Source organism: Molothrus ater, chromosome Z, assembly GCF_012460135.2.
Source record: "Molothrus ater isolate BHLD 08-10-18 breed brown headed cowbird chromosome Z, BPBGC_Mater_1.1, whole genome shotgun sequence".
Classification (NCBI taxonomy): Eukaryota; Metazoa; Chordata; class Aves; order Passeriformes; family Icteridae; genus Molothrus; species Molothrus ater.
Window position 1 is genome coordinate 57524977 of NC_050511.2, and position 288358 is coordinate 57813334.

At 38.7% G+C, this 288358-nt stretch overlaps 6 protein-coding genes across 8 annotated transcripts; 2 read left to right on the forward strand and 4 right to left on the reverse strand.

Moving 5' to 3' along the window:
• Positions 1-2018: 2018 nt before the first annotated feature.
• COMMD10 (COMM domain containing 10) lies at positions 2019-110637 on the reverse strand. Of its 2 annotated transcripts, none has more exons than XM_036403475.2 (7): positions 110567-110636; positions 110298-110388; positions 107398-107508; positions 105451-105606; positions 89553-89663; positions 7296-7355; positions 2019-6668 (listed from the first exon to the last, which is right to left on the reverse strand). In XM_036403475.2, the coding sequence occupies exons 1-7, from the start codon at positions 110596-110598 to the stop codon at positions 6630-6632; spliced, it is 600 nt and encodes a 199-aa protein (XP_036259368.1). In that variant the 5' UTR covers positions 110599-110636; the 3' UTR covers positions 2019-6629. The 2 variants fall into 2 exon arrangements, with proteins under 2 accessions (XP_036259368.1, XP_036259367.1); XM_036403474.2 differs by lacking the exons at positions 2019-6668; positions 7296-7355 and adding exons at positions 87796-88034; positions 88623-88678 and having other exon boundaries at positions 110567-110637.
• Positions 110638-121646: 11009 nt separating this feature from the next.
• ARL14EPL (ADP ribosylation factor like GTPase 14 effector protein like) lies at positions 121647-123855 on the reverse strand. Its single transcript, XM_036403981.1, has 3 exons — positions 123745-123855; positions 122222-122361; positions 121647-121869 (listed from the first exon to the last, which is right to left on the reverse strand). Exons 1-3 carry the CDS (start codon positions 123853-123855, stop codon positions 121647-121649), a joined length of 474 nt encoding a protein of 157 aa, XP_036259874.1.
• Positions 123856-136570: 12715 nt separating this feature from the next.
• LVRN (laeverin) lies at positions 136571-171368 on the reverse strand. The gene is made up of 20 exons (XM_036402565.1): positions 170776-171368; positions 165216-165358; positions 163849-163988; positions 161614-161740; positions 159321-159475; positions 157831-157944; positions 155568-155708; positions 155197-155262; positions 154998-155063; positions 153376-153545; positions 151903-151979; positions 149931-150070; positions 147770-147825; positions 145849-146002; positions 144884-144978; positions 144006-144113; positions 140137-140307; positions 138480-138620; positions 137487-137562; positions 136571-136813 (listed from the first exon to the last, which is right to left on the reverse strand). The coding sequence occupies exons 1-20, from the start codon at positions 171366-171368 to the stop codon at positions 136667-136669; spliced, it is 2880 nt and encodes a 959-aa protein (XP_036258458.1). The 3' UTR covers positions 136571-136666.
• A 34315-nt stretch (positions 171369-205683) lies between these two features.
• On the reverse strand, positions 205684-233041 carry AP3S1 (adaptor related protein complex 3 subunit sigma 1). 2 transcript variants are annotated; one of them, XM_036403348.2, is made up of 7 exons: positions 232827-233041; positions 230713-230804; positions 228023-228134; positions 219701-219772; positions 215472-215579; positions 212511-212552; positions 206215-206328 (listed from the first exon to the last, which is right to left on the reverse strand). In XM_036403348.2, the coding sequence occupies exons 1-6, from the start codon at positions 232893-232895 to the stop codon at positions 212517-212519; spliced, it is 489 nt and encodes a 162-aa protein (XP_036259241.1). In that variant the 5' UTR covers positions 232896-233041; the 3' UTR covers positions 206215-206328; positions 212511-212516. The 2 variants fall into 2 exon arrangements, with proteins under 2 accessions (XP_036259240.1, XP_036259241.1); XM_036403347.2 differs by lacking the exon at positions 212511-212552 and having other exon boundaries at positions 205684-206328; positions 232827-233038.
• Positions 233042-233168: 127 nt separating this feature from the next.
• Positions 233169-237662, forward strand: ATG12 (autophagy related 12). The gene is made up of 4 exons (XM_036402878.2): positions 233169-233348; positions 233491-233627; positions 235114-235176; positions 235533-237662. Exons 1-4 carry the CDS (start codon positions 233177-233179, stop codon positions 235590-235592), a joined length of 432 nt encoding a protein of 143 aa, XP_036258771.1. The 5' UTR covers positions 233169-233176; the 3' UTR covers positions 235593-237662.
• A 5291-nt stretch (positions 237663-242953) lies between these two features.
• CDO1 (cysteine dioxygenase type 1) lies at positions 242954-254008 on the forward strand. Its single transcript, XM_036402877.2, has 5 exons — positions 242954-244187; positions 246340-246417; positions 248336-248493; positions 250899-251068; positions 253250-254008. Exons 1-5 carry the CDS (start codon positions 244006-244008, stop codon positions 253277-253279), a joined length of 618 nt encoding a protein of 205 aa, XP_036258770.1. The 5' UTR covers positions 242954-244005; the 3' UTR covers positions 253280-254008.
• Positions 254009-288358: the final 34350 nt, after the last annotated feature.

The window sequence follows — 288358 nt, forward strand, 5'->3', positions numbered from 1 at the left end:
GCATCCTCAGTGACATACTATGTTCTCCTGCTTAAAGGAGACTCTGCTTTGCTTGTTTGTGTCCTTTTTGCCTCTTTATATCTATTTTAACTAGGCCAGCTTTTTTATTATATCTAGTATCAGATTACCTAAGAAATTGGGATCACTGCCATTCATCCTGTCAGACAGTGAGTGAACACAGCTCCGAAGGTATCAGTTCACACTTATATATTTTTTTCTACATTTATCTGATGCACTTCACTTCTGTTGCCCTAAATCCGATTCCAAGGATATTTTAGCTTGCTGTGATTCATAAGGATGATGTGGGGAAACAACAGTAATTTTATTCAAGTAGGCAGTTTGGCTGCAAAGAAAAAATTTTATCATCGATTAGTTGAACATAGATTTTGTTCCAGAAATGGCCAAATAGTGAATAATACCCCTGAAATGGAATATCCTGAAAGGCTGGTCTTGTTTGACTTCTCTTTTCAAACAGATCTTTTCTGGACCTTTCTCAAAGTGAGTTTCAAATTTGGGGTGATGATAAAACCTCAACAAAAGCTTGTAGGTAGGATACTACCTGGAACTGTACTGAACACTAGCCTGAGAGAGGAGTAGGGATCCTCTTGGGAGGAGAGATGAAGCAAGAGAAAGATCCTCTTCTGTTCTTGAGGCCTGTGGTGCCTCTCTCCAGGCTGTTTATGAGCTAGAAGTAGCAAGAATTTGCTAGGAATTAGAAGAGAAGAAGATGGTGGAGATCTACCATCACAAGGCATAGCTCCTGACAGAGGTATCAGGGAATCATCTTATGTGCAAAGCAGTACTCCTCCCTTACAGGGAAGAGACCTGGGCAGAACTGCAGCTTGCATGAAGAAAACATTCTCATCCCTTTCAAAATAAAGAGCTAAGCTAACAACACGTACTCTGACTTAAGTTTTTTTCCAATGCAGTCAGCATCTCTGACCTTTTCCTGATGCACTATTATCCAGGAAAGAGGTAGCAACCACTCAACTAACAGGCAATTTGAGGTGAAAACAAAGGAAAAGCCTGAACTGCCCCACAGGGATCAACATGGAGGAATACAACGAACAGGAGACATGGTCCTTTCCTCAGTCCCTGGGCTTCACTGACCTCACTGAGATTCATTCTCTGCTGCCAGCAAGGATACTGGCTATGACAAACACTTTGAATTAGAAACAAAAACAAGAAAGCAGTATTTAAAATGCTACTACATAATTAACTGCATAATTTCTTAAATCAGACTGGTTTTTTTCTTTTTTAACAAAGAAACATTTCTTAACCCTGGAAGCAGAAAAACAGAAAAGTGCATGACAGAAAAAGCACAGTGTTCTCATGCTGTCCATGAAATACACTTTATTGAAGAGCTGAAACCATGGATGGGAACTAAATGAAAAAAAGGTGGCTCACCTGTATGTGGAGCTCTTCATATTAACCCTGGTGGGATGATCCTTCCAACACAGTGAGGAATCTTGTTAGCACCGTCCAGGGAGTGCTGCTTCCTCCTCCCTTCTCTTATCCTGAATCGCCAGAGGGTGAATTCCAAAACAGCTCATCTGCCACTTCAGTGTGTCCAGTGCCAGAACTAGTACTCCACAGCTCCCTGTGCCGGCCTCTGTGGATCTGCACAGCCATCTCAGAGGCAGGTGCTACATGCATTCACATTTTCTTGAATGTATGTCTTCTATTACCATAAAGGGGCAATTAATGTTTAATACTGATGACAAGAAGTTAAAAGTGCTCTAAAAATGTAATAATCTTATTAGAACAGCTGGTCAAGACAGTTATGCTTCCAGCATGTGTAGGACTACAAATTGCCTTCCTATGATTTCAATAATCAGAGAAAAACATTGGACAACCATGAAATATATTTTGACCTCAATAGAAAAAAAGACTACTCCTCTAAGTGAGAGGGGCAAGTGCTTCCTGGATGCATAGCTGAACACAGATGAACACTATCTGATTTGTAACAGACCAGTAGTTTTTATCTCTTGAGAAACAAAATAATGAGGGGATGAAGGGATGGTCTAAACACTTTATTTCAGTTAAAATCACAGCATATAATTTGGTCTGATCAATAATTAAGGAGGCCAAGGGAAGATCCAACAAAACTGATTAATTTCTATGGAAATTAGAAATCAACTTATGCAATTGCAGATAAAAATATCTTACTAGTTTATCTTAATGAGACACCATCAATAGCGTACCAGTCAGCAGCAATGTGGTTCACACACCTACTCAAAATCACTGTTATTCATATCTACTCCATAGAAAAGGAACTTCCACACAGTAGTTCAAAATGTTACTCATTTTCATTGGTCAAATAAGCTACTAAAGCTTATAACACAAAGTGCTATGATACTTATTCACTGGTCAGCAGACATTACTAAGCTTTGTCATTATTTTACCATAATGTATTATGGAAAAGAGAGAATTCATAATCTTTGAAGATATGATATGCCAGTGAAGCCAAGCAATGAAATGTTACTGATGATGCTGGAATCAAGAATATGAGAATATGAACAAGTGTGAAGGGGAGCTTATGCTATTTTATAACAATAACCACTTTTCTTCCTTTGACCATGGTTAAGAATTTTAGCATGTCCGTAAATTCTTCATGCTCTGAAAGAACAAGACTTCACAGCCCTTAAAATCAGACTGTAGAAATGAAGCTGCAGGTCATTACTCAAAATTTATGGGTCAGCAAACCCAGAAATTAAAGGAGAATTTGAAAGCCTCCTCTGGAGTGCCAAAATAGGTTTCGCAGTTAGTCAAAATTTGAGACAGCAAAGGTATATTTGTCTAACTATGTATTTTACATCAACAAAAATAAATGCAAAAATTTACAGACATTTTGTATTTGCTTAAAAAACAGAATTACATCTCCGAGCTTGAACTGGACAAAGATAATCTAATGCATTTGTACTCAACAAGCATTAACATGCTGTTAGTGTTGGTTCTTCTCAGTGATGTACAGGTGGTTGCTCTTTACCAGTAATTTGGTGCTTTTGAGGCAGTTTGAGAACTGGCTTTCTCTTAGGTCCAGAACTCCAAATCTTCACGTCAAAATATTATTGATGCTTGTTACACCTGAATCAAAAGATTTCCTTCTTTTGCCAACAGTCCATTTGAGGCAGATTTTGACATTATAGTTTTGGAAGAAGCACAGTCACAGAAAATACTGTCTTTAATGTCTGAACAAAGATGAATCAAATGTTTTTTAAATGCACTGGAAGATCTGAAATAAGATTTAGTAATTCTTACTCATTCCAATTTCCAGTTTTAGAGTTCAATAAATCTCTGCAAATATCTTCTTCAACACTATGTGAAGCCTTGGTAATTTCAAATCTGGATCATGTCCAAGAGATATTACAGGCCAGTATGCTAGGATCCTGAAAATGGAAAAAGCATCCCTTTTGTTTTCTGCAATAAAAAATTTCAAAATTCTTCTCGGGGCTATTCAAAATAGCCCTGAGATTCAAATGTTCTGTTTTTCACCAGTACCCATAACCACAGCTTGAACACCTCCAGAATGCACACTTCTGTCTAGGCTCTCACACCAGCCTGGTGGGGTCATTCTGTGTAGTCTACATGCCACCTTCTTCCCAGAAGTGTTTTTCTTTCTGCCACCCCTAAGGCACTGGTTGAGTCCCTGCTTCAGGCAGATCTACCCACGCATGACCCCGTCTGGGCCAGTGCTTGTGTTTCCTCTTGTTCACTGACACCTGTGTGACACCAGGACTCTATACAAACCAAGCAGAGACAGCTTCTCTCAGGAGAAGAATAACCTTCCCCTCTCCAGGTTCACTCACACCCAGGCAGAAGCAACCAGGATAACAGCCTTCTTTTCTGCAAGACCTAACAAAACCCCCAAAGTCTTCTGCTCTTTCTCAGTTAGCCAATTTTCTCTCCTTAGTCAGTAGCACTTACATTTAAGTGGCAACGTTCTTCTCTAAGATGGTACAGGTTATGTCCTCGGTCCGCAACAATATACAACCCCAAAGCTTCCCATTTTATACAGAAAAGTCTTTTTAAACTAAATGTTTATTTCTCAGCAGTTCCTGACTAAAGGTAACCACTGTACTTCTTACAATAAAGCTTTTGACACCAAGAATTCAGTACAGTTAGTAAAAAATAAAAGGCGGACACTGTAAAGAAATTGTAAATCTTTTCAATCATCTGCAAACAAGGAAAAACATTAAATGTATTTTACAAAATTATTGCAGTCATAGGCTTTTTCATCCCTTTCAACATAGTTTTATAATTTTTTTAAATATTTACTATTAAAGCTAGATTTCAAATCTGTATTTCATTATCCCATACTTTGATCTTGGTCAGCTTTGCACCAAGGTTGGCACTTCTGGGTTAGTTTGAAATACTAGATGCAGTTATACAACTGGCTAATTTCTATAGCTAATTCTGGTTTACTCTGATTCCCCTACTCTCACTCTACTATAAGGTTATTTCCCCCTCTGCTTAATATTTTCCTTTGTATATATACTTCTGTCATCTTTTCCAATGTTTCTGCTCTCTTCCTGGTATTTTCCAACCCCCAAATTCCATCCTTGGGAATATCCATTTCTCTACTTTCTCCTTCATTTCTCTTGTGCCCCATTTCTTCTGACCCTGACTTCTTTTTCTAAGATATGCCTGCTGATTTGTCCACGGCTCTTGCTCTCCAAACTAGTCCAGCCTTCACATCCTCCTCCAGGATTCATCAAACACTGCCTACATTCACAAAGATAACTTAAACCCCTCACACAACTGCCTTAGTATGTCCTGTCTCCACACAGGAAGGTCTGAACTTGCTTTAGACCTGATTTCCAGAACATAAGCTCTGAAAACTCAGTGAAAAGGCTCAAGAGCAGTGTTCTTGCACAAAGCATACTGTGCCACAGGACTGGTAGAGAAGATACGTCATGCAGAAAGGGGTTCCCTCAGCTGCACTAACTACAAAGTACTGCTACTGTCAGCAAGCAGCAGGAATGGTGGGGATGTGTCCAGCTGCAGACATGCACCAGTCTATGCATGGGTGAGATGAGTAAGCTGCCAAGCTCTTGTTGAACAACCAGACCTAGGAGGTGACGTCTGAATCTCCAGACAATATGGCACGTGTACCAGGGGCTTATGACAAGACATGATTTTGGCAGCCAGCCTCACAAGCTATAGTGGATAGCTGAGGGTATTCTGTTGGGCAGTGGTGACTCGCTTCTTCCAGGTGACTTTCTTCCTTTTCTACAGTAACAGTGTTACTGTACCAGAGGAGTAAAGTATCATTTGGCACTTCCTTAAAGAGCTAAGGACCATGGTAAGTGTGTGTTTTCTTTCCAGTACCCTTTACTCACACATAGGCTGTTATCATCTGAATCTAATAATTTTCAGCTCAGACAGCTTGTGCAAACCTCACAGTATTCTAGAGTTGACAGCACAATCCCTAACAACAAAGCAACAAAAAGGCACAAAAAAGCAACAAAGCAGGAAATCTGGAACAGGAGGACCGAAACTATTCAGGAGAAACCAGCTATTCAAAACATACATTTTGGTTATAATTATACCTACAGTCATGAGTAAAGAAGGAAACTGTCTGGTTGGGTATTAACCATCCCTGATGTAGGGAAGAAAAAAAATTTAAATTTCTGAACAGGCAAATTTCCTCTCACCTTCTATAAGCCCAGACCCCAGAGTCATATACAAACTGTCAACAAACAAGAACTAAGATGACTTTCACCTTTCTCCTGCTGCTCATGAATCATCTGGAACTAATAGGTGAAAGTATGACTAAGTCGGCCTTTAATCACCATCCTTCAATTTTTCCTGTTCAATGTAAAAATACTGGTGGTAAAAAGAGCATGAGGAAGGATCAACATAGCTTTCAGAAATCTGTCAGATCATTTCAGTATTTTTTTGTTTTATACTCTGAGATTTCTCCTCTCAGTTATACATCACACTTCTTAGATTCGTTAGTGGGCATGCAGTGCTAAGAAGCCATGTTTATTTTCAGTGCCAAGAGTAAACACTGAAATCAGAGATATTGTTGATTATTTCAAAGGAAAAAAAACCCACCAAAGTAAAATAGAATAAAGATAGTGAAATGAAATTTGACTAGCCCCAAAATAAACTTTCAAAATTCTGAATTTATTTTGACAAATCTGCAAGAAGCATTATCAATTGTGTGAATATTATTTAAAAAGGATAGAGATTGTATCAGCTGTGTACTTTCTTATAACTTCTACATTTATGTCTACAAAAAAGGGTTTTTTTCCTGGTCTCTCACTAACATGCAAATTTCTACCAGAATCAAGTAACACACAGAATGAAAAAAGTATTTCTGAAGCAGGGTAGCATTCTTTGGGGAGGTGGGGGGGGGGAGGGTCTGGACAAGGTGTTTTCCCACTGTAAGTAAAGAAGGCATTTTCCACAGCTGCTAAGCAAATAAGAGAAAGTCCATTAGAATCTTCAGACCCTTGACAAAGACTCTTGGCTTATGGTACTGGTCTGAAAAGCAGATAAGCCATATCATTTTATTAGAAGCAACCTGCTGAACCCTTCAGGAAATGCAGCTTGGCAATCTATCTTCAATTCAAAATAATGAGGTGGCAGGAGCATGATGGAGAAATAAGTCTTCAAAAACATCACGTAAGGGAATCCAGCTGTGCTTGTATAGTTTCCAGCTATTTAAAGGAAAGAAAAAGAGAGGAAAAAACCTCCACTCATAAAGGGTTGTTTAGAAACATGCAAACAGAAATAACCAATATCTTCAACTATGCATACCAAATATATTTGCATACCAATATAAAAATCCTGTACTCATGAATATTTGTTTTTACATGAAGCTATTAGAATTCATTGCTGCAGTTTAAATATTCAAATTTTAAAGAAACAGTTGACTAAATACTACCTCTTTAGCATGCACAGATGTTTTCCTCTGAATTTCCAATGCATAATAACAAGGCAAAAAAATAGAGTTCATTTTGACTGGATTACGAGCCTAGCATCTTGACTGAAGATGTAACATGAAGATGCTGTTTCCAGAGAGATCCCCACTGTCAATCATCAGCTACTGCTCCTGAACTAACCGCCAGGTATGCTTACAGTGACCCAAGCCCTGCCTATTCCAAAGGTGAATGCACAGGCTCTTCTTGAAAATGGTTTATGTGATCAAAGGAATTCAACAGCCTTAATTTAAAGTTGGATCCCTTCTTTCCAGTTTTATTCTATTTAATTCATATAGGCAACACTTCCTGCTGAGCAGCATAAGGTGTTTACAAAGAAACTATAATATTGTAAAATCTACAGACCTTGTTGTAGAACTCAAATAGCTCCTGATGGCTAAATTCTACAAACACCTTCTTCAGGTTCTGTAAAGAAGAAAGAAAAAACAAATATAAAAAAATTAAGGATTAAGCATACTTCTTTTCTCTCTTTTCTTTTCTCTTTTCTTTTATCTTTTCTTTTCTCTTTTATTTTTTCTTTTCTTTCTCTTTTCTCTTTTCAACATTAACTCTAGTAAATGAGAATATGAGATTAAGCTATATGAAAGATAACCGTTAGTTTCCTTCTATTCACTACAATGTTCCTCATACATGTATATTTCATTTAAGCAAAGAATTCAAATCTATCGGTATATCTATTCTTCTTCTGTGAAGAACAGTAACAAAATAATCTATGTAAAGAATTTAATTACCTTATTTTTAAGTCAGACTAAAATGAAAGATTACATTCATCTTTCTCAGCAGTCCATCTAAGATCTGGTAAATACCTTTCAGAGTGACAAAGTCAGTAGTGTATTTGATTGAACTGGCACAGCTATTAACGTACTGCACAGGCACAGAGCTGATACTTCCATTCATTAATCTAATAGTTCCAATCTTAGCATGCTGACACTGCTATAGGCATCCATGCAGATTCAGCCAAAGTTAACAATTAACACAATGGCTTCAAAGCAGTGCTTAAGCACTTAAAAAACCCACAAAATAACACAACTGATGAAAACTGCTGTAGATAAAACAGATGGTGGTAATAATCCTCTGCATGAATGTGCTGATGTCTGTGAAGATGGGGGTTAAATTAAAACTTCTGTCCTGCTTAACTTGCTTGGAGCCTGATACCTTCAATCACACTGCAGATCCATCCACACAGTTCCTAGCCTTATTCCTTCTACTTCACTCTGTGACTTTATTTATTTAAAAGTAAATTTCTATTTCTGCAGATTCTCTTTGTTTTTCTTTTCTTTCTTTTCAAGGGTTAGAGGCATTCCTGAGGATAAAAGCTGCACTACCATGAACAATAATGAGGCTCTGTGAAAGCTGAATCTCTGGATTCACAAAATACTCACAAAATATTATCAGCTGAAATAATGTATACACACCACATTTCTTTAACTGGTAGCAACTTCATGTACCACTTGGGTCAATAGAAAAACACTTGCTTATCCACTCAGCTTAAATGAGCAAGGACACTTTTGCATACAGACAAGGAGGAGGGCCAGATTCTGTGTACTCAAAGCAATGTAAGTCTCAAGTTATGCCAAATAATGTCACTGAATTTGGCGCACCAAATGCACAAGACCAGTAGAAGCCCTGGGAACACAGTATAGGTACTGCCTGTTGCCTGCTCCTCAAAAGGAGCTGTAAGAGACACAGGAAAGAGATAAAATAACTGGGGCCAGCCTGTCTGGTGCAATTCCTCCTTCTCACTCCGCAGAAAGAAAGATCCCTTCCAACAATTTCAGGACGGCTACAAAAGCCTAGAAAAGGACCAGTAATTTGCATGAGAGACCAATCTTCCCCCTCTGGGAAGGAACAATGCAATACTGTGAATCGTATGGTGAATACAAAATAAAACTACCAGGACAGCAGTTTTCTTTGCCATGACTCCAGCTGATCCTCCCTCCAAAGAGCATAATGCCATGACAGGGGAAGTAAAAGCATTTTTAAAGGCTTTCTAACAGCTAAGAAACAAAAAAAAGAAAGCAAACAAGGGTTTTTTCAGAAGAGAAAGCGGGTAGAGGAAAGAAGAAAGATACATTAATAGCAAAGGCATCCACCATTTCAGCTGGGATGTTTGCTTGCTGTTTGCCTTCCTAGAAGGATTTTGGCGACTGAATGGAAGAAATCAGAACTGCAAAGATGAGGTTCAGCAAAAGGAAGATATTTTGTATATTTTAAGTTTACCAGTCACAATTAATAGCTAGGATCATTTCTTGAATGATTTCTGGAAGTCTGCTGCATTTTGATGTCATAGTTTTGCAATGCCACCAGAGAGGGGCAGAGAAAGACTTCTGACCATTAGATCTCATTTCTCCAATCTCCATGTCTCATTCAAGATGGGCATCTTCTGGTACTTCTTCAGATCAGCAAGCACAATCAATTCTTCTCTCTCTCACTGCTTGTCTTTCATATTTTCTACCTACATTAGTTACTGTTAGTTAGAAGATAAAGTATGCAAGTGAAAAAAAGTGCAGACCTTTTAATTCAGATACTCTTTACACTTTACTAAAAAAACCCACTCTGCTTTATGAAAAGGATGAGATCTCTCTTCCCATAATTATTTAATAGTCATACTCTGATAACTAGGACAAAATGTATGTTGGATTGTGTTAGGCAAATGTCTGTGGAGATCTAAAAGAAAGCATGCTACGCCAGGCATGTTTCTGATCTGGGGTGGGAGCAGGAGTGTCAACGGGAGAGAGGTGTAACAATCTTGTATGAAATATGTTGTTTATCTGTACTTAATCATCTGCTAAAACACATTTGTTTGTATGTGTAAAAACCTGGCACATCTACTACACCACTTCAACAGAGAGTGGTGTACAGAAAAACCATGCAGATGTATGGCACCAGTTAAAAATGTTATATTACTATATCAAATTTTTCACTAGCACGAGTCCGCTAAGGATGGTGACAAATTATCATTATGTCGTCAGGAGTTGCTATACAAATTACAAAAATGTTGTATCATAACTAGATCCCTACAAAAAACCCCTACCCAGGTGCCTGATGGCCACCCATTTTTAGCTGAGATATCCATTATTTACTTATTTGCTTTATTCTGTGTGAATATAAACAAGTGCAATTAAAACTGTGCACCACAAGACTAGGTTACCACCCAGTTCTTCAATTACTCAGTAAAATTGTCTTAAAAATTACTGTATAGATAGATTATTGCTAAACCCCCCAGAACAGGCAAATTCCTAATATACTTAATGGAATTTTACTCAGATAAGCATACAAAATTACAAACCCCAATAATATTTCAACTGTAGTTAAAACACAGGATGAAAAAAATCGCTTTCAGCTTACCTACTTAATTAAATGTCACTGTGTGCAGACAAAGCCTCGACCTATTTATGAAAAGTACAGCTAAGCTGACTTCTTTTATCTGCACATACAAGTTTTCAGATGCTGCCTCTGATCTAGTATGCTTTTCCCAGATGTAAATAAGAAAACAGCAATTTGCTGGATGTCTAACTTCTTCTTTTTATCAAGTGTATCATTCTTTCTTCCTCTTTCCCTATAAATATCTTCCCATCCTTCACCTTCACACTACTCTCCCCCTCTTTTCTGGCATCTCATTTTCTCTTTCTTTTTATCATCTTCATGTGAAAGAAAACTATTTTGAGCAACCAGAAAACCAAACTGAATTTATTCCCATTGTCACACCTTGTCAATCCAACAGTTTTTCTAATTACATCCCAAATTTTTCTGCTGTGCCAGTGTTAACTCCTAGCTCCTGCTTTTAAGAATTTTAGGCTTGAGTGTGACAGTTTCATAGCATCAGATAAACATGGCTGAACATGATATTCTTATGACGACAAAGAAATCTCTAAAGTACCAAACATTCATTCTTTGGGCTGCTTTGAAAACAAGGAGATAGGCTTTTTGTCTGACACAATATCCATGAAGGGTGGCAGGGACTGCACTGGAGCAGTATGTTCAGTAAGTGTAGCTAAAGAGTATGTGCAGCACATTAGCTAAATAAAGTTGCTCTTCAGTGTGTTCATCTACTGTAAAACATGACAAAGCACTGCATTTACTACTGGAAAGGTATGTGTGAATTGCAAGTGTCACCAAGAAAAATCTTTACATCATTCTGAATTCACTGCAAGGAATATGGTAATAAGCTTTCTGAAATGTGTGGTTTAACATGTTTGGACATAAATCACTAGTGAATGTATTTTAAGTGTAAAAATTAGATTTTAGTGCCATTTTGCCTTCATATATCTAGATGAAATCTGATTTAATTCCACCTCTTCTGTCACCCCGGGGTTGTATCAATTTACAACTCAGAGCCTCCTGAGAACCGTGAAATTCTAATAAGCTTAACTGATTAGGGTTGTTTTCTCCCCTTAAGTATCTTCTCACTTACTGTCTGCTATTATTTAAAAAACATAATGTCTTCATCAGTCTCTAAAACCAAATTTCCTTTGCAGGTGGAAGGGGGGCAAGAAAGAGAAAAGAGAAATGAGAGGAAAATTAAGATAAAACCTTTGTATTCCCAGTGAATATTAATATGTTATTCTAACCAAAACAGCCATTCTGAATGTCTGGCTAATTCTACAAAAGAGCCACAGTCTTTAAATATATACTTAGCTTACAACCACCACCAAACAGGCAATTTTTTAGCTGAACATGATCATCAGCATAAAATGATGAAGATACAAATATACAGGAAATGTAAGAGTCTCCAACTTCCCATTATCTTGGCTAACTATTTTAATCATTAATACCTTCTTGCTGCAAAACATTTCTGTGGAAACCAAGCAAAAACTGTCTCCTTAAAATACTTCAGAAAGCAGAGGCAAATTTCAGTTTATAAAAAAAGGATTGGGTTTTGCTTTTAGGGGATTAGCTAGTTTTTTGGTTGGTTGTTTGGTTTTACAGTGGGGATGTTTATGTGTTTGTAGTGGTTTGTTGGGTGTTTTTAATACAGTCATCTAGATATTCATAATGTGCTACTGAAAAAAGCCTTTTTACTAATGATAGAGTTTTGCAACCTTACATACTACACAGTGATTCCACACTTTTAAGTCCCCAGCCCCATGTGTAAGCATAAAATAGTGCACTAGAAGCTATAAATTAAAGCTAAACCTCTGGTTTAAAGCTATCTTGAATACAAAAACACTGATATTACTGTTCTCAACTGCAAAGCTACAACTACTTCAATGGTGTTGAAAAATAAATGCCAAGTATTTTGAAGCAAATGGAGAGATAAGCTGAATTATATAATATATTTATAAACTAAATGTCTGCTGATAATGATAATGTTATGTGGCTGAGCACGTGTAGAAAATAGAGTATATTCAGCAAAGCTTTTTAATAGCAACCAAGTGAAATAACATACATCCCAGTCTTCATATTCTAATATTATCTTTAATACTATCTTGAGCCACATCTCCATTAGGTTTGAGAGAAGAATATATTCACATTTGCTATCCATTCTCCAATTTATTCCTATTAGAGATCCTTAAAATCTGAGATATAACAGAATTATATGGATAACTAAGCTAATCAGTGCATGGACAAATTAAGACTCATTCCTAAACAGACCCCAGTTGATTCTTAGTAGCCTGCATTTCCCTCTGGACCTATCAATTTTTGTGCTACATTAATTCACACTTCCTTTAAACTTGCTTGGATCCCGGAGAACTGTGCATTCACCTAGGCACTTAGAACTTTTTCTACTTATATCTCACAGAATTTATCAAAATGTTTCTGCGGCTTAGTCAGGAAGATCGATTTTAAGAAGAGCATATGTATTAAAACAGATCAGCATTTCTTAGAAGCACACCTGTTTGTTAACTCTCTGCATATAAGAGACAGTAATTAAAACTTCTTCATATTCTTACAGCTGTATATGAATGTAATTCAGCTCAGGGATTCAGCAAAACACTGGGAGTTAGATACAGACTAATACATTCCTAATTAAACTTCTTTCACATCATCAAAAATGTAACCTTCAAACTTCATTCTTTTTCAAAGCTTATCTCCATTTGCAATACCAAATCACTATTTTTGTAGAGAAAAAAATCATGTTTTATTACCGAATTACATGCATTTCAAGTTCAGTGTGTAACCGTTATAAAATGTAAGATACTAACCCACGCTTCCTGACCAACATAGTAACATCTAGTTCATAAATATACTGCATTTTACCTTTCTAAGTTGCATTTCTTTTTCATATAAGCTTAAGAAACTCAAATTCCCTGTGGATTCAGGGAGCTCAAGACCTGCATCATACTAAAGATGTCTTTCCCTCTCTCTGCAACCTATATGCAAGCATCCTAACAAAATCCTGTGTTGATTCCTGAGATCTAACCAATGTGTTACTGGAATTTATGGAGATACATACAGATAAATCTTGAATCTTACTCCAGCAGATTCAGGATCATTTAAGCATGCTTGCATGGAAGATGGCAAGAATGAATTTATTGTCCAATCTGGTAATAAAGCAACAGATTCTGCAGGCATTTGAAGACCTACAGAAGACCTGACATATTCCCAAACTGCAGTAAGAATTGTCAGTCACTACCATTTTCATTACTCCTGTTCCTCTCCATCCTTACAAAAATACCCATTGCTGGCTGAATGAACTGATGCAAAACTATAGACAGGAAATGGGACAGAACTCCTAAAAAGACCACACAGGCTGGGAGGATCACAGATCATTAGAGGCAGACAGGTCCCTTTTTCACAACAGGTAAGAAAAATGCTTTTAAAACTGAGATAATTATCTGAGAAAAAAACCCCAAAACTACAGTTTTCACCTCAGTGCATTGTATCAGAGTAAATACCATCCTGCTAAAGAAAAGACAGATTGAAAAGCCTTTTTATCCAATAACTGTATCCAAGCAAAATGTTCCTAGGAATTTACATTCCTGTAAGTACCATCATTATATTGGTTGGCCTTTCAATAATACTTTTGCATGGAAAACTTTTAAAAACCAGAAATCTAGAGATGAGGGTTGACACTTCTCTGCAGATTATGTTAAATACACTTTCAGAAAAACATCACAGTAAGCAAACATGCTTTTTGGAGAAATGGGTGGTAGATGTGTATCAGTGTATGCCTATCACTTAAAAGCATGCCTTTTATATTGATACTTCCCTGTATGTTGCAGGTATGGAAAATGGCTCATAGAAGATCTATTGAAAGGCTGACTTGCTTTATGTCAGTTCTTTATTTGTATTTACCTTCACATGCCCTTTCCTTCTTTGAAGATAACTATACACACTGCACAAGCTCCTGACTGATTCCTCACTAGACTCCATATGGATTCAGTCACTATGAGCAACAAGCCTCCATCCACATGAATGTTGCTATATTTTCAGGATTCAATAGCAAAGCATGCATAATTTCCAAAAACAGTACATCCAACAAAACATGCATTTAAAAATTGGTTCATTCACTGAAAGGCTGCCACAATTACTAAGAATGTCACAGATTAATCTGAGGAACACAGGTTCCAATAATTATTATCTTCCTGTTTCATCTTTCATCTAATTTTGCAAATTCTACTGTACTCCAAATACTACAGAAAGCCCTCTGAAGAAGCAATCTTACTAAAAATTTAAAAAGGAAACCCAAAAAAAAAAAAAAACCCAAAAAAAACAAAACCCCAACCCAACTCTAAAACCCACCCAAACAGACCTTCTCCCTTTTAAATTTCACTGTATAAAATTTGGAAAAAAGGAAAAAAGAGTTCACAAGAAATCATATACACCCTAATTGTTGTATACTGCTTATACTGTCTGTAACTGTCAAATTACAACTTTCTTCTTTAATCAGAGCTATACTGTGATAAGTGGTTTTATTCCTCAGAAGAAATTAAATTCTTATCTTTCCCATTTTGGTACACTTCACTTGTCACAGAACTTACGACATTTAAAAAATTAAGTTCAGGAACTCTGCAAGGAAAACCAGGCAGTTGTGATTCTGTGTTTCTTTTATTTCCACTTGGGCTAGCATGTATAAGTCTTCAAAGCCATGAAGACCAGTGAGTTCACACTTCCATTCTAAAGAGACCTCACATCAAAACTGACACAACAGTCTTACATTCACCTCAAATGATAAGGAATTCACTTTTCTTCTTATTACTGTATTCACAGATAACCTCTGCTGAAGAAATGGAAAGCATCATGCTGGCACCAGAAATGCTTTCAAGCTTTTCTGACCTCACATGTTCACCAGATTTGATCACAGCTGATGCCATTTTGATTTGACGCCACATTAAAAAGATGTCACGTAGTTATAGCTGGGAAATATTTTCATTATTGTGATCGGACAATGATCAAATTCTAGGAAACTAACAGAACTGAGTATAAATATTAAGTGCCTAGTATTGTCATCCACCAAGATTATGAGGCCTAAATGGCAAACAATGCACCTTGGCTATCTTAGAACAGCAAAGCTCAACTTACAGCAGCAAAGGCAGACTTAAAACTCTTTGCATCTTGATATACAATGGTCAAAACCCTCTATTAGCAAGAAGAGCAGCTCAACACCATGCACTGAGTGTTTTAAAGAGCTTTTCACACAGCTTGCTTGCAGCTGATGTAATTAACCTGGAGTTACAAACACTTTACGTTCTAATCAGTTACACATCTAATCCTGGGTCTGAAGCTGGATTTAGAGAAAACTCAAACTGTCATCCAAACCACCCCTTTGCTCTTGTCAAAAAGCCAGATCAAACCTCCTCTGTCCAGAGAAGAAACCTGGGTTGTTATCATCTGCGTCCACATCTAGAGCTACAGATCTGACAGAAATATTATATGGTGATATCCTGCAGATGATTAACACTTTAAGAAGGATTTATACCTCCATTTAGGAATGGAGGAAGCCAGCATCTTTTTGAATTATGACCTTCTGAGCCTACCTGATTCAGTAAGAAACTGCAATGCTGTATTGTTTTACCACAAAGAACCTTCATCGCTGGAATATCTGAAAGTATCTATTGTTTCTACTGAGGCACAAGAAAAGTGGCTGGATAAAAGATGCCAGCAGTGAGGGGAAAGATCTAAGGAAGCTCAGACCCACATGAAATCAATGTAACTGATGTGAAAACACCTTTCAAAATCTGTTTAAATATTCACAAAATGTTGAGATTAGATAATCTGTAAATCAGGTTTTTTTGTTTGAAATGGGTCACTCAAAGTATCACAAATTTGGATTTTGTTAGGCAGATCAGCAAAGATAAAATGTTTGGGGCTGGTTTTTTCTGTGCTAAAGTGATGCTAGTGGCTGTCAGTAAGTATGTTTTTGATCTCCAGCAGGCAAATAGTTCCAGCAGCTAGCAGCTGGGGACTTGCACACAAATCTCAGCTGCTGAAAGACAGGGAAGTCATGTAGGAATGAGGGATGTTAACTAGCAGACTAGTCCCTAGCAGAATCAAAGGCAAAACGCCTAGGGAATAAGGTTGTTTGTAAAGTAATACATATTTTATCTTTTTAAAAATTTACTTAATTTTATGAGGAAGTCACCTACTTACTATTTCTACTGTATTCTAAGGGTTGTAATATATCTGCAGCTTTTGCTACAATGCTCATAATCTATAAATAAGTGCTGGTATCTCTTCCTTGCCATAAGCAACCCAGCAAAGCCTTGAACCAGAGCTACCTGTGTGTATCAAGGACACACTGATGTCTGATGTCTCACTGATGAGAACAAAACTACCTTGCACCACTAGCCTGACCAAGTAAACACCAACATTTCTCAGACAACAGACCACAGTGCAAAACTGGAAGAGTTTATTAAAACCAAAGTTTCCCAAATGAGACAAAAAAGCTTTGCCTTTTTACAAGAATTACTAATAGATTATGTGGTCTTCTCATTATGACTCCACAAAATCAATAAGAATGTGGAAACTACCACTATACTACAAAGCAATCAAGCAACAACTTTCTCATTTGTCACTGAAGGTTACACACATTCTAATGACACAAAATTAGCTATTTTGGATTTCAGACAATGGAATTTCAGTGACTTTACTGCTTTTGCTGACAAATTATTTAAAGCTTGATGCAGTGGAGTGGTGTGAATTCTCACTGCTTACTGAAAACTGAACAACGTGCTAAGGACTGAAAGGACAAGTTCTGTGTGTTTTCACATACACCAAAGATGAAATAAGATCTCTCACCCCTAATTTTCTTCAAAGCCAGACCATGAACATAAGTGTGTAAGTAATATCCTCTCAGGCAAGAAAACAATTTTTGGATAAGCTAAGCAATTTGAAAGAAGGTATCAAAGCCTTTTTTATTTTCTTCAAGTCTGTGTGCTATTGAATTACAATTCATAGAAGTTGCCAGGTTGCTTTAAAAGACAGTAATTAATATGAAGGAATATAGTACTACATTCAGATTATTTTACAGATAGCAGGAGCACAATCCAGTACTCAGGTTGGCTGCAATGGTTTCAGTAAGTATCAAAACCAAGACACTTTTTATGCTTCTCTCTCAAAATGAACCCATTTAGCTCCCAATTAATTACATTTTTCTCTTTCAAGACAACACTGCATGACGCAAAACTAAAATGGTAGAGCAAGCAATAAAAAGTATATGTGGCGTAATCTTTTCACAAAGATAGACATGAAATTAATATTTAAACTAAACTTAATGTCTTTTTTTGTCCTTTTAACATAGGAGTTCTTCAAAAAGAAAAACGGAATAGCAAGATGTTACAGATCAGTTTGCAAATACTAATTTCTCAGAATCACACATCATTAAGGTTGGAAAAAACCTTCCAAGATCATTGAGCCTAACCAGTCTTTGACGAACCACCATGCCAACTAAACCACAGCACTAAATGCCACATCCAGTCATTTCTTGAACATTTTCTCTACCACCTTCCTTGGCAGTCTATTCCAACAATCCCTTCCAGGAAGAATTTCTTCCTGATGTCCAACATCAGGATCAACAATCCCCGCAAGAACAGCTCAAGGCCATTTCCTCTTGTCCTGCTGCTAGTTCCCTACCTTTCCACAACCTCCTTTGAGGTAGCTATTAGTACCAAAGCAGCATCCAGTTGCATTCAAGGTGCAAAACTGGTCTCTGAGCAGCAGAAAAATGAACTAGAAGAATGAAAGGGTGACAGCAGTCTTTATAAAAGAGCATAATAACAGTATCTGTGCTTTCTTAATGGTGTGACAAAATTAACAGTTGAACACACACTAAAGGGAGATGCCACTGGATTCCAGGCATGAGAAATGTTTTTTATCTGTTGAAGAAAGTAATTCCAAAACCCTACACAGAAGATTGAATGGCCCAAATTGCAAACCAGTTTCTTTAATGAGAACGACAGTCTAACATACTTGGGAACATTATTTTTAAAGGATTAAAACACTATTGTGAATGAGAAGTAATGCTATTTGGACTGTTTTGTTTATTTACAAGTTGATTGGTTTACAACCATAAACTAGGCAGGACTCCATGGTCAGCCAATGGCTATTTGGGATTAGAGGCTACCTAAGGAATACATAGGTCTAACAGCTGATTTGCCAGTTGGCAATCTACTTCTCAAAATGATAAACACAGTACTCGGGGTTTTGAGGCATTGGTGATCCCATCTAAATCCTTCTATATAATATCCTTCTAAAGCTGAAGCCTACAGAGATATGAAATTCTAGACTGCAGTAACAAAGCTGATATTACAAGAGAAAGGACCAAATGAATAAATTGCATGTCTGTATCAGCAAGAACTTTGATAAATACTCAAAATGAGGTTTTGTATTTGAACTAAAATGTTCCTCCAAAAGTTGCTCATATTTTCTGTGTGTTGAAATGTGAAAATAAACATATGAGAGGTCAAAAAGCTACAAGCCATTTAACAATAGGCATCCTTGGTACAACAGTGAATGAAGATCTAGAATACTGAAGATCCAGAAAGACTTTCCATTCCTCTTTTTTTCTGGGAACTAAAAATTTACTTTCTGAAATACACCCTTCACATTAATACATGAATGACAAGAAATCCTTCTCTTAAAGCATATTCCATTGTAAGAAGAAGGTAAGAGATTGTTTATCTCCACTAGCAAAAACTAGTGTCTCAGATGAAACCATTAGCCTTCATCTGAGACACTGCTTCCAGTCCTGCACAGCCCCAGTACAGGATAGATGTTTGGAAACTAGGGGGAGTTGATAACTGAAGGGTTATCATCCAGATATACCAGATGTGAAGAGATACTAGAAGTATCTCTTCACACCTGGTGTATCCAGATATACTGGTTTTGTAAGAGGGTTAAGAATAGGGAATTTACCTGCAGTCCTATTGTCCTGACATAATCCTTAATGTTATTGTATTCCATATCTACCTGTGCACAAAAATTCTCACTGTATCTTGAAGATCCTACAAATGAGAACCCTGGTGGGGAGTGTGCTATCACAGGGAGTGATCACCTCTTGCATGCAGTTTCCTGGTTCTTGCCACATGGTATTTGCTTCACTGGCTCTTTGGTCTTCGCTTAAGCAGAGAATTTCTCCATTTTGGGTTCTCTTTTCATTTTTTTTTCTTTTTCCTCATCTCAGAGGGGCTGCAGCAGGAGTTTTGGGCTGCCCTGGGGAGGATTCCGCAGGTGCCTGTCCGCAGCCGAGGCTCTGCCCGCAGTGGCAGCGCTCCGGCCGGGGACAGAGAGCACCGAGTGTCCCAGGAGAGAGGGGACAGAGAGCACCGAGTGCCCTGGGACAGCGGGGACAGAGAGCACCGAGTGTCCCAGGATAGAGGGGACAGAGAGCACCGAGTGTCCTGGGACAGCAGGGACAGAGAGCACCGAGTGTCCCAGGATAGAGGGGACAGAGAGCACCGAGTGTCCTGGGACAGCGGGGACAGAGAGCACCGAGTGCCCTGGGACAGTGGGGACAGGGAACACCGAGTGCCCTGGGACAGCAGGGACAGGGAACACCAAGTCTCCCAGGATAGAGGGGACAGAGAGCACTGAGTGCCCTGGGACAGCAGGGACAGGGAACAGCGAGTGGCTGGGGACAGAGGGGACAGGGAACACCGAGTGTCCCAGGATAGAGGGGACAGGGAACACCGAGTGTCCCAGGATAGAGGGGACAGGGAACACTGAGTGACCCGGGACAGAGGGGACAGGGAACACCGAGTGACCCGGGCCAGAGGGGACAGAGAACACCAAGTGACCCGGGCCAGAGGGGACAGGGAACACTGAGTGACCCAGGACAGTGGGAACAGGGAACACCGAGTGCCCTGGGACAGCAGGGACAGGGAACATCGAGTGACCCGGGACAGCACAGGGAACACCGAGTGACCCGGGCCAGAGGGGACAGGGAACACCGAGTGCCCCCCACCCTGCTGGGCCTCTGGGGGAGGGTGCCGGCCCTGGGGAGCCATCAGGTCTCCATGTGCTGCTGCACCTGCCCTGAGAGCTCTGCCTTCTGGCACGGATCTGTTGCTGCCATCTCGTCCCTCAGTCCTACAAGCCCGAGGCCGTCCCTGCTGGGCATGGTATCAGGAAGGGCATTTCCAGCTGATCGTGACTTTGCAGCAGTTGGCTATCTAGCCGTTATTTACTGTTACCTTTTTTATTCTTGCCTGTTGCCACTTTGTTACTAAACTCTTATTTTTCACTTACATCCTTTGGTTATTTCATTCATTACTGGTGGGAAGGGATTAGTTGGAATCAAGAAGAAAGTTACCCATTTCAGACTGCCTATCTCTTTAAATTGTCTCAAAATTATACACCTATTTGTAACAATGGTAGCATTAAAATGTATCTCTGTGACAGGAGATGTTAGTTTATTCTGTTAAGTACTAGAGATCTTAGCTGCTTAGGGAGTTCACCTCATAAAAAAGAACCATGTTTGGCAACAAATAATAACCATCCCTAACCTGATGAATTTACAAGGAATACAATTTCAATCCATTCATGACTTCAATTTCTCCAAATAATTCTCAGAGGGAGCTGATCCAAACAAAATCCCTAAAAGCTGGCAACTACATCTTTTAGATGGCCACTGTTCTTCACTCTAAAAAGATGTAGATGTGGATGCACAAGTAATTTCAATAGATACTGACTGATAAGCAGTGAGAGTAGCCAGAAAGATGATCTAGATAACTCAGTAGGAGGCCAATGAAGTTCACAAGAGACAAGGCTGTTGAATAGTCAAGTCTTGGGATCTGAAGACTTACTGACCTCCTGTTTGTTTATCACCAGCTGTTTGAAAGTGCTGCAACTGGAGTCTCATTAAAGTATTCCAGCACAAACTTCAATAACTCTGAAACTTTAAAGAGAGAGTAAAATATCCATAAAGAGCAAGTATAAGAGTGAATACCCAAAAGATCCAGAGCTCTTGAATAAAAAATTGCTGCTATTAGTCAGCTACACCTCTCTAGACACTACCATTCAGAGCACCACTGGGCCTTAGGGCTCTTGGTGTAGAGGTAAAATGCTATGGTCAGATAATACAAGGAGCTAGATTACCTCCAACCACTAAAATGTGCTTAATAGAAAGTCAATATGTTAATTTTGCATTAGTGGTTGCATAGCCCATTCTCTCAGAATCTAAGACAGCATAAAAACACAAGGCTGGCATAAACTCTGTATTAGCTGCATATATTCCAGTTAATGTGACAGAATGGCTATCTTGTACCCGACATTACAATTCTACTGTGAGCAATCCAGCCATGCAGAGATACAGTATTAATGATTGTCAAATCATGCCTTAACTCCGTGGCGCTAACCTAATTGTGAAATTAGACTTTGTTTATTTCACGGCTGGGTACTGACTGGCTATGAATTGAACTGAAAATGCTATTTACAGGCCAGTATGTGGCAATACTTCAAGCAAACAAGAGACTGAAGACGTGAAGATGGGTATCAAAATGGGGCTGTAAATTAACTTGCTGGATGCTCTTACTCAAAAGTTGCCTGGAATATTTCACTACTCTGAAGCCATACAAGAACGAATCTCACAGGCCATTATTCAAATGATAATAATAACAACGGCTACTAGAAAATGCTGTATTTTCTACACCACTCTCTAATGCAGCATGGCATCATCTCCCTAGTGTTGCAGTTTCCAGTATGTTTTTCTAAATACATGTTTTATGGAAACCAAGAAATACTGACAGAGACTCACAATCAAAACCTACACAAATTAGTGAAAAGTTAAGGTAATTTACTTCAGTTACTTCATATAATCCCAGCAGCCCACTGCTTCTAGTTGCTGACTACAAAAAAGCTCCAAAATCTTCTCTAGTTGAACAGCTACAGTTGAAAGTACGAAATAATGCAAAAATTTTACAACTAAATATAACTTTGTCACAAATAATGTTTTCCACCCTGACCACGGGTGGAAGCTATTTTAATAGCTTCACAATCAAGAAAATGTGTGAAACCAGTTGTGACTGGGGATTACAAAGAAAATAATTAGTTCATGGACATCGATCTACAAATCAACACAGACCTTGGAAAAGACAGACCTCAGGATCAAGACTCTCCAAAAAGTGGCTTCTGTCGAGCCCTGTCATCACTCTGTGTTCTAGCAGTGAAGAGGGAAAGACTCCTTCTTTTGCCATCCCTGTAACACCCAGTTAGAAGATACCTGGGCTTCAGTAACAGTCTGTCCCTGTATTTCCAGGGCAAAAAGCAATTTTGAGGGACCACAGTTACAGAGTAACACTAAGTCCACCTATTAAAAAAATGTACCTATCAACTTGTTCCTATTGAATAAGGATTTGACTAGAGTGCTTCACTAGGAACGGAGAAAAATTTTTGTAAATATATTTTTTTAAAAGTCAAGTAAAATTCTTAAGTTTTGCAGTGATAAAAACTTTCTGCTCTATCAGTACAATAATTTTTTAACACCTTTAATTAAACAAATTTTAAGAATCTTTAATTCACTTGATGTTAAAGTCTCAAAGTATGTCCAGTATTTTTGTCAGTATAGCTACTTCTCAGTAAACTGTAGTAAATACTTTATTACTTAATTTGTTTGGGTGGGGTTTTTTGTTTTCTTATAGCTGCTTTCCAGTGAACTATAGTGAACATGTAATTTGGGCCTTTTAATTTTTTTTTGGGGCCCCCTATCATAAAGCCTATCCATGCTAGATCAGAAATAGTTCCTTCTGCACTACCCTTATTCTAGTCTAAAAATCTTGCCCTAAAACCTGTGGGAAAATATTAGGTGCATACACCCTGCATTCATTACTTAAAATCTTGTATTCTGTCCTTTAAAACATTTTTTTTTTACTTCAAGCTTTTTTGAATAACAGGGAGAGAAAATGCACCTGAAATAAATAAACTCATTTTACAGATAATTTCTAACAAAAATGAAATATGCTCAAGGGCATCCACATCTTACATAAATGCTTAGCATGAAATCATTTTATTATAGTTAAGATAAATATCAGTGGACAAAAGGGGCAAATGGAACAGGGTAAAAGTACCAGTTTTATTGTGTTCAATGAATTAATACTACACCAGTGTAGAATAAAAGAACTGCAATGGTGTACACAAGTGTATAAAAAATGTACACAAGTGAGCTCTCCAGCATTCCCAAGAACTTACCAAAGATATACTACATTTGTACACAGGTTTGAGTGTGATCTGCAGCACAGCATGAGATTAGACTGACTATACAGTCTAATGCTTTCTTGATAAGTTTACCTAGCCATAGCTTTGATGTTCAGTTCTCGCTTTTGCAGAAAGATGAAATGACTTGCTAACACTTCTGCTGACTTCATTTTCTTCTTGATCCTCAACACTAACAGCTGAAGTTTCAAAAGTGGCACTTCTGAAAAAGCTTAGGAGACTCTAAGAATGGTAACTTGTTTCATACATCATTTTCTACTAGCAGTTTATATTTTTTACTAAGAGTAAAGTGCAGACCTGTATAAATCAATAAATTCAGTTTCATCATGTTGTAATGAAGAGCGGTAACACCTTGACTCTTGAGTTATTTTTATTTATTTTCAATCCAGGTTTGGACATCTTTTGCATGAGTGATGATCTGAACTACTATCCTACCTAGATTCTACTTTCACAATCCAATAGAAGATGTTACATCACACAATGTACTTCTTAAAAAAATCCTCATGCCTACAATATGAAAAAGTCACTATCAAAAAAATGAGACTCAAACCTAATTTGAAAATTACTTATTTTTCAAAAAATCCAATTAATTAACAAGCAGGTTTTAGGCAAAACCATCTGTCCATTTCAAAAGACAATTAATATCTTTGCCCAGATCATTAAGTCTTACATGGCCATAGAAATAACAATACTTAATTTAATACTGTACCATCTTGCTAGAGGGAAAATGTAGAATGGCTCTTTTGTAAACTCTGTTAAAAATGTATGAGATATTTTTTGTTTTGGAGAATTTAATTTTTTTAATTCATAACCCTTAAATGTCACACACACTGAAAACCCTCATGCATTCTAAGCAGAGCAGATCAGAAGCAGGCAGCATATATTAATAACAATGGGCCTATTAGCATGGAATCAGAATGCCAGTCTTCACATGAGCAGGTCACATGTCTGTATAGCAAGGAGACTGACAATACAAATTTTCTCAATATGCAAACCTTTTGTCCCAAACTCCTTTTTTGAAAGTTGTGACACATGCATTTTATACAGTGAGGATAAACCAAGTGTCATTATTTTTAAAACGCATAGTTGCATTTGTTTTTGCTCAAGTAGAACTGGCAGAGGACAGAAGAAATAAATGAGGAAAAATTACCATTAAACAAAACTAAGACAGAAAATGCATTTTTTCCTGTGTTGGAAATTATTTCAGCAAGAGACTTTGAAGCATGTTACAGGAATATCTAGTAATACCATGGAAGCCAGAGACTCCATCTTGGAGAAGCAAGCAATTTTCATTGTAGAATCACAGACTGGCTTGTGTTGGAAGGGGCCTTCACTAGATCAGGTTGCTCAGGAATCCATCCAACCTGGCCTTGAACACTTCCAGGCATGCAAAGTGCAACAGATTTTATTTTGCAATATCAGAAAATCAAAGAATTCTGAAAATCAAAGGCATATTTGATGCTTGACACCATTCCTAATCCATGTTGATCCTAAAGCCCTCTACAAACTTTTCAAACTTGAAATCAATTTAATGGTCCAGAAAGAAACACATTCTGTCACACTCTGCTAACCAGAACTGCAACACCATTTAAATTCCACCAATTTCAGTTGGTAAATTCTCTTCAGACTGTCTTCTCCCTTCATGCATTTGCAGAGTAAATATTTCAAACACTTTGGTATTGCTGCCAAAGCTTCTTGAAACTACCTCTTGAAACAACGTGTCTGGCCTTCAAAAGTCATAAAATGTTAATTTATTTTCCACAGTCTACTTATACTATCAAAATAATCCTTCTGTGCATGTGTTTAATTAACAAAATTAACTTGAAAATACTCTTGGTCATTAAAATTTTTATTTCGTGTTACAGAATCAGACCAAATAGCACTTCAATTTAATTTTACCTCAGAACACAAAACCTAACAAATTCCTAGCAAGTCACCCCATAGACCAAAATGCCAGAAATTATGGAACAAAGATTTGAAGTGAAAAAGATAAAGGAAATGTGCAGGCAGAGCTTCCCTTAAAAGATTATCAGCTCTCCAGATTAAAAAATCTATAATATTTTCAGGTTTCTTTTGTTTCACTGTGCACACTTTGAAACCAATGGCTTTAAAGGCAATATCCATGCATTCCCACTAGACACTCTTTCAGAATTCAGCTGGGTTTCTTCAGTTTCATGTGAATTTATTTGTCTAATAACCTTCAACCTCTATTCGAAGACTTGTTCTGTCCTTCCTGAAACTCACATAAAAAGTTTGCCAGCACATTTTTGAGCACAGCTTTCCAAAGGATTATTACTTCCGTGACCGTACCAACACTCTCACTTTAATTAAAAACACTTCCTGATGTATCAGCCCAGTTTATAAAGTTAGTATGAGTCAATGACAGTTGTATTGCTAATCTCAGTAAATGCCTTCCCTTCAGCTGTTAATTGTCATGCCATTGTCAAATTGAGAAGAATATATTAAGTCGCTGCTTAAAGGTTATACTGCATTTTATCCACTCAGTTTTAGAAAGATACATTTTATAATGCAATAAGAAGGAATTTGCTTTAACTCCCAAAGCACCTTAACTCTCTGTTCCATTTTTTTCCACCTTTATATCAGTTTCTCTTTCCTGAAAATCTAGTTTTCTCTCTATAAGAACTCACAGTTTGTGAAGTCTTCACTTCCTTTCAGGAAAAAAACCCCATGCTTAACTCCAGGAATAGGCCAAATTCTTTGAAATATGACTTTGAAATATGAATGAACTTCAGAAAAACATGATGTCCTGCTTTCAGTTCTATTTTTAAAAGTAAGAATCCATGTGGATACTGAAAATTTATTATTATCATTATTATTATTGGTAATGAAACAGAATTATTGCTCACCATCAACTCTCTTGCAAACATGCATTTTTTTCACAGTATATTTTTCAATACCTGGATAATTCCTTCAATTTTGCATTCCCATTCCCAAAGACACCTTTTTTATAAAATGGTTGTTGCCCTTGAGAATTAGGAATACCAGAATATAATATTATTTTTTTAAGTAAATACAAAGTACAGTAATTGATTTAATTGTTGCTTCTGCAGATTTCGTATATATTGTTTCCTCTACACTCACACTTTTCAAATTTGAGAACCCAATGAGCCCTCTTTCTATCGAATATTGGATAAAAATATTAACTATTAGTGAACATTAGTGAAAATATTAACTATTAGTGAACATTAGTATACATTAAATTTACAGAAAAAATACTAAGAAACTTATACAGACTACAAAATTATGTAATTAATTTTTTTCCTGCCAAAGGATCTACTGCTTCTTTAGATGGTAAAATATTTTTCGTTCCTTGTGCAATGCCCCTATGCAAGGCTATCACTTCAATTCATCTACTCACTCCCTTTATTTCTTTAAAATGTAGTCTGCTACTCTACTGCAGAAATTCCTAGCCTGCTGCTAAACACTAGACTATGCCTAAACATGTCTAAATATGCTTCAAGATTTCATACAGCTTTACGTGACAGCACATTAATGTAAAAAAGGATTTCCACCCAGACAAATCTGATAATGACTTGCTATAGTTGTCAACTGTTTATCAGCTTATGTTAAAAGACAGCTGATTTCTATGCAAATGCAGCTGGTTAAAGCAGCACAGTTCAGGAGAGTTCAGCTGACATACTTTTATACATAAGGAGCAAACTGAGTAATGTGAGTCAACTTTTCAAATCCACAAGGACTTTTAGGCAGAAGATGGAAGTTACATTCCCATAATAGCTTAGCCACTTCAAGACATTGCAAAGCTGGTATGCAGCCGCCTGGTAAGAAGCAAGAGCCACCCCAAAACAACGTGCAGCACATTTCCCCTCTTCTACAAAGATTTCAGAGGGTCTCAATAGTAAAGCAACAACTTGTCTGAATTTAGTAAGTAAAAGAATTCATATTTCTTGAAAAGTATTTAATCCCAAATACCCTTTATAGCATAGGAAATACTTTTTAGAGCATTAGTACCCATTACATTTCTTTGTGTTTTTACAGCAATCAAGAACACTTTATTACTACTGGATTGGGGGTTTTTTGTTTGTTATTGGGGTTCCTTTTGTTTGTTTGTTTGATTCTTTGTTTTAGGACCTAAGCAGCTAAAATTTTATCTAAAGGACATATGGGTAGACCCTTCAAATTTCTTAGTCTTAGCTGGAGTTTACTGTAAACTAAATAAGAATAAAATTGTAGCATTCACATATGTCAACATTTAAACAATTTATTTACTTTCTAAGGTTGTAGCTTTTTCTCCACCATAAGAGTGTGATGTCTTTCAGCAAGGCTTCTGCTTAAAACTTCTAATAAGAAGAAAGAAATATTTTCATCACCTTTAACAGAATTCTGTGATTTTTGTAGGCAATTGTATTAACATAACTCTAATTAACACTAAGGTTTTTAATATACACATATGCTCACTGCTTTTTTACAGAAGTAAAGAATAAGCAAGCTTATTATTCTCATAATACAAGGGGAAAAAAAGACAAGAACACTGTAAAGCCATAATTTACTGTAATGATTTGATGAATCTTGAGTCATAAAATAACACTCAATGTTTAGTGTTCTGCAGGAAAGCAGAGATATTAAACATAAAGGAGAAAATAAAGTCTACAAGATATGTACTCTACAAATAGGGAAATATTTAAAGATGCTGAATGTGATTTTCTCTCTCATAGTATGTGTCACAGCATTTTTCAGGAACAGTATCTACACCTAAGCAATTGTTAAGATTAGCCTAACAGTTATTTAAATTAATTTCTGATCAAGCCTGTTATGCTTATAAAATTCAGCACAACAGCAGTACAATTCTAGCCAAAGATCTTGCTGTGTCTCGTCAGCTCCCTTTGTAACAATCTCAAATACAGGCTGATGAGACCATCTCTGTTCTTCATTTAGCCAGTTTTCCCTGCTGACAACATGGTTTTTTGATCTTTGTCTTTACAGCAATGAAGAAAACAAAGAACTTGTTGAATGCACATTAGTGCCTCGGTCCTTCTGTACAGAAGTAGTTTAGTATTCGACAACTCTGTAAATTTACTGGCACTTGTGCAACAAAAAGCAGCTCCACATTTGGACAGCTTATGATTTCACAGTGCATCTGCAGAGGTCATACATAATATATACTTTTCTGAGGTCCATCCAAATAAAAGGAGCTGAACAAAAGCAATCTGTGCTGATGACACTGACATAATCATAGCTGGAAAATAAAATGCTGCACAGAATATCACATCAAAATTATTATTGCAAGAGCTAGTTTGAATATTTAGAAAGTTTACCAAATCTAGCGCCAATATATGCAGGAAATAATATACATAGTATTCTACATCATCAAGTATGAAGTGTACAGGACATCTAGAAAGAGAAAGGGAACACAGATCCTAAGGGGTACTGAAAACTTTGCATTTAAAACCATGTCAGTGGTATAATGCTACGCCACTAAATGCAGAGAAGAGTGACCAGTATAAAGGCAGGAAGAAAATTAGAAGTAATTAATTATTGAGATGCTTGAAGAGAATTTACCTCAGCTCCCTCAAATTCTTTCACAATATAGGATTCCTTACGTTTATTACAGGGCATAAATACAACAGAGAGAAAGAAGAGGGTAAAAGAACATTGGAATGAAAACAAATGAACATAAATTAGGCAAATATTCACTTCAAATTGAAATGAAGTTTCCCAAACACTGTGACCGATAAGCCTGGAAGAGTCTTGCCATTAAAGTAATGGGGAAAAAATCTGAATTAATTTTATAATAAAGATCAGAGAACTTACAAAGGTGCTACATGACAGAAAAATCTAACAAAAGCAGTGAAACAATAGCAGATTTTTAGCTCCAGATTCTTAAATTCTCATCTAAAGAGTAATGCACCCTACTTAGAAGGTATCTATACCACTAAATATATTACCACAAAGTAAATTCAGCGGTATTACAGAATATTAGTTTCTCAAAGTCTGCTAAATATGAAGCCACATTAAAATTAAACCAAAAATCCACTGGATATTGACAGCTAAGATCAGCCAGTGCCACAAGCCTCCAATGAACCTTAAATCATGAAGCTCAAAACAAAGCAGCCACCCACTTAGTCTCTGCCCATTGATTGCAATGCTGTTGCTAATATGACCCAACATGACATAAAGCTTTCAGTTCTACAAACAACACGTCATCAACAGCAACATGTACCTTAACTTTGTCACATCTACAAAATCTCAGAAGCACGCTTTCTACCATTGTGAAGTGACAGCATAGCATATCAGAATGTCAGTCCATTTGTTTATTTTGTTTCAGTATATGTGACAGCTAGTAAAATAAAAGTCCACTCTGCCCAGACCCTCCGTTTTGTGTACCATCCCCAAGATACTGGGTACTCTAACCAGCATCTCTCCCACGCCCTAATTTTCCATCAAACATCCTAAACCACGTTAGACTCAGTGATGTCAGAAATAGCCTCAGGGAATATTGTATATTGTCACTGTGAAACAGGCACAGCAGGTTACTTCAGAGAATAATCTCTTTCATTAAAATTTTAAGAAGCGAAATATCATTAGATGATTCATTCCCTGCAATCTGTATTGTTTTGTAAAATAATTGCAAAAGGAGTTAATTGATCCATGTTTTACTTCTTTCTCCTTTTAATTCTCTTGGGTACAGAGGAAAGAAAGTCTTCAAAACTCTCAGAATCAGTTTGTTTTACTCCTGCATTTGAGATAAGTCCCGAAAGGGCCAATCTGTAGCTAAATGAACACATGCAGAATATTTAATTTTGCTACTATCATAGAACTGATTTCCACACAACAGAAAGAAAACATTCTGAGTCAGTCTTGTCCAAATTGAAAATCTACAATCTTCCTGTTTCCATATCATCTCATCTCCTACAGCCAATTGCTTCTGCACCAAAATACCCTGAAGCTTTTTTTATTCAAATTTGTCGTTAAATGCAGTCTTCTGATGCTTTTTTCAGATACACAACAGAAACTAATTTTAATTTTCTTCTTGTGCATTCATTCAGCTAATGGATATAAAAAGAACATTTAAACTACAAAGCTGAATTTCGGAGATTTTGTAGAAGGATCCTGTCACGTTTCAATAATTGTATATAACTAAGCAATCTGCACTTGAGTGAAAACAAGTTTAATGTTTTTAATGAAAGTTCCTTCAAATAGTAAGAAAAGTTTCCCATTCCTCAAAAATTGCTTTGAAAAATGAGGATATGTGTGAGGCACATTCTGATTTCTAAAAGCAAATTTGTAAAAAAAGTAACATGTATTGGTATCTTTTGCATCATTAGGGGTTTTTTATTTAGAAGAAAGAGGAGCTATAAACAAAACAAGGACAAAGCAAGCAAATTCCTTGTCAAGCATACACCTGTATGGACAAATGCAGAGTAAATAGTAAATTCACACATCAGAGACCACGAGAACTAAGAAAAATTTAATCAAAGACGATGCAAATTCAAGCTACATGGTTCATAGAAGCCATAGTGTAGGATCAGGTCTGAATAACTTATTTTATGATGGTGAAAAAGAAAATGGAGATGACGCTTTTTATTAGAAATATTTGAAAAAGAGCTTTGTTTCTCAGCACAAGTCAATAGCTACCACAATATAAAGCCACTAAACACAATGCCTATCTTTACATGCTACTTTCAAGGATCTCTGTGTTAAGAACAGGAGATAAAAAAGAGGCAATATGTGTAAAATATACATTATAGATTTGATACAGAACTAAGGAGCTGTTCCAGCATGTAAGAACACCACAAAGTTTAAAAAATCTGAACATGTCTTGAAAGGGTCAGTTTTTACAAGCAGTTGGTGGTGAAAGATTTACAAAATTTTATTCTGTTATTATTTTTACTTTTTCTATAACTGACATTTCAACATTGTCCTTCATTCTAAATTAAAATTTACTCTACTGCTAAATGTGGATGTTGCATAACTACCATAATCTCAGGACAATGGATGATGTAGTATTACAGTCTTAGTAATAAAGTGCTGCATTTGCACAGAGACACACAAGAATGAAGCACAAAAGGGGCTTCTGGCAACCCGCTTTTCCTGCCTCCTCTCAGCTATCTTTCCTTCTCTAAATGATAAATCCACTCTGCCACATTAACAGCAGTAACTTTTCAAAACATCCACTTTAAGATCTAGCATTTCCAAATAGAAATATCAATTCTAGGCAGACAAGGGAAGCAAAAGAAAAGAAGATAATCTAATGAGAGTAGCAATCCACCTGGGTTTTTATTTGTTCACTCTTGATGTGCTTTGGGATATATTGTTTAATTAATATTACACAAAGATAACAATTGTGCTCAAGGTAATCTTTGTAAAAATTCAGTCAGGAACATGCATTGATCATGCTCTGATTGCTAGCAAGTCTCATCAAGGTTTAAAATGTATTTGGAAACAGGACAAACTGTTCTCCCTTTCTCTGGTATGCTAGTAATTAAAATAAAAATATTTAATTGAGATCAAATGTTTGCTATTAAGCTCTGTAGTTTTAAAAAACTAAACCAGGAGCTTAGAAGTTGAACAAATACTCAAGAATAGGAATACAAGCACAAAAATGTTTTGAGGTTTTAACTATTAAATATAGGGGAACTTGGGTGGCACACTGCCTTGCAAACTGTTGATTGTGATCTGTTACAGGGTAAATCAGAATTAAAGTGCGAGAAGAATTAAAAATTATTTACAACCTCTTTCTTATGCCCAATATATTTTTCCTCCCTCCAATTTTAAAAAAATTTCTAAATTAACTGCAGAACATTTTATACTGTTTCAAGCTCCTTCATGGAAAACATACAAATCCATCTCTCTTCTGGATATTTTAGTTTTCTGCCCTGACTTCAATAAACAGTATTATTGTAGACACACATATGCAACATATCACCAACTTCCAACATCCTAATTTTTTTCTTTTTCAGGCTGAAAGAATTTAAGGTTTCAATACAGCCAGTTAAGAAAGTTTCAGTATAGTAACTTTCAGATAGAAAATGCTGAATTTGACATATCCCTGACAAAAAAATCAAATTCTAACAAAACAATAGCTAGAAACATGCCTGCTCTTCTGTCTCCTTCTCTGCCTGCTTCCCTGGGCCTGAAGACTGGGAAGGACACAAGGTTCCCATCTTTTCTACCAATCTGTCCAGAGGACTGCTGCAGAGCAAAGAATACTGAGACAGCCAAAGGCTGGGATTTCCAGACCAGCGCCAGCCCTGGCTTGTGGACAATGAAGACACTGGGGTTTCTGAGCTCCGGGACCTGCTGGAAGCTCTGGCCAATAGGCTGTCTGGTAGACAGCTGGATCCTCAAGACTACCAGTTCTTCTCGGTGGTAGCTGGCCAAACACCTGCTAGTCTGTCACACTGGGTAGCCTACAAAGTCATCAGGGTTATCTTGGCAACTGATAAGTTCCTTTGTAAGAAACCAAGATCCCTATCTGTATAGGACTTTCTCACACCTACTGTTATGTGTGGGAAGGCTTTGTAGTTATTACAGCCTTGGCCTGCTTGATAAAGGCAATGCTTTTTGTTACAAAGGACAAAAAGCACTAAGTATCTGGTTTTCATTTGTGTGGCTGGTGGGGTTTCAAATAATATAAAAACAACATAAAAGAAAATGCAACTAATTAATATTTTCTTTACCTTGCCCCTTCACTGGGACTTCATTTTGTACTCTGTAAGGCTACTGATTTAACCACATTTGTGGTATCATCCAAGAGAACCAGTCTGCCCCTTAAAATTTGGATTTGGACACAGGCTGTTTTCACTCATATTTCAGCTAAAACATTTGAATAGCAAAGACTACATATACAATGACATCTTGGATCCAGAAAACCTGACCCATTCTGTATGAAATATCTACCAACCAAATCTGAATGGTAAAATCCAATAAACAACTGTTCATTAAATAACAGATTACTTTACACATTATCATATAAACTGGTCCAAATAAGCATGAAAAAACCTTACAGTCAAGCATTGTATCTGTTGCAATACTACTCTTAAAAAGAGTAGGAAAATCATAAGTTTCTGAGCAAAGCCAGTAAATCAGGAAAAATAGAGTGGTTTCTTGAGTAAAATAAGCTTTGAAATGAAGTAGAAGTACACTGTGCTGAAAATGGATGAGAAGCTGGTGAGGTGTCCAGTAATGATGCATTTAAATAAGCAATTTGGCTAGAATTTGCAGTCATCTGTGAATAATTTATCAAATGGAGCAAAGCAGCTATATACAAAAGAGTACACTGGCTAAAAACTGCTGAATATTTTTGCAGTGATAAAATTCAAAGTCTCCCTCAGTTTCAGTTCCTTTACTTCTAAATCCATAAAATCTGTGAGAACATTTCAGTACACTGCCTAGGTGACAGCTGATCAGAGACTGTATTTTCCCTCAAAATATTCCTGAATAAAGACTGTAAAAATGGTGAACGACTTTTTTCTTTCTCTGAGAAAACACAACAAACACAAACCACAACTACTAAAGCATCACACATGTTCACATTGAGACAGTGAATGCGAAGTACACACATGCTGCGAAGTACAATCAGGGCCTGAGATCAGGCACACTTGCTTATCCCACAAGTCATACATTCTGTCATCAATAGCCTAGGCACAGCCTGCATCATAGCACAGTCTTCATGTATTAACCATCCAGAATTAAAAAAAACAACCAAGCAGCAGTGGTCCCTTCCTTTGTTCTCCCACCCTACACTCTACAGATGCTGAAAAGGGATTTCCAGGCTTCTTTTGGATCGAATTTATTGTTATAAATGATCAAATCGGCAGCCAAATTTATAAGAAAATTTAACAATGATTTATCAGATTCTTAACAAAAATAGAATTTTGAAAAACCACCCCAGCCAAGGCAGCATCAACCCCAGGAGCTGGCGCTGGGTGAACCGAGATCCGACCAACACACGTCTCCCCAGTGGTTCACCCCGACTGCTTCAAGCTGCTAGCTAATATACAGTTTATTCTGCCTGAGGCAGAGATGACCGAAGGGTCCTTTGTGTCTCTTCAAATGCAGAACTGGGGCCATACATGTGCAGAAATAGACAAAGGTAAATCCAGGTGTCCAGACGGATGTCTGAGCACTTCGGCAGAGCCTGCATTCGCATGTAGCAGAGTGGCGCCGGTGCTTGAGTATGGTAGATGCAATCTTCCCAGGCGCAGGTCCTCGTGAGTGGCTCAAGCATTCCAAGGAAGTCAGCACTCATGGTCCGGGAAGGTTTCTTTCATACGTTAACAGACCGGGAACTACTTGAATAAACATAAGACTCTGCTCCCAGCCAGGGTGGTCAAAGACATACTTTGGGTTCTACAATATTTTATACATATATAGCATGAATTATCTCTACCATATACTACATTTATATACTGTAATCAGACTGGTTGGGTTTGGTTTTAAAATATTTTCAATTCTAGCCTTACTGATGAGAAGAAATCATAGAATTATGAAATGGTTTGTGCTGGAAGGGAATTTTAAGCATCATCTAGTCCAAGCCCCTGCAAATTAGCACAGACATCTCCAACTAGATCAGGTTACTCAGAGACCCATTCAGTGCTGCAGAAGAACAATAAATTCTAGCTAGTTATAAAAGAACTTGCTCTGTAAGGAAAGTGTGAGCAGCTTTTACACCTTACCACTGTCCTGTGATCAGGAAAAGCACATTTATGGCTACTAACTGTAGAGTCCAAAGCCCCTGCTGCATCTCTAATTACAACAAAGCACTTTCATTTACACCGCAGGGGTTATTGTCCTTAGCAAGCATGCTTACCTGGAACATGATGGTGAAAAGTAACTTATTTCAAGCATTTCAAAAGTGGGTCCCTTCTTTTCAATCTGCAGCCTAGCCCTCATAATATACTTTCACTCAAATATAAAAAACCTCCAACTTCTGGCACCCTTTCTTTAACATGACGCAACCTTTCGCTATCCTTTAGTAATGCAGCTCACCAGAAAAATCTTATTCCCCCATTCCCAACATAAGCAGTCTTGGCTCAAATTTATAAAGCTCCCATCTTTCCACTAGATTTCTCAAATGCAGCTTCCAGAAAGGGAATACTACCATCCTTTTACTGTACATCCCGCTCATGTAAAAATTCATTTAAAAAAACTCCAAAATTTAACCCTTGAGATTAAACCATTCCAAATGCTTAAATCAAAATCTTGATGTCCTACCAGGCATGGAAGAGTCTGAAAAAAACTGTCTCTACTTTGTAAAGTCCACGTATGCCTTAGTTGCTGAACCTCTCAAAATATAGATCAAGGAGAACAAAGCACATACTCACATGTTCAAAATATTTAGTTTAACAAAGCCAAATTACTCCACACAAGAAAGTTCTAGAATACTTCACATATCAGTAGAACAAAATGGCATTGCTCAGTATGTCACGGATAAAATAGGTTGTAAGATAAAGACAAAATTAATTTTCTTTATTAGAAAACCCCAATCAAAACCTTCCACTTTACAGCTCTGAGGACAGAATACTGAAAAGGCCCTAAAGACTATTAATTAAAAGACTTTTGATTTCTTTTGAAGAAAGCATTTAGATTTAGCTGAATCCATGTAAAACTGATAAAAGAATACTGACGTTAGTGAGACAGAACTCACATTTGCACCAAGAAATAGTTTCCTGATCCAGAAAAAATATATTATGTTTTACTTTTAATTACTTTTTCTTCCCAGACCAAATTTGAAAAAACTTTTACTGACTTAACCTGGTTTGACAGTAATGAACATTGCAATGCTTTAAAAGGAAAGCAAAAATATATGAGTCTATATGAAAATATGCATTCTGAAACACATATATGCTACTATAGATTTTCAGACACTATTTCAAATAAAGTAAGTTCTACTAATGCAACCTATATTGCAGCATATATGCACGATAAAAGAAGAGAAGTGTGATGTAGGACCACTCAACAACTAATTTTTAAAAGTTGTATTCGAAATACAGCAAACAGAAGAAGTGGAAATTAATACAATCTTAATGCATCATCAACAGATCATGAGTTGATTCTATTAAAATGTGACTACTATTGTGTCAAAATGAACAAACTTCCTTCATCATTCTGATTAAGTAAATTAAACTTTTCTTGATACATTCTCACTTGAGGCTCAAGAATCCACTACAAATGTCTAACATATGTCTTGTGGCTTTTTCATATTATCATTTTAATTTTAAAAATATCTCAAGTGGTAAAAATGCAGTGAAGATGAAAGTATTTCTATTAAAAGAAAAAAGAAAGAAACCCTGCACAATTTAATTAGCTGAGAAACCAGAGCTTTGTTAAAAGTTGTAAATATAATAAAGATTATCGCTCAGCCACAGAAAAAAAAATCTCCCAGCATGCCTTTGAAGAAGGATATTTAAATTCACCAAAAGATCAATTACTGTTTGCAAGGATAACTATGAAAGTTAATAGAGAGCATTGGCAAGCGTTATTCTCATAATAAGCCAGCAAAGTATCACAGATAAATTAATACAAAGTGTTAAGGCTTTAGAGACTATGGCTCTCCCAGAACACAGCTCAATCACATACAGAAAATTAACAGAGGAAGAGCATAGCCAAGACTTTAAGAAAACACAGTCCAGAAGTTAATATGCAAACCCTTGTTACTCTTTGGTGTTAGTGAGTACTCAAAACTCAAGTTCAACAAAAGTATTTTTTCTCAGCTGGCTCCTCTTAAGATCTCCCCTTAAGGCAACTCATGTGCTAACTCCTCTTCATATGAATTACAGCCTGTGTGGACTAGCTGAGCCATGTACACAGGAGAACTTCAGCAATCTTAAACCTGGCCTAAAAGATTTATTGTGTTTTAAGAGGCCTAGTGCTCTCATCCACATTTTCATATGAAAAGTTAAGATGCTAAGAAATATGACAAAAAACATTCTTTAACTCTGCATGTTTTGAATTTTCACCAACATAGTTACTGCAGTTCAAATGTGCCACTGGTGCCTCAGATGCTTTTAGACTGTGCCTTAGGCCATGAAAAATAATGTACTTATCACCTCAGCAAGGGGATCTTGGTTACAAAGTCAGGGAGCTGCCAACAGTCTCTTGGAATGGCTCAGTGACAAGTGTCCATGGATAGGAAAACCTCTGCAATTAGTAGAGGTTGTCCATCTTTTAATTTCTTTGGAGCGCGAGGATGAACTTCTGAAGAAAGCTAATGTCTGAGAAATCCATACAGAAAGGATAGCCAAGGGGCCAGTCTAGATGATGGTTCTCAGGGGCCTGAAAATTGCGACAAGATACATGAATAGAAATGTGAATGAACTCGAACAATGTGTTATTGTTTATGCTGTATTCACACATTTACATTCCAGCACATATTTGCAAACACTCCAGCTGCATTCACTATGTTAACACTCAGTGTGGCAACCAGTGGAGTTGTTAGTGAGAGCAGCCCGGAGGAGCTGCATCTTGTGATTTGAAAAGAGTATATATTTATCCCAAGGAATCAAGAATGCCTCTTTTCAGGGCTGAACTGAATTGATTGTGTGGGAAAAGTTCCCTAGAGATGAACAAAAATGCCTCCGTGTCATGGAATTACTAATAGCCTACTGGCATATATGACAATGAATCCTGAAAGTTTAGCAATGGGTAAATGAAAGGAGCATCTCAGAATGAAACCCCAGGCAAGTCGGGTATAATTTGTGAAGAGTAATCTCAGTGCTGGGAAAAGCCCCTACTTACCATACCTATTTAAAAATCAAAATTTTGCCAGGCAAAGAACCTAGGTGTTCTGTGCCCAGAGCTGTTAGAGCACCTGCAGAGGCTGTGTAGAGCATGTAAAGATACAGCAAGGCATGATTCCAGAAATTCAGAATTAAAATCCTGTAGTGGAAGCTGAACACATTAAATCATGCACTTTCTGGTTTCTAGAGTCTTTGTATTAGCTATTCTCTACATCCTCAAAAACTACAGAGCACCAATGAATAATCTTAACCCCATGTTAGTGAAGCTTTTATTCATTTATTTCCTTGGTCTTCAAAGCAACAGATTTCCTGGCAGACCCTTAATTCAGAGGCCTAATCCTTCTTTCCATTTATGTGAATTCTTTGAGGAGATACTTCTGAATACAGAATGCTCTAATTACCCTTTTCTTTGCCTTTACATCATCCTCCCATTTCTCTGCTGTTCAGCACAGCCTGGTTCACACTCTTGAGGTATTCTCCCAGAAAGAGAGATCTTAGTAAAGGTATGGAGAAGTGAAAAGCAGAGGATATAAGAATAGCAAAGGACCAGCTTGCAAAAAAGCTGTATTTAAATGATTGTAAAAGAGCAGGGATCAGCAGTACAAGAGGAAGATGGATAAAGGCAAGGCTTATGCCTTATGAAATTGGGACTTGATATTCTGCTCTTACAAGTTCATTATGCACTTTGGGGCAAAATGCTTAAAACTTACCCATGCTCAAAATTATCCTGTAATTTTTCTCTGTTTAAGCTGCTATTGTTACAGTTCACAAGCAGCTACAGAAATAACCCAGTCACCTCCTCAAGCTTTGGAGAAGGTCCAAACTACCCTGCACTCCTCAGATTTGGGAAGCCTTTATATTGACAAATGTAACATTATCACTGATATCTTCCTTCTTTAAACCAAGAATTCCATCAGTAATAATAAAGGCTATCTTATGTGGGACCTAAGCTTATAACAGGCAATGACTTCAGATGCTCTTCTTCAGATGCAACAGATGTGTCTAGCCACACGTGACTCAGTGTATGAATTGTATGTGGAAACCAGAGGCTGAGTGCACAGTTTAAAATGCTGTTAGCCAAAACACTTAGCATCACATGGGAACCCACCTTTCCCTCCCACTATGGGGATCATGCCACAGCAAAAGGCAAGCTTTCTGTGTTCCAGGAGGAAGGTGCACATTGATGGTGATGGCTTCAGGCTCTGGTATTTGTCCCTGCCCTTCAGAGAAATCACAAGCATGCATGAGGGGAAAAAAATGAATCAAGTCTCTTAAGAGCACAAAAATAAATCCTACCGGATGATTTCCACCAGACTTGTTAATGTCTGTGCAGGAAATCTGGCAGACTGTTGATCACTCATAGGACATGACCAGCTATGTGGAACCATCAAATCCCAGAACTTAAAGCCTCCTGAGAGGAACCAAGCAGGTGCTCTAGGGATTTTCTTCTGCCTGAAAAAAGGGGAAGTATTTGGTACCCATATATATTAGAAGCCAAAAACACTAACACTGTTCCTGCATTTTGCAGCTTACTTTAGAAGTAAAAATACTGCAAGCATTCTCACTAAAACAAAACAAAACCAAACCAAACCCACATGTAAATGTGAACTGCCAACACTATTTCACAAATGAAATCCTATTCAGGTTGTGTACTTTAGAATATTCAGGGTAAGGGAAACAAAAATTACCCTCATTACAGCAAGTTGGTGTTCCACAATATTAATTATTATAATGACATTCAAATAAATAGATCAAACAGTGATAACACAGACACAGGGAAAATTATTATTTCATCAGTAATTTGGTATTGTTAGACTTCCCCACTTCTGACCTGCAAAATTGCGTGTTCCTACATTTAGAAAAGACATTAAAAGAAAGTATATCCCTTACTTTTCTTCCACAGCAGATAATGCTTCCACTTGAACAATAACAAGAAACAGCTGGAATGAGTTCAAGCAGTAGCTTGGGTTGCAAACAAAGAAAATGCAGGTTCTTGTTACATTGAGCAATTCCTGTTGCAATTTTAATAAATACTTTAATTAGGGGAAAAAAACACCAGCATCTCAGTTGCTGTATGAGGCTATTACATTCTTCCTGTTTTGTACACTATAAAAGTATTTTGAAATCAATATGACTCAAGCAGCACACAAAGTACTGAAAATAGAAACACCAGTGGCTTAGCAGGATACAGCATCCTTGAACTTTCAAATGAGCATACTTAAGAAAGAATAATTCCTGTAAAATATGGCACTTTCATCCAAATGATAACTTCTTTTATACAGTTTCCAGAAAACTTTAATAATTACCATTATATAGCATTAGGGAAGGCAGTGCTCCACTTGGTCAGCCTAAGGGGCACAATTCTAGAAAAAGATTACACACAATGGCACCCACCAAACCTCACCTCTTGTGAAGATCTGTCCTTTTGTTAGTCACATGAGACACATTATAGAAATGCAAAACCTTCCATCAAAATGCAATTTATTAAGGAAATGTTCATTAGTTTTCTCACTGCCTTATTCTTTCACTCAGTATGGAGAAATTTTTCTGCTCCCACAAACTTTTGTTTTACTTCACAATAGCAACTCCTTAAGTAAAGTTGTCTTTTTAGGACCATCCCTACTGTCCTGGCTACATTTCTGTATTACTCAGTTTTACCCAATTCTCAGACTTGGTCACTACATTTCAGCATGTCAGTAGCAGTCTAAAATTCACCTTTATTAAAAAGCTTCCATCAAGAAGATCCTGACTTTACTCAGTGGAGGCTTGAGAGCTGCTGGGCGGCTAAGAAAGGGTAAAGAATCTCACAGAAGGGGACACTCAGGCTTGCTGGGGCAGGAGCAGCACCATATTTATTAAATACTGCTCCTACTGCTTTATCCCATGAACTTGGATGCCTTCCTTGGCAGACAGATTGCAGCCAAAGGCTGTTGCCATCAGCCATGCACCTCTCCAGCTACTTGGGGGAATCACAGTGGGGACTCCAAAGGAATTCAGAAACAGAATTTTGTTTCACACTTAGGCAAGGGACACTAAAAGTAGCATTTCATGGCTCTCCATTTTCAATTTATCACATTACTTGTAGCACTTCTCATAAAACATTCTTAGAAGGGTGGTCCACAGAAAAGTTAAATGATAACAGACAACAATCATTCATTCCACACAGGTAAGTTTCTTTGGATTTGCACCCTGTTGTATCTTTTATCTTCAAAACTAAAGAGGCATCCTTTTCAAGAACAAGTAGCAATAGTACTTCATCTTCTCAGTCTGCTTCAGCTTATTTAAGATTACCCCATAAAGTTAAATTATACTTTTGCCCTCTAGCCTCTGCTCAGACTTAAATAAAACAAAAACGTCATGAGAATCATGGGACCTACAGCATGTTGAAGTGCATAGTGAAAGCTAATTTAAGTGCTAGAAATTAGGTGAAAAAGTGATCTTGAGTTTTATGGATATTAAAAAAAGGCTTCATTTCGGAACATAACAGCTTCAAAAAGGTAAATTTTTGTTTCTTAACAATCCAGCTCTTAGTATCCATAATATCATGTCAATATACAAACTGCCAAGAATAAAGAGTACAAAGAAATGCTAAGAATAAAAGAAGTAAACAATTCAGAGGACATTGGATATATTTTTAAAACTAAAATAACTGGGCTATTTTTGTTGTCCAATTTCCTCTCAGTAAGATGGTAGAGCAGATCTGAAACACTGATTGTACACTTATGCTTAAGCATTCCCTAAACATTATTATATCCATGATATACATATTTGCTAACATGTCTTTATCTTCTAAGAGAAGTTCTTGTAACACTTGTTCACAAATGTCACTTCTGTAAAATTGCCAGCCTCACATACATCCTGTTTTCCTGAGACCAAAACCAACTTCTTTTGTCTATACTTGAAGTAATGAGTTTCAATCACATTTCAGTTAAATAGCTTGACTTCTTTATTTAGACTGCTTTTTCAATATATTTCAAGTGGACTTTACATACTGATCCATTTACTACAGATGAAAAAAACCCTAAACAACAACAGTCACCTATTATTGTTCACTTAATCAGTGATTTCAGAGAGAAGAACTGAGTTTCTGTATGTCTCCAACGAGTCAATATAGGCTCACACACAATTAGAATTTTATCAAGAGAGATGTTACTCCAAGACAATTTTTTCTGAAAATACAACACATCCATAGTTTCAGAAAAACATTTTAAAAGGTGACAAAATGTGCAAGAACTCAACAGATGCAGTTTCTGTTGCTGCAGTATTGTCGTATTTTGACTACACATTTCAATACTCCAACACTTCCACTTTTATCAAAGTATGTATCTATTTAATATTGTCATTTGTTTAAACTAACCATTCAGGTGACCCTAGAGTGCTCTGAAGCATATTTAGCATCCAAGACTACCTTGCTTTCAGGAATGGAAGTAATCTCACCATCCAACACAACATACCAACAAGAGTACAAAAAAAAAAACAAAAAAAAAACCCCACAACCAAACCCCCCCCCCACAAAAAAAAAAAAAAAAAAAAAACCAAAAAAAACAACCAACAAATCAAAAGAAAACCACAAGCAAAACAAAACTCAACAACCCAGAAAGCATATGTCATTTTTCTCAGTACTCAACTGAAGTGATGAATGGATCAGCCTTGTTTAAGAAAATACAAACATAAATCCCCCATGCAATTTTGAGGCAGATGCAGTAATCCTTATCTTCTCACCCCAGTTGCTCCAACGCAACAGAATATATAAATCTGATAATTTCCAAACATCTGAGTAGTCCCATGAAAGGAAAAGAAGCATCACAGGTGCAACTTTTACCACATGGAAATGGTCTGTTGGATTAGAGCTCCCACACAATAACATGTAAGAACAACAGTGAAATCTTGTTGAATAGTTCAGGAGTTGAAAGGCAAGACCTTGGCATTTTTTTAAAACATACCAGGAAAACAACCAAAAAATCTGAGAACTTGTATGGCAATGAAAGGAAACAGATCTTACATATTGCTGGGTATGTAATTAAGTAAAGAAAACAAAACAAAACTTGGAAAGCTAACAAACTGATAACAATTAAGTGTGGTCCTTAATAGGCTATGCACCTATGTGCACGCACACTTGTGTGGTCCACGTAAGATGAGGCATTTATGACTTCTCTTTCTTGCATGGGCTCTCTTTGCCAGATGGTATGTAAACTTATTCTGTAGCTTTTCATGTAGTCAAGGGTTTACAGAACACTCTACATCCTGCTCTCAACATTAGCAGGGAAGAAACTATGTTTGATACCTCTGCCCTTTTTTCCAAAGTTGGAAGGAAAAAAATAAGAGGTTCAGATTGCTAGGGGATGAGAACACAAACACTGACTGCAGACATGACACAAGGTTTACTGTCTTGTAGAGTACAGGACAAGAACAGGAACCCAGCCATTAAATTGTTGGAAAACTTTGGAAATCACAGCACAGGCTACCAGTAAGACCTCATCAGAACTGAGACAGGCAAATCTGGTGATCCATTTACAAAAAATATGATTCAAGTTGGCAGAAGAACAGGAAAAGGATGCTAGGAATTTCTGAGAATGGAAAGCTTATTTACACTAGCAACAAAAGTAGCCTGGCTTGCATAGGATTGCAATACAATGGCAATTAAGGAATAAAATTGCTCTTTAAATGTCAGAGGAAGCATTGCAGAAAACTGTTAGGATAAAAGATAATTCTTACACACAAAAATAAGGAGGGAAGACTTTGAAAAGAGACCAAATAAAAAAAAGCTCATTGTTCTCAGAGCATAGATACTGGTCAAAAACTTAGCTGCAACAGCAAAAGTAAAACACCCAAGTACAATAAAACTGCATATAAGAATCACACAGCTCCAGATGTCTTTCAGTTTCATTCTACACCTATTAAATTTTCCCCTTAGATGACACTTTGTTTTCAATATCAAATCCTAAAATGGTACGGCTTGGAAGGGACCCTGAGGATCATCTAGTTCCACATCCCCTGCCATGGGAAGGAACCCCCCCACTAGCCCAGGCGGCTCAAAGCCCCACCCAACCTGACCCTGAAACATCTCCAGAGATGGGCATCCACCTGTGCTAGTGCCCCATCACCCTCACAGTACAGAATGTCTTGATAATATCTTACATAAATCTATTCTCATTCCATTTAAAACCATTCCCCACTTGTCCCATCACTACATGCCTTTGTCAAAAGTCCTTCTCTGGCCTTCTGATAGGCCCTGTTTGGGTATTGGAAGGCTACAATAAAGTCTTCCTGGAGCCTGCTCTTTTCCAGGCTGAACAACCCCAGCTTTCCCAGCCTTTCTTCATAGGAGAGCTGCTCCAGCCCTATGACAATTTTTGTGACTCTCCTCTGCACTTGTTCCAACAGTTCCCTGTCCTTCCTGTACTGGGGACCCCAGAGCTGGATGCAGCACTGGATGCAGGTGGGGTCTCACCAGAGCAGAGCAGAGCAGAGCAACAGTATCCCCTCTCTTGCCCTGCTGACCACACTGATTTTGATGCAGCTCAGGACACAGTTGGTTTTCTGGACTGCATCCAGATTCTCATCCACTAGCACTCCCAAATCCTTCATCTCTGGTCTGCTTTCAACCCATCCTCTGCCCAGCCTGTATTTGTGCTTAAGTATTTATATGACAAAGTATTTATCTGCAAAAATAGATTCATGCAATCAGCATAAATATTCAAACACATAGCCATACCAATTGCAGCAGTAAATACACTAAAGTACCATGGCCTTAATTATTAGAGTATATTATTTTACTATGAAAACAATTAAATGCTATGCTAGTATCCCCTAAGATGAAAAGATCTTATTTCACTATATGATTTAGTAACTCTTCAATCTGATTACAAAAGCAGCATAACAGTAACAAAAATTACAGGTCTTGAATAACTGGAGGCAGGAGGGAAAAACCTGACTTTGGTAATGAATCTTAAAATAAGAGCTTTTAATATTTTAAACATAGAAAATGGGAAAAGGTTAGAGAGGTCTACTCAGTAACCCCTATATATATGCCAAAGACTCGAGAAGATTCCCTTTCAGACTAGGTGTCAGGACAGGTATCCATTAGCAATGAGAAGTGCTGTTCCAACTATTTTAGATCTAATTAATCAGCAGGAGAAATACATACGGTGTTGATATACCAGCCAAAACTTTTCCTCTAGGAATGGCACCATTCATACAAAAAGCTGAACAACTCCTTAAATATCCAATGTTGAGTAAAACTTGCAGAACTAAAGTATAAAGTATTGTCCAAAATAGCAAGACTTCACAAAATGAAACCACAAGTGTAGCAGCTGTCATGATAGAAATTCATATGAAATCTCTCTGTTGTCAGTTTCTGAAGAAATACAAACTTTCAAGACCAAGATTTGGATAATAACCTTGTGGACTCTCTCAGCCATTCCTGTCTCTCCAATTCCTGTGTATATTTCCCTGCTCTGTAATAATCATATTACTCTTTCACACTTGTGCCCACAGTAGCTGGTAATGCAAATAATTTCCAGAAACCAAAGGTTTGAGCTGCCACATGAATCATTCAATTATTGGGACTATCATATACATTCTGAATTATAAAATTCAGCAATTCTAAAAAGAAGCATATTTCAACTTGCTTCTGAAAGAGGTAAAAAAATCTTTGCAACATAATTACTAATAAACAACAGAATTCTATGCAGCTTCTGCGGGGGTTTATTACCAGTAGAGTATTTAACCTACATGCTGCTAAAGGAAGAGACACAAGGGATCGTGACAGCAACCTCTGTAGATGAGAGGAAGCATTCCTGCTTGCCAGCAGCAGCCAACTCCTACCTGTCCTGCAGCAGCATTCAGCTGGCTGGCCTCGGCACAATAAACAGCAAGGTCATGATAACCCCCGTGCCGGCAGCAACAGGCAGCAGCATCGGGTGTGACAGTCCCTCCCGAGGCACAGGCTGTGCTTTACTGATTTACTACAGGAGTTCTGTGTTCTCAGAAACAGCAGTAAAAGCTCTTGTGACAGCAGAATCACAATTTAAGATGTGACAATGGACTCAAGTTGAAAAAGAGGAATTCAGAACAATGCTGTTCTTCAGTTATTTTGAAGACAAACGCGTAGAATCCAAAGAATCATGGAAAACAGAAAAAGAAACCTCCCTAAACAATGGAGCACTGATTACTCCAAAAGTGGAAATTCTAGTCTGTTTCAGAATTAGCCTACACTGTTGAGTAAGATCAGTCCATAAATATTTACCATTAAATATTCTTAAGTAAAGAAAGATAGTATTTGTCTTCAGCTTTGTCAGGGAAGTGTTTAACTCCATCCTGATGGGATGTCCAACAGCAATGCATAATAAAAGAGAGTCAAGAATTAAAAAGACAGAGATCTGATTTTTAAAACAGATACTGCTCTGAGAGACAGACTAGTGAGACTCCATTGTGCAAATTAAACATGCAGAATAATAGCATGCGGATATGTGTCTTCATCACTGTTTTCAATGTTTCATATGGTCTTTCAGGCCAGTGTTTTCATTGCCTTTAATGAAAGAACATGAAGATTGTAGAGAATAACACCTCTTATTAACCTTCCAAAAACCACAATTGCACTATTCATGGCATTCAGGGCTTATGAAAATTCAGAACCTAGCACCTGTTACAAATGATAAATTATAAGTTATAAACCAGTGTACCTAGATATTTTCTGGGAAAGAAAGTGTATTCAATCTCAAATTTCAGAAGTCATTTGAAACTAAAAGTGGGCCAGAGGCATATGTCAGTTTGTTTGCTTGCTTTGTATTTTAATTCATTTACTTACTTAAAATCTGTTTTGCATGTCAACAAAAGCTTGAGGGGTGGAGGAAGAATTTCCAGTAACTGAGTTTATTTTTGCAATTAATACCATCCTTATTCTTAATACAATTTTACTCATATAACAATGCCATTGTTTTTTTATCCTCCCCTCAATAATAGTTTCTAAAGTGATTATAGCTAGATAATGAGCTTTAAAGGATAGGAAATTCAAAGAATTTGTAAAAGGGGAAAAAAATAAGGCTATTTAATTTTTCAGTAAAAGGATAGTATTGAGGGATTTTTTTCCAGTAAAAAAAAATGAGCAACTCTATATCCTCACACAATCCTGTGTGAGGCCACAGACAAGGCAACACGATAACTATCAGGCAATGTAGCATCCTATTGTAATTGTAACTAAAACTCCAAACACAATCACATTTTGGTTTTATCCAGACTAAGTTAACCTGTACTTAACAGTGCGCCTTACCCACCTACAAAGGATGCTGAAGTGATTTTTTTCAACAAAAGTTTCTGAAGAGGACTCAGAATAATATTTACACTGACATGTCTCAGACATTTGACTGGTACAAACATGAGCGGCTAAAAGTGACACGTGTCTTGTAGCCACAGTTCCATGAATATCACTTCTCCATGGAAAAAATCTTGTAAAGTTAATACAGTGCCACACACTAGTGAAATCAATTGCATATTAATTTTACTGTGACTAACAAATGTGTATCACTGTTTTTGCTTTAGACTTACAGTATATTTGAAGTGCAATCCAGACAAGATAATTACACAAACAATTTCCACCCTCCCTGCTTTTTCCCTCCTTCATGCAGTATCCATAAAACCTGCAAACATTTCATCACTTTTATTTTTTTCTGCCATAGAGCATCATGTAGTCACAGTGGACAAGACCTGCACAGGATGCAGAAAATACTAGATGCTCTGGAAATTGTTGGGTTGACTCTGCTTATTTTTTTAAATTATGATTTAGAATGGTAGAGTTACATGTAGATATATTCATTCTTCTTCATATGTTTCTTTGGGAAATGGAATATGAAATAAAACCCAAGGAATAGATTCAAATATTCCTAGGAAAAAAAAAAAAAAAAGCTGTATTCTTCTCCATAAGCTCTGGCCCCAAGAGTAAAGAGCCGTGCTTGCTCCCATCAAAATGAATGAAGAATTCTCTGATCTTCCTAAGCCAGCTTTTGTTCTTTTCAGAGACTTTCCAATGGAAAGATTTGCATGACGGCCTTCTTTCCTGAAACTTTTTCATTTTCTCCTTGGGAAAAAAAAAAAAAAGGTCTTAGATTGTTTTCTCTATAGAAGAGTGACCTCTGCAGTCAGACTCTGCAGAGTCTTTAATGCTCTTCTTTAATCTCTTTTTCAGTGTGACAGATTTTGGGAGGTAGGGGTAAGGGGGATGGAGAAGAGTGGAAACAGGAAGAAAAACGTAAAAAAAGCAATCAACCTCTCAAAACTCTGATAATCAAGTATTTCAAATGCAGATATCTCCCCTTCCTTTTCTTTTACTACAGAATGAAAAATGGTTCCAGATTTGGAGAAAACATAAAACAAAGCCATTGCCAACAAAGGAACCATGCCACCATTACTGAAAGAAATTTAATGCTGAAATGTTCAGAGGTGACCCCTTTCTGTAGAAAAGGATCCTGAACCTACTTCAGAACACAAACTGAATCAACTGTGGGAGGATGCTGCCCTCTCTAGTGCTTTAAGAGAACTGCTGCATACAAGACACAGAGGTTTTTTGTTTAGGGATTTTTCTTTGTAGAAGAAAAAGCATGAGCTGTGTCCGATTTCAGTTACTTCACATCAAATGTGCACAAACTGAAATGAATTCAGGGAAAAGCACCAGCATGAAGTAACATTCAGAGAACACGATGAACTAAAACAATGAAAAATAATCTGTTCATAACAAAAGAATTTATGAAGAGCATATATTTCAGAATTTGATACATTCGGAAGACTCTTACAAGAGAGATCTGTGCTCCATGGTCCTTTTCATGGCAAAACTAATAAACAGGCCAAACTGCAGTCAGAGAGATTTAATGTTAATATCCATAGAGCTAGAAAGAAAATTTGCCCCAGTAGAATGTATAGAAGAAGCCTAAGAATCTCTGCCATTGGGATATGCAAACAAAAGTTAAGAATTATTTATCGAAAAAGGCTTAAACACAAATTCCCATGAATTTGCTTTTGTTCTCCAGCAATTACTTCCTACCTGCCACTTTCTCCATTTCACTGAGAGAAGAGTGCAAATGTAAGGTAGCTTCTAGAACAACTTGGGGAATTAACATTAGTACTTTTAAATGCAGCCCAAAGACCATGTCTTGTTGCTTTGCACTTCAGGTCAGATCACTAAATGTGGCACTCAAAACATGTGCAGCCAGCTACTCCTGTATCTGGAGAAACAGCAAACTTTCTGCAATAAGGAAGAATTAATGCAAATCCAGCAACATTGAGCAGGATCCTGTTTTGCATCTCCACCCTTACACTTTTCCATCTATGCAGGCAATTCAAGAAGCCTTTTCAGATTCAGAGAGTGGGTGAAGATGAAAGGGATTTTGGAGAACATACAGTTCAAACTTCCTGCTCAAGGTTTCACACTGTCAAAAACAGCTTGATCTGTGTGTTCAACAAGTTTGGTCACTCCCAACCTCACTCAAAATCTGGATCTGCCATAAGGGAACAGTAAATAAAAGTTTGCTGAATAAATTAAAGATTCAGTTAATAAATTAGAAATTATTTATTAATATGCCTTATGAAGAATTGAGTCATTATGAGAAATCGATCTTCCCCAAATCAGTATACATTTTCATATGTATCATAATTTCAGGCTGCATTTGATTAAATGAATGACCAGTAGCTAAAAGAAAGAAGAATAAGCTATACTGTTGTAACTACATAGTGAAAGAAAACAATTGAACAATACATTTCTTTTACATTCCAACAAAACGCAGTGAAAAAGCAGCACCACAAACAGTTGTCTTCACAGACTGTTTTTTAACATCAAGATCATTCCAACACCATAATAACCATCTCAGCTTATCAAGCAGCCCATCTTGCAAGTATAGGAAGGTGCAATGAATGAACTGATCATAAAATAAACATGCTAACCAGGCATTTGTTCATGATTGTGTTTCCCGCACATTATACACAGGCCACAAAAAAAAAAAACCAAAAAAACTACAGAATTAAAATTAAAAAAAAATATTTAAAGTCTTTTCTAGTTGTAACTGAGTGGAAGTTGAAGAGCTGTCTTGCACTTTCACTATTTCTTGAACAGCAAGTGTTGTGTCTTTCTGGTATACAGCATTTTGTCCTAAGCAAAGTAATCTCTGCTCCTAGAAAGAAAAATCCTGGTTTTGCAATTACTGGTTATAACTGTATAATGAAGGAAGTCTAAAGATAATGTTTTGTAAATCTACCCAGCACCAAGATACTGTAAGCGCAATGGACTGCATAAATCAGAACTTAGAGATAAAAAATATAACTTGGATTTCTATCAAATCACCATACAATTTGCAATCCAGCTGAGCTACTTCTTCATTCACTTAGCTTCTATTTTTTGCTCTCCTGTAATACTCCTCTACCTAGGCACGTCCCTACATGTTTTGCTCTCTCTCCTATAACATGTCTTTCTACATCCCACTGTCTAGCTGCTGAAATTGTTAAATTTTTAGTCTACATTACCATCCAATTTACACATTCTGTTGTAAGTGATTTAAACATCTAAACAGTGCCTCTAGACATGTAAGAGCTGTCCACTCACATCAATGAGACCACAGCAGTCAGGCATCACTAGAAATTCCATTAGACAGTTAAGAAAGTCTGGGTTTTTTTAATCCAACAGTAAAAACTTGTATTGTGTTTAGTCAGCCAACTTATATTTTAGGTACCTCTGTCAGTGCAATATAATTGCAAAATTATTATAATAATGTCATGCAATTTAACTGTAAGCACTAGTCTCAAATCCTAAATAAAGACAGGGCAATGTCAGAAAATGGTAATGCACACATTATAAAGGAGTCACTAATTCTGTTCTGTATAAACGCTAGCTGTAATTTATTTGGGGTTTCAATTCTGGAGGGAGAGACTTTCACTTTTTATTAAATTTAGTATTTTTTAAAACAATGTAACAAATGGTGCAGTCAAAAAAGTATTTCAAAATGCATGTTACAAGAACAAAGATTAAATTATCTTAAAATGTGCAGAGAGAGTTTTAGAGGAAGATTTGACTTCAGTGATAAACTTTTTGCAATTTATTGTCACATAAAAGCCATAAAAATGAATGATGCAATAGTTATGAAATAAAAAATGAAAGGCAACTATATTTATAGGTGCATATCTGTTAAGAAGTGTCTATTAAGAAGTGCTTTAATAACAGGCAGTATTTTATCACTCTCAGCTTCAAATCCATTCTAGACTTGTATATAAAATGCTTAGTCCACAATTACCACATTAAAATCCCAGATCCCATAAATCACAAGGCAAATTAAAATCTCTTGTCTACTAAGTCAAGTTTACGAAACTTGTGACCCTGTTTAGTGCTTAGCACTCTTTTTGTGTAGGCAAAAAAAAAATCCAATTAGACTTTTTAAAAGTCCTTCCTTTTCAAAAATAAGATAAAATAAAACATGACCCCAGTTTCTAACTATCTGGTGCCTTTTAAAAAAACATGTCTGGAGTAATAAAAATAGCATGTAAATATTTCTGAAACTTTTTGTGAACAAATTTAGAAGTGCCTTAAATTTAGTCACTAGCTACAAGCAACCAAATCTCAGCAGAATACGCTGTATTGTCTCCAACAAGTAACAGCTGCTCTCTCTAAACTGCTTATTTTGTCAAATCACAGTAAGTCTTGGAGAAGTATCCAAAAAGTTCTGCAAGAAAGCTTTTGCCTTCTGGTGTACACAGATCAGCGTCAGTTAAGGGACAGGAAGCTTGCTGAGTTTGCATTGAGAACAGAGAAAGTTCATTTAATTTTTCATATTTCCCTGCCTTTGTCCCTAGGGTTTGGTGATTCAAAAAACTGATTTATTGTCTAGAAATTATATTCATTGTTAGACTGCAGATTTTATTTTACTGGTAAATTTTGAAAATGGTATAAATAAAAAACAATAAAAAAGGATAGTTTCCAAAAAGACAGCTATACTTAAAAGTCAGCTATATATGTTTTAGATAGAGAGAGAGATTTGTTTTGATTTTCAGATAAAATCAACCACTTACTGCCATCTATGCAAAGGTAATTCCTTTAGTAGATATATTAAGATATTAACTCGCACAAAAATGGTCAAAGTAACACAGAGTAAACTTAGGAGAAGTGGACCAACATCTAAGACATTTTCATTTTAATTAAGATTTAAGGCCTTATACACAACTTAAAATAAATTTCCAAGGTATGAGGAATTAATTAAAAATTATTACAGATGTACTGACCTTTGAAAGAAACAAGTCAACTCTCTTTAAGACTATGCACATACATTCAAGCTATCTAATATCTTCATGTACACTACACTACTTCATCCAATCTCAGTTTGCATAAGAATATACATAGGATTTTGGGGTTTTTCAAGGAGAGTTTTCGCAACATTGCCGATACAATTCTTGGGCTAAAATTTTCTATGGAGTTGTCTGCCTCAGACTGTGCTTTTAAATTCACTTAACTAATTTTTGGCAATCACTCATTTAGCTTTTCCAAGAATTCTCAAGGAATATCCCAATTTCTTTATCTTACAACTGCTATTGTTCGTCCTGATACCTTTGTCTACACATCATTATATACCTTCTACAAAAGAGAGAAATGCTATGAAAAAACAGCACATTGTCCTATAGTCAAAGAAAGTTACACAGATGTACTCTCTAACATCTGTGCCTGAACCTGTAGCCTTAAACTCCACAGCGCTGTACAAGTAATTAACTCAGGATCATTTATGAAACATGCATCGATTCTACAGACTGCTCCCCCATCAATCCACAATTAGATATTCAATGAAATGACAGCTCAATCTTCCTTCTCACAAACAGCAACACTTCAAACAAGTGCACTGACTCTCAAGGCTGAGCATCTGTGGCGAAAAAACTGCAGTCAGTGTTATTTGCAGCAGTTTTTCATATATGTGCATCTTGCGTGTGGCATTTTACTTTGTCATTTGTTTTGGTGACATTTATGGAAGATCAAATTAACATGGTGAGAAAGGACTTTGAGTTTCGTAAGTGATTTTGGCCAAGCATAATGTCTGGTTCCTACTGGTTTGCAAATAATGATGAATCTGGATTATAACAGACTGAGCTTTACTTCCTATGTATATGTGTTGTATATGTGGATGAAGGTATAGCAGCAAAGAAATCCAATACTGCAAAACTAAAAGTTGATTTTTCTGAACTGAAAACTGGTAAGAGTGAGCCTGAACACCACAGATCAGGTTACTGAAAATTTGCTATCATGCTATAAAAAATATACAAAGTGCTGTGACAAATGTCACAGACAAAATCACAAAATGCAGCAAAAATTACTGTCTGGTAAAAATCGTAAGTCTCTTTCACCATTAGACCATTCACACCTTCTGCTGATAGTCAGTCTACTATCCTTCAACCTTCACTCCATTTTGGCTGTACATCAATTCATCTAGAGATGTACTTAAGAATGGAAGGCTGCTGGTCCTCTCTAAGAGATAGTTTGCCAATATTTTTGTACTGAGAAGTGAAAAAAAGGGAAAGAGAAATAAATTATAACCATAAAAAATCCCCACCGTTTCTCTTATTCCAGTGTCAAATACAGGCAATGGACAAAGTTATTTAGCTTATTCATGAATAACGTAGAGACAACTTAAAATTTAGAAGCAGTTTTTAAAGGCTTGAAGGTTTAAAGCAAATCCTTAATATTGATTTTTAAAAGGAATACTTAAAAAAGCTAGGAAGCAAGAAGTATCGGAGCAGGGTTGGGTGACACAAGCTTCATGAAGAAGCCACATCAGTGTGGTCAGATTCAAGTAACTAACACAGAAACTTTCAATTTACTGCGGTAAAATAAACTGTTAGAACGTAGGTATTTTCCTGCAATCAAACCAGGAGCTCTTTTCAACCATACTGAGAAAAACCCCCCCTCAATTTAGGTAAGTAGTTGCATCCGATTCCACAACACAAAGATGAAATTACACAACTGCTAGCAGCTCCAACCTAATGGCAGGCAATAATCATGACATGTACTTTACAGTACAATGCAGGATCAGCAAGTAGCACATAGCTAGATTAATGTCAATAATTTAGAGAGCAACTTGGAAGCTAGTCTTTTTGGGGGTTTTTTCCATCTACATTCCTACATGTTTATATAGGAATGTTTAACAGTGCCTACAAGTACCAAGTGTTTAAATATATAAAATACTAACGAATACTTTAACCATATGGTCAGTCCAGAATGCATATGCAAGTATACCTGTAACACTTATCTGAAAAAGAATACATTGCCACTAGACTGATTAAATATTCTGTATAAGGACTTCTTTTATCTGCATATTAGATTTACAATGAATTACATTTAGATTTAGCCAAAACCACATAAGCCTCCAATTAGAACCTATTTTTACATCTCAACTCTAAATGCTATATTTCCACAACTTCACTATTGGTAACTAGAATATTTCTGAAAAGAATATCCTAAATATCAACTGCAAGGATGACTGGACACCAATACCAAGGAAAATACTGATCCTGGGACCTGCCAAAAGAGGAATAAAAATCTAAGTATGTGCTGTACCACTTTTTTAAGTGCATTTTACAAATAGAGTTATGATGGTCAATAGTTTAATTGCTGTACTCTGTTATGTGTATAGGATTAGACAGAAACATACTCCTATCTTCCCTAGATACATGAAGACTGACAACACTTCAACCAGCCCTTCAACCAGAGTTTCCAACCAGCCCTTCATTTCACAGACAAATAAAACTGGCCTGTTCTGAGCTACAACAGTCTCACAACATTAACTCTAGTACATTAGTTGTATTCTATAATTAGAAGATTTTGGGAAATTAAAATACTTTTCACATTTCTTAGATGTCCACACTAACTTCCTGAATTTTGCAGGCTACCCCCTTTGAGTTAGTTTCCAAAGCACAGGGGGTTTTAGAATCAAATGCTGGAGTTCTGGCACACCTATTTCCTTCCTACTCATCAGACTTATCCTCTACACATCCACCTCTTTTATTCCTGACCTCTCTTTTTGTAATTTCCTTTTTCTTCACTATGTTTGATTCTCAACAAGTTTCATTTTATGACCTAGGTGTAATGTAGAAGGATTCAAGATGCTTCTGTATTAAAAAAGGGACATACAGCCACTTCTGATTTTAACTGCGAACAGCAGTAACTGCAAAATGGGATGAACTAAGCTCTTTTTGGTCAAGCATACCTGAATAATAACAGTGATAATTATTCATTTTAAAAATAATAGTCTTCAAGTACATCACAGAAGAAAGACTTTGTGAAAAAGATCTTTGAAAGAAATCTTTGAAAAATTACATTAAATATTACTTTTTTTTTTTCCACCTGAAAAAAAAAGTACAGGGACAATGTTTAAGTTTCACATTTTAAGAAAAATCCCAAGCCCAGATAAATAAACAAACAAACAGAAGCCCATATTTATCTTTGTGCACCAACTTCCTATGCCTTCTGAAATCCTTTAAAAAAAAAAGTCCTCTAGTTTATACAAGACAGAGGCAACTTACTGCTAATAGAAGTGAGTTTCAAGAAATTCTCTTTTTTATTTTGTGTTCCTGACAACACAGGGATATTTCTGTAGGGCAAGACTGCCTTATTACTTAAATGTCTATGACAGTCTGAAACCTAGGTATACTAGGGCTTAAATAAGGTATATCTTAAACTAGGTATACCTAGGGCTTAAATACATCACTTTCAAAAGGGTATTAAGCTACGGCATCTGCAAAAATTTATCAGACTAAATATTTTCAGTCACATTATAGTTCTGCATTTTTTCTCTTAGATGAAGTTTCAGGTTGAGTAAGTTTCCAAATTAATCTATTACCATTCAATTCCAGTACCTAAACCAAACTTGCCTGAAGAGAAAGTTGGCCATGCTCCCTCCTTGTTCCACTTGGGAGTATTTTCACATAAACAGGGTTACTAGAGGAAATAAATTGAGCTTGAATGCTCCAGAAGTTTGTTTGGCATCACTGTAATGCCTCTTCCATTGTGCCCTGGGTCCTATCTCCCATGAGAAAATGCACCAAGTTCTCTTCTTTTATCTTCTCCCTCTTTGGCCTACATTTCATAATTGTCAACACAGCACTGAAGGATCACAACCTGCCCCTGGGTAGGATAATTTTCAACACAGAGATGTAGCAATACACAGCTACTTAAAGGCCCTCTGTTGGCAAAAGAAGAAAGCATATTTGGTTGAAGGAGGGGATGAATATCTATCGATTGTATTTCTACATATAGCCTGAAGTGACACATTCACATTTTCTTAGTGTTTCTTTCTCATAACTGTCTCATTTTTAAACACTGTCCCCCACATTCCCTGAGCTGCACAAAATCCCCAGACTCACTCTAGTACATCTGAACTCATCTGATGCTATTAAAGGGGAAACATGTATTTTTAAACATCTTCAGTTACCAAAAAGACAAAACCCTGAATTACATTATTGCAATATAGAGAACTCAAAATACACTAATGAGGTTTATCTGTAAATTTATCTGTTTTTTCTCTTTGTTCATATGATACTACTCACATTAAAGAGGGCTCTTCTTGCAAAGTTATGGAATCATAAAAAACATTAATTACATCAAGTAATTACAATAATGTTGACTACAGCCGGAGAGTAATGACAAGTGTCATTTCCAGAGTTAAAATAATTTTGAGGAATCCTGAAAGAACTAAGCACACATTTTGTTTTCTTTGGATAGGATCTATACAGTATAGGGAAGAAAGAGATATTTTCATGCTCCTAAGGAAGTTCTATTCCTTTTCCTTTGAACAGTATTCAGTCCAAACACTGCCTCTTTACCTGGCACAAAACCTATCCTATCAATTTCTGTTGTATAACCACTGAAACAGTTTTTCGTATAGATGCATGTACAGCAATGTTCTCTTTGCTGCTGCTTAGCATCACACATTGTTGATGGCGTCAGCGCTACTAAACACTAAGATAAAAACAGGAGAAAGACCACTCACAGTCATCGATAGACAGTAACTTTTCATTCCATCAATGCCCATGATAGATAAAAAACAAACTGTTCCACATATACCTGACCTCCGCCTTGAATTATTTAAATCATTGTGGTGAGAAAACACTGCGAGCACATTAACAGAAACACAGTTCACACATAAATGAGTTTAGAAAGCCTACATGACAGGAAGGTGAGCACCCACTGCCCTGGTGCAGCTTTTGCTGTGCCCTGAGCACAGCCTTAAGCATCTCCCAGTGTTTCTTACTGCACCAGCTGCTGAAAGGCTGGTTTCCCTCTCCATTCCCTGCTCCATCAGCACAACAGCCTTAATCTTCCACACCAGCACAACTGACAACAATAGAAAGCACTGAAATTGAAGACTTTCATGTGACTGTGACAAAAGACAAGAAGGCAGCAATTGCTCGTGGGAGAACAATGCATCCTAACCACATGCAGAATGGAGCCTCAACCCTTCAATTTAGCTTTTCCCTCAAGTGTCTCACACCTTCAACTATGAACTAATCAAGCTAAAAAGGCAGAGGGAGAGAGACTGTCATTTCTATTTTTAAATACAAAGGAGACAGTCAGGTACTATCAAGATGAAGGCTAGCAAGATTGACACAGATAGGATCTAGCAATCATGTCTAACAGTCATGTTGGTTAAGGCAGGCATACACTAATACAGGCCTTTTTCAGCAGATTTGCATAGTATGTTTCCATTCAAGAAAGACAGGCTTGAATAGTGTATTAAAGTGTTCTGTAATATTGTGGCTGGCCTGCCAGTGGAATATTCACGATTTTTTTTTAATATCTTTGGTATTCCTTTTCATCATAAAAAAGAAAACTTAGTATCTTACAAAAATTTTTGTCAAATGCTCTGCCTCTTTCTCACAGCATGAAGCAAGCAGGAACTCAATGTACTTCTAAGCCTACATTAATTTTATAATCCAAAAATGAAGTGTCACCAGGGTTCCCAGTTACCTAAGACACTTTTGAAAAGTATGCCTAGACCATCTTACAACTAAAGGTCTCATAAAAAGGCATAGACAAGCTTATAAATAATCACATTTTACATTCAGAAAACTTCATAAGAAATTCAGAGAGACTGCTAAGAGTCACTAATGGTTCTTCTGACACTGAAGAACCTAATTTTCTTCATTTAGGATTTTCATAAACTTCATATTGCATTTTAATGAACAGATTCTCACCCAAACAAAAATGGCTGGACTTAGTTATGTTCACACACAGAAGCACAATAGCCCAAGGTAACTGATTGTGGTGATAACTAATATTTTAGACTACTGAAATCAATGTGTCTTACAAAAACAGGTAGTTCACTAAATCTTAAAATACCATATTGTAGGCACACTAGTAAGTAAGATGCAGAAAACCCAACTGAATGCAAAACAACAAGGATTTTACTAGAAAAAATAAGACTACAATGTGGAAGGAAACCATTGAACTAAAAGTGAGATTAAGAGTGGAGCTCCTACAAACCATTGTGAGAAATGACCTTGTAGCAAAAAGAAAGAAAAAGCCCTGGATCATAAATATAATACTTGATGATGGTGTAAAAAAATAACAAAATTGGAACTAGTATCAATACAGAGTAAAATCAGAACATCATAGTGCAAGAACTGAATAGCCTTCAAGGATCAAAGTGATAGTAATGACAAAATACAATAGCACAAAGATAAGGTCAAGCATTCTGGGAACAGGACAAATTTCTGCTGTAATTTTACTAGGGAATCATCAAGTCAAAATAATAAAGCAGGAGAATGACTTAGATGTATTAATCAATTGGGATGAATACAACCTGTTAAAGAGCTACAGCTGTCAAAAAGACATATACAATCTGGCTATATCAAGGGACAAATTTTCAGTAGAGATGGGGATGTTTTACAAGAAACTGGTAAGATCTCATCTGGAGCTCTGTGAGTAGTTCTGGTCACCTGTCTTAGAAAATTCATGATTTAAGCTCCAGCATGCTATAGGGGAAAGCTACAAGAACAACCACAGAAGCAAAGAGAGGACAGTATAAAGAGTATACCAATGGAAGCTTGTTTAATTGGTGTTTGTAAAATGAAAGCTGAGAGGCAATTAGTACTCTCTGTAAACAAACCAGGGATGTAAGAAAAGGGAAGGAGAAAAACTCTTAAGCTATAGGCAACACTGGCACACAAGAAGTGGGTATTAACAAGTGGTGCTGGGAACTGGAAGCCTTCATCACCAGGTGAACAATACGCTGAATAGTTTTTGCTAGTAGTAGTCAAGGCAAGGAACATCCCAGGAGCAAGATGCTTTTTGGTTTGGTTATAAACAGTACTACTGCTGCTGAAAGCCAGAAGATCTCAGAAGTCCTTTTTTCTATAGGCCTGTGCCTTACTCATATTCCAAGCTCATATACCATGAGTATATGACTTTCTGACTGCAATTTCTTTCAAATGTTATCTTTTCATACATACAGTGTGAAAAACCATTTGCACACACTTGCCTACAAAACCTTCTTACTCTGAGGTATTCCTCAGCCTGAAGACTCTAGGTGAAAGACCAAAATACCAACCTTTTCTGACCTAACCACTAGTGCACCTAAAGGTGCAGAGGTGGTTTTGTCAGCTTCTCCTGTAAATAAAAACTTAAGGTATTTTTGATGTCTGCAAGACATCCCAATGCAGCAGCACCAGACAACAACTTTATAGCTCATGCTGTTTTACATAATTAACCAATTTGCCAATTCCAGCTTCTTCTCCCCATCCTTATATTGTAATCCCATAGAGAGCTGGTAATAAACTAACAGCTGCTCTGTACTGCAATGTAGAACAAAAAACTAAATCAACAAGCCAAGCACTCTAACCACACTATTTAATATAAGCAAACTCCTGGCATTGTGAGCACCTTATGTAAGGATTTCAATCTTTCAAGAAATGTAACTTTGTCATGCAATGTACTGTTACATACAAAGACCGTATCATACTGATAATAAATTTCATTATTTAAATGCTAAAAAGATAATGCATTTTAAAAATAAGGTCCCAATTAAAAGATAAAAAATAAATGAGGGTGCACAAAAGTTGTAACACATGAAAAGACTGTACTAGCTGTTTAGTAGCTTTACATAATTAGGAGTAGCTGACATCATGCAACCCAACAAATACAGGGACCTGACAAAAGCTTGAAATGTGCTTTTGCCATCTGTACTCATGCCTAAGTATGTTCAATTTAGTCCATATGCTAAATCTGTAATACTTATTTGAAGCTACACATAGCAACCTAGCAGGGCACCTATTTTTTTCAAACAGGGGGCAGCATACTTTAAAAACACTCTTATCTACCCAAAAGTTGCACATTATCCTAATGAAGAGTATTCTGCTATGAAAAGACACATGTCCAGAAATCCAAGCAGACTAGCAATTGTCTTCCTCTAATATTACCTTGATTCATCTAGCACATTAGTTATTTGCATTAGTCTGGCTAGTTTATGAATGTGCATCCAGCAAGGCAGATGCATAGGCAAATCCAAAATCCCTGGTGTTCAGACCCTTCAAAATTCTCTACTCAGTCAGCTGTAAAAAAGCAATATATTCTAGAACCATGCATACACAGGTGGAAGACTATGCTACTTAAACCTGTGCAGATTGTACCATCAAACTAGCTTTTTTTTTGCCTTTTAAAAGTGGATAGTAATAGAATTGAACATAACTAAACACACAAGTGTATGCTTAGTTACAAATGGGAACTATAAGAACCGCTGATACAAACACAATCCTCTTTATGCGCTGCCCACAGCAGGAAAGGTGACATGCTCTTTACCTAGCCATGGGGAGGTATTTTTATTCAGTATGAAAATATGATAAATTATTTAATGTCTAATTCTGTATTAGGCCTAAACATCACTTAAATGGTGCAACTTGGTAGCCCAATTCCCACCACTGTTATATTACTGTTGTATTACTCAGTTACTTTTCCTTGCAGTTTGCTAGAGCCTTGTGCTTGCAGATAGCGTGCTAACACACTAATCTTAATTACAGCTGTTATTGAAAGCTAACTGCCAGTTTCTGTAGGCATTTGAAGACAAATTTAACTTGGGCAACTATGGTTTCTGTACATTATTTCGTTGCTAGCTTAGTTTACTCCCTTTCAGCGAAATTCAGTCTCTGCGTCACCCTACTCTTCCTTCTAATGAAAAAATCCTAACCAGGGTATACATCATTCATTTTTAATAAAGCATAACTGTCTCCATCTAATATGTGGTTCAGCTTGATGCATGCATACAATAAAAAGAAAACCACATTAAGGAAGGAAGCATGGTGATCAGGGAGGGAAAATCAAATGTAAATACCAAATCAGCACAACCAAGCAGGTAACTTGGAAGGGAAGATCTTCCTTGCTGCTTCAAGTGCTAGATTCCTGGGGAAAAATAGCAAGCTGCTGCTCTTTCAGGATCAGGTATATGCTTAGAAGTCTCTCTGCATGCATGATATTGATTTGGAGGCATTCCTTATGTAATGGCCATCTGTAATGTTATAATTAGACTGAGCAGCATACATGCTGGATTCCTTTTCCACTCTGCTAGCATGCAGCCCTTCACCTATAACCAGAATATTAGGTATCTTTGGCAATAATCTTTCTCTGTGAGATTCGTCCTTTCAGGCAAAACAGCATTCTCTGCTTAAACATATTTAGTCTTATTTGGAAGTATACAATAATCTCAGTAGACACCAGCATTTCCACTGGTTCTGTAAAAATCACTCATTTGACAAGAAATATTTGATGACTGAAGTCACATGATTCACTAACATTATGAAGGATTCCATGATAACAAACAAAGAAGATATAATAGTAATAATTTAAATGAAAATGTTTTCCTTAGAAATTGTCACTTAAAAGTTACCTTTCAAAAGTAACACCATCACTAATTTTTTGTTGCATCGTCATTTTTCCTTCTGCTGCTAATTTGAGGAAGACATTCCTGGTAGTGTAAGAGCTACAAAAAGACAACGTGTGACTTTCCTATTTATGGTTTGTCCATCAGTTTTGAAACAGATCAAGAAGAGGGATTTTATTTTAATGGTACAGTCTTTGAAAAGAGATGATGATTCAGGAAAATGGCTGAAAAAATATAACAAACTTCTAAATCTAATGTGACATTGAAAATCTAATCATTCTTTGTGTAGCTCTTACCCTATATTCCTAAAGCATATCCTGCATCTGTGGGTAGAAAACATGAAAATACCAATACAAGAGAATACAACTAAAAAATTAGTATTTACACAGGATGAAAACCACAAGGTTAAATATACAGGCTATACATGTGCTCTGCCCTATGGTTAATCCAACTACAGTTGCACTTACAATTATTTAAATCATAGTATGGATCTGTAGGTTATCAGGAGCTGTGATATTCACCCTTTGGTGGTTTCTTCCATGTACTTCAATTTCTCAGTGACATAAAAACTGTGTAATACAACCGCAAGACAGCTTTATCTGATCACAGCATCTGTTAAAACTGTTCATGTTATTAATATCCACTACCTACTGGTGGCTATATACAGGACAATCTCAGACCAGCGGCCTAAAAATATGTATCTGCACCCCAAGATGACAGCCTTACAACAGACTGCTTTTTTTGTTCTGTTTTCTAAGTGCAATTTGTTCTGTCCAAAACTCATATTTGAAACACCCCAGCAAAATATTCTGAGAAACTGGCTACATCTCCACTGCAATTTTCAAGTCTCAGTGCTTTTCTCAAGGTACCTGAGTACATACTACCTTATGTATACCACTTCAATACTCAGCCTAAATAAAATATATTACTTTTAGATGAAGTTATGGGACAGGCAAAATGACAATTTGTTACAAACAACAGAAACATGCAGCAAAGTGTCCTGGTCTACTGCTATTCTACCCAAAGCAATTGTTCAATAACTTAGCACAAGCCCATGACCAGAAAAAATTCATAATGTCCTTCTTCTGCAAGACCAACATCACTACCTGTGGAAGAGTTCAACTTGCAATTACTACATAGATCATGGCTCAATATTTAGCCTGAAGTAAAACATATATTAATTCCACTCTTCCTTTGCAATACTCCTTTTCCTCAAGCTGGAATATAAAAGGACAAAATCTCATCTCAGGAAAGTTACTCCAAACAGCACTGGCTTAAAGCACAGAAAACCACTAGGCAGAGTAGGTCCCCAAGACACCACCTGGAAGCACAGGAGGCACCAGTACACCTCCCTCACTGGGATGAGGCCGTGGCCTAGACAGCGTGATGCCTCCTACAGTGACTGACTAGGACTATCCCTCTGAGGTAAAGACTGGTGTGATACTTTTGAGATAGCAGAGAATGGAGATGAACAGTATGTTGCTAACATACACCAGTAACCTTAAATCACAGTCCCTGATGGAGGTTACTGCCATGTGATAACAAATGCCAAAACAAAGGTATACTGCACAATACAAAACAAGTGAATTCAATACCCTCTGCTTTCTGGAGGCTACTAAGAAAGGCTTCCCTCCTAGGATTCTTCCTTTTGAAAACATAAGCATCATAATGATCTTTCCTCCCTACATTTCACATGAAATTTAACTTGGAAGCCATGAAATTTGACTAGGAGCACCAAACTGATCCTTAGAGAGAAAGAAAAACTAACTAAACAAAAAAACCCTCTAAAACCAAAACCATGTGCCATGGTATTAAATTCCAAGAAACATATCATTAATAAGAAGATAGGCTAGAATAAGATGCATGATAAAAACACTATATAATTACAATCAGTATTGTATTGAACATTGGATGTCCCTGCTGTATTTCAGAAATCTATTTAATAGTTTATTACACATTCTTAATAACACTGTTAATAACAGAATTGTGGAAGTTACAGCTATAATTCTAAAATGTACACATGAAAGTAAAAAAAAAACAGAAAAAAATCCTTTTTTCTATGATTATTAAGCTTATGAACTATTTTTAATATTTTATTCTTGTTGTAAAATTTCATGAAGTATTTCCTTTCCCACTTTTTATAGACACTGTGAAAACTTCAAAGAAATATGAAAGCTTCAATGGACATGAAATACAGCTGTGTTCTTTCAAACAGAGTTCTGAAACTAATTAAACTGAAATACTGTAAAAAATGCTACAATAGGAAAAAGCTGATGCACCTATAACTGCATTTCACCTGGGTTTGCTGTGGGTAATTTTTTTTTCCCACACAGCAGCCACTGCTTGCAGGCATTTAGAAATTTGTTAAAATAATTGGAAGAATTAAGTAGGCCACTGTATGCATTTGTGAAAGGCAGACACCAAGATAAGAAGCTTAGGTGTGTGTTGCTAAACCTGCCTGAAAGTAGCATTGCTTCGTATACTGCTGCTTTGCTTCTGGAGTCAGTTCAGACACTGAAACCTTACACTTTGATAAGAAACCAAATTTTAATTCTGCTTTACATATCTTAAATAGAAGCATTTTAAATGCATAATTCTCTCTCTTTCCTATATTTAGTGGTTCTAGATGATAAAAGTTCACTTTCTACTGCTTTATCACCTGTGGGGTAGTGACAGCAATGGCTGAAACAAGAAGGAAAAACATTTGTCTGAAACAGGCATTGATGAAACAGCAGGCAGTTCTTCACTGCACAGAGGTGAAAGCATGAATACCAGTCTTCCAGACTAAAACTACCTTTTTTATCTGCAAATAATTAGGTGCACTAAAGTAAATGGGTTGTACATGTAGCTTTCTGTATGTATTGTTCAGTACTTCCCATGTGCAGTTCAAAATTATAGTATGTAAGAAATCCCTCATACCTAAACCAGTTTTACACTTCATAACGTTAAACCAAATTAAATGTAAATACAAGAAAGCAGAAGAAACCACACAATAGATGTTTGTTAGATTTATGATGGCCACATGTGCCACAAATTCCCACTTTGATTAGCATTGTTTAAGATGTGTTCTCACTTTTTAAAAAATGGTAATACTGAGTGATTTATTACTTATTTTTCAAGGAAGGTGGCTGGGATCTATTTTCTCAATACTGTCATGACACATTACTATAAATTTATTTATTTAAAAAGGCTACATTATTCCACAGGAACAGATTTTTACCTGTAGATTATTTGCACTTTAAATATCATCACTTCAAATAGTAAATAAAAAATAAAGAATGGTTGCATAGCTATCCAGCTATGTTTCGGTATTTTATCCAACTTCCAGACATTACAATGCTCAATTGATCAAATATTTTTTAACAGATGTTATAAACATGTTATTTCTTTCTTGAACTGACTCAGAGACAACATGCAAATAGAATCTCTGATCTGAAAGTTTCAACCTTTTAAAAAGCTAGAATAAATCCTCATCTCAATTTTACCACTTTTTACCCACCATTCTCTTCATAAAAGAAAAGATTCTGTATTTTGCAGCAAATAATTACTCCTTATGAGTAATCCAGTTATAGCTATGTGGATGTCAACATTAAAAGAAACACTGCAAACAAGTATGCAGGTGGTCATCTTTATGTCAGGCAACCATGGTAAAAGCTTTCCTTTTGAACAAGAAAAGGCACTTAGGTTTCAGTTCAAAAAGAGCTCACCCCTTTTCAGATGAAATGTAATCTAAGATTCTCACATGAAACCTGTGAGGATAAAGGCAAATTGAAAAATTCATGTTAAAAACACCAAAGCTTACAGCACTATAAGCACTTAAAGCAAGTATTGCATGGTCTCCCAAAATCATGTCTTCTCATGTCTTCTCAGTTTTTATGTCGCTTGAGCTGTATTGTGCAAGCACTGAACAAACATCAAATTAGGGCAGAACATTCCAAGATTCTCAGATATTGTGTTTCTCAGAAACATTTCCAACCCCAAATGTAGCAAAAGGAAGTAAAACACCAGTGATGCAAATGTTACTTTAGCCCTCAATGTCCAGTCACCTTTCATAGGGTTGGGGTTTTTTTAAAAAAAGTTCTTAAATAATGCAATATCCCAGCAAATGTGGGGGAAAAAAACCCCACTTTTACCTTGTAAAAGCATGTAGTACTTCAAGCTCAGCACAACAAATTCATAAGAAAGACCAGGTCTGAGCATGAAGACCCTTACTGCCATCATTTTTAGGCTTTGCTTTATAACCATTCTAGGAGTTTATACTTATACTCTGAGTGCTAAAGCAAGCTTTAGCACTCAGAGAAAAACTTGGCAACTGTGAGGAACTACTTGTATACTTGTTCCTCTTACCTTACAGCTCTTTCCCTACAGGCAGAGTTAATCAAAGCCAAGACACTTCTAACACGCACAATGCATACACTTGGACTTTACAGCAAAGGAAACTGACTGGTAGTGCGTTCATAGTATCCTATGAGCTACTAAGTTTGTCTTTAATAATGAATGGGGTTCTACAACTTGTCCTTGGTGCTTCCAGATTTGTCAACCACCACAGTAACCACTAATAAGGTATCAGCTCATACTTTTTCTTTAAGAACTCTAGTGGTAATTAAAACTCCTGATTTACAGTCTAATTAAGAAGATAATGGGATATTAAAAGTTCTATTTAAAAAGCTTAACATTTTCAGTCTGATCTCTCTGTTACTTAACAGACTGCACCACTAACCATTATTATTACTGGCTCTTGCATACTTGTTTCTATAGGTTCCTTTCCTGGTGCAGAAGAGCTGATTTTCTTTAACCTCCTGAAGCAAGAAAATAAAAATAAACTGGAAACTCAGTGGTAGGTCTGGTTCTGGTTTGGCATCTTTTAGTTTTCTTAAGCATGACTGAGTATTTTGCAGTGGATTAAGACATACAGTAGGTAAACAACACCCAGTATTTTAACAGGAGAAATTCTGTACGTCATCTGTCCAAAAAACTTACTGCCTTTTGCTCTCCATTGCTTTTGTCATCTTCTACTCTATCCACCACAGCTCTGGGACACTGCATGAGTACTCCAAGGTATCACTGTGTCAGTCAGCACACATTGTAGACTTGTATAGACCTGTATGCTTTATGGAGTATCATCCTAATTAGGAGTTGGCATCTGTAATGCCTTTATTATAGTAACAGAAATGAGTTTTTGCACTTCCACATTTTCTTAAAACTCACATCAAAAAATCTCCTGGTTTTGCTTGTTGCAGCAGGAGAATATAATCAGCCTCTTTGCAGTTTCATTAGTTTAAATGCAGAAGGAGAATTTATGTCTACTCAACTAATTACATTAACCCATTACTCAACAAAGTGATCTCTCTGGACTCCTTACAGAAAATCATGCAGGGAAAATCCTAAAATATAGCAGAAGAGAATTCCCAGTGGTTTCCTCTACAATCAATTCAATGCAGAATTAGCAAAATTGATTACTTATCAAGTCATGGCTTACCTTGCTGCACAAAGCTCAATTTCTACATTTTCAATTCAAATAATTCAGTATTTTCATCATTTCAGGTTTGTGTTGGAAAAATAAGCTGAAATGGCCAGAGGATCAGGGTAAAATTTTTGAAGCCAGAAAAAGTAACAGAATCTCAGACAATGAAACATCATATTTTCAGAGGTAAAATTATTTTATCAAAATAACTGAATCTGAAAGACTAGACACTACTTTAGAAATCATAACCTAAATTTAAAGTGATAAGCAGGCTAAAATAACAAACACAAATAAAGAAATACTGGAAATTTGGGACAACAATTCAAAATTGCTTTCTGTAAGAGTCAATTCTCCTATTTTGTCTTTGTCCTGCTTTGTCTGAAGGGCAGAAACAATCAGAACTGTAGAGTTCTAATTTTCAAGTGCAAGATTAATTCAGTGTGTTCTATCCTACAGCAGTGTGTACTGGAATATTTTCAGATAGTATTATCTAAGTAATCTGCATGCTACTGATTTAACTCTGAAATCAGCTGACAGGAGGTTCCATCAATATGTAAATTGAATAGTAACACAAGTTTTCAACCAATGAAAAATTACAAGGACATGGCTCCAGAACCTACTCTCCTTACAGGACACAAGACCAGAAAAAACCCCAAAAAACCTCACAATAATATATTTATCCTCTGCTGTAACAATCTATCTATTCTCAATGCAATGTAAAAACAGTAAACAATAGCAGGCTATCTTCCAGCCCTCCCCAAGTGCTGTCCCCAATTTGTCACACTGTAAGCTCATCAAAGTGTCAATTTTTCTTCTGCAAATGCATCATCATAATGATTGCCCAGTTTCCAGTGAAATCTGAACTGACAAGCAAAGTAAGTCCTCAGCAGGACACAACCTCAGTTAACACCACCACCACAGTCCTGCCATTAACTGTGATCTATGCCCACCTACAACAGAAAAAACACTTTTGAAACACATATATGTACTAAGGATTTGCTATCACATTCTGCGGAGATCAAATTATATTCTAACTGACTTGCAGGCTTCTCCCAAGGCCACAGTCATGTTTCAAATGGATACAGTAGTCTGCACACAGAGCACTTTTTTACTCTTCCACTCTTCATCTTCTCTTCTTGAACATTTTGTCTGATCTGCTGCTTCAAGGAAAAAAACACTGAAGGCAGGCTAACACAAGCACTGAGTCTATTTGCCTTTTAACAAACAAAACACCTTGTGCCAAAACCACTATTATAGATGAATGGGGGGCCAATTTTTTGTTGTTGGAGAGAAGACAGAGAGAAAGAAGGAAATATGTTTTCTTTCTTTTTAATTTCAGCTCTTGAAAACCAAAATACACATATGAAATCACAAACTCCATAACCACAAGTAAACAATTCATATTGCAAGCCATTTTGGTACTGAAGAGGATTATCAGACTACTGTTGCCCTACCCTCAGAGCATCACAGATGCAGGTTGGTCAGACAGCTACTAAAGAACTTTTGATACAGTCATGTTCTTTGCAAAATAGTACACAGATTATTTTAAGTGTCACTACAGTTCAAATGTTACCACTAGGGAAAGCAGAAACATTTAGCTCCGTTTTGTTCCTTCAGTGTGGTTTTGCTGAAAAAAAAGTTTCAATTTTATCTCTAATATAATATACTATGATAAGCATAGCTTAACCTTTACTCACCATTTTCAACTCATGCTTCACTCATCTGAAAAAGCTCAATTTTCTTAACCTGGATCTCTGCACTTTTTCACCCATTAGACCTATTTGGAATTGTGAAGATGTCCATCTCCCATTTAAGCCTTTTATTTTACGGTACTGTTCTATTTCTAAGACTCAAATGTTTCAGTCAACATGAGGCATTATGGTAGAAAATAATTGTTGTGATCTGTTCCTCTGTGTTGCTTAATGAAGTAAAAAGGAAAGTTGCATAGCAGTTTGGCAGCCTTGCTGGCTGTGAAATGTCATTAAGTAGGAGACGGCAAGTTTTATCCACGCACCTCTGACTACTAAATTCACAAAACAAACAGAAGGTTTACCATGGGAGGTAGAGAGAAACCAGGCAATATCCTCAAGTTGCTTTTCCAGTTAAACAGCGCGTGGTTACTAAAATTGCTATGGGAACATGGGAGTTCATCAGAAACACAATTTTAGATGTAAAATGTTCCTCAACCTTTTACATTACCACTACTACTACAAAAAAAAGAAAACAAAACCAAGGTGTAGAGTCTTACACAGCAGAAAAAGCTAAAATGTAAGTCTGAAACAATGTAATGATAAAATCTTTTATGCGACCTTGGGTAGCATAAACTATGCTAAGCTGTAGTATCTGATTTAGGAAAGGAAGTCTCCACATGTGCCCTACGTGATACACTTCACTTGATTTTAACACACTCTCTAATTGCTACTGAAAAAAAGAGGCCACAGCAAAAAGATGAACAAGAGACAACTGTTTTCTTTTGAGTCAGTGCTGCATGCAATAATTCTGCTCAATGGACTACTCCTATGATTTTGATGACAGCAGTAACATTATATTTAGGTATCTCCATAGTCCACAACAATTCTGCTCCAACTTCCATCCATGTTTTATGATTCATTGATTATCAAATTGTATTATTTAAAAATTTGTATTATTATTGTATTTAGGCAAAAATACCCACTAGATCAGAATTTATATTAGTGCCTGCCGCATTATTCACAGTTCCACTAAATCACAATGTCCTGTTTACAAATACTGAAATTTAGGAAACAAGGGCTTATTCCTTTTAAATGCCAATTTAAAAGTATCTTTCAGGACAAAGTCATACAGTATTCCTCAACAGACAGCTATAAAACCACCTCCACAAATATATTTAGATTGTGTACCATGTTCATAGTAACTGTTGCACTGAGTTCTCTGATTCCTGCAAAGAGGCTGAATTGTGGTCCAGAAATGAACATAAATGTCAAGTATTAAAACCGACATTCCAAATGCAGAATTCAGGTTACTCAGGTTACTTGGATTATAAAAACCTGGGCTCTCAAAATACAAATTAGGTATTCCAACCTAAATATAGAAGCAAGAAAGAAAAACGTGCTTTTTTTCCATGTAGCATGTTTCTTTCTGCTTGCTGCCATTTTCCCTATTAGGATTGTCCTTTAAAGTGACATGGGCAAACAGGAGAGGTCATTTGAAATTTTTATGGCTTTCCCAAGGTCATAGGTATCATGGACATAATGTAATAAAATAGATCAGTTGGACTGATAAAGCATAGGGAATTAATTAATCCCTTGCTCATAAAAAAAATTAATCAAGAAAAAGTAAATAACATGCTTTTTACTTTCAACAAGCAATCTATCCATCAAATTATGATGTCCAAAAAATTACTAGAATAATACATAACATATCCTGATAAGAGTGTCTGTAATAAATTATTCAAATAATAATGAATATGTCAACAAGTCAAGGACCTGAAAGACAGAACTATTAGGTTAAATCTAGTCTAAAATTATGCCTAGTTTTCACTTTTGTCACAAGTTACCACAACTCACATGCCACAAGAAGCTGTAAATAAGCTCTTCCTCTGAGGTAGGCACAAATGGCCACTATAAATGCAAATCTTAAAGAAAGCAAGGCAACACACCCCAGGGATTTCAAGATTTCTTCAGATTATCCACTTACATAAAGCCTTACTTAAAACAGATAGCCCCAGTGAGATGCAAATCTAAAGTTTCATTCAGACTGTTTTAATTGTGCCATAAACATCATGACTGTCAAAATCCACTCCTCTACTCCCCCACCACATTGCTCTGCATGTCGTATTTGTACTGCTAAAAGTAAAACAAAGGAGCAAGCTGCAATAACACAGTCCAGACCTACAAAATGGTTACAGCACAGAACTAAAGACAATAAAAGCATGTGTGAATTTCTTATTTTATGTGGCTATGCCTCAGACATGCTTATTACTTCTGAGAATCTGACTGTGTAAGAATAGCTCAGAGTCCATCAACTGTTACAAAACACATCACAAATATCCTTCTTCCCCTCTGTTCACAAGAAGTAGAATTAAGACACCTTGCTTCCAAGGAGAAAGTACTTGGGCTCTATTCCTGAGCTTACCACCAAAACACAGCATGACCTTTTGCTAATATTTTATCTCTGTTAGTCTGTTTCAGATTACAGAATTCAGGTTGGTTGTTCTGGTTTGGGATTTTTTTTTTTTTTTTTTTTTTTTTTTTTACTTTTAACCACTTACAAATAGGAATAATATAGAAAATTTAACGTTAGAATCTATGACTTCATGTGAAAATACATTCTCAGAAAAAAGTGTTTCCATTACTAATTCACAAGAGCATTAAGAGAGGAAAAAAAAATACCTCAACTCCTCCTTCACTGCAAAGTTTGTTTCATATAATAAAGAAAGGATAGATTAATTTTGCATTTCCAAAACTTTTCAAAAGTCTGATTTTTGAATTTAATCAACAAAATAAAGAAGATCCAAAGGGATGTAGGGCACATATTTCAGTGTGTGATTCTTTTTTACTTTAAATAAAAAAATAATTTTTATTAGGATAAATAAGTGAGGAAGGCAACAGCATTACTATTGCCACTATGTATTGTAACAAGCACAAACATACCTTTACCACCAGCAAGCACTGCATGTTAGGATGAGCACCTTCCACTGGCAGATTACTACGGTTAAAGAAAAAAAAACCAAGCAAAATCCTGCTTCCAAGTTTAGCCTAATAATAATCAATATTTTTTGTTTTATAATACACTTTCTAAAAACTTTTTTTATTTATTAACTATAGCAATGTAACATTTTACTACCATCTTTCTGTTCCTTACACTTTCCAAAAACTAAATGTGAATTCAGTCCAACAACTGGCTTGTACTTTTTTTGTTTTACAAACTCCTTCTGTAGGTTTATAAAGTGATCCTACATACACCACTCAGCAATGCCACAGAGATGCAGCCATGCATTATTCCACATTCCCCAGCAAGCTGTCCAGCCTCTCTGCCCTCACTCACCAACCTCAAGCTGGTAGTGTTTGCAGCAGACTGAAAGAAGTGACATGTTTTGGCTGCACCCCTAAGGGAAGCCCCATCAGCACACTCCTGACACCCGAGATGCTTGTGGAGGCACTGTGGAGGCAGGGGTGTAGTGCCAGGTGCCAGGGGATGCTCTGGGACTGCAACCCCACTGATGGCTCCAGCAGCCAGCCATGTTTGCCGAGCAGCCCTGAGCCGGCGGCACAGCACAGGCGCGTGTGCGCCCATGGCACACACCAGCTCGGGCACAGGTGTTAACTGGGTGCGCAGCTTGTCACACTGAAGTACAGACAAGATGCAATTTTAGCAGCCAGTGGATTAAAATAAGGAACGCTGCTGCTTGTTACTTGTGAAAAAGAGAGGCAAAGCTACACAGAATCCAAAACTTCTACAGCATTTCCACAATTTTTCTAGAGAGCACTAGCATCATATTAAAATTAGCATCTAAAGAACGAAGAGAATTCAAGGTGTAACAGTAAACAGGTAAGAACACTGATATGAGGAAATATGAAAGTGCTGGACTAAAATCAATAACTGCCTTTAGCAGTAGTCTGAAGAACATTTTCCAGTTGTGGCAAAAATCTGCTATTTTTAAGTACAACAAAAATGGATCATCGCTGCAAGGAATTTACAAATGCTAATCTTATTTACACACAAAGGAACAAGTTAAAACAAATCTACCACTAATTTCAGACCTTCCAAGAGAAATTAATCATATAAGTTACCAATTACAAAAATGTATTTTCTCCAGAACACTGCAGAGTTTAGAAAGGAATATGCAGCAAAAATTAAGGTCAACATTACAAATGTTGAAGATTTTCAGGGATAAAAAATTTATTAATTTTAATATTTAACCTTCATGCCTCAATCACTGTAAAATGCAGAATCAGATTACAGTCTCATAGAAGAAACAGAAAAAAGTTTCCATGAAATGCTACTCTATTTATTGGTACTAAACAAACTTAAATCCCGAGCATTACTCTAGTAAAAATAAACTAAATCCATAATCATAAAGAGTCACAAGGGATCGGAATCCAGGTCTCAAGCTGTTTGTTTTTTAAACTAAAAGCCATGCCCAGAGTAACTGGAACCATAAACATATACCCAAATACTATTTTCACATTAAATATGGAATACCACAGAATTTGCACTCTAGGCACAGAACAAGCATTGTCTTCGGTCCTTTATCCTGTAAACAGCTTTTACCTCATTTTGGTGCTCATTCTTGTCAAACTGCTCCTTATTGTGCATGTTTCACATAATTACTATAATGCCAGGCTATGCTAACTATCATACTACTGATTAATGTTTGACATAGGTCCCAAGTCTGCCAGGTTATGTGCTACTTGTTATTCTCCATTATCTAACAGAGACTGAGTGATTTTTTAATGAGAATCAATTCCATTGAAGAACCCATCTGCAATGCTATAGGTTGTTTTGCTTTTTTTACATCTCCCATTAAGCAGCATTTCTAATGAAAATTCAGTTGGACACCTTAACATGAAACTCAAAAAATGTGACCAACTGACTAGCACAGCATGGTTTTTAGAAAGAGTCAAAACAAATTAGGCACCTTGCACAAAAGGTTCATCTTTGGAACCCACGCACTCTATCTCACTATTCTTGTTTAAGCAAAACAGGGCAGATTAAATACAAAATTAACATTAATCTCTTCAGCCTCTTTTCCAAGGTTCTTTAGAAGGTGGAAAAGAACCACCTTCTAAAGTGGTTTTCATAAATGAAATCTCTGCATAACTGCAGAAAAATTTATCTTGAAAATAGGCCTCAGGAAGCCATCTGGCCCAACCATCCCCAGATTCCCTGCTTAAAGCAGGGATACCTCTGCAAGTCCAAGTACTTTGCTTTACAGAGAATTTTCAACATATACCCCACAAATGTCTACTTCTCACATCTTGGTTGAGGACAGCACTTTCCCATGTGAAATGTGAAAATTTCAAATTTCAAACTTTTCAAAGTTTGAAACCCTTTCTTCCAAACCATATTTAGCCATTTCCAGTGATGTTCTCAGTTTTTTCCCCTCCTTGAAAATGTTACTTAAAATACTAAAGGAATACATTGAAATCCTTTTGATAATAATCACCATAATCATAGAAAAGAATCTCTTCATTTCAGTTGCCCTGATCACTGCAACAATTTTTTAGCTTTTCTTGGGCAATTTCATAATTTCTTTTTATTTTTTCTTTTAATCACTGGATATATTACAAGGAATATCCCTCTCATCCATTATTTCCTCAGCTCCCTTAGATACACACCAATTATTAGCTGCGAAAACAAAGTGGTAGGCTAATTCCTGCAGCTCAAAGAGGAGTTTGATTCCCAGACATTCATTTCCTGCCTTGATTAATTTCATACATTTCATGTCACTCTTAATCCTTTAACCCAAAGTATTTTGGCTTCATTCTATCTTATCTATTACTAATTTGCCCAATATTTACTCTAAATGTGGTCCACATTGACACTTCCTTAATTCCCATTCTTCTTCCTTTGCTGTTTTCTCTTTCATAATGCATGCTGTTTACAACCACATAAGCCTTTCTTTCGTATCATTGCTATTTTACACCTGTACCTTTTAGTTCTATATACTTCACTTACATATCAAATTCTTCTTATTGTATACTTTGGTTTACATTTGGACACAATGGAAAATTATTTTAAAACAGGTATTATTTTAAAGCAGTACAAAATATGCTCATCTCTAAAACTTTATACAGACAGCTCTTTTAAAGCGAATTATTTGGGGTAAAAATTATGTAATTTTAAGGTTGAGCGTATGAACAACACTACTAATAGTAGAAAAACAATCTAATCAAATAGCACATCAGATAAACAAGGACAAACATGATTACAAAAAAAAGGTGCTAAGCAATTTCCTGCTTTTTTAATTTGTGGGACTTTTTAAAATATTTAGTTTTCTCTCCTTCTAACTGATTTCATTAAAAAGAAATGCCAATGCATCAACTTTAACAAATTCCATGGAAGTAATTTATCTTTCCTGCCTCTGAAAAGAATAAGTTTTAATCATCCTATCTTTGCATTAGTAGCAATACTAAACGGACAAACATACATATTTAAGTGCCTCACTTTTATCTACATCTGTAAAGCAGAATGACAGTCTTTAAATGCCTACTAAAATAAGGGAAATGACTGCTATTTTGTGAAAAAGAAGTGTTAACAGTTAAAAACAGGGCACAGCTTAAAGCTGTGTTTTCTTTGCTATGTCGCACTCCTCTCCATGCTAACAACTCACAACCACCTGCAAATCAGTCTATTCCTTTGAGTGCCAGTACAATTTTTCTGTAGATCCCACCAGAAACATAAGGTGTCATAATTTCTAAAAACCTTCAGGCCATCAGTTTTGTTTCATTTTCTAATTCATTTCAGGGCTCCATTTTGCAGCACCACTTTACAAACATACCAGCGCAACTATAAGAATGTGAACTTCATTCACCCTCTACAGGAAAAAAACCACACACTTGGGGGTTTGATATATTTAGAGGGAGAATCAACACAATTCTCAACTGCCAGAAGGAGAAAGGGGTTTGGATTTGTTTTTATTTCCAAGGTTTCTATCTACAATCATAGTTTGTTCTACTGCTTTTGTGCTAGCCTTGAAGGATACTTGACAATTGCTGACAAGGTATCTACTTTCAATGCAAAAAATACCACGTAAGTTAAGCATCATTAAGGATTAAAAACATCCCCAACATTCTAATAAGAATAGTCAAGGAAACTGAACCCCCCACAATAGGCTATTGTCCTTGATGCCTGTTCCAGAGGTAATCTCCTCCTTGGTCTAGAATTTCCTGCCCCATTTTGAACTAGTTTCCAGGGGCCATGCAGGCCACAGACAGAGGAAGAGAATTGAGAGCAACACAGAGGTTGCTGTCACTAGCACATATACAGTCCCTTACTACTTTCATGTATATATATGATTTTTTTTTTGTTAAGAAATTATTTTATTATAATCAAAAATTACAGGGAGAATCCTTTTGGTCACCTCATCTATCTTTCTGCTAGTATGGCTGTGTCCTATTTTATATATAGTATATTTTATACTCCCTGGAAATGTTGGGATTTTTTGTAGAGCATTCCCCCACATTTCCACCTGTGGGAATATCAGCCATCGTCTTCTACATTATTTTATTTGCCAACTTCAGAAAGCAGAGCGAAGGCAGCTGATTCCCTGTACTAAGATTCAAGGCAGGAAGGAAGCAGCACCAAGCCTTCTTCTGCTCCACGGCGCATTATCTCCAGCACTTAGACTACTTACTCCCCACAGTGCCCAAGATTGTGGTGCTTAATGACACTAAAGCCTGACCTTAACTCAGAATGCTCATAAGGACTTAGTGTTTGGGTAAAAATCCAGGAGTTTTATGAGAAACCATTGGCAGAAATGGAATGGTAGTTTTTATACAGTTTAGGTCAATTAAACTTGAAAGTCATTTTGTGGCACAAACTACAAGACACCTTACTAGCCCAAAGGCTTTCTTCTCCACACTTTTACATTCAGTAAAGTCACTAGTACTCTTTAACAAAAAAACCCAAACATAAAACCCAAACTCCCCCCACAAAAAAAGTTCTAAAAAACAAACAAAACACCAAAAAAACCACTCACACAAGAAACCTCAAACCTATAACTGAAGAGAGTATTCTGTTGGAAGCTTAGGAATTAGATGCAAATAAGGAAACAGTGATTCCATGTAAACAGGTACTTTTCTTAAAAAAGCTTTGCCTCCACAAAGCCAAAGAATAATTTAATTTTTCAAGCTCTGAGGTAATATGAAGATATTAACACAGGTACAAATACAATGGCAGATTACTTTTGCACTTGTTCCAAACCTGTTGCTAGAACAGCACACTACTGGATGTTGTTTCCAGTGGTAACAATGTGCAGTCTTCCTGACACTCAAACTTGCCCTAGTCCTGCAACCTTTTTTGACAGAATTCCACACATATGAATTTCACATAAGCCTGCAAATGGGACGTGCTTATCTGCATATAAAGACACATACTAAAATAATAGCTCTTTGGTTTTGACATGCAAAGCTATTTTTGCAGTTTTATAGGCTGATCCATGTTTGGTCTACAATTTTTATTTCCATATCCACTACAAAAAAAAAAAAAAAGGGAAAAGGAAAAAGGAGGCTAATGATGAAAGCATATTACTGAACTGCTTCATAAAACAGTGGGAAGAACAGAATTCCATTTTTTTATTTATTTTTCCAGCATCTAAAGCCACATCACTGTAAAAAGTGAGCAGTCTGTCAACTGGGATTAGAATATTTTGAAAACAAATTATTTTATTGCAAAGAAGGAAAGAAGGAATTTAGAACAAGTATCCACAATCTGATGCCTCACTGCAGTGCTTAAGTTACAGCACTGCACATCACATGCTCTGCATTGACAAATATATTTCATCTGTCTATCCAAAAAGAACAGACATATTAGATGCCTTTTTGGTAATTTGGGGAGTTTTTTGGAGTCATATCCTTCTTCTGCCTTACTATTTCCACACTTCCTCAAAAGATCTGCTGTTGGTCTGTGGCTCACCCTTGGAATGCAGTCCCTCAGAGAAAAATGTTCTTCTCTTCTCAAAGTAGCAAACACAACTTACTTATACATCATCCTAGACAAGCATCAAAGGCCTCAATGTCAAAGTCAAGGATAGTTCCAAGTGCTTTGTTACTTCCTGAAGGCCACAAAAGCATACAATTGCAGTTTGAAACAGTAATGTGAATTCTAAAGCAATTTCACTAAGAAAGTAAAATCAAATTACAATTGAGTTGAATTTTCAAGAGCTTTTCAGAATGATTGTTCAGTGCTTGAAAAAAAAGCACTGCCATAACCCTTCTCAGAGGTTTCCCCCATGATTTTCCTCCATAATTTTCCTCCATGATAATCACCTTCAGTTTTACTCCAAAAAACTTCTTCAGGCTCAACTCAATTTCAGATAGCTCTCAATGAACACTACCTTCTTGCATTTCTGTGCTCTTCACTGCCCATACTGCCTCCATCTCCCCGTATCTGTTTCATGCACTTCTGCTCTGTTTTACCATTTCCAAACATCACTGTGCCAGTTCACCTGAATCTGCCTGGCGACAGCACCCTTGGTAAATTAATGCACTCCAACATAGCAGCTCCTAGCTGCTACAGCAAAGTAGCTTTCCTGAAAAGGTTTACCTTTTCCTCCTGTATGGTGTCTCAAATATATTCGCACAAATATATCCCAATATATTGGAAAGAAATCAAAGAAATAAATTTCAATACTATAACCTGGCTTTTCTTCATTTCATCTATATTATTACCAACCCCATTTTGGTCCTCACAAGAAAGACCTTCATTTCCACTAAACAGGATACAAATTCAGAAAGACGAAACTAAAATGTTCACTCAAGAAACTGGAGTCAAAAATACAGACAGGAATATACTGCCATTCAGGAACACTGAAGCTGTGTAAAAACTGCCTAAACATCTTGGGTTTATATAACACTGTGCTTTACATCCTTTTGGAGCAAAAGATACCCCACGGCATAAGGGCTCTAAGGCCTCAACAACAAAGGAAGCCGATCTAATAAAGCATTGTAATGATAACGCTTTATTAGATATGTGACAGATTGTGTACTTAATCAATCATTGTTCAACAATAAAAGAAACAGAAACGACCATTAAAAAAAAAGTTACTAGTTATATGTGGCAGCCCTTGAGAGCTTGCATAGAATTTATTAGATATAGCATCAAACTGAGGAATTCTGTCCCACTTGAATGGCAACTCTGATGTTTGAGGAATTTCAAAAATGTTTTGGAATCTGTTGCATTTCTTTGATAGGAGAATAATGCATCTGTTCCTATGAAGATGAGATGACAAAAAAGAAGAAGGAATGGGAATGTGAAGAGAAATAACAACCAGGAAGAAAACAGCTCAGGAATTGTTTTTCGGTAGTCAAAAGGACCTTCCGTAATCTACAGGTTTTCTTCCTGCCTCTGACTGCATCTTCAAATAAACCTTCTCTTCCTGACTATTCTTAAGATCTTCTAACAAAAGGCACATACTTTCTAGTAGTAAGTTCAGGTATTTTCAGGCAGTATTTGCCTGAAAATGTACTTGGTTCCTGAACAAAATATCTATTTGCTTTCACATGTGTAGATTTTGAAATTCCTTTATTTAGGATTCAGAATAGAGGAGTAAAGATGACATGAATTTGAAATTCTCTGTGCAGTTACTGAATCCTGTACTCAGTTCCAGCCTGCAAAACTTGCAGAACTACTGGGTATGACGGCACATCTAAATTGCCTGTTGGCAGCCCCTAAGGTACTGTGTCCATCCCCCAGAAAGCTTAAGCCTGTGGCTCTTCCTAAAGATATCAGGAAAAATTTCTTCACTGACATGATCAGGCATCAGAATGGGCTGCCTACAGAAACAGTGGAATCACCACTCCCAAAATGTTCAAACAGCATGTGGATGTGGCATTGGGGATATGGGTTAGAAATGCTAAGTCACTGGTTAGATTTGATGATCTTGAAGGTCTTCTCCTGCCTTAAGGATTCTATGATTCTTTAATACATTACACCATGTCATGAAGCAGACAAGTGAAGCCTTTAGTGCTGAAGTACCTAATCAAAGAATTGTACACCAACAGAAGTAGTAGTAGTAGTAGAGCTCCACAGTAATCTAGATATTGGCAAGTTGTTTTGCTGTCAAATTCCCAGTCTCATAACATGACTTATTTCAAAGCATAGGTATCTCCCAACTTCTTGTTTCTGTTGACATTGCAAAAGATGACAGAGAAATAATCTAGTATTTTTAACTTTCTTAAAAGTCTGCTGCCTGCCTCTATACACCAGAGGTAATACAAAAAGCTGCAAATCAGGCATTGCTAAAAAAGAGAGACAAGCATTTTCAGTAGCTTTGGATCTCTCTCGCCTTTTGTATTATCTATTCATTACTGCGAGGCTTCCAAATATATTCTTAGTAACAGGATCTGTCCAATACGGAAAAAATGTTTTTCCTCTCTCCCTTGAAATCTTTCTCTTACTGTCTTGCCACTGAGCATGCACTTCTAGAAATATGTTTTATTTCATTAGTAGTAATTTTATACAATCATACTGAACAAGATTTTTTCAGAGGCTGTAGGCCATGCTGTGGTTTATGGTTTTCCTATGAAAGAGATCATATTTAATGTATTTCAACCAGTGAAAAAGGTCACTTGTCATAGCAGCTTTTAAAGTTTGTTAAACATTCATACAAAGCCAAGTGGCACAAACTGAGATGCCACACAGTTTCAGATACCAGACTCCTGTCATAGGTAAACGACAGGAAACAAGACAAGTGAAAATTGTCTCCTCTGCATATGATTGAGGTGATGACCTACCTTCTTCCACCTGAAGAGGGACTGGAAAGGGTGTCACAACATTGTTAGACACCTGTTCGATGTCAAATGCTTGGCCTTGATACTGTTTGACAGCTTGTACTGCATATTTACTGCCATGAGCAGGACAGATGTTAGCAACACAGGAGATACTAACTTTCTACTCTTTCAAGAACAGACGTACTATTTCTCCAGAAAGCCAGATTTGGCAATTACATTAGTTTCAAACTGACAAAAAAAATAGCAAAAGTAACAGGAATGCAAGTCCAGCAATTTGACAAAGTGGGCGATAAAACTGCTTTTAAATTCAAAACCATGCTATTAACCCCCAAAGATGCTTGGTTTGAAACTCATCACCACAAGATTACTTTTCCTTGACAGTACCTACCATTTTGTACCAAAACTCACAAAACTATTAATTTAAAGAACTGACAAAGAAAAAGTAAAACACAGGAGATAATTACAATGGTGAACAGAAATGTAAACTGAATGCAAATAAAGAAGTGTGGGCTCTTGCTACACTGCTCTGAGCAGACCTGGTGAGATGTCTGTCACATAAAACACCTAATTAGTTTGTAATAGTCTAAGCAAGACAGAACTGCTGGCAAGGTATGAACCAACAGAGTAACTGGAAATGGTCCTCCTCACCATAATCTTTTTTAAAGGTACACGACACAAAAGCAAGGTGCGATCTGCATGGTACTGAATTGGTTTGGCAGCTGCTCCTTGTCACCCATTCAACTGTTTTCACAGCCTCTTCTGATACAAATATTGACATTATCAGGAAGAAAAGACAAGCACATATCTTTCCATAAGACACGTGACAGATTGTGTACGGAGGAGGAAACATGACTAGGTACAGGATGCACGGCCCCAGCGTGGTCCCAAAGTAAGCTGTGGAGCCTGACCCTGCCAAGATGCAAATGCTCTGACACGGATCAGTTTTTCTGCTTTGGGCTGCACAGTATTTTTACTTTACTTATTTTAAACCAGTAATAGAATTTGTAATTTCTTAAACCAAATTAAGCAGTTTCATATGCAATGTGAACTACCCTTTAAGTGAATGCATTTTTCCTAGTATCCAGTCTAAACCTCCCCTGATGCAAACTGAGATAATTTCTTTTTGTCCTATCTTGCCTGGAAGAAGAGACTGACCCCCACCTGGCTATGACCTTTCAGGCAGTTGTAGAGAGCCATCAAGTCTCCCTTGACTTCCTTTTCTCCAGGTTGAACATCCCCAGATCCCCCAGCCCTTCTCATCAGACTCCAGACCCTTCATAGCTCTGTTGCTCTTCTTTTTGTTATACTTTGTCTACTTCTGCCTCCAATTGACTCAATTCTCAAAGGCAGCAGTCAAAATCAGTGTGACAAAGGAAAAGGCAGAAGAGCAATATTAGTAACATTGGATTTTCTGTTAGAGCAAGTCCAACTTTCACATTCATCTCTCCCTAACCTCACCCATTTCTTAGACTACTGCATCTTTCTACCATAGAGCTGGTAAGAAACAGACATGGGAGAGATGGTGGTTTTTTACATATTTGCGAAGGTACCACAGAGCTTATTGTCTCAGTAAAAGCAGAGGGAAAAATAATGTCCAGAAGTTCTGCAAAAGCACTGAACAAATAGGGTTATCTTCCATTGCTACATACAAATAAAAGCAACAGTTCATCTGTTAAGGCACTCCATAGCTTCTGTGACTAACAGGCAAGAAAATATATAAGTGCCTGAGAATTTGCCATGAATCCCAGGGATTTGTCTTCTTCATCTGAAAAGACTGAAGTACCAGACTACAAAACCAGTTTGGGGCAAACAGGAGACAAGTTTTCTAAGAAAAAATATGTTATGAACAAATGCATAAAATAAGAAAAGCTCACCATATCTTTCTGTTTTTTAAACTCCCTCAAGGCCCTGAAGTTTAACTCTGCCTGGCAATGAAATGGTCACCAAGTTTAAACTTCAGTATTTGAACTACTTTTCTGCTGCTTATTGAGACTTACAACAGTACAGCTACATATTAGACACAATTAAATTTACTCCTGCACAAAAGATTCATTTCTAACTGTAGGCCAAGGTTGCCCAAGGCTGCAACCAACTACAGTCAACTGGCACCATCTTCTTTAGTTCCAAGACACAAAGAGACAGGGAGAAAGTCTAAGAATGTTCTGCCATGAGCAGAGCATGTGTAGAGGCTGTAACCAGTTACAGGGTTTGTAAATTTATGTGATATAGTCTGTATTCATAAATTTTGCATACAGCCAGATGAAAGAAATGTAAGTATACTGAAAAGAGATCCTTACTATAAGCTGGATAATGAAATAATGTAAAATCACACATGAAGTCAGATAATTAAGTACACACTTCAGTAGAATTGCCAGTGGTGAGTGCATACTCCTGGAGCCACACCCTGTGACAAATAGTTACTAAGAAAAATGTCAAACTACTCCAAACTTACAGAACATAGGTTACACGGGCATCCATTTCTATGCCAGTAAGAAAAAAAAAAACCCTCTCAGCATTTTAAAAATTCCGGACCACAGATTAATTTTTTCCTCTATTTAAATGGATTTAATCAGAAGTAATAGCTATGATAGATCAAAACCAAACAGTCTAATGCAGGATTTGCTCTTCATCGTTAGGTGCTGAATTTCCGTCACTCGTGGAGCAATTAAATTTCTGTCATCTGTCCGTAGCAATTTGACTGCTGGAATCAAGTTATAAATTTCAGGCTCATTTTTCTGTGTTTTTCCCGCACTCAAGATTATACTGTCTTTCTTACTACCACTCCTACAAATATGAGGACCTTTCTCATATTCTGAAACCTCCTCTTAGGGAACTTTCTTCTTTCCTAACAGCAGCACTATTTATTAGGGTTTAATACTCGGAACAAAACTCATTTAATGATGTACACCTTGCCAAAAGCAGCAACACTGCCTTTTCAGAAGCACAGAAAAACCTGCACAGGACTGTGCTGTCTGAGGCTATCCAGGTCGCCAATTAACTCCTCCAAATAGGAATGAAGAAACCCTTTTCTCTCAATCTAATCCTTAAATATTTTTGCATTCACACAAGGCCTGTCCTACTTTCTTTTTGCAATTGTTAGAGACTTACAAATAATCTTGATGAGAAAACTGAGCTCAGCTCCAGAGTGTACATACAAGGCTGTTTGTGCTCTGAGAAGGAAAAGGGTGATGTTCTCATCAGAAAAGAAAGTGGTTGAGAGGGAGCTGATGAATGTTGGAAGCAATTTACAATTGTTTCATCTTTGGACCACATCATAGTTCTTTCAGCATTATTACTTTAAAGTGTCCTCTTTTTTGAAGGCCCTACAGATAAAAATTACTCTTCTATTTCGAAAAAAAAAAAAAGGCCACATAAATGCATCATCCCCAAAGGCAAGGACTGACATGACAAATGAAAGGAGAACATGCTCAACTCTGCCACCTCCTACATCTCAGAAGTGGGATCATATTACTAGCATCCACCAACTCCCACTGTTGTGCCACTCCACAAACACAAATTCTTTTCAGAGAAAAACAAAGGGCTAAACTGAGGTGGAAAGGGAAGTACCACCATATTTTCTTACACATTGATCAATGTGCAGGTCTTGCCTGCATGCCATACAGGCTGCAGAGAACGTATAGTGTGATTTAAGTAACTGATGTAGCTCTGATAGAAGATTTCTCATTTACTTTGCTTTGTTGGTTTTTTTTGTAACAGATGGGAAAAGTAATCACAATGGCAAACCCAGAAAGTAGAATGGTGTACTTATTGAAGTAAACAGAGCAAAAAGGTAAAAATTTTGTTCACTGCCCAGAAATATATAAAAAATCTGTAAAAAACAGGAGAAAAAAAAAAGCCCAACACATATGCTATTATCTTAACAAGTAAAAGATAATAATTCCAGATTTCTAGATTTCTACTTACTCAGTGAAATCATGAATATGTAGTATCACCTCAGTTTCAAATATAATCAGACTACTGTTTGATTTTCATAGAATCATAGAATATCCTGAGCTGGAAGTGACCCACAAGGATTATCAATGTCCAGCTCCAACTCCTGGCCCTTCAGAGCCCCAGGAGTCAGACCACGTGCCCGAGAACATTGTCCAAAAGCTTCTTCAGCTCTGTCAGGCTTGGTGCTGTGACCACTTCCCTGGGCAGACTGTTCCAGGGCCCAACCACCCCTTGGGTGAACAACCTTTTACTAATATCCAGCAAAATCTCCCTTGAAACAGCCTCACAATGTTCACTCAGGTTCTGTCACTGCCGCCACAGAGAAGACACCAGTGTCTGCCCCTCCTCTCCCCTCACAAGGAAGCTCTGGACTGTTATGAGATGTCTCCTCACTCTCCCCTTCTCCAGGCTGAACAGAGCAAGCAACCTCATCTGAAGCTCGTATCACTTCACCTCTAGACCCTTTACCATCTTTGCTGCACTCCCACAGCCATTCTCTAATAAATCTATTTCATATGGTGGCACTCAAAACTCCCTCCAGCACTCAGGTGAGGCTGCCCCAGAGCAGAGCAGACTGGGACAATCTCCTCCCTTGCCCAGCTGGCCATGCTGTCCCTGATGCTCTCCAGGACACGCTTGGACCTCCTGGCTGCCAGGGCACTGCTGGCTCAGATTCAACTTCCATCAACCCCCACATCACTTTTCACAGAGCTGCTGTTCAGCATCTCATTCTCCAGTCTGTCCACATACCCAGGGTTGCCCCAGCCCAGGTGCAGAATCTGGCATTTGTCCTGATTAAAATACATTTGGTTAGTGATTGCCCATCTCTCTTAATTTGTTGCAGTCTCTCATGTGTTACATTCCCCTGTTAAAGCATCATGATGTTAGGGGAAATTATTTAAAAGGAAATAAAAGTAAATCAGGATAATATTATCTGTCTTTTGCCAAAAGTATTACACTACCAGGTTCAACAAACCAGCACAATTATCAGTTACTTTTTGTGAGGCAAAATCCTGTAAAAATTCTTCATATACATCTATAAAGAAGGAACAAAAGAAGCAAAATATTGATTTTTCACAAGGAATATCTACATAGTATTTATACTGAAAAATAGAGCTCCCCCAAGAAGTTCTTTATGGTTAAGAATAAATTCACAGATTAAATAAGGAGAAGGAAAACAAGAAAAGAGCAAAGCCTTCCATAGGACAAATTGCAATTAGATAACTGAATCTAATAAAATCTGTGGAGTGGATTTACAGAAGAAAATTGGATAACTATCGAGAGACAACACTGGGCAAGAATAATTTATTTATCCTAACGATTTTCAAGCATAAATGGTAACTACAGATCATGTGTGAAAATACACAGTAACAAATACCTTATATAGTAATGTGCCTTACTGTATCTTGTTAATGATGAGTAATAGCAACAACTCTAAGAACACACTCCTACTTCCCATATTTCTCTGTGAAGATATTCAGCACCAATTGTGTGACATTTCCGAAGCCCTTCAATCTTTCTACACAATTCGATACTATTTATTTATTTATTTATGTGGCTTCTCCTACAGTTATAGAAATTTATCACAGTTGTTTAAAAAAGTCTGGACTAGATAGCCTAAGGACTTACTGCTATTAACAGTGGGAAGGAATGTGAGAGTGTGTGTCTATGTGAATAGTTACCAAACAGATTACTGAAGGAAAGAAATACTAAAAAAAAACACAGCACTTTTTGGCATCAGCCTTTGTTTGCAAACCAAAAAATCTAAATTAACAACAATCTAAATTGTCAGGATTGTTAATTTGTGCTCCTTCTAGTGGTCAATTGAACTTATAGCCATAAAAATAATGATACCCTGTACAGAATCTCCAGACTGTCACGTTGCTATCAACAGTCCAAAAATCTGAAACCAAATTTATGATTAAAAAAAACCCTTATACACAGCTGCTAAGTTACACATTAGTTCTCAAATGCCACCTAAACTCATCAAAATGTCATAAGGGAAGCAAAGGGATCTTGCAAATCAAAAATATGCTTCCTATTATACCAGTTTGTTTCATGTGTCTAGTTCATTGACATTTCACTTCTCTCAGATTCTGAGATTAATTATACATTTGAAAAAATTAATCATTATAATAAAACACTGTTAATTGGATTTTTAATTGGAAGTTCCTTTTTTCTCTTTCTCATACAAAACATCAGCAGCAACCAAAGCAGCCTAGATCACAGGACAACTTGGGCTGGAAGGCTGTGTCTGGCAGCCCACATTATCCACCCGCCTGCTCGCACTGGGGCTAACACAAGCATAATTCCATGCCTGAATATAAAAGCAAACAGCAAATCTGTAACAAAACCCAGTAAAAACAGATTAACAAAAATCATGAGCTCTGATCACAACTCTTGCTAGTCACAAGCAGTTTATTTCCTGGGAAATGCAAATGTCACTAGCAGCTTGAACCACCTGAAAGAAATAAAGAATACCCTACTTTTGCACTACGATGGATTTATTCCTCTGGGACTCTGCATTTCATCTGAAGCTGACAAAATGTACTCTATAAATATTTATACAGCATATACCAGATGTTTTTTTAATTTCTCAACACACAAGTAACATCCATATAGCCACAGGTTTTATGATTACCTTTCCTGAAGAGATAATTTAAATACTAATTTTAAATGTCTTCTTGTGAATAAGAACAGTTAAATTGTTCTTTAAGTAGTGTGATTTGTAGTAAACACAAATGTATTGATATAATTAATTTTAGTTAGCAAAAGTGAAAATAATAGCCCATTTCATCTGCCTTGCTCAGTATGGTTTTTTTATTAATAGGCTTTATTTTTTTCTATACACAAGAGAAATTTCTATTGTCATATACAGATTAGAAATGTAAACACTTAAACACTTCCCACAATGACTGACTTCAGAATTGAGTCTGAGTATTATCTCAAAAAGAGCAAAGAACCAGGGTGACAAAGAGCACTACTGCCCCCTAATGAGCCAGACCATAAAAGCTCCTCTGTTACAGCATTTTGTGTCTTTCCTGAAAAAAAAATCAAGTCATTATATCCATGAATTATGAAAAGAAGTGAAAAAATAATCCAATCATTAAGAATATACATTTTAAATTTAAACCACACTTCTGCACAAAAGGCACACACAATTTCATAGAGGAAAAGAAGAGGTATCCAGCAGCTACAATTTTCAGATACAATACTTAATGCACCAAGGATCACAAAGATGCAAGATATAGCAGAAAAATTACCAGCACTAAGCAAATATTAGTCAATCTTAGGTACTAGGAAGTAATCCCATAGTGATCTTCACACCAACCCAGATTTTTAAATTTTAATGTCTCTACTGTGAGAGCATCAGTTTTCTTGTTGCATTGTTTCATCTAAATGCCCACCATAGTTTATTCTAGGCTTGTAATTATCTCAAAGTAATTCTGATCTTGATATCCAAACATATCCACAAAAAGAAGTAAGTGAGGAAACAGCAGAAAAAGTCCACTACATGAATTCTGTTTGTACAAGAAACAGAACTTTCTGTCTTACATGAAAGTGACATTTTTCTGTCTGTATTTTTTAATAGTTTTGCCATAAGAACTGAATCTGTATTCAATGCTCACCAATGTAGCTTGGGCATAAAATTTTGTCCCGTTCCTGTATCTGCAGCAATGAACTGCTGAAAAAAATACAACTGCTGCAAGTCTTAGTGAGAAGCACAAACTTAAGCTATGTATTCTCATTTTATTTCACCATAAATCAGAAATTCCACTCACATTAGTAAAATTACTGAATTAAATGCAATGCTAAAGCAGCACTGAGTTCTGATTTCTCCCCTCAAACTCCTTATTCTGAATTTTTCATAGGTAAACGTTCTGACATAGGTAAACATTCTGACAGACACCACAGAAATAAATTTCAATTTCCGTTAGCAAGATAAGGTTAAAAGCAAATCATGTGTCTAATTTGAAACATGCCGGCTAACCAAAGAGACAGATTTTACGAATAAAAAATTATGTTCTTTAGTGAGTTTGGATTCTGATATGCCACCAACTCACTAAAATCATTGAACTTAAGACTCCACCTTAAAACCTCCAAATACTGGGTTTCTGTGGCCTCACATAGTGTCATCATTCACATATATTTATCAATAGCATATGATGATTATTGCAAATGATGAGCAATGTCTTGCATAACTACACACATGGTAGAAGGCTGCAACCTACTATGTATTAAAAGCATAAGAATTACAGTCACATGCTATGTGATAAAAATATATTATCTACAAAAACTTTAGAGACCTAAAATAACCATATTCCCTATTTCTCCTATTACAGCCCAGAGAGCTGGTAACACAGCTCTCAGTCTGCTGAATATTTATGCTATTATATCAGTATTTCACAATTCCAAGAGTTTACTATAACTTATATGAAATACAAAACAAAAATAATGACAAGAATAAGAACAATTAAGAGTTCCAATGGATGCCTTTAACAGAACTTCAACATAAGATCACCATGACAACTCGTTCCAGCTCTGCTAATATTTCTTACCTTTGAATCTTCATTGCTCACTCCCAGCTCTAGCACAGCCTGAGGAGACTTCAGCTTTGCTTGCATGGACTCCGCCATTTGAAGATTAAGCTGCCATCCAACTGTTTCAAGCTACAAAACACAAGTTTAGATGACAATCAGATGGTACAGAAGCACTGATGTCAACCCTCAGGCCTGCCAGTGGTCTGTCAGTGAACAGAGGGTCACATTCTACAAATGTTAAATTTTTGCTTACAATGCATAATATTTGTACACAATTTCCCTCAAATTACCTTGGACTCCAGGACAGATGTGCTTTCCTCTTATCTAAATTACCATTCAAACTACCACTCAAATAGAGCAACTTCCTGTGTCTCAGATCTGATGGACCCAATCCATAGAACACAACTACAGATCCAGAATACAGGAGCTTCCTCTTCTTGTGGAAGTTTATCAGCAAAGTTGCAGATTCAATTTCATATTTATTTTACTTTCAGGAAAAAGAAAAAAACCTAGTAAATACTAAACAACTTAAAAATAGTGATTTCTTAATCCACAGATCTACTCATGTGTGTTGTACTATATTCAGATCTTAATGACAAAAATAATTTTGCTTTTTGAATTATTAATGCTGAAAGAACAAAACCCAGGTAAGCATGTGAGCAATAGAATTTTTAATAGAATTTTTTTTAAATACAGTGAAAATTCTTTTTTCATATGAAGTTAAATTCAAGCATTATTAAGGTACAGCTCATGCACAAATGAAGTACACAACAACAGAACCACAAGACTTCCACAAAATGATCCTCCTGGCCTTAGCGAATAATAAGAAATGGAAATACAAAGCCTTACCATCTGCCAAGATAATTTACACACAAATTCTTTTTAATCTAGGGTCTCCCCTCTTCTAGTAAATATTGCAGCTGATTTGGAAAAGTGAAATAGTGCCACATCTTCATTAATCTCTTACCAATCTAATAGCTAAATTCAGCTAAAATCATTAACAGAATAAAGCCATGCCAAAGGCCTTGTGAACAGCAATACACGCCCTGCATCCTACAGTGACAGTAATCTCTAGATGAAAGATAGGAAAGGGTGGCAAAAGCTCCTCCTGTGGACACAGCTCAAGGATAGAACTCCGAAAATTTCTTGCAGCTATATGATTTACACTTACAAACTAATGTACTTTATACTGCATTTATCTGTACGCAGGATGAATAGCAGAACTATGTAACAAACACTTACCACCACATATCTACGCATACCAGAAGGAAAACTATGTATCATGATATATCTTAACCACCAAGGCCAGTACAAGATGGTTAGGGAGCTTAGTCAAGACCACAGCTAAGGGAAAGACACCACCTCAGACTGACTCTGTGCACAGCTATAAGAACAGGGCAGCAGGAAGAACTTCAGCAGGTCAGTCTGCAGTCTGGCAGCTGCTTTGCAATCAATGCACCATTCAAACTTCAATTTGTCATAAAAATAAGGAAGTTTACATTTAGTAAAATCCATGAAAGCGTGCAGACCACATAAAGGGACTCAGTGAAGATGTTCCAAGTCCAGCCCACTTCATTTTGAGCATAGCTTTAATAACAGTAGGCCCACAGCTTATGAATGAGAAGATGTTTTAAAGAAAAGTTACATAACTTATAAAAGCAGATGAATTTTTAACCATAATTCTGCTTTGATTTTGATTTTCTCTAACTTGATTACATCTTGGATAGTGAAAATAATAGTGCATAACCCATCCCACCCAAAAGTACAGAACAATCTAGAGTGGATTCTGTGTAAATGCTCAAGTCAATCACACCAATGGACAACTCTGCTAAGTCCCTCTGCTAGCCCCTATTTTCCAGGAAATTATACCACAATGACACAACTAGAAAACATTTTTCTCTCCACAAACTTCAATGAAATTAAGAAACTAACTCTATTTCAGGAGTATAAAGATAGTACCTTAAAAATAAAAAAACAAACTAAATAACTTTTGAGTTTTCATCAAGAAAAAAAAAAAGTATAGCTCAGTTAAGAAAATTGATAATGGTCAACAGAAAAGGACTCAGATCCTAAGTTACAGGTTACAGGGGTGGAAGGAGGCCACAGCAGGCAACTGGTAACATAAACAATGTATTGATAGAACAGCTAATCACTAAGGACAAAACCAGAGACATCGAGCTCTGGAATGTGACAGCTCTTCATACTACAGTCACTGTGGTTCAAGCACTCTGCTCCTCATGTTAGAAAGGACTTTCTATCAGCTACTTAAACAGTTTATTACTGTAGTACAGAAACCAAGCCTTAGACAGGATAGCAGCTTACCCAGGATCATAAGACAATGCCACTAGAGACAAAAACAATATACAAAGAAGTCTGACTTTTAAGACTTTGCTGAAGCTGCTAAATACTGTATACTCTGTGTAGACTGAAGAACAAACCACCAAAAATAAAAAAAATTAAGTTTGTGTTTTCTATTTCACTTCTAATACACATCTATCCCAGAATACCGTAGAGAGCTTAGAACAAATACAATACATGCGGAAGCAGACCAGCCTGAGTTTATAGCTGAGGAGCACTTGTAATTCTTGTTTTATATTGCTTCACCTTAAAAATTACATTGTTTTCCAGTATGAGTCATGATTGTTTTCTGTTTTAAATATACTTGTATGAGAATAAATTTTAATTAATAAATAGCATGCTGCCTGAGGCATCAAAATGGTCCATTTTCTTGAAAGAAAAATGCAACTTGTATCTGGCAATGGTTGTGTTGGTTTACTTAGAAGACATTCAACATCTTGCAATGTTAATTAACCTTTTGAGAGTAGTGACACATTTCTGCATGGCATTTGTGTCAAGGCAAAGTATTTGTTAGTCACAAGGTGGTACATACTTTAGGGCAATTTTTTTCAAATATGAAGGGACTATAAAATTATTTTTACTTCTGGTATAAAACTTGTTACAGAAAAAAGAATGATGGAAGAACAGTGCCAGAATCTGTGATATACTAACTGAAAAGCACTTACTGGGGCAGAGGAGAAGTATTTCTCCATGCCTAGCATGAAAACAAAGCCATGTTTTTAGCTAGTGTAGACCTCCTTCTCACAATTTCTTATCAGCAGGTTAGAAATATGCAAGCTACCTTGTCACTGCAACACTAAACACTGTTGAAAATATACTGTTTATTGCTGTAAATTCCCACTGATCTCTCTGGCACTTATTTAACTTCAAGGATATGTTTAGGAAAAAAACACAACAAAAAGTAAACAGGTGCAAGCTGGAAAAAAGAAAGGGAAATAAACATAAGTACTAAGCCAAACCAATAGTAAGAACATATGAAAAAGTTTCAGATCTGTTTTATGAACGCTCTGGCAAATAAGTCAGGGCAATAAAGATATGAGGAAACTTTCAACAATCCCTGTAAATCCTCAGTTGTTCTGTCCATTTTGTTTCATTCAGGCTTCTGAAGAGATTACCATGGCACTAGGGACTCACAGACACGGGAGAACTGAAGCACCTCTCCCTTCCAGCACTCACTCTGTACCGGCTGTAGAAGAGGTAAGGTGTCATTGCATGTTGAACTAGCTCTGTACTCCCTCACCCACAGCACTTCTCAGGGCCACCCACAGCTGTCCCAGGGCAGATCCACACCAGAAAGCAGCTAGTTCCCCTCCTATAAGAAGATCTGACTCTTCAACTGAAGATGAGCAGCACCTTTACAGGTACATAAAAACATCACCTGGTCTGTCCATGATGGCCACAGTAATTTTCTTCCAGTGTAAAACACTGGATTTTCCAACTCAAGCCCTATCCAGCAGACATGCTAAATAGTAGAGCATAGCATTTTACACAATAAGACAAGACCATCACCAATCTAACATAACTATGGCAAAACATTTGTGTGAAAGTCACTCTCTTGAAAAAGCCCAGTGCATTAAATGTCAAGGCAGCCTTTACAGGTGATATAAACCTCAAGCACAATCTCCAGCTAAATCAAGGTTCACACAGTCAAAATTAACACCCATAGAATCCACCATTTCTCTTACAACCTATTGTGTTTTGGCATACTCTATTGTCTCTTTCCAGTATATCTTCACCACAGTTCCTTACTTCCACTTTTTGCTGCCCATAAATATTATTACGAATTAAATCTGAACTGAGAAAAAATTCAAGAAGTCTGTCAAATAGGACAAGTTTCTATATTAGTTGTCAAAAATACTTCTCTCAACTACACAGATATATTTTACACTCTTCAACAAGAAATCAAATAAATGTTCTTTGGCAAGAAAGTTCAGTCTAATCATCTCAACTATACAAGAATGAGGCTGCCAGACTCAAAATGAAGGACTACAACTTTGAAATGGAAAGCAGAACAAATATCAATAATGGGCATGGTGCAGGACTTCAACCTGAAAGAGCAAGAACAGAGCCCAAGTGAACAAGAAACTGACACTAAAAATGGCTGGCAAGGGCCTAATTTGAAGGAACAAAATAAGGGGAAGTATTGTGAAACAGGGACAACGAAGTAGAACAGAATTTCAGAAAACGTGTATTCACCTAAAATTTCTTACCTAATACCTCCAACTTCAGCCAAACTTCTGGAGCAGGGTCCAGTATTTTTAAAGGACAAGACAAAAAAGGGCCTTAAATACTCAGCTAGTACCAGAGGAGGAAAAGAGGATATTTTTCCATTGGTCTTGGCTGATAAACTGAGATTACACCTCCTGTCTGTCTCTACACTCATAAAGACTGGAAGTTTGCTTTAATTTTAAAGAAGAAAACTTCAATTTTCATGTAAATTACCTGTGGAAACCCAGGGCACCAGGAATATTTCTCTGTCTGCTCTGCAGTGTCCTGACCCCCAGGGGAGCACTGAGTTTGACCCACATTTGTGGAGAAAGTTTCCTAGACTTTAAGATAGACTAGAATCCACAGAAGTGTGAAATAGATATAGAGAGTAGTGTAGGTGTATCACTTGGTGAGAAATTTAGGTTTGGGGATTTTTTAGTATGTTATGGATGGAAGCAAGATGGAGGGCACAGGGTGCTGTCCAGGGTTTCTTCTTCATGCTTCTTCTTCCTTCTTCTTGGGTTTGGGTGGCTGGGCAGAAAAGTCTGCAGTGGGGGCTCTTTGAGATCAGTCATTGGGTTAAAAGGGAAAATAATCTAGGTGTCAATTCTTAATTGGATAGTTTAGTCTTAAAAGACCTTGTAACAAGAGACCGTTAGCCATTTTGTGCCTTCTAATGAAAAGCTGCCGAACACATGGTTGTGAGACTGTTTTACTGATAGGGAATAATAAACACCTGAATCAGAACATGAACTACTGTCTCAAGTGCCTTCAATCCAGACCCAGAGAAACAGGTAATTATCTGATTCTAGAAGGGCTGTAACATTTCATTACAGAAACTACAGAAAACCAGTATTTTATATGGCGCTCTGCCACTCAGATGTAGCAGCTTACTTCTTACCACAGCGCCAGCAGGATGCCCTAATACCATGCAAACCACTGTTTCTCATCCATGATTTGGCACCTGCTTGTCCCTTAGAAAGTGCTTTACGCACAGACTCATGGAAAGTAAGAGCAACGATGAGTTACTCAACACTGCAATGAACCTGCAAGAACCACACTAGAGAAATACTGCTTGGACACACAAATTCAACAGCACTGAGATTTTTATAACCACCAGGCATTTAGACAGTTATGAAACAGCCAATTACTTTACAGACCAAATTTAACCTGTTATGAAGATCTAATTTTTTTGTTCAAGTTCTTGCTCACCCTTTTCTTGGCAAGATTTGCTGCTTTCAGAACACCTAACTTTCACGAAATAGAATAAAAATGTTATATTCAGAAAACATACTCGATTCAAAATATGTGGACAATTATTCAGTGCTACAGGTTAAATGTTACTTAACAATCCACTACAGATAACCTGACTACAGAAAAATGGTATAAAGGTCCTGTCATATCCAGTATTAGCCTTTCTGGCAAGCAAATGATCAGGAGCATTTCTACCGGCAGAGCGATAAATGCTGATTAGCAGTTAGCAAAGAGAAAGAAGAATGCTCAAAAACAGTGTTTCATCTTAAAACCTAAAAAGGGAGAAAATCACAATTCCATGCTGAACTGCTTAACAAGCCTGGTGGGGAGAGAATGCAGAAGCAACTCTAAACTGGCAGCAAGTGTCCTGTGGTTTTATGCTTATGAAGCAAAAAAGGTTATGAAAGCCCCGGATGGAAAAGGAACATATAGCATAGGCAAACTAACATATCCAATTTGTAGAAGTCTACTACTAGTACCACCACAAATGTTTTCAGTATAGCCTAAAGGTAATTGGTCAATAAAAGTGGTAACATTACCATATAGTAGTAATCTTTGAAGACCAGCTGTATAATGCAGTTTTTCAACAGTATTATTTCAATTCAGTATCTCTTCCACTGTCACTGGGCTATAGTTTAGTTCGTCTGCTTGAACTTTTTTAAAGCAAAAAACTGCCCAACATGTGCCTTTTTAGGTAGCGAAAGATTTTCATTACCACAAAGTTGCTAAGGAACTGCTTAAAGCCGTCTAACATGACTGAAGAGAATTTTAAAGCAAACTGAGCTTATAGCCCACAGTCAGAATTATAAGCCAGTAACATGAGCACAAATGAAAATAAATCCTACCATTCCTTCTGCAAATTCAAATCTTGGCAGAAAGCTAAGTGCTTCTAATCATAGAATGGTTTGTGTTGGAAGGAATCTTAAAAATCATCTAGTTCCAACTCCCTTCTCCTCCATGCACATGGACACCTTCCACTAGACCAAGTTATGCAGAGCCAAATCCAGCCTGGCCTCAAACACTTCCAGAGATGGGGCTTCCACAGCTCCTCTGGGCCACATGTTCCTGTGCCTCACCACCCTCACAGTAAAGAATTTCTTCCTAACATCTAAACTAAACCTGTCCTTTTCCTCAGTTTTTAGCCACTTCCCTTCACTCTATCACTACATGCCTGTGTAAAAAGTTCTTCTCCAGCTCTCCTCTAGGCTCTTCTTGTGGGGTCATCCCCTCCTGGTATTGGTGGGGCTGAAAGACTTGATTAACATGAACACCCCTGTTCTTGGTTGCCAGCAGCTTTTTATGGCACAGAATGCTTCTGTAGACTTGCATAGCCAGGAATTAATATCCAGGTCTCCTGACTTTATATCCATACTCAAAGACTGACTTCAGGGTAGTTTAAGTGCATCTATAGTTACTTCCATTCTCAGGCAGTCTGATTAATTTGAGTAAATGCCAAAGTAGTGAAACCGACTTCATTTTTTTCTGAGGTTTTTAAAAACTGCATAAAGGAAACAGAATGCCAATAACTTCTTACTGGCTCATTTTTTTACAGGTACTACAGAAAACAGTCTCCCATTAGGCTCAAGCCTAACGAACTACTGCAGACAAAGGAGGTCAGTTATAGCAATACAGAAATTAGTGTCATGCTCCACTGGTATATAGATTCACCCATTTATTTACAAATAATTTAATCCTTATTTTGAAAGACCATTTAGTTCAAAATGATTTGGTATTTGTAATAACTTCAGTGTTACTGAACATCAGATTAAGCTTTTCATAGCCTGAGAAAGAAATTGACACGCTTGAAGCTCTTTCTATTAAAAACACCATAATAATGCACAAGTGCACAGCACTATTTTTCAAAGTGACACTCTCGTCATCTATTTCTACTAAATGTGGTGTATCTTCAGTTTACACACAGCAGCTACTCTGGAGGTAAGTTCAGCTTCACTACATCAAGGCTCCCTACTTAATAGGCTACCTTAACTCATAGTTAAAAGTAAATATTGACATATTAAGATTGCAAAGTCTAAACGCCTATTTTAGTGTTAAGAATGAGTAACTAACAGTGTCAAAGACTGCATGAAAGGGGGATGAAAATCCAACCTTCAGCCTATTCTTGAGGAAGTAGATTTCTCACAGCAGAAGAAAAAAGGAACTATCCTTGAATAGCCCCAGTGTGAGCAAAAACTATACCTTAAAAATGAAACCTGACAAACTGAAAAAGTGCACTACATAATTTTGCTGCTTGCAGTAATGGGGAAAATGAACAACTCAATGTCTCTGCCATATGTACCTTAGCAAGGGACTATAATGTCCCAAAAACAATTACAATAGGAGAGAAATTACATCTTATTTTAACAAATGAAATCAGAATTTCATAATTTTATCTCAGATATCAACTCATTCACTTCAGTTATTTTTCCCCCTAACTTCAGAGGAATAGTCCAACTTGAAAAATGAAACATTTCCTAGAATAATTGGAAGAGGTATTATGAAATTTAAGCCAACGATACAATTCTAATTGGAACTATTATGAACAGTGAAGAAACAATGGGATATGAAAGACATCTTCAGAAAATCTTTTTCTCATATTATTACAGTAGTATGTATCACACTGACAACAAAACACTTTAAAATGTTTTCCACTCAACAAAATATTTTGAGGAAATAAATACTCCACAACATAAGAAATTTTCTAATGCAGTTCTTTCACTTATATTTTTTTGGTTGTTCTAAGCAAATAACCTAGAAGAAAATTAGTATGGCCATCCTTTCACTCAGTTTAATTCTTGAAAGAGTAACTGCCATGCTTAGTTCCTACAATGAAGACAAAATATTCCTCAATTAATTTTAAAAAACTAAAATCAAAATACTCATGTTTAAAGCTTGAGGATCTCTTCCCCTCATCTTTCAATAATCAACTAGACAAAATACACTAAGTAATAGTTAAATAAATGAGTAATTTTCACTTAAATAAATTATTGCAACATGTATGTATAGTTTTAATATATTAAGTATCAGTTTTGTATGATGGGAGAGGACAAAATGTTTATTATATATTTAAAAAAAAATTGGTCCACAACGCATTACTCTAACTTCATACCTGTCTAATCACACCAGCCTACAACCAGAGGAAACCATTAATTCTTCTCTCTAAAATTTGCAGCTGGAGGTGCAAATTCCACTTTTCATCAGCAAACAGCACTCCAGAATCAAAAATCAAAATAAGACATGAAAATATCAATTTTGCCTTCTGTGGTGATAGAAATAATTTAGGAATGATTTAAGGGTGACAAAACATGCCTGACTATTAACTCCTTCAAAAACTCTCTCCATCTCAAGAAAAGAATATTACTGCAGAGGAGACAGCAGCAGGATGTAGCCAAAAGTGTACTCAATATAACAAATGAATATTAAAACAGAAAAAAGGGGCAAATTTTTAAGAGAAGGCAATGATTGACAGGCAAAATTTGCCAGACACCACAGGTAGGGTCTTCATCACAGAAATAATCTGTAATCAGGAAGAAAGTGTTTCCTTAAAGATAACTCCCATATCAAACACCAATTTTCTCCTGATGGGAAACCTGGAGCATTGTGAGTGTGGGAGATAACTGCACAAACACACTGATTTCTATTCTCCATTGTTGCTACTGACATCAGTTGAACTCAGATGGCATGAATATCTTTGAAGAAGTTCTGGATGCTGCACCTTCTTTTCAGCAGGTCTCTCTGTAACAATTGCTCCACAGGTGCCAATTCTACAGTGAAAACAGCCGGATTTTCATATGGTTGCATGAAATTTCTGACTGCAGTCCTTTACCACATTTTTAACAGCCATAGAAAAAGACTTCTATTTTTTAATAGAAAATAAAGTATACAGTAGTTAAAAAACTGTCCCTCTACTGGACAAACATATTCAACCTCAATAAAATTCAGCATCCCCATTGCATAAATAGGTTACTGAGGCATTTTGTAGTTTCAGTGATAAGTTTCTCTTTCATGGCAGGTTTAAAATTTGTAACATTCATATTTTACCTGTATATATGAATTACAAAATGAGTGACTAGCATCTTCAGCTGACAGTATTACACAAATCTTCAAAATAAACACAAGAGCAGTCCCCATAAAAATGGTATGTATCTGTCAACAAAACCATGGGTACAACTACTCAGCCACATAACAGATTCACTACAATAGGTTGAAGCTTTTTATGAACTACAAGTCTGTAGTTACAGTCAGTCATAACACATATGCACAGCCAGGTTAAGCCGAAGTGGCATAGTAAACTACAGTGACTCATACTACATTTTTAAGACTGGACTTTGAAACTTTAATGATATTCTTGCAATGTTTTTCAGTCATGAAGGCAAAAGGAAGTAAGAATCACTGGATGGATCCTATCTACCTAGACACAATACCTGCATGCAATGTTAAACCAGATTCTGCCCTAATCTTGTCAATGTTGTGAGACCATGAGCAAACAAGCAAACAACAAAAAAAAAAAAAGGAGGAACTATACTTTTCACCAGTAGACAAGAATAACTAGAAATTAAAGTACCTGTAGTATAAAGGCAAGGAAAGAGTTGGATTGGGCTAGGCAGATAGAGAGTGAATTTACAGAATCATGTAAATATTGATCAAATGGAGCACAGTTCCCAGGGGGGAAGAAAAGTATCTTGGCCTCAAAGGAAGGCAGTGTTATGATCAAGAGACTGAACACAATTTAGGTCAAAGACTGTCAAGTGATTAAACCAAGCAAGTGAGATAGAGGCACTGAATGTGAAGAATTGTCACTAATGTGAACAAACACATAATGTTTGCCGTGCAACTCTTGAACCCCTCAGCATAACTTTGCCAAAGAACATCAGTAACTTAAGAAGGCAGCAAAAAAAAAATTAAAATGAAGAGCAGTAAGCTTTTTAGCTCTGTAAACTCTCAATTTCAGCTTGTAATTAATGTTAGAAAAAGCAACAGGAGCAGAACAAAGAGCCAGTACCTCACTTACCTCTCAGAGAAGACATTAAGAGCATATTAAAAATAGAAGAGACTAGGATTTAACTCTAAAAATAAAATATGCACAAATTATGCACCTAAATTCACCTTATTAGCAAATATTTAAGTTTAGCTAGATTACTTATCCGAGACTAACTGGAGATTTCTTTCTTCTGATTTCGCGTTTTTGTCTTCAAGGATAAATTATTTTTTTCTTCAGCAAATATTACTTAGCATGTATACGAAGAAAAGTGGCATTTTCAGACTTCTTTGTTCAATATTTATCTCAATCTCCCTCACCTCTTTAACCTAGGAAATCTGAAAAAAGACACATTCCAAAAAAGAACCAGTATCCTTCAAAAGGAAGGATATAAGAGAAATAATATGACATGACATTGGTAGAGTAAAACTAGTGCTAAGCTGCAACAACTTTAAAAGACTTTCCCCTACTTGAAGTTACTGCAAGTTTTCATCTTTCACTGATTTTTACTGATAAACAGCTAGCTTGAAAGCAAACAGAAAGAGACTCTATGACAAACATTAGAAACAGCATTCCAATTTCAAAAACCGTAGCATTTAGTGTAAAAGGTAAACGTGCTGCTGTGTTCCGTCTATGGCAAATTTGTGGGCACAGTTGCAGTAAAAATGTACACCAGTCTATGACCATTTCTATTAAGTCATGGCTGACTGGTGTTTTTACCCAGCAGAAAATATAACAAGATCCAATGGATGAAAGATTAAGTTGGACAGTTTTTAATTAGAGATAAGGCAAACATTTTTAGTAACCATTAAAAAACCTTCAGAAGTTACCTGTCATTTCAAGCTTTGAAATCACAACCAGACTCCTGTCCCAAAAGCTCTTTTATATATTGAGGAAAAATTATGATTTGTATTACACAGGAAGTTCCACAAGACAAGGACAGTACTCATTTTATAACCTCTTAAAATGCTATTTTTCATGTAAGAACAGAACAAAACTTACAGATCTTCCTAAACATTCTCAAAACGTACATTCTTCCAACCTTCTTAATTTACACTTTCTTGGCAGAAGAGGGCAAGGATTGGAAGCAACTCATTAAAAAAACCTTAAGAAGTAGTATCAAAAAACTGTAAACAATTAAAATTCCTACTAACAAAGCTGAGTGAGTGAAACACTAAGACTCACTTGTGCTGTAGCCGGTGATTAAAATAATCTCATTAGGTATAAAATTGTGGTTTTACTTTGTATTTCATCATTTGCAGTCTCTTTGCAAGTGCATTGGCATCACATAATGCAAGCTGGTTCACAATTCACTGTGACAACACCCGTAGGTACAACACTGTTTTTGTGACCTCAGTTTGTCACTGCAAGAACAATTAGTTAATCAGATACCAACAAGAAACTGTAAAATTATTTCTTATCGTTTGAGCTGTATTTCTCCTTATTTTGCATTCTTCTGGTATCAGAAAAAGAATTTCGGCCACGACATACACACACAGAGCACACCAATTCTCTTCTTTTTTTTTTGGCATAACCACAGTATGCATGTGTTTCAGAGTATTTCTGTAGATGTGCCAGCATTTAGCAGAGGGAATTTAGCACATTAGCATTACATATACACCCATTAGCAAGAAGGCCAGTTTCTGAGAAAATTTCTTTCAGAGTTTTCCCCATATGGCTTCAAATAGGCACTCAAGATACAGAACTGACAGCTCTGTCAAGAATTTTAGGTACATAATTTCACTAGTTGCATTCCCACGCATCATTATATTAAGCAATGCTGTCTGAAGGCTATAAAAAACTCCTCTTGCTTGGCAACATAGGACTTTTATCTTTTTCTTTATAGATACTTTAACAATACCCTGAATAGTTTTCCAAAACTAGAAAGATATGAAGCACTCAGCTTGATCTGCCTTTAAAACAAAGATTTTCACAGAATACCAAAACACATACAGAGAACAGAATATTAGGGGGAGAAGAAGTGGAGAAAAGCAACAAAACTGATGTAAAACTGCCATGAGAATTCATCATAAACCCCATCAAAAATCCAGCTCTTCTTTGCAGGGAGGAAAAAAACACATTTTCATCTGATCAGTGTGCCCTCATTTGTAAACTTGTACATTACCAAGAAAAGACTTATAAAGTGGATCAGATTAATATCAAACTATTATTACCAGCCTATCATTTTAAAGGCCAGATTAAGAATGCATTCAAAGAAAAACATGATACAAATACCATGATTTTAATTGACTAGGATTGTATTATCATCAGCAGAAATCATATAATAAAGGCACTGCCATATGAGTAAGGACCAAAGAACCAATTAACACAACAGCAGAATATACATAATTAATAATTTTGTGCAGTTGAAGATTGCCAATAATTCAGCAAAGAAAAATGAAAAGATGAAGTGAGAAGCAGTATTAAACAGTACAGCTTTATTTTAACTCCACAGTTTTTTTAATTCCTCAAGTCAATAACATCCCTATCTACTAAACAGTCTGCACAAAAAATTTCAAAAACCTCTGCTCAAAAAGAATGTTTTTTTCTCAAACTATTAGAAATAGTGTTTAATATGCCACAGAAAACTTCACCTAATCAATATTCTAGGAAATACTTGTTCTGCTGCTCTAATAAATACAATTTGATTTGTCATCGTAAAGAAGGTATCAACCAGCACATCACCACCTACACCTCTTGCTCAGAACTAACAGACCTAGAACTCAGAATACTACTTTTTAACAACTTGTAGTTTGCAGGCAAGAAAACAATCTGATTTAAGAGAAATAGCACATCAATAAGAAATAGCACATCAATAAAGAAAAAGTATGAAATTATTTCTCATAATAACTAGTGGTTTTGAGTCCAAACCTGAACACTTCTACAACACTTCTACAAAAGATGCACTGGCCTACTCTCAAAAATGTCAGAAGTCAAATTTTTTGCTCTATTATGAAACAACAAACTTGGACACTCAGTTATCCACTAGTTTTTGACCATAAGCTAATGAATCACACAGGTTCCAATGTTCTCTTAATATGTAAACCATACCCCTAATAAAAAAAAAAAAATTAAACTGTCTGCCATTTTTTATTGTTTTGAAACAGAAATGGATTACAGCCCAGTCCTTCTTGTGTACATGACAGAAAATACTGTACTGTCAGCGTTTCAATACTACTGAAACAGACAACCTCTAAGTACCAAGTGTCAGGTAAGACTTAGAATTATTTTGCCACACAGATTTTAGTAAAACACAATAAAAAATTCCAAACAGATCTTAGTTATTTCACAAACTCTGTCCTGTGAATGTGTTCAGGGACACTGTGACAATGTGTTGGAAGAGAGTTATCGAGACTTCAGTAATGTTAACCATGACCCTGATTCTGCACTTGGATCCACACAAGCAAACCCTTTTACACACCCACTAAAGCTTCAAATAAAGAAAATTCAGAGTTACTAATGTGGAGGAAGCAGATGGTAAGCAAAAGTACAAAAGAATCACATGTGAACTAAATTCTGAATTCATATGTAGTGCTGCACGCCACCTAAACAGGTCAGCAATAGTCCGTACCAAATATGTAATGATAACCAAAAAGCTGGTATGTATTTTTAAAAGAACATGAAAGAGGAAAGAAAAACCAACCAACCACTAGCATTCATAAACTCATAGAATGGTTTGGATTGGAACAGACCTCTGAAAATCATCTAGTCCAACTTCTCCGCCATGGGCTGGGAACATGTTGATCACTAGATCATGTTGATCAATGCCCCATCCAATCTTCTGAACACTGCAATGACAGGGCATCCACAATCTCTCTGGGCAACCTGTTCCAGTGTCTCATCACCCTCATCAAGAATTTCTTCCTTAAATCCAGTCTAAATCCATAATCGTTCAATTTAAAACCATTGCCCCTTGTTCTGCCACTACAAGCCCTGGTCAAACGTCTCTCTCCATCTTTCTTGTAAGCCCCCTTTAAGTACTGAATAGCTACAAGAATGTTTCTCTGGAGCCTTCTCTTCTGCAGGCTGGACAACTGTCTCAGTCTGCCTTCACAGCAAAGGTCTTCTTGCCCTTGAATCACTTCAATGGCCCTATGGACCCATTTCAACAGATCTGAGTTTGTCTTGTGCTGGGGGCCCCTCAGCCAGCCCCTCATGTAGTATTCCAGGTGAGGTCTGAGAAGAGCTGAGAGGAGTGGTTGGTACACCAAAGGGTTGTGTTGCTATCCAAAGGGACTTGGGCAGGCTGGACATATGGTTTGACAGGAACCTCATGACGTTCAACAAGAGGAAGTGAAATGTCCTGCACTGGAGGGGACAAGCACCAGTACAAGCTGGATGATGTCCAGCTGGAAGAAAGCCTTGTGAAAAAGAACCTGAGCCTCCTGGTGGACACCAAGTCAATCGTGAGCCATCCTGGGCTACTCCAGGAGAAGTACTGCCCACAGGCTGAGGAAAATGATCCTTCCCCTGTATGCAACAATGGTGAGGCCTCACGTGGAGTAGCATAATCAGTGCTGGGCTCCACAGTATAAGAGTCATATAGGTACTGTAAAGAGTACAGCAAAGGCCACCAAGATGATGAAAGGATAGGAAGGGCAGGGAAGGGCACCTCACATATGAGAGCAAGCCACAAGAGAGCTTTTTAATTATATTACTTTTCTGTACCTTGAGAAATACTGGGCAAAATATTCTCCTACTAAATAAAAAAACACCACAAAATTATAATAAGTATCTTGCAAAATTCACTACACAACCAGCTTACAAAATTAAAGATGGCAGGAGCTCAGATACAAGCTCAGAGAATGACCAACCTGATGAGCTCAATCACCACAAATGCTCACGAACACACTGTCCCCTGGGCATGTTGTAAGGTCTGCTCACAAACAGCATGCAGGTTTCTAATACTGCATATATAGCTGGGTTCCAGCAGTTACAGCAGCTCAGCTAACATGCAACATCTCCTTAAGACAACAGAATTTAACTGTCTCAATCAAATTTATCTAGTACCTGTAAGTGACCTGGCTTGTCACAAACTTTGCACCTTAGTTTAAAACTCTTTGCTTTAAACTGAACTAATACAACTTTAGTCTCTCTCAGAAGAAAAGCCACGCACATTACCTTCTGAGGGGTCAAAATCCTCTGCCTGAACTTTTCAATCGTCTCTTGACCTGCAGCTGCCCATGCACTAGCAAATGCTTCGGCTTTATCTTGATCCAGGTGAATGCTTTGTAGCTGCTGTTGCAGTGAAGCAGGCTTCAAATTGTGGTAGACTGCCTGTTAAAGGAAAAATAACTGCTGTTGCCAGGTGCTGTTCTACAGGTCGTAGCAGATACATTCTAGCACAAATGGCCACCGTGTTCACTCAAGATTTTTACTAGCAACTCCGCTAGGGGAACTATCTGCATCCTTTTCATCTTAACCCTCTTACTTGGTAGATGGAAAACTGTAACTATCTCAAAATGCAGTGTAACAAATTATTCTTCTCAAGATAGACACACTACAAAAAAAAATGTAGACACAAGTAAGATCTGAGTATATGTACAGATTTCCACTGTACATAATCACAAAGCAGCTATCAATGAAAAACAGATGGGCTTTGAAGCCAATTGTGACCATCAAGAAAGGAGAACTTTTCCAAATTCACACTATTCAAGCAAAATTAAACTACAAGGCAATATTCTGAAAAACCAAGAAGTTTGCCTAAACTGAATGGGTTAGATATTACCTCCCTACTAGGGTCCATTTTTTTGGGAATGGTTCTTCACTTTCAAAACAGGATTGTGTCACCACCAAGTCAGATTAAAAAAAGAAGCAACATACATGGCAAAAACTGTATAGCAGTCTTTTTATCTATAATACCTCCACAGACCAAAGTGCTGTTAAAACAGTTATTATCTGACAGAACAAGCAGCTGCTCCAAGAAGCACAGCTATCAGCAGGAAAACAAAGAATTCTCATCCAACATGTAGTCCATCTTGGACTCTTTTTTGGGAAGATATTAATATTCTTCCCTCTTTTTTTTTTTAATGCATAAGAATCATGAAGAGAATTAACTGCTTTTTCTGCTCATCTTCAGTAATTATAATATAAATTAAGCAGTCTGAGGAAATCAGGACAAGGTAATTCTGCTGTTTTGCTGAGATGAAAATAAAAAAATTCCAGTCTGGAGGTGACCTCAGGTTTTATTTTGATTTTTGGTGGATGGGAGTCATGAGGAGAACTGTTTGTTTTATTTCTAATACAGTGGAATGTGTTAATTAAGTAAACTGATCATAAATTGACATGTGTAAGAAAGGAACGGGTTTAAACCCACCAAAAGACCATCATTATGCACACCCTCTGTACAAGACTCCACTTTCTATATTTACATTAAATGGGTAGATAACAGCATTTTTAAAACAGTTATTTTTATATAACTGTTTATATACATTAAACATTTTTATATGTTTATATAAAAAACATAATTTTTAAAACAGTTACCATATTTACTGGGTAATACAACAGCTTCCCAGCTTTAGTAGAGGTAGACCACAGAATCAGAAAACCTTCTCTGTTTACAAGGTTACTGCACCGGGCTGCACCATGCAGTCATCCACTCCTCCAAATTCTTGAGCTACATTAGTTGTGCCTGTCCACCTCAGTACAGCCTGCTTCTGTGCATGAAAATTTTCCATAACTGACTCCTAACGTAAGTTAAGCTGTGCTCAGTAATGTTATCTAAAATTTTCCTCACAAGAACTTAAAAAATGCATGGCTGGCTTGATACGATGAATAAGAGAGAATACTAATCTCATAATTTTCAAGAGTTCCCTTGGAGTATTGCAGACCTCACTAATATTATTTATATTTACATTAGCTGAAAAACCACTGCACAAAGGCACCTAGTCCCATCCAAATCAGAAAGGCCTGAAACAAAAAGCAGTTAAATCATAACCCCAAAACATACAAAATATACTACAGATATATTTTCACTAATTCCTTTTTAACTTCATTATCCTATTTTTGAAATCTATAGCTGGATAAAAAAAATACATTTATTAATGCCTAATAGTGAAAACAAAATACCTGCTCCAAAATGAATGATATAGTTTCAAGAACCAGATGAAGATCCTGTTTTTCCAATGAAAAAGCTATTTGAAGTTTTTCTTCCTCCTCTTCACTGAAGGTACTTTCAGCCTGAAGCACAAAAATGGTTAGTCCTGACATTTCATTTAAGGACAAATAATACAGTTATCAAAATAAAAACTTTCTCCTCATCTTTATGAACACAGTGGCTATGCAGTTGTTTCTAAACAGAAATCACAAAGCAGGTACAATTCCTCTCACTGAAAATAAAAACTAAAAGCCCACACAGTACCACAGGATTATCTGACATACATCAGAAGAAAAAGCTTTCTCTTTGTACCTCATAGACACTATGGAAATATTATTCTTTCAATTATCAGATCATCTCCAACAAACTTTTATAAACAAAAATAAGGCAAATACAAACTGCGTTAGTTAAATCACACCCCAGAAAACAGAAGGCAAAACTATAGTTAAGTTAGTTATGTATGTGTCTTCCATTCTGGATACCCTTCTAAAAATCACCCATGCTGCTGCAAAGGAAATAAAGGCCTAATGCATATTTATTTTGAAAGTCAAATTTGAATCTATAGCCTACTGAGTTACTGAAGACAATTGAGAATCTGCTGTACTTTTAAAATACAGCAGTTGTATTTACTATACTACAGCAAATTAAATAGTAATTTAAAATCCAGATATTGCCTTCTTTTAAAATCCAATTACTAACAAACACCACATTTAGACCACTTAGCAATCCGAAATTGCAAAGCTAGACAAGCAAAACAATTTAGCTGTCCAAATAAAAAAATGAGGCAATTACACAAAACTTTCAATGATCACAACGTTTATAACAAGAGTATCAAAGTGGAAACATTATTTGAATCATTAGTTGTTAAAAGGAAACACAGAGTTCCCAGTGTCTGCTTTGCTAAGGCAATGAAGTTCATTTCAAGCTTCCAGCAATTTAACTAGTTACTTAGGTACTTTAGAAAGTAAAACTATTCATGAGATTGAGTGGGCTGAATTACAATAACCACTTCAGCTCATGTAAATGCCAATTAAAACTGTGAAGAGCTACTAAAATGCTATGGAGTAGTGAAAAAGAATAAACCAAACAAACAAAAAGCTGGTGATGCATTCCTGTTACCTAGCAGTTAATATCCATGCAAAACAGAGAAAACTCTCTGCAATAACAGTGGCATCCAAGCTAGTGATGTTAATAGAAAAAAAAACCAAACAAACAAACCAGCAACTGAATCAAATGAATCCTTACAGTCCCACACTTACAATCCTTAATATATTTGCATTTTTTCCATGCTGCTCCTGTAATATTTTACCATTTAGCCTATATGCATAAGTGTATAGAAAACAAATTCTGTGTTTCTTTTTATACTTTTTCTAAACACAAAGCAACAGAATAAACAAAATCTGACACCGTAAGACAATGAAACTAACAAAATAATTTCTGGTGTAAGATTCATTTTTCAGTCTCCCCAGCAATATTTAGTACAAAGTTTAGAGTTAGCCTGCATTTGACATTTGAGCACTGTGAAAAACTGACTAGTGATTTGCTTTCTCTTTTTTTATTTATTTCTTTTGATTCTGCAATCAATAATTGTCTTATGCAAAGACTAAAAGCTCTGGATTTAATTTTTATCCTCAATTCCAGAGGTGTTTTCAGTTGATGGACATCCACAAATTCAGAAAAATACACAAAACATCTATTTAGTGTTTCCTTTGTGTTGTAAAACACAGAACATGTAACATTTTCTTAAGAAAGGATGTTCTTTGGTGGTTAATCTTTGCATACTTTCAAGCCTAATCAAGAAGAAAGATTAATTAACCCATGAAACACAGAGCAGCAGCGAACAAGCTCTGAGTGATGTGCAAGATTTAGAAAGACAAAACACTTGATGGAAGAGTTGCCTTGTTAAAGTTTAAGGCCTGACATGCATCAGTGACCTCAGACCTAGGGGAAGGGTAACAAAACCTGGGAAGAAGGATGTACCACCAACAGTGAACACAAATAATGCAGAATTTATGGGCCTCAAGGACATTCGGCAGAACTCCCAAGATAAGGGAGAAACTGATAAAGCCAATTCAGCAATTGTGCTGAAATTAGCTCTGACTGGGTGAAAGGTAATTCCTGCAGAGGAATCTGCAACCACCGGCTCACAGACCACAAACCCAAGAAGCCCACTGACTCAAAAGAAAAAAAAGAAAGAGTAGGCAGACTAATTAGCATGGGAAGCGAGAGAATCATTAACCAGTAGAAGACAGAATATTAACTAAAAAGAACTATGTAACTTATTGCCAATGAAAACTAAAGCCTCTGTTTGCTAAGATGCATAAACGGTAAAAAGTTTTGATGCTTGGGGTGCTTGCCTTGGGGAATGCCACTGAAAATCGAACCTGCACAATTCTGAAATAAATAATCAATGTCTCGCTCGAGTGTGTAATTACTGGCTTTTTGCAAACCAGGTAACACATCCGATTTTTTTTTTGGACAACATTCGTGAGGGCAGAGGACGAGTTTCTGCAAAAGGCCAAGCAACTCGCGGGTCCTCTGACAGCGCTCTCGGAGGCAGCAGCACCTGGAGGAGGCGGGCTACAACAAGCATCACTCGTTCGCATGCCATTCACCTTCTCAGGCTATTCGTTACCGGCTTTTACTTCATCCTCCCGAAATCAGTTCTGAAGAACTAGTGATGAATGGAATCAAGATCTAAAATCCTTACGAAGGAACGGAGGGGGCGGGGGTTGTGTTCAGGCTCCGTAGGCGCGCTTCCCAAGCTCCGGCCGGGCCCGGCCCCGCGTCCTCCCAGCACCGCCGCGCCCCCGCTCCCGCCCCGCCCCACCCCACCCAGCGTCACACGACCCCCAGCCGGCTCCCCACCAACCTTCAGGTGCAGCTTCTGAAGAAGGCGGGAGAGGAGACGCGGAAACCGGCCGGGGTCCACGCCGTTGAGCAGCGACACGGCCCTGCGGATGCTGGGAGGAGGGAGAGAGGGGTGTCAGAGGGGCCCTGGCCCCGCTGCGCCCCAGCATCTTGGCGGTACCTGCTCATTTCCATCCCGTCCCGCCCCGCCCCGCCCCGTACGGCCCAGCTCGGCCCGGCCCGCCGGGGCAGCGGGGCCCGGCGGGAGCAGCGCCGCCGGAGCGCCGGTACCTGTCGCTCTCCGGCACGACGGGCGCCGCCATGGCTGTGGCACGGGCCCGCCCCCTACGGCGGCCTGGCGGGGCCAAGCGCTTCCTCGCCGCTCTCAGCGAGGGCAGCGCGGACCCAGAGGATCACGGAATGAATTTGGTGGAGAAAGACGTCTGGGATCGTCCTGTTCCAGCCCATCATCGGACACCACCATGTCAGCCAGACTACAGCACTGGAGTGTCACGTCCAGTTTTTCCTTAAATACCCCCAGGGACGGTGACTCTACCACCTCCCCGGGCAATCCATTCTAATGTTTAATTACAATTTCCGTGAAGAAATTCCTTCTTAGATCCAGCCTTAACCACGCCGGGCGCAGCCTGAGGCTGTGTCCTCTCTCTTCGTCGCCGGTAGCCTGGGCGAAGGTGCCGAGCCTCGCCGGGCGCCCCCTGAGGGCGCTCCCCGCGGGCTCCGCAGCGGCGGCGGCCGCAGGGCTGCGGCGGAACCCCGGCGGGGACGGCTCCGAGCCGCCCTGTTGCCCACCAGCAGGCAGCGGGGACCAGTGCTCATCCTTGAGTATCATCCCTGAGCCCTCACTGTTCTGCCTCTCAGGAACCACAGGGATATTTGTTCCCATGGGGGAGTGCACCGTCAGCCCTAAAATACCTGTCATCACCATCCTTGTTTGTAGGCCATGAACTTGTCAAAGCAAGCTGCCGCCCTTACAGCAACAGCGAGTTGTTCTGGAGGCCATGGAATCTACAGTTTCTGCCTTCCCCAAACAACCTGTGCCCAGATAATGCTCCCAAAGTCCCACCCCATCCCACGCCATTGAACTCCCCTGCACAAGACACAGAGCACACCATGCCTTGTTTCAGGCCGAGTACAAGGTTCTCAAGCTACATGAACAGAACCATTAACTTTTAAGCATTGGATTGAGTGTTTCTACTTCACTTGAATGTGTGAAAAATGTGTATTTTATGATTGGCTTTTTGCAACTATTAAAATGAATATTACAGATGTTGTGCTAGAAAGTAATCTGTATTAATTCTCTTAAGTAGTGTGGTAAATATAGTTTTAGGTTATAACAAAATGTTAAAAATAGAAACTATGCTATGTAGGATACATTTTTTCTCTAAAGAAAGGACTCGCACTGAGATAGCAGTCACAGGACACCTAAATCATTCAGAGAAAGGGAATTTATTGATCCATTATCAGGAGAAACAAACTTCTTCCCACCTAGCACAGCCAGGATGACACTGTTAGGCTTATGAGGAAGAAGTTGACACTGACTAGACAGAATCCTGTATTTGAATGGAATTTATGCATCATGTATGAGGTGTATGAATATTTTTTAGGGTTATTTTAGCTTTTAATGGTTAAGCCTTTGTTAACAGGTGTCCTTTTTTGGGCTTGTGCTGCCCAGAAAAAGGTACCCAGATGTCCATAACTCTTGGTTTCTATTGTCTCATATTGTCCTAATTCAAATTGTCCAAATTATTATTTCTCTAATTGTATTACTATTTTTATAACCATTTTATTACTATTAAACTTTTAAAATTTTAAAAACAAGTGATTGGCATTTTTTACAAATGGATCTAATGTCTGTGAGACCTTTATTTTCCATCAGGTTTGGCTGAAATTGAAAAACAGGATCAAAGACAATGGGATGAGCAAACCGAGGAACAGGCAGCATAACTGCATAAGCCTTGTTTTCCTAGGAAGCCAACTAAAAATATTAAGTCTTTTGAAGACTTCTTCAGAATGTGGCTGCAAAGATTTATAATATGTGTCACGAATGTAATAAATGGTAATCAATTATGGTAACCTGAAGAGACAGGTGGGAAAAGGTTGGAAATTTTTGAGAGTACTGTGAAGAAATGTTTTATAAACATATACGCTGAAATCTTGCCTCTATTAACTAAAGGGAATTTAGTCAGTAGGGTCAACTTCAATATGGTCACCATTGCAGCCAGAACATCTGAAAAGATAATTTCTGACTAAATAGACTTGGCCTTAAAAAGCAACTTTAGCAGAAAAAAAGCCCTGTGAGAGACATGGCCATATTCCAACAGGAGTTTTAAAGCAGAGAATTCCTGCCTGAGACTTAAAACTCGTTTGTACTATACTCTGTCCTGGGTAACCCAAAATGTTATTGGATTCCATATCTATCTGTGCCCAAAATAGTTACTGACACTTTAAGGCCCAGCGCCACAGCCAGAAGCAGAACTGCATGGCAGGTGGGGGTGGTGCCAATCCCTTTAAAATGTTGGAGCACCCAGGCCAAGTGCTCTTTACCCTGGTGGCATTTGCTCAAGGTAGATGTTGTTTCAGGTGGGTTTTTCTGGGCTAACAACAGTAGCAATCCAAAAAGCTGCATTTTACAATAAGAACCCGTTTCAGAGTGAATTTCACAACACCTGTCAACTGTGCAAAGCTGGAGCCAGCCAGGGTTGGGTCGCCACACGTCAGTGCTGAGAGACTGTTTCTTCCCTGCTGCTCCCTCCCAACACACCAGTGGCTCAGGAACAGTAGCATGAATGCCAGCGGAGTTCAGTGGATGATAGCGAGACAGCAGCACCAACACCCAAGGAACCAGAGCCTGACTCTGCGGGGCCAGAGTCACACCCAGCAATGCCCGTGATTTCTGTCTGCCACCAGAACTCCTTTGTAAGCTCCTACCTTCCCAGGACAGGTTTGCCACCAGCTTCCCTTCGTTTTTCAAACCACATTGCCAGCTGTGGGGGCCACCATCCTGGAGGGGCGGTCACTCCACCATTTTTCAGTTTCGCTTTTTTCCGGGCGGGCCAATGAGATTTCGCAATTTTGTATCTAAGGATGATTCACTGTTATTTTTTGCCAGTTGCTGTTTCGCATGTTAGAAAAACGTTAATTTTTTCACTTACAACTACTCATATTCATTTCTCCTTATGGTGGGAATAGACTGGTTAAAACTATAAGGGGAGGTAATTAATTTCCGATTGTACACTTTTTAAATTGTCTTAAACTGAGACAAACTTATACCAGAAAGTGGACCCACAGTCACTGTTATGAATGGCCATTACGTTTTTCAAGCTATTGTTCTGGGATGAAATACAGTAATATTCAACTATTCATCTGGTTTTCTGCGCTCTTATAAAACACACACACAAAAAAAAAGCAATATTCTTGCAAGAAATTTACTTGGCTAGAAAAGAAAAATGACTGTTTTGCTCCACACTGAAAAAAACTCAACAAATCTTTTTGTTCTAGGAAATCTCCCCTGAGAGCAGAATTTTATAAAGTTTGTTCAGGCAAAATGAGCAAGGGCAGCTGGAAGTCTAAACAATTGCTTATTATTTCACAAAGTTACAGTTGATACAGGTATTGGATGTGCTGCTCAGGTGTGCTGCCAATTCTGGGTATTACAAACTGGACCTATTTTAAGGTGTTTTCTTTCACAGTTTGCTGCATCAAAAGAATATTTAAAATGAATAATCAGGAGAATGAACATTAAGAATTCAACTGGCCAACCTGCTCCACCTGGACTTGCTTGACACAGGAGGTTTGACTTGGAGGCTTCTTCTACCCTGTATGTTTCTGTGTTCAGACCCTCACTGAAGAAACACAGGAAAGAGAGATTAGAAACAATAAATAATGAAGCTAACTTGACAAGGTGCTGTCAAGTGCACTATTATATAACTTTTTATCCTAATACTTTTCTGATACTAAGTAAGAATTCTAAAAAGTTGTGATTTCTCACACATCCATTCATCTGTTATTGGTTTGCACTTGTACCCATGTCATGAATGAGTGTTTTAAAATTGTTTAAAGAATCACTGGCAAAAGTATCAGTAAAAACAGGTTTAATATAATAGATTCTATAGGCCCTCTCTACTACTTACCAGATGGCCAAGGCGCACTGAGGATAGAAAGGGGAAGGATAAAGGGGAATACAGCCCAAAGGCCCAACAGCACCTAATTTAATAGCATTTAGAACTTCAATTCAATTGAAACTAGTACTTCAACAGCATTTAACTTAACTTATAACTTAAGTTAAACAATTTAAGCAGTTAAAAATCTAGGAGAGCAGCATTTCTCCTACATTTGGTATAGCACGTGCACACTTGTATGCACACAGAAAAAAAGAGTGTGCGCTCTCTAGCAGGTCAGCCCCCAGCCTGTGCGGGTTCTTGGGGTTCTTCCTCCCCACGTGCAGAACTCTACACTTGCCCCCTTTGAACCCTGTTAGGTTTCTCTCTGCCCAGCTCTCCAGCCCATCAAGGTTGCACTGAAGGTTAGCACAGCCTTCAGGTGGATCAGCCACTCCCCCCAGTTTTGTATCATCACCAAACTTGCTGTGGGTGCATTCGGTCCCTTCATCCAGGTCATGGACAAACAGGCTGAGTAAGACTGTACCCAGTATTGATCCCTAAGGAATGCCACTGACTACAGGCCTCTACCTGGATTCTGCTCTGCTGGTCATGATCCTCTGAGCTCTGACATTCAGCTAGTTCTTGATCCATCTCACTGTCCAGACATTTAACCCACATTTCCTGAGCTTAACTACAAGGATGCTGTGGGACACAATGTCTACCTCAGCTTCAGCTGAGGTAGACAACATCCACTGCTCTCCCCTCATCACCCCATCCTGCCGTGCCGACTCAAAAGAGCTGTAGCAACTGTAATGCATTTGGTGCAAATATGTATTTAAGTATATTTGAATATTTATTCAGAAAGCATTGGTCTATATTTCTTTAGTTCATCTCTTTTGGTTTTTTGCCCTAAAGTGAGTCAAATCTGTATTCTACCAGAGTATGGGATGGATATAGACAAAGTTCAATCCTGCTCTTATAGGAGGTCTTTAAAAGAATAATGAAAATAGTCTCGAAAAGAATTCAAAAATGTATCTTTCTTTTTTCTGTTCTCTCTCTCTTTCTTTCTTTTTTTTTCTGCCTGTTGTTTTACAGTGCTATGATCTATTGTACTCCTAGTCTGTGTTTTCAGAAGTGCTATTTTATACAAATTTTCACTGTGGAACATTGCATGAAGGATTTGCAAATACCAAGCAAGGGAAAAATCAACATTGTGTGTCCCTTCTCGTAGCAGAGAAATAGAGGTAGACAAGAGAAAGGTGGTCCTGCTACAGCTGGCTAGCTAGCCCAGCCTTGTGCCCCTGCACAGCTTTTGGCTTCCATATTCCAAACTTCTATCTCTTAACTCACCCAATAAAGCCTCCAATGTTCATGGTCTTCCGCATACTTTCAGATCTTAAAAGTCATAATATTTAATGGCTCTTCCTTTGCCTCTCCTAAGCCACATGCTAATAATTCTATTAATACTTCCTTTTAATTGGCCTTTGTTGTAGAAGCAGTTGTAGGTATCCAATACAATATGAAAGGACAACTATTGTGGTTTTTTCCTCAGTGACAACTTCAGATGTAGAGAAATAGACACATTGTCAAATAGAGTGTCCTTAGTGGATGGATTCCTTGCTTGTTGTCTAACTCAGTGCAATGAAGGCAAACAAGATGCTGTGCATAGGTTTATTTTATTTTCTGAATTTTCAAGTTTATAAAAGGCAGGAGATGCACAGTGTAATCTTTGGAATTAAAACAACTCCAATAAGACAATGCCCAAGCACATAGGAGCTTAGAAGGGAAAGAAGCATCCTTATGCAAAAATCATATGGGAACACAATGTTCATTTCCCTGAGATTGGCTTCTTTGTAGTAACAACATCTAATAAAGCAGAGGGTGAATATCTCCTCCCAGATAGATAATGATTGTAAGCAAGGGAAATACAGTGGAAGACACAATAATTTCAAATTAAACAAGCTGAATCAATTTTTAGGCACAGAATTGAGAGATTGAGAGATGGTATCTTAGTTTAGGGTATAGTTCAATATGTATCTATCTATACTCTCCCCTTTCCTTAAGCCACAATGGGATCACTTGAAGCCATGAGCAAAGCAGCCACATGGAGCAGGAAAAGACAGGAAAATGATTTACAGAGTCACTACTTGTTTCAAGTGCATAATCTGTGGGGGAGGGGAGGAATTGGAAGAGAGAGAAGGACACACAGACCTTAAGGAAGAGGTCATTGATCTGTTTTCCCTTAACCAGTTTTGTAGAGCAAACTTATTGCATAGGGAAGATCATATTCTGTTTAGACTGATTTATAAGGTGTAAGATGATCTGATGTCATCTGGAGCAAAACCAATCTCTCAAGAGACTATAAAATGTTCTCTGCCATTTCTCTCAAGGGATTTAAAACCATAATGTCATGCAGTATGGTGGTATGTAATTTCCTAAGAAAACTGTCAAATATGGGCACTGTGTTGCTATTTGTATCTACCACTAACTTTCACAATCCATATAAAAATAGGTATAACATGTTTTTTTCTTCCCCATGTACATCTGCCCTAATAGAATTATACTTGTTCACTCCGAATTGCTCATTTGGAATTTGGGGAAAAGTTAGCAGGATCATTGCAATAGTAGAGTTATTTTCAAACCACAGCAGAACTGCCTCTGCCCTGTTATTTCTTTATCTTGGCTTTCACCTTTCTTTTATTTTCAGGTTTTGTGCTCTATTTCCAAGGTTGCAATAAGTGTGCTTGTGTGGAGTTGACTGGGTCACAGTCCATTTTAAAAACCACAGAGTAACACAAATTAATTCAACAATGGTATTTCCACCAATCTGGCATTAATCACATTACTCAGAAAATGTAACATGTAGCCTTACCACAGGAATCCATGTGATAAACTATTTAGGGTTTTGCCTTAAAATAAAAAGAAATAGATGATAATTCAAACCTGTCCATTTCAGATCTTGAAGTTATGTCAAAGGCTGCCATCTTCCTGTCAACTTAAATCAACTTCATCTTCTTGAAGAGCTGCTTGTTCTATCAAATCTAGAATGAGTCTATGGCACATCTGGAACAAGAAACAATTCCTAACTCCTGACTTATGAGCAGTATTTCCACCTACCTTAAGAAATTATGTGAGCTATTTGGACTCCTGGCAGAAGTCAAAGGATACTTGGGGACCAGTAAAGTATATGAGAGAACATCACCAGATCCAATTACCAAACAGAGTGTTTTAACCACCACAGGAGACATTCCTATGATAGTTTTTGGTTTGGTTTTTTTTTTTTTGGTAGTGAGTGTTTTTATAGAATCACAGAATTGTTTAGGTTGGAAAAGATCTTTAAGATCATTGAGTCCAACCACTAAACCATGTCTTAAAGTGCCACATCCACATGCCTTTTGAGTGCTTTCATGGATGGTGATTCCACCACTTCCCTGGCCAGCCTATTCCAATGCCTGACTATGCTTTCAGTGAAGAAGTTTTTCCTAAAATCCAACCTAAAAGTCCCCTGGCGCAAACGGAGACCATTTCCTTTCATCCTATTACTTGTTACCCAGGAGAAGAGACCAACCCTCACCTGTCTACAATCTCATTTTAGAGAGTTGTAGAGAGACATAAGGTCTCCTCTTAGCCTCCTTTTCACCAAGATAAACACTCCCAGCTTCTTCAGTTTTTCCTAATGCAACTTGTGCTCCAGATCCTTCAACAACTCCACTGCCCTTCTCTGGACTTACTCCAGAATGTGGACATGCTCCAGAGTCAAGGTCTGTCTTGTAGTGAGGAACCCAAAACTGGGCACAGCACTCAAAACTGGACACAGCACTCATTGTCCCCCTGTACCACCTTTGCCTGGTACAGGGGGACAATCTCTGCCCTGGTACTCATGGCTACACCACCAGCCAATGGCCCTTTTGGCCATCTGCACACACACTGTCTTATGTTCAGCTGCTGATGACCAGCACCCCCTGGTCCTTTTCCTCTACGCAGCTCTCCAGCCACTCTTCTCCAACTCCTGCATGAGGCTGTTGTGGCCCAAGGACCCAGCACCTCACCTTGTTGAATCTCACCCAGCTGACCTTGGCCTATCAATCCAGATCCCTCTGCAGAACCTTCCTACCCTCCAGCAAATCAGCACTCCCATCCAACTTAGTGTCATCTCTGAACTGACTGAGGGAACACTCAAACCACTTGTTTAGCAGGACTGGCCGCAACACTGAGCCATGGGGAGCACCACTTCTGACTAGCCTCCAGCTGGACGTAGTTCCATTCACCTTCACTCCCTGGCCATCCAGCCAGTTTTTAACCAGGGCAGACTGCCCCTGTCCAAGCCATGAGCAGTCAGTTTCTCCAGAAGAATGCTGTGGGGAACAGTGTCAAAGGCTTTACCGAAGTCCAGATAGACATCCACAGTCTGTTCCTTATCCATTAGGCAGGGTCATCCTGTCACAAAAGAAGATCAAGTTAGTCAATAAGGACCAGCCTTTCCTAAACCTAAACTGTCTGTGCCTGATCCCCTGGTTGCCCCATACATGCCAAGTGAAGGCATGTGCTTCATGACCCTCTCTGGCATCGAGGTCAAACTGACCGGCCTATGGTTCCCTGAATGTTCCTTCCAACCTTTCCTGTAGATTGGCATAATATTTGCCAACCTTTTGTCATCTGTCACCTCATTAGTTATCCTGGACTGCTGGTACATGACAGAAAGCGGCTTGGTGAGCTTTGCTGACATCTCCCTCAGTAACTTTCAGTGAATCCCATCCAGCCCCATGGACTTGGGTATGATATAACGGGTCAGTGGTCATGGCCCCTTTAATATGCAGGTTTCATTCTGATCCCCATCCCTGTCTTCCAGTTCATGAGGCTGGGGACCCAAAGAACAACCTGTCTTGTTTTAAAAACAGAGGCAAAGATGGCACTAAGTACCACTGCCTTTTCCTCATCCTTTGTCATGTTGCATCTACCCACATCTATGAGGGTAATGAGATCCTCCTTAACCTTCCTTTTTTTTTGTGGTCACCTAATCACAGAATATGCTGAGTCAGAAGGGACTTTTAGTCTTGCACATCCCAAGAGCTATACCATGTGCTTGAGAATACTGTCCAACACTTCTCTATGTATTTATGAAAACGTTTGGTGTATTCATAAAAACATTTATGTTGTCTTTCGCAGCAGTAGCCAGATTAATTTCTGGGCCTTGTCCCTTCTATTTCTTTTCCCTGCATAACCTCACAACATCCTCCTAGTTCTCCTAAGTTGCCTTCCCCTTCCTCCAAAGGTGATATATTCTCTTTTTTACCCAGAATTCCAGCCAAAGCTCTCTGTTCAGCTAGGATACCCTTCTTCCACATCAGCTTGTCTTTTGGCACATGACAATAGCCGGCACCCTAAAGATTTTCTTCTTTAAAAACCTGGACTTGTTTGCCATTCAGGACGGCCTCCTAAGGGACTTTGACAACCAGGCCCCTTGACAGATCTTCCTAAATCTAAGATGGCAGTTATACTGACCCCCTTCATTTTTTTCTCTGAGAACTGAAAATTCTATCATTTCATAATCACTGTACCCAAGATTGCCTCAGACCATCATATCACCCTCTAGTTAATTTCTGTTCACAAACAACAGGTCCAACAGGTGCCTTCTCTTTGCTGACTTGCTGTGTCAGAAAATAGTCTTACACATACTCCAGGAACTTCCTGGATTGTTTTCCCTCTCTGCTATATTGTATTGACAGTAGGCATCTGGAAAGCTGAAGTTCCCCTAGAGAGGAAGAGCAAGCAATTGTGAGACTGCTTATAGAATATTTGATCTGCCCCTCCCTTCTGTTTGGTGGTCTATAACAGATTCCTACCAGGATATCTGCCTTGTTATCATTCCCTCTGATTCTTGCCCAGAAACACTCAACCCCATTGTCATAATCATTGAGCTTGAGACAACCAAAACTCTTCCTAACCTACATGGCTACCTTCCCACCTCTCCTTCCTCACCCATTCCTTTTGAAAAGTTTGCAGCCATCTATCACAGCACTCCAGTTGTGTAAATTGTCCCAGCATGTTTCATTGATGGTAACTGTGTCACAGCATTCCCACTGCACAATGGCTTCCAGCTCCTCCAGCTTGTTGCCCATGCTGCCTGCATTATATAGCTGAAAGGAACAAAAAAAATTTTCCAAGATAGCAAATCAGAAGGAAATTTTGATGTTAAGACATTCTTGGGATCTGTTCCCAAGTTCCATGTCTTGGAAGGTATCTTTGTCTTGGAGCAGATGGTCTTTGTAACAGAGAATGGCCTGTGGTAAGGGAGAAAAGTGGTGCCATGTTCAAAGTTGGGAGAACCTCCTCAAAAAGAAACAAGCACTAGGCCCAAGGAATGATTCCCCCACTAGCAGCATGCTCCTGGAAATCACCTGCAACCATCTGCAGCCTTCTTGCCTTCAAGGTCTAGAGGGACCCTCACTCCTCAAAAAGAGGGCGAATGCCTATCATGAATGAGAATACCTACCTCATAAGAAGACTGGGTGTAAGTTATTGTATTTAAAATCTGTCATGTCTTACCTGAAGAGGAAACTTAAGGAACTAAAGACACTTTTCTGTCCAGAAGGAAAAATATCCACTCTGTTTAGCCATGTAATTAATGACCAGTGGACATTTAACGTGCCACATGCTGTAAAAAATTAGCGCAGACTGTACATATTGGTTTCGGTTTTTCAACCTGGACAGCAAGAAGCAAGAAAGAATTGCTGAGAGAGAGTTGTTTCCACTCTCCTTCACTTAATATACAGACAAACACGGAAAGTAGTGACCTAGTTTCAAAGAACAGTGTTATCTCAAATGCCTCCTGTTTCACCTATACAAGGAACGAATGCAGCAGGATGAGAAGGCTCTTGGACAAGCCTACACAAAACAAAGAGCTGTGTCACACATCTGAGTAATTAAACCAGCAGAGAAATCAGCAAAAAACCCTCATTACAAGTAAAGCAGTTCAGCTTCCCAGGGTAAGAAAATTATCTTCCCATAACAGTTCAGATACCTTCAATTTTAGAAAGTCAAGATTTAGAAAGAATTGACTAGGTGCCTCAGCAAAGCTTACAAGGATGAGGAAGAATGAAATACACACTTTTACTTGATGGGGAATGCTAAAACTTGCTAGGTAGGCAGCAATAAAAAAAGCACAAGCACCTCTGCCAGGTGGTGATTTACTTTAATAAAACATGAATTTAAAAGAACAATATTCAGGCACAAAGCCTAACAGAACATAATCAGTCAGGGACAAAAAATGGTAGCTCACTGATCACATCCCCAGCTTCAGTCTCAATTGTATCATAAACCCATTTCCTATTGCAGCGACATTCTGCCCCACATTTGTTCGAGTTGCATTTGGGGCAAGGATAGAAGCAACCCAGGCAGTCCATTTCCAGGCAATCACATAAATCTATGTCATTACAGAGCAGCCTGCCATGTTTGTCATATTTCTTTGTAAATCTGTGAAAGAGAACAAAAATTATTTTCAGACAATGCTTCAATGCATTCAGACACTAAATCAAACACATGGAAAACATCTGTACAACAAGTATTTAGTCTTCAACAAACTCACAGCAAAATGAAATACAAGCATTATATCCTAATTGCAACAGCCATTGGTACTAAAAAATGAATCCATGCCATACTATATCAAAATTCCCTTAAAGTCACACAGAAAAATCTTGTTTTCCCAACATGGCTTTCAAGAAATCATTCTGCAAAATACAATGCTTTTATTAATTTTGTTTAGGTTCAGTGAACAGTCTACCAGACATTTTTTAAAGTAAATCAGGTAATAAATTAGAGGTCTTACTTGGACTCATAAAAAAAATTTTGTTTCATCTGTGACATGCATGCTTTCTTTTTCTGCTGTCTAGTTTCAGGATTGAAGTCAGCTACCTGAGGTCCTGGATTTTGAAAGGCTAAGCATTTTAATTGTTTCTCGAGTTTTTGCTATAAATGAACAACAGAAAGTTTGTAATTAGTACAATTGGAAAATATATTTATCAGCTGCCAAGTGTCCTCACTGGCTTCTGAATGACATTAAAATTAATATTCCTGATAATTTATAAGATCATATTGATTGTTTAAAATGTTTGCTTGTCTGACTATTAATCAAGTATTCCTTTTACCGACTGTGCATCCTGACTGGGGATGGAACAATCATGACTCTGAACTCATGACTCTGGTACAGCAGCATGGAGTTTGCAAGTTGCCATGTGAAAGGCAGAATTATGTGTTTTGTTCTTCATCTTCATCTAAAATGTAAAAACAAGTACTATGATTATAAGCATCTTGAATGGATTCACTCTTATTTTCACTGTTCCCTCAGATGCCTAGAAACTATCTATGTCCAAACAATCTGAGGGCAATAAAAATGTCTGAAGGAGCAACTACTAGAGTAAGAAAATATTTGCACAAGTGAGAAGTATGAGAAAAAAAACTCCAACACACAGGCAAAAACAAAGAAGCTCAACTGAGCACAGTTTTCTGAGAAATAGGAAGATGCATTTTTCTGCCAATTTTATGGAATTCATGTTTACAATTAGTTAAAACTGCTGAGTACTTTTGGAAACTAAAATATTATCTTTGTGTATTACCATTCCATATAGTCCACATATGTTGACAGATACTTCTAAAGTCACTGCAAACATAAGCATCATGTCAAACAATTTCCCTTTGGACAATGACTGTAAGCTTTGACACCTATCATTCATTATGTAAAGGCACAAAAATACATAAAAATTTATATTTTTCTCCTGTTATATAAATGGAGCTGCCTTGCCATCTCTTAGCTTCCCTGGAGGGTGTCATTCCCATCAGAGTTCACAGTGATTTTCCACAAACAATTGAGCACTTTCACTATTTCTCAGGGGAAAGCAGTGGCCATTCAGCCCAATCTGCTGATACAGTGATTCAGGAATGTCCATGCACTTGAGTGCACTTTTTCCCAAGGTGGTGATGCTGTGCATCTTCAGCTGCATTCTCCTGAAAACATACAGGGCAATCTCATGTACCTTATTCAGACATGTCTGCTTTGGATTCTGGGGTAGATTTTTCAGCATCATCACCATTCATGATCAGAAATAATGCAATTTTAAGTTGCAAAAGAAAAATAAGGTATGGTGATATTCCTTCCTCTAAGACTACTCTTCTGTTTCCCTACTTAGCATTGCTCTTAGCCCTTTAAATCACTGCATTACAAACTTGATGCATTTCACTGTTCTTGTTACTGATATTTCCCTCTTGACTCCAGCTCTTTGTTTTTGTAATGACTGAAAATCTGAAGGCAATTTTAAGTATCTTGATAATAAAATAGTACTGGAGAAGTCATACCACATTTTTGTGTCTTATTGAGCAGTCCTCAGCAGGAGACATATTTTTTTCTGCAGATGTTTCCTGGGAAGAATAGCTTTTCTTGCAGTTTTCTTCCACGAGATCACTCATTTGACCACTCTTGTGAAATAAGCACATATTTGTTAAACATATACTACCGTATAAACAACTTTTAATTTAACACTTTAAGGTAAGCAGGTGATATCCACACAAGGCTTTTACATATTCCTAAGCAACAGCAAATGCAGAACAGAATGTAGCTCAGTGACAAGCTCGATTTTAAGACTGTATTAAACAATACCACGAGCATGTACAAAAGCTGCATCACCGAAGGCGCCCCAAGTTCACTGCGCAGCCGCGGAGCACCGCAGGCGTTCGAGCGGCCCAGAGCTCGAGGGCGCAGTGCCCCCACCAGCCCGCAGGTGGCGCTGCCGCCCCAGCCGTGCGGGCGCGCCCCGCGCCTGCCGCGACATTCCCTGCGGATCCACGGCGCTCTTCCCGGAGACGCCAGCCAACGGAATAGACGTAGGCTGCTTGGCTTTTGAATCTCACTCCTTTGGGAAAGACTTTTTTAAAATAAAGTAGAATGTGGACGTTTTAGGTTTAATAGGAAAAAGGGCATCACTCACTCTGCTAACAAGGTGCCTACGGAGGTCTGTGGGCTCTGTGAGTCTATCCTACAAATGCCATCCATCACCTCTCTGTCATCAACATAGGTTCGGCATGGATATTAGCTACCTCTTACCAACCTTGTGTGGATACTTAATTAAAATTTTTTATGCACCACTGCCTCAGACTTTTAACCCCAAACACAACCAGAAATAATTTAAGATTTCTGGAGTTCCTCCAACCCTTCCCCACATGCTACCCAATCTCCCTCATCACCTCTGAAAGGTAGCACAGTGGCCTCTATCAGTTTACCCTGTACTTCAGAACTGTTGCCCCAACCCTGCCCCAGAGAAGATCTTCATTTCACCACTGCCAAAGGACCAGCACTTCTCTAAGATAATCAGGAGTCCAAGCCTTAGGTTTCCTCTCTTGCAGCCACTTCCTGCAAGGCAACAGTCAACGTGAGAATAGGAACCACAAGGGAGTGACTTTGTATTACCTGGGTGGAATGTCTTTTAGAGAGGTGAAACAGCCTTCAGCCAGTTTCAGAGGGGGGTTCCTGTTCTCTTCAGTAACCTCACGAATGATAGATGTGACACAGTTCACTATGGGAGGCTTGACAGCAACTGTTTTAGTTCTGGGACTTGAGTATCATTTTAGGGTTGAAAAAGGAATTCTATTGCCAGGCAATTAATATTTACTGGATGGGGGAGCCTGCTTTCCTACTGGAAATTTGTTAGGGGTCCACAACTGAATAAAGAATGAAGGGCAGCACTCAAAAGAAGGCAAACATTGCTCAAGTTGGAGTCCTGGTAAGGATTTGCTTCCTACATTTCCTCTTGAGTCCAACCATACATCTAGCATTGTTAAAGCTCTTTATGAGTATGCATGATTGTCATCCATGCCTGTTTTTTCACAGTACACCAGGTTCAGGAGCAGAAAAGCCATCAGCAGCTACCAGTGTAAGCATGGAGAGCTTCCATGTGTCCTGTGGCAGTGTAAAAATTTGACTGCTTTGACAACTAGGTCCTAACAGTTATCTAGAACAAACACACAAAATCAGAGACCTCATTTTAAATACTAGCAGAAAAGAACAAGCATCTTGTTCCACAGATGTGTTTCAAATGCCATTGCACCTCAACAAAAATTTCCTATGCAGAGAATGTAGCAGACTTCTGCCTCCACAAATATTTTAAGTAGATAATGTTGAATTTAAATCTCCGGGAGAGATAACAAAAAATGAATAACAAAGTGAGCAGGACTGATTATCCTCCACAGTGTGTTCTGAGGATAGATGGAAATGAGGGAGACGCAGACACCCACTGTGGAGTCTGCAGAACCTAATTATACAAAGGAAAGTGTTCTTGGTCCTGAAACAGATTTTTTTTCTTCTACCATTTTTAGTTTGACTGTAGTGATAATCTGGGGGCAATGCATTGAACACTGTTCTCATCCATAAAAATTTCAACTCTGAGGACAACCACCAATTGCACTCTTCCTCCACCAAAACCTGGGTTCTTCCATGCTTTTTGAATACAGCAAGTACTTTTCTGGAGATGATCACCCACTGCTGAACGTCCCATTGTGGCTACAGTGTATGGCTAAGAACTGGCAATTTCAGCACAGAGCCTTGAAACAGTTGACCAGGTCAAAAACAGAGTAAGGGAGGAAGAAAATCAGAGGCTGTGTTATATTTAGAGTGTTATCCGTGACACAGATGTTTCTGCTCAGAGAACAATTTCAGAAGTTGTTGGGATTTGGAAGGAATTACATTTGTTTATGATTCTCATAAAGGAAATATTTTCCTATATCTGTTTTTTCAAGAATTTAATATTTCTGTTTATGCTCTCTGCAGATTACACAGCTACATGTTTCAGCTGGTGTGAAATGTGGTGACCAGCATCCCAGATACTTCAGGGTGTTTGATCTCAGCAGCCTAAAGCTAGTGTCTCTGCAGGGATTGCCAGAGTGAATTCACATTGTTTTCAAGTAGTATTTGTTTGTGCCATTAGAGGGGTTCTGGCTGAGATATGTGAGCATATTCATCCCCTTCACCGGGGAAAGAAGAGATGCTGCCCTGTGCCTTTAATCCCCCTGTGCACACACAGATTAGGCAGACCTATTGCAACACTCCTACATTCTTCACAGCCCTAATTCTGCAGAGATGTCTGGGAGATCAGGAACCAGCAGTCAATTTTGTGGCACATTCAGGTACACATCTTGGAGTTCTACGGGACATCTGATGCCAGCCAAATTAAGAATAGGAATAAATTAATCTTTCTCAGATCAGCTATGGACTGAACTGTAAAGTTGTGGGAAGACCACTTGGCATCTATTCTGCACCTTCTCTCACAGCTATAAATGTGCACGTGTGTTCAGAGGACAGCCTTAAAGCCAGGTAGGAAACACAGGCCAGATGAAGAAATAGAAATCATCTCTTATAACTCAGCTGGTTTACCAGAACCCTGACAAACATGGTGACAATACAATGGCCTATCCTTTAACAGGGGTCTGGAGGAGCAAATACATCCCTCTCCAAGTAAAATAACACAAATCCTCATGAGTTCTCCCTCCCAAACCCAGACATTTTCTGCTGCATCTGGAAGTGAGGGGTTCTGTAGCTGAAGTTAAACAGTTAATTATAATGTCATGTGCAATTTCTGGTTGTCATACAATAGGCAGAAGAGATCTGCCAGGTACTTACCTACCTTCTGAAAATCTGTGGTTCTGAAGGGTGTATGTTCAGTTCAGAGAAGACAGCAAGAGAGCAAGGAGGGTCTCTGTAATCCTAAAGTGTACTTACCAAAGAAAGGAGGGGAATGGAACAGCCTGCATTTACTGCTGCACAATTCTTCTGATACTGAAAGTATGACATCAGCCCCAGAGAGACTGAAACAGAAGACAAATAATCAAAATAGCGCTCCCCAGAGAAGCAGGCTGAAGACAGTGCCAGGTAACTGTCTTAAAGGACCTCACACTTTCTGTCCCATTAATTATGGCTTTTACATAGTACTGAGCACAAAGAGTGGGAATAAAGAGATTGGATAAACTGGGATGAGAGTTCTAATTTCTAATTTGCATTGGTGAACAACAGAGCAAATGTATTTCCTAGGGCTTTTTTTTTTTTAAGGTAAGTAAAGAAAAATACTTTGTAATAAACTATTGCATTTTTTATTTTAAAAATATTTAAAAGTGATGAATTTTAGGATGTGGATGTAGTAGAGAAATATTTTACCATTTTAGATAAAATGTTCTTGATTTGATTCACTGTTTCCAGAAGTCAAAAATAAATATGCTCCCCAATTCCTGAAGTGATGTGCAACCTCATGATTCAGCTTGCTGCCTTTCAAGTTTATTTGCTGCACTACTGCAGACAACTCAGCCTTCTCCTGATACCTTCAGATGCCAATTTTCAGCATGCTGTAATCACTAATGGCTTTCTTTATTCTTCTCTACAACACAGCTAAATACTAAGCATCTGAAACTGTCAAGTCTTACAAATTCTCCTTTTGTGGCTTAGACAAATAGCCCAACACGTCTTTTTATCTTAATCAGCTGTATCCACCCATTCTCTGAGGTAGTTTCTAATCCAGATGGAGGAAAGTAGATTTTTTTAATTACCATATTTTTCTTTCCCTCCAAACATTTTTAAACCAAAAAGTTGATCCATAATTCAAGTAGCAGACCTTAGCTAGGTGATGCAAATGCTGCTACACATGTATTCATGTGTAGCTACATGTATTCATTTTGCTTCACAGAGTGGTTTTGGGGGGTTGTGTTGTGAAAAATAAACCAGAAATCACTCCAGGGGAAAAAAAATCACAGTATCCTGGGTACTTATATAAAAACAAACAAAACCAAAAAAACCTGTTTTATTCTCATAATTTTTCCAAGGTTCTTCTTTCTCCATATTCTACTTGATGAAGAAAACAGAATTTAACTCTATCAGTATAAAAATTGTAATTAAACCATCTTATGCCTAATATCTCTTTCCACTTTGCTAATTATACTTGTGTACCTGAACTTTTTCTGAATTGCTTGTGCATGAGTTGTATTTGTTTATTATGGCATACGTGGTAACATGTAGCTTGCAATCTGCTCAGAAAAACTTCTACTGCGTGCGTGTCAGGCTATAAGGATGTAAACATAGGAGGATTAAAATCTTAGGTGACACTTAGAGAGATTGATTTCAGAGGTGAAACTCCTACTGGTTTCTCTAGGGACAAGTTTTCTCTGCCATGAGCACGGGACTGTAAATACACCTGGGTAGATACCATACAAATGTCCCTACCTGGGCAGAGGGAGGTGCAGAAGAGCAGATGTCTTAAATTTCTCTTGAGCTTTCGGGTCAGGCTGATTGCTCCTAGAACCCCCCAACACACTCTGCCTGCAATGTGCTCAGTAGGACCTACAGCAAATGGGACAAATGGGGCAGCTGAAAAAGAAAAAAAACATGTTTTTCAGTGTAATCAATTAATCTGTGATGCTCTTGTCCTGTTGCAAACATTTCTTCAGATCTCTATTATTTAATTGTTAAAATTTTGACAGAGTGCTGTTCCTCCCATTTTATAATTAAATTTCCCCTCCTCCTCCTCCTCCTCCTCCTCCTCCTCCTCCTCCTCCTCCTCTTCCTCTCTTTACCCTCATTTTTTCCAAACAACCAGGTTTATCAGGTCTTTCTGCCTCTTCCTGCATGTTCAAATTGGCAGCAGTCATTGGAAGGATGGGGTGGGGTGGAAGGGGTGGAACAGACACGGGGGAAGTACATCAATGTCCACATGATAAATGAATATGATTCGTGCTAACAATTGCAACTATATTGATATTTTAGAAAATATTTGTTAAAAAGTAATAGAGAAAAAGGGTATGTAATTAGTGTCACAAACCAGACGTTCTCAGATGTTCATCAGAGAATAGGATACAGGACATAGTTTGAGATAAGTAAAATCCCAAAACGGAATAGGCCTCGGGATAATTAGAGAATCGTCCTTGAAATGGACAAAATTGAAATGATTCCAGGTATCTATGAAATAATAAGGCTTACTTTTGGAATATAATGCTGGCTTATAATGCTCTATAACACAAGACTTGGGGTGCATGTGTAACCTGTGGGGTTGTTCAAAGGACAGTGACAATGATGAGAAACTTTGGTCAGAAGCGACCACCAAAAAGCCAAAAGACCCCTTTGCAACAACCGGAGCATGGGCTGTGCAGTATAGTGATGTAGATTTTAAGTATTGAAAATAGGAGGAGATTTACAGGAAAATACTGATGAATATGTATTAGCATACAGTATATAAGTTGTGTTTCGACTCCTGTGCTTTTTGTACAAGGAGGCAGGGTGAGAAAACCTCCCCCGCACCCTGACTAGTTTTGCATATACTTTATCCAAACCACTGCCAAATTTCTTTTTGTACCTGTTTGATTATATTTGATTGCATTTATTTTATATAAAATTGCTGCTCAATTAAAATTGCTGCTAAAATTCTAATTTTGTTGTTTATTAAATTAGACATATAGAACTTCATTCATAGCATCTGGGAGATTATTCTAGTGGCCAAGGTGCCCAGAAGAGAACATGCAAGAATTGTGCGAGGCACAAGGGGAGAGCAAACCAGCTCCCCTTTCCCAGAGAAGGCTGCAAATCCTCCTTGCCGATCGGCCCGGCTCTGCAGCTGCGGACAGACCTCTCAAGGCTCCGTCTCCCACCGGCAAACCGACCCAGTCGTGTCCCCGAGCCTAGAGCACAGGTGCGATCGTATCGCCTCCGTGTGCCCAGAGCCTCCTGGGCATGGCGGGCACATGCCCACCTCCCCGGGCCCCAGGGCACGGGGCAGCCGCCGGAGCTGCCGCCTGGCCCCGCTCCCGCCCCGCCGCGCCCGCCTCGCGTTCCCCCCGCGCTGCCCCGATCGCTCGCACCTCGCCGGAGCGGCCCCAGCGCCCCTGCCTGCCGGCTGCAGCCGGGGGGAGTCCGCGGAGGGAAGGGCCCTGCGAGCAGAGGAGCCGGGGGAAACCTCAACGGGAGGAACAGTGGTGCCAGCGCCGAGGTGAGCGACGCCGGCGGGGAGGCACCGGGGAGCACCACGGCCGGGCAGGGGGATGATGTTCACTGCAGGAACTGCTGAGGGACCCCGCGCTGAAGCAGAGGAACAGTGAGGAGGAAGCAATGTCAGAAAGAAGTGGTTCGGGACTGAGCTGAATCTGCTTCCTTCCTTCCCACTGGGCTACTCTAGGAGGGGAGGTGAAAGAGCTGGGAATGAAGATGAGCCTAGGAAAAAGGAAGAGTGGGGGGATGGTTAATTTTTTCTTTTGTTTCTCATTATCAGAGGCTATTTTAATGAACAACAAATATTAGGCATCTATTTTAATAGCAGAAAAAATCAAGTTATTTTCCCCAAGTCAAGTCTATTTTGCCCTGTCCTGGTTCTAGCTAGACAGATAATTTTTGCAATAATTGCAGGGCGGGCATGTCCAGGATAGTGATGTGATGGGTGTTATTCTGTACCACCACATCATTGCCAGGGACAGGGGAACCGTAGCAATGAGAACAGACATATGGACCTCCTTGCTAGCTCCAAAGAAGATAGTTTATTGTAAAGAACCAAGCCTTTTTATACTTGAAACTTAACCAAAACCTAACCAAAATAGGCCCACATTTGCTGGCTGTGGCTGTGGTGTCATCGTTCACGCATTGCTTTACCCAGTGAGCTTTCCTGACGCAGCGCTGGAGTTTCTCCATTAGCTCCCGGCCATGCACCAGGAGTGCGCTGTTCCCAGAAAGCAGCACAGTCCAGGATATAGCTGTAGGACTTCAGTGTCAATAGTTCAGCGTTGAAGGCAGGGGCAAGAATGAGGGAGAGGTCTTTTGTAAATGTTCCTAAAGGGCATATTCTATACAGGATCCAGGACCACAAGACGCAGAACACAGCTGTGCAGGGATTCTTATACAGGGAAGGTCTCAGGAGAGGGTACAAATTTTTAGCCAATAAGGAAAGTGACAGAGAGGAGCATTAGGTGGGGTTCACAACATTCAATGGGTTAACACAGTGGAGGGGAAGAGTTCAAACAGGCCAATGGAGTTTTGGGTATTAGGGGATTTCCACAGCAGGGGTCAGGTACAATCTCAGAAGGAAGAGGGGCAGAGAACATTCTGTAACAAAGGGAAGGTCTTAGGATAAGATTGACAGCTAGGTGCGAGGGTGCAACTCAGACTAAGCCAACAATGCAGGGGAGGAAAGAAACAAACCCTTGGGGATAAAAACACACCACAACACTCTCTGATCACGTGGTGTCCACATGTCTCCCAAACTGATCCCTGCCTCACACAAGAGGTCACTATCAACCCACTCATCCTGATGCCGTGATAAAAGTCTGACCTAGAACAGAGGCTAGACAGAGTTAAAGAATAAAGTAGGCATTTACTAAAAGGCCTCAATGAATACACTTTGGGCAGTACAAGAGCCTGGCCAGAGTTACAGCCAAGATGAACCCAAAATAGTCACAAAGTAGACGACCAGTCACGAGGTCTCACAGATTTATAAGTTTTGGTCCATCTGCATAATGGAGCTAATTGTCCAATTATAGCCCCAGGTTATGAAGTTACATCCTCCTTGTTTGTCTCTTTTCAATTATCATTGTTTATACTTTTTGGGCTAGGAGCTTATACCAGTTGTCCCTGGTCTCAAGGAAAAGGATTGTTTTGTCTACCTACTGTATGAAGAGAATCCATGCCAACACTTAACATGAAGCTCAGAGCTACACAGTAAAGCAGCACAGAATCTGAAAAATACGAAAGCTAAAACTTAAGGCATCATTTCCTCCCTTTAGAGGCTCGACAAGCCCTTCACCTTTACCCACAGCTGAACCCTTCCCTGAGTGCATTCTGGTGAACAAAAATCAACAGAACAGGATTTAACAAAGGTGGAAAAGGTCTTTATTCCATAAGGCTTTTCTTATTTCCCACAGGGAAGGGGGTCTTTTCTGAAGAGGTCCCTTACAGGGCCAATGGAAGGATGGATCAGGTATTGTTTCTATGTGAATCTTTGCTTCTTTCTTGTACAGTCAGTCATTAGTACTGTTCCTGTTACTGTTGTTTTCATATTTCATTGCTGTTTGCAGTCAGTTGTTCATATCTCAACCTGTAATACTTGCCTCTTGTGCCTCCTCTCCTCTCCATCAAGCTGCAAAGGGAGGAGGAAGGAGGGAGTGAACAGGCAGCACATGGTTTGGAGTCTCAGTGGGAGCACTAAACTGGGGAATGCTATTCCTTAACTACAACATGATCCTGATGATAGGCAGTAAGTGATATCCCTGTCTTTCTCTCAACATATGTGCTTTTTCACCTCATGTTCTTCCTGCATCACAATGGTTATCCCTCAGCCAGCCAAGGTCAGCCTCGCCCTCTGCCTGTTCAGGTCCTTGTCTCATCCCATCACAAAGAAGGACACATAGTGACCCCCCAAAGACCAGAGCTCACAGCCCCTCTGACGCAGGGAAGGTTTCCACAGCTTAAAGAACCATAGCAGCAACAGTGGTTTTATTGAAGTAAGATATTGTGAAAGTGAAACTTATCAAATGGTTGTTTAACAATAGGTTCATTCTGTTATTTACTGTGCAGAAGATATAGTAATGATTCAAAGTTACCAATTCACAGTCTTGGCGCACTATGATACAAGGTTATGCATGATGTTGCTCACTTACTTACCAATTGCCTTGGATTGAAGGACAGGTGTCTGCTAGGGAAGGCAGGAGCCTCCCTTCAAATGGAGAATGTAAACCCTGTCCCTCCAAATTATTATAATTTTGAAATTAAGGGGCTCTCAGGCGAAGATATGAGGATAGGGATAACAGTTCTTTACTACTGTGTATAACAAGGCAAACAGAAGAGAGCAGGCAGAGAGCTGAGAGAAGGTTCACGTAGGCTGTCTTATTTATGGGATAAATAAGACAGGAGTTGACTAACAGTCAAATTACCAGTGATGGAAAAGGTGAAGGTGAGACTCCTTGTGCCTCCTTTATTCCTTGACAAATGAGTTTACTGTTCCTGTGTTAGTCACATATTTCCAGTTTCCAAGTTTATGGCATCAATGCTCACCACGCCACCCTTTTCCTGCATGGGCTACCAGAGAACAAGTTGGAACTAGAGAAGTTTTAACCTGGTCGCAGTCTAGACCTTTGCTTCCTTTGGTGTCTGAACCAAAGTGCCATTAGTTTGGCCAAGAGGCTGTGTCCAGGCATCACAGCTGGCTCTGGAGGAGCCCCTGCACCTCTGAGCCAGGGGATGCAGAGATGACATCTCTTTTTATCTTTTGTGAGTCACTGCACAGCAGAAGTGTGGCAAGGCCACATGAACTCAGTTCATTTTTTGGCATTTTAGCCCACATCCCCTTTCACTACCCTATACTCACTCTTCTGGGACTTCCAGCAGCCCTGAAAGAAGCCACAGGCTGCTCTACCCATCTCATCAATGTGCCATCAGTGCAGCCAGATGGCGTGGGGTTTGTGCCAGGCCCCAAAACCAGCTGCCTTCTCCTCGCTTGCCTGGGAGGTTTCTTGAGGTGCCAAGAGGGATAGGGGGCGCAGCCACCAGTTGGGAAGCAAGATAACTGTGCCAGGAGGTGCAGAAGAAAAGTTGGCTGGTGCTCTTGAACCTTGGCTTAAGCAGCTCTGAAGTCTCCCTCTCCATTGGGCTTGGTGTGCATTCTTGCCAGCTCACGAGTCTGCTGCCCTGTCACACATACATACAGTATGGGCAGAATAAGTGTAGCTTTGTGACTTCCTTACTCTCAAGGCAGAGGGCAGGACTTAAAGCAAAGCTGGTCTTTTCACATCATACCTACTTTTTTCCCCCACTCAGGGCCTACTGAATGCATCCTATCTATCAATGACACACAGCTATTTTTACTGGAAATTGCCCCATACGTGCACACCTTCACAACCACAGGCCCCATAACACATACACAGTCTGCATAAGTAGTATTAAAGCTCATTTTCTGATGTCCTCATATTCATTTCCAACAAAATTTTTCACCCCAATTCTCTCTTCAATAAAGCAGCTTTCCCAACTTTTCCTGGATTCATCCCATGCACCTCTTCTTCCCCTGCTGTACTTCCCAGTTGCCACTCCAAACCTCTGCACTCAGCTTGTACTCAACAGCAGCAAGAGCTGCCACTGATACATGCCACCAAGTGCAAATGTGTGGATTCTGGAAGTGTTTCAGATCTGGTCCTACTCAGGCAGCTTGCCTAGCAATCACCTTCACCATTCTGCCTCTTCCATGAAAACTGTGCTGAAATTCTGAAATATAGATTGTCACTGGGAGGCAGACTTAAGTCAGCAGCCATTATTTGAAAACATCTTCTTATTTTAAATTCTTCCAGTAATTTTAACATATTGGTGGTTCAAATTAAAAGTTTTGTTCAGTAGGATGAAGAAAAAGTGACAAAAGCATGAAAGCCTGGTTAGAAAGGCAGTGTGGTTGCTCATGGTTGGAGAGAAAGGGTTTGAACCTGCTGGGCGCAAGGTGAAGTTATGGGATGTTTCTTGAGCTTTGCTTAACCCACATGATGAGACATACAGTGCCAGTGATTAACTACAGGAAATCACAGAAAATGCTGAAGCAAAACAGCTCCAGTACTGGCACAGGTTCCCCAGGAAGGCTGTGGACTTCCCATCCCTGCAGGTGTTCAAGGCCAGGCTGGACAGTGCTTTGAAGAACCCAGACTGGTGGAAGGTGTCCCATGCCATGACAGGGGGATTGGAACTACATCATCTTTAAGGTCCCTTACAAACCATCCTAAAGAGTCTATGATAAAGCCCCTGTAATTCACCACAGCCTTGACAACTTCCCCTGCTCTCTCAGTCAAATTGAAGACTTGCAAGAATACATGCAATTTTCTTTGGTATTATCTAGATAGATTGATCTTAACTAGATCAAATGCTAAGAGGTCAATTGTTTCCAGCACAAACTTGTATCATTCATATGGGTAATTTCCACAGAGTAAAGGGCTTCCCAAGCACTCTCAAAATAGTTTGAATTTTTCTTTGCAGCCATAGGAAGCAGAGGAAATTCAGTACAGTCATCATGGCAGCATTTTTTCTAAATGTATTTAGAGGGAACCAGTGAAAAATCCTTTGTATTAACATGTCTGGAGTTTACTCTTGTCTTTTCATAGATCAGTATTCTGATTTATTTTGTCTCCTGCATTCCCATCTAACAGTGTTTCCTGATCCATAACATGTTAACTGATCACCAGTACTGTAATTCTGCCACAATACTCCCTATAAATAATTTGCATGGACTGAGGATCCCATGCTTTTTTTTAAGCACAAGTTAATGTGGTTTGCTGAATTCTGCCTGTCACCTCCGAAATGCTATGTAATCAAGGTGACTAACCTTGTATTTACAGCAAAGGATTTGGAGTCTGTGATTCTGATGGGTCCCTTCTAACTCAACATATTCAGTGATTCTGTGATCAGCGAGCACCTCAGTGCAGTTAGAACAGTGATGTTCCAGAAGCGTTAGTTTAGACTAGACTTTACACATTGGTGCCATGGACAAAATGACCCTCAAATGTCACACACATCATCTCCAAGATAAATTTTATCCAAAGATAATCCAGTTCACATACTCCAAGACAATTCTGGGGGCTGAAGCATGCTAAATGGAGATAACTAGCAGGGTCTCTTCATAAGCATCTCCTAATCAAACACAAATGTAGACACCTTATGTACAGATCTGCTGAGAAAAAACAAAGTTTGAATGACAAGGCATTAATTTCTTAATTAAAATTACAATTTGAGGATTCTGTAGTCCTTTCCTCCATACAGGTCTGAAGTAATTGTGAAGCTTATGTTTCACAGAACTATTCTAAACTATTGTCCTCTTAGCAATTTAAGAACATAGAAGTGGAGGCAGACAGGTTATAGACCACTGTACAAATGAAACAAAACAGAATATAAACTTTTTCAGCTTCCTTATGTTATTTTGCCACAAATATGCAGCACACCTTTCATTTGAATATTCAGAAGAAAACCCCCAAAGTATTCAAGACTCTACCTATATGTTAGATTATTAGCAATGCATCCCTAAGACCTCATTCAGGGGGAAATTATTTTAGATATAAGATGCAAATATGTTTATACCCTCTTTTACTAAATCCTTGATTTCCTTGTGAATCATTTTATCCAGACTTTACAGTGGAAAGACAACCTCAGCACTCATAAAAATGTGCTTTACATTTAATTACAGCATATAATGAATACCAATATGATAGTGAATCACATATAATATACTGGAAATTGTTTTCCAAGTCAATCATCTATGTTTTTCTCTAACCAGTTGGCAATTTTGATTAGTAGTTTTCTCCTTTCAATATTTTCAAGTTTTGCAGATTCCAGTAGCATAGTAATAGCCTCTCTCTCATCCTCTTCCAAAGTAGCATTATAAAAAACCTGCAACTGAAGAAATAAACACGGGCTTAGTTCACACATAACTTCACTTGCAGCAAGCAACTGTGTGCCTGACAGATGCTTTAGACAGAACTGCACAGAAAAGGGGCAGATGACAGAGACTGAAGAGGGGGTGGGACAGGGTTACTGATTTACACTAACGTGGGAAAGCTCCTTACATATCAAGAATGTGCCCTTTTGCTGTTCCTCTAAAAATCCTTTCAAATGCAGCCAACTTCACTGGTACTGGTGGTACCACACTGTCTAGGACTAGTTGGGTAGAAGAATCCTCTTGTGCTGCCTGTTCTACAATCAGAACAAGAAATCTTTCTCATCAGTCTAATAGGCAAAAGACAAGAGAGGAGTGAAGAATAGTAAATAAATATTTGGGATAAGCAGTGATTGAACAGTATGAGGAATTAAACAGATGTCAGTATGACAACCTAACAGGCCAGCTGCCCAAATGCTGGTACATTTTCAGTAGATATCACGGCAGAGGTTGTCTCTACAGAGAGATTTCATAGAGGAAAATGAGACAGTTTTGATAGAATTTGTGGAGATTCTGCTTGAAACATGAAGGTTTGGAAGACATCAACATTATGGTTAATGATTCCTTTTAAGAACCAAAACTTGTATTTACAAACTGGCCATGAAGTTGAGACTAAACGTTTCTCTGGTTTACCTCTCGGATCTGTACATCTGTTTTGACAAATCTTCCCATGGCTTTTAGTACATCATGCAATAATTCATGCCCATATCTGTAAAATTGACATAAAGGTCCTTCAAATAGCACATTAGCAAATATATTAAATTTCATCTCATTTGAAAATACTGACACTATTTAGTGATTATTTACTATGCTGCAAATACCAACTAAGTATGCAAACTGAAGTTTGCAACTATGGACTCTTTTCCCTCTTTTAAAGAACTACCATTAATATTCAATTTAGACATTTGAGCAGCATGAAATACAATAATTACCCTTCATTTTCATTTCCTAGAAAGATCTGGTATTTGTACTTTAGTAATATGAATTCTTTGCATGAAACAGATAATGTCTCTGAGGCCATACAGCCAAACTGAGCTAAAAAGACTAAACAGTAATGTGTTTAACAAGCTGGTGTTCCTGTTGCTATCTTGAGGGTAGCGTACAAGAAAACACTTGCACTATTCTTTTCATTTGAAAATAAGGGGACAATTTTCCAGCAAATTTCTCATAAATTTGGAACGCAGAAAAGCTCTGTAAGGGAACAAGTTGATATGATACAAATCTGCTACAACTTGCCTTTTCTAGTGTTAGCAATAATTTACATATGAGGATTTTACTTCAGCATTTTATACCCACAATTTACAGCATTTACACCCTCTTGTAAAATCCTAGTGGATAAACCCACTTCTAGAGTCAGGATTCCCAGGAGTACTTAAATGTACAGAAACAGTCATGAACAGACTAATTTTTAAAGTCTTCTGTGTTTGTTGAGCTATTCTTTGGCATTAAACCCTGATCAGAGTTGAATCCTCTGAAAACTCTGCTCTGCATACTCAATACTCAATCATTACAAATAGCCATCCCTGGAAGGAAAATCTGCACCTGAATTTCATAGCTCAAATATAAAGAGAGAGGAAGAAGCCAAAGAGCCACAGAAATTAAAGGAAACCAAAACTTGTTGCTTACCCTTGACTTAAAAGTGGCCAATTTTCTGTAACAAATTCCCAGGCTATATGGTGCCCAATATCCTTAGTCACTACATGTGAGATGATGACTGAAGTACAATTGGAAGAAAATAATGTGTCACTGAGTCCATATTGCAAGTATCTGTTAGAAAAGCAGGAAAGAAGTGAACCTTTCACTTGTGTTTTAAAATGGAAATATACAGTATTGCAATCTGGAAATGAAATCCAGTACACAAAAAATCCTATCTCAACTAATATCAGCATGTGGAAGGTTATACCAAAGTTGGTGTCACTCTGAGCTGTGTATTCAGCTCGGGTTTTGTCCTTAACATTTGTTCTTTCACACGGACTCTCACTTCTTAGTAAAGTGAGGGTGTAGAGTATCAAATGGACATAGATGTATTTCTTATCCTGGCACCAGAAAGACAACTGCTCCTACCAGTTGGAAAGGCAGACTGCTCTTCACCTTCAGGCAATTCACCTCATTGTGACTCAGAGGGAGCCTATAGAGTATGCCAGTGAGACACTTTTACACAAAAACAACCTGTTTATAGGTTCCCCTACAGTGAGACTCAATTAGAAAATTTTTATGAGGACTAAAGCAGGATTTCAGAAGTGTCTTCTAATGATGTCAGTGGCAGTGAATGCCTGAACATCTTGAAAAGTAATTATTCTCTGTCTTGCCTCAGTGTTTTACCTTGCATGCTCCTACTTCCAAATGAACCCTTTTAGAGTTATTTTCTCATAGGGTGTTGCAGGCAGCTGCTTTATGGGTAGAGTTGGGTTTCTCCCCTTTTGCAGGCCCTATGTTTAACATAATGGGCATAATTGTGGGGGCTAGGGAAAGCACATCTTAACATTCTTTACCCCAAAACACTCCCTGGGTGGCATTTCAAAAAACAGATTGGTTTGTCAGCTACTGAGTATATGGAGGAAGAAGCTCATAACAACTTCCTGATTTATCAGGGAATGGTGATAGCCTGTTCCAAGAAAAAGGCCAGAGGATCATAGGTCAAGGGGGAAATTAGTATAGGCGGCTGGGCATCTCTTTGCCACATTTCTTATCTTATTCTCTTATTCATATTTCTTATCTTATTCTCTTATTATCTTAGTCATATTTTTCTGTCTTCCCAAATGACCACCACACTGGAAGGACTAAAGCGTTATTTCCACACCTTTAGACCCATGGAGTTTATGTGAATGTTTGGATGATAATTCTTTAGACCGTCACTGCCAAAATTCCACCCCTTAACAAATGCTTTAGCTACTACAAATATGACTGATTAGAGAATTCAACATCATTTTACTGACAAAGATACAAATGCCAGTAAAAGAAAATAAACACAGCATTCCAAACTATGTTCTGGAAACTTTTGAACAAGATTCTTCGATATACGTCTTAACTTTTTGGTTGGCCCACATGGAGTCAGGACTTAAGACCTGATGGCCCACATGTTGTATTTGCAGAAGGATTGTTTATTGCTGTTTGTCCCATTTTTCATACTTGCTCCCTAACAAAACTCTTTAAAACTTTACCAGTGGTTGACAAGGCACATGCTTCTGTGGGAAGCAAACCTCTACCAGCTTTGCACAGTAAAGTATTTTTGTTCTTGTTATTTACTTCTACATACACAAAGATATACTTTGATAAAGGTCACCTGTAAAGTAACCATGACTCTTTGGCACAGCTCATGGCATAGAGCAGGATGTCTTCATCTTCCTCAAGGGAGTCAGTATGGTTGTACATTTCCCATGCAAAATTCCATTCTTTATCACTTCCCACTGCAACACCATAGCAGCAGACTGTTCTTCTAATTAGAAAGGGGATTCTGCAAAGTAAAATATTTAAAGATACTGTACTGTTGTAGAGACAAATCCTGTTGTAAATGCGTAACTGAAACCAAATGTTTATTTACAGTTAAAAGATACGCAGCAATGCAAATATAAAATATCAGTGTAAATAAGGATAGGAAATCTGTTTGCTTTATTTATGATTTAAACATTTTAAAAGCATGCAGTTTAAAGGAAACAAAAAACCCCAATGTTTTTAGAGCAATTGGACCAGAGTATTTTGTGTACATACAGTGAAAATGCCACTGTTCCATATCACAGCCTAGGAAATGGATCACACCATTAAAGAGTGCACTAATGCATATATGCATCATCCCAGACAAACCTTTTCTAAGTTCCTTCAGTGAATGCACCCAGTAGGAAAAGCCATTTGCAGCACAGAAGGAAACAGAAGGGACATTTTTCCATGCAACAGGCAGCCTCCTATTACTCCCTCCCCAGGGAAGAGTCCTCAACAGGGCAATGAATTTTATAACAGAAATTAAATGTAAACATTACCACTGTAATGCTCCATATGCAAAGGCTGAACAGGAAATTTTTCCTGTAGCAATGATGTGTCCCTAATATTAAGACATTGTAAACACTTTTCAGTGAAAGCAGTGTTCTACTATGCAGACTACCTGAAAACAGTTTCAGCTAATGGCATTTTGGACTAATGCTCTTACAGAAGAATGGGTCCCATTGCTATAAGCAAAACATTTGACTTCCCTATGTCATACTGTTAGTCTGCTTATTATTACATTAAGCCAAGATTGTAAATCAAGGTGTAAAAAATGCCCTCCCTTTGATCAGGGGATACACTTAGAAAAACAGATAAGTTTCTGGTCAGAAAAGCCATTCTTCAGGCCCAAAACTGGAAACAGCAAATTCAAATTTAAATAATTTGAGAAAAATTCCTGAGTTTCAGCAGATTATCCTAGAGAAAATGAGGATGATTCCAACAGAGTTAGTGAGTCAGGAGGAAGGATATATGACATCAATCTTTAGAGTACAAGGTAGAGAAAAGGAAGTCATAAGTTTTGGAAACAAAGGACTAGTAGGAAAGAGCAAGAGACTTGGATGTTTTCCATGACAGACATTACTTGTCAGTGAAAAGGCAAGATGGAGGGATTTTGGTAGTTCTGTTACAGATGTGGGGATTTCATTGTCATACTAACAGAAAGCATAGGCATGTTCTATATTTACTTTAAAAAATAGTTTGGATTCATTTACCTAGCTATTTACTGGGACATAAGGGATTTACCACCAAGAATGACATGTAGGGTTGTTTCATCAGTCTAAAGTATTGCCCTGTGAGGAATCCTTCTCTAACAGATCTGAGTTACAAGGTTTAGTAATTTGTTTCATAATCTTTTCATAATGTTGCAGTAAGAGGTCATAGTAAGGTGACAACAGGGTAAAGCTATTTTGGCCAAAGTACAGCTATTTATTTTGCTACTGAAGCTGCTCCAGTAGTTGCAAGAAAATGTTCATTAATAGGTGTAAAGTTGTATGTGAGTAGACAAGTTCTGTGTATCATTTGGCTGCAACTCTGATGTAAAACATTTGAAGCAGGCTGGACAGGCAGCCTACTATGGGGCAATGGTTTGCTGGCTGGTGACATCTGTGGGGGCTCTGAAGGGGTTTATGTTGTGTAGTTCCCAGAGGGTGTCCAGTATGGTCCAAAAAGGGACTTTGGAGTTTGAGGGTATATTAAGTGAGGGGTGTGACTTATTAATCTTGAATAAGCTGTGTGATTTGACATTACTGAATAAACTCATCTTTACTGGCTGTGTGATTTGACATTACTGGCCTGTCAGAATCCCTCATTTCTGGATGTTGGGGAAGATGCAAAAAGCTGCTGGAAAGCAGGGCAGGTTATTTTACATTGTTTTTTGGAATCAATCCAGAAATAACATGGTGATTTCTTAACTTTTGAGAGTAGCAGCAGTATATGTGAACCTTTAGTAAAAAAGTAAAATGGACTGAAATACTGTCCCTCCCCCAAGTAGTTTCCTTCTTTCAAAAGACGAGCCAGTAACAGCTTCTAAGAGAATACATTAACTTAGCAAGCTTCACTACACTCCTATAATGAAAAAAGAGTAAAATTGAGAAACTGGCTGGGGTTTACAGCTCTAGTTATTTCCATGAAATAGATAAAAATGCACTGTATTAAGTCCAGTTATGTTCTGCCCAGAACAATTTGGAAATGTTCAGCTGAAAGTTGATCACCCAATCTGAAACAGAAATGCGTTACTTCGTTCCACAGATGTGAGAATCCTTCTGGGTTCCACCTGTGGCAAAACAGCTGCTATGAATTTGCTCTCAGCATGGAGAACATAGGCGCATCTAAAGGGATTTGTCTGTGAAATATGGGTCAAAAGTGTTGTGCCTGTTTTCTCTCCTACCCAGCGTATGTAAAGTCTCATTAGCTGCATGGGAACAGTGATCTGTCACTTGAAACCAAAGAAGTGTCCTATCTTCTATGGGGTTTTCTCCTTAAAACGTGATCATTTTTTAATGATCATGTTTAACTTAACCGAATTCAGAGTTTCATTTTTTCCACACATAAAGCCCAGTAAAATCCATTTGAACTTTTCTCAGTGTCAAGAAGGACAGCAAAATTAATATTCTTAATCAAATTCAAAACCCAATCAGCTAATGTATTTCACAGACTTTTCAGCTATTCAGGTCAAACAAGGTATGTAGTATTCCATCACCTCAAATGTTATTAGTAGGGAAAGATGACTATTTTGAAAATAGACTGACAATTCAGCATAGCACTGTTGCTTTTAGTGTGGAATTGCAATAATATTCTCTTTAGAATGGAACAAAATTTATGTAGGCTATTTAAACTTTTCAGTCTGACTGCAAAACTCAGTTTGGCTTTTATAAGGATGATCACTATGAAACTATTTTAGAAAACTCCAATATAATGGTACAAGTTCAGTTTACTTAGCCAACTACATGTATCAACATATATCAAATAAAACTGAAATGTTTATCACAACTACCACAAATAAAAAGAAACTTTAAATACTCACTCACCAGTGCCAACATTATTTGACTATTGCATAGAAAAACATCAAAAGAAAGAGAGAGGAAAAGATAATAAGAATTTCAATACATTGTAATTTTTTTTCAATGATGCAATGGTTGAATACAGAAAGTCTCTTCCTGAGAGTCCATTGTCACAGACCAGACCCCTAACCACTAAGCTCCAGTACCAGCATAAGGACTGACAGCTATTCCCAGCACCTCTTTGTGTGAACACAGAACATGCAAGGCACTTTGATGGCTCACCATGGGCAGTTGGCTGTATCATGCAAACATCACTTCACTCAGTATTGTTAAGAGAAGCTTAAAAGCTGAGTTGGTGTATGTGACAATCCCAAGGCTGTACTACTGCAAAGGGACTGGGCCACATGGACCAACTTTTGGTCTTCGTGGCAAAATCTGCATCCTCCAGCCTGTCAAGTCTATGTAAAAAGCAGCAATTATGAAATCGTCATAAAGCTGGGATTTGGGGAAGAGGAAGAGGTTGGGTAGACATAATTGTCCTAAATTCTACCATTCTGGCAATAAATAAGAGCAGTGTACAGAGACATTTCTCATTCTGCCTCCCCCTTGTAACAGCCTTTTAACTTTCCACCTCCCTTAGACAGGCACACCTCTAAGAGCAGATCACCATTCTTACTTGTACTCAGGGTTGTCCCTCCACTTAGCATACAGTTCAGATGACAGGTCCAAACAGTCTTGGAGGCCCAGCCAGCACGCTGTTGCCAAGAGTTTTTCCAAATACACTCTTGAAGGGAAGTTAAAACAGTAAGAATAAAATATGCATACCACATTTGGCATACTTGCACTGTGCCTGACCACCACAGTTTCAGAACATGATGCCATTAACCCACAAGAACCTCTACTAGGAACAATTGAGTTTTAATAAAGTAATTAATCAAACAATAATGGTCCCCAGAATTAATATTAGTGGATATATAGTGAGGCAACAAATGTATTATATTTTTGTAAGTTTTTTGCGTGGTTTATATCCTCCTTGGAATGATCCAAATCACTCTGATGTTTAAGCCTGTGGCTGCAGTGGCCTTGCAAAATGAAGTATTTTCAAGAGTTAGTAATTGACTCAAAATCAGATCTTAAGTTCATTGCTGTCAGTTTTTCTTCAACTAGCAGCAGCCTGCTGAGCCTGTTCTCTGACAAACAAGAACTACCACTAAAATTAAATGGTCCTTAAAATTAATCATCCTTAAACTATCACCCTTTATGTTCCTGTCAAAGGTGTCACACTTACAGAATAGTAAAATAACAATTCAGTTACATTCACATTAGTTAGAGAATTATTCCTGGATCTTGTATTTAAAAGAGATATAAGGTTTAAATTTATAAGGTTATAAGTTTTAAGGTTATAAGTTAGGTTTTAAGTTAGGTTATAAGCTAGGTTATACGTTTTAAGGTTATAAGGTTATAAGTTATAAGGTTTAAATTTACTTGAGCGAACTGCAATGTATCAGATCCAATCACACCAGAAAAAACTCTTAAGAAAAGCAGGATACTTACTGAGCAAAATAGTCATCTTCCAAAGCATCAGCATTTTGACGAATAAAACCTGCATAATAATGGTATATTGGCAACATTCTCTTTAAAAGGTATTTCTTTTAAAAGAAGGGAAAGAAAAATTACTTTCGTTTAGATACAAGTTTTTATTTTCCTTATTTACTCAGTTTATCCTAAAAATTTATGGCTATTAATGTCTTGAAAACACAGAGCATTAAATTAAATATAAACTGGGTCTAAAATACAATATACCTGTACGTCAAACTGGCACACTACCATTTCACATCACTAGGACCTTTGAACTTATAATGAAAAACAACAAATTCTCAGAGAAACAGGGAAAAGCCCTTCTCAACAGAAAATACTCTGTTCTTCACACTTATTTTAACATACCTTTACTTTTTAGAACTTAAGACAACTAATACTGTAGGGCTGTACTTTAAACATAAGTGGAATCTTGAAACAGCAGTCAAGGAAATAAATAGTATCTCAGGTAAGTCAAATATGGGAGAGAATAATTTCATTTAGTATCTAAACACTATTCCTTCTTTCACTCCATGAAGGTGAATGGAAAGCAGTACAAAGCACAGAGCACAAATATACTATATGCCTTTTATACATAGCAGTGTTGGTCCTTTCACTTGCTACTGAGAGACAGTTCTGTTTTCTAAATTCACTGTTTCAAAAAATGAAGGATGAAGCTTAATGTAAGGAATGTGCATGCATTTGTGCTTTTCAATAAGGATCAGATAAGACTCAATGAGACTTATCATTGGCTAATATGTATAATTAAGTACCTCCTCCTTTTTAATAAAACCTCAAAAGTTGATAAAGTCATGGAACAGGAATCACAAGCTCTCTGACTAATCATAGCCACCACTACATCCTTGAGAATTTAAAAAGCATTAATTTTAGACTAATGTATTTGTATGGTCTAATATCTTGGGTAACTAACAAAATGGTCTTACCTTTAAAAGTGGATATACTTCATGGTTCTTCAGCGTACTTTCCAAAGTCTCAGGTATAAGGTTTAATAATACCACATTCCATATGAAGAGTTCATCCTCTCTGGCAAGGTATTTCGTTAGCTCAAGTGCTGTTTCAATTGGAACATATCCAAAGCTATATAAAAAAACCCCAAAACAAAACAAAAAAGCCCACACATTTTAACATGCTTATTCACATTAACCACCTACCACACATATATGTTTATTTATGGGGCAGACAATAAAACATCAGGATACTGTGTGAAAAGTAACTAGAAAAGGCACTGGAAAAAATAAAAGAAATATAAATGAATGGTGATTTTAGGAGCTGAACTCTCAAAACATCTATGAAGGAGCACTGTGCTGCTATCACAGGAATAGGCCAATCATGGCAGTAAGCATGGCAGCATGCACACTCTGTGTCTGCAGGATATGGTACAAACACATTGACAGCAGGACAGTCTGTCCCACTGGATCAGAATTAAGAGGTACTGTCTCGGTTATAATACAACTTTATTTTTATTGTGAAACAACTTATTTTCATTACATGTTCTTTTGTGGAATATTGCAAAAGTCAAATCATTTAATTCACAGGCACACTATTTGTGGAATTAACTTCTTCAGCATGGCATTTCTGTCCCTCAGTGTGTAATAAGCATAGAATTCATTTTTTCACAAAAAAATTCCAATTCAAGCACCCCCCTACAGAAAAAAAAAATATTTTTTTCACGTGTGTGGCAGTGTTCACAGGGGTTCTTGGATGAGGGAAGAGAGGAGAATGTTGACTCCATGTTTCAGAAGGCTTGATTTATTATTTTATGATATATATATTACATTATAACTATACTAGAAAGAAATAGAAGGAAAAGTTTCATCTCAGAAGGCTAGCTAAGCTAAGAATAGAATAGAAAAGAATGATAACAAAGGCAGCTGGCTCGGACAGAGAGAGAGAGAGCCAGCTCTGCCGTGACTGGTCACTAAATCCAAACATCCACACGAGACCAATCAGGGATCCACCTGTTGCATTCCACAGCAGCAGATAACCATTGTTTACATTTTGTTTCTGAGGCCTCAGAAACAAAATGTAAACAGAAGGGTTTACAGAAAGCTTCTGTAGGGAAGCTTAGTTTATATATATAAAGCTTCTCAGAAGGGAAAAAATCCTAAGAAAAGATTTTCACAAAAGATGTCTATGACATTGGTGTACTTATGTAGCAGCACAGTTCTGTACGTCACAGTTACATTTCTTGTTAGCTCCTAGTTTTGAGCTCTCTTCTGGAAAATTACATTCTTATGGGAGGAGAAATGGGAATTTTTACTTCATCCTGTCAGAGGTACTTCCAAGGCCCTGAAGCAGGGCTGTGTGCTTTGGCCACCTCATCCCTGATGTCCCTCATCGTAGGGACACCCTCATCATTGGTGTCTGATGCTTTTGGCACCTCTGGCACAAGTGAGGCAGAGACACACTTAATGCTTCTCAGCTCCCTACAACATTGCTGACCTCCTTAGCACCACAGACCTGAACAACCAAGTCATGACTCAAAAAGAGAAATTAAAAAGGTTTTGAGTGACACAGTGCAGCACAGTTGAGATAGTCCAGAATAAATGAAGGAAGATTCAGAATCCTCATTTGGAGTATTTTTTCTGTTAAATACAGGTTAATCCCCAAAGAACTCATGGCAATGCAACTATTTAAAATAATTTCCTTGGAGCTGGAACAAAAGAAATTTTGAAGTAAATCACTCAGCACTAACAAAAGGGATTAAGTAACTCCCAACCATTTTGTAAAAGCAGTTATTCTTAGGAGGCACACGTGGATAGGAATGAAGGAAGCAGAACTAGAAATCTTGAGTGCAATCATATTTTTGAATCAATTTCTGTAACATATTGGAAACATACTTACTCTGTCAATGCAAAAACATCATCTATCAGCTGGAACCTGCTGACAGCGGGAATAGCCTGCAGAAAGCATTGGTGTTGTGTTAGTTGATTTCAACATGTCATTAAGAGTTTACAAAAAGCTTTACGATGTCTCAGAACATCCCTAACAGGTTTTCTATATCAAAACAGCCTACAAAACATTGAGAAATGGATCCTGAATTTTAAACTGAAATTATTTATGTGCTTTAAGAGATATGTGCTGGACACAGAGCTACATAATATAGTTCTATATTACGTTGTATATAAACATATAACTACAGGCCATTAAGCAGAGAATTTAAAGACCCCTCTTACTTGCATGCTGTAATTGAAATTAAAACATGGAAATGCCACATTTCTTCAAAATACCCTAGGTACACAATTTTGGTACATTTTTCCCTTTTGAGGTTTAAATACAGTGGTGCAGAGCAGCGTGTCTATCACTACCATGAAATAAATGATCCAAGCACAGCCATGGCTGTTTCTCTGCTTACAGGCATGTATCTCATGCTCTTGTGGCAGGACTGCTGTCCTCTTTGTCCCCTCCCTGTTCCATGCCCCTGCAGTTTACTGCTTGAGCAAATATTCCCTGTGACAGCTGGAAGCATAAAGCAAAGCAGAGATGCTGAAAGCAGACACAAGTCAGGTGTCTTGGGCTGACACCCGCCAGGCAGGAATGTGAGGCTGGGTGGAAGCTGCGTGTTCTCGTTCCACTTCTCGATAGTAAGACACATTAAAAACAGCATGACCATGAGGAGCAGACAGTTTTGCGCAACTGCTACCAAGAACACTTCCCACCAGGAAGCATTATGACAAAGAACAGACAGTTTCACCGCAGTGCCAGCCAAGGCACTTCGCACAATTCTGGTTAATAAGGCAGAGAATGCACTCTGATTTTGTACATGACTGGGGATTGTGAGAATTTGACACAAAACTTTAGGCACAGAAAGATGTGTCTGTCCTTCTCATCCTTCCCAGAAGGGATGCCTTATGGTAAGACTTGCATCCTTGGCCATGCCAAATGTTTTCACTCAAGAAATTAGGCTTGTGATTGCAGTCCTACTGTTAGTGCTATCCACAGCTGTTCTGCAGTTAATGCACTTGTCACGGTCAATCCAAAATAACTCCTTTGTTGTCCTTAATAGCCCATGCTACTTGTGAACCTATCTTGTTTGAATGTGACCAAACCTATACTTAATAGACTATTCCTGTCCCTCCTGTCTGGCCCAGAGTTAAATTTTTGCAACCCTGTATGGTGCCCAAGTCAGCACACACCCAACATCTTGATGATGTAGGTCTGCCCTGAAAGAAAGAAGCCTAGAAGAAATGAAGACACTGTGCTGTAGGAAGGTTTCATATGCTCTGATCAGCCTTGTGTCCAGACTCTCTAGAGAAAGATTGTACCGATTACTATTAGGTCAAAAGGTTACATTTTCTCACTTTTGTTAGCAAAACGAATGAGCTGACACTACTACTGCAGCCTCTGGCTCACTGTAGGATTAGGCAACACTGAGACCATGCAATCCTATATAAAGTCACATCTGTTCTGTACCACTTTCACCTTCAGTTCTGGCTATGGCAAGTCAAAGGTGGGATGCAATCTATTCTAAGTCACTGTCTACAGAGGACTGAAAGAGCTCAAATAGAATTGATTGGAACTTCTAGGAAAATTATCCACAAAAATCCAAAACCAAAAAAATCAAACAAAGAAATCCACAAAACCCCAACCAACCAACCCACAAAAAAAAGTCAGGTTGTTTTTTTTTTTTAATTCTACGGGCAGAAACACTATGGTTTGACAAAACACGGAAATAAACTTTCTCACAGTTTTCCTTCTTCATAATTACTTTGTACCTGCTAAGGCTGAAGTCCCACATTCATACTGAAAGCTCCTTGAGAGAGATTTAAAGAGAGCAGAAGAACTATAGGCCAGTAACACAAATTTGAAGACAAAATGTCATGTACAGTTATCTGAAAGTGTTCAGGCCTGTCATCTTCCACTACAAAAAGCCAGTGACTAGTGGCGCAATGGTGGGTTTGTCATTATTCCAGATTTTCATCAATGTGATTCCAGGTAAAAACTGCCTGAAAAAATATACAGAAAGAGTCTGCTCATAAGCTTGAGAAAACAAACATGATCTTACCTTTGGATCATTTTCAAGCAAGCGTGCTAATCTCTTCAAGTTTAATTGGTCATAGTTCACTCTGTAGTATCCACTTAAATTTACATTTAGCAAGATCCAGTCATAGTCTGACTCTGATACTTGCATTTCAGGAAACATTTCTGTAAAGTGACATTAGAATGTATCATTTTGTTTTCCATGCACTGCTTCTTTTGAATTTACAAACAATGGACTTGCTACTCCTCTGAGGTATGAGACAAGTTTGAGGCTGGACTCAAAAAGAATCCCCCAAAAGCACTTGAGATCAGTGCACTTGAGATCTCTGCTCTGCCCAGCAGGATGACTTCAACAAGCCAATGATTCCTCAGGTACTGAGCACCTTGGGATTCTAAGGAGAAAGCTGAAGACTCACTTTGCTCCAGCCCTTTAGCTGAAAGGCAGCTGTGAGAGTTCAGGAAGTTTACTCAACAGTAAACTCTCAAGATGAGGAGCAATATCCTCCCACACCTGTTGCAGGGTACAGATCCACAGTACACCTGCTGCTCCCAGCTCCAAAACACAGTGCTCAGCACCTCACAGAAGAACTGACCATCCATCTCCATTTATTCAGATAAATGCAGATCAAGGAAAAAAACCCAACCAAACCTATTAAGTTTAACAAGAGACAAGTAATCAAAAATGCTTTTTTAAAAGAAGATAGTTCCATAGTCCTTTTGAGTTACATCACTCACTAACAACTTCCTCCTGCATTCCATCTCACTACTCATAGGTTCTTGCCTGGTTGACTGCTCCTGAGAGCCTACTGTGCTTTGAAGGAGCCAGTGCAGCTCTGAAGGCTCTAAGCTGCCTCATCAGAAGAGTATTCTGTTTTCACATCCTGATTTGAGAAGGCACACTCTGTTAAGACAGTAAGTCCATACTGGTGAGTAATCTACACCCATCAGAATGTACTCTGAACACTCCAGTGTTTAGACAAAGCAAGTACTGCAAGATTCATCCTGTGTTCAGAGGAATATACACATATTTTTTCTTATTTGCCTGTCTGTATACAGTCGAATTAATGATCACTCAAGCTATCTTACTGCCTAAAAAAAAGAGGAAGTAACTTTTAACCCCTGCCAACAGAGGGTGGAGAGCTGCAATGCACACAGCATATTGAAGATTTGCTCTCAAGCATTCCACTGCATTAGTCTCTGCATCTTATTTTGACTCATCTAAAACCTGATGCATGCCTGACTTGCCAAAGCAAAATGATTACCCCATTCTAATGATTATACTTCTTCTTTCTCAAAAAAAAGAAAAAAGAAAAAAGCTATTGGAAAGCACTGAGTTCAGAAAGAACTGAATTTTTTATTCGGAGACACCCATAAAATCACTTTCTATTGTAAGAATTTAAAACTTTAAAAATCCTATTATGTTGATTTTAAATTTAATTTGCATTAAACAAATTAAATGCTGTTGAAAACATTAATTTTCCTGTTGTTACAGGTATTAATGTGCAATAATATTTGGGTTGCTTCCCACAGCCAGTGTTAATTTTTTCAGTCTTCTATCTACTGCTCAAGCTGATAATTTTCTGATATTTCACAGCTGAGATCCTGTCTATATTCAAAAGCTGTCCTTAACATCAATGAGATCTGTTGGGGGAAGAATATTACAGAAGCATGAGGACGTACAAGTTTGGATTTGTGTAAAAATTATAAAATCATAATTTCTGTGGAAATCTCTACTCATAAAATATGTCATGCCATCTTATTAAAAACTCCAGCTTGCACTGAAGTTTGATACAACAGAGAAAAGAACATTATATTGACCTAATGGAAAATCTACTGCTATTTTGTAGCACAAAATCATTGTTATGGATAAACAGAGACATTTCTGTATTAAAGTTTTATCTCCCTATTTAATTCAAATATATCCTTTTTTTTTAAAAAGACTTTCGAGTGTTCTCATCAGTTTGGTTTTAGAATGTGCAAACAAATACATTACTTACTGCTGCTTTTATCTAGCCAGGTTAAGGGTTGTGATGATCCATTTCTCATCCAAGAAATAGGAATAATCCAGGTGTTACTTGACAAATAAAAGGATATTATTAAAATTGTTATATTTAAAAATCCCTCTTAGCTGATGCTAAACTACAGTGCAGATTAGTTCCATCTTACAAGAATATCCATCTACCTTCTGTCCTCTCTGACGCATGCAACCTCATCAGATAATGGTACTTCTGCTGGATCAGCATTTATCTTCTCCAAAAGGGAGCTTTAGCATGGATTTTAAAAGGCACTAATATCAAGAATATTGTTCAGTGCTAGGTATTTCAATACCATAGTTTTTCTGTTCTATCTTTCCTTCTCCAGACAGCAATTTTATTCTCCTCACTTTTTACAATTCACCCTATTTCTGGAGACCTTAAAGCTACTTTTCAGAAGCACATCTACCAAAAAAAGGTTCCAGGAAAGAAATACAACTGTCTTTCCAACAACTGTAATTTCTTTTCTGAGGGAATGTAAAGCTCCTTTCTGGTAAAAGAGATGAAAGCTTCAAATACCTGAAAAATTCTGTAATATGGATCCTGAGCTTTCTTACATTCACACAGTAATTTGTGCTTGCTAACTGTACAGGACTTCACACTTGTGACTTAGAATTCCTTATCTGAGCTAACCAAGAATATTGAATGGATTAATGCATTACAGTTCCTGGAGATCGGGAGCAAAGGAAACCCTGTGACTTTTGTTAAAATTCCTTTTGTCTGTTTGTATTACCAGCCATAATTTCCAAGGAAAAACTGCTTTGGATTTTGCTCTTTTCACTTTTTCCTCGCATGACAATTCATCTCATGGACTCCATCCATGCACCCCAAGACTCATAAAAACTGCTTCTTCATAAATGCTCAAACCCTAGCCAGGAGTTTCCAAAGTGGGTGACGAAAGGCAGCTACTTCTATCATCATTTTCAGACATCTAGTAAGTTTTCAAAAGCCCCAGACACTTAGCAATGCTCACAAGAACTTAAAACTGTTGTTCAGGTATCAGCACTTTCTGCGAAAGGGGTCATTTATTTAAGTATTTAAATGCAACCCTTCTATCCTTGTCAGGCAGAAGAGACTGGGAATGTGTGCACAGGAAGGAAGCTAAGTGTGGTTCATCCAGGTCCCCAGACCGTATACCTGAGGGATGAGGAAAAAAGAAAATGCCAGGCAAAAATCCTGTCTGCAACACACTCATCACCTACATCTGATTTGGAAAAGTCACTATTCCAGAAGAAAGCAACCTTTTGGAAAAACAAGCAGAATCTGCAGAACTATTGCAAACTCTAGCAAAATCTCAAACAGATTTTGCTTGACTGCTCATCACAAGAAAAAACCATAAGTTAAAAAATCAGATGATCAAAACATATTGTTGTAACTGAAGCATTTCCTGTAAAAAACAGGGTATAAATATACAATAAAAACACAAGCTAAACATACTTGTAAGAATCAGTACTCTTTCTACTGTTTTTATTAAAAAATTGTTCCTGTCTGATTGTTCCCGAAGTTAGATTTAACGTTAAAACTGGAAACCCATTTTGGCATGTCCAGGAATCCATTATTTGCTTTACAGGTGCTGGCAACTGAACTTCATCCTGTGCATCTACGACCTGAAAGGGAAAGAGAAATTAGAAATGCTTATGATGAACAGGTACTTACTGATATTGCTTCAGTGAATCTCTGGGAGTGCTCCTAACGTAGTAGAGAAAATAATGCTTAGCAGCTTGCTGGTCTTTGGCTCATGCAAAAAAATCAATGTAACAAATTCCAAGGAACCTTTTTGACATCCTAATAAAGACATAATACAGGCATAAGCCATTTTCAGGAATTATGAAATACTGAGATGACATTTTTCATTCTACAACTGTCGCAGACATCTTTTCACTGAAAATCCTTTCTTTAGGATTTTTCCTTCTGAGAAGCTATGAGTCCTCAGAGACAGAATGTAAACAATGGTTATCTGCTGCTGTGGAATGCAACAGGTGCACCTGTGATTGGCCCATCTTGGATGTTTATAATTAATGGCCAATCGAGGACCAGGCTATCTCGGACAGAGTGCGAGAGAGCTGCCTTTGTTATCATTCCTTTCTTTTCTATTCTTAGCTTAGTTAGCTTCTGAGAAAACCTTTTCCTTTCTATTTCTTTTTAGTGATTATAGTGATAATGTAATATATATACCATAAAATAATAAATCAAGCCTTCTGAACATGGAGTCAACATTCTCATCTCTTCCCTCATCCAAGAAGCCCTGTGAACACGGTCACATACAACCTGCTGCTAACCTTTTCCTTTTTAGCGTTAATATACTTACACATCTCTATGGCTATGACAGACTTAACTAGTTAATTTCATTCAAATAGAACTGATGCAACACAAATATTTTTAAGTGTCATAATAAACTGAACTAGTAAAGACAAATTGGGAAAGACATTAAGCTGGAGCCCAAACTGGTGTGAATTGGCACAGTCTTCACTGGCTTAAAACATATCTGAATTGTGTATCTGAAATTCTAGCACTCCCATTCTAAAGAAAGAATCTGAAACACAAGAAGCCTTCTTTAGAGGACCAGGAAGGTGGATTTTTTAAAAAAAACCTAATATTAGCATATGTTTTCTTAGTCAGATCTCTGCCAAAACCATTGAAGGGTGAAATGCCGAGCTACTGCCCTGAGTAGAGACTCTGCTGGATCTGTGACATACCAGCATCTTTGATCATCAAGCCTAAGGCATCACACACTCTGATCTAGCAAAACCTAAGCTACAGAGGAATTTCATGTAGGCTTATGTAATTACCATGGAACCCAAAACTTTGCCTGGTCCTGATTTCCTATCTCATCTCTCTACTCCTTGTACTCAGTCCCACTGATCTCAGGTGCAGCACAACAGCCAAATAAACACTTGAGAAGACATTAGCTGAGGAACTAGCAAAGCAAATTTTATGCAGGAGAAAGGCTGCACTACAGATAGCCACATTCCAATGCAGTCTTCTACAAACAGTTTATGCCTTAAATTTGGACTGGGCTAAACAGCAGGAAAAGAATACTAGAGACATAAAATGAGTACCATCTGTATGTGGGTCCACAGATCATCTTGATTAGCATTTGAGAAGGAAAATTCTTTCAGATAGGACTGGGAAGAAACAAAGAGAAGCATCAGAATCCATGGAGATTCAGTGAAAACCATTGGCAAAGCAAGCAATTTGTACAACTGGAATTTTCAAACTTATAAATCAAGACAAAGAAGGTTGTTTTTTCAAACTTACAGTAAGTGCTCTGATGAACAACCTTTCAGTCAGGAAACCAGAAAGCATCCAGGCTATAGAAGCCCCCTAGAGTACAAAAAACAAGTATGAGAAAAAATGAACTATTATTGCAATTACTGCTGCAATATTTTTTCAAATATTCCAGAGATGCTAGTTGGTCTACACCCACACTTCATATTTCACAGAGATTAAAAATGTTTTCACCTCTTCCTTCATAGCCACACAGATTTGCAACACCCAATAAATTTGTGTGTGCAGCCGAAACACGTTTTGAATGACAAAGTAGTTTTGTTCAAGAATTCCTCCCAAACCTACCTTATACCATTAGCTTAGAATCTGCAAGAAATGGGAAAAATTTTCTATTTTTTTACCTTGCTGTATGTGATGTTGTCAAAAAGAGACATTAAAGAAAATGATCCTTTGATCTTGTCTTCACTCTCTGACAGTGATCGAGCTATTTCACTGTCTTCCCTTAAGACAGGTTGTACAACATGAGCGTAAAAGATTTTATCCTGGAAGAAGAAGACAATTCTTGTCATGTGAGATGAACAGAAGATGCTAATTTTCTGGAGGGAATGAGGAGTATGGAATTAGCACTATTATGAATAATTTTTCTAAAAGTAAGCTCTGCAATTCCCCAGCTTTCTACTGAAGAACAAGGGACCATATACCTGATCCTGACATTTCCTACATGCAGCATCAGTGACCAGTGAAAATATTACATCTTCAAAGTACTGTGGGCTTGGGTCTGACAGTCAGTTATAGTGTAATCCTCAGGCAAAAATAAGTCAACTGTATTAAACAGCAAATGAACAAATACTGAAAATCGAAAGCCTGTATTTCATTTATTTCTGCTATGAATATGGCAGCATTTTCCTCCTAATTTCCCTGTTTCTTCTGCTGCAACCCTGAGCAATAACCTAAAACCTAAGCTACTGGAGGTACCAGGGTTTAGCTGTGTGGCATTGCTGCTGTCACCCCGTGAGAAATGGGGAAGGAAAGTGGCTCCTCAGAAAATGTCTCCCAAGTAATTGTCACCTACCATGGTCAACAGCTCAGGGAAGGGACTGAAGCATCTCTCCTGTAAGGACAGGCTAAGAGAGCTGGAACTGCTCACCTGGGCAAGAGAGGGCTCAGAGGGATCTCTCCAGTGTATGTACCTGAAGGGAAGCTGAGCAGGGGACATAGTCAGGCTTTTCCAGGGGTGCCCAGTGACAGGACCAGAGGCAGTGGCCACACACTGAAACACAGGAGGTTCTCTCTGAGCACCAGGAACAGCTTTTTCACTGTGGAGGTGACTGAGCATTTCCACAGGTTGCCCCGAGAGGTTGTCGAACCTCCATCCTTGGAGACGTGCAAAAGCTGTCTTGGCACAGCCTTGGGCAATTGGATCTTTTGTGGCCCTGCTTGTGCAGGGAGGCTGGACAAGATGACCTGCACATGTGCCTTCTAACCTCAGCCATCCTCTGACTCTGTGAACATTTATGACCCACAAAACTGCAAGATCTATACTCTTACACCTATGTGATTAATTCTGCATTCCCAAGGCACGTTACCTAACTGCCATATATCAAACAGAATTATTGCCCAGTATTAAAATTTACTTTATGGACACAAATGACAACTGCTCATTTTCAGAAAGGGAAGCTTCTAAATTAAATGTTTAAATTTAAAAAAAGTCAAGTATTTATTTCCAATTTAAAATTCAGAGACCTTAACACTTTTCACTGGTATTAAGACACTGTATTGCAGAGAATAAAGTGAGCTGTTGTTGAAGTTCAAAGAAGAAGGTAGGCATATCCCATGACCTAGAAATCCTCCTGACAGAAATTGTTTGGCATGTCTTTATTAGTTTCCAATCTAACATATAATTAAGAGCTTTGGTGAATGCAAAAAGGAAATTGACAAATGGTGTTTCAATTTAGCCACATAAAAAGCACCCTGGAGTAACTGCCCAGACTTAAGGCCCTTCCTTCCTTCAGAAGCTGATGGCACCATGTACAGACATTTAAGATTGCAGGGGCAAGTGCACCTCATGCATCTCATGGCTGCAATTAGCAGCCCCTATCCATCTGTCTCTCAGTTTAACAATGGATAGAGTCTTCTAATATGCTATGGGATTTATGCTTATTCCCATTTGGGCAGAATAGGAAGGAATTCTACCCTGCTGTTGGATTAGCTATGTGCATTGAATTTGTCTTATCTACAACCAGATATCCAGGGACCCACTGGGGTAAGCAGACTCAAAATGACCCAGCCTAATCTCTGCCTCGTAAAGATAGTGGAGGACTGGGATTATTAGAAAAGAGCCTGGCAGGTGAGGAGGAAAACCATTAGCTACAACAGGACCCAGGAGAGAAATCTGGGTTTGCCACATGATAGATCTAGGGCCAAACACCCACTCCTTGCCACTGCAGAATCCCAGCTGTCCACCTGTTCTCTGCACCAGCCATTGAGGGCTGGATAGAATCCCAGTGCCCCCACAGATGGAGACCTACAGGGAAAGAACCAAGACTGACTGGTCTTTCCCCCAGGAGTGACATTTATAATAGCACTGTTTGATTAACTCCCATGTTCTGCACCTTCCTTTCCTTTGTACACAATGGAACTTGGCTAGTGAGTGTTGGCACTTACCAGTGAAAGCTTGGGTTCAACATAGGTGGCTCCCAGGTACTCAAAGTAAGATGCCAGGCCCTCGTTAAGCCACAGATCATTCCACCAGTTCATTGTAACCAGATTTCCAAACCACTTAAATTGAAAGAAAAAATATCTCAAAATCTTCTTGGAGTGCTGTTTTCACTTTTTTTGCAGGTTAAACAGCTTTTGCAGGTTAAACACACATAAACAGGTGGAAGTAACTTTACTTAATGTCTGTGTGTAAATTGAATAAAATGCTGAATGTTCTTTCAAGTAGTGAAATTCAGTAGAAAAAGGCATATTCTAGAAAAAGTCAGAAGTTGAGGGCAGTAATTTTTAAATTGCTTCATCTACAATTTCATACCATAAGGGTCAACCTCAGTCCATTATGTCATTCTTATAGAAAATTTAATTTTAAAGACTTCTCAATATAAATTAAATTTCTAAAATATCATACCAGGCTATGAGTAAAAGTAGGACATCAATCAAGCAATTACAAAATCATATTTCCATGCTCTTAACAAAGAGAAATTGTCAAAGGAATGTCACATAAAACTGGGGAAATAACCATTTCCAAAACCAGCAAATCCCTCTCGTGGCAAGTACACATCTTCCAAAACAGCTGCTGTGTTCTCATATCTGGCATTTAATATTTAACAAAAAAACTATCATTTCTGGATTTATATTTTATTTGCTAATTCTTAAAAACCAGAAGTACAAGTTTATTGTAAAATAGATTGTAGTTAACCACTGACATTTATTTAATTGGCCTGCAGTAAAAACACTCTGCTCATCTGAAGATCTGAAAAGTTACAGACATTGTCAGAAAGGCATAAATGTGCACTAGCCAAGTTAAGCTATTTTTGCTAATTTTACTGACTAAGTGTAAATAGTTGTTGCTCAAGCAAATAACAGGAAATTAAACACTGTCAATAAGGAAGTGCAACTGTATTATCATTCCAAATAAAGTAAGAAAGAATTTGGAAATCTCTATGAAGGCTGGGCAAACATCCAGCACAAAGTATTTTCATGTTAATTTTGTTCTATTGTACAATGGGCTGTGTCTTAGAGAAGAACAAATACCTTTTGCAGTACGTACGTGCACTGCCCCTACAAAAGGATACTGATGAACTCAGTATGAGTGTCCTAACAAAATACTAAGTTTATTGTGTGGGCAGTAGTGTCATCCCTATGTCCCCAGAGTATCTTCTCTCATGGCAATTAAGTATTGTGTAAGAAAAAAACCAAGTGTCCCATTAACAGTTTCATATCAATGAGTCCTGTACAATCAGCATGCAGTCTGAAAGATGAGAGAACCTACTTTTAACATTGCTTTATCAGCAGAACATACGATCAAATATGCTTTCAGTTCTCTAGTGCTCACACACCCCCTCTATTGTTAAGTGATTATTTTGCTTCTATTAATCAGTAGCCATGAGGAAACAATGTCACAGGCAAATACATGTACAGAATTTTTTACCACATGCCTGGTGTCCTAGTTCATGTGACACAATTAAGGCAATCATTGCCTTCCTGCTTGTGAATTCATCACTTGGGAGGTTCATCAATGATGCTTCTTGGAAAATCATTAGCCCCCAGTTTTCCATACCACCTGCTCCAAAATCAGGCAGTGCAACCAGATCTGAATTGATTCAAACAGACACACACACAAAAAAAGTTATCTTAAACATTTTCATAAATAAAATGCTCACAATTTTAATGCTCACATTGGCTTAGCACCCCACTGAAGGATACTACATGATAGTGCTTCTTTGTGGCATTACAGCAAAACTTGCAAATGATTGCTGAAATTTCTTCTTGTCATGCTTTTCACCTATGATGCCATTCTTCCAGGAAGCCACATAATTAATTTCCACAAAGCCCAGATCTGTACTGTATTTTCTACCTACATATGTTCTGAATTAAAATGGAGGTTAGAAGAGAATATATATTCACTACTGGCTGTCAGAAATCTTTCTCTGTGAGTTTCTCTTGTGTTTGGGTAGGGTAATAATTACCTTTTTTCAGCCTAGCAACTGATAAAAAAGAAGTCTTGCTCTTTCAGCTGTGTGAGAAGAGGTATCTTTTCCACTCTTGTTTGAAAGGTGCCTTAGGAACAGCATCTCTTTATTTTCACAGTAAGACTGTCACCTCTATACTGCCTCTTCTGCCTTATGCACAGCCATTAGTTTTCCAGTTCAATTGTGAGAGCCGGACAAAACATCAGGGTCTCAAAGAAAGATATACTGTTTAAACTCAGCAGGGAAAATCAAAATTTGGAAAAGTTGTACAGAACATTTAGAAGCAGCTGACCACAAGAAAGTTGCAGACCAAAAGCAAGGCAATTAATGCAAGATTGGTGCTGAATCCCTTTACAGGTAGGCTGCATCTCAACTGGTATTATTGGCTCCATCTTACAGCAAAGGTATTTCACTTTTGGTGAGGCAGGCCTTATCCAGCCCTGGGGCAGGAGACCTCACTTACAACAGCACTAAAACCCTGGGTTAAAGACCCTAGGTTTAAATGTGCTTTTTCTTAATTTCACATTTGAGTTTGCAATAGAAATCTCTTGCATTTACATGGAGGCACTCTCGATTGGTCTAATTTTAGCATTTTTTAAGTGAAATTTTAAAGAAAGACACTGGGAAATCCAGTGGATATTGCATGGCATTACAGTGGGGATTGTAATGGTATTACAGCCCTCTCTGAAACTGAAATTCTGCCTAGCAGGAAGTCTACAACACTGTTCCTCTACTTCTGTTGTGTATTAGTTTTATGCTAATGAATTAATGTATTGACATTGCTACTAAACACAGCAATACATGCATGAAACAGGTTTATCTACAGCCCTTGCCTAGCTTGTAAGATTACTAAGACTAGAAAATTTGAAGAGTGTAGACTGCATATATTGCATTTTCTAAAAGAAGTGTAGTGAGTAATTCTACAAGTTATTAGAAATATACTGGGAGATAATAAATTCACACATATTAAAATTTATTTCTTTCAAGTGCCAAAATACAGATTTGACAAATCAACAAACTATCCAGTCAAGAAAAGGGGAAATTCCTCTCCCCCAGTCCTGCAATCCTCTAAAATCATTGGCAGGTCCAGAATTAATTTTAGATAAGAACTTTTTACTGTCTTCTCAATATTCTACCCATTTTCCCATAATATTAATGCTGAAACCGTTGGGAATACAAGTACATGTAGCAAACAAACTGTAGAGTGAAACAACATGGTGTCATGTGTTTTTTTGTCTGAACCAACTTACCCAATGTCCATTTGAAGTAGAAACAATGCTTTCCTGCAGGCAATCCTCCTTGCTTTTCTGGGGAGGAATGTGCAGGAACATACACCCAAGGCATGACAGGAATATACTGAAGAAAGTAAGGAATTCTTTGTGGGGGCAGAGGCTACATAGAGGCAGCATGGACTTACTTCAAGGACAGAGGAACTACAACATCCTTGCATGTTGTGATCCCCAAGACAGCCCATGTGACTGAACTACACCTTTCTATCCACTTTGTTGTCCAACTTGCCCCTTTTATTAGGAGAATAGGCCTTAAAAAATGGGTGGAGTGCAAAGGTAAGAGTGTTGAGTTACAGGTTTGTAAAAGCCATGAGACAGAAAGGAGAATTCAGTGATTTAAAGTTTAGGGGGTTTATTCCATGAATGTGGTAAGCTGTAAAAGGAGAACCCCAGAAAAACCCCACAGTTTCTGTGAACATTACACCATCAGCAGCCATTTCTCATCCATTCCAGAATATAAGTCATCTCACCTGTCTTTGGCAGAGGGTAGCTGACATTAAGTTTGTCTTCCAGAAATGAAAATATTGGGCCTGTGATATTTAAAGCATAGTCAACATACCCATTTTTAACTGCCTCCTTCCGGGCCCAAATACGTATCTGCAATAAAACAAGGAAGAATGCTTTTAAACAACCCTCACATTTCATTTTCTTTGCTTGTCCTCTGTGAGTCATGGTTGGAAAAATGCTGTCTGTCGACACCAGACCATTCAATGAACTTTTAATTAAAAAAAAATCCAACTGAAGTTTTACTGGACCTAACAAATTGCAGCACAGACCCTGATCCTGCTAAAATCTAGGAGAGTTCCAGTACTTCAAAAGGACAACAATTTGAATACAACTATACATAGCAGGAACAAATGAAATCATAGCTTTTATTTTAAGTGGAAAACACTGCAAAACCATTAAGAATTACACATCTTAAAACCAATGTATTCCACTGAGTATGTCTGGGTGGCAAGCTTGCATTTAGCCCACCTGAAGAGAGAGAAATAGATGTCCAGAGAGTGTTTGCAGTCCTAACATGCACATCTCTCCTCCTGAACTTTCTCTGAGACCACTGGCCTGCTCCTTTGCTGGAGAGAGCAGGTGACATCTGAGCAGATGACATCCGTACCTCCAAGTAATGAAGACCACAGCAGCAAGAAATCTTTCCTCTCCTGTGCCCATTGACTTTGTTCCCATACTAAAAAGAGCAGCTGCTTGCCCAAAAGTGATGGGGTAGCCTGAGAAAAAGTTTTTATCTCCATCATATATCTCTGAACAAGAGATACCTCGCCTGGTGCCCAGCAGCTCAAAACCTTCATATTTCTTGCATCTAAATGCAATGCATGATCTCACAAGGAGCTGCACAGCCAAATCCTAAGAGCATGCTTGGAAAACATCAGGATTCAATTCACAATGAAAAAAAAATTAGGCATATTCAGTCAAGAGAAGCCCTCTTTTCAGCCAAAGCTTCAGAAGAGATTCAAAGACCCAATCACTTAATTTTGCTAACCTTAACACAGCTAGCATCTTAAAATCCTAATCCTAGTATGAGCTTTGAGTGTTTCCGTTTACCAGAAACATCAAAACAAGCACAAGAAACATGCTCACACAAATACTGTGGAGGCATAAACTGAGTAACTCTGTCCAAAACCTAGGGGTGAAATACCCTCTCCACTCAATCTCACAGAACACAGGTGGTGCCTTTTCCCTCTGAAAAACAGCTCCTTTGAATGCTCTGCTTTGCTGACTCCTCAGTCCAAGAACTCAGTCCAAGAACTAGGCCCAAGAAAAAGCCACCGCAGCCATAGCTGTAAGTATCCAACAAGTTCAACACAGGAGATGGCAGATCTGACACACCAAATCCAACCTTCCCTGTAAAAAAGACCCAACACTGTGCTTCTTAGACAATCTCTGCATTCTCCACTTACATTGCTCCACCTTTTCCCAGTAGGATGAGAGCAAACTAAACTGTGAAGTGCTCTCATTTAATAAGGAGATAAAGTAAATCTATCTTTAATAGCTTTATGCTTGAACTTACTATTTATTTTGGAAGAACTTGTTACATCTTTTCCCCATTAACTTTGAATGAAAGAATGGAAGTGAAGCAACTGCTGCCCATGCAGTACATTTTTTTACAGCTTCTCTCAGCAAGCCTTAGCCATTTTAGTCTAAGAACAAAACTGAATACTCACAGATGAAGAAACTTCAAACCCAAAACAGTCACTTTTGGAGGCTAAAAGGCGTGCATACTGTGGAATAGAAGGTTAATGTACTGGTATACAAAATGTTTGGAGTACAGTGTTACTCCTACTGATGTCACCGTGTGGCTCCTCAAAGGACCTTGAGGAACAAGGCACTGAACATCAGTGGTTTGTCACAGCAGTGGAAATGAGTATGTTTTCCAACTAAGACACCTAAGAAAGTAAGAAGATCATGAATTATAACAAGTTCTTTCTGCAGAGTAGCCACTCCTAGATTTTAACATACATAGGTCATGCCTACTTGTGCAGTTGTATGAAATGAACAGGACAAGACAACAATCTCATTGTCCCAAAGGAAAATGTTCTGCAGAAATATCTATTGGACAAATGTTAGCAGTTTTGCAACATAAGCAGGTAGTTTGGGAATGGTATTTAGCACAGTTAATGTCTGTGATGATGCACCAGAGGGCCAACTTCTGTTGTAAATTCCTGTAAGGTGTCAGGCAGCCTCATATCTACCTCATTTCCCCGCTCAGTTCTGGTGACGTAATCGAAATCACAAATCACAAAAGCAGTCAAGTAAGTTGACATTTTCAGTGAAGTGTTAAACGTGGTAACTGTCCACAGGCTTCCATTTTCATCCTTCACTTCACATACATCTAGAAAAAAAGCCAAAGAATTATTAAAATCAAAATTCTCCCATAACAAACAAGGAATTTTGTGTTTTCTGCATGTTTATTTTTTACTCCTTTCTTCAATATGGTGTATTCCTGCACTAACTGGTATGTTTCTGGGAGAAGGAAAGCCAGACTTGCTGCTACTGACATGTACCAGAGCCATGACCTTCCATGCAAGCAGCAAAAATTCACTCTTGGGCTTCATGACTGAAGTCTTGGAAGGATATCAAATTCCATCACTTTTAAGTTGTGGGCAAGCTGAGGATAATTTATCCCATGCTACCTATCTAAAACATACAACCTGTTATGACCAAAATGTTGGTTAGGTCTGCCTAAGAATTATTAAATACTTAATCAGATATCTTCCTGTTAAGTAAGGAGGACACAGGCAAGATTCTTTGGGGTAGAAAATGCTTCCAGTGATTCTCACAGCAATCCCACCTATTATAATTCCTAAGTGACTTCATTTCCATGCAAATGTCATAAAACTTACTTTTATGGCTGTAGTGGTTTTACAAAACCATGACAATGGCTGAAAATTATTTAGCTGAAAAATAAAGATTCATGGCATTGAACTGCAAAAAAAAGGAGGCAAGCGACCCAATGGATTTCTCTAGGAATACTAATTTAGAAAATTTGTTTGGAATCTTATACTCCACAGACATTCCACTTGAGATCCCAGCAAGGGACAGAAGGGGCATCTCCAGAGTCTTATACTCATCTTGTTCCTATTCTGCACATACACAGGAGGCTAGAATGTCTCTGCCTAGAAAAAAATATTTTAATTTGTTGTAAATATCTTAACATGTACTGAGAATTAAAGTATCCCCTTGATGTCACAAATATGGACTTTGCATTCCTGGGGCTGTGATTTTGCTTTAAAATGATGTCACACATTATGACAGACACACTAACGAAGCAGTAAATATCAGAAATCAAACTCTGTGCAGCCTTGAGCAGGCAGAGGAGAGCACACCACAACTGATAAAATTGATCAACAGAATGGTTACCATTGGGGACATTAATTATCAATAAAAGTGCCCAAACTTTTAAGGTCATAGGCATAGATTTTCTGTGCCTTTTGAACACACTAGCAAATGGACAACAGAACACTTTTTTAGATGACAAACTTCTCAGATGAATTGCACTCTTTTTAAAAGTAATGTAGGGGGAGAAAAAAAAACATACATCAAGTTGTTGTTTACCTACCAATAGCAGGCATGTTGGAAAGAGCCACATAGCTTGGGTCATGGATAATTCTGATATTAAATATGGCCTTCATGGCAGGTTCATCGAAACATGGGTAAACTCTCCTGGCATACGTTGGTTCCATTTGGGAGGCAATGAGCATACTGTATTAAAAATGCAAATAAGATTAATGCAGCATGCTACAGCTGATCAAAATTATATATATATACATAGAAACAACAAATCAGAAAAAGCAGCAAGTGAAGCACATAGACATGCAGATTTGGAAAAGATTCAGCTATTATTTAATGTCATGACAAAATCCCCATACCCAACAGCCAGTTCAGTTTGGATGTTTGTAGAGAAAAGCAGTCTTTTTAATCACATTTGTTTTTTTTTCCTAGCAGGCCTTTTCCAGATTAAATATTTGAGCATTTCTATTTTGTTTGCTAAAACAGAGTTGAATAAAGAGATACAGGAGACCATATCTCTTTACACCTGCTCTTCTCCCTAATGCATGCACTCTTATTAATTAATTACACGTTTATAAAACATTGTGATAACTGTTAACTAACTGCATATGCATGCATTTGCACAACTCTGACAGGTGCCACTGAGAAGTACCCTTGGGAATGCAGCACCAGTGATGTTCCAGTGCACTGGCAAGCCCAGAATAATATTCAAAAGGATCCTTTATGCCAAGGAGCTACACCTCACTTGAGACAGATCTCTGTGGCACACTGTGAGGGATGCACTCCTCCTGTGTGAACCAAGTGAGCTTTGCTCCTCTCAGATGCTCAGCAAGTGAGTCCAGTCAAGGTTAATCCTCCTGGGTGAGGCTGTCAGTGAGAATTCAGCAGTAAACCAAAACTGGAGACTGGACTGGACTGGTAAATGGCAGGAACTGCATTAATAGTAGAAAAACTGACTACAAATCAATCACTTTACACCATACTATCTGCAGCTATCAGTCTGCTGAGCTGCAGATAGTATGGTGCTCCACAGTAGCTAGCTGCAGGGCAGTGATCTCCCCTCAAGGAGGTAGACCTCTCAAGGTTACCCTTGAAGGTGTAAGACCTTTTACCTGGCCTTGGACATGGCTGAACTGTTGACATTTTTTTGCATGCAACATTAAAGATTTTTTAATAGGAAACTTACCCAATAATCTTTATATCCCATCATAACTATAAGTGTAGAGCATTGACTTCTAATCCATCCATATTTACTAAATACTAAAATATCTATTTGTACTTAATACTTACTCATTGTTAAATATTAACACCTAAATTTACTGTTGGAGTTATCTCCGACTCTTCTCCTGCAACACACACTTGCTGGAAGCAAAAGATAAACCAATGTCTTGTGGCAGAGCTCTCAACAAGCTGTACATCTGAGCTGTTCACATGAGGGCATCCATACCAAGAATTAGAAAAAATACACATTCAATGGTCCTCAAAGCTCCAGACCTGTCAGGCAAGCAGTACCAGCAGCTGGGCACACAAGAACAGCATAATCAACTGCTTCTGTGACCTCAGTACTACAGGGCAAATATTTTTCTGTTGTAGTTGAGGTGTTTCCCAACAGTTTATTCCCACCAAGGTGAGAAATGCTTATTCTTAGCACTGAGGCACCCCAAACAAGCCAGGAGCCATCAGGGCAGTACCCATACCCACAACGGGTAATGAGTCAGATCTGCACTACGTTCTAGTAATTGGTGCAGAAGTAACTAATAAAAATCTGCACAAATACTCTGTTTAGTTACATTTTGGAATGCCTGTTCAGCCCTATCCAGTCAAGTGTTTCACGCATAGGACATATGCAGAGCAAAATTCCAAAAGGATTTCAAAATATTGATGTGAACAGCGACATGCATAAAGCCTGCACTTCATAGCACAGCCTAAGGGATCCTCTAACCCTGAAGCAGCACACATGAGCTCATTCATGGCAGAGCAAGACCTCTGCACAGAACGATGAACAACAAAACCCCTGCATTGTGTATGTTTGAGCCCGCAGTGCTAGAGAAGAGCAAAACTGGTTTCTGTATCTTTCTTCCTACCTAGGTGCTGGCATGGACTACCACAGCTACATGCAGAATATTGATTCCCCATTTCAAGGGGAAGCCCTTCACACACCTAAAGCTACAGAAGTGTGAGTTTCTTCCCTTTTCACTTCCTTTGCTCCTGCAAGCACTGCAGACATGGGTTATCCTTTATCCATAACAAGAGCTCCCATTTTTCAGCGTTTTCTTTTGTGAGACATGATCAGGTGGTTAGTAGGAATTGTCAGCAACAGTGAAAACACATACAGTCATCAATGGTCAAACTGATAACAAAAAATTTCTGTGTTGGATATTCAGTGAAGTTGGAACTTTGGTTTATTCTTTTTTTGCAGAGGTAAGGTTAAGACTTCTGAAAATAGCTGTCACTCTGAACAGCTTTCCAACACAGTGCAACAGCAGTGGGGTTAGCTGACCAAGAAATATGGCCAATAAAAAAGAAAGTTCACATGGAACAAACATTTCAGGGACTTCACTTCTCAAAGCATGCCTTGCTCAGACTCTTCTGAAATGACAGATCTCCAGCAGTTCCTCAAGTAGAAATCACAAAAACCACTAAGGCTTCTGACACATGGCAGAAACACAGAACTGCATGACCATAGAGGTCACATTTTCTATCACAGCTGCTGGTTTCAGTGAGGTGCTGAGGTCAGAAAGTCTCTGCAGGAAACTGACCCAGGGTCTGCTGAAGACTGGTACGAGTCACTTTAGAAAATTTACAGGACAGTCTGCTGGAGAGGGAAGTTTCCTTGCAGAACAGTAACTGGCTTTGTACTGACAGCTGAAAAGCACTGGAAGTTTTTATATTATTTCACATCTATGTAATTCATTAGAATACAACTTCTTCTGTCATTAATACCTTAACAGACCTTACAAATCACTCAAAATTTATCTCCTCCAAGCAAAACCCCTTCAGTGTTTTTGGAACCCATCAGGTTAAGGAAATGGCAGGTGAAGTGATGACCTAAATCTTAGTGAAGGAAAAATAAGAAGATACTATTGCATACCCTTGATTCAGAGAAAACCTTTTTTAAGCAAAAAAAAAATGCAAAATTATTCAATAATATCTGTTATGTGCGCAGGAACAAATAAAAAACCAATACATTGCATCTGCATTCAGTGGATTTTCTTTGATTTATTCCATTGTCTAAATACCACTGTCATCTTTTTAACCAGACTGCAATCTCACATTTCTTTAGTGCTTTGCGATGAGCTAAGAATGAAAAGGAGAATTTGTCATAAACCCTCTAAACAACTGGAAACTTAATTATACCCATTATTTGAATGATTTAAAAACTCTTTTTCTTATTTTCTACAGCTCCAGCAAGGCTGATGACAACTTTTTTTTTTTTTCAGATATTCTGAATTTTATACAGTCTGAATCAAAAAAAAACAGCATCTAATTCAGTGTTTCTTATGTTGCCTGATAAGAGAAAGACCCTTGCAACAAACCCTTGCAAGAGTATTAAAATGGTAAGATAAAAAAGTAATTCTTTATTGGAAGCTTCCAGGTCTCTCCACAGTTATGGCCTGCGGGCCTGCCAGTATCAGATTTCTACAATTTTTATAAGTCTAGCAAATTATCATATCATATGGACATAACAAACATTGTCCAATTAGAAGAGCAGGTGGTAAGGTAAATTTTCCCCTGGTACTGTCCCATTGGAGCTGGTCCAGGGCTTCTTTGTCCTACTTCTTGCTAGGTCTTCTCAGATTCTGACTGAAAAAAAATGTTCTTCTTGTAGGTCCTCTACTTGAAAAAAAGACTAAACAGCATTTCAGGAATGTATTAGAAGGTTAGCTTATTCCTCTGAAATGTAAGAGAAGGACTAAGAAAAACACCAGGACCTGCATAATCACATATAAATGGTCTAAAAACCTACAAATTTATGAAAAATACTTAAAACCCAAAAATCTTTAGGTATCACTTAGATAGGACTTGATTGAATTAATACCACATCAGAGAGCACACTGGCACAGAATTAAGTAATTAAGTGCTTGCTCCTTTCTAATTTGGATTTTTATAAAATTATGCAAATAAAAAAATCTAGATTTTTCTTACCTTAAATTGCTCAAATAATCCTGTGAACAACAATCAGTGAATGAAGAAACAGTAATTAAAGAAAACAGAATGTGCTTCCTAAAATACTTATTGTTATACTGCACTTTTCTCTAAGGCTTACCAAATTATCACCTTTTTCTTCCAAAAAAAAAAAAAGCCTGTATAAGTTGATAAATTGCATTTTCCAGATGTCGCAGACAATGGTATCAAGATTTACACAAGAGCTGGCAGCTGAAAAGCCAGCTTATTGAGAAGAGCCACACAGTCCTCCCCCATGTCAGTAAAAACTATTAACTTCATTTTGTGATTTCATGTTGTTACTACTACAGAGCAGCCTCTACAGAGGCTTGAATGTATGGATCTTGTGACTGCATTTTACCTGCTCAAACAGAGAGCCTATGAACTGCTGAGATAAAGTTTATTTTAGTGGACTCAGACAAGAGCCAAAATTCTCTAATTTTAACTCCGGGTTTCCTTGTGACTTGGTGTTTGCTCAGCAAATCATGACATCTTTGATTATTAAAAAAGAGATAACTTTAAAGACAGCAATTCATCTGCTTCTTCTTCAACTGCCTATTTTGAGAAACTTGTTTTCCAGTGGAAGTACTTAAATTCTAATCTTAAATTTCACTTCTCTTTAGCAGGTTTCACATCCAGAAATGAAAAAGGAAAAGAAAAAGAAAACGAAAAATATCATTTTGAGTGTGAAAATGTTTTAGATGATTGACTACCTAATAAATTCACACTGTCCCAGGACTGATTTTGCAGTTCAAAAGAGGAAGAAAGCATCCTGATAGCACCCACAGTGCAAATCACGGATTGTCTGGTGATAGCTGAACAAGTTCATGTGCATTAGCATCTACAAGGAAGACACAGCTGTTTAAAGCAGCCACCCATCCTACTCCACCATGCTTTTGAAATTGTATGTGGTCAGCGTCTCTAAACTCATGCCCAAATACACAGCCAGAATCCCGGGTTCTTGATAAAGACACGCTCCCCACAGACGTGGGTTGAGGAGGTGGGGAGTTGTCAGCGCTACGCGGACCCCGGTGGGGCCGGGATGAAGATTCTGATTCGGGCTCCATCTCCCAGGCACAGGGCACAAGTACTGTCTGACCCCCTTGCTGCAGACAAAAAAGGCACTGAGAGAACAGAAGTTGTCCAGCCGGTGCTGCAGGTGAAGTCACCTGCCGACGGAGAGCCAGGGCAGCCTGGCCGATGCTTTCCGGAGCGCGGAGCGGCCGGCCTGGACACAGCCCGGCGTTTGCGGCTCGCTCCCTCTGGAGCCGGCGACGCAAGCCCTGGAGGTGCGCCCGCCGTGCGGAGCAGTCAGTCCCCCTCCCTCGCCCGCCAGCGAGCGGCTCGCCCGGCGCTGCTCCCGCCTCCTCCCGGCACGGCCGGCCCCGACCGCGGCACCCCCGCTGCCGCCGGGGCTCGGGGACCCCGCAGCGGCCGCCGCCTACCTGCTCTGCCCCTGGTCGGTGTAGCGAGTGAGGAAGAGCCCGTCGAGGTCCTCCTCCAGCCGGCCCTGGAAGCCCAGCTGCAGCACGTAGCGCCGCCCGGCGCGGAGCCAGCCGCGGAGCTCCAGCACGGCCACCTCGCCCGCCTCGTCCTGCCTCAGCCCCGCCACCTCCACGGCGGCGCCCGGCTCGGACAGGGGCCCGCGCACGGCGGCGGCCCCACGGCTCCGCAGCCCGGCGCTGTGCAGCACCGCCGCGTCCGTGTCCTGCAGGCAGCGCACCGTGATGTTCACCTGCCCGGTGAAGGCGAACGGCCCCGCCTGGCCCGGCCGCACCCGCGGCCACAGCTCCAGGTCGTAGTGGAGCGGCAGGAGGTGGCGGGGCAGGCGGCGAACGGAGCCGGCAGCAGGAGCGGGCGGCGGAGGGGCGGCGGGGCCGGGGGCGCGGGGCGAGGGCGGCGGCGGCGCGGCCTCCTGCCGGCAGCGCCCGTAGAGAGCGGCGAGCGCCAGGAGCGCCACCAGCAGCGCCAGCAGCAGCGCGGCCCCCACGGCCGCCGCCCTCCGCCCCACGTACAGCCCCCCGCCGCGGGTCCCCATGCCCGCCGCTCTGCGCCCCGACGGCCGCGGCCGCCGCTACTTACGGGGCGGGGGAGTGAGCGCGCCCGAGGGCGGGACGAGCCGGGCCAGGGGAGTCGAGTTCCCCCCCGTCCCGGGGAAGCCGCTCCGCCAAGAGCTGCTCCGGCGGGGCGGGCGGCCCGGGGACACCGGCCCCGTGCGGGCAGCGGGGGCGCGGCAGCCCTAGGCGGGGTAAGCTGCGGCTGCCCCCGTCCCGTCTGCCTCAGCAGCCCGCGGGGGAAACGCCACGGCGGACAGCCAAGCAGCCACTCCTTATGTACGTGCGGGTGGCCGTACCGGCGGCGAGGGTGGGCGGGAGATGCCGCATGCCGAGGCCCCCCCGGGAATGAGGGATTCGGCGCTGCCCGGACGGACGGAACGGCCCCCGGTGGTCCCGGCCGTGTCTCAGCGCAGGGCGGAGGCTTGGGCTGCGGAAAACTCTGGTCCGGGGGCGACCGTCGGGCCGGTAATGGGGGATCCCCGTGTACCGGCCAGAAAAAAAAGCCAAAAAAACCAAAAAACCAAAACCAAAACTGCACAAATGTTTCTACGTCTTCTACGTCTTTTACCACAGTGGCAGGAGAAAAAATGAGGAAATGGCAGGGGCACTGAGGAGCACAAGAGTTGTGGTTGAAGTGTTATCTGTTCTCGAGGGAAATCTATGTTAGATGATCAAGTCTGCAAAATCTTTGGCACATAAAGGCGCGACCAAAGTGAGTTTTTAATAAATAGAGTCCCGTTCCTTGAAGCTCAGTTGAGGCTATAAACATCACTGTGCTGTCCATACATAGTTAACTTCATTACAATCAATAGGATTAATCCCGTGTTCCCATTTAAACACATACTTAAAGAGTTTGCCATTTGGTGTCAGATTGCCAGCAAGATTGAAAAATGAAACCTTGTAAAATTTCCTGGTTTTTTTCTCAGTTGCTCCTTTTCTAAATCATGATGAGCCATGCATTAACAGAAGCAGAAGCCAGGAACAGTGGTTTTTGGGTGCCATTGCCTTAGGCACTTTGTAAATAGGATTACAAACAGTGTTTCCCCCTCCTTTTTTATTTTCTCTTTTTTTTTCTTTTAATTTACTCTCAACCAACACACACCCGCCACATTGTCTTGGACCCAAGATAATTTCCTGGGGCTTGTAGTCTGCACAAGAGCCACATTCCACAAACATCTCTGTTTGCAAAATCAAGGCATTGGATTAGGCATTACAGACTGTTTGGTCACCAGAGTTAAAGCAAATTTCACCTCAATAACCTCACTCTAAAAGCTGTATCTCCTGCTAATTTAGTAGTTAATTAAGATAAATAACTTTTCCTGTTGTCCTATACAGAATATAGGTATTGCTTTTCTCATACTGGCTACAGCGGGGCTGGCTGCTTCAGGTCTAGGGAATAGCTCTGAGCCACTGCACTGCACTGTGAAAATTTCATGTTCCAGAAGAAGACTGTAATCTGTTTTCCTGTCACTTGAGGGATGGGGGAATACCCTCTGACAGCCTGTTCCACTGGTTGCATCCCACTCTTCTTGCCTCATCTGCTGCCTGTCCCAGTGCCTTTGCTGCTGTTGCCCACTGGGTTCACAACACTTTGTCTCCTGGTGCTGGCTCACCCCTCTTCCTTTTCTTTTTTCACTCAGCTTGACTTGTCTGTTTCTGCTTCCATGCTTCTTTTCTCATTTGGTCTTCATTCACCCCAGTCCTCACCACCCACACCCTGGGACTTTTTCTGTTTCCCTGGCTCAGGCCTTTACACTCTTTCCACTTAACCCATCATCCCTGCACATGCCTCACGTAACTTTACTCTTCATCTTGCACATCAGCAGCCTCTCCCTTTTCTCCTAGCATATTTTGCAACATCCATCATATCGCTCTCCTATTAAGACTTTACAATAACCTCCAGCCAACTCCTTGGAGGTTGCTGGACCTGCAGCCCTGAACTGCCCTCCAGCAAGTATGACCTGCTGCATGTCACTTAAACATTTCGCAGAAAATGTATTCAAGTGTTTAGGAAAGTATCTTTTCCTTCTTGTTGACATTGTAAGCTTGGGAAACATTGTAAGGTTGTTGTGCTAGTCCAAAGAGCTGGTTCATCCCATAGAAGAAGCACTGACACACTGGGGAGACTAGGTAAGAAGAATGTGCTCCCAGAAAGATCAGAATGGACAAGACAGCACTGCAGAGAAGGACATGATGGAAAGAAGAGCACAGATATTTTAGAAAATTAAGGAGGATTTCCATGTCCTGTTTTCAATTTTTTTTTTTTTATTCATCGTCAACACTGTTCAGTAGAGCCATCCTCATCCACTTGACTCCTCAAAATAATGCATAGGTAAAGTTAAAACTGAGGCATTTCATTCCACATCTGTGAAAAGAGGCAGAATTTCTCAGTTCTGAGAAGTTTTCAACCTATGGGAAGGTTGCCCTTATTAACAGAGTGGGATATGTTTCAAAGTTTACAGTTCATATCAATAAAACACACTTTATTTTCTCATGTTTTCAGTGGAAAATTCAAACCTGCTCCTTTCCTCCATTAACACATAATAAACCCACAATAGTTATGACATAGAATAAATGTTTTAAAAAGTGTTGTTTAACTACCTTTTCTTCTCAAATAATTTATAACGTCACAAAGTGACTGATGGGTGAAGGCCACAACTGGACATTCCCCTCCTGGTTGAAACATATATACCAGGGAATGTTAGAAGTGGGGAAATATTTGCATGCAGTACAAAATATGTGAGGACCTTCTGGTGCAAATATTACAGTTTATCCCTTCTGCTGGACTTTGCAAAGTTAAGACATCTGAATGACATGCTCCTGGAGCTGAAGATGCAGGCAGTCCCAGACACTCCAACCCAGACACTCTGACCACGGCAAGCAAGGCAGAGTTTTTATTCAGGCCATAGCACAGATCAAATCCTGACCTTGAACAGAACCAAGAGGCTTATATTTAAGTCAGAAGAAGCTTTTAATACATATCTGAAGGTCGAAACAAATCACCTGTTATAACAGAAGTCAGTTTTCTGTTGCTTTGAAGAGCACCAAAGCATCTGACAAACTTAACTATCTTTTTTCAGATGATGGGGTCTGTGCCATGCTCACCAGCTGTTCAAAGTACTATGGGTGTCCCCTAAATTTTGGGCAACAGAGAAAGGTCACATCTGACAGCACGGGATCTACTGTCTATTAAGTGCAGTAAGGTAAACAACAGTTCCTCTGGCAGCTGGCCAGGAAATTTGACACATTTCAAGTAGCAAAATGTTAGTGACCCTTCCCTAAAGTTTTTCAAGATATTAAGATTAATAGTATTGCTTTCATAAAAAATATTGTAATGTCATCGTAAATCATATCTATTGAATGCCAAGAAATGGGACAATCACATGTTTAAGCAATGTGAAATAATTTTTATGCTGAAAGATGATCCCCTCAATCACATTCTTAATGATTTGTTCATTCTAATTTGAGGATGAGTGATGGCTTATATGGTAATTCCAGCATTCAGTCAAGGGTGATCAGCCCTCCTGAAACTTTGATTTTAATAGATCGGATCATGTTTCTTCTTCAGGTTTTGGGGAAGTGCCTGAATTCTTATGTATTTACAAGACCAGAACTTCTAGGCATGAGGAATCCATGTGCACAGTGAAATCCCCCTCCCCCCTGTTTTTAAAAACTTGGTCTGCTCAATTCACAAAGTCTAATTTTTTCTGCATCATTTATTGTCCTTCTTTTACAATAATGTATCAGAGCCAAAAATGTTGTAATGCCTGAGAGCATCTGTGGCAGGAACTATACCATGGAAGATGCTGAAGCTGCAAACTTTTACCATTGCTCTGAAGGTCCAAATAAATGGATACTTCAGGATGTTTCACAGCCATCCGAAGTAGGAAATGTGAGCTAAAGGTGACCATGCACAGTTAGCTTAGCTGCAAATAAGATTTATACAGATGAACAAAGCATGAGCAGCTGAGGACCTTATCTTTTGTCTCTGGACACATTTAAGCAGTTCCTAGCTTTCCTTGGGACTCAGGATGAATACTTTATGTCATTCTTTATGGAGTATGTACCTTCAATATCAAATTCAACACACGTGATACTTGCTACCAAGGAACTAGAATTAGACTTGAAAGAATGACATTTTCTTTCCCTAATACGAAAAAAAACCCCAAAAAACAAGAAACCTAAGCAAGTCAACAAAACCACAGAGCAAACAAAACAAGCAACTCAAACAAACAAGCAGAAACCAAACCCACCACCAGACTCTGTTCCACCATTTCTGCCCTCAAGAGATTTTGTACACTTCTGGCACAGAACTGTGAGTGGATATAAAGTTTAAAAGTTGTCACAGTGTCAACTGAACATAGATCTGTATTTGTGTTGATAAGACTGTCTTTATTGGCCAGTACAATGCAATACAGAAAGGGAAAGGGGAGAAGATTTCAAATTTAAAAGGGTCACATTTGACCAAGCATTCAATTTCATTCTTCAAAAAGAATAAAATTGAAAATTCAGGTAAATGGTTTTGAGTGAGGTGTCATTGTGCAGTGGTCACTATATGAGCAAATCAAGTGCTTTCACCACAAGTTATACAACAATTTAAAAAGTTGTATGCAGGGAAGCATGCTTGAAATACTACCATTATTGGTAATGATGAATGATCTATAACTGGAGGCTTTTTTAACCCATACTTTAATTAGAATATGTTCCTGGGTGTTTCAGACTAACAGGCCACTGATAATCCTCTGTCTTGCAGATGATGAAACCATGCAAAAATTTGTAATTTCTGTTCTTGTTTGATGTACCAGCTGTGAGCTGTTTACCAGGGCCTTGCTGACTGCCTCTGTAGATGTGTGTACTGCTGGTATGGTTTGGATCTGAAGAGCAAATCCTGGGTAGGAGCAACGGTTCTCACTGCTGGAGAAAGAACAGCCACTGGAGCAAAACAAAGCTATTTCTCTGGGTACTTCTGCTTGTGGAAGACAACAGGGTAGTCCCTAAATAGTGTGGGTAAAATAGAATAATGATGAATCCATGAGCAGAGTCATGGTGCTGAAGACTCCCTCCAAAGAGCTGAGGGTGTCCAAAGAAGCCAGAAAGACCTGCAGCCCTGTTTGAAGGTAAGATACATGGGAAAAGCACCTCCTCCTCAGGGAGGGTCAGGAAAGCAATTCTAGGAAACATGAAGAGATCCACAGAACAGCATGGAAAGCAACACAGAAATATGCACAACTCACATGAAAACCACTAACCAGAATATCAGCAGAAGATGACAATTAAGGAGGCTGCATTTTTGTAAGGTTTTTTGGTTTCTTTTGTTTTAATAACTGGTGATACTATCAGTTGGCTTTGAAGTTTTGGCAGGCAGTCGATAGGACTGATAAACTAAGTCTGGCAACTGAGGCTGTATGGCAAAGAAACATCACATTTTGATCAGTCTGCTTAACAAGAAAAAAACCCACTGGAACAATGCACTCTGGAATGAAGTTTTGAAAGAAAATTGTTTCAGATTTAATAAAAAAAGGATAAGTGTATCCATGAAACTTTGTTCCAGACACCATTTAACCTCCTCTCTTGTGAAGTTTAATGTTTTCTGATTACTGCACTTAAAAACAGCATTTCTCCAAATGTGCCAACATTTTCAGGCTTGCATCCTGTCAGACTGCAAGGAAGTGGTTAGTAGATTGATATTGCTTAATATGATGAATGGTGTCATTTTTTAAATTGTTGGCTTTTTTTATTATATGTTTTAAAGCTTTTAGATGCCCATTATTTTTCTGGAAGCCTCACTGAAATTAACCGGGAATGTAGTACTTGTCCCCCGAGTGCTTGTCATACTGAGGTTTATCAGCTCTCTAGGAGGAATGTCAAGTAAAACTTTGAAAAATTGATGTATTGGGATACTGTAAAATTTTTCTCATCCATGGAGTTGGACCAATGGATTTGGATCAAGGACCCATGTGTCTCCTTTTATTTCATCTGCTTTTGTTGCGAGGAGGGCTCTTGGATGGTATGCAAGCCTAAGATTGCAACAGCCAAGTACAGGAAATGCTTCACAAAGCTAACTTCAGCCCTAGAGCTGCAGAGGGAGCTGAAAGGGAAATAAGCAGAACCTTAGAACATCCAGCTTGCTTTCCTGTTAGGACAGGAGGATAACAGAAGAAAAAGCCATGGCTGTTCCTGCTGGAAATAACCTCTTCATCTGCACTAAGCTGGTGCCAGCCAGTCCAGCTGTCCAGAAGAGTGGGCCATGTTCAGTCTTTGTCAGGAATTTTGAAGCCTCTCTCCTGGGGCACATTGTGCATTCCAGCCACTGATGGGCATTTGGGCCAAAACACAGAAGAGAGAGAGGTCCAGGGCATCACAGCTGATCCAAAGTTAACTCCTGGAAATGCACATGCTTTGGGCACTGGGTCCTCTGTACTGACTGCTTTGTTTCTTTAGGGTCATCATACCTGTAAATGTCAGCTTAATCTTTCTTAGCCCATTTTCCTAAGAAAATGCTCAATTTTTCTGTACTGGGAGTTAGCTTTGAACAGAGCTCTATTATTGCACATCTGCAGCAAGCTCCACTGGCTCATCATCATCAAAAAACCAAAAAAAGTAGATATAGTTCACATTCCAAAGTATTGTTTTAAATCTGTCCTCTAAGATTATAAATTGTTTGCCACATTTTGATGTGTCAGATTTTCAAAAATTACTGAGAAATTAGTACAGTTATTCCCCCACACTTTTTTCCCCATTAAAATCTTCACTAAACCAGTCAGACCTGAAGATTACCAGTGGGAATTCCCATGCTGACACAGACCTAAATACCCAAGACTCCAAGAGATATAAAGCTTATGCATCATCTTTATCCCAAGATTCGAGGTATCATATTTTGAAAGATAGACTTCTTGAAGAAGTTCACAAAACACTCTCTTCTTTATTGATCCAACAAACCCTTACTGCAGAATGTGGCTACATGTCAACTTGTGATCAAATTGGCCAGAGCTCTGTATATCCTTACATTCCCCAGACAGCCTGTTTTCCAGGGCCTCTTTCTGGCAGGCCTTTGGCGGAAATGTACTAAGGTTTGAGCCTGATTTATAAGTGGAATAAAGCAGGTCTCTAGTTTAACCCCTTAGTATGTTCTGGCATCTCAGAGCACAGTACCTGTTTAGAATTCTTGTCCTCGTGCAGCTTGCAGTCCCATTGCAGTTCTTCATTTCTACTTGCTAGGTTTGCTCTGTTAAATCCTAAATCTGATCTCATCTGATCTCCAAACACTCTGTTCCAATGAGACAATTAAAAAACAAAAAAATCTCTCCTAAAGCCCATGTGATTGGCAGGCAAAGAGTTCCAATATTTTTGGCAAGTCTCCATGCTTGGTGACATGTGACGTGTCTCAAGAAAACATGTATCATAGAAGAAGCTCAAAATAAATAAATTACAAAATATAATTAATAAATCTTCTGCATAGATGGACCTGAGGAGGGAATGTACTCTGAGCTCTTGTACAAATCAGCTTTCTCCAAAGACTGTGACATAAGACACAGAAATAGGACATTCCTACTCACAATAGGATAGGAATACATTTTTCACTTAAAATTAATGTGTATAAAATAATAATAATGCTAGCTACCAGACCCTGTCTTTGGTGCAGAAAAGATCACAATAGAATAAAGGATGTGGGTGAGCCTTTAGATATCTCTTTATATTAAACAAACAAACAAACAAACAAATAAACCAACAAAACAACCCAAAACAAAACCCCAAAAACTAAACAAAGAAGAAACCCAGTACAACACTTCTGTGCATTTGTCTGTGTTGGGAAAGCTAGAGATACAAAAGCAGGATTTTCTTTCAGGACTAATGATACAGTGGATGCCTTTGAGAAGAGCTCAGTGACAATAATAGAGGTGGGAAGTATTTCTGATCTTTCCTTTGATAGAGTTGTGTGGGACTGCAGGCTGACCCATGCTACCAACTGCTAAGTGTGCTGTGGTGGTTTTTGAGATGGTATGGGAAAAGTCTTAGGAGAGCACAGTCAGGATGCACTCTGAGGAAGATGGCAGTAGTGACATGAAGATCAGTGAGAAAAAAACTCTGAGCTGATGGCAAAGTGAGGAAAAACAGGAGGAAGGCACAGGGCCTAGAAGGCAGCCAGTGGCTACATCACTAGTTAATTCAGGGGATAACTTCTCAATCTTTGAAGCCAAACTACAGGAATGCTAGTTTCCTTATAAAGTCATGAGGAACTTGTGCCATTATGGTGAATCTAAACCATGAAATGATCAAATCTCTATGAAGGACAGAAGGATGTTTCAAAAAAAGGAGCATTCCACTCTTCATGTCTGGTACAAGAGTGATAAAAACACAGTCTCTGTGCCAAAAAATCCCAACATATAACTGAGAAATTACTGAAAACTAAGACAAGTTCAACCTGAGAAAGTTTGGGTGCATGCAACATGTGTTATTAGTATTAGTTTGTTCTGGAAACAGAAAGAATGACATTGATAGAGTACAGAAATGGGCAGCTAACCACATTCTTCATTCTTCAGAAACTAGCAAATCTAGTTATGAGGTAAGGGAAGAGGGGAGCCTAGCAGGCAGATAAATCAAAACAAATACCATGGAATAAGCAAGGACATTCTGGCAAAGTATTCAAAACTTCAGGCCATGAGAAGCTCAATGCTGACATTGCAAAAGAGCACAGTTTTGTAGTGCTAGCCACTCAAAAGAAGAGGGGCCCCAGGATTCTTCCCTTCCAATTTCCTGGCCAGCCTTTGGGATGATCTGCTCTGGTGACTGGACTTCACATGCCAGAATTATTTGTTAAAGTCTTAGCTAGTGACTTCTGGCAAATTTATAATACACTCAGTAACTTGGAGAGAAAAACTCTTGATGTCTTTTTGGTGAACTTTAGTCCTTAAGACTCTTACCTCATAGTGGTCCCAAATGGGTTTCATTCACATATTGAAGGAACTCTTTGGCTCACTGTAATTTCTTTACTGCACTGGTATCATACTGACTCAGAATCATCTTAAATATCACTGAATCTCACTTGGGGCCATAGTGCACCACCCTTGTCCTCACATCAGTCCACCTGTTCTGGAGGGACCACTGCACACATGACAGATCATAGGACATGTACACATTTTCAGTTCCCGTCCCTTGCATTATGAATAGATCTTAATTTACTTCCCTGGGGTTGCTTCTGACCAGAATGAAGGCTGTATGATCCCAGCTGCAATTTTAACCAGAATTTAAAACTGAACTCCACAAGATCTGTGCCCCATCCACTGAAGTTGACACTTCAGGAGAGATCTGCTGTTTGCCAATAGAGATGGGCTGGTGGGAGATGTGGTGGTTGGAGGTCGCTTGGGGCAGAGTGATCATGAAATAATAGAGTTCTCAATATTTGGTGAAGTCAGGAGGAGCACCAGGAAGACTCTTACACTGAACATCCAGAGGACAGACTTTGGCCTGTTTAGGAGACTTATTCAGAGCGTCCCTTGGGAAACAGCCCTTAAAAACAAAGGAGTTCAGAAAAGGTGGGCATGCCTCAAAACAGAGATCCTGAGGGCACAGGAACAGACTGTCCCTGTGTGCTGAAAGATCAGTCAACGGGGTAAACGTCCAGCCTGGCTGGGCAAGGAGGTTTTGGAGGTACTCAGGAATAAAAAGAGGATGTATCAGCGTTGGAAGGAGGGTCAGGTCTCTAAGGAAGTATTCAAGAAGGCTGCTGGAGCATGCAGAAAAAAAAATAGGGAGGCCAAAGCTCATTTTGAACTTAGAATGGCAACTTCTGTAAAGGATAATAAAAATGTTTTTACAAATACCTTAATGCTAGAAGGAAGGGTAAGACCAGCCTTTGTTCTTTATTGGACAGGGGAGGGAAGTTAGCATCTGCAGATGAGGAGAAGGCAGAAGTGCTTAATGCCTACTTTGCCTCAGTTTTTAGTGGGAAGATGACTTGCCCTCAAGACACCTGCCCGCCTGGAATGGTTGATGGTATCAGGGAGCAGAATGGTCCCCCCATTATCCAAGAGGAGGCATCAAAGAACTACTGAGATGCTTGGATGTTCATAAATCTATGGGACCAGAGGGGATCCACCCCAGGGTAATGAGAGAGCTGGCAGATGAGCTTGCAAAGCCACTCTCCATCATTTACCAACAGTCCTGGCTCACTGATGAGGTTCCAGATGACTGGAAGCTGGCCAATGTGATACCCATTCACAAAAAGGGTGCAAAGGAGGATCCTGGTAATTATAGACCAGTCAGCCTGACCTCAGTGCCTGGCAAGATAATGGAACAGTTCATATTAAGTGCCATCACACAGAATTTACAGGATGGCCAGGGTATCAGACCCAGTCAGCATGGGTTTAGGATGGGTAGGTCATGTTTGACCAACCTGGTCACCTTTTATGACCAGGTAACCCGCCTAGTGGATGCAGGGAAGGCTGTAGATGTTTATTTGGATTTCAGCAAGGCCTTTGACACTGTCTCCCACAGCATACTCCTAGACAAGCTGGCAGCCCGTGGCTTGGACAGGAGCACTCTTTGCTGGGTTAGGAACTGGCTGTTTGGCCGGGCCCAGAGAGTGGTGGTGAATGGTGCTGCATCCAGCTGGTGCCGGTCGCCAGTGGCGTCCCTCAGGGGTCTGTGCTGGGGCCAATTCTGTTTAATAATTTTAATGATGACATGGATGAGGGTTTAGAGTCTTTCATTAGCAAATTTGCAGATGACAAAGCTGGGAGCATGTGTTGATCTGTTAGAGGGATGGAGGGCTTTGCAGAGGGACGTGGAACGGTTGGATGGATGGGCAGAATCGAATGGGATGAAGTTCAATAAGTCCAAGTGCCAAGTCCTGCACTTTGGCCACAATAACCCCCTGCAGCGTTATAGGCTGGGGATGATGTGGCTGGACAGTGCTCAGGAGGAAAGGGACCTGGGCGTGCTGGTTGACAGCCGGCTGAACATGAGCCAGCAGTGTGCCCAGGTGGCCAAGAAGGCCAAGGGCTTCCTGGCTAGTATCAGGAATAGTGTGGCCAGCAGGAGCAGGGAGGTGATTCTTCCCCTGTACTCAGCACTGGTGAGGCCACACCTTGAGTGCTGTGTCCAGTTCTGGGCCCCTCAGTTTAGGAGGGACGTTGAGATGCTGGAGCGCGTCCAAAGGAGAGCAACAAGGCTGGTGAGGGGCTTGGAACACAAGCTGTATGAAGAATGACTAAGGGAGCTGGGGTTGTTCAGCCTGGAGAAAAGGAGACTCAGAGGTGACCTTGTCACTCTCTTCAGCTTCCTGAAGGGTGACTGTGGTGAGCTGGGGGTCGGTCTCTTTCTCCGGGCAACAACAGACAGAACAAGAGGACACAGTCTCAAGCTGTGCCAAGGGAGATACAGGCTAGAATTAAGGAGGAAGTTTTTCACAGAAAGAGTGGTCAAATACTGGAATCATCTACCCAGGGAGGTGGTGGAGTCACCATCCCTTGATGTGTTTAAAAAAAGACTGGATGTGGCACTTGGTGCCATGATCTAGCTGAGGTGTTACCACATGGGTTGGACTCGATGATCTTAAAGGTCTCTTCCAACCTAGAAATTCTGTGAAATTCTGTGAAATAAACCTCCAAGACCAAGCAGATGTCCAACATAACTATACCAGGATTATCATGGGCTCATTTACAAAAGGGAAGTTCTAAATAACTTTTCTTCTGGGAACTCACGGGAAACTATTGGAAGACTGTCAAGCAAGCTGAGCTTTTATTTCCAAACCCACACCCATTTCATGCACATTTCAAGTGATGTCCAGGATGAACAGTCTTTTCTTTGTAGTGTTTTCTTTTCTGAATTAACAAACCCTCCTGGTTTTGATTACCCTTCTCAAGCACCTCCTCAATATGTTGACTCATTTAATATTCCCTTGGTCCCTTGTTGCATGACTTTTCCCTCACCATGTGCACAAAAAAATGTATACACCAACAAAATGTGAACTCCGAAGTGTTCCTTTCTGTAGCAGAACAAAGTGTTCTCTTTCCCCTTCAGTTGACTACTGTTCCATATACTCTGCTTAAGCTGATAGCACCTTAGAGGTTATAAACAGATACTTCACAGGAAAGGTTTTTCCTGCTGTGGTTGATAGACAAAGATGAAGCTCAGTATAGAGAGTACACATCAGCAACAACTACTTATCTCAAGGTAGTTTATAACTACCCTGAGCCTTGGTAGGGTATTCTTCCATAAATCAAGACATTGCAAAATGCAGAAGAGCAATAAGGAAAGTGAAAGTACTAAAACAAAGAATGAATTGTGAAAGACAAGAAAACAATTCCAGGGCTGTCAAAAAAATGACACCAGTACTGGCCTTCTACTGCAGCAAATTTTTGGAAACCACTATGCAGAGTAACATTACACACATTTTGCTGAGTCCCCTTTTGCCTGCTCTTCACCTTGGTCTGACCAGAGATAACATATTTCAAAGCAAAGATGACACACAACATGTAATTGGGATATTCCTATATCACATAGATTACATTAAAACATATTCAGCAAAGATTTCCCACAAATATTGTGCAGGTGAAAGCTGAGATACCTCACCTGTATGGAACAGAGAGACATTTGTAAGCAGTTTCTTAAAGCTGGATACAAACAGGCGTACAGTAGAACCCAAACCTTTACAACAATCTGTCCAATTTAATTTCAAAATACATAGAAATCTCAAGTGTGGAACTCAATCATCTTGGCCTGCATTTAGATTTAGGAAGCACAAAGGGCAAATGCAGATCTCATCTCACCGTCTTTCTGCAAGTCTCTGATTCATAATCCCTGGCCAATGCTGTCATAAAATAGAGAGTGGGTGCTGACTTGTCCAGAAATATATAGACAGCAATGCAATTAATTTAGTGTTATATGGGTGTGGAGTATTTAACCGTTACTTCTGTAGGCCAGGAAGATGTTGTCAAGTGTAAAAAGCTATGTATAGCACAGTGGACAATACACCTTCCAAAGAAAGAGCACTACCCCTTCCATTACCTCCTCAGTGGCTGCTTCTCCTGATAAATACCTCATTTTTCCTTGGTGATTAACTTTCTCTTAATAATTCTGTTTGAATGGTAATGCACACCAAGTTACAGTTACTGTAATGACTTACTCCATTCTCGATTTCTTTACTTCCCTCTGATCACATTCTGTTTATTACAAGGTTAATCCAATTGCTAGATAATCTACCACGAGAAGTAGTTTTTCAAAAGAATGTTAGGGGGAATATCCCAAAAAAACTTTTTGAACCAAATGCAGCTATTCAGGACTCCATCTCAAAACCAGAACTACTGCATACTGTCACTTTTTGTGGGTTTTATGTCTCAAACTGAAAATGTTTTCAAAGTTTAGTTAACACAGTTGTATTTATAAAAAGTGCAAGTGAGCCAAAGCCCTGGCAGTATGCCACTTTTGTTACACTACTTAATCATTATTTTCCTTCTCTCACATAATAGACACTTCAGTTCATAAACATATTGTATTGTATCATAAAATGTCAGTCAGGGATTGCTTCAAATATCTTAATGACTCCTTGCTGTGGGTACGTAGCAGAAATAATGGAGTTTGGAGTGTATCCCAAGAATTATCTCAGTACTCTTCCCAAATTCATTGTGTCAATTCTAAAACAAAGTGATGTGATCATAGTAGGCAAGAGCTAAAGACTTTACCATGGGGAATGGTAACTTCATTTTAACATCACAACTGTCCTCATTAAACTGCAAACAAGCTAACTTTTGCCTAACAGCTGTGTTTATTGATATCTCTGTTGCCATGCTGTATCCCTTAGTACCATCAGGGAGGGTCCATTCAGGAAGGTTCCCCAGTACCCCAGCAGCTCACAGTTCAATGAGACAATGAACCACTTCACAGGGAAGATAGGGCCAAGCTAAAAGTTCTCCTAGGAGAGACATCTTCCAGTTCTGCAGCCATCAGTTTTTCTTGCCTGAACTCTTTGTTAGAGTGTTGCTTATGTATCCACTACTGTAGAGGAGCCCACAGTTTTTATCATCCACGTATCTATCCAGTAGTTGTGAAATAATGATATTCACCAGCAGTTTGAAGACAATGGGTCACAGACATCAAAATGATCCTATTGCCTCATTGCCTACCATTTAACCTGCCAGGCATGAATGCCTCACATGCAGAAATCTAGGCACTGGTCATGGCCAGAGTAGTGGTTTGCCACACCAACACTTGTTATTGCCATGACTGTTGTGCCAAAAAAAAGAAGCTTTCCTGAAAATACCAGAAAGGGAAAGAGGTCATGTGGTGGGAACTGAGTGACAGATTTGGAACTGGAAAGAAGTGTGGGATGAAGGCATGTAAAAGTATGAATGTTACAGGTAAAAGGAAGGTGTCTATGTATCTCTAATTGAGGAATGTCATATATATTGCCAATTAAAAGAGCACCAATTTCTGATAACCCCTTTTTTAAAGTTTGGCATCGTGTTGCTCTAAGTATATGCACATTATTACTGCTCTGCTGTCTAACACTGAAACAGATCTCAGGATACCTTCACAAAATGCCACAGCTTACGCATATGCTTGTTTTTTTCCAATGAGAAACACTAAACGTGAACATACAGAGCTGGTTAGGGCAGTTAGAGATTCTCTTATTCTATATTGTAAATTCTGCCAGCAAAGTGATTTCATTTGCAATTACAAAAAAAGATGCAGACAAGTTGCACAACAACATTTCTGGAATTTTTAAATTAAAAGCAAGAATTCCAGGAATGGTCCAAATAATCAGAGAATTGGAACAACAGAGTTCCAGCAGGAGGGGTGAAAAAAAGAGAGAGGAAATTCTGAATGATCAATCCCTTATTTGCATTATGTGTTTTACTGTTTGTAGAAAGACTGTTGCCTCAAAACCAAAACCAAAAAGAGAAATTATTAGAAGTCGAATGCTACAACCTTTACTGCATCGTGTAAACATACTTCTCTCTAGTTAACATAGAAAGTTTTTGTGGTTGTTTCTAAAAGTAGCTAACCTCTCTTGTGTAAAATTGACTACCACAACAAAATGACTGCAGTATCAGAAAATGGGGTAGAACTAAGTAAGCATCTTACCATACAAAAAGAACCAGGCTCTCTAATAGCCCTGGGAATCAGATCTTGACCATACAATTCACTGGAGCAATCTGGTGAAATTAATAAAAGCAAAAGCACATCTTGCTGAGGTCCAGAAAAACAGGTAAGAACCAAATAACTATCAACAGACTGTAAGTAGTTAAATAACACTAGGGGTTTGCATCCAGCATTCTGGTATCATAACTTTTTATTCTCCTTTGACTTTTTTTTTGTTCTACTGTTTCTTTACTTACTCTTCAAAAACCTCTCACAACTGAGGTGGTGTGCTAAGGCTGCATCCTTAGCTTTACTCTGCTCACTGCAGACAGAAAAGTTCATAGTTGTTAGCTAGCACATCTACCCAGGCAAATCTTGCTGCATGGCAGAGGCAGAATATGTGTGTATCTTGAGCAAAAAAAATAGGAAACATTAATTTTGGTGAGAAATATTAAAGTGATACTTTTGAGTTAATGTGAAGCAAAACACTTCAAACATATCAGACCGTATAATTTCCAAGCTGGTTTAATTTTGAAATATTTTTTAAATTGTTCATGTCTTAATTTTAAATTGTCATATTATAATTTTTAATATCAATTGTGAAACAGTGAACAATTCAATAATGACTACAACTTCCTACCCTCTGTAGGAATTTCAGTAATTAATTTAATGAAAAAAGTTTAATATATTTATTACTAAAATATCTACAGTACTTCTAATAAAAAACATTATTAACAGACATGTAATAAAATAACTTAAAATATTAAGTTATATTAATATTAAGTAATATTAATAAAACATATACTATTTAAAAAAGGCACAAAAAATCTACAAGGCTCTAAATTCAGACTGAAGCACGTAGAATTTAGCAAAGACCCTTCAACTAAAGTGAAAAGAAAAATATGTAGAAATGCTGGAACTTTTCACCACTTGGATTTTTTGCTGCGGCCAGCTTTGTGTTTTCTGGGCACGGGACATATACACATACACAGAATGTCTCTGTGACAGTTCTGGTGCATTAGCAAATCTTCAGCTCTGTGGAAGGTGCAATTTCATCTTACACGTCTCTAGTGACAGCACTGGTTTTAAAACTTCCTGTCCTCCTTTGGTCCTTTATTTATTCCTGCCTTCATGCAGCTGTTCACCCCCGCCCTTTGCTGAGCCAATGTCACCGTCTGTGAGAGCAAAGGAAAAGAATACAAACCTCCCCCATCCCCTTGAAGAAGAAATTCAGAGAGTGGAAAAAGAGAAGCAATGATGAAGTGATAATTGCCCCCTTTCCATTCATATTTATTGAATTATTTGCTTCTCTAAATTCCATGTAAAGATTGTCAATGCCTGTGCAGTATCATTTTCTGAATGACAATCTAGCATGGTACTCTTCCCAGTTAAAATCTAGACCTTCAACGGCTGGCAAGCCAGACTAAACTCTGGGTTAGCATAACAAAACTGTTTCTTATCATGAATACTGGGATAAAGCCAAATTACTGCAAGTGAAATGACTTTGCCTTCTAAACTTTGTGTTTACACTGCTGAATTAGTGAACTAATGACTTGCATGGAGGCTACACCCTCTTCTTGGCCGCACTGGCTGAAGAAAGCACTCGTTATAGTATGAAAACAAAGAAAGTGCTTTTGGAGAAGCAAATTGTAAGGGTACTAAATCATCTTTTTCTGAACCACATCAATATTACCATTTCTTCTGAGCCCAGAAAAATCAAGAAAAAATGCTATTCTCCACCTCTGAGGTTTAAGACTGGAAAGTGCCGATGATATCCCATATAAATTATTGATTCTTAACTCTTACAGAGCCTCCAATAAGTACTTCATGTCAAAGAGGTTTACAAAGTCCTAAGATTTCTAAGGCAAAGGTACTAAACTTACAAGAGTTCTCCTCAGACTCCTTCTCAAACAAAGAAATGTGGTATAATGGTACAATGGACGGGTGCTTATTTTTCAATTGAAGTCACTGTAAGATAAAAAAAACTTTATCCAATGCAGATATAAGAGAAAATGAAAAATGTAAACTATCTGCATGTGAAAAAAAAGTAACGAATTTATGGAATGGTTGGGAAGGCTTCTGCACAATGTACAGGCCATAGCAAGCTTTTGCTTTTGATCGAGAGACAGGATATACTGAAAGAGCCACAGACTCCTTGCCAGCACATGGTAAGAAAAAGAGAGTATTTGGCGGAGGCACAATGCTGACTTTATCACATGTTTGGAGACACTTGCTCCCAGACCTATTCATTTTAGCATTTTATCACTTTAGCATTTTCATGTTAGGCTGTTTAAGAGAGAAACCTTTACTCTAGTCTTTGTTTTTCTGCCTTTAGATAAACTGGCTGCATGCCCAAACTTCTCAGAAAGATTATACAGTATATACTGCCTAGGAGCATCCAAAAAGGCCTGCCCTTTGGCTCTCCACATATTAAATTGCTTGGACAATGGACAGCACAGAGGAGATGAAGATTTAGAAAACACCTGAAAACTGGACCAGTAAAATGCCTGATGAACCTCATCAGGTTCATTCAGCTGTAATACCAGGAAAGACATGAGGTCTCTTTGGGTTCAGTGATCCTGCGGTTAATTTATCTGGGTTTGACAAGCGAGGGTAAGACCATGATCTTGACATTGCAGACAGGGGAATCATGGGAACAGAGAGCCTTGGGGAGAAAGCACAGACCAAGATTTATGTTCTGTTATTGTTATTCAGTAATCAATAAAGCCAAACCCATCAAAACATAGCTAAGCTATACAGTTGTAGGGCACAACCAGTTTCACTGGCCAGCAACCCTTTTCTATGCTCAGAGGTCAGGGAAAAGCAGAGATACTCTTTGAGGATATAGTGGCAGGCTCCAGGTCCTATAAAAAACTGAGAAGCAGCACAAGGTTGTTGTCCTGAATTACACTTTCACACTTCCTACACTGCATCTGTCTCCACAACTCATCTCAGGAACTCCCTTTCACTTCCGCTTTGTCTTGAGGCTTATCTGTCTTAGCCTTGCACTTTTTAATGGACTGCTACGGCTGAGTCCTCCCAAGACAGGAGAAGAGAGGCAGGAGATACCTTGGCACAAGCAGTCAGTACAGAATCTCAGACTGATGAGCAATCTGCAATCCATCAGGCATGAATGACAAGACCTAGCAGGAGGCTTTGTAAAGGAGTGATGTCATGTTTAATAAAGTCTGTGCAGCTCTAAAGAGTTTTTTGTAACACAGGCAGAGCCCTTTGTCAGGCAGGTAAGGCAAGGTAATAATGAGTAGGAACAATAAATAAAGGCTACTAAAAATTCTGATAGTAGAAGCAACAGCTAGAGGCTACTAAAACTACAAACTACTACAGGCTACTAAAAAAGGCACAAAGGGCATACACAATACACAATGGATTCATTTGTTAAAGACAAATGGACCTTTTGTATTCTGTACAAGAAGAAAGAGAATAAAACCGGGGAGTTGAGGAATAGAAAAAAAAAATTCACCTAACAAAGTAGTAAACTTTGCTGAGTGAATCAAGCATCTCATTTGAAACAGATAGATGCTAAATGCTCTTTACAATAAATAGACAGATAGGTATTTAATTCTCCAGAATTTTTAATCTCTTTGAAAGCAAAAGGCTGTGTATTAAGTAACTTTGTCATCCAAAAGAAGTAAGCAACTGAATCAAGTACATATTTTATTTTTAACAGCTGTACCAGCCATCAGTAAAAGTTATTTTGTGAGCTGCAAGAAAAGAACATATAATTTTGAATCTTTTTAATGTTTCCATTACATGGCATTTACTTGTATGGAATAGCTTATACCTTCATATCCAGTTAAAACAGCCACTTTCCAAAGCATACAGCCTTGGTTCTTGAGACTTTAATACAATTGCCCCAGCCACATGAAGAAAGTTTTCCCAATGTGATGAACATGAAAAGAGCTCTGGAGAGTAATCAAGTTACAGCACTTACAGTGATGTGGATTATATAAAATGTAATGAGTCAAGTTTTAAATCCTAGTAAGAAATATAGGAAAAGACCTAAAATAAACTACTGCCTTATGCGAGGACCCACAGTGAAAGAAAAATTACATATAAAGGAAGGAAATAAATTCATAAAAGAATCTGAATTAGTGTCAATGTAAGGGTTAAAGCACTTTTTTCTCTAGATGGGCTCATGTTAATAACATATGCAACATGCATATGACATTGTAACTCCCATAAACACAATGTATTAGAATTTTTTAAAATTACTTAATATACCTGTGTTTATTTGTTAGAACACAGTTGGCATGGCTAGGTGAAGAAAACAAATAAAACTTTCCAAACCCTAGGCACATTTATCCAATTCTAAATAATATGTCTTTGGGGAAGTCAGATCTGGTTGCCCTAATAAACAGAGCAAAAACTTTAAGAAGAGAAGCTGTAGAGCTCAACTTTTGTTCTTTATACATCACATAATTAAGACTAAGGAAATAAGAGCAGACACTGCATCCATGTACTAATTTATAGATGAACTCTCCAGCTCTACAACATGACAGGGCAGCCAGTTGGTTTTTATGTTAAACTTCATGCCCACTGAATTACCCAACTGCAGCAGATTACTAATTGTTTATTTATATATCTGAGTTTCCATACTACAGTCATTACATGTCATCCAGATGTCTCAAATAGCTAAAGCTATGCTTACCCATGCTAAGTGGCAGATACACTAATATTATCACTGTATCTAAAGAAGAAAGCTTTTTCAGCTTTCTCCTTCTCACCTTTGAATCTCTTGATCCATCTCAGCCTGTGTGACAAAACCAGACATCTCAAAGACATTTAATTACCCAAGTGTTCTGTATCTACAGAGAAAAAAATGAAATCCAGTATTCTTGCTGAGGGAGCTGCTATACACCATTTCCTTTGGCATTTCATGGCAAGCCATCCATCCCACAGGCTTTGGCTGTCCCCATGGCACACGGCACTTGTGGCCCATCAGCTTGTTCTTAACTGCAGCCAGTGTTTGTCCCCTCACCTCAGAAACACAGGGGGTAGGAAAAGAGACAAGAATACAGAGACAAGTGGTGAACTGGGAACACTGTGAGCACAGCAAGATCTCAAGTTACTGAGATGCACATCTCCCGGGATACTGGAAGGGAAACTGGCTTGGTGTTGGGTGACAGAGTGCATGGTTTTAGAGGAAATCAGGATTGACTAGTTCTGCTGTTCATGGAATAGCTTGTCTTTCCTTCTGGTTTACTTACAAAGTCTCAGCAAGCACATGGAATATTGCTATTCTAACAGCAATTTCTGATCTTTTAAGAATTGCATTCTAATACAGGCTCTCTTTTATTTGAGATTAATCTGTCATGGGATATTGCTGCTTGAAGGTAATGCTTGGCTAAAGCCGCCTGGATAAGAACGGTTGATATTCCAGTTCCAGGAAACAATACACATGCCCTGCTGTGTGGAAAGTAGGAGGAAAATACATTTTAAAAATCCAAATAAGGAAGGCTTTGCTAAAAAAAGTCCCTACATTGCAACATGTAGCTGCTTTCCCACTCCTAAAAAACTCCAGAGAGATTATTCTCCCTTTTGCAGATATTCACTTACTTCTATTTAACAGGAAAACTGAGAATATCAGGGATCTGGTTTGCATTCCTTTTCCAACTGGAATAATTTGCTTTAGATTTACTCATATTAATTTAGGGCTAGAAATATTTACCTTTACCATTCTCAAAATATAAGGTACTCATATGACACTCCAACCAATTTGTTTTGTTTGCCTTTGCAACTGTCAGTCAGCTTGGCAAGGGACCAAACCCCAAGTCAGGATGCTTAGTGAGCCCTAAAAAGCCCCAAGCCAGGAGGAGCTTCGGAGTAGGCAGAACCTTCAGAAATCACCTGTTTGGTGTCACAGATGTTACCACCTTTCCACTGAGTGGTCAACAAGGTTAACTGGACTTCATGATATGCTCAGGAAGACACATCCACCCAGACACTGACTGTTGTGCTTTTTTTAAACCCTTAATCCTTGTTTCTTTTCTCAGCATCCCTAGTGATTATCTTCCCATGCATTGTGTTCCTTGGGTGGATAGACTTTCAGAAGCATAGGTCTCCAAAACCACTGGAGAAGAAGCTGGGCCATGAAATCCAGGTTGCAGAAAGACGCTCTATTCTTCTTTTATTGTTTTAAATCTTGTTTGACTATTTTTTCTGAAGTTTGGAAGACAAACCAAATAAGCAGGTAGATGGAGAGCGGCAATTCCTTATCTTAAGGCAGAGCCTATCACTAGTTCATTCATCTACAGCTGGGCAGATTACAGGCAGGGATTTTTATCTGTGTAAAGAAAGAATTTTAATTTAGATTGCTTCTCTAAGCAATCTTTTCTGTTTAAAACAAATTGCAAGCTAGAAAAAAGACCACCAGAAGCAGAGGTCCAAAGTTATTTCATGAACCTTGGCTTAGGACAGTAGTAGTTAGGTGTTCAAATGCCTTTTAAATATGGCCTAATGGACCTTCTTGTCTTTGCACACACAGCCATATTGTGAACCATTTAGGAATGTTAGGATTTTGTGGTTTGATATGGTATGTGGTTTCAAAATGATGCTGAGTTTGTCATTGAGGTTGACCCTGGAGAGACAGACTTGTTTAGATCACTCTTTGCCAGTCTTTGCTCATTTTGCACTCTTTAGGAGTTTGTGCAAACTGTAATATCAAAGGGGCTTCCAGAAATACAGAGGTCCCAAGAGAATACAAGAGTACAAAAATGCATGGAGCAACACTGGCAAATTTGATCACAGGGTTCAGCCCCTCATCCTACTTTCAAGACCCTTTATGAAACTTGCTCAACCCCTTAGTCCCATTAAAAAATACTCAGTTAAATAAAGCTACCCTGTGTTCAAAGCAAGATCTAGCTTCAGTTTCCACTGTTTCAGTCACAGTTCTATGCACAGTGGTACGAGGGCATCAAGGAAGCTGGTTTGATCAGTACTGCTTGGTCTCAGAAATGTAAATTGTAGGTTTATTGGTTTCTTTCCTAGCGTGCAGCTATACACACTGATTGTTTCCACTAATTCTGAGTGGAGTCCCAAATGAAAAGCTCAACTCTGTCACACCTAGAGTGACTTTTTTTGAAAAACTCATTCTCTATGGTCAGAGCTCTGGATTTCCTGATCTTGTTTCCTGGTGTTTAAGACTAAGAAAAAATAACAAACTCCAGATGGTATAAGCCTGGCTTTAACCTCTCCCTACAGCCTTCATAATTTAAATGGGAAGGATATGAAGAATTACATAAAGATATAATGTTTCATAGAAACAAATAATGGTAGCTGTAAACACGGGCATATTTCTCCCATGTAACATTAACTGCCACCTGAAACAAAGAATTTTCTCTACCTTCTGACAGTATTAGATTTTTGCTATTGCATAATAGAGAAAACAAAAATATCAATCTTCTATTAGTTTGATGTCACATACTGAGAAAAAATAATCTTTTATAGTGGTTTTGATACAAGGTAGATGAATGCATTGGATATTGCATGTTTTTAAACAGAAAAAAACTATGTAAAAAAAGGTTAAATTTCTTGTGGTTGAACCCATGAAGTAAATACAGAACATATTTTGTTTGTTTGGATCTTGGGGGAACAAACTGTTTTTATGTAGTCATATTACACTAAAGAAAGCACTGTAATGTATTGCATTTCAAAATCACATATTTATATAATAGGGAATGTACTCACATCCAACATAATCAGTCTCGACCAGAAAAAACTTGGAAACAATTTTGAAAAGTAAAAACTTGTAAAAACACACCTTTGTTTTCTAAAGGCTGACATGCAAAGGAGGAAAAAAATCCCTATAGGCCTGAAGTAAACCTTCACATCTTTAGGATCTAATTGTGAAAAGCTGTTTATCATACATAACTTTCTTACACAAGTGTGATTCAGAGTACCTTTGAAACATCCTGTCTTGCTAAACTCCACTAGCCTCCTCACTCTTAATGATGCTGCCTTTTACCTTAATTCCCACACTTGCATTTCACCAGGCAAATATCTGATAAAAATAAATAACGTAATTCATCTTCAGTGAAGAGGACTTGGCAGGTATTTTTCAAGTTTAACTGGTAAAGAAGATGGTGTCTTAAGACAACTACAGGTTAAATTGGGTTAGGAGGAGTGCCTGGAAACTGTTCCAACTTTGAAAATGATTCCTGTGCCATTTAGGGAGAAACTCAAGATCTTTCAAGATTTTCTGCAAAGAAACTGGGAGTGAGAAGCTCAGAGTAGATAATAACATTTTGTTAATTTGGAACTACTGTGTGACTTCAGGGCTTTAGCTGTCCTTGCACCAGGGCAGCTCTGGTAGTTGCTTTGGTTTTAAGCAAAAATTGCATGCAGTGAAAACTGTCCTTAAAAATTCCTGTCAGCTCAGATTCACTCCTTAACAGTGTGGTCACAACCAAGCACCTTCTACAAAACTCTAATTTTAAAAAATTCATAATCTGCTGGATTGATGCTTCTCTCCCCGACAAACAAGTCACTCTGTACTGATTTACAAGTGATTGCATTTGGGAATTGCTGTGTGGTAGAGAATAGGGACATTTCTAAATAAACAATGATGTTGAGCACAAAAACGCTAGCCTCTGTGATCCACTGAAACATGAGATGGATCTCAGTATTCCTAGAGGAGGGGTAAGTTTAGCTGATTAGTTTTAGGGATACAAATAAACACAGCGTGTTTCTAATTACACCAGTGAGTCACAATAGAGTGCTGGTTAATTGGGTAGTTTTGTGCCTGAAGTTCTAAAACCGTTTCAAAAAACAGTGTGCTTGTCCTTCTTCCTTTCCCCAAGCACAGCTTACTTCTTAGCAGCATTAGTTAATCATCACAGCTGACACTGTTTAGGTCACAATCCTCAATCTCCTTTATGTCAGGACATTTATGCTGTCCCTACAAAGCTCTACGTAAGGAAGTAATACAGCCTCGTTGCTCCTTGTGACTGCTTGATTGTGGTAGAACTCAACAAGTGTTATACTACATTAACAGATCTGAAAACATCCCAGTCACATCTGCTCAGGCCACCTCAAACTCAAAAGCATTTAAAAATCTACTTTTCAAAGTTATACTCAAAGAGGCAGACAAGAACATTTTCAAACACAACCCAAACATCAAAACACAAAATCCAGGGATTTAAGTATATTGGTCTTCACAACTTCTTATGGATTTTTTTTTGTATACTATTACTTCTTAACTAGGGGCATGTGATTTTTCAGACTGGAAGTGCATCTTAGACAGCTACAACTCCAATTTCTTGACTGCTTTACTTTTGTACAATTCTGTTCAATAGAAAACAGAGGAAGGAGAAGAGTGGCTACCTAAAATAGAAATTTTGTGTATTTTTTTTTTTTTGTGGTACAAGGTTTGTTGTTTTAAACTGCAGAGAAACCATGACATATTAAGTTTAATTATGACAGTTGTGCTTATTCCTTGTTCACTATATACAGTGCAGTCATCTTGACAAAACTGCCATGTAAGTAAGGCTATGATTTATTCATCTTGGACAAAGTACATTTCACAGTTATAACAGAAGTTCTGAAAAGTAGTAGAAAAATTACTTTTTATTACAATGACTTTTATCTGTGTATCTCTCTATCTACCTATCTCATCTCCCCCTTAAACCCTGTCCTGCACACTTAGAAATAACTCCTACACAACTTTGATCCCAATTTCCTCCACAAGCATCAACAATAACTCCTAGAGCCCTACCTTGATTCATATTCCTCTCTCTTCTAGTCCCTCCACCCAAACAATTCCATAACCAGAAAGTGATTGCAGTACCACTAAACTCTTAGTTTATACTAAAACAATGCACTATTAAAAACAACACAACTTTTATGTGTTCACTCCAAGGCTAAGCAGCTGTACAGCTCTCATTTGGACCTGTGTACCTCGGCAAATATGGTAACATAAGTCATGCAAATTCTCTATCATGAATAAAACTGACTTTGTGTGTATATATATATATATGTATGTATATATATATATACACACAGGCACATATATATGTATGTATGTATGTATGTATGCGTGTATTTTATATTACTGTGTTCACAAAATAGAATCAATGTGAGTTTGGTATTAAGATTTCATTTATGATGGAAAAGTCTGTCCACCTGGGGAAGACATTTCAGAGTCATCCAGAGACAGAACTTCACCAATATTTCTCCCCAGGGGCTTGATGGGATCCATACTGTTAATTCAGTCAAATGGCTCTGCAGCAAAGCAAAAGACCCTTCTGATTTTCTCATCTGGCAATCCTCTAACAAATTCACCTTTTGCAGAGTCTTCCAGTAGTATCTTGATTCCTACCCTCCCATCCTACATTTGTGAGCCATCTTTCTGGGATTTTTTTTCCAGAAATTTTACATATGGCCTCTGTGTGCTTGTCCTCATTCCTGTAACTTTTTCCATTATCTCTCTCTCAAACGGCTTTTCCCAAACTGTGCTTAATTTCTTTTCTCTTCTTGCCAAGAAACTCCCTTTTTTTCAGCTTCCACTCGCATCCCCAAGTTTTCTATTTCTTTCCATCCATTTGAATCAATTAGATTAATGGATTTTTTCAAAAGCACTCTTGCCTGATGTCAAGCAAGGAAGTTCAGTGGCGTCTCACACAGAAACACCGGAGTTGCAGTTCCCTCTCCAGCTAAAGTGAGGGGTCTGCAGCTCCCCGCGTGTGCTGTAACCAAGAGAATTAGGAGGTCTTCCCACACATAAAGCTGTGAACCCAAGCTGTCCATCAGATCACCTATAAACCAGTGCTCCACTCAAACTGCCTCCACAACACCTTATCTGCTAAATCAATAAGAAGAGTAACAATAATGATGATGATGATGATTATAATCCTATCTCTACAATAACTCCAAATGAACCTTTTTTTATACAGAAAACTCAGAAGCTAGGGAGGGGAAAAGAGAACAATTTTGCTAAGGCAAAGAAAACACATGCTGTAATAATTTACTTGGGGACAGAAAAAAATTATAATATATTTGCATTGGCCTCGTGTTGAAACCTTGTGTGCTATACAGGTCTTTGGCCATTAAATGTCACTGGAACTCCCAAACATTTGGCACAGTATTTACATGTAACAAAAAGACTAAGTAAGTGAAAAGCCACTAGCATGTCTTCTGGCAATGGACTATCTCTATTTTCTTCACTGTTTTCCCTAACTTGAAACACCCTGCATTCAGCCTCCCTGCTGCCTTCTAGACACAGCGCTGCTTTTGCCATCCACCCTGGGGTGAGTCTGTAGCCTGAAGCCACAGTAGCAGATTCTCAGCTCTCTGATACACGCTGTGCATTGAAGGGCTCATGGGAGGCTGCAGTTTCCCCATCCCTTCTAGAAGAATACAGGCTCCCTGCTAATGCACCAGATATCTCCACCAGCTAATGAAGATGTTACCAGATGATAAATTGTCTACACCTGGTGAGCTAACACAATGCTTGTTCCCCAAAACCACTGGCCTATAAAACTTCACAATGCCTATTGTGTGAGAAGGAGAACTGGAAGTTCCCCAGCCCCAGTGCCCTGCCAACTCAGCCAGGTCACCTGGAACAGCAGGGTCTACAACCACCAGGGACCACCAGAGAAACCCCCAGAACAATGCATGCGTAAAGGGGAGGGGAAATATGTTAATGATTTTGGGGAAATGATTATCGTATGTATGTTTATTCTGGGACAATCAATCAATATGTGTGCAAAATACGGTATAAAAACAGAAACAATCCAGTACTCAGCATGCACAGATCTTGGAGAAGCTCTGTCTCTGTGCATCCACCCAAATAAAGAATGCCTACTGCTTAATACTAAACTTGTGTTAAGGAGTTTTTATTTCACCAAATTTTTGGTAGCAAAGATAAAACTTAGAGGATCAGCTTGGGAGGAGGTGAGTGGAGTGCCTTAATTTTGAAAACTCACTTAAAACCCATTAACAATTCTAGCCCTCCCAACATATTCAAACTTTTATTTGGAAATATTTGGCTAAAAAATGATGAGGCAGGAGTGATGAGTGGGAAGAACAGGAGAGACATTGGAAATTCCAGAAGTGTGTCCTCCTATGAACAGGTATGACTGTCACAGCACACACTGGGCAGTGAATGGGTGATAGATACCATTACAGTCAAACTCTGAGAAGAATTTCAAAATAAAACTCTGAAGTATGAAACAAACTGTTATTCTCACTCCTTATTTTGATCAAGAGACTCTGTCTTCGTTATACTCTTACAAATTGAAATATCTAAAACTTAAAAAACATGGATGCCAAGCAAACTTAATGACTCTGGAATGTTATTCATTCTTCTCGTGGACAGGAGAAAAATTTTCTCAAAGGAAACGTCATTTGGGAATCCCAGTCTTGGCACTGAAACTGACATACACTCTGAAGAAATCCAGCCCTCCTCTCCTTTTAGCCTGTCATTTATTTAATAGGTAGCACAGGTAGAAGGAGGCTAGGGGAAAAGGGAGATTGGAGAACTCGTATGTTAACACTATGTACCTTGAATATTCACCCCACCGGCAGCCCTATCACTGTTTTGCATCAGAAAGCGCACAAACATGGTGTAAGTACTTTCTTACACTCACAAATGCTGCTAATACTATGTAGAACATACTAAGAAACAGCAAATTTTCACTTTTCTCTCATTTAAATCCATTCATTTTCTATTCATCTTTGTTAATGCTTCCTCATCATTCATGCTGCCTTTAGATAAATGGTCATCAGAAAAGCAAAATTTGAACAAGCAGCAACTGTCAGATAATAAACACATATTTTAGCAGTTTAAAGCTCACTGCTTTTGTCCTTAGCCCAAGAAGATCTGGGTTTACAATGGCTATTTTCTCTCTCTCCCTCCCTCCCTCCCTCCGTCTCACTTAACCCAATAAATGATTTCTCAATTACGTCACAGTTTTGTTCCAAGAGTATAAAATGACCTGTTGAGCTCCTTCTTCTTTTACAACTTTAATTACACTCGTTTTTCTTATAGCTTTTGGGCAGCATCCTTTCCAAGCTGCTCTGCAAACTACCAATTTATTTTTGCCCAAGCCCTCTCTTTGGTATTTGCCTCCTGGGAAACCTAAGTGAGAGTTAGTAGGAAACTTGTCACGATACATACTTATGAAAGAATTAATTTTAAATAATAACTTCAGGCACGATACAACATCTTACTGAGCTACTACCCTCTCACATCACCCTCCCTCCTCCAAGTATTTCTCTTACTCTTCCCTTGGAATTGGTTGGGACAGATTTAATTTTCTTCATAGCAGCATGTATGGTGCTATGTTTTGTATTTGTAACCAACCAGCACAGATAGGACCCCCATTTCAGGTACTGCAGGGTCAAGCAAGGCCTTTTCTGACACCACCCCACTCCAAGCAGCGTGGGAGTGCACAGGAAGCTGGGAAATGACACTGCTGGAACAGCTGTTAACTTGTGTTGTGCTAACTCAAAACATTTGGGTAGGTGTTTTTGGATAAGTACATCACTAAGTATTTTAGTAAACTGCGACCAAACTAAAGAGATACTATAGTGGCATTAAACTACTTAAATGGGCTGTAACTGATTCCTGAGGACTGAAATTTTGAAGGTGAAGGAGGCCCATTTAATAGGGTAATACTTGCAAGCTTTTGCAATCTGTTGCACTGATGCCATGAGGGAAAGGATGAGCACTATTTTTTACCTTCCTTCTGATTTCCTGTGTGACTCTAAATTGTAAAATACTCTCTCTGTTTCCACCTACCAGTTTTTTTCCCGCAGATCATCTCTGTGATAGCACCTCTTGCTGAAGACCTGGATTAGCCTTCTGTGTAGCCTCACAGCCCCCAGAACAACTGTAACACCTCATAAGGCTTCCTCGGGCCATCACTTCTATACTGCAGATTCAAGTTACCCTCTGGCAAGAGGCTTTGAGGCTTTCACACTAACTTTCATTCTCCCTCCTTTGCCTGCACTACGGTTCCAGCAGGCAGGTCCACAGAAGGGCTTGTCTCTAACCAACCTTTACCTGCCCTTAATTTTAAAGTAGCAAGGGAAACCTCAGCCAGGATGCAGATGTCTGTATTAACATAGTTCTGTATAGAAACATATTCACAGAATCACTGAATGGTTGGGATTGAACAATAAACGTCACATAGTTCCCACCCCCCCCCCCCCCCCCCGGACAGGGACAAATTTCACTGAACCAGGTTGCTCAGAGCTCTTTCCATCTTGGCTTTACACACTTATAGGAGTGGGGCATCCACAACTTCTGTGGGCAACCTGTTTTACTGCCTTACCTCCCAGCCAGTAAAAAATGCTTTCCTAACATGTAATCTCAACTCACTGCCTCTCAGTTTGAATTTATGTTTTGTATGTTGGCAGCACAATCACATCTTGCATGACTGCTCAACACCTTGAGGAGGGACAGCAGCCAGGATGTGCCCTGCTGGACTTGGCTGTAGTACCTGTCCTGAAAACACAGAAAAGACAGACAGACCTCCCTGCCTGTGGAAACAGACTCTGTATGAGAGGCAGGCAAGCAATGACACGATAACATCTCAATGTCTCAGGAAAGGAAAGGAATTATGAGTTCTGTCCTATGACCCAAACAGTTCTCACATGAAGTAAAACAGCACCTCACTCAGGAATGGGATGGCTGTTTGAATTGTGAAATATTTTTGCTGTTCTGGCACATATCAGCAGAGCAAATTATTGCAGTGATTATTTCAAATGCACAGTCCATTTCAGTTTTGCTTCTCTCTTCTGCAGACTGCTTGGCCAAACTTGTTCAGATGGGCCTTTAGGGAAGAAGATGTGGGTGCCAGACACTATGTATACCAGTGAAGTGTACAGAGAGTGCTGATCACAGAGGTATCCTACCATGCACACAGGTCATGCAGTCACCCAGCACACATCCCAAACTGTGACATTCGACTCACATTCCACAGCAACTCTGCTGGCCAAGTCAACAATCTTATAAGAAGAAGGTCTATGAATTTATCTGTGAAAGCTAACAAAAACTGAGGGGACTACAGAGAGGTGTCTATCTAAGCAGCTCACAGGCTGCTGTCGTTACAGGCCTGTGTTTACACACAGCTCTGGTAAGAAGCTTATAGTCCTGTTCACTAAGAATCTGGAGAGGGATTTGCTCCACACCTCCAGCAGCCTTTCTGGCTGTTTTTACAGCAGAGCCAGCACAGAAAGGGACACCCAAAGTCTGTGTCTGTTGCCAAGTCTCAGAAGAGCCCAAATGGGCAGGAAAGCAGTGGAACATGTCACACAAGTGTGCCTGTCAGTCTGCCTCATGGGATGGACGCTGGATCAACTCCAATGTCCCTAGGATTCCAGTCACAGGCATATTTGCTCTGTGCAAAGAGAGGGTGTCTTGACCTGCGGTTGCTCTCGGGTCACACTGCACTCCTACTGTGCCACAAGACCAAAACCAGCAGACAAGAGATCTGGCTGCCAAGCTAATATTCAGAGTGATTACCCTTGTGTTCTTGCCCATAGAACAAAAGCACTGAGTATTTTGGGGTAATCACTGAACACCAAAATTTGCAAGGACAGGTAATTTCCCTCAATGGAAAAAGATTTATGATTTGTTATGGTAATTGTTAGCAGCAAATAACAAAACAGTACTTTTTGTGAAATAAATTGTTCACCTTTAGTCAGGTTTTGGCAGTACTCAGTTGCTTTGCTTGTTCTTCCTAAAAATTATGAAAAATCTGTGCAGAAGTTGAGAAATATATTTTCTACAGGACCTAGGCTGTTTTCCTTTAACAGTTACAAGCAGACAATTCCTTATTATGCCCTGCATATGCTGTAATTCTGTATCAAGGAGTTTTATGAGGTAACCTTTAGAACTTTAGCAAGTTCTCATTTCACTATCACAGGCCTAAGTAAAACTCAAGACTAATTTTAGCATTTATTGGAACGTGCTGCTAGAAAGAAAAGGTCAAATGTGCTCACAGTAAGGCAGCACCAATGTGAATTTTTGGCTTGAACCTGTTTCTCCTTGCAACATATTACTTTCTTCCATCTACCCACGTCAAGCAGAATGAATCTCAGCTGCAACAGCTGTTAAAGAAGAGGAATTCTGTATACATTTGTAACATAAAATTTCCCCTTTTCCCCATTATATATGGTGTGGTGTCCAGGGAGGAGAGAGGAACACAATGACACAGCACATGTACTTTCTGTGCTGCTGATACCACAGACAGCATTCTCTGCCAACATGAGATACTTACCTTTTAACAAAAGAAGAGCCAGATATTTTTTCAGCAGTACTTACTGCCCCAGTCCCAGTAGAAAACTAGCTGCTCTGTTCCAAGTCTAAGGAGGCAGATGATAATGCCCACTCACCCTATTGAAATATTATCCTTTCTGCCCTTTCTATTTGGTTAGAAGAATCCATCTTGCAGTTCTAAGAGAAGCCTGGAGTTAGGAAAAATGGCTTTCAGTGATTCATTTACACTCGCTGGTACCCTTAACAGCACCACTTAAAGGCAGGCCCTATGGATTTGGAGAATGGCAAACTAGTTGTCTGTCTCCCACAGGTGATGGATGACTCAAATGGCCTTTTCTCCTTTTTAACAACATGCAAAAGAATGATATCATATAGACATACACATATAAACACATAAATATCCACACAGTCACCTATATCTGCTAAGGGTGGGTTTTTGTGTTACAAAAGCATTAAAAACATTTAAATACATAATCAAGAGCTTAAACATTTAGATCCCACATTCTGTTTCCATTTTGAATCCTAAGCAGTGGTTGAGAGGAAACTGATGAAATAGGAGAAAGAATTCAAAAGGCACATCATTCTCATGAAGGTGAAGAACAAAAGCAGATCAATATTGTGGCAAGCCTATGAATATCTGAGTATGACACAAGGCAAGCCTTAGAAGGTAAAGGGAAAGAAACCATTTCCATAATTTCTATTAAGCAAGTATCCCCTCTTCCCAGCAGTGTCTAACGACACAGTAAGAGGACAATACCTCGCCAGGCAAAGTAAAGATATTCCTCTGGCAAAGGGGTGGCAAGCAGACAGGTTCAGCTACCCAGAGGAAGCCAACATGGTCACAGCATCAGTGTTTATTTTGAGGGGAAAGTGCTACAATTGAGGCTCTTCTATGGATGAGAATTTCTTTTAGAAAGGACTGCAATTTTACTGTGAAAAATCTGATAAAGTGTTTTTTCCCATCTAAAGATCTTCTGAATAAGGAAGCACCAACTCTAAGCTACAGCCTCACATTAAATATTTGCTGACTAGTCACAGAGAAGCTTCATGAAAAGCCTGGTGTCAACAGAAGAGCTGTTCAGAGAAAAAGTCTTTTGGCAGAAGACACATCAGATCAGAAAAAAAGCAGCACATGCAACAGTTATAAAACCCACAAAACTAAACCAAAAGAATTTAGAATAGCCATATAATTGTTAAAAGCAAAGAACCTACTGAACCTAGTTCACCGAAATGAAAGACAGGCTGGCTATTGACAGGTAAGTTAATCTGAAATATGCTTCATGTCAAAATGCATCTCAGACATACTTTCTTTTGGGTGTTCCATCCAAATAAGGACAGAAAATACTTCTCTGCAAGGAATGAAGAATTTTTTAACTACATAACCTTACAAATCTGAAAAAGAACTAGAGGGAAGAAAGTGAGACAAAAATAGAGGACTCACAAGAATTTCTGAAATTCTGAGTTGCTTTAACAAACATCCCACAGAACATTCTGTGGGTCAGAGTACCAAATGTTTCAAAATGTCCTATTCCTCCTTTGGCAGGAGAACTAACCATATTATAACAGGGGCAACAATGAGGAAAGCTTTCAACATCATTACTTTCAATGTCACATGTGCCACGCATTAAGAAGATAAACAAAAGTAGGCAAAAGCAGGTGAAATGGTGAGTTTCAGTTTTGTACTAGCTAAGATATCCAATTTGGGAATACTGAGGAATATCTCATATGGGGGATAAAAAATGGCCGCATATTTTACTCCCTCACTTTCTTTGGTCAAAATGATAAAGAGGCAGTTAATTACTTAAACCCCATCTGAAATTTTCAGAAGCCTCAAATTAAGAAATTCATTGGAAGAAGAAATATTCTCTTTGAGAGATTGGGAGAGAATAACTCTGTTTTTGAAAGCATTTTTAATATGGTGTATGTTAGTCAGTGTTTACTAAATGTAATACCAAGAATATACATGAAGTTGTTCTCTCCCCACTCGCACCTTAAGAAATACATTAAAATTCGTTGGATCGTATAAGATTTTCTACTACAGAAATAATTTCTCTTTTTCTTTTCTTTCTCAAATACTTCTAAAGATGTTAGCTACTGTTGATCAAACAGAAAATATGATGTGCTTCAAAGTTCATTCTATAGACTATGTCTCAATATTCAACTGAAAGGAAAATAACACTTACTTCACATCTGAAGTAAGGCAGGACGTCTCAGACTGAAATCTGTTGTTCTTGATAGAGAACTATTGCATTTTCATATACAGTATCAACTAAATACTTCTTTGGAGAAAAAAAAAGGCTTTGCAGGAATTCTTAAATATCCCAATGATATTTTTATTATTCATTAAAACAGACTTGTACATCACACAGAGCTTAAAAGCATGATTATAAAAAACAATCACTATCCCCCTTTTATGTTTTTTAAATCACAGAAGAGTTTAAGGGCTGAGCAACTTACGCAGAGGTGAGAGCACTTAGATTTCTCTGAGATCTTGACAATACTATGTGTCTCATAAATCTAATTCTCAAAGCAGAGAATCACAATGTCACCAGGCACAGAGACCCTATTAGAGTATCCCCAATTATCTTTCCAGAGTGCCTTTCTTTATCACATTATTTGATAGACTCTCATGTACAGGTTTGAGCTGCCCAAATATAAAGTCCTCAGCCCATTCTGTGCTTCTCACAAGACAGAGCAATCACAGGGCCCATTTTTTCCCCTAGACAAAATCAGACCATCAGTGAAAGTCCATCAGACTGTGTAAGTATCAACATGTATATGTAAACAAAAATCATCAGATCTTCGTAAAGATAGTTTTTCCTTCAGTATAATAATGAACAGCTTTCATGAGAAATGTAAAGAGCCAATATGTTCAGCATAATACCCCTGTGTAAGCCCTTCAGAGATTAAACTACAATATCAATATCTGCTACAACATTATTTGTCAATATATAGTCAATTGGCTCCATGAATAGGAAATAATGTGGTTTATTGCAAACAGTAGACTTCAAAAAACAGGTATTTCGAAGTCCAGTTTGTTATGATTTTATTTAACAAAACATGAGTTAAATGTTTTCATGCAACATTTGCACTTAGGTCTTAAATAATCATGACAAACAGAAGTACTTAAAGAACACACTAATTATAGACTTTGGTGAATATACAAAAAACTTCAGCATTTTAGGTTATACAAAGTAAAGAACATCTTAAATACTTCCCCAAAATACTGCAGCAGCTGAGACACAGTGATATGCCTTGCAAGGGCATAGGAATGTAATTTAGAAATCACATGGGAACTACCCCTTTCCTTTAATTTCACAAACAAGACAAAAGCAACATTCAACTCCACACACTGATTTTTCAGGTTATGTCTATGCAGTACCTTGAGTTTTATCCAAACAGTAAAAGTAAGACATGTTTATTTAGTAAACAATTACGCAGTAAATCTCTATTACATTTCTCCCTTGTTATTACCTGGAGTAGCCATGTTATTTAAAAGTGGGCAGGTTTGGTACTTTTATACTGATGTCACCAATATTAATATTTCTTGGGATCTCTGGCAGATTCATATTCTTTACAGCTGAAACAGCCCGGGCTGGAGCTCCTGCTAAACCAGCCTGTATATAAAGTGAGGAAAAATGCAAGTCAGGCAAAGTCAGTCACAAGAAGGTTCACCAGCAATCTACACAGACAACTAACTTTTCAAGTATTTCCATGGTTACACAGTTAGAAAAACCACATGGTAATTGTGTTTGGAATGAAATGGGTTACTTGAAAATATTAAACCAGAAAGAGAAAACAGTTCACATATTCCTCTTTATATGGTAAAACGCGTAATGTCAACTGGATGGAAAAGTATGAGAGGAAGGAACAGGAGGCTTATCCAAGCACGTGTAATGTGCATGTCACAGAACAGACAGTCTCAAGGTGTTGGGTGTCCAGTGTGCTGCCTTTGCCTCTTACCTACGCTAAAAAGTTCACGTGGTTCACACTTGACTAGCATTGGTTACAGGTTCAGAATAAGTAACCTCAAAGTAACAAGGTGCTGAATGTCAGTCAAATCAATGAACAAACACAGACACAGACACACACACTTGTGTGTGTATATATATATACACACACACACATACAAAAATACATATATATGTACACACAGAGGTATTTCAAGGTGGCTTAGACTAAGATGAAAAGGATAAACACCCTGCATTTGTGGTTGATGAAGAGCATGCAGACAGATTAATTCTACAGCCAAACTAGAATAACCTGTTTCCCACAGTAACTAATTATACACTAACATATCTGCATCCCCTTGAGCATTACACAACAACATAGGTGCTATTACACAGCACCTATTTTTTTAAAAGTTCTCTACTGCATGCAGTGTCTTTGCATACAAAACTAGAGCCTTTCTGTATAAACATGCAAGTTTTACAACAGAGAATTGCTGACTTCCATTTAGTTATGCTTTTAGTTAAAGCAGCTGCCAAGTTTGCACACTGGGGTATATTATGAAATGCTAATAATTTACAGCTCAGAGGCCTGAAGACATACCAAAATCATCTTTCCCTATTGCTTCTGAAAACACCTATTCAAAACCTTGTTATTTTAAGGACTATTAAAACAAGACTGTTAAGTGTTACTAATATTTTTGAAGTTGTCAAAAAAACAGACTATTCATTTTAGGTACGGAAATGTTTCTCCTGAAAGTTCAGATTCCCTATGCAGATTTAGAATTTGCAGAGTGGTTTTACTTCAGGCTTGCCACAGAAGTGTAAAAATAATTTTTATTTTTGCAAGGAAATAAAAAAGCATGGGACATTTTTATAAGAAGAGCCCTTATTAGCAGAAAAAGGTATCATATTACAAATTTTCTGAATATGTAAAAAGAATTAACTTTTATTTTAATGTTTTAAAAGTAAGATTAAAAATACTCAGAAACAAAAAAAGTCACAGTGTGATTTACTAGTTTTACAGTGTGGCAGCTTACAGGTCCACTAAAAAGGAGCAATCCACAAGAAACAAAGCAAGATGCTAGGAATTAGTTTAAAAAGACGAAACCTGTAGAAATGGAAGATCTTTAAATTTAGGTTTTTCAAAGACTGAAGAAACCAGTCCATTTGCATACAAAGTATTTCTGAACAAGAAATACAGCAGAATGAAAGCAGAAAAAAGGTTGTGTCATATTTGATTATTAAAAAGCATTGGTACATGACTACCACTCAAAGTATAACCCTTTCAGATTGTTGGTTTTCACTGAAATTCATTGCAAGTGCAGGGTAAAACTACTGAGGAGTGCATCTGACTTCCCCAGTGTCCACCTGGTCAACTTCACAAAAGGAGACAGACACCCCACACACTTGTCAGATAACAACTCTACTTTTTGAAGGCTATGAAAAAAAGATACTTCCTCCTTTCTACTACTCACTTTTAAGAAATAAAGTCAAGTTAACATCAGATTTTCACTTAACATCCTACCTACTGTTCTTCCTTCTCCCCTTAAAAACATAACCCAAATCAAAATAAAACTGATTGAAGCTTCTGATTTTGAACTAGCCCTTTACATGGAAAGGCTAAAGTGTCATAAATCCCTAGACTTTAGTCATGGGATGATTCCCAGAAGAAGAAACAGAGACCAGAAAGCAATAAGTCATCCATTAACCATATCTTCCCTGTCAAACCCTCCTATGTGAGACATGCCAAAGTTAGGAAAAGCACGTGGGGCAGAGAAGATAGCTCAGAAAACTGCATCTCTATTGTTATCAAATTTGCTCTCACTTGAATCATCAACAGAATTATCTGTTCTCAGAAGTACAGACTAAGTAAAACTCAAAAAGTGCAAAAAAGTATTTTGAAACCTTCTTTTTCCTTCATTTTCCTTAACATCACCAAGTCTGTCAGGTCATTCACCCCAGAGGCTCTTTCAATAGCAGTATTTTTTTAAAGGGGAAAATACTAGTAGTATTAAGAAATGGAAGTATCTAAAATCTGAATACCCCCGAATCTGCAATAAGTTAAAGGAGGAGTATTAACACTGCAATTTCTTTCTATTTACTAAAAAACAGTGCAGAAGGCATGAAGATGCCCAACACTGTCCTGTTATAACTAAGAACTTGGAAATACTAATTTTAAATCAAGAGGTAACTTCCAGTGAAGTCTTATTGGATAAAACAGTAAATGCTTTTAATCCTTTAAATTCTATTTGCAGTAATGGAAGAAAAATTCATTAAGCAAAATAGGGCAATGTAAACTGTTTTCCACTGAGAAGATGAAAATATTAATTAAAAGCAATGAATTATACAATCTACAACTGAAGTGGTGGGAAACCAGAAAAATATAATAAGGAATGACATGGTAGCACATGGCTGGCAATTCAAAGGACAGGTGCCTTCTGGGTGACTTGGATGGATATTTTTTACCCTAACTTAATGGACGTTATTTATTCTTAATGGACAAATAACATTTTTAGTATAACTGGTTATTATTTTTACCTACCTGCTACTATCCTCTTTATACAGACTTACAGTCCCTGCCTCCCGCCCCAATGGCATAGGATACAATGGAGACACAATTGAGAATTATTAAAAATACCACAATTGACACAACCACTGCCCTTCCACCCCCCTACACAGTCATAACTTTCAACAGTCACATTTCATGAGGACCAATCCGGATCAAGATCAGTGAACATCCCTGACAAAACTGCTCTGATGGTCAGATTACCTCTTTTTTTGACAGCAAGATTATCTTTCACTATCACATGCTGGAGTAGAGATTTTCAAGCTATTACATTCTCTTCTCCTGGAATTCTCTATATTAAGTGAGTTTGAAGGATAGCGTATACATAAAATGCATAGCAGAATGCTATTTAGCACAATTAATGTCCACCCTATCGAGCACAATACATTTACACAGCATTTCTAAGAGAGAGCAAACAGCTCATAAAAAATGTCTAATGGATCAAATGACTGAAAAGCACTTGAACTCCCAAGCTGGATAACAAATATAATTCAAATGCTATTATATTTTAACTCCTTAGCACTCCTTTTTAGCATGTCAGGCAGTGAACTAGTAGCAGAGTCCTTCCATTTCTTTTACTGGAAGTGAACTGTATTTACAAACAAAGGTACAACAAGTAGTACTTTCAGCCCTGTGTGCTTTTGAGGCATTTTCTAGAGAAACCTGATTAATACAGCTTCCACTGTAACACTGAACTCAACAAGCTCCACCTGCCTTTTTGATCATGTAATTCAGCAGGTAAGTTGGTGACGTGCAAAGAAAAAACTGTCCCACTTGAAAAAACAAAACATGTAGCAAGCTTTAAACATGCAGTGAGAATGATGAATTGTCTGTCACAGCAAGCAAATGACTGAAGCAAGTGAAAGTGAAGCTTCTTAAGACAATTAATGCAATTTCAGAAAGAATATGAATTGCATACAGCTGGTATAACAATAAGCCAATACAACACAGTTTTGCCACAGCTCCTTTGTACTCTCAAATTCATTTGCTGTTGAAGGATGTGCTCTAATGTTGAAATGCTGCGTATTAAAATTTTAGGTTCCATTATTGCAAAAAATGCTTGTAAACATGTTCATATACTTTTAGAGAGCAATACCATATACGCAAAAGAAGATACTATTTCATAGATTGAAATAAACACATTTAATAACAGGATTTTTACTCGACTGGTCCTAATCTATCAAATGAGAAACGTAAGCTGTCATTAATTTACTTAGGTCATTATTAACCACTACAGGAATAAATTTTCTTTGTTCTCATCATCACCCTTTCTTAGAATGCCCAACTGGTAACTTCATATCAAAGTGATCCCAGCAACCCTGTTTTACTCTTTAAAAAGAAATTCAGATAATCTGGGTAAAGTGTTGCACATCACAAACATTGTTAATATACATATACAAATAAAAATGTTACAACTATCATCCCAAATAACTCTACACAGAGCTAGCTAGCACTAAAATAAATATATAAAAAACCACAGCCTACTGGAAAACAAAATAATGAAGGCTAACACTGCAAAATAAGCCACCCTTTTCCAGATACTTCAGAGGTACTAGGACCTCTCTGCTGCTGGTGTTTCATAGCAATGCTTCTTTTCAGAATAAGTATGACTTCAAAGCAGCAGGGATATGAAATCATGAAAGGATGCGATACATAATATAAAGGAATGATCATGTCCCCTGCTCATGAGGTTAAATAAATGAACATAATTAGAGAAAAACCAAAATGAAGTCTGCAAGTATATCAAAATGAGGCCAAACAGATAAGAAGACTTAAGACATACTCTTAGAAATTTTAAGCACTTGAATCACAAAAAGAGTAATGGATGGGAATGATTAATTATTTGTTTGTTTGTTTTTCATTGCCAGACCCAAAAATAAAAACAGAATATGTGTGAGCAGAACACGGAAAAAGAAAAGTAGCTTTGCACAAAAAGAAAAACAAAAACAAAAAGAAACCAAACCAAAAATCTGAGATCAAGCTCCCTAGTGTTACCAATAAAATACAGACTGTATGTTACAAGTGTTAGTTAACATATTAGGCAGAGGAAGGTCACGTCCTTGATTTTCTTCATGTGCTGTAGCATACTTCAAATTTAGGTTAAAGTGTTGCATGTTACCAAGAACTATTTTTAGCTAATGCTTTTACAACTCAGTGCTACTAAATCCAACTGCGGAGTTATATTTGTTAAATCTTAATTGTATTGTCATACACTATCCTAGGAAGACCACATAAAAAGTAAAGAGCAAAGATACTAATAAATTAAATAAGTTTCAATTGCTTAAGATTCCACCTGTTTAAAATACCTGCAGTTTGAATACACAGAGACTTAAAACAAGTGGAAATTAATTTTCAAGTACTGCCATTAACACTGACTGACATTCAAACTGTTGAGCTAAACTAAATGTTTCAAACAACAAATGGCAGGTGACATTGACCATAAACTGAACTTCAAACATACAGTCTCCTTCTCCTTCTTCTGTTCTTTGCTAACATTCATGTTCAGGGACTGCAGTTGCCGGGATATCTTAGACCAAAATCTGGACATTCAGTTTATAATGACAGCAAATGTACATCTCAAGTTGAGTACATGCTGACAGCCCTTCTCATTTGATGTTCAACATCCTTAAGGCTGTATCATCAACTTTGGAAATTCTACATCAACTTTACAAATTGCTCTGATAATTTTATTCTCTCTATACAGAACGATTTCAGTTTGCTGGTTTTGGTGCTGGGATTTTTAACGTTTCATTCACCTGAAGCTTTTTCTGAAACTTCTCTTTGCAAGCAGGTAAAAGTTCTTTGTTTTTATCTGGAAATAGTAAATGGTGAAGTAAGAGAGTTTGTATTTTTTATTTTAGATTATCAGGGACAAAATTTTCCCATCAAAGGAGTTATTTGTATTATGTCATCATATCTTACTTTGTTATCTGTGTGTTCCTTTTTTATTGACATTAATTAAGCAGGATTTTTTGGCTAATATTCACACAAGTTCATAATCTTTTGTTTCTTAACAATGATACAAAGAAAAGTTAAATTCTAAAATGCAGGAAGAGAAATAAAATAAAAAATATGATGTCAATGAGAAGCTAGTAAAATACACTATAGCCAATAAAAAGATGAGGGAACTACGAGAAACTAGCACAAAAAGTAGGCTACAAGGACTAGTATGGGTATTTTTACACATAATTTTTGAGTCTGGCCTACGTAATTTATTGCCTTTGACATCATTTTGCTTTCCCTTTTTGTTAAAAGTACATTTTTTTCTAAAAGTCAGCAATACCTTTGTCTACCTGTCCTGTCTGGGAGACTGAAAGATAAAGGTCTGTAAGAGAGAAGAATGGAAAGAGCCAGAAAAGATCAGGAGGTTCAGAAAAAAATGAGGCCCAGCTTAAAAGTCTAAATCACACGCAGTTGAACACTCCAATTAGAGAAAAGGTAGCCCAGGTTTACCTACAATACTTCCAGAAGCTCAGAATAAAATCCCAATGACCCCTCTCCCAAAGAATTCCCTCCCTTTATCACAATGATTCTTTGGCTTTAGGATTGACCAGAAACCCATTCACAGATTAACACTAAACTGAAAGGCAGGGAAATGCATATAAAACAACATTTCTCAGGGTACAAATAGTTTCTTTTGTAGCCCATCCAAATAATATTAGCTCAATCACAAATGTAAGCTAGGGACTCTCTTATAGTGGTTTAATTAATCTCTATTGAAAATATTCACTAATTCCTCAAGCTGATAATTTTGGTAAGTACATGTAAATTTAATAAATACATTCAGACTTTTTCACTAAATTCTAACTGAAAGCCTGTTTAGAAACCTAGTGCATAACTAAACAAATACCTGTTGTTAAACAGCTAAATTTTGTATATTACTGAAAGCCAGATGGGCACAAGAAAAACTGAAGTATTTTTCTGAAAATGTAACCCAGTTACAGCTTTATTAGTTTCATCATTTCAGCTATAAAAGAAAAGGCCACTTAACATTAAAATAGCTGCTTTGTAAATGCAAGAGGCATGACAGTGGTCTAAAAGCCAAAGGGACTAAAGCGACAGTGCTGTGGGGCACAGGTGGCACTCGTATACACTACGGACTACATTAATACTAATTTCTGTATTTTATTTTTTCTAATTAAAGAAAATTAATAAGATTCATTAGTTTTGGTTTCTTAGTGACCAGCATTCAAAATTTATTAAGTTATTACTTATTTTGATTTACATGGATTTGCTTGCGTCTTGAAAATATGTGTTCAGGAAAGACATACTCAAAGATTTACAATCTTGATCAAAAAGACAAAAAGAAAAGAAATAGCAATCAGGAATTTTCTGCAGATATACATTAAACAAATGATTAATGATCTAAGGAAACATTTATCAAGTATTGTGATGTATCTCAGCATTACAGTAACAGTTAAATTTGAAAAGAAATAGTCACTGAACTAAGGAAAAAGAAAGTATTTGTGATGAGCAGACTGAAATGTTCTGCTTCATCTCAGTCACCAAGTGTTTTAATTTATCACTGCTACTTCTTTACCTTCTATAATTCATTGCTGAATGTAAAGGAACAAGTTCCTTTTGCTTGGTATATACTTCAAGTTCTGCGTGGGTTTTTTCAGATCACCTACCATCTACTTTTATACTAAAAGCTCTTAAAAGAAAGAATGACTTGTTGATGAATAATGGAACACAGCAAGTATTGCAGCTGGCTGCACTGAATCGATGTGTTTCAGAAGACTAATCAGAGATTGGTCTACAGTTGATCTGGTAAGAGAATTTATGTAATTAAATGCTTTCAGATAGAACCAATATGAACATAATACATGGTAGAGCACAACTGCTGAGCAAGTTCAGCTTTTGGGAACATGACTGTTTTTTATCAAATAAGGACAAGTGTAAGTATACAGAAGTTATTCAAATATAATAAAAATTTAGGAGAATAACTCCAAATATTCATCTCTGTGTTCAATGTTTCGTTCTGAGTGCAAGAAAAACATTAAAATGAACACTTTGGACATGTTCAAAATCTACTATAGAATCCTTTCAGATGCATATAGCTATGTATTGTGTCACATCATACCTAGCTTTTTATTGTTTTTCACATGTTGTTGACCGGATATAGTTTGGAAGTTGTGCAAAACAAAGAATTAAATGCATTCAAAAAACTTGAGGTGGCACAGCTTGAAACTGCAGAATTAGAACAGTATACACTGTACCACAAAAAAAAACTGAAAAATTCATTTTTCTCTTTACTGCACTTCAGTTAGAACTAAGAAGCTCTCTTGGTCCTCTCCTAAAATGTCATTTAGTTCATATTTATGCCACCTGGAAGTCTGCTCAGCTGACTTCAACTTCAGAAAGTCTCCAATTCAAGCAAAGGCCTGTTTAGAAACTTGGATATTATTGTTTTGATGTATTCCTCTGTGGAATTACTCCCATCCTTTAGAATGTAGCACAGACTTAGCAAAGATATATTAGCAGCATTTTGGCTTACAAGGCACATACGGTGATGTTAAAGGGACAGTAATATACTGTATCAAAGATAAAGTAATTCTAAGATCCTTTCTTAATCTAAATGTCTTTCCTAAACACAAATTAAACAATTGTTGAATTAAAAAAGGATTCCCAAAACTCTTATGTGATCCCTCACTTAGCCCATTATGGATGAATACAGAATGTAATTTTCTCACTTATTGAAGACCAAAGGCTCAGATTATCAAAATTGCAGAATTCATATTTACTTTGAAGTGTCTAAAACTGGGCTTTAAAGTCTCTCTAGTCCACTTCAGTCCAATTTATTTCCTTGTGTTGCAGTATTTCTGCTGCTATTTATTTCAGGTGCTTAGAAACATACTATCAGACAGGAATATGTAGTCTTTGAAGACACACTTCGTTTCTTTATCTAACTTCATTTAAGTGCTGAAGTCACTAGTCCAGCATAACAAGTAGGCTGGAAATAAAAGGTTTTCTATAACAGAAACTTAGAGAACTACAGAAGTATCTTAATAGCAATGGTGCACAATGCAATTAGATATAAAAAGTAAAATCTAACCAGCAGCAACTAAGCAGTTTATTACTTCTGATGAAAGGTACAGCACCCTGAGATACACTGCAAATTTTGGTACTATAAGCAGGCAGCTTACACTATTTAGTTAGCCATGAAGGACGAAGAGCATTATATAGCATGCATTTACTATAACCCTGTTTTTAGTTTAGAAACTACACAGTGCATCACTCTTACCTCAGATTTCTCCAGTTTATTTTGAGCATCAATCTGAGTGACAATTTCATTCATATTGGTCTCCAAAACCATTCCACCCATAACCATTTCAGCCAATATATTATGGACCTAAAAGAGACCAAAAGAGAATTTAAAAATGAAAAATATCCTACATACAATCTGATAAAATGGTCTAGGTACCTTGATACAGGGAAACAGTCTGCAAGTCGTTTAATTAATGTTAGCACTTAATCTAAAGCCAGCTGGAAACAAAGCTCATCATTTCATATTCCTTTCTGCAGTATCTTCTTTGTTCACACCTCTTACACACATGCTAAGAAACTTTCCCATTCCTCTTTTTTTATTCCCATTTTCCATCCAATTATTAGAGTTTGAGTTAGCATCAAGAGGAGTAACACCTCTAGGAAGCAGGTCCTACAAGACTAAACAAATTGCTCACAAGTAGATGTGTAAATACTCCTCCGGGCTACACCTGAGAAGGAAGAGACTCTGACTCTCACCGATCACAGATCCCAAGATTTGGCTCAGAAGTAGAATTGACATTCCCGAGACACCTGATAAATATGGAGTCTTCAGTACCTACAGCTAAGACTCAAACTGCAGGAGCACAGAAACCAGCTGAGGACATTGCTGAAATGGGTATTTTTGAACATCTCTCCTCCCTGCAGCCCTGACTTGAGGATGAAAACTCTGGTTCATAATTGCTGCTTCAGAGTCCGCATTCAAACCATAATAAGACTTGGTTTGGGTTTTTTTCTTTTTAAAAAGGCATCCTTCTGCACACTTACTAGCAAAAATCCAGGGTTACCATGTAATGTATAATATTTTAATAGTATATTAGTATTTAAATCTGAAGACAAGGAGTATTTTTCTACTTTTCAGAAATAAACATGTACAATCTGGTATCTCAAAAGCATAATTTTAACTACTATTTTGGACATTCTCCCAGTTTCCCCATGAATCGAGGATAGAAGTAAATCTCTAAATCAAATAATCAGAAGGCAGTAAATCAAAAACCAACACAGTCCTTGCTTTTGTGTCATACCTAAAAAACAAAATTGAATTTGTTTCTCTGATACTTTTTAGTGTATTTCTAAACAAATGTATAGTTAATGTATCTAGCTAAGGTGAAAACAGCCCTTCTTCAGGCCCTTTTGTGCTCTTCCAAAACTCTTCTTCCTATACAGTTCTTATTCCTTTGCCTCCAGTATCTAGAATATTTAACTTCTTCCTCAATGCAAACCACTCCATACCTTGGGTCATGCTTCTTACCCTTCTCTGCATTTTTTCCTACTTTCATAGTGCAATAGTGAAGTATAACACATAGCCTTTAAAAATGTTCAAAGCATAGATGGCTTTAAAGAAGCTTGACTATTTTGTCTTGCCCCACTTAAAGGACAGCTTTCTAAACAGCATTTAATTAATTTTATTTGGTAATCTCCATATGAAAGGAAATCACAGCTTAACTAATAAAGTCACATAAGGATCATAATCCATTGACTCCCTGCTCTTAAATACATTTGCTCATATGTAAGCAGCAGCAAGATAAAAATAAACAGTAACTGTTTTTTCTTTTGAAATTAAAATTCATTGCATATACATATTAAATGTACAAATACACCTTATTGTCTCTATCTTTTCTTATTTAAAAAATCACTAACTATTTTTGCAAAAAAAACAACGACAACAAAAAAATCATTAATAAAAATGCATTAAGTGGAAATGAAGTGCAAAAGAGACTACAATAGTGTATTCAAAATAGTATTTAAGTGAAAGACTGAAGGCACAACAAATAGATATCTTATATTCCAAAAGGGATCTGACTGTTGAGAACATCAACTTTCTAAAATTTGAAATTGCTGGTTTGTAATAACAATTTTGAAGTGTTTTTACAAAAATCAAGAGTGCTTCCTATTTACATTCAATGCACTCTCTAAAAGCATGAATGCATATTCTAAAGAAGAAGGAATTTATCAAGAAAAAAACTCTCTCAGGGAAATTTGGCAAACACATTTTCTTGCCTTCAAGAAATTTGATTCTGAATGGTTCACTCATCTGGTTAGATAATAAACTCTTGCAAGAAATCATGATACTCCCAGAGATATTTCAATAGGTGCCAAAAACCAGTGAAAAAAACAAAGTATTCCCTTACATCCCTAGCTGAATGTATTCTATTATTTTAGTTGTATAATAGCTTTCAATGATGCCTTTTCCATCAGAAAGCATTAGGCTCTTGGACTCAGTAGGACTGAAATAAACCTGCCCCTCCTCCTCACAAGACATGTGAAAATGTCTTGCTCCAGCTATAGCAAGTTTTTTGGCTGCTTGTAATACAGATGAAGAAAAGTTAAATTCTCTTCTGTATGAACTACACTCCCCAACACCCCAAGTCCTCAACTGCTACAGCACATTAGAAACTCTCATTCCACCTATATTCCATTCTCCAAATGAATTCATCATACTCTATCAATATTCTTGAATAAGCATCTGTCTTGGCTTCAGGTTACTCTAAGTCACTGCTGAGTCCTGTACAATTATAAACACCTGAGAAGCATAAATATTTCCTTACAGAAATACCACATAAAATACCACACAGCAACAGCTGTTGAGATTACATAGTTTAACTCTTCTACATGCCACCTCATCTTTTTACAAGAAAAAATGTTGGTTTAGGCAGCTCTCACAAGAGAATTGCAAGAAAGCAACCTCCCACAGCTCCATCAAGAACTGAAGACACAGAACAACTCTCATTCAAACAACTTAGCCAATCATCACTTTTCTCAGTATCAGACCACTCAAAATACAAATATTTTAAAGATTTCACCCCTAACAGCACCCACACATAAGCACCCATTATAACCAAGACTGTGAAGATCAAACAGGAGCAGCTCCTGTTTTTCCCTTTTGCACACTTGAAATATATTAACAAGAAAGAGAAAGTTAATGCATTAACTCTGAAGGCTCAGTGCCTTATTATGGTTCTTGACAAGTTGACCGTATCAGCAGTTTAAAAAAAAATTAACACTTTAATTTAATTCTCACAGATACATCTTCCTGTTTTGTTCTCTGACCTATAAGAATACTGATGAACTTAAACTGGACGGGGAAAACAAAAGGAAGAATCAAGATGACATCAAATTAGTCACAGCTGCCCAACTAATGCTACTGTACAGTTGGTGGCAGCCTTGCCTTAATACAGAAGTTCATGTCTCTATATTGAATTCTTTTGTTCATTTACGCTCAAGTTAAAAATCACTGCACTGATTAATGTCACATTCAGAGCTTTTTTACTCAAGGTTTCACTGGCTTTTATTGTGAAAATGTATTATTTTTACTAGAGTATCTAACTAGTATTTTGGGTTCTTTCAGATACCTAACTTGGTATTATTTTTAGTCTGCTTTTTCTATCTTTTCCTTTGACATCTTTTGCTGTTGATGCAGAAAGATGTTCACAGATGGGGAAAGGCAAATGCACAGAAAGCAACAGTAGGAACAAAATGCAACTGAAGGAATAAATTCTGTATATTAAATTCTCAGCATTTTAGGTATTACACCGAGAAATGCCAAAGTCCTTTTAAATGAAGGGTGACTATAGTATGAGAATTTCTCTAAACTAGATTAGTAAGTAAAACACTTGTTTCTTATAGCTGGGAATATTCAAACAACATTGTTTCTAAGTGTTTGAAAAAAGACAGTCCGTTTTGAGATTTTAAACAGAAAGAGCCACACAGCATTTCAATTACATAATCATAGGATATTAAATGCACCTTCCATTCCAACATTTGACCAAACACCATCATGTTGATTAAGCCACAGCAGCAAGTGCCATGTCCAATTGCTTCTTGAAACACCTCTGGTTATGGTGTCTCCATCAGTTCACTAGGCCATCTGTCTCAATGCCTGACAACTCTTTCAGGGAAGCGGTATCCAGCTTGAGGCCATCTCCTCTTGTCTGCCCATGGTTACTTGGGAGAAGAGACCAACCCCCATCCTGTTACAATCTCCCTTAGGGTGGTTGTAGAGGGCAGCGTGGCTCCCTCGAGCTTCTTCCTCTCCAGCCTGAACACCCCCCTCCCTGCTCCCTCAGCCACACCTCACAAGACATACTCTCTAGACCCCTCATCAGCTTTGTTACCCTTCTTTGGAAAGTAAAGCAGAGTTTAATATCAAGTATCAGCTGAACCAAATGTATTACTTGATAAAAATATTACAGGATGTGATCACAGTACCTTGTCTACATGGAAGATTAAATCCAGCTCACAGACATTTTCAAAGCATTTGTCTAGTGTTTCCACAAATACCTGCAAAGAGGGGAAAAAAAGCACCAAAGGTAAATCTTTAACAAAAACTCTGCAGTTCCATTAGGTGTGAGGTTTGAGAAAAGCAAATACAGAAATTAAACAGCGGTCAGATCTTAAGGCATTAAAGGCATCTACCGAAATTATGTGATTAACATTATGTCAAAAGTATGTTATCTATGTAGAGAGCAAAACTGTATGCACAAGCCAATTTAGGTTAAAACTCTGCTTAAAGTCACACAGTTTCAAAAAACAGATACATCTTGAAAAACCAGTAACACAACCTACCGCTATAATTTTCTCAGCTGTGATTCAAAGTATTCCTTCCCATTTCATTAGAACTCAAGTATGAAGCAAAGAAAACCAGCTTTTCCCATCATTGTTTTTAGTAATTACTGCATTGCAGGCATTTCCTGGTTAACCAGACTGTTAACTTTGCTGTTAAGTGTCAACATCACTCCTTCCAGCAGCAGGACAGTACAGACCCACTGAATCCAGGATGAAAAAGGCATCTGTCTTAATGTCACACCTCCTGATCCTGTCAGGCATATTACCATATAAATTTAGAAAAGTCTGTAATAGTTCACGCATAGGCAAATAAATCCTTCCTGAATCAAGAATATAAAAGCATAAAGATCCAAGCAGCTACTGCACTCCAGCCTATGATGCTCCCTGCCAGATATGGTCTGTACATCACCTTCCTCTGGGTGTTTCTGGAAAGATTCCTAGGCATTTATGTTTGTACCTTGCTAGACCAAGAGCAACTGATCCTCACTTAGTCCAGATAATGAAATGATGATTGCACTTGCAGTCCTGAAGTTCCCGAATACCAATCACCATGTGCTTGTGGTTAGTACTGTCAGAGACTCCAGCCTTAGAGAGTTGTACACACAGTTCCCTTTCTCCGAGGGATAACTCCTACAGACACAGGTTTTGTCAAGATCTCTCTAAGTTAAATATAAGATTGAGCTTAGGGTCTTCAAAGTAAATTTTGGAAAAAAATTTATTGATCTTTTATTAATGGCATGAAAATAAATGGCAACTTGTTGCAAATTGTAATCAGTTTTGTATGTTTCAAAGCCATTTTCTCACAACATGTATTTAATATTATTTATTAAGCTGTCACTGTATGCCATTTTTTATCCAATTCTTAACTCAAACATCCTAAAGAAGCAGTATGGAAGACAAACACCTCATTTTGACTCTCTGTTCCACATGATTTATGAACCCCACCTTAGTATTTGAGAGGCAAGAGATTTCAAACTGCCTAGGTCCAGGCACTGATCTGACATAGGTCACAGAATTGTTTAGGATGGAAACCTAAAGATGAGTGAGTCAAAGAGGTAAGCTAGGACTGCCAAATTCAGCTCTAACCCAAGTCCCTGAGTGCTACATCTAGATGTTTTTAAAGCACTAGGCATGGTGACTCCACCACTTGCCCAGGCAGCCCACTCCAATGTCCAACAACCCTTTCAGTGAATTTTTTTTAATATCCAGTATAAACCTCCCTTGGCATGAATTGTTTCCTCTTGTCCTATTTTTTCTTTCCTGGGAGAAGAGATTGAAGTATCTCTATAACCTCCTTTCACATAGTGGTATAGAAAAATAAGGACCCCCCAGTCCTTCTTCTCTCCAGATTAAACACCTCCAGCTCTCTCAGCCATCACTCCTTGTAAGACTTGTGCTCCAGCCCCTTCACCACTCCACTGCCTTTCTCTGGTCTTGCTCCACCCCCTCAGTGTCTTTCTAGTACCGAGAAGCCCAAAACTGGACACAGGATTTGAGGCACGGCCTCACCAGTGCCCAGTACAGAAGGACAGTTGCTGGCCTCACTATTGCTGATCTAAGCCAAGCTGCCACTGGCCTCCCTGGCTGCCTGGGCACAGCTGGCTCATGTTCAGCTGCTGTCAACCAGCACCCCCAGGTCCTTTTCCACTGGGCAGCTTTCCAGCCACTCTGCCTCAGCATGGAGCGCTGCAAGGACTGCTGTGACCCAAGGGCAGGACCTGACATTTGGCCTTGTCAAATCTCCTACAACTGACCTTGGCCCATCCCTCCAGCCCATTTGAATCCCTTCAGCAGATCAACATTCCCACCTAGCACAAAGTCATCTGCAAACTGGCTGAGGGAACACTCGAACCCCTTATCCAGATAATTGGTAAAGATATTAGAGAGGCCTGGCACCAACACTGAGCTCTGGGGAACACCACTGCTGACCAGACACCACCTGGATGTAACTCCATCCACCTCCACTCTTTGTGGATGAAGTCCTGCTTCTACAGACATGTATTTTTATCTACCAACCCAGGGAAACAGATCTGCTTGACATCACCCATTTCCAAGTGTCTACCTCGCCCTATCAACAAAGATTACTTTCACATCTTAATTGCTGATCTTCAGATCCTGCTCAAACTGTAAAAGAGAGAATGATCACACACTGCCCTTGCTATGACTACTACTATTAAAGTCTTTAAAATGTTGAAATCAAACTATAAATTAACTAATGATCCATGCATTTAGACTATCCTTTAATACCAAAAATACAAATCTGTCACTTAAACTATGAACACAGAGCATATTAAGAGGCAAACTCAGGACAATAAGGTTTGGTGACAAGTTAACTAAGAAAATGAATATGCTTCTGTTAAATTATACTGAAGGGATAATATACAAAGCAGGGATTTTTCTTCAAGCAGTTGTTAATTCATTGCAGTAACAACAGTCTTCTGTAAAGACAGGATGTGAGCAAACAAAAAAAAACTAGTATGTTAAGCAGAAAAACTACACATTTGACAACGTGTGGTGCAAAACAAATCACCAAAGATGTTCTCTTACTTTCCTTGCACCTTAGGAGAATGCAGTTACAAGAACAGTGCTGTGTGACATTAGCTGCAAGAAGAAGATTGGAAACAGTGTAAATGCAACCTCTGTCCAATGGTTTTAGTTACAAGAGCTAAGAGTTTGACACTATTCCTCATATAGTCACCAACTCTGCACATGATTCACACATTGACATCTGTCTAGTTCCTTGGAAAACAAAGGAATCCATTAAAGACACAGACAACACAAGAATCCTAAAAACACCCCCCCCACATGTGTTTAGTAGTAACATGCAGGCTCACACATCAACAACACAGAAGTTTAACTTTTGTGACATTCTTCCAATAAATAAAGCTTCTATAGCAGCACTTCATTAATTGTTGGAGCAGTTACTTTTAAACCTTTACCTATTACACAGCAACCCCATCACACACAAACTCACAAATTTCTGTCTATAGTGCATGACCAGCAATGCACAACAAACATTTTTTAATCTAAGGGAAATCAGCTGGCACTGACTATTCCTTCACAGAGATTTTTCACTGACCAGGGATTTCTCACGGAAGCTTTGGAAATTTCCCCCATCTTCCATTCATGATGGCAAGTTCACTCAGAATAATGCCAGAATTTACAAGGTCTACACCTATTATAAATTATCTTTTAAAACACTAGCCAGCAAGGAAAACTAGATTTTTTACACTAACATTTCTTGGCCTGTTTTAAGATGCCTGCAATAATTGAAAAGGTAAATAAAATCAGAGTGACTTGCATCTGAATTTTAGTTGAGTGAAATGAATTGCACACAGAGGGAAGCAGTGCTAAAATTTAAGTACTTCAGTAATCACTTCAAATGCTGCAGACTTGTAGATCAGTAACCAGAAGAGAAAACACATCAATTGCTTTGACACACACACACATCAGTTCAGATGCACCATATGATGTTACTGGAAGAGTAACATAAATAAAGGAGTGAAATAGCAGGAAAATACGGATGCATGTGGAATTAATTACTAGCTCCCCCTTGTGCTTCATTTTTGAAATTATAATCTTTTATGGTAAAAAGAAAAAAAAACATATACATCTCCATGTAAGTAAACAGAAAACATTTAAAAAATGAAAACCCCAAAACCCCTACACCTTTCTTTTGTAAGAAATATGCTTTAATAAAGACAGATACACACTGGGAGCATAAATTATACAAAACAAAACACACTATTTTTATTGAATATATGCAAGTCTGGAGCTCTCTCTACTCAGCCATATGTAAAAACAAAACATCACCTTTTCAATGAAGGGCTTATTTTTAAAATAAGCAAATAAGATAAAAATGGAGTAAATCATACATTAGTAGGAAGATAACAAGGGCAGCAGAAAACTCAGAACACTTAATCAATTAAATGTATTGGAGCATAGATAATGTCAAATACTAACAAAAGCAGGTACAAAAGATAAGCTAAAAACAACAGGAGTAACTCATACCAAGAATATCACCTTCTTCTTCCTTACCTAAACAGCAATGGTAAACCTGAGGACAGAAGTAATTCAATCTGCCCTTGGAGAGTTCTCATCTCAGTCATATGCCTCTCTGTTTTTTATTTAATTAGCATAAAAGCATCCCTGGTCAGGATCCTTTATCTTTAAGAACTGAGATAAACATGTTACATAAACTGCACTGCACTTTCCACATGCCTCTCACTGAACACCCTTACCTTGAAAGGCTCCATTGAATTTCCCATGGAAGACTGATCTCTCACAGATTCCGCTGCTTGCTGACTCATTATGTCTTCAAAGTACAGCTATGGGCCAAGACACTCACAAATTCTTGGAGCTGACAGAGGCTCTTAGGTCCATAACATAGTTAAAGTACCACTGTAAAGACCCTTCATTTTTTCTTTATGGCAGGCTACAGCTAGTTGTGTTTTCACACATATTTCTCTTCCATGCAATAAAAACCTTACACTTCACAGGCTAACATAAAGATGCTAAAATAGCATGACAGAATTTACAGAATCCAAAAGACTGCAAAACCTAAGCATAGCACAGATGCTGACCTATCTCCCAATTCAAGAAAATAAATATAATAAAAAGAAACTTGTGTTTATATTTAGGAAAAAAAGGGAAGAAAATGGTCAAAAATTAACAAAGTGAATTTGCCTTTCGAACTAAGAAATCCAAGTTGAGACAGTATCAAATCTGAGGCAGAGTCTATGATTTGTAATGCATAAAGCATATTCAGTAAGCCTGAGTCAAGAAGATTTACCTGTGAAACAGCTCTGACCTAATGGTGGGAGAAGTGGCATTCACAAAAGTATCTTAAGTATCATGACAAAAACCTTCTGCTGAAAAGAACTGCAGACTACCATATGTAACCTAATCTCCTATGCATTTACCCGGTTTACATGACAGAAACCTCAAAAGTGCTATACTGAGTTCTAGGTTTCTTTCACCAGTTTACTTTCCATCACAAACTACTACATATATCTACTTACTTTGTCATACATTATATGTATGTCATAACAAAGCCCAGATGTCTTACTCCTACCTGCGTTATCTCTGAACTACAGTAAACAAAGATGTATAAAAATGGTTCAACACTTTCAGGAAGAAACAAAGCTTATTTGCTCCAGTCAACATCCGTCTGTATATCCTGTTAGTCTACACTGCATGTGTGATTGACAAGTAGTAAGAAACTTTCTGAGGGCCCTCTTTCAGTAAAAGATACATTCTGATTGCTACTGCTAAGAGGATTACAGAGATCCTTCTTCTGAGCCAGTCTAGAAATTAAAAATATTTAATTAATCTCAATATTCTTAATATTTAACACATCTCTAATACCATATGCTATAATCAAATGGTTGAATGACAATGTGTAAGAGAATTTTGAATCCTCAACAGCTGTAGGTACTGTGGTGAGACTGTATGATTTATAAACAAAATCATACAACTCAGAAATACAAAATATTTCTACAAATGGAAATTGCATTTTTATTATTTCAGTTTCCTTTAAGCAATTATGTTGACATGTAATTAAATACTGGGGCATTTTTGGAAACTATGTGAAATACAAAGACTAGGAGATCAAAACCTACTTAAGCATTTTTGGTACAAGAAGCAGAATATTATAGAGAAAAGTTTAAATTCTCTAACTCAAAAAGTTTGGGGGCTATATAATTATGGGTAGTAGTAAGGGATTTTCTTCAACATCTGAATGTACAATTCAGGTTGCACTGTCTACGTATGAATATGCTTCTTTTCTCTGTTCATAAACATTTGGCCTCTTCCAAGTAAGAAGACACAATATGTGACAGGCAACTAAGCAACCCTGTACAACAAACTGCTAGGAACAGGTAAAACCATCATGTACCTTACTCATTAACACTGCACTGTTCAGATACTGCAGAATGTTCAATGACCAAAGATCATATGAGAATCCAGACGGGAGTTTTCCTTCCCTCCTACCCACGCAGGCACTCTTCTGGATCTACTGTCCGGAACAGCAACACTGGAGCAGCTGTTCTGAACAGCAGGAGGTGTCTGTGAGAAGCTATGCAACTTCAAGAAAGGTCTGCAGGGAACTGGGAGGCCTTAGAGACACACAGTGTTTCCACAGTGAAATAACCAATTGATACAGTCCCACATGTCAGGACAGATTTTACTTATGTAATAAACCAATTCTCTTGATGTGCAAACTTTTGAAAGGCTTAACAGTAAGTTATATTTACTCTTTTCTAGATATATATATGTGTGTATGTAAAAGAGATCCATTTTATGCAATGACATAAATCACTTAATGGTGTGAAACTGTTTTTTGCCACATCTGAGTTCACTAAGAGTGAAACTGTTTATTTGCAAGTTTTAAGTTGGAAAAATCACTGATTTAGTCAGAGGCCTCTTGACCTAGGAGCATTCATATTACTAGACATGGTAGTTGTTACTAGGTTGATAACAGACATATTTAGCAGTTTAAATATTGCCCACAGCACCAAGCCTGCCTGAGTTTAAGAAGCATTTGAACAATGCTTTAAGGCACATGGTGGGATTCTTGGGGGGTCCTGGGCAGTGCCAGGAGTTGAACTCAATGATCCCAATGGCTCCCTGAGTTGGAAGGAAACTGTACCTGGAAGCCTTGCAGAAGATATTCTGTTTGAGGTGTCAGTGATCTTGAACAGGCCATGTCTGCTCTACTGGGCTGAGCAGGCCAGATCTCAATATAATCTATAACCTGTGATGTCCTTGGCAAAAATGAACTGTAGGAAAGGAATGTACTGGTTCTGACTAAAAGACTGTTGTATGTTTAGGGGTTAGACATCCACATAACACAACCTGAATAGACACAGAGGCCTGTGCTGTGCTGCAAAAATTCCTTGGCCAAGGGATAAACTCAGCCAGCTCACTGTAACAGGAGCCTGCAGGCAGCTCCCACGTGGTACCAGCGAGCATGCCACCTGCATGGCCTTGCCATGACCCCAAACTGCAGCAAGAAGTTCTCCTGAAAATATCCTTTAGCAAGAGCTGTTTTCCCTTGAGGAAATTATATAATAGCTCAAAGATTCAAAAGAGGGAAAGCATCTCTCCACAGACAGGAACTGCTCTGCCCTGCACACTGTGGGAAAACCCAACTGGGATCCACTGGGTGCCACATGAAGGTGGCATGTCCAGCACCTGAAGGGCTGTAAGATTTACCACCTACACTCATCTTCTCACTCTGCTCTAGTAAGCAGTATTCTTATTAAACCATTTGTGCTGTTGAGCCTTTCTCACTGAGAAAAAGAATGTAGGCTTATGGACCATCTTCCTCCCGAACAACTCCCACCCTATCCATCCCAATTACCTTAGAGCAGAACACACACCTAGGGGACCATTTGCCCTCCTTTTCTAAGGCATACCTGTCAAAAAGCTCATGAACCACAAGGAAAATTTAATCCAAAGAGGTTTTGGACATATTTATGCATTATACTTATATATATATTTATAGTGAGTAAATATATGCATGCATCTATGTGTGTGTGAGTCTGGATATATATTAATATACATAAATATAGACATATACATACAGAGCATTGCCTATCAAAGTTCTCACGATCCACACTTGCATAGCAAATGTTTGAACTGTGCCACTTTTACCTGCAGCCAAAAAAGATCTTGAAAAGCTAAAACAAAAACCAGTTTGTGCTCAGGAGGCTCCCAACAGTTTCCTCGCTTTCCCATCAACTTGGACAACGACTTTTCCAAAGACAGTCCAGAAAACTGTAAACAATCTGAAAATAATACTCAGCACTTTTTGGTATGTTCACAGTATAAAAGCAACCTTCCAAAAAAAGGCAAGCAAAATATTTAAGTTCTAAGCTACTTTAGAGTTGAATTACAGTTATTAAGAATAAAAAAAAAGCAAAAAAAACTCCAAAAAACCACAAAGCAGCAAAAAGAACTTACTTGTATGAGGTCTAAAATACCAAGCTCACTTTCTGAGGAATCCACACAGAAGACAAAATACAAGGTGGCATAGTGTCGGTAAATTAGTTTGTTATCGGATCCACCTATTAATCTAAAGAGGAAATAAAACGAGGAAAGCTTAGTTAGCATCTCAGGCTAAGCTGAGCAAATCCTCACAGTAATTTCAATTAACAGGAGGCCTATTATTAACAGCTGGAGCTACATTGCATCTTTTATTTTGTGATATAATTTCAACAGAAGACTAAGTAATAAGGCAGCTCAATTTACATTTACCACACAAGCAGTTATTGTTATCCATATGGATAAAAAAATGACATCAACCTGTGTATCTTTTTATTAAAATCAATTCAAACAGATCACAAAAAAGCAGGTATTAAATGTACTTTCATTCCGCACTAGCAGGCAGGCACTGAACAGGGATTAATCTGCTTTACAGATTAACAGTGTATGCCTATGAATCCTTCCCTGACCTTCTCAGAAGAGCATCAAGAGGGGAAAAAAAAAAGAAATCTGTAATGAAGACTGGCATTTAGATTACCAAAAAAGCCTTAAATTAGGTTTATGATCCGTTTCATAACAAAGAACATACAACACTTGTGCTACAAAATGTCTGATATCTTGAGAAATAGGACCATACTTCAAGCAGTAATTCATGATGCAATGTTACAGTCACAGAAGCAATTATATTTTTATGGACTCACTAATCATCATGGCCCTGAATGAGAAGAGGTCTAAAGAGGTATGTTCTTCCATTCTTCTGTTACGGCCTTCCAAAAAAAGGCACATAAAGCACAGGAGATCTACCTCAGACCACTGACATTTGCTTTGAGCTGTAAAAGGTCCACTCCCAGATAAACAAAAGTATTTTTTAGGCTCAACCTATATGGCTGTGACTGTTGTGACTTTTCCTTAACTCTGTACCAGAACTGACTCACTCATTTTGTGCAACATAACTCATCCCTTTAATTTCTGTCATTATCACAGAGAAAGAATACACTGATTTAAAAAAAAATCTTTTAGGTCACTTTTGTTTAAGCAAATTGCTCTGCATTAATGCTTGGTAGGGAGCAGGGATGGGGGTAAGGAAGGGGAACCCTTTGTTTCTGTAGAGCAGGAATTATGTTTGTGTCTCAGACAACACTTTTACAAACAAATAGGACAGCGGAAATACCTAGCAATTGAAGTTTCTTCTTTTGTCATCTATTTACCCAATTCTTTCAAATACTTCATACTTGCAGTACACATAGTTCTACACATAAACTGTTGAGGCCTTTGGGTAAACTGCAAACTATAAAGTGAACCCTGTCCTGAAAGAAAAAAAAAACTGAAAAAAATATTGAAATGGTAATCCTGTAACTGAGCAGCAGGGGGAAAACCAGAATTCTGTTCTCTATCTCAGTTTATTCTTGTTAAGCAGCTGTCATTTTTAAAAAGCTCCAAATGTCTTCTGCCTCTCACTTACAGAACCAGAATGCTTTCAACTTGAGATCGTCTCCAAGAACCTGATGATAGAATCACCAGTTGAGTAGTCAGAAAAGAATAATTTAAATTTAAAAAACAGTATGTAAAAAAATCAGGAATCATTTTGAGCAAGAAAAAAAGACATCCTAGCTTATATGGTAGAGCTAAGCATTTAACTGACTCTGCACACAGAAAATCTAGGTGTTAGAAGACCGACTTTCAGTAACCAGAAATTTCCATAAATATAATTTTAACAATCTATGAAAATCTCTGTCACAGACTGGAGATCGTGAGCTTATTCCACCAATTCTGACCCCTTCTTCTAGAGGGTGGCTTTTTATCTATTTACTCTTGAGGGCTAATAAATACTTCAAAATAAAACACATCTCCATTTCAGAATTTCTTCAGCTAAAGCAAGATGACAAAAACAATGAAGATGATTCAAAAGAGATTTTTTTTGTGTGTCTTACAGAGACAGAACATCTAAGCCTCACTTTCCTCCTACCTTGCTTTTCCTTTATTAATAAAATATCTTGGTTGAAACTGTACTAGTTAGTGCATTTAAAACCTATTTTTTTTCTTCCTAGTTCATGCAGCAAGCCCAAATCCTGATAAAAAGGCTGCGGAATCCTACTATAAAGGCTATCTGCTCAAATATTAGGAGTTCAAGTCAAAGAACAGTTACAAAGTATTAAATTTTCTAGAGATTTAGCTCAGTTGTCAGAACATGGTGCTAAAAACAGCAAGGCTGAGTTGTGGATTCCTGCACAGGCTGTTCAATTCAGACACCTTGTGGGTCCCTTCAGAATATTCTGTCATTCTGTGAGTCAGTGGGTATGGCAAATGCCAATGCGTCTTAAAATGTGACCAGCAATCTTCAGCTTGATTATAGCAAAACAACATCTGCCTGTTCCTTCCCCATCTTTGTGTCTGAAACACTCATGGCACATGGCACTAGATATAGCACTGTGGCTATTAATGCACTAGGGAAAAAATTTTTTTATTGCCTAAGACATTTTGGCACATACAGCTATGCTTCAGTTAGTAAAGACTATGTACACTTGCTGCAGAATGATATAATTCCATGTGTATCAACAAATCTCAAGTGGCATGGCATTTACAAAACAGCTGTGAAATGTTGTACTGCAATCAGAAATAAAAATACTTGAAAGTCAGTATTTGGCATTTATTTCAAACTTGATACTTACAGTCCTCCTTCTAGGAAATTACAGACATTTTCATCACGTTTTGATACTAAATGGAAAGTTTCTCTGATAATTTGTTGCTGTGTATCTTCACTCTGTGAAAGAAAATACACTTTGCTAAACAGGATTGACAATGCACACAAGACTGTAAAACACAAAGTATGTCAGCACTCTCAAACTATCTACTTCTGAAGCCTTAAATCTGGCAGCTAACAAGACATGTATTGTTTGTGTCATTTCAACACAAAAAGCCATTATTTACAAGTTGCAGAAAAAGCTATTACTGAGAAATGTGAAAAAGTGATTGTTTTTAGGGAACTTCTGTAAAAAGATAATCTAAAAGTAAATTTTCTTAAGTAAACCAGAAGCGTTCTCAAGTACCTTGAATTCTTTTCTATCTCCAAGGTAGCCTGAACTACTTTTATCCATAAACTGAGAGTAAAACGAAGTCCCCAGAGCTTTAAGAGAGCAGGGAAGCTTCAAATCCCACAATATGTAACACTTCCAGAAATACCCTAAAATACAAAGGCACCATGAGCAACAGGTTCTCCTAAGCCATGACCTTTAATCTTAGAAGATCAGAAACATCACTTCTGAGACTGAATTCTTCTGGCTCTTCAGAAACTTAATTTTTAACTTTGAAATTATGGCCACAGGTCTACACTCTGAAAGACGAGATGATGACATGTATTTTAATTGCCATAAATTAGTTTTTTCTACCTAACTGCAAAATATTATTTACTTCACTTTATGCAGTTTCTGTTCTCATATAAATCAGCTGAAAAAGTTGGAGTTATAAGTTTTAGTATTATGAAAGAAGTACCTCTTTCACAGATCGGACCAAATTAATCTCTCCAGAAAGCTGTAGATGCATCCCCTCACAGAAAAAAGCTGAGATTTGCCTCCAGTACCAGTGCAATTGACACTAAAGAATACATAAGCTTCAAAAGATCCACAAACAAATCCACATTATTGAAATCACACATAAAAATACAATCTATATGATTGCACCTGTTTCTGTGCACCAGAAAGTTTCTTACTTTAATTTGCTATTCACGTTTTCAAAACTTCGAAGTATTCTGTTTACACAAACATATTACCCTACTTCAGGCATTGAGAAATTTTTCAAAGCCCAGTTATGAAACTAGTAGATCAGAATGGTTTTATAAGAAAAATCTGGTATCCTCTGGCCCTTTGTTCATCTCTTTCCCTTCTACCTCAGTCACACAAAAGAAGGACCTGAAATAGTTACACTCCTTTAATTCAAAACCTGACCGCGCAAACTGAAGGGTCACAGTCATCATTCCTGCTCTGAGGTGTGCAAGTAAGATACATCCCTTCCAATGATCTGTGAGTTCTCTAATAACCTGAATTACAAGAAAGAGGTCACAAATCCATGTAACTGCACTGCTGAAAACGAGTTATTTGTTTACATAATTTCTAAGAAATACCAACTGTTTTCTTGCACTTTAATGCCTAAGCAGACCTCAGCATATCTGCTAAGAAATACAGTACAGTATGCTCAAAACATTATCTTAAAATCTCCTATCCTTCAACTAAATCACGAGTTTCCAGTGCACCTTCTTTCCATCCAGACTGAGCGTTTGTGCTGCATTTTCATTTTTCATTGTGCCTGCCTTCTACCATGTAAAAGAATGCTCTTTTCTAGTTCGTTACGTGTTCACGTCATCTGCAATTTCATAGTGCACTGAGACTTTCCGAGAGGAGAGGTTCTGTTCAAGAGCTCACCTGCCCCGCTCTGACAGCCCTGCCTGCACAGAGACAGCAGCCGGACACCGCGCCGGGCAGCAGGGCTGAGAGCGGCGCTTACACGCGGCAGCCCGGAGAGCCAAGGTGCCGCTGGACGAGACGCCCTCCCTCCCGCCTTCACCCCGGAGCTCCCAAAGGCAACTCCCAGAGAACACAGGACCGCCTTTCTCCGAAGCCTCCTCACGTACGCGCTCTCAGCACCGACCCTTTCCCCCGAGGCAGCCTGGGCCCGGCGCAACCGGCAGGGCCGGGCCGGGCCGGGCTGCGGACCCTCACGTACAACCCCGCGGCCCGGCCACCGCACGGCGCCCGCCCGCCCGCTCCGCCGAGCCCCGGCCCGCCCGTACATAGCGCTGGTAGAACTTGGAGAGCCGCGGCTTGCCGTGGTTGTTGAAGATGAGGATGGCTTTGATCATGGTGGGGCGGCGGCGGGGGCCGGCGGCGGCCGGACGATCTGTGCTGTGTTCCGTTCCCTCCCTTCCGCTACCCAGCCCGGTCCCGCTCTCGGGCCGGTGCCGGCGGGGCGCACGCACCACGTGACCGGCGGGGCGCGGCCGCTGCCGGCGCGCCGCATGGGACGCTCCTGGCGTGTCACGTGACGGGAAAGACGGCGTCCCACGAGGGACAAAACGCCTCGCGGAGCAGAGGCCGCCCCTCGGGTGGCGTCACTTCCCGCCGCCCGCGCAGCAGCGGCATCATGGCGGAGGCCGAGGAGCAGCCGCCGCCCGCTGCGACGCAGAGCGGCGGCCGGAGCGACGGCGGGGAGGAGGCCGCGGAGGGCGGGACCGCGGCGGGGCCCGCCGAACCGGCCCCACCCCCAGCCGGGTCGCCGGGCACCGAAGAGCCCGCGGGCGACACGAAAAAGAAAAGTAATGGGGTGGGAGGCCTCCGCGGGGCGGGCGGGCGCGGTGACGGGCAGGCGTGACGGCCAATGGGCGGCTTGGGCGGGCGGCTTGGGCCAATGAGCGGTGGCGGGCGGGCCCACTGTGACGCGGCGGGCGCTCCCCGCAGTTGACGTGCTGCTGAAGGCCGTGGGCGACACCCCCATCATGAGGACCAAGAAGTGGGCGGTGGAGCGGACCCGAACCATCCAGGGCCTCGTGGACTTCATCAAGAAGTTTCTCAAGCTGATGGCCTCCGAGCAGCTGGTACGGGCGGGCACCGGGCGGGGGCTGAGCGCTCAGGGCCCGTGTTGTCAAACCGGCAAAGACACTGTTGGAATCTAGGCTACAGCTGCCTGCAGGAAACCTGGAGTAGGAGCACCGAGAGAATTGTTCCAAGTAGACTCAGGATGTAATATTGAGCGAGCTGTGGGTGTGTGCAGCACGCTGTGGGTGTGTACAGCGCAGTGTGGGTGTGCTCAGCACTGACCTTTGGGTTTTTTGCAATGTCTGTATTTCTCGGTGTCTGTCAGGCAGAGCTGTGTGCACGCTGGGCAACCGTGTGTCCCAGGGAAACATTGCTAGGCATTGTGTACCTGGTGGAACTAGGTATGGAAATAGAGTATTGGAGAAGCAGTCCAGAGGTTTTTGGGATCGGCTTTCTGAATCTGAGTGTCTGTTTCCTTCAGAACTCACATCTAAAATAGTTTAGCTACTGTCATAGGACTGATTTTGCTTTTAAAATGGGGAGTTGGGAGGTGTTTGTCCTTGGGCAGCAGATTGCCGGAGTTATTTATGGATTCCTTCCTGTGGAAGTGACTAGCCAAAGTGGCCTCATGATAATACTGGAAGAGCTGGAAATACAGTTGCCCTGATTCTGTTTTTCTGCAGTGAGCTCTCAGTACAGTCCAAAGTTTTTATTGAAGATACACAATTAAAGCTAGCCTCATTAAAGTAGTCACCTAAAGTGTAGCTGAATTCATTCTATTCTTTGTTTGGAGGATCTTATGTAAGTATATAGGCATAAATGCACTGGCCTTCTGATTCACCTGGAAATCATGAGGGATCTGCTTTTCCATGGTTTAATATCTCAAAGAAGAGTGATAAGTATGATTTTGACCAAGGACATTCTCAACAGTTTGAGTCCGTGACTATTATCTCATTACCTCAGCACAAAAAAACCCAGGAGCACGTAGTCTTCCTGTGTGGCTGAAGCCTAAGGCTGTGCTTCAAGAACAAAGCCCTAGGAATTTTATATATTTTATTTGGAAATAGCACATGATACCCCAGTGTCCACTGTTGCCCCACATAGCAGATCACAAGGCCCTCTTTGTCACTGAGGATTAGTTTCTATACATGTAAATGTATTTTTTAGAGCAGGAAGTGAGAAGGATGACTTGAAAATAGAACAAGATGTTTCTTACTTCTAATTGAGCAAATCTGGAATAGCATGAGTGGTTTGGGCTGAAATAAGAGCAAGAGCTAAACCACTTTGTGCAGTATGGGAGAATAATGGGTCAGCTTGCAGGAAAGGGAAATCAGCACGTTTACTTTGGCTTGGTCATCTGGTCAGACAGAGGGGACTCCTCATAGTCCTGTTGCTCCTCCATGCTGAAGTGAAGATGATAGTAACTGGTTGTATTCTTTTATATGCTTAAAGATTATAGCAGAACTTTTGACTGCAGAATGATTCTTCTCTGTTCCCAGTGGGATCCTGTGCTATCTCCATCTCTTCTCCCTGATTTTCTTGCAGTTCATATACGTAAACCAGTCTTTTGCTCCATCTCCAGACCAAGAAGTGGGGACCCTCTATGAGGTAACTTTCATCCTGACTATCCTTTCCAAATGCATTTAGCAGGATTTGTCTGCACACCTTGGGCACTTGAAATCTCTCACTGCCCCTAGCAGTAATAGCTTGCATTTAATTGTAGTGTAATTGATGTTTACTGATCTGTGTGAATGGGGTCCAAAGAGATGTGACTTCCTGCAGTCTCTGGAACGCATTCCTTCATGTGCAGTGTGTTTCCATGCCTCTCACTGTAATGGGGAGCTTTCTCATGACAATATTCCATGACATGTTTATCTGATGGGAAGACTTTTTGTTTTGCTTCATGTATATGCTAGTCCCTGAATAATTGTAACAGATATTGTTTGTTTTTTTTTTTCTTGCAGTGTTTTGGAAGTGATGGCAAGCTTGTACTGCATTATTGCAAAACTCAGGCATGGGGATAAATGACTTGCCACACAGTTGTTCAGGTTTTCTCTTCAAAAACGGAGAAAGGACTAACTTAAACTCAAGCTGTAAACACACAGAAAGAGGGATTTTTGCATTGCTGCCTATGAACATATGGTGCAGATGAATAAGCAAAGACCTGGTTAGGCTGTATGATTACATGGCTTTTTTTCTGATGTACATCTGGGGTACAGAAAAAACACTTGCACCTGCCATGTACAGTAGAGCCAGCGTTCTTGCTGCTGACTACATAATTACTGTATCTGAAGGGAAACTTTCAGTTGTCTGCAAGACTGACTGGACAGCTCTGTCCATATGTTGTACTGAAGATAAGAGAACCTTTTTATTAAAAGTAATGTCTGTGGTACATGTAGCCTGAGATTCAGTTTACTTCTTATGTGTTGTACATCTGTGGTGTGCATCCTATTCTTTGTGAAATCTTCATCTTGAATGCGCATTATCTCATATTATTTCAAGACAATATTTTGATTTTTTTTCTTGTAATATATAGGGGTTGGTATCTTGTCTAATTACTCCACCCTTTGCCTTCATCGTGTTGGTAAGTTGAGTACCTCATTTTGGATGGCACAGCATTATGAGAGGCCTCACAATACTTCCCTCCTGCACAAATTTTGTAATGTTTTGTTGAAGGCTCAAGACTTCAGCAGTTCTCAAGCTGTTTCTTCTTGCACTGTTTAATGACTTGCATCTTTAGCTGAATGATGTAGCTAGCTGTTGCATCTAGAGTTCTTGAAAAAGTAGATATGAGCTGCTAAAACCTCTATAAATTCTCTTTTTGACTGTTGTTAATTTTCATGTTTTACCAGCTGTGTGGTCCACTAAACAGTAGCATGCAATTTATATTCTTTTGCTAAATCATAGCAGTGAGAATTTACTTGAGGTTTTTTCCATTATTGAGAGGACTTTGTACCTTGGCTAGGGTGCTGACCTTTGCTTTTATTTATTGGGGAGTTTGGGTGTGAGGGGTGGAGATCTTTAGTGGGTTTATTTGAAGTGTCTGATGTACAGTCTTTTATGTTTGTTTAAGCTGAACCAAATTAAATGTTAGTTGTTTGCTTGGAGAATGTTCTTATACTGGATAACAGTTTTTCTCCCTGATGTAATCCCGTTCTTGAGCACATACAGACAGAACAGCCATTTCTAGTTTAAATAATGTTTTTACTATAATCTGGAACTGCTATTTCATACATAAGTGGCTCTTATGTAGTCTCTGCAGCCTGTGTATTGAATTTTTTTCCACCTGAAAGGACTTCTGGAAGAGTAATACCCAGTTTAACTTACTGACGTTGCCACAGTTTGTGTGCAGCGTGCACATACACCACTGTTACACAGGCACCTGCTCTGAATGCTTGCTATATGCATTACTTGATGTATATTGGCATTTTTTAAGTGGAAAACTTGGGTTCCCTTCATTAAACTAACAAGGCAGAATTTGTTGCTAACTTTAAACTTCAAATAATCTATACTTTTGCCTGCTCAGAACCCTGATCTCATGAATCTCCATCTCTTTAAAAGAGCTGTTGCAGAGGGAAGCACTCTGATCCTGTCTGGTTGAGGAAATTGCCTGCTTAGTTACTGTGAGGCCAGCATAACCTCGACAGCCACTAGAGGGTACACAAGGACAAAGGTATTTGCATAGTTTTATCTAGGACTCTTTTTCAATCTTTTTCATAGTATGTCCACATGCTGGCTTTACAAATATAAGTAGTTTGTTCTCCCGTGTGACAGTATGTTTACCTAAGATAAGCTACTAGTCTGGTTCTCTTTAAAGAATGTTCTATTGGTGCCTTTCACCTCACTTGATCTTAACAAATGAAACTACTGATAAACTGCAAATGTGCTTTTCAGAAGTGATGCAAGAAGGTTGATGTGTGTGTGTGTGTGTACTGGGGGCATTGTGTTTTGGTTTTAAAAAGTCAAAAGACATTGAGATCTTGAAGAACTATAGGTCATTGTGTCTGCTAACTAATTATAGAAGGTTGTCATTTATGCTGAATCTATAAATAATTTTTATTCTCTGAAGCTGAATAAAAAATCGTTTGCCTCAATTCCTCAAAATGTGATAATCCAATAATGTAAAACCCATAGTATGGTCTGGATTTCCTTCTTTACCACATGCATTTTTGGACCTGGATAAATGAATCATGAAGCTTTGAATTATTAATTTATCTAAGATTCAGCTTGTTCCCTGAACAATACTTACTTTTTACTGGTTGCTTCAGCATTTTTCTGCTCTTAATCTTTTTCTAACCCCAAGTAATTTTTTTCTTGGGGTCTAGTTTACCAGTATACAGCGAGTACTTACTGATCCAGCCCTTGCTTTCTGTTTCCTCAGTGCTCCTAAGCGGCTGCCTTTATTCTGTTCCTTTTATTAACTGCCAGCTCCAGTTCTGCTAATTCCCCCATGTAACTTCCGTACCTTCTTTACAGAGAGAGTCCTCCTTTTTGACACTTTCCCTTTGGGTTTGTACCGTGCATCAGGGAGGTGGTCAGTACTTAGCTCTGGTAGCTCTTTAAGGACCATGGACTCTGTTTGGAGCTGAGGTGTGATTTTAGGTGGCAGAAAATTTTCCTTGCTCATATTCTTAAGTAACAAACCATACTGCAAACATGTCAAGTACATAATGTGTCAAGTAAACAAATAAGTGCTTCCCAGTACATTGCTTTTAGAACTTGCAAGAGACATGTTGAATCTCCTATTTTAAAAAGGGACAGTTATAGCTTCTAAAATCATAGATTGTCCTGATATGCTTTTCTCTTTGAAAAGAATATTTCCAGTAAATTGGAAACCTAAGAAGCCCAGGTTCTTAGGTTTCCAATTTACTGGAAATATTCAGTATGAGAATACAGAACATGAGCTGTGTTCTCTGCATTCGGTGTCATTTAAGTGACTTCAATTGCTAGAGTGGGAGAAAAAGGGCATGAAAGTAAAGACTGTCTCTTGGACAGATCAGTGAGAGTTGTACAAAACAAAAAATAAAAGTCTAAATTTACTCAAAGTGCTCAACTGATATGCTACTATACTGATGCTGCTACTATACCGAACTGCCAATATTTGTAATGTAATTTAATTCACTTGATTTAATGTAACTGAATTAACAGACAAATTGAAAAAAATTCAATAAATAATTTTTAAAGACTGAGAAATAAGATAAGTATTGGAAAGGGAAGTTACTACACTGTTTTTATGAAAGACCTAGTACTTCACAACATCCTGATATTAAAAAGTAATTCTATGCAAAATTCAGTTACCCTCTTTCAAGTTAATACTCACCAGATGCAAACCCTTCACACTGTGAGACACTGTTTTTATTAATTATTATAATGGTTTAGAGACTAGCTTTAATGATGGATTTCTAATTTGTAGTTTGAACTAGTCTTAAATGCACATGGAAACCTGAAGAAGCTAAATGAAACTAAAGTTACATCAAGAGTGAAATGATAAAATACACACTTGTGCCACCTATGAGCATACTGAGCAGATGTCGTCATTTCCAGGACTTTAAAGTCTCAGAAAACTACTGCTTAGACCTTAACAGATGTGTCTGTGTTATATCGCCACAACTCAAACTTGAATGTACTGATACACAGTAAAGTCACAGTGAGGGGGTTGGAAATCCACACATCCATTTTTCCAACTCCTTCCAATGCCAAAGCAGCTTCTATTTACCAATTGTCACTGTTCATGCTCATTTTGCAAGTCAAATTCTGCCTCTTTGCACAGCTTTTTGACTTATGTTGCTCTTGACTACCCTGAAGTCTCAGATATTTTTCAGAGATATTATATAAAGGTTATTCAAGACATTATCTTACTACAACATCTTGATCTTAAGGGTGAGAAAAAAAAAGGGGGAGCAAAAATTTCTTTAACTCTGGAGTTTTTCATGAGGACTGTGACTATTACAAGCTGGTATAAAATTCAATGTGCATTAAAAAAAAAAGGTTTTCAGCCTTGTTTTGTATTGGATCATCACAAGAAGAAAAACGATTGACAAGAAAACCTGTAAAATGCATTTCTTGTTTGCAAAGACCACGCTTCAGCTTTGTTAGTACCATGTTTAATATGCTTCCAAGGCTAAACATTACAAAACCCCACACTTTGCTCTTGCTTTAAGAGCAATAACGCTATGAGATGTCAGATGCCTCTTTTAGTCAGAATTAGAGCAACAAAAGCTCATTTAGAGATTGTTTCATCCTCAAATAGGTGGTTAAAAAAGGTTGAATCACATTTTTGACTGAGACCAAAATGAGTACGTTAAAGGCTTAATGTTAAGCCTGTCATACTACATCTATGTCACTAGACTTGGTAGTGCCAGGAAATTTCTGGGACACTGTAGCTCAGTCATCTGTACAGTTGGTTGTTAGAACACTTGCTGGCGCAGGTTTTGGCCTGTGCTCAATTCAGGAACTGGCAAGGTACCATTTCTGGTGGGCACTTAGGATGTGATCGGCCTGTTACAGAGTTCAGGAGGTAAATAACATTGATGAAATCTGTTCTGTGCAAGCTGGCTGCGGTGCCAGGGATCAGTCCTTGGGATACTTGTGGCTAGGTACACAGGTGAAATTTCAGGTGAGATTTCATCCCTTTTATGTGCAATAAGAAGAATTAAACTTTGGGACAAAAAAACATGGTCCCTCTTCAAACTTCAAGAACAATCTAGGGATTTTTAAAAAATTATTCCTCTGCATTCCCTCCATGCAATTGTCTCTAAATGACAGAATTGATAGGCTCTAAATGCCACAAATTTATTTGTCTTTCTTGCAGAGAAAGATGTCAATATTTTGTATTTTATTTATAGCATATGCATTTCCCACCAAAAGTGGATCAGACTGATTCTTCCAAGAGTCCCGTCTGTGGTGTGTGGTTCAATGCCACACAGCTCTTCACTGCATTGTTTGGAGTTTGCTTTTACCTTCAGCAGAGCTCATGCCCTTTAGTACTTGTTGGTTTTTTCAATGAATTACATGATTTTGTTTGTGGCATCCTCATTTCACTGGTGTTTTACTTCATGTTTTTAGCCTGAAGATGGTGTTTAACTACATGATATTTGATGCAATTGTTCTCAAGCTTTTTTTGAGAATTGCTGTGCATGCAGCAGGTTTTCATCAAAGATCTCCTGCATACTGAGTGATCAATCTCACTTTATACAACTGAAGGACAGCTGCACTGATACATTGATTCATGACTACATTGAGTCATGTAGCCCCAAAACTTGCACTACAATTGCAGATCCAGGTTTTCTCTTTAGAACCCTCTACAAACATCAGAAACTTAGGTGAACAGAGACTTAACAAAGAGGTGACTTAGTAAAAGGGGTGGAAGTAATTTCATCTGGAGGAAGAGGTGTAAGTACTCATGAGGGTATTGAAGTGCTATTGCCTGGCCAGGCTAACAGACCAAAGAGACACAGCATAGTTGTTTGCCACAAGAGTCTGGCCATTTAGACATCTTGGATCCCACCTTCAACTGGCTCACAATTTTTATTTGGAGTTACAAGATATAAAATAAAGTATAGTCACAAGCTACATTTGCAGGCCTAGTACATGGTGCAAAGTGTCTAATGCTGCAGTTTGATAATTCCATTGATCTGACTTGAAGATTTTCCTCAGTAAAGCATGAGAGAAACCTTGTGAGCTGCACCCCAGTAGGAGATGATGTGCCAGTAAGTGACTGAGCACTTCAGCTAGTAAGTGTCTCCTGGAGTTAGATGTCATGTCAAATGATTGCTTGATTTTCTTATTGGGTAAAAGCAGAGTGCTTCAGCATTTGTGCATAAAGCAAAGGTTTTGTGGTTAAAGCCCAAACACCTATTCTCCAAGACAAGTTTTTAATAGGATACTTGAGAAATACATATAATAGTTCATTTCTTCAGGTGTATGACTTCCAGCAATAAAAGCACATAAAGTCCTGCAGTCTACTTGTGCAGAATCACAACTGAGAATGTAAATACAATTCCTTTGCTGTGTGGATTTCAGTGTTCTCTTTTTTTATATTGAATTTTCAGTGACAGTTAACTGCTGTATGTGCTCAGCCCCTTGTGCCATTTTTGTTAATACGGCATAAGCAAAAGCACAAGTTGGAGAGACATAAATATTGTTCCTAATGGTGTTCAATCAGTCAAGTAATCAACTCCTGTAGAAGTTTTGGGGATCAAAAAGTAGGTTGAACAATTCCAAATTAAAAGCTGTAAACACTTTTGAATAGGAGCAAATAAAAATATAACTATATAAACTATAACAAACAGTAGCAGTTGTAAACTGCAGTAGGTAGATCCCTTACTTGTAAGAGAGGGAGGTATAAAATGTCCTTTTACTAGCAGTATTTAACTAATGACCTCATCAACTTTGTGGCAAAGGAATCAAAGTACTGAGGTGTCAGGGATTAACGGCAGTGGCATAACTAATTTTCCCCTGGATTTAAATACCAGCAAGTATATATATATATATATATATATATATATATATATACCATACCTCCAAGCACAGGTGTACAAATAAACAGAGAAATATAGCTGCTGGAAATTAGTTTCTGTCAGATCCTGTGACTATCAGAATAAGACAAAAAAATACTTGAAAACTTACCTCAGCTGCATTTCAGAACCCATAATTGTGATTCTTACATTTTATTCTTGAGAGACATTCTATTCCTTTGGGCAGTGCTTCCAACAGCTGCCAAAAGAACATGAGTTCTGCCTTTGAAATAAATGACAGGGTATTTCACACTACTTCTAACTCTCTGTAACCTACAGCAGTTTTGATAGTGCTGTATGAGACTTCTGAGGTGTACTGAAAAATGTGCTACTTGTCCATCTAATCCTTGGAGAACACCAACCAAGAGCTGACATTGAACAAAGGCAAATTTTGTTAAGAAATAAGACTCATTCTTAATTGTGGATTTGAAAAAGTTACCTAGGCAAGCGATGTGCTTGTTCATTACCTGCATTTGGCCCAGGAAGAGTGGACGTGGCTGCTGAGATCAACACAAGGGTTGTGTTTAAGAGATTTGGGATAGTCTTAGGTTCTCTCAGACCTTAAAAATCTTGAAATCATTGCAGTTTTCTCTCTCTTTCTCTCACACACATACCAACAATAATTTACAAAATACTGTTAAAGCAGGGCCTACTCTCTGCATGCCAGGAGAGGTTCTGGAGTGATGGCTGAAAATGTACCTATTCAGTACATTGATTTGTGTTTCATTCCAGTTTGCTAGATTCCAGCCCCATTTAAAACTGGGAAAGTATTGCATACTGCAGTGAAGTCAGAAATTCATTCAGGCTCTCAAGCTATTTATTAATGGCACTTCTTTTTGTCACGCCTGTACTTTCATGTACAGGTCAGGAAGAGGGAAGAGAAAGCAAGTGTGCTAAAAATCCCTTAATGTAACTGTCTGTAAGGGAAACTGCAAGCTGCCAATGTTGTGAGCACCTTTGAGCCTCAGAGCTACAGCAGGCCACACCACCAATCTGCTTCCAGATCCATAATCAAAAGGCAGACCTGAAGAGCTGAATCTTTTTTTCTCTTTAAGAAAGAATAGATGGATTTTCTTTAAATACTGTTCTATGGTGTATAGTGAATTCTGTTGCCAGAATTCATGACTAATAACAGCTTTTATAACTAATAACAGATTAATTACAACTAAGAACAGACTATTAACAGAATTCATTAACAGCTGAAGTGGAAGGAAGACAGCTGGTGTGGTATCTACTTGTTCTGGTGCCAGTATATGGATTAGATAGACTGAGGAGCGTGAGGACGGTCTGTTGTTTTAGCACGGTCTGTTTTGTCCCATTTACTATTTCTGGGTGTCATTCTGAGTGCTAATGGTTACGGCAGCCCTAAATGTTCCTGCAGAGTGCACTGGCTTTCAAGAAACAGCACTATCAACGGGCAGGCTGTCTGTAAGCAATCTCCAGCAACAATCTTCTGTGTGCTTGAAATAGCTGTGTGTCTTGTTTTGCTTTTCAGTAGAGCTTTTAGATGTATTTTTTCAAACCAACGTGTGAGTAACGGAGGCAGCGGCAGGGCGCGCTCCCCGGCGGAGGGAGAGAGATGCTTTCCGCCCGGCAGCAATAGCCAGTTCTCCTATTTCCCCCGCCGGGATACCGGAGCGCCAGACGCCCGCCGGCCCGACCTTCCCCGCTTCGCCCGGGCTCCGGCGGAGCAGCAGCAGCAGCGGGCGGTGCGAGGAGCCTCGCAGCAGCCGCCTCTGGCTGCCCCCGCCCGCCGCGGTCGGTGGCCGCGCTCACGGGGACGGGGACGGGGACGGGCAGCTGTCCGCGGGCCCGCCCGCCGGGGCGGTGGTGAGCTCCCGCCGTGCCTCCCGGCGCATAAAGGCAGGCGGCGGGGGCCGGCCCGGGACAGCGGCTGGCGGCGGCACGGCAGCGACCGGCGATGATGGAGCAGCCGGTGCAGACGGAGACCTGGAAGGCGCGGAGCCTGGAGGAGCTGATCCGTATCCTCCATCAGATATTCGCCGAGGATAAAGTCAGCGTGGACGAGGTCCAGGCGCTGATGGAGTCGTACGAGAGCAACCCCGAGGAGTGGCTGCAGTACGCCAAGTTCGACCAGTACAGGTAGAGAACACCCCGGAGCAGGGAGCCCCCGGCCGCGCAAGCAGCGGCGGTGAGGCAGAGCCGCGGACGGGGACTGGGATCAGCAGGGACGCCGGGCGAGCCCCTCCCGCTCCCGCCGCCACCCGGCCGACAGCTCCTCCGGCGGCGCCGAGGGGCCGCAGGGCAGAGGCCGCGGGGCGGGGGTCGCGGCGGGGCCGGGGGCGGGGAGCGGGCGGAGCGGCCGCGGCCAATGGCGGCCCCGGGGCTCGGGCGGGCGGCGGCTCCGCAGCCGCCCCCGGGCCGCTCCCGCTCCGGGCAGGGGGCCGCGATGGCCCGGAGAGACACAGCGGCGTGCCGCAGACCCCGAAATAAGCGATAAACCACAAAGTTGGGAGAAGGAGCCCGGGAGAAGCGCGCGGGGGGCGCGCAGAGTGACCCGCACTCAAGGCGTGCTCGGGGTCTGTGGCCGAGCCGGTGCCTGTCTGCGTGCCCTGCCGTGTCGGCGGGCCGGGATCTGCCCCGGGCTCCGGCGCAGTGCAGATCGAGGCTTTCTGCTGCTCACCGGCTGGAAGGAAAATACCTGTTGGGGTTCTAACTCCTCTTGCTCTGCCAGCGACTGATTTATCTCTGCCGCTGTTGGCTTCGCTGTCTTAAATTTCAAGATAAATACATTTTTATTCGAGTGTTTTCTTTAAAAAACAAACAAACATGGAAACAAAACCCCACTCAAACACCTCAAACTCCAAAACTTCTTTTTAACTGTGGCATCGTGACAGCATCATTCTAGCTGAATGATTCTAACATCATTCTAGAGACTTTTTTAGCCTCCTTTCACCTCTCTGTGACTATCTTCCATTTGGAACAAATCATTACATTTGTAACAGAACATAGGAAACTAAGAATCAGGAAAACAAAGTGTGTTAACATTGGTTGTGGCAACCTTTTATTTATATATTTATTTATTATTTGTTATTTATTAATTTATTTTTGTCCAGCCAGACCTGTACAGAAATAACAGCACTTGAGAAGTTTTGTCAAATGCCAGCATTGATTGTTTTCTGACATCATAGGAGAAATATGTCTACGTAATATATGTACACACTGTGGATGCAGTGAGAGGCAGTGTATAGATATAGATGTTTCCTTTGAAAGTAGTTCTCTATGAGCATCCTTTCTTGAGTAAAATAGAGTGGACTTATGGGGATACCAATTTTAAAGTATTCAGTTGACATCAGTGCACTTTCTGTGTGCCCTTGCTTGCATTTTTCAGGTGAGACTGAGGCATACCATGGTAGGCATAAATATTTTCTTTACTTGGCAAAGTGCAAATACTCATGGTTACTGCTAAAATTAAATCTGAAGGTCTCCCACTGAGCTACTTGTACCATAGCATCAGACCCAAATCAGAAGGGTCACGCTATGGGAAGCTAGAGCAAAATCCAAATCCCTTCTCTAGTGAACTTTTCAATTGAACAAGGTGATCAGTTGTTCAGGGGAAACTTAAAGGAGAGTAAAAGGAAACAAACATAAGATGTTATTTGAAAAGAAATTTTGCTCTAATAAACTTTGTTTAGAAGTAGATCCTGGCAAAACGTCCCTCACAGGTGCTTTATCCACACAAAAATGCTACAATACAAGACATGGAACTTTCAGGAACAGAGTGGGAGGACCATGTGCAGGAAGTCTGGCATCTTCATTCTTTGTTATTTTGGCTTTGTACAAATGAGTTCTGTGTAAGAGAAGGAAAGCCAAGAATATCAGAAAAGGAGCTGCAGAAGAATGTAACTATGTATTTTTCTTGTTTCATTGCAGTCCTCTGTTTCTAATTATAAGCCAGCTGCTGAAGTGACTTCATTCAATAACCATTTTGATTTGATCCTGTCTACCACTCTAGTCTGACTCACAGTTCCCAAACTCCAATCATCTATGTAATTCAAAAGAAATAGTATTCAAAATATTAGATATTCCTTTTCCTTCCCAGAAAAATAACTCTTACCAAAAAATGCCAAACTTATAAATACAATTTCATTTTTTCTAAGTAAAACTTAGATTTCAAGAAAACAGAAGAAAAATAGTTTTTGTATGTCACAACCTTCTTTCATAAACATGTTTGTATAATTTTCTCTTTTGTAGACATATTAGTACAGTTAAGAGCAAACACTTTGTATTTCAGGTACACAAGAAATCTTGTGGACAATGGAAATGGAAAGTTCAACTTGATGATCTTGTGCTGGGGTGAAGGTCATGGCAGGTTTGTATTTAAAAACTATGATTTTAGCAAACATATAAATTCCCCATATCTTTTGTATCTTTGTCATATAAAATAGAGGAAAAATAAATAAGTCCTATGGGAGCTATCAGAAGGTGTCTGGAAAGTAAGCAGTGCAGAGCTCCTATTAGTATAGCAGTCCTGAATATCTGCTGTAACTTTTGCAAGTTTGTACTCCATGACCATTTGTAAAGCACTCTTTCAAAAATGCTTTGTTTTTCTACAAAAGCTAAGCTTCTCTACTGTTTTTAATCCCAGAGATATGACCCTGTTTAACCTGTCCCATACAACAGACCCATATAACACCCGACCTCAGAAGCAGGACTAGGTGCAGTTTAAATAGTCTTCACTCTTTCAGGATGTTTAAATCTGCCTTTGTGGCAAGATGAGAAAAGTAGATTTGGATTAGGACTGCCGACAGGGAGGAGGGAGCCCCTTTCCAGAACTGTTTGGCTTTCTCTAGGTTCGTGCATCCCATCTCTTCCCTCAAAATGGATCATAATGCTGATATGGCCTCCCAAGTCATGTGCATAGACTGTTCACTAGGTTGTGTTGTCCTACACTATGTCAGGGCAGGATCTGTCTCTTGGAAGGTCTTTCACAAAGTGTGGGCTGAAGCAAAAAATGCAATAGCAAATATGCAGGTTTTGGACTGAATATTCTCAAATCTAAATAGAAAACCTAAGGAGATGTTGGAACAGGGTTTTTGTGTTTGTTGCAATTGATCATGTATGGCATTCTTTAGAGGATGCCATAATATGAAACTCAGAGCAATACAGAAACTGAGCTCACCACCTCTACTCCTCCTAGGCTATTCCCACACAGCCTGTAATTTATGTTAAACTGTGTTCAAGTTGGATGGACATTTGTTACAGCTAGACTGAGACAAGCTGGTTTTGCTTCCTGCAAGACGAAGGTCAGATTTTCTCATGTTATTTGGAAGGACCATGACAAAGTGGCATTTGTGAAGTGTTCTGTGCCTGAAGCAAGCTCTGCTCTCTCAGCATCTCAGTTTGCAAGAAATCCTAATTTCTGCTGAATAGAAACAGTAATGTACAAGTACCAAGTTTTTGATTGCAACTTATTAGCGCTGTACTTCAGAGGGTCAAATTCCCTCTTCTCCTTTGCCCCAATGAGTGGAGAGCTCTCCCTTTATCCTAATCCTGTTTACTTCTATAATAGTTACTCCTGCAGTTAAAGAAAAATAAACCAATACTAAACTAAATATCTAACCCATATGTAATCTCTGAATGTGGAAAATAAAACATGCTTCAGAGCAAGAAGAGAGATCAAGAAAGCAAACAAATCCTACCAGATTCTGTTGAGTTTCAACATGAAAATGCCAGTGAAATTAACAGCTTAGTATAGCTGGTTGTATTTAGTACTCTCAGAGTGAGAAGTATGGCTTTTTTTTTTTCAGCAATGCATGTGAATCCCAGCAGTAAAGGGGCTATAGAAATTAAGCAGCATTAGCTCATTTCTTCATATTTTGGAAGTGAGCATGGTGGATTTACAGAGATCAGGTACATTTGCAAGTTTGTATCAGCCTTTTCCTGGGATCGTGGTAGAAGCATTGTTTTGTTTCTTGGCCCAGAAGAGTTTTTGCATTCTGGAGAAATTTTCAGCCCTACTCCTTTCTCCAGACTTTCTTTGTGGTTCTCCATATTGAAGTCATAGGCTGACCAATATCTGACTTTTCTCCAAATCTTGCTGTATATGAACTTAGCTCAATATATTTCCATAGCAGCAGTGTAAGTAGACGTTCCTTAATACACGTCCTTTGTGGAATGGAATTTCATTCTAAGGTTTTGTCCTCATACAATATGCTATGTTGTCTGTCTTGCACTGAAATTAAATATGCATATCACACTGAGTTTGGTTATTCTTTTTACATATATAGCAGTATCCATGATCACACTGACTCACACTGCTTTATGAAGATCCTCCAGGGAAATCTAAAGGAGACTCTGTTTGAATGGCCTGAGAAAAAAGGAAATGGTGAAATGACTAAGAAATCAGAACGAGTTTTGAGAGAAAATCAATGTGCCTACATTAATGGTAAGATATTAAGCTTGTTTTGACAATTATCTGTCCATGAGTCTTATTCCTAACAGAAGAGTTCGTCTGCTTTTTAGTCTCCTACATTTAACAGTATAATACCTATGGCTCTATGCACAGTTTAAGAATGTGACTCTTTAGACTCTGCAGAAGCCTATATTTAGATTCAGTAAAATAAAGACCCGCATCAAAAATGTGCTTTTCACTCACTCTTAAAGCATTGTAGCAATTGCTTGTAGCAATAATAATAATAATATACTGAGTATCTCCTCTAGTCCAAACAGCCTTTAGTATTCTGCCCCTAATGATTATGTGAAATTGCTTGTAAATATAAACTTGTATAGCATTTTTTAAGTAATAAGAGAAGCAAAGTTTAGGTAGCTTGATCACCTTGCTTTTTTTTTTTTGGTTCTCAAAGAAGTAATCTTTTTACTCAGTCATGGAAAATTTATGTTGAAAATGTAAAAACTGTCTATGAAATAAATTGACCAGCCAGGAACAGAAACCTGTGACAGTGCTACTTCTTGTCCAAATCAACAAAAGGCTGTAGTGCTGAATGCAGTGTGAGCAAAACTGAAATTCCCAATCTACAAAAAAAAAAACAACCACAATGTTGAGAATGACTAAGATTCCATCAGTAAGGCTCTTTAAGTACCTAAATCCACGCCATCAACCCATGTATCTGTAACTATTACCACCTCCTGCTTTGCTGGAGACCATTCTGGAGTTGCCATCTGGGTGTAATGTGTGCTGGTGCTATGAAAGACCCTGCACATTGTGCTGGACCACTTTGAGTTCAACAGAACAAAGGTGAAGCAGCAGACAAGCAGGTCATCTGCTTCATATGTCATGGGTAAAACACTGGAGAGCGCATCTAGAGGGGCTGACCTTGGGAACTTCCCAGCTAGAGGAAGACTCGTGTTGGGTTAGGAACTTAGCCAGGGTGAGGGCACTGGGGAGAAAGACTGGTGTTCTGCAGCCCTCTGTTGAAGCTTTGCCGTGCTAAATGAAAACACTGAATTATAGGACAGGAAATGGCTTGACACATCTGCTGATGCTCCTGTGCCAGGGACATGGGTCCTCCACCTCAGTCAGGTTTCCCTGCATATGCAGTCCTTTCCAACGCAAACAACTGCAGACTCTGTGCATCTTACCCAAAGCTTCCTCAGCTGTTTAAAACAAATTTGGTATCCAGTTCTCTGAGGCTGTTTGGATCTCTGCCATGTTTCATAACAGATGTTTTGGTTTAAAAGGAACACGTTAAACAAGCAGAAGGAAAACACTGACAGTGTGTTGATTGCCATAATTACATTGATAGCGAGTGCCTTCATGATTCTACTGTGTGCTTCTTGGTTGCTCTTGTACGTAAGGGTCAGAAACCACTAAACTGTGTTTATTTGAGTTCTCTGTTAGATGAGCAAAGATTTAGGACTTTCCCCCAGCTGCTACATCCTCTATTTAGACAAAATATGTTAACAACACTTTGGGCTTCCAATCAGAGTTAAGAGTGTACTCATGACTCTCAGGGTACCATGGCTATGTTGCACAATACATGTCCAGGTATTATATAACAAATTCAAGTACAAAGGCCTGAGCTGTTTTTACAGCAGGATCATAAATTAAATAATTTATGTTTTTACAGCAGGGTCATAAATTAAATTCAAGGTCTCTCTTAAGTAACTCAAAACCTCCATTTTAGTGTAGAATGGACATGGTTTGTTTCACAGATGTGATTCTTCATACCTTACATTTTTCTGTAATTGCTTGATTTTGCTTAGTATTCAGTCATGACTGGAAGTGTGTCAGTCACTATTGATTAGTCGCTTTATAGGAAAGTGTAAACAATGAAAAATGTGTTCTCCAAACCAATAAACTGGAAGGATTCATTAGGAAACAGATGCCTGCAGTAGAAGACACCATATGTCTGCCCATAAGTCCATGCCCCAAATGCATGTAGCTGACTTTCAATGTGACTAATATCCTTGTTACTTGTATAATACAAAAGCTTTTGCCTCCTTCTCGCTTCTGAAAAATGTATAGCAACAGGTCTCCTAGGAAAATAAATGAGCTTGAAGTCCTTTGGGAATGAGAGCTAGAAAAATATTTACTGTATGGTCTTCCTTAATTTTCTTGGGATTTCTGTTGGCCTTTATCCTGTGGCAGAAATTACATGAACTGTGGAAGGCAATAACACGTTTTGAATTACCAGTGTATTTAGGAATCTGTGCTAGAGAACACCAGTCAAATTCCCTGTACTGAGTTACTTGTTGCCCATAGAAGTATGGCCATGCCTATTTGCTCATGAGTTACAGTTTAAAAAGTATTTTTCCTAGGCAATTGAGATCTCATTGGATCTTCCTGCTAACACACCTTCTTTTTGCCATTTTGTGCCTTTGCTGGTGTAGACTCCATTGGCCTGCACCGTGTGGAGAACATAAGCCACACAGAGCCTGCTGTCAGCCTGCATTTGTACAGCCCACCCTTCGACACCTGCAACACCTTTGATCAGAGGACTGGGCACAAGCACAAAGTCACGATGACCTTCTACAGCCAGTTTGGAGAAAGGACTGTCTGCGTAAGTACAAGATGAGGTGCTCCTCACCCAGCCCCAGGCTCTGAGCGCTGTAGGGATGGGCACAAGGGGCTGCCCTGCTGCCTGCACAGGCTGCAGTGACCCTGCCCTGGGACATGCAGAAGGGTCAGCACCTCTGCCCTTCCTGGGCCATCTCCTCTTGGATCAGATAAAACTTGTTTTCAAGTACTCTTTGATTGGTCAAGTTGCACCTCCCTTATGTGGAGTTCCCTATTTTGTTGCCTTCCTCTCCTTCAGAGCAGAGAGGATTAGTGAGACATCTGCTACTAGTTAAGCATCTTCAGGCTGCAAATGATGGTAAATACAACCTAGCCCATGGAAAGTGTGAAGTAGCTACTTTGTTTTGGCCAGTATTAGTCAGGTGTGACGTTTCCTGCCTAAACTGTCCTGCCAAAAGGGATCACATTTCAAGAGGTTTTAAACCTTGTAGCTTACTGTAAATACTTCTTTAATCAATTCAATTCTTCATAATCACAATATTCAGAGAGTAAGACATGCTCTGAGAGTAAGAGTAGGCCAGTTGTCTGTTGTCTGCATTCTTAGGCAATGGGTGATTTTATTTGGATAGGAAAGAAATCTTAAGACCATTTTTGGAGCAACCAAGCTGGAACACATGAGAGGGGTTAACAGGGTTTCAGCACTATTCCATGCATTGGGAAAAATAACTGCTTAACTGTGGAGAAAAGACTGATTCTGGATGTTCAGCCAAAGATGTTCAAACACTATTTAGTTTTGTTTGATACTGAACACTTTCATTTTCCTTGAAGCCAGAAATTCAGTGCTCAGGAGTTTCCTAGAGCAAGTCCTTAGTCAGATCAATTTAAAGTTTTTTATAGTTGTAAAGTACCATGTAAATTATTTTTCTGAAGCCTGCCACATTACCAAACAGCTGAAAAAGAAATTTTAGCCTTGCCAAGTTTGAAAAGTTCTTGAGAAATAAATTTGAATTTATAGTTCAGATTTTAAAGGGTAATTAACATGGAAGAATTCTGAACAAAAATAATGCAAGGATTCAGTGTTTGTTTTCTTTCTTTTTCTTTTAAGTCTTTATTGAATATTTAGTACGTAAGATAGTACGTGAGACTACGTATTTTGGCTTGGAGTGTTTCCCTACTCTGATCTGTAACCATCTGGCAGTGTTTTCACCATTTATGGGGCAGTGGATCTGGCTTACAAGAAAGAGCTAAATCTTAATTGTCAGGTCTCTTTCATGAATTCGTCTAAATGGAATTCCGTTAAACAAGAAGGTGGTAGCAAGTCTGGACCATTCAGCTGCCTAAAATGACTTCATGCTACAAAAACCTTCTGGTCTCAGTGACTTGGTTTCTGGTGAACAGACTGGAAAAGCAAACTTTCTTCTGCTTACCAGATCACTGAAGGACCCAGGGAAGCAGAGATCTATAAATGATAAATACCAAGAGAGTAATGTAAAGTAATTTGTTTGTCTTTTATGAGTGAGAAGATTGGCTGAACAAAAGCACATTCAGTTCTTCCTCTTTGTCTTAATTATTTTAGAAAAAATTTAAATTTTAGATAAAATTTAAATTTATAGATAAAAGACACATGTAAATCCCTTGTGATTTCTGGCCTCTGGCCATGATGAAGTCTTGATTAACTAACTCTCCAGGAAACACACAATAAGTTATATAAGCTTAATAAAAAAAACAGTATGTGTGTCAAAGGACTTGCCCATTGGAGTAACTGCATAGTTTAAGTACAAAACATGAGAATACTGATAGGAAAGTCCACTGACAGAAAAGTGATTTTGTGTTGGGTGTCACAGCACACCAGTTTCTTCTGCCAGGAATTTTGCAGGGGGAGGCAGTATCTGTTTGCAGCCTGTCTTCCAAGCTGGACATTCAAGCAGTTTCTGTCAAAATGAAGTAGAGCAGGCTATCGGGGAGACAAGATAGTCTGAAGTAGGAAGCAGTCCTCAGCAGTCCCTTCTGCCATGAGCTTACTCATGGTCACCCAGAGCTAATAGACAGGATGACTTTTTCAGGCACATAGTGCCTTCTACAAAACTCTGTCAAGGAGCACTGAAAACATACACTCCAGGTATTTTTAGGAGCTACTCTGAGAACAAAGGTACACAACGAGACCATGAAATAGGCAGTGACAGTTTCTTTCCTCAAAGCAACAACTTCTCCTCTTTCCTTTTAGGCTACAGGAGTGCCGCAGGAGAACAACTGAGAAGCATCAGCACGCGTTTGCGTAAGACCTGCTGAATGTTTAACCAGGGACAGAAGACTTGCATGGCTAAGGCTGACAGCCAGATCCATTTCATTACTTGTACATGGGAGTACTCTAGGGCAGCCTCCAGACCACACACAGTTTCCTCGAGCAAATGCCAATTATGGGACACTAAGCTAACTAGTGCCATAACCTGCTTCAGAGGTTAGATGCCTTTTCTTAGGCTCCTGTTAGAATTAAATAGCAGGTTGTCTAATTATAGCGCCTTTTAAACTCCACCTTGGATGTCACACTGAGAATATCAGAAATAGGGTTTTTAAACATCATCTGATTCTTCTCAATAAACCTATGGGGATGTATGCTCTCAATGTAATTAGTAACTATATAAACTTCTAAGCTTCCAGTCACTTGTACTTATGGGTAGTACAGTAGATACAACTAACAGCAGTGCATTTTTTTTAATTAAGTCTTTTAGGTTTTAATGCTTTAGGCCATCTTGATAGTTTTGTGCATTTTTTTACCTTTTTTTTTTACAATTTAATTTGTCAGATCGTGTTTTAAATAGGAACAGAGAAATGCTTCATGCATGATGATTTTCAAAACTGATCCCACAGAGATTTGACGTTTAAGAAGACTAATAATACTTAATTAAGCTAATGTCCAGTTTCCAAAGCATTCTGTGTAGCTAATGAAGAAGAAAACTGAAATAAAACTGGATTTCTGCACTGATTTCAGAGTTTTAAACTTTTTTTTCACTGTAACTAAAATACTCATCACACTTTACCAAAATCCACATTCCTCATGAAATTTTTTCCAAGTAATACACTGTTAGAAAAGACTTTTAAAAGCTGGCAGTATGTCAAACATGCAAAGAATCCTGACTCAAATTAAGTTGGGGGCAGTTCTGTCACTGAGTGTGCTGATGTTTAATTTTATCCTCCAGATTTAGTCACAGGGAAAGAACCTTCTTGAAAAGAGTTAACTGTAATTAAACACATAAAAATCAGCAAAGCTGAGTGATGGAGACTATCTCATTCATTTAATGCAGTTAATAACATGTTCTCAAGGAGGGAATGTGTAGCAATTCTCCTAGTCTCGTAGGTGACTGCTGGTTAGTCAGAGAGCAGTTTAAATTTTGTCAGTATTGGGCTGAGTCACATATTTCCCTCTATATTGACAAGCCCAGGAAATATTTACTTTATGAGACCCCATTTCCAGAGAGGCTGTGTCAAATTTTTAGAAAATATTTGAGCAGTGTAAATGTTTTTGAATGAACCTGTGACTTGTTTTGAAAGTGTAACAGCATGAGAGATGAGCTGAGGCTGGAAGTCTGGCTGTCCTGCTCATGCAGGGTCATCTACAGCAGATTACTCAGGACTATGCCTAATTGGATTTTGAGTATCTACAAGGACCAAGGCACTACAGCCTCTCTGGGCTTTTGGTGTTTTATCACCTTTTCAGTAAAAAAGGCTTATGTTTACACAAAATGTCTTGTATTTCAGTTTGCACCCAGTGCTTTTTGTTCTCCTCATCCTTCCTGCAGAAAATAAGCAGTTTCACTTAATTAACTTCAATTACAGCATATTAATCAGGTTTTTGCTTACTAGGTAGAATTAAAGAACAAACTTTACAGCTTGTAGACCACATGTTCAGTCAGGCCAGGGGGAATGGAAGATCAGGGAGACAGCCAAGAAGGCACAGTAGATGAGAGCAGCTAGCTGTTCTAGGATGCACACACAGAGAACCCCAGATACTTCTCCAGCTAGTCACTCATATGCCTAGCGAGTGGAACAGAGGAAATACGGGCAGAAGTGATAACAACAATCTACACGAGTTGTCCCAAGTACAGTTTAGCCATGGTAAGCATGATATCATGCATTGCATAGCATAATACAGGAATTAAGGTGTTTCAGAAGAAGGTAGCTACTGGGGAGTTGTGTCCTCTGTACTTCAACATGGTAGCCTGCCCAACATAAAGGGTACAAATACAGGAAACTTCAAGAGAAATGTGTAATTGAGTCCAGAGCCTTTGGAACACATACCACAGCCACTACATTTGATACTTCCTAAGCATTAGCTAAGCATCAGGTGCTCTGAACAGCACAAGCATAAAGCTACTACCTACCTACTAAAAGCAATATTCAGTCAACAAATATCAAGTAATATAATGAGAAGCATAATCACCTTTCCACTCACACAAATATGCTCGTATGACTTGTGCTGGTTTAAAACACAGGAACCAGTAATAGCAAAATAGTATTTGCACACTATTATGGCTGAACGGCCAGCGTATTAAATCTTCTAGCATATGAATGTACCTTAGGTTTGGAATAGTGTTAACTGGCCATCTGATGAGGTAGCAATATGCTGTAGGCTAACAATTAGATTTCATTGGGCAATAAACAGATGTTTAGCATTTCATATGCTTTTACCTGAAAGGTGCTATTGACCAATGTCACTGTAAATTGAAGAGAGTTTAACATTTAACTGAGTTACTGCTAAGATCTTTACATGCTGAGAGAAACTGCCTCAAATCATCCAGGTTGGTAATAGCAGGAGGAACTCAGCCTAAATATGATTTGATGCATTAACCAAGACTTCAGTGAAGGAGCTGTAATAGAAAGACATAGGAAGGCAAAGTAATGCCAGGATTGGAGTGAAGTGCAATATTTTCATAAATTCAGCAAATTCCAAGGGTGTGGTGTTTTTTGTTGGAGTGTTGTTATTATTAGCAAGAAGAGAAACTGTTTATCAAAGACATGTTTGAGATGGGAAGGCTCCATAGCCAAGAGTCACTGGGAAGGTATGTGCCATATGCAAGGGAAAATATGACAGTGGGGGCTCTCCAGGAAAGGAAAGGCCCTCTCAGTTAATTTGGCTGTGGCTGACAAGGGCTAGATACAATGAAACTGGAGACATGTTTGAGGGGGGGTTCACTTACCTATAAACATCAAGTGAGCAGTTCTTTTGCTTCACATGCTGAGATCTATGACCTCTAAAGCCTCTAGCAGAAATTGTTTCTCAAAGAGGGTCTCTTGCTGCCTAAAGAGTTTCTTAATGTTCTTGCAGATAATTGAGCCTGAAGTTACCTTGTGTCTAGCTCACTACAAAATCTTGGCATACACAAATCAGTTCAATTTTTTTATTTAAGCCTTGAGTCTCTTGATGTTTTAACATTGTTCATCATTGTCCATTGTTGATGTAGAGGAACACAGAACCAAAATCCACCCTATATATAACCCTTCTTTCATTACAGTTTTTTTTCTTAAACCACAAAGATACAAGATGTGCTAGCAAGTCCCTGTAGTTATTTTTTCACACACCTCTCATCACTGAGAGAAAGCTGTGTTGCAAGAATATAGCCTTCCCATGGGTAAAAGAGGTGACCTGCCTACAGTAACTGTTTGCAGAGACAAACAGAACAAATCAAGCAGAAGCTCAGTGCTTTTCAACCATACCATATACTGTGCTCTTGCCAGTTTTGCTCATGAAAGATTTCACTGTCCTTGAACATCAGTCATATGTTCTGTGAATGGAGAGTAATTTCATTCACTGTCTCTAGTAAAGGAAACAAAACAACCATGGATCAACTGTGCAGGTCTTCCAGACTAGCTCTGACACTTGTAGCTCTTATGAAGCTTTACTCAATAATTTAATCTCAAATCTCTGAACCCTGTGGTGCTTAAGACTACAGTATATTTCTTCAGGGATTAATGACCCCCAAAATAGGCATAGACAAACTCTTCTGACCAATTTGATCTTTTGTGCATGCCACACAAAAAACATTTGAGGGTTTTTTCAAAAAGTAATGAAAACATCTTACGCCTTTTCCAGATCCATCTCCCCTTTGCTTTTACTCTCCAGTTCACTAGAAACCTTTGGTACAGACAGATAAGTACATTATTTTCTCTTAAAACTTAACTTCTTGACATTTAAGGTGTACCTCCTTCCTCTCTCATTGCAGGTTGAAAGGAACACATTAAGTTAAAATCAACTCTATTTTCACTTCACTTTTTCCAGTAGGAAAAAATTCTTTCCTGAACCACAAAGATAATGTGTATATATTGTTCACTGACTTGTGCTTTAGTTTATTTTTCATGTCTATTCTATGCTTTCAGCCCCCTGTGCTTCCTCCCAGGCTTAGTTTAGCTCTTTGGTCGAAACATGGTGATGGACATTTTAAAACATGAGGGATACATGTGAATTAATGATATTTCTTAGGAGATGAAACATCATTAACCTACTTATTTAATTCATAATTATTAGAGGAACAGCATAAGAGGATTGTGTGGCACATGCTACCCTGATCTGGCCAGTTTCCCTGAGAACCATGAATCACATGAATCACAAAGCTGCCATGAGAAAAATATATTGCCTGACCAGAAAGAAAAATTTCTGCTGCAAAGGACAGCTCCCACTCAGTATTCCAAATCAGATCCTCAGGATCTTTTGGTTTTCTTTTTTGTTTGTTTTTGTTTCTGTTTTATTTGCTTTATAAAACACATTGTCAATGCAAGGCATTTGATTTTCATTGTAAATCACTGTCTTGGGAAGCTCTGAGAGTCACAGTCAGAGAAAGAAACCCCTTCTCCCTAGTTGAAAAAGATCCCCCAGCAAAACATGCTCTGTTAACTATGAGCACTCTGATCAAATAAAGTTGCTGAAAAATGCTTCTTCCCTTGTTTCAATCTGCAGACAGATATGCAGCTTTTCCATTAAGAAAATTACTGAATTGCTGTGTGAGTGCTTGGAACCAGATGCAGAGACCTCCTGTTGATCACTCTCTCAGTGGATGGCCCTGAAGGTGCATGTCCTAAGCATAAGGAGGGGCAGAAAGACATTTCTGAGGGGCAGAAATAGTTCTGGACATTAAAGAACTACTCTGTAAATGCTGACAGTCTGTTGCTACTGCAAAGACCAAGTTCACTTGAGGTCTGGTTACATATGCTTGTAGAGCCCATGGTTTGAACCTTTCACTGGAATATTGAAAAAACCTACTGGAGGCACCCAGACCTGTGGCACATATTTATTCCCTGGCATTAGCTAGGGCTCAGAATGAGCCTGAGATTGCTTGTACGAGAATATTTACCAAGCACAGGCATAGGGAGAAAACAAGCACTTGAAAAAAGTTTTCTTCATAGGAAATGTGCAAAATAGTCCTGTTTAAACTCAGACACTGGAGGAAAGCTTATCACCTTCTTGGGCAAGATCTTTATCCAATTGAGCTTGGAATAGCTGTGCTCTTGTCAACCAGATTAAAATGTTTTACACTGATTGAAAAAGCCATTACTAGGATTGAGTATTTACTTCTGGTTACTTGTATTACCTGAGATTTCAAACTATATCCCTTCCTGAACATGGTTACTTATGAGTGAAGAGGTGCTGCTTGAGAAAAGCCCTAACAGCCAGTTTCACATCTACCAGGAGTATTTAGAACTAAAGTCTTCAGACAACAGGCAAGTATGAGAGGAAAATCTTCTTCCTACATCATAGCATAGTGAAAACAAATAGCATACATCTCTGCTTTTGGACTTCACTTTGTTGAGGCATTGCAATGTAGACAGAGATTAAGAAGGTCCTTTAATTTTTTCTACCCTATTTTGGGGTTCTGATATCTTGCAAAAATGAATGTTAAGGTTTATAATCTGAATTCTGGCTCCTGCTCTGTTGGCACAAAACACTTGAAAAAACAACTTAAGTAATTTTAAGACTCCCAAACTTGGAATTTTTGCTAACACAGTGTTTAAGGCATCTTGCAAAGCACTGCAACATTCCAATTGTAAAATTTCTTGTACCAGGTAGGAAAACAGTCTCAAGGTTCTCAATGACATTGAATTGCATAAAGTACAAAAATGTAAACTATTGTTGCCCTTTTATATGCAATGTGATATCCCTTGCTCCATTCCTGGCACATAGGAATGAGCCAGGATGAATAGGCATTAGAGAGAATTAGACTGTTGTACACAAAATGAGTTAAATTTTGTGTAAGTAACCTGTATAGCCTCAACTGCTTCAGCATCTGAGCTCCTGAAAGTTTTTATTCCTACAGTATGAAGTCTGTAGCAGGTGAGTAATATGAAATTCTTTAATTAGAAGGGAATTGAGCATGGAGGAGTTGGTGGCTTTCTATCAGACAGGGCAGGTAGCTCTACAAAAATGTTGCAAACCCTCTGCTAATTTTCAATTAATTTAGCTAACCTTTATTCCTGTTGCTACCTAAAAAAATATCACCTTCCACGGACAGCTAAAATATAAGGACTTGCTCTTTATAGAGCAACTATGCCCTCTATGAAGACAGGCGAGGGAAGTGAAATCTTTTCAGCCTGGAAAAGGGAAGGTTTGTGTAGACCTCAAAGCAACCTTCCAGTATCTGAAGGGAGCCTACAGGGAAGCTGAAGAGAGACTCTTCATCAGGAACTGTTGTGACAGGACAATGGCTCCAAACTGAAAGGGGAAAACTTTAGATTAGATATTGGGAAGAAATTCTTTACTGCGAGGGTGGTGAGGCCCTGGCACAGGTTGCCCAGAGAAGCTGTGGATGCCCAAACTCTGTCAGTGTTCAAGGCCTGGTTGGACAGGGATTTAGTGGAGGTGTCCCTGCCCATGGCAGGGGGGCTGGGATGAAATTATCTTTAAGGTCCCTTCCAACAGAAGCCATTCTGATTCTATGAGGAATCATTCAGTTACCCTGCCCTTCTATTGAAGCACTAAATTTGAAAATAAGACCTAGAAATATCAAATGCACCCGTGCAGAGAAAACTCACTTCAAAAAGAAATAATGTTAGGTATTTTGTAGTAGTTTTTGACTCTGAAGTCACAACCTTAACATTGAATAAAAGCAACTTTTATAATCAAAAGTTCCCAAACACTTGTGCAGGTCTTTTCCACAGAGCTGAAAATGATACAAACCAAATGGAAAATTCTTTTCATAGACACATACTAAAATAAAGGTGGGGTTTTGGAAACCAGCTAGTTCTAAACAAAACAGGACCAAATATTGACTTGCCTTTGGAATTCCCTTATTTTCAATGGCAGAACAGCTAGTTAAGAGGATCCCAAGGAGATGAGTCATGGAGTCACTGTAACATTAAATGCTAACCTTAATTATAAGTCATTTCTCTGAAACAAGGGTTGCTTTCTATCTGTAAGGGGTAGCTCACTGTCACTTGAAAATAATGAAGCAACTGCAAGTAACTGCATTTTCACACTGCCACTAGCTTGTATTTACAACCCCTGTTGAAAGCCAGCTATACCACAAGCCAGAGAGATTCCAAAGCTCAGGCCTTGCCATGGACTGCAGTTTCACTGGGATTAGCTGTGTCAAGAGATTTGTACAGTTCAGTGAGGAGCAATCAGGACCAAGATTCACCAGTGGTTTGAAACAGACAGGTCAAAGAGTTGCTACCTTCATCTAGCCCCCTGAACATATATGTTTCAAAGGCTGGAGCCTATTTGTAGGTTGAAGATCCTTCTGAGCCACCACAGTCTGCAACTTTGCATATTAAGGTCCACTGAAATTAACACCAGATTTAATCCATATAGAGCAACAAATCACCAGGGTTCATTATGCACACTTTCACTATGCACACTTTCAGCTGCGCTTGGTGCAAGGTACAAAATGCGCCAGTAAGGTCACACTCAAAAAACCAGTGAAGCAGCAACCCATTAAACTGTAAATCTCCTCCTTCCTATTTAGGATGGGAAGAAAGAAATATTTTGGTATTGTACAGGTATACTCATCAACATAAGAATTTGGAATGACTAGTGGTTGCTTTAACCCCCTACACAGAGGTCTTGACCTTGTTGTTAAATAAATACAGTGGCTTGAAGCAGCTTCATGCCATAATGAAAAGTGACAGCACATTGAGTTAGCACACAGATATTTCTACACACTGTGACACACTCTGGGTTCATGGAAATTATCCCATGCTTAAATAAAGAGAATTTGAATGGCCCTGGATGATGGACCGTGCAGAAAAGAAGGAAAGATGCTGACCCTGGATGAAGCAGTTGTACTGGGAGTAATTATGAGGTCCTAAGATCAGATTTGCCTACACAAATCAGATCTCAAAAGAATATTTTATAGAAGTCTTCAATCAACTCACAGTCTTTGCTTCCTAGGAGCACAGAAGATCTCCACATGCAAGATTCCCTTGAGAACTCTGCTGATACAGAACCCTTAGAAGAGATCTGGAATTATTGATTAATGAAAGGGCAATGACTTAGCAGTTATTAAAAAAGCCATGCTGATTTCTCCATGTTATAGCTACTCATGTTATTGTGATGCAAATACCTTATACTAAACACTAGGAGTGCTGAGAAGAGAATTATTTTTGTTTAACAAGTACATTAAGTTCCTACTAGGGGTCAAAGTACGTGGCCTGGCCTGCTAGGGTAGGGGCATGATGGTTTACAGGACCCAGTATTGCCATCTCATTTGAATGAATCATGGGTATATCTCAACTAATTCTCTTTTGCTGATTGATAGAGATCAGCTGCATCACACCCACTGGAGCATGGTTCTGGACTACACACTGGGCTCTTAGATCCTTTTGGGTTGCTGCAGCTTTGCTGGCACTTCTCCAAGAGATCAGAGTTGGTACTACCTACCTGTGTGGTGGCACAGGATGTCACAAGCCAAGCAACTTCTCAGGTAACTTCTTGTGTTACCACTGGCTCTCCCAGATATGTCAGTAGTTTCCATGGATTCATCCTCTGGTATCACTCTTCCAGATGAGGTATAAGGAAGGTAACTGACTTACAGACAACCATAATGGGGGAGTGGTGTCCTTGTGATAGGGTGGATCTTGTAACTCATGTTTATAATTCATAAATTAATAAGAATAATGCTCCAGACACCCATAAAAATAAAACATTAATTTGTACCACAAGAGTCATTAGATCAGCTAGCACAATTAAGAAAGAAGGACAAGTTTCAGGAGGATACACCTTCCTGCATGGAGATAATGAGCACATAGGATTAAATCTCAGGAGAAATTTATGCCTAAAATGGAAATCCACTGGTTTACAGGAAAGTTCTTGATGGAGGTGGGATTCTTTAATTGAAAGGCAATATCACCCAAAAAATAAAATGGGATTGACAGGAAATTTGAAAAGACAATGTCAAAGTTCAGAAAAGCATTTCATAGAAGTGCTTTTGTATTGAACTTTGAGTTTAACTATTGGTACCCACAGAAGTAGACCTGGATGCAACGGTGCCGATGTCTCTCTGTCCCAGTGATGTAATAGCGAGTTTTTGAGGCTGTGCATTTGGAAAGGAGAGCACCAATTCAGCTGTGTCTTTTATGTTCTTTATATCTCTTAGATCCCCTTCAGGAGAGACAGCTGTGATTTAAAAATTCCTGTGAACTCTCCTGAGTCAAACAGGAGACAGACTGTTCTTCCAAGATGTGCCTAGCACCAGAAGTGTGTGGGCTATCTGGGATCTGAGACTCCGTGATGGTTTTTGTTATGTTCTGGCTCTAAACCACTTGTTTTCTTTACTTTCCAATTACTTTTCATTGCAGGGCACAATGTTAGTTCATCTCACAGGAATTTGTTTACTGATTTCCACTATTTCAAGCCTGTTTCCTGCTTAGTTTTCAACTTGGAAATTACCTTTTTCCACATAGACACATTTTTTCCCCCTACAGTTCTGATTAGATACTATTTTTTCCACTTTTTGCTTTTCTCTCGTAAGTCCTATTACTCCTGGCTGAAGAACACCAGTTGGCCTGCAGCTGTATTTTTTGTTATGTTTGAAGGTCCTCTCTAGTTAAGAGGGTGTCTTCTTTACTGGATGCTGACCAGTAATAACTCAGTGAAGTAAAAGTAGGGAAAATAAGCCAGGCATTTTGAAGTGCACTCTTGATGTGGTTTGAAACTTATTTTTCATTATCTTGGGTCTGTGGGAATATGCTGTCAGCTTAAAATTTGTTTTTATTCCCTCCTTTCCCCCCCTACCCTTGTCATCTTGCTTTTACTCCTTTTTTTTCCTGACTTTCTATGCTATTTTCTTTCCCCTCTCACCTTCCCCAACACCCCCACGCCCACCCCTCCCCCCACCTTAATGATATTTTCTAAGCATCATGGGTTGTAGGCAAGAGAGAGAATTTGATTTTGTGGTGAAGCTCTAACAAAGCAAGACTGGGATGTTCAAATGGATTGGCAAAGCAGCACATTCAGCATGGAAGATATATAGGTTTTTCATCCACTCTTCCACATTACAGTTTCCAAACAGTATTTCTTCAGTAATTGAGTACTTCCTTCAAATTATATCTTTTTACAGGGATTAAACCTGCCAAATAAATCTATCAAATTGACAGGGCTTCCTGTCTCGCCTCTTTCTCCTAGTCAGTGGTGCTTATAGCAAGGCTAGCATAGAGGCACAGTAGAAGATTCTGTTTCCTTAGTGACCTCATACTTGCTAGCACTAAGTCAAATTCCTTCCTTTAAGTCAAATAGATAGGATATTGAGGTTACAAATAGGGCACTGAAGGAGGAGGATATTGAAGTAACAAAGAAATTGTCATTTCAGAGTGAAAAGTTGCCATAACATACAAGGAGTCCTTTTAGTCCTTACTACTAAAATCTCAAAGGTCTTATGTTGCCAAGGGATGTCTGTGCTGCCTGTGCAAACAAAATGCCCAGCATTTTCTGGGGGAGCCCTGACAGACATGCTGGGCCATGTCGATAATGCATCATCACACTACTGTGAGCTGAGAGAAGTGGAACCAGACCCTGCATTGCCAGAACACCTCACGGTGAAGTGTAACATAAATCCTAGCAGCCAACAGGAACAGCAGTAGCAGCTGGAAGACATTACATTACAATTAGAACTGGCTCCTACTCTAAGACTGGTTTGTTTAAGATCTGAGTGCTTCTCTACTAATAAAATATTTTAAATCATAATACAGTTTAAAATATACAATATATACATAGTCACTCTATAGTACATAATCTCCACTCCCACTTGGGAAGGCAGAAATTTTAAAACTGTGTCATAACATGCACACAATTTAGATTTATTTAACATTTTCCATGGCTCTATTAATTTTCTACTTTCTAAATATATAAACTTAGCTAAACTGGATATATACAGAAAAACAAATTTTGAGGGCTCTGAGTGGTATGAGGGGTATGTTTTCCTGTTCTAAGCATATAAATCATACAGTGCATCCCAAAAGGATGATCAAGATATCTTTGTCAAAAGAGGGGTTTACTATAAAAAGGGGTTTACTATAAAAATAACTACAGTGAGAGATGTGCCAGTTAAGGACAGGTGGTTATATGCAACCAACTGTATCTCTGTGTATACAAACCAAGCAACTCCCAAGAACTGTATCCAAATCTGTGTGTACAGATTGTATGTGTGAATGGGAATTACTATGTAAAAAAATAAATTTAATTCATGCCTGTCTCCCTTCAAAGGACACATACAACTGTGACCAGAGCTTGAGCGGGTGTCCTGTGTTGCTTCTGCTGGAACAGAATTAGAAATACCTGGACCTCATAATCGTGCTAAGAGTGGAGTGCCTGGGGACTTAACTCATGCAGTATGTCAGACGCTGCACCTCATACAGTCATATTCCTAAGGGACAGCCAAGACAGAGCACGGAATGAAAACTGATGCTCTGGAAGGAGAAGACTCATTGTAGTCTCATGTCATGGTGGACACAGAGGAAGTAGATGGTGCCAAACTAATTCAAGCCAGTAGGCAGCTCAAAAGGGAAAACACTCCTCCCTTCAGTGGAAAAAAGGGCTGGAGAACTGGTTTTGTACTTTTTACTTGGATTCAACTACAAATGTCCAGTTCTCAGTGGCATTTATAAGACTGCTTGCTGTTCTTTCCTTATACACTGTAGTTGAGGTGACATGTTTGACTTAAGTCCATCCATGAGTTTCTTCTCCTTCTGCACCTTTAATGCCTGGTTTCTTAGCACATCTCTTATTCCTTCAGATGTACTCTCTTGTGCACAGAACATTTAAACTATGCTTTGATAAATGTCTGGGGTTTTATATTTGTACTTCAAGGTATTTATTTGGTTTGCACTTACTTTTATTTTCTTGGACTACAATTAATTTAAAGTTCTGTATCTTTGCTTAAACATGAAATGTATTAGTCAGTGATGTGATAGCTTGAATTCTACTTTATTACACTTAGGTGGAGCTGGCAAAATGATTATATTGATCCAAGCTGAAGTTGGGGTTCAGTTTTGACCTTTGACATACACAGAGTTCCTGCTGATTACAGTAAAAATTAGGCATATGCAGCCAAGGCCTAGGCTCAGCATTTGGCCTTTGGACAGAATGTGTATTAGGTTTTGCTTTTCTCTGGGAATAGAGGTTATGTCAAAAACCTTGCCTATTGGAGACTTGTTTACTTTTGCTTGTCTAAAGCGAGTTTGTTCCCATCATCTGACCCCACCTGAAAGTCACAGAGCTAACTTCTAACTTTGCCATGTGTAGTTCTCCCAGATTGCCAGTACTTTTGCATCAATGATGAGGACAGGTCACGTCACTTTGTTGACACAAAGATATGCCTTTGCAATGCAGCCTGGGGATGACATTGTCTGTCTGTTTCACAAACAGAAGTATTACGTCAGTTCTTATTGGAAATTCCCCCCAGTCAGGCACCTAGTGAAAAACAGTGGTTTAACTGTTTAGATGGCACTTAGTTCTGTTTGTACAGGAACTGTTAAACTAATTTAACAACAACATATTTAAAACTGCCACTTAGCACAATGGAACCAAAAAACTGAAAACAGCTAAAAGTAATGTTAGTTTGAATGGCCTTAACAGAGCTGGCCAGATTTTTTTAGCATTTATTTTACTGTCATTCCAACAAAGTGCACAGAAAGTTGAAGGTGAGACAGATTTTTCTCATTCTGGTTCCAGTCAAAGGCACAGCAAGAAATTTCCTGTACTGAGAGCTTACATTGTCTGAAGATAAAACCAGAAAAAGTTGTAGGGGAAAAGAAGAATTCCTACACAGTTGCTAAGATAAAAAACCCCAGGCAAAGAAAGAAGAATGATTTGCTCAGAGTTACCAGAGGTTGTAGTTTTCTGAGGACCTGCACTCAGTGCTTCTAGACAAAGCACCAGAGTATTTTTCCACTCAAGTTTTGCTCCTTGAAGTAACATTTAATAGCATGCATGGCAGAGTATAAATACACATAAAACCATATTAAAGTAGTTCAGGTTAGCTGTGGTTTATGCCTACCCATTGTGTGTTTATGTCTCCCATAACGCAGGTGAAAATAGCTGTCTAGAACGGTAACATGGATCAACTTTTTAAGTAGTTATAGAAGCAGAACTGGGACAGACATGAGAAAGAAGGGAATCCCATTTACTAGAAAAAAAGAGGGTTTGGAAGAAGTTTTGGGACATCCTTACTCATCTGACCGCAGTACTGCTGGGTTGAAAGCACCACAGAATAGGGCTATGTAAAATACTCTAGAGCTTATGGCACAGTTCACATGGTACTAATAAAAAGGTACACATTTCTGGAGATATTCTGTGGAATTGACTATGAATTTTTAAGGCTCTTTAACTGAATTTAGCAATGTGCTTCTGATGTTAGAATAATCCTTTCCTGTAGCAACCTCAAAGTCAAGTTTTGGAATCACCTGAATTCCAGAAAACTATGGAGAAAATTGAATTTGAAAGAATGCTGGTGCTTACATGTAAGTGTTTACATATGTATGTGCATGACTTAGGTGCATGTAAAGTAGAAAGCAAGGACTGTAAGGCATCATCATTTGAGGAGGTAGGGTCCAAAGAGGCTTCCTTTTCTATATGAGGGGAAAATTTATTTCTGAATTTTTAAGTTTTGTGGGACTGATTTCTTTTTTTGGTCTTGGCAAGTTACTTGTGCAGGCACTGCCAGTGATGGCTGCACACCTTTAGGCAAATTTCTCATTGTCGTTTGGTAGGATCATTTCCCTGATTTTCCTCTGAAAGCATTTAAAACAGTTCTCCTTTATAATATTAGTTGGTTTAGGTTTCTGTAAGAAAGAGTTTCAAATGGGAAGAAAAACTTGCTGTCTAAGTCTTCTACTCAAAGTTCTTCTCTTCTCCCATTGTGCTCCCAAAATCTTGTGCATAAGAAGTCTGAAAATGGTAATTGTTTTTGTTTCTGTTTTTTTTAAGAACTGAAACAATTATTGGAGAAATGTAGACTTTAAGGTCCTGATAAAAGCCTGTGGAACCCAACAAAATAGCAGTTACTACTGACAGGTTGTGAAGACATCCATTGGCATCTCTGTTAAGAGGCTGATGACACCAGCAGAGCTTTACTAGAAAAATGTGAGGAAACACCTCCTTAATTGGGACAGATGCTGGGAATAGAATGATGTAAGCCCTTTCTGCCAGACTGTCAGAGTCATATCCTCTCTAATGGTTTAAAAGTTTAAAAGAACGTGAAGGGCAAGAAGATCTCTTCTGAGTCAAGCAATGGAGGAGCACCTGAATAGGTGAAAATTCTTGAGAAAAAGGTGGGCCTCTTTCAGAATTTACACACTGAGGAATGTGGCAAAACTATTGGGCACCCAGAAAACAAAATGTTACACAAGTTTTTGTAAAAATGCTGGATTGGACATGAACATTTATGAACAGCTTACTATTGTCCTTTTGCTGCTTCCCTCATCTTTTTACTGTCTTTCTTCCTTTTGAAAAATAATTATCTTGATATTTCTATGGATTCAATTATTTATTTGACATGTTAGAATATCTGGAAACATTAAATTAGATAAATGGTCTCATACTAGAGAGACAATTCAAAAGCCAACATAGCCATAAACCCTTTATTCCTGGTATATTATTATATGGTGAATATTTGGGCTGACTCTGCCTCACTTGCTATATGTGCATTCAGAAAGTCCACCTCTGAAATGGAAACACTTCTGAGTATTTTTGCCCATGTAAATGCCAAGCTGTTTCCATGTATTTGAAAGACAAAGTCCAGCAGGTTTACCCTGCAATATCCAGGTAAGTGTTTTCATAGAATAATCAAGGTTGGGAGAGACCTTCATCAAGTCCAACCACCAACCCAGCACTGCCCTAAACCCCTAAAACACATCACCCAATACCAGATCCAGACGCCTCTTGAACACTTCCAGGGATGGTGACTCCACCACCTCCCAGGGAAACCTATTCCAGTGTCTGACCACCCTAACAGTGACAATTTTTTTCTAGTATCTAACCTGACTCTCCCTTGTCTCAACCTGAGGCCATTCCCTCTTGTCCTCTCACTGCAGGCACTGTAGCAGATTCAGGCCCTGACTCACCTCAGCCCCTTGCAGGGAGCTGTAAAAAGCAATGAGGTCCCCCTGAGACCTCTCAAGGCTCCCCTTTCAAAAGGACAAATTAAAAAATGAAAGTTCAAAATATTAAGAGGCAGAAGCAGCAGCTGTTTCATGGAAACTTTGCACCATTTATTTTAGTAGACAATTTTATGTGTAAATACTGCTTAAAAATGTGAAATAGCTTTTTATTAAAAGATGTCAAACCTAAAATATCTGCCTATTTTCTCTGGGTTTTTTTCTGGTTTTTATTCCTTGTGCAGAAAATAAGGTCTCATTACTTAACAAGGTCCATCTCTTCAACTTTTCTTTTTTTATGCCATAAAATTTTTAAACATCTAGCACTTTTAACTTTGTTCTTATTTCATTGAAATTAAGTAGGAAGAAACAAAACACCTAATGGAAACTAACAACCCTCTTTGTTAGATGGCATGCTGATGAGGATGGTAGAAATATCTACCCTGAGTTCAGGGGTCAGAGTTTGATTGGGAAAAAAAATATTTTTCTTTCTTGCCTGGCTTTCTGAAACTCAATAATCTTTCAACAAAAGACCCTTTAGATTTGCAGTTATTTGGGACTGAGGAAGAGGTGTTCAGTTTCACTGTTGGCTCCTTCCAGGCAAAGCTATAATTCAGCAGCTTCCACCAGCACGCAGAAAAAGAGTTGTCAATCAGCAGTTAAATACTGACATGAATAGTGCCTTTGTCAATATTTCTGTTCTGCCTTTGAAAGCACACAAACCAAAACAAAAAATCTTTCGACAATGTGTGAAAAACAAAACTGAAAAGCTTCTACAACCTTTGGCAACTAGAAAGCTGCCCATATAAAGTCTTAAAAATGGAATGGTCTTTGTCAGGTGGAAGAAAGCTTGTATTCTGAGATTTGACCATCAGGTAGTTCAGCAGTGCAGCTGTGCGTCTTAGAAAAGTATTTCTTAGATGTGTCAGTTTGTTGGTTGTGCTTTTTTTTACCATCACGGAGCACTTGCTGTCGTCATTGTATTCATCTTGAGTGAGTTTCCCTTTAAAAAGCATTAGCAAGACACTGAGTTTCCAGATCTTCAGTCAGATTTGATACATTCTAAGTTCTGCCAAATAAATCCCCAAGCTGGGTGATTTCCTTACCCAGAAGAATAAGGATTTGAGTTTGTGTTGTTTCCTTTTTAAATTCTGAATGTTCTTGGTGTCACAGACTCAGGATGAGTCTTTGGTAGCACCAGCAGAAAGCATTAAGTAAGTCAGGCTTAGATAACGTATTTTTTTGTGTAACGTCCTCATTCAATTAAGTTACACAAGCATATCTCTGACTTTAAATACAGGGATTATTTGAACTATTCAAGTGAAATGCTGCCCAGCTTCTGAGATGTTTTGCTTGTTCTCCATGAGTGGCTGCACTAGAGCTGTTGGCAAAGCCTTTTCTAAGTGTGAAGTGCGGAGAGCAGAGATGAAGACAAAGAAAGAGAGGCAGTTTTTTAAGAGGCGGTAGGAAAACCAGGTTTCACACGCACAAAGAATACACTTTTCGTACACATAAGTTTAAAATAATCTGTATTGGATGGTGTCAAGGACAGGTATTGCAGAAAATATTGCAGACAGTGACTAACTAAAGAGTACTGGGATAGAAGTGGAACAGTTACCTTTGAGTTGCACAATCACACTTGCAAAACTGAATATTCAGACTTGTTCAGATAAAAGGGTGCATAGGCCAAAGCTGCCAATTTATCTACTGCTTTTATTCTCAGTTGTTTTGGATTTTAACTTTCACCAGTGATGTCAGAAAATTATTAAAAATTATGTAATATCTAGCAGACTCAAAAGCATCACCACTGCTCAGTCTGCTCAGAAGCTGCTGGGAGTCCAAATTCTCTCAACAAAACTAAACCCAAGACTTTGTGTCCTAGTTTTTTGTCAGATAATTGTTTTTTGTTTTAGTTTTTTGTTGGTTTTTTTTTTTTTTACAGGATAAACTACTTCGTGCTCACATACAACAATTTGGAAGGTTTTTTTCAATCATCTGGCATCTTTAGTCTATGAGCTAATACCCTTTGCAAGAGCATGGCTATTATAGAATTGTTGTGTTTTCAGCAGTTACCTATAATTACATTAACAGCTTCCTCTGGATAGTCATTGCTCAGATTTAGAGCTGATTTAACCTGTGTCTGTTATTTGTAGGTCAGTCAAGATCAGCTCAGCTGACTGTAACCTTCCATTTAGATTTTTAAATTAATTAGTCTTGGTAAAATTCCAGTTTATTTTTACTCAACATTGTTTTTAATAGAGCAGCCCAGTTGCCTACCTCTACGTGCACTTGCTAGGAAGGTCCTCAATTCACTGATCACTAGGAAAAGAAAGAAATTTCCTGACATGCCAAGGTAGCAGCACTGGAAAATGTGGAGAGAAACTCTAGGGTCTTTGAAAAATGGGGAATGCTGAATGCATCTAAGTGACTGCAGGTGCCACAGAGGGATCTCTTTTCCAAAAAGAGATTCCTCTGGATTCTTCCAAGAAGACTCTCTTGGAGCATAACAATAACAATCTTCTGAAAACCTAATCCACACATGAATATTTAAGGGGAGAACTAGCCTGCAGATTCTGCTAAGGAGAATACTGATAAAATTAGTTAGCTAGCATAATTAGTTAGCTAGTGTAAACCTTCTCAAAATTATGAGGTATAACACATGGTCTTAATTTAAAGCAGATCAATGCAGGTTCACTTAAACGGGAAGAGACAGATGTAAACTCTGAGGTAAAAGTAACTTCCAAATGCTGCCTGAGAATATATGCGTGGAGATAGGTGGAGAGATATATACAGAAGCATTTAGCATCCAAACGGAAGCCTAAATTGTAGGGCTTTAGATCACATTCTGTAAAGGTGTGTTGCATGAATCTGTTGTTTCTCATGGCACCAGGGATACTTCCAGCCTGCCCCTTCTACTGTAGTAGAACTGATGTCTTGGAATTATGAGCAGAAAATAGCTGAGTGAATCTTGTTATTTATCCTGGTGTAATATTCTTATTGTGGTAATTAAAAAGCTACACTTATTTTTTTTAATTTACAGTCAGTGCTTAAATACATTTTTTCTAGATCTTTATCTAAGATGTGTAGTTATTTTGTCCACTGGAGTCAGTGAAGTAACAGTGACCTAAGTCATGAGATTTAATCCTGCCTGTGGCTGGAAGCCCGGTGTTTCCTTTCAAAGTTTTGAAGTAACAAAGAAGTAGAAGAAAAAGTAGAAGAAAACACATCAGACAGAAATTATATTTCAGTTTTGAACCAGAGACCATTTACTTTGTTTGGCTTTGGTTTCTGGGGTTTTTTTCCCCATTTATTAGTGTATTTATGAATTAGTCAACACCTACCAAAGGTGCTACTGCAGCTGAAATGGTAATCAATTATATATTGGAAGATCATTTGGGCTGTGCATGCATTGACAAGTAGGATAACACAGTAGGAGTAGATCTATAAAGTAAAATAATTTGTGGGTATTCCACAATACATTAATTTCAAGTAGTTTTACTTTAGATTGATCCTACTCTGATTCTGTTGCTCATTAGTGGCTGAAACAGTCCAGTGGCACATCTTCTGGGTTGGCATTACCTGCAGGTAATCCAGATAATATGCTTTGAGACCTCCCTGCAGCATGGAAAGTGGGAAAAATTTTGAGATTTTCTTCGAACTTGTGCTTCTGGTGTCACCTACAATCGAGCGTAGAAGGATGGTTTATCACTCTGTCCTGAAAATAAGCCATCAGTTTTCCATACTGCAGTAAGTACAGTCTGTACAAGGTCTTGCAAGTTCTTCCTTTGTTAAAAGACTTCCCACTGGATTATAGGTAAGCTTGCTTGCAAAAGGATTGTTTCTGAGCTGAATTAAAACATATCTAGTGTATAGCATTGTTTACACTCTTCTGAGGCTTTCCAAATAATAGGTGTTTCTTATTTTTGAAGTGTAATGAAAAGGAGACAAATCTGGCAGAAAAACTCAGAGGGAGTGGTAATGGCTTAGAATTTGTGCTCCCTTCTTCAGGCAAGGTGTTTGACTCAAAGAACTCAGTGAGCTGGGCAAGCTCACTGAGGCAATACAAATGTCGGTGATTGGAATTTCCAAAGAACTGACCAATACCTTTTATCTGGAGAGAAAATTACTAAGCTATGAAGTTTTATATATATTGTGTTACATACTTTCATTTTTGATGTTCCCAAATGACCAACATCACTTTATTTTTCAGGAAAGTTTCTCAGGAAAGCAGTAACTTCTCAAAAGCTTCTCCTCTCTCTATTGCTTTTTCACAAAAGCAATAACCTCTCAAATAAGAAGACAGACAATAAGAGATTGATTTGAAGACATTAATGCAATTAATCAGTATGTTTATTTGACAATAATGCTTCCTGGAATAGGTCTGAAACCACTGTTAGCCCCGATATCACAGTTGGTGAGAGCACTTTCCAGAGGGTAGCTGGAGGTGGCCCTGACAGCTGCACTGAACTGTCATGCTGCACATTCCATGGTTTAAACAGTAATTTATTTTGCAATCCCTGCATCATCAATTCTGGGATGTTTGTCCATAATGTTTAATGTTTAAAGAGGTCAATATTTAAAGAGACCTGTTTTCAGCAAATAAAAGCTCTTCGTTGCTTTAAAGTTAATATGTCACACACTCTGATGGTGATACAGAGAAAGAGCTGTCACCCACAAAGTGTCAGTGCCTCTGTTAAGATGAGAAACTATGGTGCCAAGTGAACCGCTAGTGAAAAAGACTGTTTAAAACTTCTGATGCAGTTTCTGAGTATCTTAGTAAAGTTCACCAGAGCTTAAAGGAAAAACTCAATTTGTTAATCCTATTCAAGACATGCAGGGGAACAAAAAAGTGTGAGTAGTACAAAAGAGGCTATACTGGATTTGCCAATGCAGAGAAATCTGTTGTTCTGCCTTCTTCTGCAAGCCAGCGTGGGAATAAACAGGCATGTGGGATACACTGCTGCTCCCAGCAATGCCTGTAAGCTTACACAGTATCTTCCTCTGCTTTGAAGTATCATGGTATGCTTGGCATCAAAGTTACCAAAAGGATACTGGAATAACAAAAATAACAAATCTGTGAGTTGTGCTGTCCCTAGGGGAAGGTGATGGCAATAAAAGCTGGTACTATAGGCACAGAAGTCACAATGTACACAAATGTACTGTAATATGAGCAAAGAAGTAAAGGGCTGGTGGAACCCTTTCCTGTGCTGGTGACTCGAGGTTGGCAGGCTTTGCATCTGCTAACCCTGCTGCTTCTAGATCACTCCCTTTGCCTGACAGGGCTTTCTGCTGCCAAGGTCTGTGGCAGTGATGCTGGGAAGTACAGCCCACCCTCCCTCCCCTCCCACGCAGAGGAGGAGTGCTGCCTTAAACAGCAGATGGGGAAAGAACTCTGAGAAAAATCCACAGTTATCAGAGTCTCAAAGATCCTTATGCATCCGCTAACTGAAACTCTTAGAAAGATTAGTGAGAGGACTTCTTTCATTACACAAATACAAACATAAAATTTATTCTGATTTGGGGAAATTAACACCAAAAAGCAAAAAGAAAATCATTCCACAGTTTTGGAAAAACACTCCTTTTATCTACAATTAGTTTATTTAAAGGCTCAGGTTAAATGCAGTGTATTTGTTGAGCAAGCACAAACTATACCAGAAACATTCTTATAATTTAAATTCTCCTGATTTTTCTGAAGCTGTGGCCATTTGTTTCCAGATACTCTATGCAGTTCTGATAATTCTGGGAAAAGGGGAGATGTTAAAAAACGCATTGGCTCTTGACAAGGAAATTTGGTATTTTAAGCTGATGTGATTTTCACATCCTGAAAATGACATCAGATAAAAGCTTTCCTTGGCCAGAAATATTTTTTTTTTGTTTATTTAAAGGGAGGACAAAATACAGTTTAATACTTCTAAGTACCATTTCTATAGAAATGGGTGATATAGTTTGTTTCATCAACCCAAGCTTTGCAAGCTAGATCCTCCATAGTCCCTAAAGGCATCAATAATTTCTTGTAAATAGAAAAGAGAAACAAACAAGACTTATGAAATTGTCTCAATACTCAGGTCTCTGCACTCCCCCTCTCTCTGCACTGTTTGTCTCCAGACCTCAAAATGCTGTGAAGTCAAGGCAAATTGCCAAGAGTTTCATACCCAGTGCTGAACTGGCATAGAGTCAAAGGTTGCTAGTTGCATTTGAATGCCAAAACAGAGCACAGCTCCCACTACGGGCTTTTACATGTCCTTTCACAAAGCTAGATACTTTGCAATCTTTGCCTCTTCTTTCACTGCTTGCTTTTCCAAGTTTTCCTTGAGTGCTAATCTTGCTGCTGGTAAGAAAGCATCTTGCATACTAAAATATTCCTCTTCAGTAGTAGTTGTCGATCTATGTCCTATGTCCCCATATGTGACAGGAGGCACATGCTTTAAGTGTTGCACGCTCTGTACACCTCGGCAGTATCAGCTCAGTGCTATTCAAGCCTGCTCTCTGGTCCACAATCACCATTCAGCCACCCTGAGCCAACCCCCAAAGCCCCACTGAGAGGCTGCCTCAGTCTAGGCTCCACAGATGTGTGTGATGGAGACAGACTGCTGTTTCTTACAGCCCCCAAACACATCCAGACTTCCACTTAGAAATGGAGCATGTTAAGTGCAATACTGCTCTGTCAGTGCACAGCACTGGCCCTCAGTAACCCTGTATGAATACACTCAGTGACTGACCACTGCAATCAAAAAAGCCACAGGCCACACCAGCTAGGATCTGTCCCCGATCCCTGGTCACAAGTAATGTCTACCCTCAGAAGATACCATACTGGGACAGCAAGATGTTTGACCCATAGCTTGCAAGCATACTTTTGGGATGCCAGTTGGCAACTAATAATTCACAAACTTCACTTTAAGATCAGAAATGTTCCCACTGAACAGTGTTAAATGCTTTGGGATCAGTCACCTGAATAATGTTATGAGCTCCGCTATCTGCCTAAAGTCCTTTCCTTTTAAAAACGTGTATATGTATCAAAGCACCTGACAAAATGGCAGATTGACACCCTGTCAATATGTGATATATTATGGCACTTTAATATGAGGCTTCGTTTTCTGGGAAAAGCAAGTACAGAAAAAACAAAAAAAAGTACAGAAAACTCAATGTAACATCATTTCTTGGTGGATGTCCATGTCCAAGTGGCCACCAGAAGCAACCTATACAACTGAGTAGATGTCTCCTCATACAGTGCAGTTAACTCTGGCAATGGGGGGAAAAAACACGGCAGCCTGTGGGGAAGAACTTAATCTCTGTTCTCCTGTGCAATTCTCAGCAACACAGCAAAAGGAACACGCACTACAATTAATGATTCACACATTTATAACTCTTGACCTTTGTTAGCCAAAACACCTAAGTAAACCAATCTCTACACTTAAATTTCTTGTAACAGCTGTGAATAAGGTAAATGTTTAAAAAAAAAGTTGGGCTGGAAGGATAACTGTTTTAATTCTTTAAGGTAAAACAAAACAGGAATACAGGAACAGTCAGATGGAGTTAAACAATTAAGCAAGCAGTAACTGCTAAAAACAAAATGTAAAAAGCTATTTTGCTTGTGTTGCACACTTCAATTTTGCAATGATAACAAATTATTTGTTTATCTCACCCAAGAAACTGTTTCCTCATTTCATGTTACAGCAAACAGCTGACTAGGTGAAAAGGGTTGATCAGTAATTTTGAGGATTATAAGTACATCATTGATCTGGTTCCAAGTAAATGGTCATTAAAAAACCTGTTATCTTTGCAGCAGTTCATTGGACAGAACATAGTATTTTGACTATTTCCAACACTTAGGATGGCAGGCATGTCCTAAAAGAATATGCAAAATACACATACTCTTTTAAATCACTACTTCTTTTGGCTTTATCCACACACTAAAATGAACAAAGTCTGAAACTAAATTTTAAGTTCTTGAACAAGAGCAGGGCTTCTTTTCTGAGCACATCTCACTGACGTTCCTACAGCTTGTAGCTAGAATTTTGTCTTATGGCAGCAATGTATGCTTTCTATTTTGCAGTAACATATGGCATAATGATAATTTAGAAGCCTATTTGTGTCAGGCTAGCAAGGGAAAGCCAATGAAACAAGCAATGTTTTTAGGAGAAATTGCGCAACTCACTCTCAAGTACTCAGTGCTCTGTTAAGTGCCAGTGAAGAAATTCCTACCCATTTTTAGCATTCTGCTTTAGAGGCCAAAAGTAAATTGGGATCCATAAGCACTGTGGATTCCTGTAGCTCCACCTATTATCTGTTACTGCCAGATCAAAGCTTTTAGCTGAGTAAACCAATTTATGCTTCTATATTTGAATCAAATACTCTTGACAGTGCACACTCTGCTGATTAAAAAAAGGTGCTTAATCAGCATAAATGCATGCCTTGTGCACAAGAGCCCAGAATTTCACTGGAAACAGACTGCAGCATTTCATCTGGGAAAATGGCTGTTGTCCAGATCACCAGTGATTTGGAAGGTTGTTTCTGTGTGGACACATTAGGCACACATAGAGGCCTATAAGGCAATGGCTGCTGGATGATATTGGAGCCCTATGGCCACAGAAAGGGTCAGAAAATTAATTGTTGGAGAGATTTTAAGGGGGAATGGAAGGAAACTTGTTATAGCACCCTGAAAAGCATAACATACAAAAAGTGAATGGGGGAGCTCACGCAATTATTCAGAAGTAAAAGGGTATCACTGTGGCTTCCTGCATAGAGACACAGTGTAGATAAGTGTTTGTGTCCCCTCCAAGATTTTTCTTATGACAAGTTGTTATTGAAGACAATTAAGAGTTATACAAACAAACAAACAAACAAACCCTTCACTCCCAACGTTTTAAATAACCTAACAAAGGTTATTTTTCTCTTCCAAAATAAATTTTTGCTCTTCTCTATTGTGGAGTCATGATTTCCTTTGTTCTTCATGCTCAGGACTCAAAAAGTAAAGAAGTTCTTCATTTCTAAAGTGAAATAATGCAGACTTAAGGCTAATTTAGAAACAAACTTGCAGCTTCCCTCAAGCCCGCTGGTCTAGGACACAAAGATCTAGTGTTCTTCACTTTCAGGACTGAGAAGCAAGAAGAAGGCAGGAAAAGCTCTCTTTAATTTTACTTGTGTATTACTTGTGCATTTCCTTAAATAGAAGGCAAACAATATGATCTAAAGCATCTCAAAATTGTTTTCTTTTACTTTAATTGGCTGGCAGTTTGAGTTAAGATTCTTAACTAACCTGAGTCTCAGTGTTGTGCTCCAATCCATTCCTTCAGTGCTGTAACTACTGCTTTATTACTGCTGTGTATACCTACTGATATTGCACCCACTGGGTACTTAGGCATAAAATCTGGTCTATAGACATCAATGGGAATTTTGCTACTTTCTTTTCAGTCTAGAGTTCACTTACAGCTTGTTGAATCACTGTTTGGTTTGGTTTGGTTGTTTTTTTTAAACGGGGCAAGATGCAATTACATGCTATATATCACATTAATATTTCTGATGACTCCATTGATAACCGATGGTTTGTGCCTGAGATTTTCAAACTGTGTGATATGAGAAAACCTTCATTTTCTGTTTCAGTATTGCTGCTTTTTGAGAAGAAACGTTTCTTGTTAATCCACCTAAATGGGGTCTAAAAAAACCCCCCCAAAAAAAAGCGGAAAGCAGAACAAGAAACAAACCTGCTGTTTCTAGGTATGCAACAACAGTTGCTAAAGCCATATCTGCAGGACAGAAGAGCTGTCATCACACCAGGAAAATGAGCAACTAACCCCTGGAGACCTTGCTCTTGAGATGTTGGAAGATATCATCATCATCATCATCATCATCATCATTATTATTAGTATTAGTATTAGTATTATATTGAAATATTATTATTCTATTATCATAATAATTATGTTTGGGAACATAAATATTAACCTAACATATTCAAATCTATCTTCCTTGGAAATGTGACTCTTTTCAGGAAAAACTGATTTGTATGAGTGAGCCTCGGACTAAGTGACCTTTGGTGTTTTCTCATTAAAGTAAATAATCATCCTTTTTTCTAGCTGTACTAAAGCGTTCTCTTGTCCAGTGGGATAGTGATTCTTTCTCTCTTTTTGTCGGCGAAGCAGGGGGAATACCTTCTTCGGATTAGAAGTACATGTATTGGTATATTACAACACAACTTAAGAGACAGATCTTCTTGAACAACTCCAGTATATAAAATCACTGCTCCGGGTCACTTAGTTTTATTAGAAATGAGCAGTGCAGGATCCTTCTTTGCCTCGACTCACAATTTCTGATTACTTTCATTTCTCCATCTTTCATTAATATTTCCATTTTGCTAAGCAAGCATAAAGTTGTTCAGTTTGGCACAGATGCAAATGACTTAGCAATTGCAAGCACAAATGTCCCATTATACAACTACATTTGGTTCCCATTTTAATCAGTGCAACAACTTTACAATTGTAAAAATGTGCAATTAAAAAACCTGTTGATATGATAGCATGATAGAGAAACCTTCACTTTTGAGATGCCACTACCCTCCAGCTGAGTATATCATGTTCAGTGCTACAGTTCTTGTCTGTAATAACACCCTACCTAGTTCACCTGTTTACGCTCTAAGAAATGTGCTGAGTTGTAACTTTTGTGCCCTTTTGAAGAAGCAAGAGAGGACAAAATGTGATGCCTTCATTTGGGTGACCTCTGCAGGTGCAGAGATGATCAGTTTGCTGCATTAGAGGTATCATGTATTGATCCATGGTAAAATTTAGCTATCTCCACACTCAAAATCCTTTTAGACTGGGGGTAGCTGACCTCAGAGTGAAAGAATTAGCTATTTCTGGAGAAAGAAAAAAGGTTGTTTTCCCTGCTTGTATTTCTTTATTGTCTTGGACAGATGATTTCAAGACAACAGATTTTTCTCCATTTTCTATGCAACACTAATAAAATAGAAAAGCCTTGTTGAGGACTGCCATCCTGGATAACTCTTCCCCTCAAGTTATGGCTAATATTCTGAATGTCAGCACTAGGAGGAAAGGCATGCGTGTCCTCTGACATACACACAGAAAGTTAAAAATGATCAACAACAAGTGACAATCTACAGAGAGATATCAACACTTTTGAAAATGAAAAGAACATATATATATATATGTATAATATATATGGGGAGGAGTACTTTAATAAAGTTCCCTCTCTAATTTTTAAACATAATATTATGAAAAGTATTACAGTTTCAGGGGTTATTTTATTGCTTGTCCAAACCCAAAGAAGCTTCAAGAATGCAATATATGCATATTTAACATGCTTATTCCAGGAAGGAAACAGAAGGTTTTTTGTTCTCATGTTCTCTCACTTTTTTCAGCATCTAGTATATTAAATATGTACAAATGCAAAGGGTGTCCATGAATGAAAGATTCCACCAGTTCTGTTTGTCATCAGAACCACATATATTGGTGTCCAGACCTGCAGACTGCAGTAATGATGATTACTATCATTTTTGCAGCTACAGCCCTTAAATTTAAACCCCTCACTAATTAGTAAAAATATTAACCCAGAGACATAAATTCTAACCCAGAAAAATTAGCAGAATATATACTACAAGCATCTAAATTCCAGGGGGAAAAAAGTACATGGTTTCATTGCAACCTCCTTACAGCTGTTACAACAAAGTTGTTTATTATCAACATCAACATTTTGAAATTTAACTATGGGTGTCATTTTTAAAGTCTTCTGGAATTGAAACGCTGACACATGTGACTTTAAAAAATGGAAGCAGTATTCTAAATGAAGGCCCTGAATTTCTTGAAATACTTTATTTTCTCTGCAGTGTTTCCTGATGTCAGCTTTCTGTTTCATCTAATGTAGAAAAAAACGTTGTCAAAACACTGCCTGTACCATGGTAAATTAGTAATTAAATAAACCATACTACAACTATGATTAAACCAGATCTTGGTTTTTGTTTCTGTATACAACTTTAATTATTACATCCTTGTTACAATATAGAGAGTTTCAGTCTATCTTATTTTTGCACTGAAAATGTGTCACAGCATCCTAACTAGTACAAAGATGCTGAAAAATAAACAGCTACCAGTTCCTGGCACCAAGATGATCTACAAGCACTTAGAATTTTAGAATAAATACATGTCCTAAGAAACTGACTTTTGTTAACTGCCTCTCACTCATCTTCAATAGTATCCTAACCTTTCCTCTCCCATCTATAAGCAAATTCAACTGTTGAAGCAAACCCTTGTATTCTTGGTCTTGCTTCCCCTACCACAGCCACTTTAGAACTCTCCCGTCTCTGCTTTAAAATGTGCATCTGCCACACCAAACCAGGTTTGTCAGATTATCTGCTTACCACTTTTGCTAACAACACTGAAAGAACCTGTGAACATCTGGGACACAAAGCGTATTGCAAAATTATCAAGTTACTAAAAGCATCTTTTGAAGGCAGCTATGGATATATGTGTAATTTTACAGACTGGCATAAGCACACCATCCTTCTGTGTCTGTGATTATCTACCAGCCATCATTGAAGATTTCAATATGTAATTCAAAACACAGCGTGGAAATCTCTCTGGTTTCATAGTTCATGCTGTTATAAAACCTGGTTATCTATTAACCTAGTGATAGCTACCTGTCTTACATGAATGTGATAAGTCCTGCGGACTAGACAGTATCCCTTATAGAGACAAATAATAAAGATTACAAGTTTGGGTGGATTACTTATGCAAATAATTTGAAAATATCTTTAGAAGGGTCAGATAAGATGATAACCCAAGAAATTACAGGAAGTGGAAACAGAAAATATGAGATTGGAATCACAGCCTGAAGAGAGAGAAAGGAAGCAGGTTTCATTGTCCACATTACTGTTTTCCTGTGCCCAGGATCCAGTAAAGAACAACACCAACAACAATCATTTCATAAAAGCCAGGCATCATGCTTGTTCTTTCTTTCTTTCAAAAAATATGTCTCCCTCAAAAAATAGGCAATCCTGTTGCCTGGTGGATGTTGTCATTCATCCTATCCATCAGATTTTGTAACAGGACTTGGGTTACTGTTTTCTCTTAACAGAGTGGCAGATGAGCAGCAGATGATGAATGTAATATCACCTCTCATATGAGCTGTTTTTGTACTTCTTCACAGGTATTTGTCTTCCACATGACTGACAGCTGAAGCCAGTTCAAAAAGGATGATTAAGGCTGGAATAGGTACGAAGCCAAGTTTCCTCCTGGTTTCTTTTCTTCTTCCTGCTGTGCCCCATGTGGCTGGCAGAGCTTGGTCATTGTGGAACAGAGGCTGCTGGAAGTGAATTCTTCTTAAGCAGACTGGCTTTTGTTCAGTTTTGACTCAGGCTTCCAGCCCAAACTCTTGAGCAATGTGCGCTGAGAAAGCTCTCTGTGTCTGTGTACAAGGGTTGTGTTGGTTTTTGGGGTTTTTTGTTGGTTTTTTTTTTTTGGCTTTTTGTTTGTCTGAGTTTTTCAGTTGGTTGGTTGGTTTTTGTTGTTGTTCTTGTTCTTGTTCTTTTCTAGAGGCTTCCAGTCAGATTCAATCTGTGGTTCAGAGAACCATTTTCTGAAAGACTGTGTTCTGTGCAGAGGATCTTTATTATCAGCCTTGTGCTAGCATATTCTTTGAAATTTACACTAAATTAGGCTTTAAGGTTTAGATGCAGATGAAATTATTCTTAGGTTTCTATACCTCTATTTCTTTATGTGGGCGAATTGCAGAACAAATCAGGGAGGCATACTGCATTATTTTACTTCTTGTCTATTAATTAATTAATTTTCCCCCTGTACAAATGCGTGAGAAAAATGGTGTCTACACAGAAATTTTTCTTTCTGAAAAAGGAACACATGATTGAACAGCTCATATTCTGTCACAGCCACAATTTCATCATGTGAAATCCAAGGGTGGTCTGTGTTCTAAAATAGTCAGTATGTTCCTCATCTTTTTGTGGACATGCAAGAGGCCAAACAGTTTTATGGGTTTTACTAATCCTTTTCCACTTCTCTTGGTATGACTTCCAGAATTCAGTATCTGCAATGTCTTTTCACAAGTCTACAAACTGAGACACTCTAGCAATATAATTTTTGGGTGCACTTATATCAGCACAATGTTCACAGAGCATTTTGTGTAATTGTTGAAAGAGTATCCCTCTTTCATTTTATTAGTGACAATGGTAGACAACCACTCCTGTCTGTCTGTTAGAAGTTGTCATCACCTCTCACCCAAGTTCAAAGCATTTCCAGCCAGTCTTTACCTGACAGCTATTTTTGTTGAATGCTTTGGTGAATCATACAAAACTGTATGTGCCTTTTGCTGCAATATATACTATATAGATCCTTTACTTACTTCTTTTCCAGCTAAAAAGAGAGGATTGAAGATTATAAATAGTTCTCATGTTTCTCCATCTAACTCCAAGTCCCAAAATTCACATTCACCTCTCTCTATCTTTTTCTGCACAAGGCAATTTAGAACAGCTACAAGCTCCTGGATAACAGCTTTGTTGTTGATAATTTTAATCCCACCTAAGAGACTTGCTTTTTCCCCTTAATCCTATTTTCCCCATCCTCATTACACCTCAAGAAATCCCTCTTCCTCTGCTTTTTCCTCCGCGGTTTTCATTCTGAAACTGTTTAATGTTTGATCTTTGCCTGGACTTAATCTGTTACAAATCGTCACATCCAGGCTTGAACTCCTACTTTTTAAACACCATGACAATATATTGCTTCTCCAAATGCTTCTATTTTCTGTAAGAATACATGAATGTACCAATACCTTAATCTGTCAAATACCTTCAAAGCAGCAAAACATACAGAATAAGTGAAAAAAGCCACAAAACAGAACTCCAGCTGATTCACAGTGGACCTGATTATTATGCTGGAATCACTACAAATGGAGAAGTCCCATCACTACATGCCCTTTTTAAAACTCTTTCTCCAGTTCTCTTGCAGGCCTCCTCAGACACTGGAAGACCCTTAGAAAACTGTCTTGGAGCCTTCTCTTCTCCACGTTGAGGGTTAGGGTTGGTTTTCTGGGCTGCTGGACATTGCTGGGTCACGACCAGCTTCTTGTCCACCAACAGCTCCCCAAGACCTTCACCCCAGGGCTGCTTTCAATTCATTCCCTACCCAGCCAGTACCTGTGCTTGGGATTGCCCTGACACAGATACAGGATATTGCATTTGGCCTTGCTGAACTTCATGATGTTCACATGGTCCAATTTCTCCAGCCTATCTAGGTCTCCCTGCAGGGTATCCCTTTCCTCCACTGTGTCAGCTGCTCCACACAGCCTGGTATCATCAGCAAACTTGCCGAGGGTGCTCTCAATCCCACTGTCTCTTGTCACCAACAAAAATATTAAATAGTGCTGGTCCCAAGGTTCCCCGATGAACATAATTTGTCAATGGTCTCTACCTGGACATTGAACTGTTGACTGGAACTGTCTGAGTGCAACCATCCAGTCATCTCCTTATTCTTCAAGTGGTCTAGACACCAAATTCATGTCTCTCCAGTTTATAGACAAGGATGTTGTGTGGGACAGTGTCAAATACTTCCCACAAATCCAGGTAGATGAGGCCAGTCACTCTTCCCTTATCCACTACCTCTGTAATCCTGTCATAGAAGGCCACCAAATTTGTCAGGCATGATTTGCCTTTAGTGAAGTTTGTCACCAATCACCTTGCATTTTCCACATTCCTTAGTTAGTTACCAGAAGGTTTGGCTTCATGGTTTTGCCAAGCTCTGACGTGACTGAGAGTTTTGTAGTTCTCTGGATCTTCCTTCCTTACTTCTCTTTTTAAAAATATGGATTAGGTTCCCCTTTTCCAGTCAGTGGGAACTTACTGGACTGCCATGACCTCTAAAGTATGATGGATAGTAACTTAGCTACTTCCTTCACCAGTTCACTCAGGACCCACACAAGAATCTTGTTGGGTCCCATTAATTTGTGCACCTTCAGGTTTCTCAGATATTCTTGAACTTGACCTACATCAGGCAGCTCTTCATTCTCTCAATCCCTGCCTACACCTTCTGCAATTTGGATGGTGTGACTGGAGAACTTATGGGTAAAGAAAGAGGCAAAAACTAATTGAGTATCTCAGCCTTTTATCTCAGGGTTACAGCCCACAATAACCGAGTTTCCTATATACATCCTTAAAGAGCTCACATTTTTCCTAGTCTTCCTTTATCACCAATGTACCTATGGAAGGTTTTCCTGCTGGCCTTGATGTCCCTGGCCAGGTTTAATTGTATCAGTGATTTAGTTTTTCTAATCTAATCCCTGGGTATTCAATCTCTCCATATTCCTCCCAGGCTACTTGTCCTTGCTCCAAGCTTCTGTAGGCTTGAATGTGTCCAGCAGCTCCATATTCATCTGCGCACACCTCCTAAGGCTTCCTGTTCATTGGGAGGCTCCTGAGCCTGAAGGAGGTAATCCTTGAACATTACCCTGCTCTCCTGGGGTCTTCTTGCCTCCAGGGCTTTATCCCATGGCACTCTACCAAGCAGATCTCTCTAGGCCGAGACAGCTGCTCTGAAGTCCAGGGCTTGCTTTGCCCCTCCTCACTGCCCTAAGGATCTCAAACACCACCATTTCATGGTCACAGCAGCCCAGGCTGTCCTTGAGCTTCACACCCCGCACCAGCCCCTCCTTCTTGGTGAGAACAAGGTCCAGCACAGCACCTCTCCTTGTTGGCTTCTCTATCACTTGGAGAAGGAAGTTACCATTGAGGCATTCCAGGAAACTCCATGCTTAATGCCCTGCTGTATTGTCCTCCCAACAGATAATTGGGTGGTTGAAGTCCCCCAGGAGGACCAAGGCTTGTGAACATGAGGTAGTTCCTATATGGCCTGTAAATTACTCATGTCCCCTGTCCCTCCCATTCCTTTAATTCTGGCCCATCATCCATCCCCAGGCAGAACTCCATGCACTCTGAGCTTACTATTGACATAGAAGGCAACATATCTTCCTCATTTCCCCTGCCTGTCCCTTTTTGAAGAGGAATATATAAAATATAGAGAATTTTATTGGTTTTGGTCTTTTAAGATATGTCAACTATTATGAAGCCACACTATTGGTTTTAATATTTTCAGACTGTTTCTGTAGGCAGAATGATGTATTTTATTAGACTGATTATGTGTAGTTGTAAAGGCCATAAGTAATTAAGTATTATCATGGTTTAACTCCAGCTGGCGGCTCAGCCCCATGCAGCTGCTCACTCATTACCCCTAGTGGGATAAGGGAAATCAAAAGGGTAAAAGTGAGAAAACTCATGGCTTGAGATAAAAACAGTTTAATAGGCAAAGCAGAAGCCACACATGCATGCAAAGTGAAACAACTAAATAATTCACTCCTTCCCAGGGACAGGCAGTTGTTCAGTCATCTCCAGGAAAGACAGGCTTTATCATGCAGAAGAGTGACTGGAGAATACAAATGTCATCTCTCTGAACTTTCCTCTTTTCCTCTTTCTTTGTCTTCTCTCAACTTCATATGCTGAGCATGATGTCATAAGGTACAGAATGTACCTTTGGTTAGTGGGGGTAAGCTGTCCCAGCTGCATCCCCTTCTTAGCTCCTTGTGAATCCCAGCCCACTCATGCTGGGGTGGGGTGAGGAGCAGAAAATACCTTGATTCTGCATAAACACTGCTCAGCAAGGAGAAAACCCTGAGTTATCAACACAGTTTTCAGGACAAGTACAAAACCCAGCTCCATACTAGCTACCGTGAAGAAAATTTACTCCATCCCAGATAAAATCAGCATGAATGTTTTATAACATGTTAAAAATCTAAGTGAATCTAAATCTGAGTGAATACAAGTGCACATATGGAAACACAAGTCTTTCTTTCATAAGGTAAAGTGCAACAGGATTATCAAAATTCAACCATGACTGGGAGGAAAAAACCAAATCAAAAGGCAAGCCACTGAGAGGAGTGCTTTGGGAAGGAATCTTAAAATGCTTTATTTAAAATCTGGCCAGGGCATCCTTTGGGTTTCCTATCTAATTCACTGCAGCCAGCCTTTCATTGCCTCTCCCTGGGTTTTTCAGCCCTTCCCCAGATCCCTCCCCTTCACACCGTCCACTGAAGTCCAGGTTTGGACTAACAAAAATTGATCTTTCACACATCCTGAGCACTCCAAGTCCTAATGAAACTAAAATATTTGGGGATGATCCTACTGTCATACCCTAGCAGTACATGGTGTGTAACAGGCTGGGGAAGGCACCTGTCCTTGGAGAAGACTGAGAACTGCTAATGTCAGCTAGAGATTGCTGACAGTGGGTCATATCTGCCACTGATGCTGCGACAGAGACATTTCCCATGGAGTAACATTTCTTCATTTTCCATGGAGCAACTCTTGCAGCTCCCTCCCTGCTGAGAAGACGGGTGCTTGTAAGCCTCATTGCTGGCAATCTCTGTAGGTTACACACATGGACTGCTGGTATGTAAATGGATGTGTGCCTTTCACTGCTGAACTGTGAGCAGTGAACTGAAAGGTGTAGGCCTTGGATGTTGCATTCTGTTGAGCTATGCCTACAATATGTTTGGCTATGATTGCCACTATTTACTTAAATATTTTTAGCTTTCTGATATCCATTTATCACTGAATTGAAAGAGTCAGTTTGAAAGGAAGAAAACCTTAGGTACTGAATATACTTTGAACAAAAACTGAGAAGAGGGAACTAAAGGGGTAATGATTTTAAACAGAAAGAGGATTTAGACTATTTAAGGAAGATTTTTACCATGAGGTGGTCAAACACTGGCACAGCTTGCCCAGAGAGGTGGTAAATGCCTCACGCCGGGAAACACTCAAGGTCAGGCCGGATGGTGCTTTGAGCAACCTGATCTAATTGAAGATGTCCCTGCTCATCGCAGGGGCACGGACTAGAAGACCTTTAAACCTGCCTTCCAACCCCAACCATTCCATGTTGCGATGGTTCCATGTAAATTGTGGTGACCAAGAGCTCCCTCTTGTGTGTCACAGAAAGAGCAGCAGGTCCATGTCTCCCCAGGTCTAGCCTTGGACCACTAAGTAAAAACTTTTTCCTCAGACATTTGCAATCATGTTAAGTTTCCCACCTTATCTGAAAAGAAACAAAGAAACAAACAAATAATAAACCACCTTGGAATGGAAAACAAATACTGATCCATTAGACCTTATTATGTACAAACCTATTTTTAAAAGACATTGAAAGACATTGACATTTCTTGATATTCTTGTTTATACAAATACAGGTTCACAAATTGCTGTTATCAATAACTCAGGACTCTGCAAGAGTGCATGTGACATATTTCAGATCATAAGAGGGGTCACAGCTTTCCCAATATTCTCCCTTCTTCCAACTCCTTACACAGCAGCAGCTCTCAGCCTGTTCCTCTGTGAAGCTGTACATATGGAAAGACAGTAAATGCTTAACTTCGGGTGCACCTAAATTTGGTTTTCATCTAAAACATTTATTTAAATTTGTTATTTTCTTGTGTATTCTGTATGAAGGTGTTTGGGCTTTTATGTAATCAACTAACATAAGCACAGCCAGTAGTGCACTGACTTTTTGGACTCAAAGGAGCTCATTTCTTGTTCACTGCAGTTTTGGAAACATGAGAACAGAGGTTAGAAAACGCACTGAACCTTGAAAAAAGGATAAATTTAAGCAGTTTTAAGGTCCAGTAACTTTTTCCTCCACAGCATGACTTTGCACAAATCACACCGAAACAGTGTGATGAAAATGTGTTACTATACTTGACTGCACTT

What these genes read in the sequence shown, in the direction of transcription:
- ARL14EPL (XM_036403981.1), bottom strand. Translation starts at nt 123,855, where the DNA reads ATGAGTGATCTCGTGGAAGAAAACTGCAAGAAAAGCTATTCTTCCCAG. An exon ending in CAATAAGACACAAAAATGTG is followed by an intron (nt 122,362 to 123,744) that starts GTATGACTTCTC and finishes GTTCATTTATAG; the next exon opens with CAAAAACTCGAGAAACAATT. An exon ending in AATTTTTTTTATGAGTCCAA is followed by an intron (nt 121,870 to 122,221) that starts GTAAGACCTCTA and finishes TCTCTTTCACAG; the next exon opens with ATTTACAAAGAAATATGACA.
- AP3S1 (XM_036403347.2), bottom strand. Translation starts at nt 232,895, where the DNA reads ATGATCAAAGCCATCCTCATCTTCAACAACCACGGCAAGCCGCGGCTC. An exon ending in CCAAGTTCTACCAGCGCTAT is followed by an intron (nt 230,805 to 232,826) that starts GTACGGGCGGGC and finishes TTTCTTTCACAG; the next exon opens with AGTGAAGATACACAGCAACA. An exon ending in TAATCTTCCATGTAGACAAG is followed by an intron (nt 215,580 to 219,700) that starts GTACTGTGATCA and finishes GGTCTCTTTTAG; the next exon opens with GTCCATAATATATTGGCTGA.
- ATG12 (XM_036402878.2), top strand. Translation starts at nt 233,177, where the DNA reads ATGGCGGAGGCCGAGGAGCAGCCGCCGCCCGCTGCGACGCAGAGCGGC. An exon ending in GGGCGACACGAAAAAGAAAA is followed by an intron (nt 233,349 to 233,490) that starts GTAATGGGGTGG and finishes CGCTCCCCGCAG; the next exon opens with TTGACGTGCTGCTGAAGGCC. An exon ending in AAGTGGGGACCCTCTATGAG is followed by an intron (nt 235,177 to 235,532) that starts GTAACTTTCATC and finishes TTTTTCTTGCAG; the next exon opens with TGTTTTGGAAGTGATGGCAA.
- CDO1 (XM_036402877.2), top strand. Translation starts at nt 244,006, where the DNA reads ATGATGGAGCAGCCGGTGCAGACGGAGACCTGGAAGGCGCGGAGCCTG. An exon ending in TGGGGTGAAGGTCATGGCAG is followed by an intron (nt 246,418 to 248,335) that starts GTTTGTATTTAA and finishes TTACATATATAG; the next exon opens with CAGTATCCATGATCACACTG. An exon ending in TCAATGTGCCTACATTAATG is followed by an intron (nt 248,494 to 250,898) that starts GTAAGATATTAA and finishes TTGCTGGTGTAG; the next exon opens with ACTCCATTGGCCTGCACCGT.
- COMMD10 (XM_036403474.2), bottom strand. Translation starts at nt 110,598, where the DNA reads ATGGCGGCGCCCGTCGTGCCGGAGAGCGACAG. An exon ending in TTCAGAAGCTGCACCTGAAG is followed by an intron (nt 107,509 to 110,297) that starts GTTGGTGGGGAG and finishes TTTGTGCTTCAG; the next exon opens with GCTGAAAGTACCTTCAGTGA. An exon ending in TATCATTCATTTTGGAGCAG is followed by an intron (nt 105,607 to 107,397) that starts GTATTTTGTTTT and finishes TTCCTTTAACAG; the next exon opens with GCAGTCTACCACAATTTGAA.
- LVRN (XM_036402565.1), bottom strand. Translation starts at nt 171,368, where the DNA reads ATGGGGACCCGCGGCGGGGGGCTGTACGTGGGGCGGAGGGCGGCGGCC. An exon ending in ACAACATCACATACAGCAAG is followed by an intron (nt 155,263 to 155,567) that starts GTAAAAAAATAG and finishes TTTGTACTCTAG; the next exon opens with GGGGCTTCTATAGCCTGGAT. An exon ending in CTGGCTAGATAAAAGCAGCA is followed by an intron (nt 150,071 to 151,902) that starts GTAAGTAATGTA and finishes GTCACTTTACAG; the next exon opens with AAATGTTTCCTGAAATGCAA.